At 39.0% G+C, this 223,793-nt stretch overlaps 12 protein-coding genes and 1 long non-coding RNA gene across 22 annotated transcripts; 4 read left to right on the top strand and 9 right to left on the bottom strand.

Moving 5' to 3' along the window:
- Nucleotides 1-16,209: 16,209 nt before the first annotated feature.
- On the bottom strand, nucleotides 16,210-17,455 carry LOC122845059. Its single transcript, XR_006372971.1, has 3 exons — nucleotides 17,031-17,455; nucleotides 16,869-16,949; nucleotides 16,210-16,390 (listed from the first exon to the last, which is right to left on the bottom strand). It is a non-coding gene; the product is annotated as an uncharacterized LOC122845059 (long non-coding RNA).
- Nucleotides 17,456-30,678: 13,223 nt separating this feature from the next.
- Nucleotides 30,679-56,364, top strand: c1qtnf4 (C1q and TNF related 4). Its single transcript, XM_044141036.1, is given in 5 exon segments — nucleotides 30,679-30,856; nucleotides 50,329-50,690; nucleotides 51,835-51,973; nucleotides 51,976-52,007; nucleotides 52,111-56,364. Coding segments are annotated over 4 exon segments (1,014 nt in total). The 5' UTR covers nucleotides 30,679-30,856; nucleotides 50,329-50,333; the 3' UTR covers nucleotides 52,597-56,364.
- A 1,054-nt stretch (nucleotides 56,365-57,418) lies between these two features.
- ndufs3 (NADH:ubiquinone oxidoreductase core subunit S3) lies at nucleotides 57,419-62,557 on the bottom strand. 2 transcript variants are annotated; one of them, XM_044140935.1, is made up of 8 exons: nucleotides 62,428-62,557; nucleotides 61,285-61,382; nucleotides 60,943-61,008; nucleotides 59,891-59,988; nucleotides 59,604-59,753; nucleotides 59,030-59,155; nucleotides 58,835-58,954; nucleotides 57,419-57,685 (listed from the first exon to the last, which is right to left on the bottom strand). In XM_044140935.1, exons 2-8 carry the CDS (start codon nucleotides 61,337-61,339, stop codon nucleotides 57,521-57,523), a joined length of 780 nt encoding a protein of 259 aa, XP_043996870.1. In that variant the 5' UTR covers nucleotides 61,340-61,382; nucleotides 62,428-62,557; the 3' UTR covers nucleotides 57,419-57,520. The 2 variants fall into 2 exon arrangements, with proteins under 2 accessions (XP_043996870.1, XP_043996878.1); XM_044140943.1 differs by lacking the exons at nucleotides 61,285-61,382; nucleotides 62,428-62,557 and adding an exon at nucleotides 61,073-61,167.
- Nucleotides 62,126-66,320, bottom strand: ptpmt1 (protein tyrosine phosphatase mitochondrial 1). Its single transcript, XM_044140979.1, has 4 exons — nucleotides 66,012-66,320; nucleotides 65,792-65,872; nucleotides 65,431-65,622; nucleotides 62,126-62,617 (listed from the first exon to the last, which is right to left on the bottom strand). The coding sequence occupies exons 1-4, from the start codon at nucleotides 66,156-66,158 to the stop codon at nucleotides 62,489-62,491; spliced, it is 549 nt and encodes a 182-aa protein (XP_043996914.1). The 5' UTR covers nucleotides 66,159-66,320; the 3' UTR covers nucleotides 62,126-62,488.
- A 1,024-nt stretch (nucleotides 66,321-67,344) lies between these two features.
- Nucleotides 67,345-77,971, bottom strand: prc1b (protein regulator of cytokinesis 1b). 2 transcript variants are annotated; one of them, XM_044140783.1, is made up of 14 exons: nucleotides 77,812-77,971; nucleotides 77,460-77,592; nucleotides 76,068-76,190; nucleotides 75,637-75,870; nucleotides 73,941-74,111; nucleotides 73,670-73,819; nucleotides 72,872-73,019; nucleotides 72,662-72,798; nucleotides 71,681-71,776; nucleotides 71,458-71,604; nucleotides 71,271-71,381; nucleotides 71,088-71,201; nucleotides 69,781-69,951; nucleotides 67,345-68,197 (listed from the first exon to the last, which is right to left on the bottom strand). In XM_044140783.1, the coding sequence occupies exons 1-14, from the start codon at nucleotides 77,820-77,822 to the stop codon at nucleotides 68,126-68,128; spliced, it is 1,818 nt and encodes a 605-aa protein (XP_043996718.1). In that variant the 5' UTR covers nucleotides 77,823-77,971; the 3' UTR covers nucleotides 67,345-68,125. The 2 variants fall into 2 exon arrangements, with proteins under 2 accessions (XP_043996718.1, XP_043996727.1); XM_044140792.1 differs by having other exon boundaries at nucleotides 69,849-69,951; nucleotides 77,812-77,970.
- Nucleotides 77,972-78,197: 226 nt separating this feature from the next.
- Nucleotides 78,198-87,439, bottom strand: vps33b (VPS33B late endosome and lysosome associated). 2 transcript variants are annotated; one of them, XM_044140761.1, is made up of 24 exons: nucleotides 87,298-87,439; nucleotides 87,121-87,217; nucleotides 86,644-86,724; nucleotides 86,490-86,551; nucleotides 86,350-86,399; nucleotides 86,087-86,154; nucleotides 85,722-85,767; nucleotides 85,545-85,639; nucleotides 84,992-85,096; nucleotides 84,811-84,901; nucleotides 84,657-84,734; nucleotides 83,889-83,962; nucleotides 83,729-83,815; nucleotides 83,551-83,641; nucleotides 83,386-83,460; nucleotides 82,262-82,326; nucleotides 82,109-82,163; nucleotides 81,981-82,027; nucleotides 79,681-79,813; nucleotides 79,283-79,356; nucleotides 79,095-79,196; nucleotides 78,937-79,012; nucleotides 78,698-78,808; nucleotides 78,198-78,432 (listed from the first exon to the last, which is right to left on the bottom strand). In XM_044140761.1, exons 2-24 carry the CDS (start codon nucleotides 87,214-87,216, stop codon nucleotides 78,353-78,355), a joined length of 1,842 nt encoding a protein of 613 aa, XP_043996696.1. In that variant the 5' UTR covers nucleotide 87,217; nucleotides 87,298-87,439; the 3' UTR covers nucleotides 78,198-78,352. The 2 variants fall into 2 exon arrangements, with proteins under 2 accessions (XP_043996696.1, XP_043996704.1); XM_044140769.1 differs by lacking the exons at nucleotides 87,121-87,217; nucleotides 87,298-87,439 and adding an exon at nucleotides 87,049-87,106.
- Nucleotides 87,440-87,594: 155 nt separating this feature from the next.
- hddc3 (HD domain containing 3) lies at nucleotides 87,595-90,272 on the top strand. The gene is made up of 4 exons (XM_044140992.1): nucleotides 87,595-87,793; nucleotides 88,547-88,602; nucleotides 88,677-88,917; nucleotides 89,966-90,272. The coding sequence occupies exons 1-4, from the start codon at nucleotides 87,682-87,684 to the stop codon at nucleotides 90,094-90,096; spliced, it is 540 nt and encodes a 179-aa protein (XP_043996927.1). The 5' UTR covers nucleotides 87,595-87,681; the 3' UTR covers nucleotides 90,097-90,272.
- Nucleotides 90,273-91,281: 1,009 nt separating this feature from the next.
- On the top strand, nucleotides 91,282-96,485 carry mfap1 (microfibril associated protein 1). Its single transcript, XM_044140841.1, has 8 exons — nucleotides 91,282-91,525; nucleotides 92,906-93,122; nucleotides 93,204-93,339; nucleotides 93,424-93,611; nucleotides 94,493-94,762; nucleotides 94,829-94,988; nucleotides 95,938-96,027; nucleotides 96,106-96,485. The coding sequence occupies exons 1-8, from the start codon at nucleotides 91,444-91,446 to the stop codon at nucleotides 96,283-96,285; spliced, it is 1,323 nt and encodes a 440-aa protein (XP_043996776.1). The 5' UTR covers nucleotides 91,282-91,443; the 3' UTR covers nucleotides 96,286-96,485.
- Nucleotides 96,481-99,356, bottom strand: hypk (huntingtin interacting protein K). The gene is made up of 4 exons (XM_044141024.1): nucleotides 99,155-99,356; nucleotides 98,465-98,520; nucleotides 98,303-98,354; nucleotides 96,481-96,693 (listed from the first exon to the last, which is right to left on the bottom strand). Exons 1-4 carry the CDS (start codon nucleotides 99,314-99,316, stop codon nucleotides 96,598-96,600), a joined length of 366 nt encoding a protein of 121 aa, XP_043996959.1. The 5' UTR covers nucleotides 99,317-99,356; the 3' UTR covers nucleotides 96,481-96,597.
- Nucleotides 99,357-99,406: 50 nt separating this feature from the next.
- Nucleotides 99,407-102,824, bottom strand: si:ch73-130a3.4 (uncharacterized protein LOC664763 homolog). 2 transcript variants are annotated; one of them, XM_044140967.1, is made up of 5 exons: nucleotides 102,596-102,824; nucleotides 101,445-101,637; nucleotides 101,251-101,358; nucleotides 100,662-101,145; nucleotides 99,407-100,270 (listed from the first exon to the last, which is right to left on the bottom strand). In XM_044140967.1, the coding sequence occupies exons 1-4, from the start codon at nucleotides 102,673-102,675 to the stop codon at nucleotides 100,936-100,938; spliced, it is 591 nt and encodes a 196-aa protein (XP_043996902.1). In that variant the 5' UTR covers nucleotides 102,676-102,824; the 3' UTR covers nucleotides 99,407-100,270; nucleotides 100,662-100,935. The 2 variants fall into 2 exon arrangements, with proteins under 2 accessions (XP_043996902.1, XP_043996892.1); XM_044140957.1 differs by lacking the exon at nucleotides 99,407-100,270 and adding an exon at nucleotides 100,355-100,557 and having other exon boundaries at nucleotides 102,596-102,789.
- Nucleotides 102,825-103,583: 759 nt separating this feature from the next.
- On the top strand, nucleotides 103,584-134,326 carry serinc4 (serine incorporator 4). Of its 2 annotated transcripts, none has more exons than XM_044140828.1 (11): nucleotides 103,584-103,861; nucleotides 117,424-117,591; nucleotides 118,611-118,789; nucleotides 120,942-121,021; nucleotides 121,256-121,349; nucleotides 122,089-122,300; nucleotides 122,594-122,689; nucleotides 126,657-126,783; nucleotides 126,891-127,003; nucleotides 127,609-127,762; nucleotides 129,007-134,326. In XM_044140828.1, exons 1-11 carry the CDS (start codon nucleotides 103,835-103,837, stop codon nucleotides 129,212-129,214), a joined length of 1,458 nt encoding a protein of 485 aa, XP_043996763.1. In that variant the 5' UTR covers nucleotides 103,584-103,834; the 3' UTR covers nucleotides 129,215-134,326. The 2 variants fall into 2 exon arrangements, with proteins under 2 accessions (XP_043996763.1, XP_043996754.1); XM_044140819.1 differs by lacking the exon at nucleotides 103,584-103,861 and adding an exon at nucleotides 110,143-110,497.
- Nucleotides 134,327-134,476: 150 nt separating this feature from the next.
- On the bottom strand, nucleotides 134,477-167,749 carry adamtsl5 (ADAMTS like 5). 2 transcript variants are annotated; one of them, XM_044105903.1, is made up of 13 exons: nucleotides 166,992-167,749; nucleotides 154,639-154,714; nucleotides 149,277-149,449; nucleotides 148,507-148,567; nucleotides 147,598-147,703; nucleotides 146,416-146,543; nucleotides 143,013-143,136; nucleotides 141,628-141,714; nucleotides 141,063-141,226; nucleotides 139,130-139,325; nucleotides 136,386-136,514; nucleotides 135,401-135,472; nucleotides 134,477-134,997 (listed from the first exon to the last, which is right to left on the bottom strand). In XM_044105903.1, the coding sequence occupies exons 1-13, from the start codon at nucleotides 167,009-167,011 to the stop codon at nucleotides 134,660-134,662; spliced, it is 1,674 nt and encodes a 557-aa protein (XP_043961838.1). In that variant the 5' UTR covers nucleotides 167,012-167,749; the 3' UTR covers nucleotides 134,477-134,659. The 2 variants fall into 2 exon arrangements, with proteins under 2 accessions (XP_043961838.1, XP_043961829.1); XM_044105894.1 differs by lacking the exon at nucleotides 166,992-167,749 and adding an exon at nucleotides 155,522-155,693.
- Nucleotides 167,750-178,937: 11,188 nt separating this feature from the next.
- On the bottom strand, nucleotides 178,938-222,739 carry crtc3 (CREB regulated transcription coactivator 3). 4 transcript variants are annotated; one of them, XM_044105852.1, is made up of 15 exons: nucleotides 221,548-222,739; nucleotides 214,117-214,227; nucleotides 212,299-212,427; nucleotides 210,235-210,296; nucleotides 200,108-200,170; nucleotides 197,826-197,929; nucleotides 192,260-192,310; nucleotides 192,091-192,176; nucleotides 188,360-188,409; nucleotides 186,660-186,880; nucleotides 184,944-185,179; nucleotides 183,223-183,645; nucleotides 181,941-182,024; nucleotides 181,447-181,657; nucleotides 178,938-180,970 (listed from the first exon to the last, which is right to left on the bottom strand). In XM_044105852.1, exons 1-15 carry the CDS (start codon nucleotides 221,677-221,679, stop codon nucleotides 180,765-180,767), a joined length of 2,169 nt encoding a protein of 722 aa, XP_043961787.1. In that variant the 5' UTR covers nucleotides 221,680-222,739; the 3' UTR covers nucleotides 178,938-180,764. The 4 variants fall into 4 exon arrangements, with proteins under 4 accessions (XP_043961787.1, XP_043961797.1, XP_043961805.1 ...); XM_044105862.1 differs by having other exon boundaries at nucleotides 192,260-192,298; XM_044105870.1 differs by lacking the exon at nucleotides 200,108-200,170.
- Nucleotides 222,740-223,793: the final 1,054 nt, after the last annotated feature.

Here is a 223,793-nt window from a genome sequence, read left to right as displayed (position 1 = left end):
AAAAAACTAAACAAAAAGAAAAACTGCAGATAAAGGAAACTCAAAGAATCTGGGAGAGCCTGAGAGTGTATTCAGCCCTGCTTAGATCGCTTTAACTGAACTCCAGTTCATTTGAAAGTCCGGTTTGTTTCAGGTTGTAATCAAACTCTGATTCAGAGTAAAAATAAGAACTCTGGTCCGCCTGCAAATCTACCTCTGGGTTCGGTTCAAGTGGACTCTGGTGCTGTTCAGATACAATTGTGAACACCAAACGGACCAGAGACCACTCCAAAGCAGGACGTGGACTACGGCGCCGGGCATTCTGGGTAAACACAAATAAAAAACGCAACAGTCTGGCGCTACTGGGAGAAATGACTCGCCGTCTTTTACCAAAGACAAAAGAGAAATTCTATGGTTGCTAAAATATGACCCTTTCCTGTTTTTAGTTATGTTTCTTGAAGAAAGACGTTGCGCTCAGTCTCTTCTTCTGAGATTTTTGTGTCGTTTACTTCAGCGGTTCTTGTTGCAGCGCCCCCACAGGCAAGGAGGGGAACAGGATGGTAAAACAGTTTGGTTTATTTGACACAGTGCAGTGTGAAAGAGAAACACAGCAGCTGAAAATTTAACAAATATCCCCATTTTGGTCCCCAATCTATCTGAGTCTACCAGACAATCAGGTGTGAAAATACCCTAAAATAAGATATCAGTAGCAATGTTGGATGAATCATTTGAACCTATGATGTTCTGATTTTTGTCTTGCGTAGCTTGATATATTTTTGTTTTATGTACATCTAGTTTCATTTCTCAGGTTTTACGTTTCAGAACTAAACAGTAATAAATGTCTTTTTGTCAGGTCTAATAAAAACCATTCTGGAAGCTTTACAGACATCGTCTTTTTCCATAATTCTCCTTCAGGGTATGTCTGAACAAAAATCAGAGCCTCAGCTGAGACAAGCTGACTTGTCTGAGCTTCGACTGCTTCTCTCCTGCTGGTGAAAAGTAATGACTTCCCTCCGTCTGGATCATATGCTACTTGAAATGCAGCAACAGCTTCACTTAAATTTCAGCTGACACATCTCAAACGCTGCTCTGCAGGAATAATGTCACTGCACTGGACATCTGATTGTAGCATTGTGGTGTGAAGATGCAACCATAACGACTTAATTTCTCCGTTTCTCTTCACTTTCTCCTTGCTCTGTTTATTCTGTTGTTTTATGTTGGTTGTAAAAGAAAGGTAATAATTCTCCATTTACTGGAAGAAAGCTATGCTTTATGAGTAACATAACATAACAATAAAGAACGATTTCTTTTTGCTGCTCTTCAAAATAGGAAAGTCAAGAGAACATAATTTTATTTGTCCCATGATCCAATAAGAGCCATTTGAAAAATACTGTATAAATACTGTATTTTAGACAGCATAAACTCTGAATGATCCAAATGTAACTGGACCCGTTTTTCTTTATTGTCTTGACAAAAAATGTGTCAAGAAGAGAAATAACAACGTCTTCAAGTCACTTTAGACTTTACACACCAAGACCAGATAAACTATGAAATAAATTTGGAAAAAAAGCTGATATTTTGTCCCAAAAGTGAATTTTGGACATTTTTCGCCCAAAAAATCTGATTACCTCCTTTGACACATAAACCTTAATTGCATCCCATTCCTACAACAAATAATCAAACTTCTTCTTATAATCTTTATCTGCCAGGGGGTATTAATAATTTTGGTCTGAAGTGTTGCTTTGAAAAGCAGACAATGATTTACTAAATGCCTTGGCAGCAGATCTTGGTGTATGACAGGCTTGTGTTCTGAGTCTCTGTTAATTTGTCAAAAACGCGCTGTGCTATTTGTTAAATGGTGTCTGAGGCATCTGTTAACGGGGATGGAAGCGCTGAATGATGAGCGGCGCTGGTCGGGACGGAGGAGGAGGAAAAGAGATGCTGGGTTTCAAAGTGAAAAGAGGGGAAGGCGTGGAAGGAGGTTGGTCAGCAGATGTGTTCAGAGAGGAGGAAGGTTTTTTGGCACGGAGCATCATCTTCCTCCCACTGGGCGTCATTACAGCCTCAGCCTCTGATCAGTGGTTTTAAAGACTCCACAGGGCCTCACGCTGTTAAGCTGATCCAAAAATACACAATGATGACGCGTGCAAATAAAAAAAGAAAAATAAACCTTTGTTTTTACTTTCATCCGCTGCAACCTTTGTCCCTTTGGAACTTCAGTCGGTTAATCCTCAAATACGGTAACAGAAGACATGCTGATGTTATAAGTTTTCACATTAGCTAACTTTTGAAGGACAGCAGATTCTTCACAGAACAAATGTTCACATTCTGACACAAACCCAAATGGACTTGAATGTTCAAACTGTTCAAATATTAATGAATAGTTGTGTCTGCATTCGATAAGTACTTCTTTACATCAATAATATCAAACATATTCTCACATTGGTCTGTGCCTCCAGGATTTTGTTGGTTGTGTTTATTTTTTGCAATCAAAATAAATATTTTGTGGTGCAAAATTCGAAATATTTGCAATATATTTTGCAGTATTTGCCCTCATCTTTGACGTCCAACATGACTTTTTGTTACTCACCTTATCGATCACAGACTGTAACATTACATCATGTTAGGTTGAGGCAGCAGAATAAATACTGCCACCTGCAGGTGAGTTATTCTTTAAACCCAAAGCTTTTGACCGTCTTTGATCATTTTTGTGGAAAATTTTCTTCCACCACCTATCGAGCACCAGAGAGTGGGAGTTACATCCTGAACAGAGATCTGCAGAACAGCGGGGGGCTTCGAGGCTTTTCCAAGCCAGACTTGATACGTAATCTCTCCTGCGAGTCCTGCTTCTGCCAAGAGTCCTTCTCCCACTGGGGGACGGCTAAAAGAACATTCTTGGAAGGAAACCAGAAGGTTTGCTAACAAAAACCTCAAAACAATTCTTACAGTGTAGCTACACTGCAAAAACACAAAATCTTACCAAGTATTTTTAGTCTGTTTTGTAGTTCAAATATCTTTGCAGACAAAAACAACTTCCAAGCAAATTTTCAGCAAGATACAGGAGCTTGTTTTGAGTAAATAATTTCTTATTTCATATTGATGAAAACATTGTATTTCCACTGAAAGTTTATTTCACTTTTAAAACGGAAAAATGTCTTTTAAAGGTGAAATAATCTGCAAGATCTGGAATAATTTGCCAGAAAATCTTAAACTAAATAATGATAGAGTTTAAAGGTTGTTAAAACTTAGAATCATTGAAAGCCATAAAATAACTTAAATATTTGAAATATTACAATAACACTTAAGAATTATTCTTATTAAACTTTGTTGCAGTTGTGGTGTTTTTTGACTGTATTATTACTATGTGGGTTTTAGATCTCTATCTAATCAGATTTGGGAGGTTACATTTATTTGGTTTCCTTTTTGGAAAATATTAACTTCAAGGATATTTTTATTATCTATCTATCAATAATCTGCTGCCCACATAACACTAAATGACTACTACGAGTTAAAAGTGTTGCTTCAGTGTTTGAAAACAGAAAATATTAGGAACTGTATTGTCGTTGGCTTGGAGTGCTGAAAGCAGTTAACCTGGACATCCAGCCCATCAAATCCCACAGCGTCGTCTTCTACCACGTCTCTAAATTGCTCTGTTGGACTGAGATCTGGTGATTGTGGCGCTCATTGGACTACAGGGAACTCACTGTTGTGTTTAAAGCCTCTCCTTCATACTCTAGTCTCTCTCTAGGCGCTTAATGTTGGTTGGGTTTTAGCCAAGTTGGGTGTGTGTCCATCTGCAGTGTGATCCTCTGTATGAATATGGGATGTGGAAAAGTGGGAACATGGGCAGGCCGTGAGTGCACAGGAACTGTGGTTGATTTTTCATGCATGTGTGCCTTTGGGCGACCAGTTTCTATGGAATGTCTCGATATGTTTGTTTGTTTGTTTGTTTGTTGCAGTTTGCCACATCCAGATGACGCTGCATGCGCTTTTCCACCACAATTGATAAAAAGTTTTGCTATCTCCTCAACTACTATTGTTCTGTCATGGAGCGAACGTGATACTGTTCAAGGAGTTGAAAGTACCGCCTTCACTCATCCAGTGATGTAAATCTACAGGGCCAATCAACAAATTGACTCCTCTGCCAATCAAGTCACTGCAAATGCAGACAAATCTGACTAGTGCTGACTGGAAGAACCAGTTTAAGCCACCAACATGTGTAAGGGGCTAAAGAAACCAGTTTGATCCTTTAAGCATGGTGCATAGTACACTGTAGCTATGAAGGGATGGACATGGTGATAAAGGGTCCAAAGTGTGCCTAGAAATGATCTCTCCCCTGTATACCATTAAGACAAGGCCAGATTGATTCATGTTTCATGCAGTTTATATCAGAGTCTTAACCTAGCATCCGAATCTTGCAGATAAAATTGAGACTCATCTGACCAGGCAACATTTTTCCAATCTGGTTTCCAGTTTTGTTGAATCTTAGGGAGCTTTCACACCAGTTCTAATTGGTTCGCTTTAATCGAACTCTAGTTTGTTTGCATGGAAATTTTGGTTTGTTTAGGGAGGTGTGAACGTGTAATCAAAAACTGAACTCAGGAACTCCTACGAACCTCAGTGTCAGTCTCGATTTGGTTGAAGTGAACTCTGGCAATGTTCGAATGCCAGTCATACAGAGACCGCTGCGAAACAGGACTACATTGCAGGGCATTCTGGGTAAATACAACCAAAACAAACCTGCAAGTTTAGCGCTAGTGTGAAAAATGGCTGGTGGTCTTTTACCACAACAGAAAGTCACAACGAAAATCCTCCAGCTGCTACAATCTGACGCCACTCCATATTTATTTACATTTTAAGAAGAAGTTGTGTTCAGTGGCTTCTTCAGAGGTTTTTTTTGTTGTTTCTGCCAGTGGTTCTTCTTACAGCGCCACCACAGGTGACGGGGGTAACAGGTTTTTAAATTAGGTTGGTTGGTTTGACACAATGCAGTATGAAAGGGAAACAAATGTTGCAACTTCGGTCCCCAATCAAACCAAATCTGGCGGACTGCCTGGTGTGGAAACGCTGATCATTGGCACCAGTTGATTCTATTCAACAAATTTAGCTGGAATATGTTTTTATTGGAGCTTCTGTTGATTTCTGCCATCTTCAACCTGTTTGCACAAACTCCTCAAACTTTAACATGGATTCAGAAACAATTGAGTCAACATGTACCAATAACTACATTTGTCCTGATATTTTTGATGTAGTTTATTGTATTTACTGTCCAGTTCTGTTGTTGTGTGGACTTTGCAATAATAGATATTCACAGATAGTGGATGTGTTATCTTGTAGCATGAAACTAAACATGGATTTGTGAGCTTTAAAATAAGCTGCAGGGTTAGTCGATAGCTTTAGCTGACAAATGTCATCTGAAGGTTTTGCAGTAGAAAAGATTGAATTCAGAATATTTGTTTTGTTTGTGTAGAGATAAGACCGTTGGCTAAGCAGTGGAAGCAACAAATACAAAAACGCAACCGCAGCGAGAATAATTTTCCGGCTTCAGCCACATGATTAAATAAATTCAGTTTTGTTAATTAGACATCTGAGAGTATAAACAAAACGGCAGCAGCACACGTTAAATTTGAACAGAATCTTCTGCCTGGTGTGTGTGTGTGTGTGTGTGTGTGTGTGTGTGTGTGTGTGTGTGTGTGTGTGTGTGTGTGCGTCCAGGCGTATGTGAAAGGCAGAGGCTGTCAGAGCGGGTTGGGAGGAGGTGTCTGGTGCCGACTCGATCTGGGGCTGAATCTGCACCACCACCCGTCTGCTCACAACACGCTGCATAATTGGACTCAGAGGAGCGAGGAGATCTGCCCACAGGCTTCAGATTATGCTCCAAAAAGGAATACATTGCCCTACAAACATTTGGTTCTTACACTGAGTCTCGACCTATAACACCAGCAAAGCAAAATAAAGAGGAAAAGCTTAAAGCCAATTTGTTTGGGGAGGGAAAAATGACTGATGTTGGAGATCTGGGACAAATTAAATTGTAGCTGCTTGATTTTGATTGTAAGAAACACAAAAAAGCAGAAATGACTCCTGTGGGGTGTGATGAACGCAGACAAGCAATCAGACATAACCTACTTGTGACATGACGATGATTTATGTTTTGCAGAATCAAAACAGCAACAAAATGCCTGAATTGTCTTGGATAAATTGATAAATAAGAGCAATAACAGGGGAGTGGAGCAGCACAGTACTCCAGCAGAACCAAAGGCGCGATTAAATTAAAATAAATTTAAATTATGGACATTTCACATGATTAAATTGATTTAATTAACAGGTTCACAAGCAAGGAGCTGAAAATTCACTTGAATAAATTTGGATAAATGGATTCCCTTGAAAATCTTCATGAGAGAAAACACGTTATTTTATCCTTTTTTTATTCTCACTTTTTTTCCAGAATTCTGACTTTAATCTTCTGAGAATTGTAAGATTAATTGGTTAATTGGCAAATGGTTAATGCTAATTCTTTTTACCTTCAAGATCATCTCCTTTGGTCTCTTTCCTGCAGTCGTTGCTCCAAGGATTTCCAGCAACTCAAACTCAACTTTACTGCTAAACTTTTCTTTCTTTACTGCCTGCAACTCCATAAGAAATAGCAGACCAGTCCCTGTCACTCTCATCTATTCCTGTCCACCCTCCACTGTGTCACATCCAGTACAGTACAGGGACAGAAACTCTCCAGAAGTCTACAAACAAGTAAAACTCAGTTCTCTGTAGATATGTGCAACACGTATTCTACTGAGTTCTCTTTTAGATCGAACCGTTGCTTCAGTAAAACAAGTTCACTTCGGCCTAATTTCACTTTTCTGAAGGTTTGTGTGGTTCTTCATCAGAGTCTAAATCTTATTAAGAGATTGTGATCATGACATGATTTATGAATGTAGCCTCCAGTCATGGGCAAAGGGTATAGCTTCATTTCTGCAGCATTTAATTTATGAACATTTTATCTTCATTTATATTCATTTTTGAAATTTGCAAGTAAAATGTAAAATCAAGCACACTGAAAGTTTTCAATACTCTCTGAAAATCCAGACTAATAATCAGACCCTCCAGGATCTGTGATGTGTTTTTTTGTGATTGTTGCAGCATAAAATGACCAAAACCAAAAAATTTACATTTTGGCAAAAGATTTTCCATCCATCCATTTTCTTACACCCTTCTTCCCAAATGGGGTCGGGAGGGTTGCTGGTTCCTCTCCAGCTGCGTTCCGGGCGAGAGTCGGGGTCACCCTGGACAGGTCGCCAGTCTGTCGCAGGGCAACACAGAGACATACAAGACAAACAACCATTCACACACACACTCACACCTAGGGAGAATTTAGAGAGACCAGTTAACCTGACAGTCATGTTTTTGGACTGTGGGAGGAAGCCGGAGAACCCGGAGAGAACCCACCATGCACAGGGAGAACATGCAAACTCCATGCAGAAAGATCCCCGGCCGGGAATCGAACCCGGGACCTTCTTGCTACAAGGCAACAGCTCTACCAACTGCACCACTGTGCAGCCCGCAAAAGATTTTCTAAAAAAAAATTATGAAAATTTCTGAGTTTCCAAAGTCACAAATTTGCTAGAACAAAAACTCAAACAAAAATTTCTCAAATTTCTGAGCTTGAGAAACCAAAGATTTTTGATTTTTGAAACTCAGAAAACTAGAAAGATTTTCAGATTAATTGCTAAATTTCCAACTTTTTCTTGCCATTTTTTTTACATTTTCAAACTCAGCAATTTCCAAGTTTTTTCTAGATTTCTGAGATTAATCTAAAAAGTTCTTAATTTCTCTAGTAAATTTTCAGTTTTTCAAACTCAGAGATTTCCTTGTTTGTCCTTAAAAAAAATTATATTAATCTCAACATTTCTGAATTTTTTTCTAGCAAATTTTCAAGTTTTCACATTTTTAAATGTTCACGTTTTTCTAGATGTCTGAGGTTAATCTAAAAATTAGAGTTTGTTGGCATAAATTTACTCCTTTTGATATATATTTTCCAGGATTCCAGTGCCACAGTGTCGGGTTTTGTGTTTTACACATTAGAATCAGCTCAGGTGCCTGACAGTCTTGAAGACCTGTCAGGTGAGACTTGCCGGGACTCGGGGCTCAGCAGCTTTCTGTGTCCCTGTCAGCTCTGATCAGGGCGATGGAGCAGAACGCCGGCGAACAGGGCAGCGTTGAGCTTCACAGGTTAAGGCAGTATCAGGAAAACCAATATCTGCTTTTGCAGAGTTTCAACTTGAGAATTTATTTCTTGTCTCCCGAGAAACACTTTTTTCCTTTAGGTGATCTTCCAGTGATATCAGCTGAAGTTTTTGCTTGTGCAGGTTTGTGCTCTGTGGGTTGAAAAAATAAAAAACAAGTAATAACTTCTTCATATTTGAAGAAAGTTGCAACCTGCAACACTTATTATAAAGTCAGCGACACTGTTGGAAGAAAAATAGAGACCAGAACTGGGTTGTTTTTATCTTGCTGCCAGTTAGAGTGAAATGGGCAAAAAATTATTAAAAAGTCAGAATTGCTGTGCTTGGATAAACTTTGTTTTTTGGAGTCTTTTATTAGTTCCAGAGAGATTCTGATATGAATTCATAGCATAAAGCATCTAAAATATGTATCTTGTTTTTGGTGTTTTTAAGAGACTGAAAATATAACAGAAAAAACGGATGAAGTTGTTTCTCAGAAAGAAAAATAGTCTCCTTCTTAAAATAATAACCAAGGTCATTTTTATGCATTTAATCAATACCTAAACCATTTTTTGGCAAAAAAGGAAAATTGTAGTCGGTAATTTTACAGAAGAGCTATGGATTCAACGCACAACGTTTTGCTGCACATTGTACAAAAACACCAACCATCATCCTCCTCTTACTTCCTGTCTTTTTCTTCAACGTTTCCACCAGTAGTAACATCCAGCTGTTGATCATGTGACTCATGATGCAAAGTGTTTCCATTGCAGTTTTGCAAGACATATTTGTATCGATACTGGTTTGTTGTTTTTTTTTTTTTTAATTGCCATATTTCCATTAAACAAATTTATTTTCAATTTGCATAATTTTTTATGGCTGCTGGAAATCCAGCTCATGTTGTCGTGGCGACGTGTCCAGGATCAAACTCTTAATGTGAAGAGCGGCTGCTCTGTGTTTGTCAGTAAAGCTCTGTGTCAGGATGAAGCAGCAGCTCTCGTCGCTCCGTTTGAAACTTCCTGTCTTTGTTACCATTAATTTCTCATGGTAACATGGTGAAGGAGAGCCAGCCTATCAGAGAGGCCCTGGAGGACAGCGTGGGAGCCGAGTCTTTGCTCAGTGACACTAAGAGGCATGAACGCTGCGACCTTGACAGGACGTGTAAATGTAACTCCTGTTGGAGGATTTCTGTCAGGATCTGCTCCTTCCTCTGTTTTCATACGTTCTGCCAAAGCGTCTCAGAAGCTTTTGATAAATTTATCATCCTGAAGTAGATTTGAGAGAGACATGTATCCACTATTTCATAAAATCCTTGCTCATATAAATTATCTAACGGTAGCTTAGCAACAATAACCCTACATGGCAGCGTTATCAAGGCCTGCTCTGCTAACATGCTGAAGCAGCACACTTGGGACTAAAATGAAACTAAGTAAAGGTTTACTGAGTCATGCAGCTTTGTAAACTTGAACATTAGCATTTCAGATGATGTTTATTTCTGACTGACTGAGAGGAGAAAGTGTTTCTCCCATCAACCACTGGAGACAAACACCATCCTGCCTGCAACATGCACAGAAACGTGGCAGATGGATGAAAGGAGTTTATTTTAGACCCAGTAAATGGATAAGTATGTCCATGGAAAGCTTTTTGGGACTTCAAAGGCTTGATGAACAGGATTTAGATCTGCAGGAATGCTTGAACAGCCAATCGGGTCCAACAACAGAACGTTTTCATGTCTTCCTTACTTTTCTGCACCAGTTTCGGTCTGCTGCTGAATATTAGCACACTTTCAATCAGCTGCAGATTATAGAACAACGGGTGTGGAGAGACTGATGTAGCATTACACGCTCTTCTACTGCAGTAAAAGAAGCACTACTTCAACTTATTTTTACTTAATTAAAAAGTTTCTCTACAAGAAATTTCTTTGGAGTAATTTCTTGTAGAGAAATTAGTTCTCTACAGTAAACAGAAATTACTCTGTTCTTGAGGCGACTCAAGAACAGAGTAGCTGATCAAAAAAATCATTTTAGAAATGACATCATCAGACAGATCAAAATGAGGAAAAGCTGATATTTCAAAGACCAAAATGACAATAATTAATATAATTAACATAATTACAAAATCAACTTCTTTCTAATTAAATCAAAAACTGCAGGTGAGAGTCTGTCTGGCGACAGTTTGATCAAAACATGATAAATCTTCATTCAGTTACTCACAGTGGCTAGAGGTTACAAACAACTTACTCAAGTTAAAGTACAAAGTAATCAGAAAACTCCTAAAAGTACATTTTTTCCAAAAAGTTACTGAAGTAAATGTAACTATAGTTACAAACCAAATCTGACTGTTGTTAATTAAACCCGACATCTGCTCAGCTTATTAACTCAAAATAAATTGAATCATTTTAATGTTGTGATCAGTTTTTATCTAACTTTAACTCACTTCCGCTCCTGTTCATTATGAATCCGTTTTTTGCAGATATTTTAGACTCTGCGTGCGTCTTTGCTCCTCTCTGTTCCCAACATGCTGAACATGGCCCTGCTTGGTATTTCCACCTGAGTGTGAGGAGAGAGTTAGTGTAACACTTCTTCAGCAGACCGACGTTAAATCTACTCCACGCTCCAAATCGCTGCTCGTTTTCACGCCTACCTTTGTGGGTTTCTGCTTTCTTTATCCCTGCAGTTTCCAGAAGACACACAAAGACAAAATGCACAGATATTCAACTTCCCCACAACTTAAAGGTTAATATTATTATTTCTATGAAGCTTTAAGTTTCAGATATTATTTCCTTCTGTTCTTCAACTTAATGAAAGCTTAAAACCTTTAAATCTTTGCATTTAGGAAATACTTTGATATTTTAAAATCTGACATTCACCCTGTACCATTTTGCTGCAGTTCTGGTAAACAGATACAAAAGCTTTTAGTTTTCCACTTAGCATAAATAATGTATAAATATATAATCCAGTTATCCTCTAGCATCCTCTCACGGTAAGAAATATTAAAAAATTGGACTTTAATTTAAGTATTGTTATTCAGTTGATTCATGCCAAGAGGTGTGAAAGCACAATCGACCAAAATGAGTGAAATGTGGTTCGACTACAAACCTCCATTAACATGACAAACATTAACAAATCGCTAGTGGATCATAGTGCAGGGAATTCTGGGTAAATACAACCAAAACAAACAAGAGTCTAGCTCTACCGGGAAAAATGCCTGGTTGTCTTTTACCAAAGACAAAAAAGAAATCCTCCAAATGCTAAAATCTGATGCTATTCCATTTAATGAAGAAGGAAGTTAGTCTTTGTGTTTTCTCCACGGGTTTTCATGTTGTTTCCTTCAGTGGTTCTTGGTGCAGCGCCCCCACAGGCGAGGAGGGGAACAGGCTTCTCAAAGGGTTTGGTTGGTTTGACTCAGTGCAACAGGAAAGAAAACCAGAGCAGCTGGAAATGTGACAAATGTTGAGATTTTGGTCCCTGATCAAAACAAGTCTAGTGTGAAAACAACCTGAGTTTGAAGCCATTGTTATTTGCAAAAGAAGTTAGCATTTAAACAATGTCGATTTTCTCTTTGTTTAATTTGTTTCTTTAGTTATTTCAAACCAGCTTTTTTTTCTAACTTTATTACAACTCCTGGTCTGTTAAGAACCACCTGACTGCTAATGAGCTGCAGGTGCAGCCAGCTGAGCTTCAGTGTTCTGAACATCTTGTTCCTAAGCGTGCATTTCTGCTGAAACACCTCAAGCAAAGCCTCTTGACACTCTCATTTATGCAGATCCGTAAATTCCTCTTTTAAGCTCTCCTCACGTCTCATGCCCTGTCTTCCTGACTCCCTGCAGGCACAAATCAACGTCTTCTGCCTTCTCCATCCACATCCACGTCTGTAATGAAGTCCATCAGGTGGCCGGTCCAAATCTTCTTTCATCCATTTAGTGCAATGGAGGCCGTGTCTGGAGGCCACTCTCATTTTACTTAATACCCTCATCATCACTAAACTCCAATATGTCTAAGACCAAGTGTCTGTTAGAGTGAGGATAATACTGCCGCCAAATCCCATTTGGTTCTTCGCTGTCAGATCAGTCAGAGAGACGCAACGCAAAAAAATAAAAACCTGGCAGAAGCCCGGGGGAAATATCAGGATCCAACCTGAGACGTGAAGCGAGAGAGACGAAGTGAGAGAGAGTCAACGGCGGCGAAACAGTAAGGTGTGAAATAAAAGGACGAGTAACATATTCAAGAAAAAATGAAGGGATGAAGAAGAAGGAGAGAAAGAAGGGAAGGAGGAGGAGTAGTGAGCACTGATGGAGAAGCGGAGAAATTGCATTTTGATGGCGGCAAATTGAATCACGTCTGCGATGGAGGCCTCAGGACATCCAGGCAGATTGAGGCGGTCATGTCAGCACGGAGAGACTACCGCCACCTGTGTGATGCCATGATTGCCTGCCGCCAGCATCGGGGATATTTGCGCTCACACTGTGGCAGTAACTCCGCCCACCGCCGGGATGACTGAACACGCAGCCGGCATGACAAAAAGGACGGGAAGAAACTCCATCACTTTGTCTGTCAAGGACAGGTGCATAAAAACCGACAGGATTTCCAGCTGAACCTGCATCAACCTGCGTTAATGGAATTATAGTTACAAGGGAGACAAATAAAACCTACAAAGTGGGTAAAAAAAAAGAAAACCCTTTGAAAGTCACGTTGAAAACATGTTGGAAAGTGACTCTCAGCACAGGGCCGAATTCGTCACCCATCTCCGTGGATGAGCCACATAATCTGCTTTTAATTGACACATCCAGTTTTTAAAATGTATAATCTGTGACAAACAGCAGATTGCATGTTCCACAGAAACAATTTCCATTTCTGTCGGCTTCTTATTGTCACTCACTGCTCACATGAGTCACGGATCGACTCCGCTGCAGAACCAGGGAGTCTGGTTTTCAGGTCACTGATTTAAAGTCCAACATAGTCCGTGAGCAAAAACAAATGCAGAAATATTTCCAAGAAATGTCTCCGTTCCAAGCAGTAGATGTAGAGCTGGGCAGTTTGGCTTAAATATACTTTTTTTTTCTAATCCCAGGTCATTTTTCTGATACCAATCAATATTTTTCTTAAGAAGAAAGAAATTACAAATGGCAAAATATTTTCAAAAATTTGCTTTTACCTCTTTGAGTTTTATAATGCAAATATTTTTAATTGCTAGAATATAGTTATAATGTTAGCAGAGTAAAAACACAATTCTACCAGAAAAAAACATTTTAAAATGACAAGAAAATCATTTTAATTGGAAAAAACTTCAGAGAGTTTTGGAGATGTGTGATTTTCTTCCAAATAAACTCAGTCGTTTGCAATTCCATGTTGATGTATAAAAGATGAAATATTTCCTTAGGAATGAAACTGATGCCAAACTTTAACTTCACAAAATAGTAAATGTTCTTGTTTTAATTCATTTGTACTATTTGTGAAGGAGTTGGAATAAAATTATTACCTCATTCTCCTAATATTACCACTTTATTCTGGTAATAATTACATTTTATTCTCCTATTGTTATGACTGTGTTCTCATAATTAAGAACTAAGTCTAAATAAATAAAAGCTGTAAAACATGCTTGTCAAACAAGATGGCCGCCTGGGGAGCACTGAAAAAAATTCATTATTTTAATCAATAAAATCAGTTAGTGACTCAGCACTACAGAGAGGCAGGAAAGTTAATAAAATAATAAATGTGTTGTTGGACTGAATGGAAAAAAAAACATTTGAAACTGAGTCAAATTAATCACTGTTGAAGCATTACAGTAAAAAATTTTCACATAAATCTCTATTATCCTCAGACCTTAATTTTTTAATTTATGAATACAAAACTTCCTAGTGAATGCACAGAATATAGTTTTACACTCTGTTTCTAATTAATCTACATAATTAAAAACACGAAAGAAACAACAAAGAGATGAAGGAACGGACAGAACCACAGACAAATGGACGGATGTGTGTTCAAAGCAGATGGACGTCCAAATGAACAAAGAAAGAAACAAATGAACAGAAAAACAAATGGTTGGATAAATGAACAAATGGAAAGAAGAATAAATGAATGATCCAACAAATGGAAGAACGGCCAACCAACAGGCAGACAGACAGACAGATGAACGACTGGATGGTGAAACAAACCAAGACAAGCAGACCAACCATCAGCTGGTCAGATGAACAAATAAAAGGAGGAATGAAAGACTGAATGAAAGGAGAAACAGATGAACGAACAAACGAACATATGTAAGGATAATTCTGTAAGTACCGTATTTTTCAGACTATAAGCCGTTACTTTTTTCCCACGGTTTGAATAATGTGGCTTGTAGCCCTGTGCAGCTTTTCTGTTGATTTTTCTTCAACCACCAGGGGGAGCTCTTTAGCAGGAAGTAAATCATTGGAAGTCAAAATTGGAAATCAAAGAAGAAAGTGCTAATTTTAATTTAGAACAAGCCCATGCTAGCAGCAGGCATGACGGAGAAACGTTTTCAAACTCATATGATGTAGCTGTTAAGTTGAGGGCTGTCGATCTGGCAGTACAGGAGGGACACAGAGCCGCTGCACGTAAACTCAGCGTGAACAAAACCAGGGTTCGGTGTTGGAGACGGAGAGCTGCACCTTAATAAATCCAGCAGATTTATTAAAGACGTAGCCCTCTGCTGCGTCCTTATGGAAAACCGAGAGCGGCGGAGATACCAGCAGTTTATGTTTCCAGCTTTTTTTTTTTAAATATGTAGGTGCGGCTTATAGGATGGTGCGCTCTATAGTCCGGGAAATACAGTAGCTGGAAGATGAACAGAAAAATAGACAAAGGAATGAAAAGCAATCAACTAATTTAAAGATGTATGAACAATTTAACGAGTCAGTACCGTGTAAAATCCTTTATCAAAAACATATCTGGAGTCTTGTTTTGATTCTTTCATGTTTGAGAAATCCTTTATCTCCATGGCAACCATTCAGCTGTGCAAGACGCCTGGGTGGGTCTCACCCTGCCTTCCAGGAGCTAGATCCGGTTTTCCAAGCTGCCGCCTCACAGAGCAGCCATCCCTCTCTGACTGCCACACTGAGCTCCTTCAGACTAGCCAGCAGCAATTAGCAAACACCTGGTGCTCATTAGGTGAGCTGCTTCTCAGAGCAACGCTGGTAAAAACGTTGTTAAAGGGTTAAAGGAGGAGCCATGTTGTGATGACATCCTGAAGGCTAAGTTTCAGAAAGAACTGGAGTTTCTTAAAGAGACAAAGGCCCAATTTAAAGGCGTTAAATTATAAAGCCTATTTTTTAAGGCATGTTTGATATAATATTTTATGACAACATAGTTACTTGATTGTGCTATAAAATGCCACTACCTGGAAAACACAGGATACGGCTGCTTTTTTCTGAATTTAGAAGCAAAAAGTTCAAATGTTGTTAAAGTTTTCTTAAGCCTGATGATTTAAGTCATCAGGCTTTTAAGTGTCATCATCTCTGCAATAGAAATGAATCAATTCCACTCTTATAAATAAAACAGTAATAATTCCTAATTAAAGTAGATCTAAGGGAAACGTTATGAGCCAAGAACAGAAACCTGAGGAACTCCACGAGAAAAAAGAAAAACAGTTTTGAAGAAGCTTAAACGAGTCGGTAAAACTGAAACCAATCTGATGATTCGCCTTTAGCCTTTATTGGCTTCAGTGAATTACAGGTTTTTACAAACTGAAGTCACTCTGAGGAAACATACTGACTGATCATTAGCAGTGTGTGTTAAAATTCAAAAACCTGAATAATACATAATTATGATTATTTTAAAATGGTTGGGTTTCAAAGAAACAATTATGTTGTTTTCTATTGGAAAGTTTCCTTGAATTTAAAAGAAGCAACAAAAAGATTTTTTGTGTCATTTCTGCAAGGAAACTCAATGCACTGTGTAACAGTTATGGGCTAGGCAGCTAACTGCGGCTACAGAAGCAGCATCAGAAGAGTGTTCTTTTAGGAGCCCGAGGTGTGGAGAAAACAGGAGGCAGTGTTTTTAGTTTTGGTGAATATATATTAAGTGATTTGAATAAAACAACAATTACAACAACACAATGAGACAAGACAATTGACCCAGAATAAATTGATTGCAAAATCATTAAGTTCAGAGTTCTTTTCCTTAGCTCGCCATCTTCAAATCCTGATGAGGATCTGATCCAACCGGAAAAAAAAACCCGACCTAAAAGGTCAGAAAATCCATTAAGCATTTTATCAAAATAACAATTATGTACAAACATAATACCAAAAAAAATAATTCAATTTAAACATTTAGTTTGTGCAAATTAAACGTAACAATTAGATTTCTAATAATTAGACAAACATTTCAATAATTAGGTTAAATTAACCATAATTTAAATAAAGTAAAACAAAAAATATCAATCATGATTCAAGTTAATCAATTCAAAGTTAAAGTCAAAGTCAAAATCAAAGTCAAAGTGCACTTCCAAAATATCAATCAAGGAAAATAATAAATTACTTCTCAAATACTCAAGCAGAGTGAGGGAAAGAAAAAACATAAGTAAATACCTAAGTTTATTACGCAATATCATATTTAAGTGTAGCTACATTCTGTTCTGATAAATTTTATTTTAAAACTTCATTGCCTCAGCATCAATATAAACGTGTCAGAACATACACAAAATTCAGCAACAGATTACCTTATCAAGAGAGTGGGCACGCCCAGCCACAATCAGCTGTGCCAGAACCCCGGCGACATCCAGGTAACACCGCCAATAATTCTAATAAAACAACGCTCCAATGAGCAATCAAACCAAAGTTTCACATGTAAAAGCAACACTGCTTTCAGATAATAAACTCACCAGGCAATCAAATCAGTGGGCTTAAAGATTTTGATGACTCCGTGAAGAAGACGCCAAACAACAAGCCACAACCACAGTGGAAACAGGTGAGGATCTTTAAACTGCGCGCTGGAGGCGTGGCTTTAAATAAGCTAGCGGAGTTTGGGGCAAACAGGAAGTGGGCCCGCAAAAATAAAAGTCCATTACTAATTGCAGGTTACAGGTTCCCCCCCTAAACTCATGTGCGGCCTCGTACATGCAACCGGCTGGTGACACACCACACTGTCACATGATGTAGAGGTCACAGAGGTTTCATCCAGTTCCAGAGCAGATGTAAAGACTGTACTGAGTCCTTGAAACAGGGTTTGGATGCTCTGCAGAAGTGGATGCCCAAGTGTTGAATACTGCAGACGAGTTGGTGGGTGACGTGTTCTGGTAGAGCGTCTGGCAGATGGTTCAGCATCTGGGCTGGAGAGTTTTACAGCAGAAGAATCACTTAACATGCTGGATTGTCCTGGATAGGATGCAGATTCTGGGTGAGGAGAGACAGGTCCTGATTGAGAGGAGGAGTTGTCCCCAAGAGGCTCTGAGTCAGCAGAATCTGTTTCATCTTCAGCCGTTCGTTCCAGGTCGAGTTCAGCAATAGGTTCAGGTCCAGACTCCCCTTCCGTTTCCTCACCAACCTTCTCTTCTAAAGAACTCTGGGGATGCTGGCCAGGCAAATCCACAGGTATAGGAGCGATGGTAGATGCAGGAGCAGGTAAGTCAACCTCAGTTGTAACTCTGGTGACATAGGAGCTGGAGTAATCAGATAAATCAGGTAAGAACAGTTCTTCATTTTCAGGGTCTAAAAGATCTACATTTTCTGAAGTCACGGGTGCAATCGCTGTTTTCTTCCTCTGTTCTGATTTAGAGGCTGGGGACAGGTAGCCACAAGGCAACAGCAGATCACGGTGGAGAGTCCTGATGGGACGATCTTTGCCTTCTGGTTTAACGGTGTATACTGGAAGAGTGCCGGCTTTCTTCTGAATAATATACACGTCTGATTCCCACCGGTCTGCGAGCTTGTGCTTGCCTCGTAGTTTGACGTTTCTAACCAGAACTCTATCTCCAACTGAGAGTTCTGCAGCTGTGACTTGCTTGTCAAATCTGAGTTTGTTCTTCCACATGACTTTCTCAGAGTTTTCAGTTGCAATTTTATAACTTTCTTTGAGGTGTGACTTGAGCTTTTCAACATACTGTGAATGAGATGTAGATGGCTTTTCAGACACAGGCAGTCCAAAAGCTAAGTCAACAGGAAGGCGGGGTTGCCGACCAAACATCAGTTCATATGGGGAGTATCCAGTGACATCATTTCGGGTACAGTTGTAAGCGTGTACCAATGGCTTCACAAAATCTTTCCAGTGAGTTTTATCTTCTTCTTGCAGAGTACCTAACATGTTTAAAAGGGTTCGGTTGAATCGCTCCACAGGATTTCCACGGGGATGATAAGGTGTGGTCCTAATCTTTTTGATTCCTGTGATCTGACAGAGCTCTTTGATTGTGTGTGATTCAAAATCAGTCCCTTGGTCACTATGGAGACGCTCTGGCATTCCATAATGGACAAGAAAATTCTCCCATAACACTTTTGCTACAGTTTTAGCTCTTTGGTTTGGGGTTGGCACTGCAACAGCATATTTTGTGAAATGATCGGTTATCACTAGAATATTTTTGTGTTGCTTCGTCTGGTTCTATTGAAAGAAAGTCCATGCAGACAAGTTCGAGTGGTCTTGAAGTTTTAATATTGACAAGTGGTGCAGCTTTCTCAGGTTGTGCTTTTCTTCGAATGCATCTTTCACAGTTCTTGAGTTTGCTACAGACATCACTTGCCATTCGTGGCCAGAAGAACCGTGATCTGATGAGGTCCAGAGTTCTTTCTGTGCCCAAATGGCCCATCTGGTCATGCAGCTGGTTAAGGACCTCAGCCCGCCATTCCTCTGGAAGTACAAGTTGGTAAGTAAGCTCACCTCCAATATTCCTTCTCCTGACGAGAACATTATTATGGAGCTCCAAGCGTAAGCTCGCAGAAGTAGTGGCAGATCGGGAGCTGTTCCCTCAGAAATGGCGGTGGGTTTTCCCTCGCTCCATTTGAGCGATGATGTGCTGAATGACTGGATCGGCTCTTTGTTTATCAGCAATTTCACCTTCAGAGAAAGATGGCACAACAAGTGAAGAGAACTGTACATCATTAACAAAACTGTCTGGTAAACTGTCAGTGTTAATGGAGAGGGTTTGCACAAGAGCAACAACCTGGTCCAGGTTGGGTGAGCTGTACACCAGTTGTCTGTCACATATTGCTTGGACTGAGTGCTGGTCAATGGAAATACAGGATGGATGTTCCAGATGTTGTTCAGTAAACTTCAATATTCTTTCTTTCTCCTTAACGGATAAAGGATCAGCCACCTGTTCAGCATGAGGTCGATTTAGACAGACCATCAGCATCTGCATTTAACCTGCCAGCCCGATAAATGATCTTAAAAGTAAAAGTTGAAAGAGCAGAAAGCCATCTATAGCTTGTAGCATCCAATTTAGCAGAAGTTAGCAGATATGTCAATGGGTTGCTATCGGTAACCACAGTGAAATCAGATCCATACAGGTAGTCATAGAATTTTTCCGTCACTGCCCATTTGAGGGCTAAAACTCAAGTTTATGGGCAGGATATCGACTTTCACTGCGGGACAGACCTCTGCTAGCATATGCAATCACCCTGTTCCGCCCATCATGTTCTTGGTACAAGACTGCACCAAGGCCAGTAGAGCTAGCATCTGTGTGTAATATGTAGGGTTTACCTGGGTCTGCAAATGCAAGAACTGGTGCTGTACTAAGCTTCTGGATTACTTCTTCAAAGGCCTGCTGGCAAGCAGTTGTCCAACGAGAAGCAAATGGTTCTTTGGGGTCAAGGTAATGTTGCGACTTCATCTGTTTTGAATTTTTCCGACAGGGTGGATATCCAGCTGTTAACTCGTTGAGAGGTTTGACCACTGATGAGAACCCTTCCACAAACCGGCGATAATACCCTGCGAAACCAAGGAATGATCTAAGCTCTTTTAAATTCTGAGGAACTGGCCAAGATGTTAATGTGGAAATCTTGTCTGGATCCGTCTCCACTCCGTCCCTTGAAACTACATGTCCAAGGTAGCGAACAGATGTCTGAAAGAAAACACACTTTTCAACTGACAGCTTCAATCCAAATTCTCTCAAGCGTTGAAGAACTTTCTTCAACCGGAATTCGTGCTCCTCTAGAGTTGGTGCAAACACTATTAAATCGTCAATGAAAACAAGCACTTCTTTTAAATTCATGTCTCCCATGCACCGCTCCATGAGGCGTTGAAAGGTGCTAGGAGCATTGGTTACACCTTGAGGCATGCGGTTAAATTCATAAAATCCAAGTGGACAGACAAATGCAGTTTTATTTTTGTCTGATTCATTCATCTCAATTTGGTAGTAACCAGATTTTAAATCCAAAGTGGAGAACCATGTTGAGCCAGACAGTGCTGAAAATGTGTCCTCCAGCTTTGGCAAAGCATATGCATCCCTGATGGTCTGTGCATTCAACTTCCTGTAATCAATACAGAGCCGCACAGCACCATTTTTCTTCCGCACTACAACTATGGGGGAAGCAAAAGGTGAGTTGGATTCACGTATAACACCAGACTGCAACAGTTCTTGAATGTGTTTACGTACAGCATCCACATCTAGGGGGTGAATGGGTCTTGGTCGCTGTTTAAAAGCAGTGGGATCCGACAGCTTGATCTCATGCTTGACCTTATCTGTACGACCAAAATCAAGATCATGCTTTGAAAAAACATCTGACATACTGTCGAGCATGATTGTTATACGTTGCTTCCATTCAGTTGAGAGCGGAGAGTCTCCAAAATTGTAGTTCAACTTAGTTGGATTTAGCTCTGAACTATGGGAAGGTTGATGCACACTCTGTTCTTTATAAAGTATGGTTTGGATTGTACTGACTTCAGCGATAGCGGCTCTAACTGGAATCACAATGTCATGGTCAGATTCATTAGTGATCACCACTGGCAGAGAAGCAGGCTGTACAGGAGGTAGATCAAAAAGGCTAGACTTTACCATTAAACCACCAGGTAGAGAAAAGGAGGTTGGATGCTGAATAATTACTTCTTTTTCACCTTGCAGTAATGGGCATATAAGAAGAGCATCCAACACAACAGTTCTCTGAGCAGGAACAACCTGGGGGATAGATGACTGCATTTTTAGAATGCCATGATAGTCATCAGTTGTTAGTTTGTGCCTTATCTCCAAAATTTTATGCACTGCTCTATATCCAAAAGGCACAGGATGGAACTCAGACTGTGACTGACAGCACTGGTTATACACAACATCCAAAGTGTTGGTGCCAATCAGAACAGGGGGTTGAGATGATCGCAGGTCTGGAACAACCAAGGCCAAGGTGTTTATGTCCATCTCTTCTCCTGTGAACTCAGAGGGAAATGTCAAACAGAGTTCCACATATCCAATATAAGGCACCCTCTGACCATTTGCACCTTCTACCTCCAAAAGATCATTTATGGGTTTTATTTTATGATCCGATAGATGGGTGTTATAGAAGGAATGTGAAATTGTGGTGACTTGGGAACCTGTGTCTAAGAGGCAATGAAAATTGATCCCTTTAATCTTCACCTCGCCAGTACTCCTTGTGCCCACTAACCCTTTAGGTAATGGAAAATAAGAAGATGAGTCTTGAATGGGGGGACATTCATTGGTTGCAGCTCCCACTTGTCCCTCAGTAAGAACTGCTTCTAGTTTGATGATTTACTTTTCTCCCAGGACTGCTGTTTGTGTTTAAGCTGGCGACGTTTTTCTTCAACCAAGCTGGAATTTGGCTGACTGGAACAGTTGGGAGCAATGTGACCATCCTGTCCACACTTAAAGCAGAACCAGGGCTTTGGCCTACTACTAGTTTGGCCAGATTTTAGTTTCTGTTTTTTCAGCTGATTTTCTGGTTTAACAGAATTAGAGTCCTTAGACAGCAAAGCTGACATTTGACTCTGCAGCTTCAGCATTTGCTTTCTCAAGTCTTCAATAGCACCTGAGTCTGATGGATGGCCACATGAACATGCACTAGTAGTGTGAGCTTGTACATTGACACGATGCTTGACTGATGGAATATGTTTTTTCATTAACATCTCTTTTGCCAACTGCCTATCTTCTTCTGTTCTAAGTGTTAATAAAAGCTCTGAGAAGGGAGGTGGTTGATCTTTTTTCTTTTCTAGTCGCAGTTTGTTTATCATACTATTATCCCAGCAACCTCTACAAAATTGTTTTAACAAATATTTGTCCATTTCAGTGGCTGGAATCCCACCACGCTTCACCACTGTGCTGAGAGCCAATTGGAGTCTCTGCAGATAAGAAGAAGGTCGTTCTCCATGGTCCTGAAGTGTGTTTAAAAATTTTGCAAACAATTCTTCTCCATCCTCAACAGTAGCATATGCAGAATCGAGTACCTGCAAAAATGTGGCAGGCAGGGCATCAGGCCCCAAACCCTTCACTAGGTCAGCAGCTGGAGGGAGTAAACCTTCCAAAATGCGCCTTGTAACATGTAAGGGTGCAAGACTTGGATCTGCATTTAAAAGTTCTATTTGAGACCTCCAGGATTCATAATCTGCCTCATGCTGAGGTTTTGGAAGTCTTCCTGAAAAGGTACGTAGTCTGAATGAAGACAGAGGTTGAAGATTTACATCATCTCTGCGCACAATGTGTTCCACAACAACCCTTTGGACCTCAGAAGGATTCAGATCATTCCCCGAAAGGAAAATTCTCGGCCCCACATTTGTAGTTGGATTTGGTTGAGTTTGTGGTCCTTGCTGGTAGGTGGTGGACTGATCTGATTGATTTGAGGGAAGAGTAGGTGGAGTCTGACTAGACTCTCTTTCAGTGTTAAGTACTTCAACAATATCCTCCTCCTCATCATCCCCTTCATCATCTTTATCAGGCTTCCCTCCACTAGCTGCTATTCCTAAATGAGCACTTATTTGTTCAAAAACTCCTTTCAAAACATCATCAAATGATTGTCCACTCTGCTGGGAAATACGTTTCAGTTCATGAAGGTAATCGGGAGGTAAGGTTGTGTCCACTGTGGCTGTGGCAGGGCACTCTCTTGAAAGTAATTTAACAACAAATATAACATCTTCTGTAACCTGAGATGGATAAACGTATGGCAAAAGCGATTTTAGCTTTTCCAAATCTGCAGAATTACTGAATTCAACGGCCAGGTTTTTATAAAATGGATTCTCGCAGTAACAGTAAAAACCTTAATTCCACCATAACCACGTAAATAATTGATGATCTCATCATCTGCTTGAGTGTTCGTTACACCACTAATGATGACAGAATTTGCAACATTGATACCAATTTGGTCAAAGAAATCCATATTTCAATACAAACCACAAAACACATCCACCAAAACATTCACAGTATCAGGCTCCTGGCTAGCTCGCCAACAATGTAACAGTTATGGGCTAGGCAGCTAACTGCGGCTACAGAAGCAGCATCAGAAGAGTGTTCTTTTAGGAGCCCGAGGTGTGGAGAAAACAGGAGGCAGTGTTTTTAGTTTTGGTGAATATATATTAAGTGATTTGAATAAAACAACAATTACAACAACACAATGAGACAAGACAATTGACCCAGAATAAATTAATTGCAAAATCATTAAGTTCAGAGTTCTTTTCCTTAGCTCGCCATCTTCAAATCCTGATGAGGATCTGATCCAACCGGAAAAAAAAACCCGACCTAAAAGGTCAGAAAATCCATTAAGCATTTTATCAAAATAACAATTATGTACAAACATAATACCAAAAAAAATAATTCAATTTAAACATTTAGTTTGTGCAAATTAAACGTAACAATTAGATTTCTAATAATTAGACAAACATTTCAATAATTAGGTTAAATTAACCATAATTTAAATAAAGTAAAACAAAAAATATCAATCATGATTCAAGTTAATCAATTCAAAGTTAAAGTCAAAGTCAAAATCAAAGTCAAAGTGCACTTCCAAAATATCAATCAAGGAAAATAATAAATTACTTCTCAAATACTCAAGCAGAGTGAGGGAAAGAAAAAACATAAGTAAATACCTAAGTTTATTACGCAATATCATATTTAAGTGTAGCTACATTCTGTTCTGATAAATTTTATTTTAAAACTTCATTGCCTCAGCATCAATATAAACGTGTCAGAACATACACAAAATTCAGCAACAGATTACCTTATCAAGAGAGTGGGCACGCCCAGCCACAATCAGCTGTGCCAGAACCCCGGCGACATCCAGGTAACACCGCCAATAATTCTAATAAAACAACGCTCCAATGAGCAATCAAACCAAAGTTTCACATGTAAAAGCAACACTGCTTTCAGATAATAAACTCACCAGGCAATCAAATCAGTGGGCTTAAAGATTTTGATGACTCCGTGAAGAAGACGCCAAACAACAAGCCACAACCACAGTGGAAACAGGTGAGGATCTTTAAACTGCGCGCTGGAGGCGTGGCTTTAAATAAGCTAGCGGAGTTTGGGGCAAACAGGAAGTGGGCCCGCAAAAATAAAAGTCCATTACTAATTGCAGGTTACAACTGCAGCTGTTTTTACTGCCAACTCTCCATAAAAAACGACCTAATGATGAAAGTAGGGCAGCCCACGGCTGCAGAGCCCTGCTCAACCTGAAGCAACGCTCTCCATGTTAATAATAACAAGTGCTTAAAACAGCAAAAAGGCTTTCTGAACAGCAGAGGATTTTATGGCAGTTAAAATATGTTTCGTTTGAGACGCAGGCTGTATCGTTTTCTCATCGCGTTTTCATATTTATGAGGCAGATGATGATTTATGGCTGCAGCATGACCACTGCTTAGTATGCAAACACAGGGTCCCGTTTACACCTGGCTGCCATCTGCGTTTTATAAACATGCAGGAAAAGATGCTGGATTCAGAGCCAAATTTTCTAAAAAGCAGCTCACAGATTAAAAAATAGTTTAAAATGATCAAATAGTGAAACACTAAGTGCAAAAAAATGACAAAGCAAACGAGGAATGACTTTATAAAATGTAGATAATTAAGGCAGTGGGGGCAGTGGGAGCCGTTCCTTGGCTCCTCAGAGGTCGGGTTGGAGTGTGAAGGCTGGGAGTTCTGCTGGATCACTGTGATGAATAATTAACCAGAGAGAAATCAGCATCTCTTTAATGAAACCGGACTCTTTCAGCACAGAGCTGGAGGAATACTCAATCATTTACTCATCTACTCACATTCATGTTTGCACACATTTCCACAGAGATTTCAGTCAAACGTGAAGGATGTGAACGTCGTATAGACAGAGAAATAAATGTCTCCAGGTTCTGTTTTCTCATACACAGAAATCTTCTGTTTTTATATGAAACAGTTCATTATATAGAGAGAGCGCTACATGAATGTCATGATACATTTGGTTTCTAATTATTAATTTAAACCCTTAACTGATACAAATGTGGCCATCCTTAAAGAAGTTCATTTCTACCATTAAATTTCTAGGCAGTCGACTTTTAAATGTAGTTCCTGCATTCAAAACAAGCCTCATATTAGCCTTCTTTAGCAGGCAGAATAGAATAGAAATAACCTTTTATTATTCATCATTCGCACAGAGATAAACAAAGTAATAAGACGTTCAAACTTTACTGTCAGACCAGCTCATATTTACATGTTTTTGGTATAAATTTGCTCCAGAGGCCTGATAAAAACACTAATCCCTCAGAATAAAGCAAACAGGGCAACATTCAAACATTTACCCTATAATTTAAGATTTTCTTTTGTCTCTGCAGAAAGTGATGCAGTATTTTCTGCAGAGAGTCTCCTCAGCCATCTTCCCTCCCTACGTTTTACACTTCAATAGTTAGCACCTTGTCTTCTTGACAACCAAAGATCCATCCGTCTTCCTCCTCTCTATGTTTGTCTGCATGGGCGGCACGAAGCAATAACAACATAATGTGAAGAAAATGAAGATGTCATTGCATCGCTTTATCTCTGTTTCTGCAGGTGAGACGGCTGTTTTGTTTAATGAAGACTCCGCCTTGAGCTGCTCTCCATGGCGTCACAATGTGTCTAAGAAAAGATCTTAACTAATACTGCTAAATTAAAAAGTAAAACGATTCTGTTTGTGTTGATGATGAATTATCTCCAATTTCTGCTTATAAACAGTCTGTTTACACACATTTCAAAGGTCTTCCAGGCAGCCGCTGCATTTGCAGCAGATGCTTTCCTCTCTAATTAATGCCGGTGAAGACAACTCTGACATTCAACAGAAATGCATCTCCTCGCTTCATCACACTTACTCATAGAGAGAGCAAGTTTCTGCCGCTTCTCATCCCTCTGCCTGGCACATGTACACAAGCTATAGGTTAATTGGCTGATTCCCATGTGGATGGAGGGATTGTGATGATGAAAAGTCAGAGAGAGAAGCAGAAAAAAAGACTAAAAATAATGTTGAGCGGGACAGGAGAGGAATGAGGGGGACACTGGGACCAATTTACCGTCTTCTCCCGTCATTAACTGGGAGCGGGTCTGGGTCATTAGCTGATCCGTCCTGCGAGCCGCTGTCATGGAGCAGGATGGAGGAACACCTGCTGACGGTGGCAGATGGCAGAAAAAAGAGCCAAGAAATAGACGGTCATTAGAGGGCAGGGAGCTGATTCAGCTCCTGTTATACTTTTCTAATTAATCATTTAAAAACAGTGTAATGTGGAGTGTGTCATCACTGACAGACGGGTATTTTTAATCCTCCAAGTGGGAGAAATGAAAACAGACAGGATGGTTCAGGATTTTAATGAGTAAAATACTAAATATTCATACACATATATAGTCATTTTCCCTTTTTGTCACATTTTTATGTCTTAAATAATAAAAGAATTTCAATATCATTGCACAAAGATAACCCGAGTATATAGAACGTAGATCTGAAATAGTTTTCTCATCGTTATTTTGCATTTAATCAGGTTTTCTTTGTCTCACATTAAATCTTGTTTGACAATTGGAAATATTTAAGTGCAACACAAAACAAAAAAACTATTAAGAGTCACATACTTTTCACAACATTTTCTAATTGTGAACAAATCTCTGAATCTGTTGTTCATTTTCAAATCCTGATTTAGTGAGCTGGATTACAGAAACGTTACGATATCCACATTTAAACGACAAGGCGTAACATATTCAATAAATTCGGTATAATATGAACTTTTAACCAACAGCTTTTCTCACCATAAATACAAAAAAAGGGATGGGAATAAAATCTATAAAAATAAATATTTTCTATACTGTAGAACATTTTTGGTGTTTCAGATTATTCCATTTCTTAATGTTGCTGTTTTTTCATCATTGTTTGCCTCTTTCTAGCAGTTTCGTGCCTGTTGATTTGTCTCGACTTGTTCTTTGTCAAATTGTTCCTCTGCAAGATGTCGCAGTCACAGAAAAGTAACCAGGGTGCGAATGTAGACGTCTCACATTCAGATGCTCTCAGATTACACAAACCCTCATCCAATGTTCTGCTCAGAGACACAAACAGCCACATTTACTCTCTACACCTCCACATAAACGCTTTAACATGCACATGTTTGGGGAAGTGTAGAAGAAAGCTAGCAGCAAATAAAACATGAAATATCAACATGAAATAGCATGCAGAGCTAAAACTACCAGCAATTCCTAATGTCAGTTTTGCTCCAGAGAAAAAAATCTGTTGACATGAACTTTACTCAACAAAGAAATATTTATGTATCAAAAAGTAGAGATCTGTGCACCAATCTGGAAGAATCTTAAGCCAAATGTAGAAAAATCCCTTTTGATCCCCAAACACGACTTCTTTTACAGACTCCCAGAAAGCGTCTATCCAGAACCATGTCTGGCATTTCCCAACATTTAGTTCTGTCTTTAAGCACACAAGCACACATTTTTATATTTGGTGCAGGAAGTCCTCAACAATCCTTCACGATGTAACATACCATATTTTGAAAGCTCTTTTCCTCTTTCATGTTTCTGTAATTTGTTTCTTTCTGTTCAATAATAACATCTTATGTTACAATATTTAGTTTTATTTAGTCATCTCAGCATGGTAAATTCTTGAAACTGCAATGGATTAACTTGCTGGCGCTGTACCAAGAATCACTGAAGGAAACAACAAAAAAACCTCTGAAGACGACATTCAGTGCAACTTCTTTCTTTACAAAATTTAAACTAAACTGGAGCAGCGTCAGAGTTTAGTGGTTGGAGGATTTCTCACCACGAGCCATTTCTCCTGCTAGCAATAGGCTAATGTGTTGTTTTGGGTATTAACTCAGAATATATATAAATATATACAAATATTTAAAATAAAATAGTAATGATATCTATGATTATATTAACAAAAGCACACATTTCATTGTAAAGTTGTGATTTTGTTTTACAATAACATATTTCATCATGTAGAAAGTTTTCTTTATGTGCTCTTGGGGTCCCCCTGGTGGCCGCGGTAGGTAACGCTTTCCCGGTGATATCAGCTGCCGTTTACATGTTCGGTGCTCATCCAAGCCTCTAAAACTCCGGTGGAAGATAAGTGAGCAAAACAATGTCGAGAAAAGAAAGAGGAGAAACAGAAAAATGTCAAGATAAAGGTTTGTTTTTATGTGGTAATGTTTATCAAAAAGATTGTGCAGCTGCTAATAGAAAATCAGCTTCATAGCGACCTTGAAAAGTTCAGTTCAACCACCAAACATTCATGCTAGCATCTTTGTGTTTATATGAAATTTTAACTTTAAATGACTTGATTCTTGTGATTGGCCCTAGATATTTCTGAGGGGTTTTTGTTTTTTTTGCTTTATAAGTGTTGATAACAAGAATTAAAACTTCTCAATGTTTGACAGTCTGACAAAAATGTTTTTACATCAGGCTACATGGCTACTGTATTAATATATCAGTGAGCTACTCTAAGCTGTAGCTGTTGTTTGCTGCTCAGCTTGATAATTTAAAGCAAACATTATTTTTACATCAACAGAACGTGAAACTTCTCCAGGAGCCGTTAAAATTATTTGAAGGCCCAGAATCAGCCCAGTACTGGTCCACATTCTCAGGTGAGAAAGACTGACCTATATAAATTATATTTTTAACTGTTGTTATAAATATGTGTTTGTATTCCATCAGTGATGCACTGATTGCAGTTTTCTGGCTGGTCGCCGATTAACGATCTTTAAAACGCCTGACCTGCCTTCAGGTTTTTAATGATGCTTTTTTATCTGATTTGTCATTAATTAAAGCCAGAAAACCGCTGAGTTGGTAACAGGGGGGTGAGTTTTGTGTTAACTGCCATCATGCAGACCGGAGCTAGTGGGGCGGTCTGCCTCTCGCTGCAGAGCAGAGGAGGACGCAGGCTGATTTTTAAGTCTTTGCTGTGGAAGATAAAATCAGCTTCACATGTAAATATTGGCCAATCACCGCTCTCCAAAATTCAAGAAATGGGTGCTGATACTTAGGACATAGGGGTATATCCTCACATTCAGACCGGTGTAATCTCCTTTTCAACGCAGCAACAGACTGAGTGACAACAGCTTCACATTCAGACAGTGAATACAGACAGATTCTATGAAGACAAACTTAACAGAGTAAGTTCTTTAATCCTTAAAACCTCAGAAAGTTCAAAAAGATTTGCTAGAGAGTAGATTTTATTCTGAAGATGATCCTTTTGGCTGTTTTCCCTTTTTTCTTGGTTCTGTTTAAACTCCAAGAATGAGTGAAATGAGTAAACAGAACCTTCCCTCAGCGCCAGAGTCCTGAGCTCTGCTGGCTCCCCGGTCCGTTACCGTCCTGACGCGCGCCACCCGGCTGACATTAGCCGTGTTTAGCTTCGCCGTGCTGCCCACTCTTTTAACTTTATATCTGCGCATTGGCTGCGGCACAAAGAGCGCGGCAGCGTGCCGAGAGTTGGCCAAGAAAAGCAAAACGCACAGGAGGGATTTAGTCAAGAGCTCATTTAAATATGAGTGAGCAACAGACTGTGGAATTTGAATAAGATTATAAAAGGAAGACCGAGTGGGATGAATTTCAATTTTCAGAGCATTACATGTTTTGCCTTTCGTGTGTGTGTGTGTGTGTGTGTGTGTGTGTGTGTGTGCGTGTGTGTGTGCGTGTGCGCGTGTGTGTGTCTTCATTTCACCCAGCAGCCTCCCAGAGGTGAGATAATGACTCCCAACAATGAGCAGGAGGGAGGAAGTTGGCAGCCCGTCTACACAGAACGCTTCTTATGGCACGGCTGCTCCTCCCCGCCAATTTAACAGAACACACACACAAACACACACCAAACACAGGTGAACACACACACTTGGATCTGGCTTAGCAGAGTGTTGTATCTAAGTGCATCTAGCCTGCAGCGTCCACTGCAGTGCTGCGCATTGCACCTCATTGATTAAACGTACAGACATCAACATGCATGAAGTGTGCGTGCATTGTGTGTGTGTGTGTGTGTGTGTGTGTGTGTGTGTGTGTGTGTGTGCAGGTGGGCGTGTGGGGGTGTGTGTGTTTAGGTAGCCTTTGGGGATCTGTTTATAAATCTTCAAAGCCGGGATCAGCAGCAGGTTGAGTGAAGACACTGAAGGAGGGAGAGTGAGGCAGATGGAGGAGAAACGGTGATGGGGAGGGATCCAAAAAAAACACAGCATGGCGGGTGGGAGAGCAGCTAGAGAGAGGGTAGTGTGTGTGTGAGTGTGTGTGGAGGGGAGATTCATCCACTAAGGCAGAAGTTTCAGCTCTGCGCTCCACACACAGCCAGGACGGAGGACAGAAAGCACTAACAGGTGAGCCGCCTCTTCCTCTTCCTCGTCCTCTTCATCATTCTGGGTGCAGAAGTTGTTCAGGTTCAGGTGTGAACGTTGATGCGCTGAAGTTCTGGGTCAGATCAGACATGGGAGTGTGCAGGAATGCAGCGTTTCCCCGATTTAAGACGTGAAGGAGGAGATGTTCCAGATTTGTGCTGTTGTGTTCCTGGATGCTTTTCTTTAATCCTTTGTGAGCGCTGACTCAAAAGCACAACGCTGGCCGTGAGGATTGAGCAGTCGTGCTGCGTCGGAGCAGCATGCATTATTTATCTGCACCGATCTCCAGAAGCAGCGATGCCCCTCTGGGGGCAGCGGGGCTTCGTACACACTGCCATGTCCTCAGAGTGTTAATATCTGGGATGATTGTTGAAGTGATGAAGTGTTGTGTGAGTGGAGAGCAGACAGACATCTTTTACATTTCCTCCTCTTGATTGAGGAAAACCTTGCCCAGAGAGTTCTGTGTGTCAGGATCAGACATCCTATAGATTATTAATCATCATATGGATTATTAATCATCATGCATGGGGGAGACATCAGAGAATCCCTGTGAGTGATCCTGAGGTCTCTTATCTCCAGGCGGGAGTTCCTCTCCTTTTGTCTGCAGATCCAGTATCTGAACCCAGATCAGTGTTGGCGCTTCGCTCCGTTCAGGCAGCGCGCTAATCATCCGGCTCACATTACACATTTGTAAGCACATATGCTTGTGTTATTAACAGCATCTGTAGGAGTGTGTGTGGGCGTGCATGTGTGTGTGCGTGCGTGTTTATGCGTGTGTGTGTGTGTGTGTGTGTGTGTGCATCCAGCTGCTTCTGAAGCCCTTCTTCACTGAGGGCTGCTGGCAGCTGCTCATGCCATGAGGGCAAACAAAGACTCCAAGATTTATGAGACACAAAACACACACACACACACACACAGCATAGATGTAATAAACTTATATTCAGTGCCTGAGAGCACAAGATGTGATTCTGAATAATCCAGACGAAAACACCTGCAGCTGATGTGGATTTTTTTCCATATAATATTTCTGAACTCTTCCTGAGTTAATATGTTAGAGTTGTTGTTTCTAAATGAATGTAAACTTGTTTTCTTTGCATTATTTGAGGTCTGAAAGCGCTGCATCTATTTTGTTATTTTGACCATTTCTCATTTTCTGCAAATAAACACAAAATGTTTGCTTGGAATTTCAGAGACGTGTTAGTTCATAAAAGAACAATGTTCATTTTACTCAAAACATACATCTGTAAAATCAGAGATCTGACAAGTTTGCAGTGGCCTGTTAATACTTCCCAGAGCTGTATGTATTTCCTATAGGGTGCCTATGTATAAGGGTTCAAAATGAAAAAATCTTGTTTTCATTAGTCTAAAATAGTTTAAATTTAACTGAATATGTTGAAAGATTGAAGAAGCTGCAGGTGAAACGTTGATCCCTCATGTATGGAGTTTAGGTTAGAAATTAGCAGCAGATGGTTTCAGTTAAATTTACTGTTTAACGCAAATGAACAGCAAATAAAACCACCTGTATAAATACAGATGGTTTGAAAAACTTGACCTTTCAGAAGCAATGATTACAGCTAATCAATCTGGGAAGAGTTGTGAGGACTTTTCTAAACAATTGAACCTTCATCGTTCAAAGAAGTTTTCCAGGTTTGAAACTCAGCACGGCACTGAGGGAGTGATGCTTTGGGCTTTTAGCCACTCCTCTGTCAGTGAGTCGACCTTGAACTACTAAAGTATTCCAGCGTCCATTATGTGATCCCAGATTCTCCCTCCATGGTCTTTAGCTGGGAAATGATCCAAAAAACAGCTGCAACTTTGCAAAAATGGAATAAAACTGAAATAATAAAGGTGATGACTGTCAAGTTCAGCCACCAGCCTTAGAAATTCTTTACTGTGGCTTTAAGGCAACAGAAACAATCATCTGTAAACCTCAAAGAAATAAAACAGCGTTGGAAGAAAAAGTGAGCCAAACTTTTTCCACTCCAGATCAGAACTGATTGTTTCAAAACTGATTGTTTCTTTATAATTAAACAATCCAAACAGAACCGGTGAATGGTGTAAAATACACTCACTTAGGAAACTTTTAATTATGGAACGAACCGCTGCTTCGTGGTCAGCCATGAAACGAGGGCAAGATGAAGAGACGTTGACATACGAGAAAAAAACTGCATAATCCGGCACAGACATAAAAGTAGCAGAAACATCTGATCAAAAGAAAGACGAGGCTTTGTTCTAAAAAAAGAAGTAAAGCTTTAACTTTACTTTTGTGTCCCGCTGCTTGAACAAGAGACCCCAAGAAAACGACTCGTTAACCAGCAACAGATACAGTTTTACTTAAACTGTTGTGAAAAAAACAGCATAAATAGTGAAGATTGTTGGACTTCTGGATTTGTCCAAATCATGTTGATACTTAAAAGCACTAATAGAGACGTTGAAATCATAGAAATGTGTTTTCTATACAAAATGAGAAAGAAATTCGATGTTTTCCTCACTATAAACAGGAACAAGTCTAATGAGAGCTAATTTAATCAACTTCTGCAAATTATCTCCCAATAATACACATTTTGTTAAAATGTTCTTAAATCAAAGTTTCACATTCTGAATGAAGGATTTTGTGTGCAGTGCATTCTGGTCCTCTGCACTGCAGCAGTTCATCTTTTTCAGATTTCTCTTCCTTCAACATGTTTGCAGGAAAACATAGATGAGGCCATATGTGTCACCATATTTGTTTTGCCGCGGGGGGCTTCGCAAGCAAAAGTGTGTTTTGTCCAGCTTTTAGCCATCATAGAGGAGCTTTCATATCTGCTTCATCATCCTCTATTGGACAAAGATCTGGATGCTGCTGTGGCGTAAAATCATAAAAATTCTGCCCTGTTCAGGGATTTTTCACATCTGTTTGCAGTTTTACCACAAAAAAAATATTCTGTGCTGCTCGCAGCAGAAGGAGCAGCTAATTGTGTCATGAAGGGTTTAAACGTAACATTTATCCAACGCCAAGAGGTTCTTCATGAACATCCAATAATCTGAACAGCTGGTGTGATGGAGGGCTTCATCTGCTGCTGCTGCACGACTTTCTGAAGTTCTGGACAATAAGTCGTGTCTAACCAGCAACAGTTACTCTGGCAACATGCTCCAAATAAAGCTGAATGTGGATTTTTGCAAAGATGCTTTTGCTGATGTCAAGCACAGCTCTGCAAACAGCAAACTGAACACTCAAAGCCGTTCGCTCTGAGTTTTCTGAGCCTGAAAGCTCAAAGTGGATCCCACACAGGACAAAAAAAAAAAAAAAAGCAGCTTGAAACCAGAACGAGATTATTGACCAGCCTCAGGAAAGCACATATTTAAACAGGAGGCAGCAGGAGTGTGAGCATGAAGTGCGATGTGAGAAGTGGATGATGGGAACACAAGTTGGATTATTTTAAACTTCACACCTTGAGGTTTGGATCAGTGAGAGTAAACCCTGAGCAGAAAGAGATGACTGTGCTGCAGCAGAGGACGCTTTGAGCTGCACACTGTCACCATCTGATAATCCCTCGGTGCTACACTAATCTGGCTCTTGCAACATCCTGAAGATAACACACACTGTTTCCTGAAACTAAACGTCTGCCTCCAACACTACATGAAAAGAGATCCTGTGATTTTCTTTTAGCTGGGTCATCAACTTGAACCAGAGAGTTCTGCTGCCTTTCTAGCACATTATGCAAATAAGAACAAAAAGAAACAAATCCAGCAACAAACCAGCAGGAAATTCCCCCAGGTCCAGGTACGGATAGCAGCAGAGAAGCTTCAGTGACGTTTTAGGGTTCATTCACACCAGTCCTGTTTAGTTCGCTTTAGTCCAACTTCAGTCCAGTTTGTTTGAGAGGTGTGAATGCGTAATCGAACTTCGGTGCGGTTGTAGTGAAGTCTGGTGCGGTTTGAATGCATATGCAAACACCAAGCGGACTGGTGTTTGCAGAGCAGGAAGTGCTTTTGGATTCTGGGTAAATACAACCAAAACAAACGTGTTAGCTTAGCGATAGCGGTAGAAATGCCTTGTGGTCTATTACCAAAGACAAAAGAGAAATCAGGTAGACACAGTTTGGTTGGCGAATGAAATTGTAACATTGTTACATTTTCAGCTGCTGCATTTTTCTTTCACAAACCAACCAAACCCTTTGAGTAGCCTGTTCCCCTCCATGCCTGTGGAGGCGCTGTAACAAGAACCACTGAAGGAAACAACACAGAAACCTCTGGAGACACTGAGCTCAACTTTCTTCTTCATGAGATATAAACAAAAACGGCGTGGCGTCAGATTTTAGTGGTTACAAGATTTCTCTTTTGTTTTGGTAAAAGATGACAAGTCATTTCTACCGCTAAGCTAATACGTTTGTTTTGTTTGTATTTACCCAGAATGCCCTGCAGGGTAGTTAGACTGCTGCTTTTGATGCATCCGCAAAAGAGTTCACTTGAAGTGAACCGAGACCCAGACGGATCAGAGTTTGATTTCTCATTCACATCTCCCCAAACGGACCGGCCTATCTGGGCAAACGGACTGGAGTTGGATTAAAGCGAACTAAACCCAGCTGGTGTCAGAGCTCTCATTTCATTCATCGATGTTGCAAAGCCAGAAGGAGAAGAAGCAGAAGATACCAGAGAGTCGGTGTCCTGCCAGCAAACACAGCAGGGTTTGATCCATCCGTGACAGACGGGACACGGCGAGGCAGCAGACTGGACTCCCTGACGGCCGCGCTGGCTCATTACGAGTGTGATTACAACCACCGAACACACACCAGTCATGTAAGAGGCAGTGCAGGATAGAAATGTAAACGCATGGCTGAAGAATAGAAGAAAGAGACACAAATACGCCTTTAATTCACTCCTGATTCAAACGTGATTATTATCTGGCTTTTTAAAAATTCAAATAAATAACTCAAACGGAAAAACACATGTTGATGTGAGACCATTCGGCCCAGTTCAGAGAATCCAGTAACCCAGTGGTTTTTGAGATGAATCCACCTGAAAATGCTGGATTTTAAAGTCAGTGCTCTGTAAATTTTGATCTGCAGAATATATCAGGTTTATATTTCATACAGTATGTTGGATGGTCAGAGTGAGACAAGTGCACTGAAGCAGCGTCTCTCTCCAGAGACTGAAAGCAAACTGAAGGACAGAAAGAAACGAGTGAAAGTCTGAGAGAAACGCCAGCAGCTCTGCAAGGATCTTTGCTTTGAATTTCATGCTAGCACTGAGAATACCAACAATCCTCTCACACAGATGATGTAGCCATGGCTTTAGGGTACATTCACACCAGCTCTGTTCAGTTTGCTGTAATCAAACTCTGGTTCGTTTGTCTAGAAAGTGCGGTTCGTTTGGGGAGGTGTGATCAAACTCTGGCCCATCTACAGACCCCGGTTTCTGTTCAGTTGAAGTGAAATCTGGTGCTGTTTCAATGCATGTGTGAACCCTAAGGGGGCTGGAGACCCCTCCAAAAGCAGGACGTGGACTACAGCGCAGGGCATTCTGGGTAAATACAACCAAAACAAACATGCTAGTCTAGCATTGGAAAAATAACTTGTGATATTTTACCAAAGACAAAGAAGAAATCCTACAACCACTAAAGTCTGACGCCGTTTCATTGTTGTTGACATTATGTGAAGAAGAAAGTTGCGCTCGGTGTTTTCTTCAGAGGTTTTTGTGTTGCTCTCTACTGTGGGTTTTTTTTTTTGGGTGCAGCGCCCCCACAGGTGAGGAGGGGAACAGGTTTTTCAAAAGGTTCAGATCGTTTGACTCTGTGCAGAGAAGAAGAGAACCACAGCAGCTGAAAATGTAACAAATGTTGCAGTTTTGGTTCCCAACTGAAGCGAGTCAATTTCATCATAAGGTGTGAAAACAACCTTAGAAAACCTGATTCTGCTCCACGTTGACTTTGATGAAAACAACAGTTAGAAAGCGGATTTGCATTCAGAAGTGGCTCTCTATTGTTTGCTCTGGCTGTAAGTCCTGGCTTACACTTTAGCATCTTGTTTTTCATGTTTCTTTTTGTCTGCATTCGCATTGCTGCCATGCATGCAGTCCCCAGGCAGGTCCTGGTGTCTGCCGCTGTCAGATGGTGACAGGCTGAGGATGGAGGGCGAGAAGCGGCCGAGGGAGGGATTAATGAGCGGGAAAGCAGCAGCGGGGGTCTGTCACTGCACCTTCAGATAACCGCTCCCTCAGCTGCCTTTCTCTCCTGTCCCGAGTGGACAGGCTGCAGCTTGTTGCTGCGCATCTGGGGGGGAAATGCTCAGTACCCTCTGCAGATCTGCTCCGTTTGTTTCCTCTTTGTACGTTTGGAGAGGAAGGAGGAGAAGCAACAATACATGGTATCAGACCTCAAAGTGGTTTTAAAAAACCAGCTAAATTCAGAGGAAGAAAACAGGAACAGGAAGTGTTTATGAAACTCCTGTCCTCAGGTTTGACACCCAAAATGTTTTCCCTTTGTTGTCCGTTTGAGAAAAAACAAAAGCTGCAGGAAGACAGTAGAAAACCTGTAGGGACAGGTACTCTGCAAAAACACAAAATCCTGAAAAGGTATTTTTGTCCATCCATCCATCCATCCATTTTCTAATCAGCCTTTGTCCCTAATGGGGTCGGGAGGGTTGCTGGTGCCAATCCCCAGCCAACGTTCCGGGCGAGAGGCGGGGTCACCCTGGACAGGTCGCCAGTCTGTTTTGTCCTTCTAGAGCAAATTTCCTATCAAGACATTTTGTTATAAGTCAAAATGTGTTATTTCACTTAGAACCAGTACTTTTTCACCAATATTAAGAAATTATTTAATTATAACGGAAACCCAAGTTACTTTTAAGTTAGTTTTGTCAACTATACTAAGACATTTACACTTGAAACTAGTCAGTACTAATACTTGGTAAATATTTTGAGTTTTGCGGTGTATGAGAACCCTAAGTAAAAATACCAGTTTCTACGTATTTACTCAAACATTTTCAACTAGAGATGTACATTTGAGTGAAAGGATAAAAATTAATTTCAACTTGTCTGCGTTTCGAGTCTAGAGGCAGTATTACGTATCAACTAACCTAGTGCCATTTAATATCACAATCAATTAATTATGTAAACTTCAGTTGTTATAAACAATGCTGTAAATGTCAGACTTTGCAGTTTGTCGCTGTGAAATTGGGTCTCTGTCTCTTTAAGAAGCTCCTGCTCTTTTTGACACTGGCTTCAGCATATAATCACAGCAATGCTTCTCAATCTGCCACTGTAGGACTGTTACGTGGTTTCTATAATCAACTCATTAGACTCACAGTTCCACCAGATGTTTTCTAATTGCTGCTGCCACTAGTCTAGAGGAGCCGAAGGGGAGGAGCTTTGTGGACATAGGCAGAGCTTTGTGAGAGCAAGCGTTTAGACACCCAGAACGGTTGCCATGTGGGATTCAAGGATTATGCAAGAAAAATATCAAAACAATCAGAGGTATGATTTTGATGAAGGGATGAAATTATAACATGATATTTTTACATAAAGCCCCATTTAATATCTCTTAAAGCCTCCATGTTTGCTTATTCTTCAGGAAATTTGGATTTCTGAAATTCCAAATTATTTCTGCTCTGCTCATGAAAATGGGAGTTATTCTTTGCAACAGAAATCTTTACTCCATAAACAGTGTAATTATTCGACCTGCGGTTCACAGGCTTCTCATCCTTATATTACCGTTAAGGTTTCTCGTCCTGATAATGTAGCTTCACACTCGGCTGCACGCTTTGATGACCAGCCTCTGTCCAAGTGAATGTTCTCATTTTGACTTTCAGTCCAGAGCAGAGGGCCTTCACATGCGCCCTCCCTCAGATGCACCCGGATTTTTATCTCCCAGCAGGCTGCTGTCCGACGGCGGCGGCTTCAGAACATCAGTCACACTCCGCAGCGTTCAAACACACACCCGCAGCCTCCATCGTTATGGAAACAATAAACTACAGGGATCTTTCTATCGGGAAATGTGAGCTGAAGCATGTCGGAGAAAACCAAACTGAATAAAGTAAAACAAATACATTTTCACTTGAAATCAGCCATATTGATGATTGAACATATTGATTTCTTTGCATTCTTTTTTCAAAAATGTTTCATTGGTCAAATATGAAAGGTCACTGAAGTCCACTGGGAGGCGATGCACTTAATATGTGCATCACACAGAGGACTGAACTTGACGAAATGCAGCTACGCACTGCAAAAACACAAAGTATTTTCAGGCTGTTCACAGTAAAATTGTCTTGGTGGACTTAAAATAAAAGAAATAACTTACAGGTATCTTTTTTAGCAAGAGCACAATTTTCACACTCATCTTTGAAAAAAGGATTCTCCATATGAATGTGACAAATAGGATTGTTACAACAACAAAGAAAAGAATAACTGAATAATTAACCCATTTGTTATCGCTATAAACAAAAATGTCATTTTGAGATTATTTTAAAGTAAAATAATGGCGATGACATAATAACAATGCAAGAACACATTCTCAAAGAAAGAGAGAAAAACAATAAATTATGCACATGGAAATTATAGAACTCGTTTTAATTTATAATGCGAGTAACATTCCCAGCAATCACTCATGAAAAATAAAAGCCTTAAAATTTCTGCTAAAGTTTTCTGTTTCGGCAGGTAAAATCCCAAAACATGCTGTTTCATTTCACGTCAGTCAAAGAGCAACAGACCCTCCTGAGGCTCAACGCAACCTCCAATTATCTACTGAGAGCATGAATTATTGACATCTTTGTTTGCAGCAGACACTTTGGGAAATAATGTTCGGTTTGATTTCTCTTTGGGTTTTTCTCGTCTCCGGTTTGTGTACAACCTGTCTGCCTCCTCGTGATCCCGTCTGAACGAGCAGCTCAGAGCGATGGCACGTATCAGTCTGTCACCCGACCCAACCTGAAGCCACCAAACAGAGGCCTGGGTCTGATTAACTAAAGAATGTCCTTTGTGAGCTCTTCTTTTCTTTGGCCTCGTTTGAAAATGTCAGGCACACAAAAGACAGCACACAAAACAAAACATCCTCAGCAGAACTTTTAATTTTCACTAAATTTGGAAAGTAAGAAAATAAATACGTTGTTATTCAGAGCAAGAAAAGCAGCTGCTTAGAGCCTCCTCACCACTAGGGGGCCCTCAAGAGCAAAAGCTAGCATGATAAATTAAAAATAAAATATATAAATTACATATGGAAAAGCCAACGTTTTGTAGCTGGTGCTCAAATAATACATTAATATTGGCTGCTGCCACCTTCGGAGAAATGGAAGATATCAAATTTCTAAAATTGTTTTCTGCAAATTTTATTTTTATCAGCTGATGTTAATTTTCAAATTATCAAAATAATGTGGCACAGTTAAATACCACTCTCAAAATATTTTTTTTGTTTGCTATTCCTGTAAGTTTAAATTGAATAGCCAGAATAACATGATGTAAGTTAAATACAGATGCTGTGTGTTACACACTTACAGTAGCTCAGGAATCTGGTGTTGATGATATATTAGTAATGTTGGGGCCCTGAAATGAAAATATGCTTTGGGCCCCAAAAAGAGTTGGACCGGCCCTGTAATGTTGGCTTGAATTGTTCAGCTTCCAATAACTTGCAAAAGTGTTTATTACATTAGAATAAATCTTCAGCATCATTCTATTTGGTATCATGAACCATTTTCTCTAGTTACGGTTGCTATCACAACAGTTTCCAGTTACTCTATAAAAACATCAAGGTCAGATGAGAAACATCTGAAATACATCCTGGAATAAACAAGCAGATAAAACAGAGTCTGAGGCAGAGAGGAGAGGAGAGGAGAGGAGAGGAGAGGAGAGGAGAGGAGAGGAGAGGAGAGGAGGAGAGGAGAGGAGAGGAGAGGAGAGGAGAGGAGAGGAGAGGAGAGGAGGAGGAGAGGGAGAGGAGAGGAGAGGAGAGGAGGAGAGGAGGAGAGGAGGAGGAGAGAGAGAGGAGAGAGGAGAGGAGAGGAGAGGAGGAGAGGGAGGAGAGGAGAGGAGAGGAGGGAGAGGAGAGGAGAGAGGAGAGGAGAGGAGAGGAGAGGAGAGGAGAGGAGAGGGAGTGGAGAGGAGAGGAGAGGAGAGGAGAGGAGAGGAGTGGAGAGGAGGAGAGGAGAGGAGAGGAGAGGAGAGGAGAGGAGAGGAGAGGAGAGGAGAGGAGAGGAGAGGAGAGGAGAGGAGAGGAGAGGAGAGGAGAGGAGAGGAGAGAGGAAGGCTGCAGAGTGCCGACTTCTCTTGTCTGTTTCTACAAATTCCTGCTACCTGAGCAGATTTCACTTTACTGCACAAAAAGTCGACAAAGAAACGAGTTCCTCAGCTTCCAGGCAGCTGCCTGATGTTAGACTGCAACTCAGAAAGGATGAACTGCAAGAGCTTACAGAAATATAAAGCTCACTGATTTTCTAAACTGGGGAAATAAATGAAAATGTGCAGAGCATGGAGAAGCATTGATTTCAGGTCCAGGTGCATCTGGTGGCTAATATCCTGATGCATACTGTAAAAAATGATTTTTCCTAAATGTGGAACAGAATGTGCAAACTGTTGCCCCGTCTCCAGTTGATTTGCAGCTTTACTTAAAAAACATCCCACTCTGAGTTTTATGAAAGCATATTTGTAACGAGTTGCAGATAGAATCACAGACCTCAGACTATTTCACTGGAAGTTTTACAATTTTCCAACACAAAGTGACAGGAATTAATTATTTCTACAGACTTTCCACTTGGACAAATAAACATTTTTGCTTATTTGTCGGATTGCATGGGACGTATCAGCAACTAACAATTTTTAGCACAAATTCTGGACTTCGACTAGGCCATTCTAAAACATAAAAGTTCTGTATTGCAGATTTTTAGGTGTCTGAACTTTGTAACACTTCATCTGTAGGTCAGACTGTAAGTTTTAAATAAAGAGTTGGTAGCAAAGAAACTACTAGTGAAGTAAATAATCCAAAGCTGGATTTATCCATTTATTGATTATTTTAACCACTAAATATTGCATTGCAAAAATAAAGTCTTACCAAGTGTTTTGTTCTAGTTTCTAGTGCAAAAATCTTAGTGCAACTGAAGCAAGACAAAACTAATTTACAAATAACTTTCCAAGAAATAGGAGGTTGCATAAAGTAACTAAAGCCAATTAATTTAATAAGGATTTTAGGAAAAGTAGATATACTGGCAGATTATTTCACTCATAACAAGAAATAATCTGCCAGGAAGACTAGCACTTTTCTATCAATATTAAGGAATTATTCACTTAAAATAATCTCCTCTATCTTGATGAAATGTCACTTGTAAGTTAGTTTAGTCTTATTTCAAGTGAACTAATATATTTGCACTAGAAACTAAACCAAAATGCTTGGTAAGGTTTTGTGTTTTTGCAGTGTGGAGAAGCTCCAGCAGTTAATATTTCTGTTTACTGAAATGACTCAAAGACGACCCACAGCACTTCACACAGAGTCTGATAAGCAGTGATTATTTTTCATCTTGATCAAACCCGTCTCCCCTCAGATGAGCTCAGCCCGTTGTTGCCTTTGTGCCTGCGTGCTTTTCATGGCTGCATGCTGCCGTTCCACTGAAAGTCGTTTTTCAAAGGCGCTCTTTACTCCGACGGCAGAGGGAGACGAGGAATCGGCAGACCCCATCCTGCCTCCGCCTTACTGCTGAGAGGATGGAAGAACAGAACCGGTCAGCCAGAACCGGAGCTGCACAGCAGAAGACTGAACTCACAGCAACGCCTTGATCAACTGTGAAGGAGCAGAAATGGATACAAAGACGATTTTTGGCTTTTACTAAATCCAAATCTGATGTTAGCAGGTCATAGGGCGGTAATCTTAAAACAGTTTTGTGTATTTTTTAAAAACATTAAATCTTAATGTTTTTAAAACATCAGTAGGTTCTACAGGCTCTGTTATCCAGAGGCAGGTTGCAAATAGTTACATTTATTTGAACAATTTCTTAGAAAAAAATATTTTAGGAGTAGTTTTACTCTAATGTACTTTTTACTTTTACTTGAGTAATATTGTTCTTAATTATTTATACTCTTTAATAAAATTTCTGGATACTTTATCCAATACAAAAAAGAACAAACATTTTAACCAAATATCCATGAGACACTGACTGACTTCTTGTTTTTATACCAGATTTGTTTTTCTGATGTCATTTTCTTGCTGGGGATTAATAAGATTCAGTAAACACTGCAAATGGTTACTGGAAACACGTTACGGTATAAAACAAAATTAAAATCATGGAAAAAATTCATTCTGAGATCAAAGTTGGAATTCTGAGAAAAAAGAAATTTAAGATTAAAGTAAAAATTCTAATATCAAAGTGGCTCTTTTTTAACATGTACACATTTTCTACTGTATTAATTTAATATAACGTTTAATATTTAGGAAAAATATATCGATGTGAAGAAGTGTTTCTTCTTCTTGAGTGTTATTTTTTATATTTTTGTTATATTTTGTCAGTTTGGTGAAATCATTAAATATTAAATCAGATTATTTATGATTCGCTACTCAGAACCTCAGTGACATTTTCACCACAAACATTTTGTAAACCCATTTTTTTTGTTTTTTTACTTTTATCTGAACAAACGTAGATTGCAGTAGAGTTATATTTTTGGCTTCTCTTCCATCTCTGCTGTTGTAAAAGTAAAAGTTGATTAAAGAACATTCTGAGAGAGCAAAGGTAGCATCTGCTAATGATTTCATCATCCAAACAGCTGGAATATCATAGTTCATATAAATGGAGGAGCATGGAAAACAATACCTCCTGTCTGGGTGTGTGTGTGTGCGTGTGTGTGTGTGTGTGTGTGTGATGAGTGTCTCTTTGTTATGCCGTGCAGCCTGGCGTCCTCGCCTATACAATGCAACAATAGATCTGTGTGAAGCTTTGATCTAATGAGAGAGAAAGGGGCGACAGAGCGGAGTGGGAGATTGTTCAGCGAGAGAAGAAGAGATAAAACTGCACAAAGAGGCTGAAGCGGCTCATCCAAGGATCCAAGGATTTGATTTCAGCTCACTGTAGAAAGTGATTTAAAAGTTTTTTTTCTTTAGTTTTCTGAATAAAAAACTTTGCCATAACTTCTTATTATTAGATGAATTGTGAAAGCTGATCTCAAGAAGTCCTAGAGTTAAAAACAAATTATTTTTTAATAAGTTGTAGTCGTTTCCACTCATTTTTTCGAGGAATACGTAAAAGGGAGAGAAGCAGAAATTCAAGAAAAGGCAGCTAAAAGGTGTGAGAGATTAAGGAGCTTCTATTGAAGCTTATGTTCTATATAAAACAGAAAATCTTACCAAGTATTTTTGTCCAGTTTCTAGTGCAAATAATGTGTTTGCAATAAGAAAAACAAATTTACAAATAAATTTTCAGCAAAATATAGGAGCTTCGTTTCAGTAAAAAATTCCATAATAAGAAAAAAGTTTTAATTTCACTGGCAGATTATTTCACTTATAACAAAAACATTTTCCTCATGTTACAAGTAAAATATGTAAATATGTAACATGTGGAAAATGTTTTTGTTATATGTGACATAATCTGCTAGTAGAACTAGTACATTTTCATTACTATTCAGGAACTATTGACTTAAAATAAGCTTTTATAACTTGCTGAAAGGTTAGTTATTTGTTCATGTTGTCTCATTTCAGGAGCACTAAGGTATTTGCATTAAAAAGGAGATATAAATATCATTCCAAAATACTCTGAATGATTTTGTGTTTTTGCATTTTAAGCTTTTCTTTCAAGCAAACACCATTTTTAAGTTGGTTAGTTTGAAGTTGCAGGCGTCACACATGACGCTGATTTTAGATTAACTCTTATTTATGTGTAAGTTGTAAAATAATAATGTTTCCACCTCATCTTACCACTGATGATGCGAGCAGCGGCCATATTGAAAGGTAACTCGGGTTCAGAGTTGCTTCCAGTTTCCCAGGGGGAAATCTAACGTTTGCAGACGTTACAGTGGATTTTTTTTAGATTTCCCAGTAAAACTGGAATGCAGCATCATCTGGTTCACACACTGAAAAAAAAAAAAAAAACATTTAGAAAAAGTGGTAATTAATTTAAGCCATTTATTATCCTTAAGTGTTTCAATTAATGTTTCTGCTTTATAGCAGCTTTCTTAATAAAATGAAACCTCCTCAAACATAGTTTCCTCCCCCTCACACACACTCACACACACAAGGTCAGTTATTTTGCAACAAATTTCACTGAACGACTTAAAATTTCCAATCATAGCTGTGGGATAAATTCGGCAGCAGTTAAATCAACTCCTTTGACATTTAAATGAGGAAACTTCAGCGTGTTCGCTGCCGCCGCCGGAAACTCGACATCATGTTCCAAGAGAAGAAATAAAGTTAGTAGAAATCCTCACAGAGCAGGTGAGAGCTGCAGGGTGGCTGTTGAGCTTCAGTCTGAGAGCTATTGTGTTTGTTATCACCTGCAGCAGATGGCCCAGCATGCAGCACACACACACACACACACACACACACACACACACACACACACACACACACACACCAACGCACAGGTACAAACTACATGCATATTCCTACATGAAAAACTCCCAGCAGAGCAAACACAGATCTTTTCATTAGCAGGATTTGTTTATTTAAAATAAAAGGAGGTGTGTGTGTGTGTGTGTGTGTGCGTGTGTGTGTGTGTGTGTGTGTGTGTGTGTGTGGGTGGGTGTGTGTGAGAAGGCAAATTAAAAAGAGAGAATGTCTCAGATGTTTTGGACCTCAGTTTGTATTCAACGATGCATTTATTGACGGTTTTAACACATTTTAAAACTGAAATAAAAAAATTATAAACAGCTGATTACATTTTTACTCCAGTGTGTGAGGAGGAGGCCGATGTCTTGATCCAGATGTTCTTGGATGTCTTGATCCAGATGTTCTTGGGCGAGAGATGGGAAATGTTAATGATTGGTTGTAAAACGGTTTCATTGCTTTATTACTATAAAACGCAACACACTGCAAAAACACAAAATCTTACCAAGTATTTTTGGTCTAGTTTCTAGTGGAAATATTTTAGTACACTTAAAAAAAAGACTAAACTAACTAACTAAGTGCAAGTTACAGTGCCAGATTATTTCACTTGTAAAATGAAAGAAATGTCATGTTACAACGTAAGTGAAATAATCTACCAGGGACCAGCACGTTTTTATCAATGCTAAAGGAAATATTTAGGTAAAAATAAAAAAAAATAGTTCATACTTTGTAAAATTTGTGGGGTTTTTTGCAGTGCATATCAATCTGAATTAGCAAAATTTAAGTGCTTTTTGTTTGATTCATATTTAAATTGCATCATTTCTCTTTAATTTGCCTCATTGCAACTTCGTTTGGTTTTGAGTGTCAAGGTCAGATTTTGTTTTTTTAACTTCAGGTCCACTTCCTGGATTTTAAACCTTAGTCTCAGACTTAAACAAGGCAAGATGGTCCAAAGATATTTGGACTAGAATCTGATTTTGTGTTTTTGCTGTGTTTGTGTTTTGTTCTTATGTTTACTGAAAACAGTTTAGTCAGAAAGTTAAACGTGTGCATTCCAGTCACGTTTAACTAGAATGCTGCCGTGTTTTTATTTCCGACCTGTTTTCCTTGGAGAGCTGCAGGCTGGTGCAGTGATGCAGACTTGTTTCCTCACAACGGAAGATGAAAAACCCAGTAATCTTCATGTTGTGTATTTTACACCAACAATCAAATCAATCTAAAACTCGACATTCTGACGTGAATGAACATGTAGTTTAGAAAGCACATTTTTCTCAACCTAGAAAGTGACATAATGTTACTTCAGGGTAAACAAGTTATTAATGTAAACTCACAGTTGTACAAAAATAGCCACGTTCACACACCCATTTCCTCACACACACACACCAAAAGCAGCCTACGCAGTGAGAAAACAAAAGAAAAACACACATCTCCACCCACACAGTAAAGTTATATAGGCCACACAGACATCGTACACATCATGGTTTGTATTAAATCCCTTCCCACAGGAAATTCTGCATTTCATGTGGCTTCTCATCAACACTCCTCCGTTTCTGTGTCTTTTGTTTCCCCTCCTCCTGCTGTCCTCCTTTTCAGGTCGTCTCCATCATTCGTTATTGATCTGTCCACAGGGAGGACATATCCACCCTTTATTTATAGATACAGGACAGACCTCAGGGAGCGAAACAAGAATCTTGACTGTGTTGTTTATTTGGGAAGTTTTCGTACAGTGTGGTTATGTTCACAGCTGCTGTTGTGATTAAGGTGAATATGAGATGCGCTGATGGCCATTGTTCCCTGTGGTGAATGGATCCACTTATCATTGGAAAATAAAGCTGAGCTCATTTGATTTAATGATCATTTCATTTTCATTTAAAATCCAGACAAACTGTTTTCTACTTAGTGCTAAAACATATTTGCTCCTAGATTTTCTTTTGCATCTTGTTTCCTGTATTGAACAGAGTGTGGAGAGACGAAATGAAGACAAGCAGCTAATAAAGGTCTGACACTGGGAATCCAACCCAGTAATCACAGAAACTGCCCAGTTTTCAGTTATTTGACTGGTTGTGTCACTATTCAGCTGGGCAGGGGAGTTTTAAAATCCACTGCAGTATATTTTTTCAGGGTTCCTCTGTTCTCCTCTGTCCTCCCCTGGGTGCTCATTATGGAAGAGGTTGGTTTGATCTATTCTTTCATTTCAGTTTGAACCTGAAGCAACTCGCTCTCTGCGGAGCTCTGTCGACACGGCCAGTTAAAGCTGCTGCCATTACACAGACAAACAAACACTATTTCTTAGTGCGAGCTGCCATTATGCTAAGGAGCTGCGTCTGCAACTCGCACCTTTTCTATCAGGCAGAATCTGCAACGAGCTCGATCTGCAGCGCTGCATGGATTTCTCCCTCTGCTGATCTGGGACAGCTAATCAGACAAAAACAATCAGTTGAAACTCAGTGCCCTGGGTATAATTAACAACTATAATTAGCTTCTATTTAAAGAGGTTTATTTTGCTTAAACATACAAGAGAAGCATTTAGTTTCAAGCACAAATAACCGAAGGCTTTGGCAATGAAAAATATACTTTCAGTTCAGATTAGAGATATTAGAGGGAAATCAGAACACATTATTTAACAGTTTACAGCACAAGCTGATGTGAGAGAATGTTAGACATCCAGAATGTTAAGCAGAAAGTAATTTATAATAAATCATGACCACTAAAGCTTCTCACTTCATGGTTTTGTGACACGTTTCCCAGCTCAGTCAAAGAAGCCGCAGACAATAGATAAATCATGCTAATGACTTCACTGCTCTGTAACTGCGACATGCATGTTTATGTAAATATTCAAATGAAACATAAATCACACAGTTGGCTTTTCTTTAGTCCCACTGAATCTGTAGAAGAAGCAATTTTTAGGAATCAAAACGGAATAAAAGGAAGTTTCTTAATCATCATCCAGTGATTTTCTGACTAAAAGCTTTTCATGACATGGCAAAACTAATTTCATCCAATGACGTTACTGCATAGAAAGGAAATAAGGGACAAATTCAAAACAGCTTTTTTATCTCTAATATGTGTTCAAATGAGAGATTCAGCAAAAATCTTTTATTTAACTGAACTACTTTGATATTCTTGTGAGTAAAGTTGTCTAAAAGTCTTCATGGGCCACAAAACTGCCAGCTTCACCAGTGAACAACAATCTGCAATATTTAGTAAAATAAATGGTCATTGTTGATGACATGGGATCTCTGAACTGTTCTGGATCTATCCAAAAAAACGTTTGCAGATTTGCATTCTAGAAAGAAACATAAATAGTTTAAACATTTTTATTGTGTTGGTGTTCAATGTCAGGATTTGTGTCACTCTTTTTTTGAAATTATTTAGTCAAATGTAATAAAGATAGAGGTGGAAACCAGTCGCTGTATTTTTGTTGTACAGAATAAAAAAACACATACATGTTTACTCAATAATCTGAATCTGTATTGACTGAACAAAACTGTGAAAGGACACCCTGATCTATTGAATTCAGATGATTTGTATTTTTAACAAAAGCAGCACCACCAATGTTTTACAAATGGTTTTGACATAGATTCATAGATTATTTATTAATAATATTAATACATGTTGAAAGGAGGAGTTCTTTCTTCTCAGGACACAGTTGACATTTATCCCAATTTTTGTATCACAAACAGTGCTGGCCTTTTAGAAAATGAAGCATTTTGCTTTAATTTATTTAAATTTACATAAATAAAGTGGATTTTCCATTAACTGCACTGTGGTGCAGTAAAAACATAATCATCATCCATCTAACATGATTATTGAATCCTGTTGTCTTGGTCAACAAGTTATTTATGTGCATCTTTAAGACAAATGGTTGCAAAGGTTCAGATTACGGCGCATTTATAACTCAAAATGAGTCTTAAACTCATATTTAGCGCAGTCAGCAAACTTTCACATCAAAGCACAACTTAGACGCATTTCTCATCCATGAGACACACAGCTGGATGACTCTTTGACATGTTATTTTCTTTTAATTTGCTTAATGAGCAGTTCGCTCTCATGCCTCATTCAGGGTTTTGTATGACACAGAATGTTAATTAAGACTGATAAACCGCCCTGAAAGCTGCAGCATCGGCTGAACTCTGCTGGAGCGTCACAAAGTACACGATGAGCTAAATCCTTGTTTCTTTGTTTGGGTGGGGGGCTGACACCTCCACCCATCTGCTCTGTGTTGCTTCACCGCAGCAGCACAACGAGACAGAGAGAGAGAGACGGATAATTACATCCTCAACTGAGAGCCGTGTGGTTAAAAGAGTTAATACGGCTCGGTGAATTTTAATGAGCGTGTTCGTACTTCCTGTTCTGTCATTTATATTAAAATCCACTAAAGTACATTTGTCATTGTAGGCTGCTTATGTGATTGCTATGCTTGTGAAATTAGAGCCAATGCTGCTGCTTCCTGTTCCTGCTGCTTTTATCAGTAAAATAAGTAATATTTTCAGCTTCTGAAGGCGTATAAAGAATAAAGGAATACATTCCCAGCAAAAAATTACAGAAACTTCCTGGAAAAAACAAGTCAATTTCTGAATTCAAAATGTCTAAAATTTTCAACAACAAAAAAATAAATCATGGCAATTTCTGAGTTTTAAACTACAGAAGTTTTCTGGGGAAAAAAATCCATAATTTTTAGTTTAATATCAGAAATTTTTGAGAAAAAAACCTTAGACATTTCTAAGTTTAATATGTCAAAGATTTGCTAGAAAAAACTCTTAGATTTTGAGATTAATCTCAGAAACATTCGTGGAAAAACATGGAAACGAGTGAGTTTTAAAAGTCGAACATTTTCTAGAAAGATCTCGGAAATATTGAGATTAATCTCAGAAATAAAATAAAAAAGCTGGATTACAGAAGTCAAAAACACCAAATCTAACGTGTGTCTCCTCTTCTAAATAACTGTCTCTGTTTATCTTTTCTTCAGGTAAAATGTTGCTGCATTCGAGCGTTCTGATTGGCCTGCTGTGCCTGGGCCAGGCCGGCGGCGCCTGGGGTTTGGCCCGCCTGCTGGACAACGCAGAGCTGCGCTCGGCCTTCTCCGTGTCGCGCACTAACAGCATGGAAGGTGGACCGAAAATGACCGTGACCTTTGACATGGTTTACGTCAACATTGGCGGAGACTTTGATGCCAAGGCGGGATTGTTTCGCTGCCGCATCCCCGGGGCGTACTACTTCTCCTTTACGGTGGGGAAGTTCCCCCACAAAGACCTGTCTGTGATGCTGATGAAGAACAGGAACGAGGTGCAGGCCATCGTCTACGAGGAGAACGCCGGAGAGGAGAGGAAGGTAGGCTGGAAAAAACTGCTCACTTTCAGGTTACAGGTGTAAACAGAAACTGTATTTAAGCCCCAAAAACTTCTCACATTTTCAATTTAAATCTAGAAATCCAAGCTGAGCTCCAGCATGTTTGGTCAGCTGGTTTTACAAATGTACAAAATCACTTTTTGCATTTTTGTTGGTTGAGCAGGAGGCTCTACTAATGCTTTTCAAAGATCTTTGCCATTTCCATGTGTGAGTGTAAACGATGAGTTGGGGGGCGTGGCCAGCAGCAGGTGATTTTGATTTTAAAGTGACAAGACGCTTTAAAACAACTCATTCTGAAGAGAGACATTTGTAGGCAGAACTGAGCCGACTAAAATCTCATTGACTGAGGCTGATTTTGTACAGAACAAAAAAAATGTAATGAATATGTTTTGTATAGGCCATAAACTCACCTGACATGTTTAAAGAAGCATAATAGGTCACATAAGGAGCAGTATCATGTAAAATTGACTTTTTTGAGCTTTACATCATGTTAGAATGTCATTCCCTCATAAAAAACATAAAGTGTGGCCTTGAGAGTGATTGAGAAATCCTTTCATCTCCATGGCAACCATTCAGCCGGGCAAAATGCCTGGGTGGGCCTAGCCCCGCCTTCGAGGTGCAGCTCCTCCCCCACTCAACTCCTTCAGACTAGTCAGCAGCAATTAGCAAACACCTGGAGGAGCTGTAAATCAGCTGAGCACATTATAGGAGCTACTTCTCAGTAAAACTCTGGCAAAAACATTAAAGGGTTAACAGAGGAGCCATGCTGTGATGACTTCCTGAAGGCGGAGAGTCAGAAAGAGCAGGAGCTTCTTATAGAGACAGAGGCCCAATTTCAAGGTGTCAAATTTCTTTTAAGTTATATTTGACATATAGAGCCTTTTAATAACAACTGAAGGTAACACAGTTACTCGATTGTGCTACAAAGTGACACTATGTGGCTGGAAAAGGCATCCTGCCCCTTTATGGTTTCTGACCGTCTTCCATCATGTCAGCTCGGTCAACGCCTTCTGAGTTTGTGTTTAGGGGGAACTGATGAGTCATAGAAGCTTATCCCTCTGTGATTGGATCATGTTTCTGGATTTGCCTCCCCAGCTGCGATAACACCATCTGCTGAAATCCTCAGGTGCAGAGCCAGAGCGTCATGCTGCAGCTGGAGTTCGGGGACACCGTCTGGCTCCGTCTCCATGGCGACCCCCGCTACGCGCTCTACAGCAACACCGGGCACTACACCACCTTTAACGGCTACCTGATCTACCCCGACACCTACAGCTACCAGACCCACCACCACCAGCACCAGCCCACCTACAACCCTCAGCAGGACACAGAGGACGCCAAGTCCAGGCCAGGAGACGCCGAGAAGGAGGAGGAGGACGACGGCCAGGAGTATGATGACGAGGAGGACGACGGGAGATCAGCCTTCTCCGTGGGCCGCACCCAAAGCATCCTGGGAATCGACCAGGTGGGGGTACCGCAGCACCGGCCGATCAGCTTCGACACGGCTTTCGTTAACATCGGCGAGGACTTCAACGTGACGGAGGGCGTGTTCACCTGCCGCGTGCCGGGGGCGTATTACTTCTCCTTCAACGTGGGCAAGCTGCCCATGAAGACGCTGTCTGTGAAGCTGATGAAGAACCGCCTGGAGGTCCAGGCGATGATCTACGACGACAGCCAGGGTGAGAAGGCCCTGCAGAGCCAGAGCCTGATGCTGGCGCTGAAACCAGGCGACGTCGTCTGGCTCTACTCCCACCAGAGAGACGGATTCGGAGCCTACAGCAACCACGCCAAGTACATCACCTTTACCGGTTTCCTGGTTTACCCCGACATCAGCCCCAGCGCCCCCACCACTGCCACCACCAGCCAATCAGCAGCCGCCAAGAGCCCCTAACTACAGCTGGGGGGCAAATGACTGAGCATCCTGGGTGGGATTCAGGTTCACACCGCGAAAACACAACATCTTACCAAGAGGGTTTGGTCTGGTTTCTTATTACACTTGAAATAAGACAGAACTAACTTATAGATTTTCAGCAAAATTGGTAGCTTGTTTTCCGCAATATGTGAAATAATTCCCACATGTGGAATCCCAAAAATTAAAATGGAGCCATTTTATGTTCTTCTTTGCACTACATTCATCAAACTTTGGATGCACAATTTTAAATAGACACCATGTTGAGGCCATGGAAGGTGTGAAATAACTTTGGTGTTCTGTTGTCTGTAGTCTACATTTCTAACTGTTTATATGAAAATTGTCTCTTTAGGCAGCTGATAGTATGTAATATAGACACTTGAGTTCATGATAAATGTCCTCTAGGGGACAGCAAAAGAATATTCTGTTCTAACATTGATGAAAATGTTCTGGTCCTAATGGCAGATTATTTCATTTCAAACAAGACATGACATCCATCAGTTGTAATTTTTTTTTTTAGCAATATTCATGAATTATTGACCTAGAACAAGCTCCTACATCTTGTTGAAAAATTGCCTGCAAATTATTTTTTGCCTTAATTCAACTGTACTAAGAAACTGGGCAAAGCTACTTGGTAAGATTTTGTGTTTTTGCAGTGAAAGTCACAGAGGGTATCAGGAATAATTCCTTCTCAAACTCAAAGGAGTTTCGGACTCAGAACCTCAGAAAGAATCTATTTAGTTTATAGCTAATGGCTTCCCATGCCAGGAGTCCATCTCACTTGAGTGTGAATATTTCACTCTATAATGAAAGTTCCTCTAGGTGTTTGATTATGTTAGCATTGGTGGTGGGCACCGCTAGCTAAAACGTTAGCTGTGCTAACCCTAAGGAGCTAGTCATTACCCTTCTGCTATTGGTGAAGTGCTACACCAACACGGTATTTAGAGGGAGCAAATGCTAATGCGCTAACGTCAATTCATATTATATCTGCCCTTGGAAGACTACAACGCTAACGCACCAATTAAATTGGACATTATAATTTACATATTCTAGAATTATATGTTGTGTTATGTTTATATTTTTCTCTCAATTTCCGTCTTTTGTTTGAAATAAAGTCATTGGGGAGCGGGGAGGGCGGGGGGAGAAGACTGTTCTTCGCCCACTTCAAAGTAAGAGCATGAATATAAAGGTCTAACTACTTGAAGAGTTTTAAACTGTCAATAACTAAAAGTTCAACACATGTTGAACTTTATTTAACTAAACTTTCCCAAACAGCCAAGTAAATTATTCCTTTAGAATCTACATGGACAAATGAATTTAGGGGAAGTGCGCTAAATGTTTTCAGTTAGCAAAAGTGCTAAATGAAACATCAGATCTGCTATTAGCAGAAGGGTGCCCACCACTGGTTAGCACAATTATCATCTATCTGCACTTTACTAGATAATTAATTCTGGTGAAATTAGTCCGGTCCAGTCTAATTAAATACAAACTGAAACCAATCTGGGTGCAGTTTTCTATAACGGATCAATAATAACTATCAACAAAACAACAAATGAAGTCTTGAATTTCCAAGAAAATTTAAGTGACACTAAAATGATAATCAGCTGATATGCTTAATTGTTACAGTCTCTATCCACAACCGTACAAGAAAGTAGAGTTTATTTTTATCATGAGTGAAAAGTCATAAAAATGCTGTAAAATTAAAGCATTTCTCTCCAAGGATGAAATCATGTGAAATAGATTTACCAAAGAGTTGGACATTCATAAATGCCCATTTGTTCTGATCATTTCTGCAAAGTAATTCCAAGCGATTTAAGCTTCAGTGGTTTGATAAAGATGGATAATCAGAATTTTCATTCTCCACTGAAATATTCCTTGAAGTGTTGGCTTCCTGTCAAACGTTTGGTGTTTCTGCTTATAAGTAAGACGTCTCTTTACTTGTTTTGTCATTAACCGCATGTAAATTACAGTGAACCGTGTCGGGTTTTTGTGTCAAAATGAGTGTTTTCTTTCCAATATTTGGGAGCTCGATGTTGTCTCTTGGTCGCAGGGGGAGCGAAGGATTCCAGGACAGAACTGACACAGATTTGGAAGAAGAGCACGACTCCGTATCCATACAACTGTTGACCACATGCCTCCTCTGGGCCTGCAGGGATCTGGGACATAATTTGATTTCTGATTCTAGCAGCATTTATTTCAGGTCTTCAGATAGAGCCCACTGGGGGGAAAATTGAATTGCTTCTCCCAGGCTGCAGTGATGTGCATATCTAATTTCACACCGCTGGGAATAAGATTATACAGTTCAAACTGTCATGAACCCTTCCCTTATCAAACAACCCTATCCTCTGGAGGACCGCGGGGGTTCAACTTTAGTTTTGTTGAACGTTTAGATGTTTTTATGACATTGGTTGAACATTTATGAGAAGCAAATGTTGGAAAATGTATGAGATGCAGAGCTCTGACTTTACTCCAGTCAGTCAGTATTTGGCAAAGGAAAAATGAGTTAGAGTTAGGAATCAGCAGCGGGAAACATGTTGGGAGAGCGTTCCACAGATCTGCAGGAAACTGTTTGAAAATGTATGCTGCATATGGAAATTTCACCCGGTTTTAAACGAGACACCATTTCCAAATCAGGCTGGAAAAAAGGTGCTTGCTGTGATTCCTGTTAGAAACCATAAAGGCAGGAACCCTTTAGCAAAGCAAACCACTGAAAACTCATTTCCTCTGGATGTATTTGACAGAAGGAGTGGACTAAACCTGAAAACATCTTTATGTCTAAAGATAATATGAATTTTCCAGTCTCACTTATAGCTGATTTCCAAAGCTGTAAAGCGGCAGCGACTTTTAGGAAACAAACTTGTGGTTAATTTTCTCTCCCAGTAAACTGAGTTTCTCCTTTAGTCTCAGAAGAACGCTCTCTCCATCTCAGCCTCAGCGTGAGAGCGAACCCAGATCCATTCAGCCGGCCCGATGCAGCTCAGGAAATCAAGTTTGTTCTGTCCACAACCCTCCAGAACCATCCAAAACCCACCAGAACCTTTATGATCCCTACAGAACCCATCTAGAATCTTTCCAGAACCCTCCAAACCTACAGAACAATCTAGAAAACTACAAAATCCTTCAGAATCTCTCCAAAACCCATCCAGAACCACCTAGAACCCCTGCAGAATCTCAAGAACTCCCAGAACCCTCCGGAACTTATCAAGAACTTCCAAGGCCCATCCAGAACCCTTGGTGTGTGCAGCACTCAGAGACTTGTGTTATGCATGCATGTAACTGAAAACAAAACATCTGAGGAGAAAAGTTTTCTCATGATCGCATGTCCAGCTTGTGTGTGTTATGTGTACAGTTCCTGTTTCTGATGCTTTAGGTCAAAAATTATGTATTTAAAAATAATTATACATATATATATATATATATATATATATATATATATATATATATATATATATATATATATATATATATATATATATATATATATATATATATATATATATATATATATATATATATATATATATATATATATATATATATATATATATATATATATAGTCAAAACGTGGTTCAGTTCTAATTTCTACAGTTTTCAAAACAGTTTTGTCGTGCCAGAAAAAATCCCTGGATGATATTTTGACTCTTGCTGTCTTCTGTCCTCCAACTATTTGAGATGTTAAACGGATTTTTACATGTAAAGTGAATGCGACGGAAGAAAAAAAAACGTTCGTTGAAATAAACGAAAGAGGACAAACATCTTGGATTGTCCTGGTTTTATTCTGCAGCGCCACCTGGTGTTTGTGTGATTTTCCTGCATTGCTTTTAAATCCAAACGTAAATAAGTAAGAATATATTATTTTTAGTTTCTCACATTACAATAATAATAAAAACTTTAGGTCATGCAGTGGAAAATTTAAGACAAATATAGAAAAATAGGTCAAATACTGAAGTTTACTGAATAAATGTCTGTTATTAAACTGTATTTCTTTTATAACTTGAGACTATTTTTAAAAAAGTCTTAATAACAAAAGCATTAAACTTTAATGTTTATGTTTTCACATATGAATATTTTTAGACTGTATCACCAAATTGCAGCTTTTAGTACATGTAAACAGTTATATTTAGTTTACTTTATGCTGCTTCTTGGCCAGGACTCCCTTGAAAAATAGTTTTTGTTTATCCTGGTAAAATAAGAGTTATTTTACTATTTATTTTACTTAAATGACTTTTTAATCTGGAAACAGCTGCAGGTCAGGAGAACTGAAGGCAGGATACAATTCAATATGCTGGTTTCCTTTTGAGAACTTTATGAATTTATATCTGATTCAGGTTTAAGGCAGTGAATATCACTTATATTACATATTCTCATTGAATTGTTTTTGTTTATGTTAAAAGGTTTTATGGGTCACAAAAAACTCATTTTATTGATTAATTTGTAAAAACAATTATAAAAGTGAAACATCTGACAGGGAAAATACAGGCGATGTAGTTGAGCTTGAGTTTATCATTTGAGGAAAAATCTGAGAAAATTCAAACACATGGATCTGATTTTTGTGATTATTAATCATTAAAGTTGTGACAAGAAGAACAGTTCTAATATATATAAAAAAATGCAATTTTCACATTTGTGAAAATTAAAGGATGTAAACTTCTGACCAAACAAATTAAACATCCACTGCTGAGTTTTACCAAGGAGAGTAAATAAAAACATTTTTCTAAACCATTTTTATAAGCTAGAAATAAAAAACAAAGTTTTTTTCTCTGCAGTCACTAGAGGAGCAAAAAGAACTCAAAGCACCATAAAACAGGTTCAGCGTGGTTTTATTAGGAGCTTTTATTTACATAAATATTCCAGACGGGTTGGTCAAACAGAAAACTGATGAGACTAGAGCGAACAGAGGAGGCGTCACTTCTTCTCTGGGGCCGGGGCCTCCAGTTTGGGCGGGGCCTCTTTGGGCTCCCGGTACGCCGGGAACACTTCCCACGGCGTGTTCAGGTCGAACTTCCTGAACTCCTGCGCCAGCTCCACGGGCTCCGCCACCACCCGCTTCAACTCGTCGTCGTAGCGCACCTGTGGAGCAAAACGACAAAATGACTGAAAATCATCTTAACTTATTTATTTAACAGAGCATGTGGCGTTTATGAGCGCTGGGAAACGATTCGATGAATTTAGAGAAATATATAGTTTCAAAGACCAACTTCATCCAACCATTGATCCTTTCTAAATGTCCACCAACTTCTGTGTTTAATAATCTAAACTGATTATTAAACACAGATTATTAATAAACTATACTGATTATTAAACACAGAACCAGAAGAAAAAGTGAAGAAAACAATAGAAGTCACTTCCGGGGTTTAAAAACCAACAACAAAAAATAATAACTATAAAAATCTAAATTCTTATGATAACAATAGACATCACAATAAAATCCTCTCCTTTCAACTAACAATCCGTTCAGTTCTGAATCGATCATCGTTGTTGGTTGGATTAACTTTTTGCTTTTGTGTTGCTGGAGGTAAATAATAATAACAGAACCACAGATATGCAGAAAAAAAATAAACATGCAAACATTCGGATATCAACTTCATCAGAACACTACCAGGATGTTTTCACACCAGACGAGGTTCTATTGGGAACCAAAGTTGCAACATTTGCTACATTTTCAGCTGTATTATGTCAAACTTTTTCCAAAAAAACAAACCTGTTCCCCTCCTCGCCTGTGGGGGCGCTGCAACAAGCACCACTGAAGGAAATGACACAAAAACCTTTGAAAAAGTCTAACTTCCTTCTTCAAGAAATGTAAACAAAAATGGACTGTGATCAGATTTTAGCAGTGGTATGAATGATTTTTTTAAAATTAAGAATCATTTCTCCAGCCAACACTAGACTTTCCCGTTTGTTTTGGTTGGATTTACCCAGAATGCCTTATGTTATAGTCCACCTTCTGCCTTTGGAGCTGTCTCCGATCCACATTCCATTCACATATGCAGTCGAACTGCACCAGAGTTCCCTTCAACCAAACCCAGACCAAAGTTTGTAGGAGGACCAGAGTTCACAGTTCTGATGTGATTTCACATTCAAACCTCCCCGAACCAACCGGACTCTGGAGTCCTTAGCGTTTGTTTGGCTCCGTTGGGTTTTTGTTGTTGTAAACACTTTATCTATTATGTCAAAAATATACACTGAAAGAATTGTTGAAATGCTGATGGCAGAACTGACCTCTACATATCCAGACAGAGGGAAGTCCTTCCTGAAGGGGTGACCCTCGAAGCCGTAGTCAGTCAGGATGCGCCTGAGGTCGGGGTGGTTGGCGAAGAACACGCCGTACATGTCCCACACCTGTTTCCACACACAAACCCAGTCAGTGCCGACCCGCCTCCGAGCTCCAGCGTTACCGAAGCCGCGGTGACTCACCTCCCTCTCGTACCAGTTGGCGGCCTTGTGGACAGAAACGGAGGAGTCCACCGGCGTCAGCTCGTCCGTGTACGTCTTCACACGAATACGGGAGTTGTAGCGCAGAGACAGCAGGTTGTACACGATCTGTAAAAGATTTTAAAATAATGTTTGAATGTAGCTCCAAACAGTTAAACCTGAACTGTTTCTGATCCTGTCGGTTTTGATCACAGCCAATAAAACTCCAAACACCATCAGCTCTCCCTCATGACTTTGAATCAGCGCAACCGTCTCCAAATTGTACATCACAGCAGATCTCACCAGGTTCATGTAAACCTCTGTCAGCTGTCCTGTCACTCATCATCACTAACTCTGGTTCCTACCAATCCAACCTGCCTCCACTCTTTAACTCATTATGTGAACTTCCTGCTGAGCCAAGAAGTATCCATCCACCTTCAGGACCCTCACTGTTCCTCTCATCTCTCTTATTCTCAGCCTTTCCTGCTGCAATGTTTTTCCTTCCATTCAGATTAAGTAAAGTTAATCTCAGTGGTGTGAATGTTGTGGTGTGAAGTGTGTGTGGGTGAGCGGCTACCTCGAAGCGGTTCTGCCGTGACGGGACGTCCACAGCGGTGAGGTCGATCATGTTCCTGAACTGAGCGTTGGTGTGGTCTCTGAGGAAGGTCAGCACCGGGACGACCCCGTCCGGATGGATCATCACCTCCAGCTCGTTGTAACATGTCACCTAAAGCAGAAAAAAAGAAGATTATGGATTTATGAATCAATTTACAACCTGCAGCATTCTGAGTGAATCTTTGGCCTGTAAATTACAAATCCAGGTGGCTGACGATGGAAGCAGCACTGTGATGAGACTGGACTGACCTGGACCTGCTGGATGTATTTTGGCATCATTTCAGCCACATATTCTCCAAAAGCCGCCAGCTGGTTGTGGGTGACAGCATCCTTAGGTCTGACTGTGGCTGCTCACACAGAGGAGAAAAACTTTCTGGTTATTGTTGGATGAGTTACAACAGAACATCTGGGCTGACTTATTGTTGGCTTCATTTTAACATATTTTTGTTTCAATCTTAGAGACATCTAAGCTGGACTCAACCAGTTTTTTGAAACTTGTGTTTTTTTATTCATTCAAGCAGATTCACTAAACTGAGGCTGATGACAGCAGCAAACAGAAGCAGAGATAATAAATCTGCTGGAAAGTTATCGATCTACCTCTAAAGCCGCTGGATTTTAACCTGAATCTCTCTGAGATTGGAATTATTTAGATTGTATATCCAGATACAAACCTGCAGTTTCACTGTAAATAACACAAAATCTTACCAAATATTTCTGGTCTAGTTTCTAATGAGATATCTCAGTTCACATTTGACAAAACTAACTTGCAAGTAACTTTTAAGCAAGTTATACAAACTTGTTTCAAATACATAGTTCCTTAATGAAATGAATGAAAAATATTAGTTCCGCTGGCAGATTATTTTGCTTATATTACATTTTTCCGTGTTATAAGCGAAACAATCTGCCAGTGAAACTACTACTTTTTATATCAATATTCAAGAATGGCTGGCCTAAACCGAGCTCTTATAGTTTGCTGAGAAATTACTTGTAGGTTAGCCTTGTTTTATTTCAACTGTACAAATATAGCTCCACCAGAAACTAGACCAAAAATGGCTCGCAAGTTTTTGTGTTGTTGCTTTGGTATTTTGAATTTGTGTTGCGATGACGGTGTGAACTGGAACTGGATAAAAACTTTTTTTTTAAATGCAAAAACGAAATTATTAACCAGAACTTTGAGGTAGGAACTGCTACACCAGTAAATAACCCTAATGTGAGTCTCGGTCAAAGATTTAATATCACAGAGTAAGGATTTGTGTTTTGTCCGCTCGCTGCATCGTTACATTCTGCGTGTTGATACTCACGCCTGGTCTCAGTGGTGGAGCTCTGCGGTCTGATCTGCTGCGGCAGGAGGCAAGAGGTCCGGGCAACTGGAGGTAGAAGATGGGAAAATCAAACTACAACACTGATACCACCTAAAACCGATAAATATACCTCCCACTGATGTGTCGGAGCACTCTGATCTGTTACAATAGCGAACCATCAAACATCTATTTAGGTGCTGCGTTAGCTAGATCGAAGGTCAGTCAGATATTTAGCGGTTAAAAACCAAACTTGGCAGTTAAATTAACACATTAAATAATGCATCCCGATGGAAATAACGGCACACAGACTGTGTTCATAAATTAGTTCTCAAGTCAACTTACGATTAAAGCTCCGTCCGAAACCTCCACGGACAAACCTTACTAGCGACGCCGCCATGTTTACACTCTGCTGCTGCCCTTTACAGACTCTGAGTCGCCCCCTAAAGGCCGGGAGGAGAAAACGCAATTACAATTCATAAACAAGTGGGTAGCGTAACCAGAAATTGTACTCAAGTAAGACAAGAACTTTAATATATTTTTGCGCAAAGAAGCCATCCCAGAAATTACTCAGCAAAGTTTTTTGTACAAACAATAAGTCTCACTTCAACATAAACTGTAGATTTATGTCTGCTGCATTTTTTGATACAAACGTTTTTTCTTTATTTAATTAAGCTACTTGAACAACATGGGATATGTGTGAAATTTAAGATGGGACCATGTCTTTTTCTTTTTCACAATGTCGCCTAAAAATAAGAAACACATGTATTGACAAATACAAAATATTGTTCAAATACTATTCTGTCATTTTGAATGAGCAAAAACAAACATACAAAATGTTTCTTCCAATTTTGGACTCAAGACAAACTTAAGTGCTTGAAATGAGTTGTACTTGATTCCACTAAAGGTTACATTTTAAACAAATACTTAAGTGCAAAACTTTGAATAATGTCTCTTACAGTGTAATATCCTGCAGGAAGAATATTCAATTACTTTCATCAGTTTCTACAACTTGTTTAAAGCTTGAATTTGTTCTCAGATAATCCAGTGAAACAATGTCAGTTCTGATGAACTCTCAATGTGCTCATTTTAAAGAATATTGTGGTTTGAAAATGTATTTTTTAAAGTTATGACTGGTCAGTTTTCCAAGTAAAGCATTAAATGCACACAACAAAAAACAGGTCAATACTTTAGTTACAAATATTTATTAGCTTTCATCTGCTTTATTTTTATATCCTTTAACAAATATAATGATAAAATGAAACTTTTCCAGGGTGTGAAGTGTCTGCGAAGAATGACCAATTCTATTTTCCGTAGTATTGTTCCACTTTTCAGTTGAAAGTAAAAAGTGAATGAGTCACAAAACAGAATTGTAATTTTAATTGCAAAAACAAACAATTTCCATGTAAAACACACAAAACTTCAAAACGAATACAAGGACAGGTGAAAATGGATAGCTTTAAGATTGTGTGAAAACCACAGCAACACCTTCTCTCAGCCCAGTTTTCATCCTGAATGTGAATGTCTGACCCGCTGCCAGGCCGGTCTCTCAGCTGGAAGCCCCACACACATCCTGGTAGTATTTCCTGAGCATCTCCAGCTGAGCCGAGCGCACCAGGATGTGCGGCCTGATGGACGCCAGCCGCTGACAGGCTTCCTCTGGAGTCCAGCTGTGGAGCTGTCAGGAGAAAAAACACCTCAGACGTTTACCGATTTAAACAGTGAAACAAAAAAGGTCTGAAATATTTTTATTCTGGCTGCATCCTGCAGACCACAAGCTGAAAGAAACTCTCCTGACTTGATGGGGAGAAATGTATGAACTACAGGAATGAATGCAGTCATATTATATGCAACTGGATGCAACATCATATTTCTGCTTAAAGGAGATATATTTTGTACAATTAATTTTTTGAATGTTTTTATAATATTACTGCTTCTAAAAACAGCCCATCTCCAGCAATTTATATATATATATATATATATATATATATATATATATATATATATATATATATATATATATATATATATATATATATATATATATATATCCGTAGCCAGTCTTGTTGATGATTTGGCTGAGGGGGTTCAGGCCTATGCAGAACAGTAGCGGGGACAGCGCATCTCCTTGGTATATGCCACATTTGATGGATACTTGTGCAAGTGGCTTGCAGTTGGCTTCAAGCCACTTGCACAAGTGGCTTGAAGCCAACTGCACAGAAGGGATCTCACTCCCAGAAGGAACAATAGCAGACATAGAGGAAGGTTACAAATACCTGGGAATATCACAAGCAAATGGCAACCTTGATGAGATCACAAGAAAAAGAGCCACAACCAAATACCTTCAACGAATAAGACAAGTCCTGAGAAGCCAGCTCAATGGCAAGAACAAGATCCGTGCAATAAACAGCTATGCCCTACCAGTAATCCGATACCCTGCAGGAATAATTAGCTGGCCAAAGGAGGAGATACAGGCCACAGATGTTAAGACCCGGAAACTACTAACAATGCATGGAGGGTTCCACCCCAAATCCAGCACCCTGAGACTCTACACGAACCGCAAAGAAGGAGGCAGAGGACTAGTGAGTGTGAGAACCACTATCCAAGACGAGACATCCAAGATCCATAGATACATCAGGGACAAAGCCTCAACAGACAATGTGCTCAGTGAATGTCTCAAACAATGGGGAACAGAAGCTGAGGTGCCGGAGGAACCATCATGGGAGGACAAGCCCCTGCATGGGATGTACCACCGGCAACAACTCAAGTGGCTGACATCAGAAAATCCTACCAATGGCTGGAAAAAGCTGGACTGAAGGACAGCACAGAGGCCCTCATCATGGCCGCCCAGGAACAGGCCCTAAACACCAGAGCAATTGAGGCCCAGATCTACCACACCAGACAAGACCCAAGGTGTAGGTTGTGCAAGGAGGCCCCTGAGACAGTCCAACACATAACAGCAGGGTGCAAGATACTGGCAGGGAAAGAATACATGGAACGACACAACCAAGTGGCAGGCATAGTGTACAGAAACATCTGTGCAGAATATGGACTGGAACCCCCAAGATCAAAGTGGGAAACACCCCCGAAGGTAGTGGAGAATGACCGAGCTAAGATCCTGTGGGACTTCCAGATCCAGACAGACAAAATGGTGAGGGCGAACCAACCAGACATAGTCGTGGTGGATAAACAACAGAGGAAAGCCGTTGTGGTGGATGTGGCAATACCAAGTGACTGCAACATCAGGAAAAAGGAGCATGAGAAACTAGAGAAATACCAGGGCCTAAGGGAGGAACTGGAGAGGGCCTGGAAGGTGAAGACCACAGTGGTGCCTGTGGTCATCGGGACCCTCGGGGCAGTCACCCCCAAACTGGAACAGTGGCTACAACAGATCCCAGGAACAACATCAGACATCTCAGTCCAGAAATGTGCAGTCCTAGGCACAGCCAAGATACTGCGCAGAACCCTCAAGCTCCCAGGCCTCTGGTAGAGGACCCGAGCTAAGAGGAAGAAGAATCACCACCCGCGGTGGGTGAGAAGGGAATTTTTTTTATATATATATATATATATATATATATGCTTTTTGGTGTCTGGAAAATGAGCAGTGCCAAAAACCTTTTGATTGTTCAGTCACATTTGACGGGCACTGTGATGTTACCTAGCAACCCATGCTAAGCTTCAGCACATTTGATCAGCTGGTTTTACCGTTGGATCTGCTGTACAATGGCTGCTGGAAAAGACAAGTGTTTGTCATTGACCTACCATCCAGAAACCACTTGCTGCATTCTTGTTTGTTATGCAGGAGGCTCTACTAATGCTTTTCAAAAATGTACGGTTGTATAATTGCACATCTGTTTGCATCCATTTTCATTTAAATTTGGAATTAAAGTGACAGATGCCCTAAAACAGCTCATTCTGAAAGGAGCTCAACATAGACAGAACTGAGCAGACTAAAATCTCACAGTCTAAGAATGGTTTTATGCAAACAATGTAATGAACAAGTTCTGCACAGCCGATAGATCACAGGTGTCAAACTCCAGTCCTGGAGGGCCACCGCCCTGCAACTTTGAGATGTGCCTCTGCTGCACCACCTGAATAGAATAATTAGGTCATTAGCAGGACTCTGAAGAACTTATCTACATGAGGAGGAAGTAATTAAGCCATTTCATTCCAGAGTATTCTTTTTTTTTTTTTTACCTGTGGCACATCTAAAAACTGCAGGACAGCGGCCCTTGAGGACTGGAGTCTGACACTCCTGTGGTAGATCAATCCTAACCCGTTTAAAGAAGCACAAAAGGTCACCTTTACCAGAACCAAAGCTAGTTATATTTTCTTTAATCAAATACCTAGCCATATTATTCAAATAACACAAACTGCACTTCAGTCTAGGAGGGAGGCTGTTTTGTAACATTTGTATTATAGGTTTGTATTTTCTTGCTTCTGTCATCTAGAGTTAAATATAATAACATTTCTCTGGTGTTTTGTACTGACCCGGATAAGGTACGCAGCGACCAGCGTGGCGCTGCGGGAACGCCCAGCCTTGCAGTGGACGTAGACGCTGGTCCCCTGCCGTCTGTGCTGCAGGGCGAACTCCACCCCCCGATGGAGGTTTTGCAGGGTGGGGACTCCGGTCAGGTCCACGGTGCTCAGCCTCAGCTGCTCCACGCCTGCATCTCGCCACTCCTGCTCCCAAACATCAGATCCTTACACTCCGCTTCTCACGTCTGAAACATTTTTAACCTTAAATACAGAAGTCAGTTCTCAGGCTGATCCAGGGCTTTTATTTTTAAAGCACAACACAGAAATGTTTTTAGTAACAGGCTTTAATCTTTCACTAACGAATCCCACTCACCTCGGCCGAGTTGCAGAAATATTTGGTTTCATACGTTTCATTCATGGTGACAACTCCCCGGACATTTTCTGTCTCCACCAGCTGCGACACAATCAGCAACAGCTCATATTTATCTGCTCAAATCAAAATCTGTGTGTAATTAATCTATAAATATGAGTTTGCTATTGAATGAATGCAACTACTTCTTTTTTTAAAAGTTTTCCCTCATTGGTGTTCTGACCTGTTTGGTCATGGACCTGAACGGCAGCGCCCCCAGGATGACCGTCTCGTCCACCCGGTCGAACCACCTCCTGGAGGAAACCTTCTCCATGACAACATTGTAGGCCAGAGTCGGGTAGAAGAGCAGCCTGGCTAACGCTCCGGACATGATGGAGCTCTGAAGAACAACCAGCAGCTTCTAAACACGGTCAACTCTGCATTACTACGCCGTAAGAGTCCGGTTCTATCCGTTACAACTACAGCCCGTACACATGATGGGTTATACAGCTGCGTGTTTATTTCCGGTAACCCTCCGGCGTTCTCTTCCACTTCCGGAGTCAACCCTTTCAAAATAAACCCAGAGTACTTAAAAAAAACTGAAAGAAAAATAAAACTAACTTCGGCTTTTTACATGTTCAATCTCTATATAAAAGAAATATGATCACAATTATTTACTTTTGCTTAAATGCAGACTTGGGTTAATAAAGCAGGAGTTTTTAAAGGAAAACTTACCTATATCCTGTTCTTTTTACGGACAATACAAAAAACAATAAATTCAGATAAATAACTATTTTTTAATTCAACAGGGCAGACATGCAAGACAATTTTTTTACATTCCAAAATCTGCAATAAAAACTTCTAAAGACTTTGTTTCTCTGATAAAATGTTTTTAATTTTATTGAGCAAGTAAAGCAAAAATAAGATGCAAAATAGATTTTTACACATTTAATAAATTTAACAATGGTCTGTAACTACTTTCATCTTGAACGTTTAAACATTTCTGAACTAAATAATTCAGTTAATTTTTGATTTAGCAGTTAGTATTGCATTTATCTTTTTCTTTGCTTTTGGTAGGCCGGATTTCACTCCTGGGCCTCGAGTTTGAAACATGTGTAGGTTGCAAAAGACTTAGAGGACGACCCTAAAGATACATCTAGAGCTAAAGTGGAATAACTTTGATCAATGCACATTAACATGAAAGTCCAAACCTACAGTTAAATTCACATACACTCTACAAGAGAAAAACTGTTCTGGCAGTAAATCAGACTAAACTGTCAGTTTTTGATCAGTTATTTCCATTCCCTAAAAGCCAGAAAAATGTGCAAGGCAAAAAAATATTTTTAAGCAAACCCACAGAATTTAAATATGAAGCAATTTCTTGGTCCTACAGTGTTGGCTTCATTTGTAAAAAGTCACAGCTGAGGTAAAATCGTCTCCACTTTATTTATGAAGGACAAGAAGCAGCTGAGATTCTGAGTTTCTTAGCTCAGGTTTTGGCTCTTTCCTCCTGGCAGAACCGGTGGGAGTTTTGATGCTGCTTCAGTTCACAAATCTACAAAATTGACATCCAGTAATTAATTGAAAAAAGCATTTATTATATTTAGACCAATTTTTTCCAAATCAGCCATGATACTGAAGCCATGTGAGTTCATTTCTGCGCTGCACCAACAATCTTAATGGCCTAAAATCATCAGAAAGAGCAGATACATACATAAATGCACACAATTACAAAAACTGATTTTGGAAGAAAAAAAAAATAACAGTGTGAGCACAAAATTATACAAGTTGCAAAACATTCAACAGAAAGTGCACCGCATCTATAGTACATTTGGACTGTAACTCCTGTCTGCATAACATCAGAAAGCTTAATGCTAGTTCATCTAAATAATATGAAAAATTGTGCAGTTTATAATAGAAAATACTTTATACATCTTAACTGGCAGACATCTACGACGGCACTAAAATTTTCCAGAAAAAAAAATAAGTTGGAAAAATGTAAAAATTTGCTAGAACGAAAGTCAAATTTTGAGATTAAATCTCAGAAAATTGACAAAAAAAACAACTCTGAAATTTAAAATTTTTTTCTAGCAAATTTCTGAGTTTGTGGCAGAAAATACTTTCTACAATTGCCCTCATATAGTAGACATCTAACAAAGATAGTGTTCATATATATTTTCATTTTGAATGGACAGCATCTTCAGTTCCCAACATCATCTTCCTCCCTCATTTTACACTGAATATAAATACCTTCATTTATCCATAAAAGCAAGAAGCAGTGAACAGTAGTGACCCTCCTCTGTCCCAGAGCAGGTTTAGTTTTTATTTGAGGATTTTGTGACCCTCAGAGTGGGAGAGTCAGTGGTTGGTGGTGGTGGAGTTCAGGATGTCGTGCTGGATCTTGGGGTTGGAGGACTTGGACAGATCTCGCTGTGGAAAACAGCAGCAGGCATGAGAACGTCAGAGTGAAGACAGCAGATGTTTAGAAGTAAAGCAGCTGTCAGAAAACGTCTAACATCTATCTGCCGCTCAAAAATCGTTTAAAGGGGCAGGATTCTGTCTTCCGGCCACGCAGTGCCATTCAAATAACGGTTACCTCCAGATGTTATGAAACATGCCTTAAAAAAAAATTTGACTTTGCAGTTTAAAACCCTCAAATTGGGCCTCTGTCTCTTTAAGAAGCTCCACCTTCAGGAAGTCATCACAACAGTCTTTCTCCATGAACCCTTTAACAGTTTCACTACTATGGTGAGCTCAGCAGTTGCACCAGGTGCTAATTGTTGCTGCTGCTAGTCTGGAGGAGCTGAGTGAGGAAGGGATGCTTTGTGAGGCTGAAGCTCGGTTGGAGACTGAAGCTTCGAGAGAGATTTGCAGAAGGCGGTGATTTGTAACCAAGTGTTTATTGGTTGCCACAGGAGATTCAAGGATTCCTCAAACATGCATGAAAGAAGCAAAGCAACAGTCCAGGTATGGTTTTAATGAGGGAATAACATTACAACACGATATAAAGCTCAAAAAGTTGACTTTACCTGATACTGCCCCTTTAAACTCTCTTGTAGTCACTTTTTGAACTGATTCACATCAAACTGAATTATGTTTTGCCATCCTGCTCTCTGTGGGAGCAGGACTGCTGGAGGACACACTGACCGCTCTGCTACTTTCTCCTACTACTCTCCAATTTGCATCATTAGCTTTCATTTCAACTCGGTTATTTTCTCTCCAAAGAAGCTACATCTAGTCTGGGGCTCTGCTGAGATAATGTTGATACTCCTATTATTAACATTTTACTTTTCATCAATATAGAAAGTAATCCTGCATCAGTTCATCTGGTTTTGGTGAATCTGCTCTGTCTTCTCAACCCTCCAGTTGGTTTGGCAGATGGCTGCTTGCACCGGTTCAGGTTTTGTTTGTGCTGGAGGTTTCTTCCTGTTAAAGGGGAGTTTTTCCTCTCCACCGTCACCATATGCATGCTCGGTATGAAGAATTGCTGCTGTAACGTCAACAACGATGCCAGGGATTCATTACCGTCGCTACATGCTAGTCCAATCTGCTGGGTTCTTTAGAAACTTGTTTGAATAATAAGCTTCATTAAATGTTCTATTTGATAACTGAGATCAATTGGAATGGATGGAAGATCAACTGAAATAACATATTTTGTAGACAGCTTTAAAACATTTGTTGTGAACTAGAGCTACAAGAATAAACTGTATAGAATTATATAATTACATCAGTTCCTGCTAATTCACATTTATAATGTTTGTGCTTCACCCAAAGTTAAACTTTTCCTGCTTCTTTCAGGACCTGAACCACAAGCAGGGAGGAGATTTGTTTTAATCTGAAGCATGCAGTTAAACAGGGATTAGTTAGAGCTTTGAAAGGTTTCAGGATTCCCAACAGAACTTGACTGAACTGATTCAGTGTTGATCATCACTTCTCCCAACAAACTAAAGAAAACTGCAGCGATGCAAATGAAGAAACAGAGGGATAAGATATGTTAGAAAAGTTTAATTTACCACAAACTCTGAGTATGTGCTGGCTACAGAAGCCATGCTGAAGTTACGCTGTGGGGTCTGCAACGCACCACTCACGGGGGTCGCTTTGCCCTGGGCCTCGTTCTCCTTGTTGCAGTCCTGAGTCCTGGGGTGGGGGGGTTTGCTGCTGCCCGGCGTCCGAGCCGCTGGAGTCTGGAGACGGACAGATCGAGTTACAGAGTTCCTAAACGCTGCATTTTTACAGAAACAAACTTCGGTTTGTGTCATCCTGGATGAAATGTTGGTGAAAATATTCACCCAAGAAAACTTTGTTTTTTTTCCTCGATATGAGGCACAAATAATAAACAAACTGAAACAATATTGAACATGGCTTCTGATTTGACTGTGTGGCCAATTTCATTTCTGTACTTTTTTCCATGTGAACCAATTCTAATCAGATTCATTTCAAAACAAAATAAGATTCTGCAAATCACAACAGATTCTTTGCAGTGCAATTTGTGAACATTAAAACATTTTTCTTTTTATATACAAAATTGCCAACATCTCTTTGTTTTAATCCTTTTAGGTCTAAAACCAAAGTTTAAAATCCAGGAAGTTAAAAAACAAAATCTGACCATGAAGCTCAAAACCAAATTAAGTTTTAATGTGTGGTTTTAAGTTTGAATAAGTTTAAAGAAATATTATGCAATCTGAATATAAATCAAATAAAAAGGACTTAATCTTTACTAATTCAGTTAGGTATACATTGCTAATTTTATTTTTTTTTTTACCAAGTTTGAACTAGTTTCTAGTGCAAATATCTTAGCACACTTGAAATGACATAACTAACTTTTCATCAAGCTGTGGAGCTTGCTTTAGTCAATAATTGCTTATTAATGAAAAAGGTCTAGTTCCACCAGCAGATTATTTCACTTATAGTAAAACATTTTTCCCGTGTTGTAAGTGAAATTATTTGACGGAGAAACTTGTACTTTTTTAAATCAATATTAAGAAACTGTTTACTTTGAAAATCAAGCTCTGATTTGTTGCAGAAAAGTTACTTGTAAGTTGGTACGCTTGAAAAAAGACAGAATTAAGATATTTGCACGAGAGACTGGACCACTAATACTTGATAAGATTTAAAATGTTTACAGTAACAGCAGAGCAGATGGAGAATTATTACAAAAGAAAAGCAACACATTTTTTTTTTAATTCTATAAGTTTGTTAATTTATTCCCATCAGAAGAAGTCTGATTGAAATATTTTCTAATATTTTGACAGATCTGTCTCTTTGTCCTAAGGCAGAGTGATGCTGGCAGATTAACATGCAGCTGATGCATTAGCCTAACCTTGTTAGCGGAGAGAGGGAGGCGAGGCAGGGGCGAGCGACAGACGGTCCCGCAGTGAACGGAGCGCATGGTGCTGTTGGAGGCCCCACTGGACATGCTGGAGGTGGCATTCAGCTGGCAGAGGGAGACGGACAGGTGTTGGTGCTGAACAGGTTTCAGGTTTTAAAGACGTGAGGTTCTAACCTTTCTGGATTTATTGGGCGTTGTGGTGCCCAGGAACCTTCGCTTGGCTGGGGTTCGTACTGCGGTTCCGTACAGCATGTCCTCCTCCGTCTGTTTGCTCTTCTTTAGGTGCTGGAAGGATTTCATCAGCAGGAAGAGTTAACGCACTCCTTAACTTGTACAAAAGCTCAAATCAAACCTTCCTCACCCTCTCGAGTTTCTCCTTTTCCTTCTCGATCCGGTGCAGCTCCCACTGCTCTGCCACGTACTGCAGGAACATCTGACCGTTCACCAGGAACTCCCGGCCCTGCTCGTCCTCCCACGCGTCTATCTGGGCTTTCAGTTTCTTTTCCAGCTTGAAACACAAACACAGAACACTGTATTAATGGTTGTCAGATTTCACATACATAATTCCTGACGTCATTTCTCACCTTTGGGAGATTTTTTTGAAGCTCTGACCTTTGTTTCTCCTCTTTAAGAAGATTTCCTCCCCTGTTAGCAAACCGTGTTGGATCTGTGGCTTTCTTCTACAAATGACAGAGAAATCTAGATTACAATATAGATGCTGACTGAGTAGCATTGTGAGATGGAAGCTGTGCATAAATATGTCCTCCAGGTAATGCTACGCTATTAAGAGCTATTCTGTGTTTGCGACTTTCATGTTAACCAATGATGCCATGTAATGCTACCTTTGTTATTATTATAATGCTGCACTATGATACTAAGAAGAGAAGTACTGATATTCTGAGCTACACTATGCTATGCTAGCTACTATAATAATGCTAAGATATTCTGAGCAAAGCTGTATTTGCTATGATGATGCCGCCTTAATATGCTAAACTTTTATCCTATAATGCTGTATTTTGATGCTAGCTAATGCTATGCTACAATGCTGTACAATAATGCTAGCAAATGATGTTAGGTAATCCTACACTATTTTACATCTGCTGCTAATTCTGTACTATGCTAGCAAGTGATGCCACTCTGTTTGTTATTCAGTGATCTGTTATATTTTATCATATCATCCTTCCTTAGCTTTGGATGAGTCATGTTTTACCATATCAGTTATTTTTACATCTTAATTTATGACGTTAGGAGTTTAAAACTCTTTTGATCCTCTTATTTTTTTTCTAATATATAATAACCACCAAAAACACCAGGAGCTTTGCTTCAACCTGCTTGGCCGAGGTTCAACAACAGATTTTATGAAATAACTTGCTTGATTATTTGGGTTCTTTCAAAAATATTCAAGTGTTTTGAAAACTTCTCACAAGCAGGAAGCAAACAACTCAGCGAGGACAAGCTGAGTTTTTATAATACTGGTAAAATAAAACTGACTTTACTGATCTGTAATCTCTGTTCTCAACAATAGAAATCAGACAAAAACTTTAAGATTCCTTTTTCAAACTTACTTCAAGTTCTAAGTAGAGCCTCCAACTTGTTTCCCACTTCTGAACTCCCTCGAAGAGTTCTTTGTGATCCTCATAATGTTGCTTTAGGCGCTGGATCTCGGCATCATGCAGAGCCAACAGCTCCTCATTAAAATCCTCTAAACACACAAATGCAGCATGAGCCAGGAAAACAAAATCACAAGATGATTTCATTCCAACAGCAGAACTTACCACTAAAATATGGTGCAAAATCCTGTCGTTGGTCAATGCTGAAAAAACACTTTTCCCAAAACACGGCGATCTCTGATCGAATGGCTTCCGTCACGTTTCGGATGTTGTTTAGTTGAAGCTCCTCCAAGCGAAGCACTTCTGTTTGTAACTGCAGGAAGGAAAAAAAACATACAAAGTAAAATAAATGGAAAGAAAAACTTAACATCTGGTTCTGATATCCGCAGTTAAAGACACAGTATTTTGTATTTCCAGCCACATGGGGCCATTTCACTATGTTATCTTCAGTTGTTATAAAAATGCTGAATATATCAAATATGACTTAAAAGAAACTTGACTTCATAATTTAACATCTTGAAATTGGGCATCTGTCTCTTTAAAAAGTCCACCTTCAGAAAGTCATCACAGCGTGGCTCCTCTATTAACCCTTTAACGTTTTTACCAGAGTTTCACTGAGAAGTAGCCCCAATAATGAGCTCAGCAGTTCCGCCAGGTGTTTGCTAGTTGCTGCCAGCTAGTCTGAAGGGGCTCAGTGAGGGAGTCCTGCTTTGTGAGGTGGAAGTTTAGAAACTGCAGCTCTGAGGAGAAGCTGTGCCTCGAAGGCGGGGCTAGGTCCTCCCAGGCGTTTTGCATAACCGAATGGTTGCCATGGAGATGAAGGGATTTCTCCAACATGCAAAAATGAATCAAGGAAACACTCCAGGTACGTTTTAATGAGGGAATAACAGCGTGATGTAAAGCTTAAACAACGTGACACTGTCCCTTTAATGATAAGTACAGGATGAGAGCAGGTCATCTCACCGCCTCCAGGTTCCTCCTCCTGGACGCCACCATGTGCTCGTTCAGAAGCTCCCTCTCCTCCTGGGGAGCCTGCAGCCGGTCCCACAGCTGCTGGATCTTCTCTCTGTGGCTCTCGCAGATCGCCTCGTTCTCCGCTTTCCGCTCCTCCAGCTGCAGCATCAACATGGAGGAACACCAAAACTGAGTCCAGTAAACCCAGCCTGACCCTTTACAAGCTTTAAGCAAAAGGTTAAAGAGTTCCACTTTGTGCTGTGGAGTGAAGAGCCCTTGCCTGACACAGGAGCAGCTTGAGAGACGTGATGTTGTCCCTGGACAGGCAGAATGCGTCCTCATCCTCAGAGATGACGTCTTTCTCGAAGCTGGTCTCTGGGAAGTGGTCCAGCTCCTCCATGAGCAGAATGATCTGCTTCTTCAGCTCCGTGAACTCAGAGTATCTCTTCGCCTTTCAGGAGGACAGCGTCACAGAACAGCTCACTCTAATCACAACCGTTATGTTCTTCACAGAGAAACAGATTTTACCCATCAGCCATCACTACGCTGAAGTGGACAATTTGAACTCATCTATTTTAGTTTTCTGTTAACGTTTTAATAACGGGATAAATGTGATATTAAATGAGAAATGTGGTTGTAAATGGTTTCCAGACGTCTCAGCATTTTTTATAATCCTGTTTGAAAGATGCAAACAGGATTCCTGCATTTTTTTTATTTTGAAACATTACACTGGGCTCTTTCTTGCAGTTTTTAGATTATTCCAGCTGCTTGTGGACAAAATGTTTACCAGGAACCTGAGTTGTCATTTGTCAACACATTTTGACTTCTAGTTGTCAGACTGTGGTGCAGCAGCACTGCACTAAGGAATGAAATGACCTACAAAGGAGAGGATTCTTTAGAAGCACTGTTTGTTTGTTTTATTTACACAACAATAAAGTTTGACACTTTAGATCCAGTTCAGGTCCAGCTCTGTCTGAACTTAATGCTGCCCAGAAACCAGGGGAAGCTAAACCCCCCCTTTGATTCTGACTCCTGTTATTTGATTCATGAAAATTAATAAATTCAAAAACCACTACATATATGATGAAGCATTACTAGATATTCACTCTTTACAAACTGTAAGGAAATATTTTCCATAGTTCTCCAGATCTGGAAAACAATAAAAGCCAATTCTGAACTCTTATCATCTGTTATAACACATCAATAGCATGCAGAATGTGAAGGCCTAAAAATTCTAATTTAAATTTTTTTTAAATATTGCATGGAATATTTCTCTTGCACTTCAATACCACCATGACAGTTGTGATGCGATGCATCGTGCAGCTCATTAGAACCAAAGAAAAACTGTTATTACCTGAAAAAAATGGACTTTATTGTCAAATTATTCACATTTTATACATTTCAAATGTCTACTTTTGCTCTTATGGGTTTTAATTGGTCAACGTTTAATAATACAGAAAAATGTAATTAGATTGAAAAATGCCAGAATTCTGGTGATCAGTTAAAAAAAAAAAATTATGGGCTTTTTTTACAGAGTTCTTTATTGCCTAGAAAGTGATGTAAATCAAGTCCAGTTACATCTTTAAAGAGGAGAAAAAGTATTTTAAAACTGTATATTAATGTTGTCCAGCATGTAAAAGCAGGTTTTATCTGAAAGTCCACTTCTCGTGTTTGCTCTTTGTTAAAGAAAAATGTTTTCCTCTTTAAGCAGAAACTATCAACAACAAGCTAAAGATTGGGTCCAAAACTTTAAGCTGATATTTACCATGTCTACAGTTTTCAGTTTCTAAAACATTGATGAATTTTAAAAACTTGTTTTAAGAAGTCTAAACTTGTTTTGCCCGTCATTTAGAGGCAGATCAGGTCTGCTGCTGGCCAGGGTGAAGGATGTAGTGATTAAAAAGAAAATCCACAATCCGACCTGAGAAGAGAACCAGAGCGGTTCAGAGAAGCGGTAAAACGGCTACGGTTCCCACCTTCTCCTCGTTCTGCTGGGCGATGTGCTGCTGGAAGTTCTCCAGCTGCTCCAGCGAAGGGACGCAATCCGCCGCAACTCCGTACGGCATGGAGCACAGAACGTCGCACAGGTCCTGGTCCTGATCCAGCAGAGCTTTCAGCTGCTGCATCCGCCGGTTCCGCTCCGTCTTCAGAGCCTCCACCTCAGTCCGGATGTTCTTCTCCTGCTGCAGCATGCTAATACCATCTTCCTCCTGCACAGAAAAGATTTATCAATGGAAGGTTAACAAAGCCACTTTCACTACTAACAAAACAGCACCAAGAGGCGTAGATCTGCAAGAACTAGACATACAGTGGATTTTCTTCCTAAGTTTTTATCTACTCAGTCATTCCAACAGGTAACCTGTTGGTAATTTTGGTTATACCTGGAATGACTGAAAGACTATTTTACCTCAAAAACAGGAATCTGGAGCTCTAAACAGAGTTTCTCCATCTCTGTCCTGCAGGTCTGGATGCTGCTTATGAGTCTTTTCTTCAGTGATTCTTCCTCTTTCACCATCATCTCCAGGAGGTTCTGCAGGACAAATCACAGGGAAATCAGCAGTGGACAATGGACACGCAAACGCTCTCTGCTATCGGATTAAAAACCATTTTAACCAGCAGAAATTCTGGCATTTTTTAAAAACCTGCCAGTGTAACCTGTTGTTGAACATGATAAACGTTTACATTCATTTAGAAATCCTACTAAAGCTTCATCTGACAAACAGTTTGGACATTAAACACACAATAATCACCAAGAAGTGTTTTATTATTTACATCAGCGGTGTCCAAAATCGTCCAATCAAAAGTAAATGTGGCAAAATAAAGTAGACTAGATTTGTTTCTTATGTGGGAATGAATGTTATTCATTGTAGATCCAAACATTTAAAGTGATTTTGCAAATTTGTTTTTATTAAAAGAAAGGTGTGTAGTTTTCAAATTTGTTTGGGCTTGTTTGAATACATTTAATCTCAGATAAAAATAAAATGTTTTGGCTGACTTTCTTTGGAATTGCTTGCTATATTTGGCAAGTTTAATAAGTTAAAAGTTTGGGTGCAGCAACATTAACTTTTCAGCTCAAGTCTCTGCATAAATGTGCTTCTATTTATTCTAAAACGTTCAGACGTAAAAATATTTTCACTTTGTGCTATACTTAACATTTTCCATTGCAAAACAATTATGTCAGCAATAACCCTGATTAAGAATAACTTAAACAAACACGAGTCATTTCTGAACTGCAATTCAGAAAAAACTGCCCAAGGGCCACAAATGACATCCCTGATCTACATGTTCCAGAAATTAACCTAAACAAATGTAAGTTTTAGCAGGTTTCGAACAAATGTATTGAATTTCAACAGAGATCAATAAAAGTACCAGTAGTCGGGGGGGTTTCTGACTCTTTTTCTTGTTATTAGGCTGGAAACTATGTGCAAACATCAACTCACCATAGAAGAAAACATAAACACGTTTGTCCAAAAAACCTAAAAATAAGACTAAAATGCAATTTTAATTTTTAGGTTTTTAGTCTCCGCTCTTTAAGAATGAAAACAGATTTCCTATTGTAGATATTTATCAAACCCAGAAGTTGTCTCTTTTTTTTCAAACGACTTATATTTAGCTGAACTGAAAGTTAAATTAGCTAATCCACAGATTTCTACCCAGAAGTGATCTGCAGTGTAGCACTGTCAACATTCAGTTGACTTGGTATTAAAACTGGATCTCAACAATATTAGCAAAAGCTGGAGAAAACTGCATGATCCATCAGTATTAGTTTTTAATGACGTTTTAACAGGAGTTTCCTCACCCTAATGTGGTTTTTGACAACATTAGTCCTCTGCAGTCTCTGGTCCTCCGGGATGCCGATCTCTTCCCAAATGTCCTTCAGGTGGCACAGCGCCTTATTCAGACACGATACAGCCTCTGCTGCGAGCACCTCACTACGGCAGTCAGAAAATACAATAAACACTAAATAATCATTTAAATATCAGTCCTAGATAGCAAGAAGGCTTAAAAAACTGGCAAAATTAGAGATTCTGGATTTAACGTTATCCTAACGCCAAATTGGCTGTTAGCTAACTTGTACAACACTTCGCTAAAACTTCATTTTATAGTCCGAATAAACGCCTAAACACCGAGATGTAAAGCTTGAATCTTACCTCTTCCTCATTGTTAAATCCCACAGCTTCAGAAAAGTTTATAGAAACGCTTTTATTCGAGAAAACAAGACGATGATGATCTCCGCTCTGGCTGATTTCACCTCAGTCCGTTTGTTCCAGCAATTCAAAATACGCGTTCCACAGGTTTATGGCTTCTGATTGGCTGTTGCTGTGGGGGCGCTTGATACAGCAAACCGGAACGAACCGCCGGAAACGCCTTCTGTTCACCGCCCATACTCCAACCTCTTTGCTTACGCCTATGTTAAAAACACACATACACTACTTCCATAGTGGGTGTGCCGTGTTATTAAATTAGAGAGATTAAAATATATCTGCTAGATATAGGTTATAAATGTGGCTAATATTAAAGAAAATGAACACAGATGTAAAAAAAAAACCCATTTATTCACATTTTTACAGTTGTATTGATAAAGGTGACCAAGCATTAGCAAACATTCTGTGCTGACAGGAATGTATGACATGAGGCGATAGGAACGTGTCCTCTTCCAGTCAATGAAAAAGTAACGTTTCCTCGATGGCTTCAAATGTTGTTGTCCAGCAGAGCCTCCAGGAGCCGCGAACTGTTTGTAATTGCAGTTGTTACCACAATGAATTTATAACCTGGAAAACATAGCAGCAGTGTCATGATTAATCGCCTTTTCACTAAGAAAAAATTTAGTTAAGGCAAGCAAACACAGCAGGGGCGACCCAAGACTGTCTGGGGAGTGGGGCCTTGGGCTGGTATTTATTTGGAGGCCTACTTCCTGTTAAGCCTCCTTTCATTTTTTTAATTGCACAACACAGAAAAAATAAAGCTAAACCAGTAGGTAACAATAAGGTGGCTTTCTGTTGACATCATGATCTCAAGCACTTTAAGTTACAGTACCTTTCTCTTTTCCCAGAAAACGGAGAGCTGAAATCTCAGAGAAGGTGCATCCACCAAGGAACATGACCAGAATGATCCGCCGAGCATCGCTTTTAGACTTGGGATCAGCACCTGTGCCCCCCGATATTGGACAGAAAGAAATAAAATAAATAAATAAATGAAAAAGATCTGGAATGGATTTTATTGCACAAACAGCTTCTTCATATTTTAGATTCCAAGAAATTTCCCAGGGATCTAACCTGTTACAGCAAATTCATGACCGTTGATCAGCCTGGTTACTTCTTCCAGCCCCGTCCAGCCGTCCCGCTCTAACACCTGGGTAAAAACCAAAGAAAATAGGAAAATTGTGTTTTACTCTTGTAAATAAATTCCCATTCGTTGGAGTGACAGGACTCACCTGCTCTATAATCTTGCAGCTCAGAGGGATGTAGGCGCCACTGAAGATATAAGCCATGTCCCGAGGAACACGTAGGTCATAATCTTCCTCCGACTTTGGTATCTTTATCCAAAATAAACTTATTAATGACAAGTTTCCTCATGAGAAAATAGGAAACTTAAATAGCTGGGATGAACTTTGTTCTTTACCAGGTTGAGTTTTTTACTTAAGGCTCTAAAGTGACTCTTCTTGGCCAGAGAAGAAAAGGCGTCGGTCAGTTTCACTACAAAACAAAGCAAAGGTATTTAAGGGTACAGATACTGAGCTGGCCGGCCTGAGAATTCAGAAGCTAAACATGAGACCACAAAGAACCTGTAATACTGGACGTGTTAAAATGTGTTTGTCTGAAAGTCTCAGAAACACTTTAAAGAGACAAAACAAGCCTTTTCAGAATGTTTCAACCTGAAATGCAGAAAACAACAAAACAGCTTAAGCTGAGCCCAGAAGAAAAGGAAAACAATTTGATTCATTCTGCATGCAACAAGTTAAAAAATGCACATCATTGTTTATTTTTGTGTCTGATTTTGTTGAACTGAACCGGTTTTACCTGCAGCTCTGTCATTGACCAGTTTGCCCACTTTGCTCTCCATGACGGTGAGCGTCTCCCCCGGCTGCTGCTCCACCAGCAGCCCCAGCTGCCTCAGGTTGGAGAACGTCAGCAGGTGATCCGCGCCGTAGCTCTGACGGAAACCAGCACAGGAAACGAGACGGGTTAAACACAGAGCTGTGGGATCACTGATCAAATCATGTCAGCGTTTCTCAGCATTTTACAGCTTTACTTTCCAGAAAGTTTGTTTCCAGTAAGAGAAAATGAGAAGCTTCTTTCACAAACATTTCTGCACCTTTTTGCAGCCAAAGGTCAAATTTATGGTTGGCAGGAAATTGTAAAAATATTTTATTAAACACGTGGTTTAATAAAACAGTTTGTGTTAACAGAACAGGTCAACAGGGTTCAAATTAAATTACAACTTATCAAGATTTTCTACTTTGTTATAGAAAATATTTAAAATCTTAAAGAACTAAATTTTTTTTTAATTATCTATTCTGAAACCATCAAAGGAAACGTATCAGTCTTCTCATTTTTTGGAGGTAAATATACATTTTGATATTTATCTTCAGCATTCCTGGAGGCTCTCATTAGTTTTAGGAGCCAAAAGCTCAATTTGAGAACATTTAAAACTTCCACATTATTTTCACTGGAATATCTCTTTTTTTAAATGAAGAAAAACAAACAGGAAAATGAAAGTTTTAACTATAGCCATTAATATTGTTACAGAAGAAAATATTTTGTGTTGTTTTCCAAGGACTAGACAAAAAGCAACCAAAGAATAATTTATTAATTTTTTCTTTATCTGTGACAACCTAAATTAAATTGTAATAAACATTCAGTTGACTTGATATTAAAACTGGATCTCAACAATTTTAGCAAAAGCTGGAGAAAACTGCATAAAGTTTTTCACAAAGATTGAATTTTGTTATAACTTGTTTTAAATGTAAAATAAATTTGAAATCAAGGGGTTCAATGTTTTAATATTTTATAAACTATATTATAAAATATTAATATACATTCTTTTACAAACTCTTTAAAATGGGAAAGAAAAGAGAACATGACACCAAATCAAGGCGAATGTCTTGATCTTCATAAGTCAGGAAGTGGCTACTCTGGTAAATTTGTCCAAATCTGAACTAACAAAAATCCGGGAGCTTTAAAACTTCCAGAATTGTGACAAACGAGGCTGGCATAGAGTTAGTCTCCATGACCAACATTTATTTTAGTTTTTTTTTGTACATGTGTACCAGAGTGTGTCACTATTTGCAGATGACACCACAGTGTGTTACATTAAATAAATCCTCTGATTTTCTTGCAGCGTTTGAAAGTTGTTAAGCTCCACTTTACTTGATTTTAATTATCTGAATTTTGAGTTTTTACATTTTCATGACCAAAGAGTGAGTTCTTGGGAAACTAGAGTCTCCTATAGCAGTGTTTCCCAACCCTGGTCCTCAAGGCACACTGTCCTTTGATGTTAGAGGTTTCCCTGCTTTAATGTGTCTGATTCAACTGATTGCAGTTCAACAAACGCCTGTTAATCAGTCATCAATTGAAATCAGCTGCACTGAAGCAAGGAAATACCTAAACCATGCAGGGCAGTGAGCTTTAAGGACCAGGGTTGGGAAACACTGTCCTATAGTTCTCATCTCTATTAACCAAAATAAATCTAATTTTCTGCTGAATAGTGACTCATGCAGCATCTTAAGGCAGGTGTTCCACTGATTATAGGTTAAAAAGCTTCAGGTGTGATTCTGAAATATTCCTGGTGTTTCTGCTTCTAACAGAACTTCAGGGAAACAGATGAAGGTGTGTGTGCCTGTGTGTGTGTGTGTGTGCGTGTGCCTGTGTGTGTGTGTGTGTGCGTGTGCCTGTGTGCGTGTGCCTGTGTGTGTGTGTGCCTGTGTGTGTGCCTGTGTGTGTGTGTGCCTGTGTGTGTGCGTGTGTGCCTGTGTGTGTGTGTGTGTGCGTGTGCCTGTGTGTGTGTGCGTGTGCCTGTGTGCCTGTGTGTGTGTGTGTGTGCCTGTGTGTGCCTGTGTGTGTGCGTGTGCCTGTGTGTGTGCCTGTGTGTGTGTGTGTGTGTGCCTGTGTGTGTGCGTGTGCCTGTGTGTGTGCCTGTGTGTGTGTGTGCCTGTGTGCCTGTGTGTGTGTGTGTGACTGTGTGTGTGCTGTGTGTGTGTGTGTGTGCCTGTGTGTGTGTGTGTGTGTGCCTGTGTGTGCCTGTGTGTGTGCGTGTGCCTGTGTGTGTGCCTGTGTGTGTGTGTGTGCGTGTGGCTGTGTGTGTGCGCCTGTGCTTTCACCTGGAGGTACTGTGCTTTTAACGACTTGAAATCTTTCGGCAGGAGTCCTGCAAGAAAAAGAGTCACAAATCTGTCCTCACATTGAAATGAACGGACGTTCCTGCTTTGAATCACAAATGGGATTTCACCGTTTTCCGTGACCGACAGAAGACACAGCAGCCGCAGACTTTCGATCATGGAGATCTGAGGACCAAACAGAGACCAAAGCTGATTTGATTTTCTCAGAAGGTTTTTGCTTTTAAAGTTTCCTTAATTCAAAACCTGTGACAAGCAAAACCCACCTGTCTGTTGATGTGCTCCTCTATGAAGGAAATACATTCACGGATTTCAAATCCTTCAAGTAAACCTGAGGAAACACAAAGACATTAATTTATATAAAAACCTGGAAATACAACAGACAGTTAAACAGAAATTTTCTTATGCTTATGTGACGGCTTCTTATACCCGTCCCGTCACGCACACATGGAATACCTGTTACACTTATAAAATATTGATAGTCAAAAATGTTTGAAACACAAAATGAAGTAGCAGAAACTGTAAAAGGGAAAATGCCAGTGATATTTTTATTTGTTAAATAATGATTCTTTTGTTTAGCCAGAAACTCCCATTGAGTAAAAGCATGAAGTCCAAAAACAGAAGAGGAAGATGGCAACAATTAATAGTTTATTAGTTTCTCTACTTGCAGAACTTAAAAGAATCCATTTGGAGCTTCATAATACACAACATAAGAAAACCTGAATTCCTCCCCCAGAACACGGATAAAAATAAGGAAAGAGCATATTCCCCCAAAAAATGTTATAAATGTGTAAATCTAAATAATTTTAAAAATGTATTTGTATTTAAGGACTAGTCCCCACATAGCTGAAAATCTGGGAGAACAAATATTTTTATGTGTCTTTGCCTTTTGTCCAGACAAAAACTCTGTTTAATATCACTAAAAACGATAATTTATAGAAGATCCAGTCAAGGTGGAAATTTGTGTTTGAGTGTGTACATGGGAAAAACAAAGAGAGCCAGATATTGTAGTTTGTGACAAATAATCCGCCAATATTTGGTTTGACACAATTCCCAGTAAAGATAATCTCCTGTTTGATTAACTTTATATTTTAATACGCTATTTAAAAGTACTTTAACTCACATATCTGTTCATATTTAATTCCTATTGTTTAGAAGCCAGCCGATTGGCTGACATAGGCTACACTGCCCCCTACTGATTGGCATGATTAAAACAACGCTCAGGGGCGGATTTGTGTGAGTTCACGTGGATAAAAACTTTTCTGGAAATAATCCTGTGTGTACAGTAGGTTTTTAGTTCAGGAATAAAATCTGTATTTCACAATGACGATGAAGTTGTTTCACAAAGAAAAGCCTCCAATGAGACACAAACAACACGCATTAATCTCACAGTGTTCAGTCTTCAACAGCTCCTGGAAATCCTGCTTCGTCTTCTTTTTCATGATGGACTCGCTGGCGCTGATGTCTGAAAGAGAAACGCTGTTAGCAGCGGCAGCTGGTGATTCTGGATGTGCAGTAATCCTCTGGAAGTGCAGCGTGGGAAGTCAGTGCTCACGTAGGCTAAGCAGCCGATGCTCCTGCTTCAAACCTTTCAGCTCCTCCGACACAAACGTCTTCATCTGCTGGATGTCCATCCCCCGTCTCTTCTGCAGGAGGCCAAGAAACGAGGAGGATTAAAACCATTCACTCTGACTCTGTCGGTCACCACGGTTACCGTCTCAACTTTCACTCACGTCATACGCAGTTTGGAGGTTCCGGGCCTTCTGACTGAGAAACCCAAAAACGTTGGAGAAATGCTCGTTCCGGATTTCATTAAACACCTGAGAGAAGTGAACAAATGTTGACCTTCAGTCCCAGATGAGAACAGATGGACACCTTTGACCTCAGCCCTACCTTATCCTGAGAGTTCAGCATGACTTTTATACTTTTGTCAGAGGAGGTGACTTCAGGTCCAAACTCCACACATCCTGCAAAACAAGATGCAGAGCTGAGCCGGCAAAGAAACCTGCAGAAAGCGTCCGACTGTTGGACAATAAACAGGAATTTTTAGCTACACGCACATAAAAATGGCTACAAACGGTCGCAAAATTATGCAACCATACAACTTTGAAAAGCAGAAGTGCAGCCTAAAGCACAACCAACAAAAATGCAGAATGTGGTTTCTGGATGCCACGTCAACAACAAAACATTCATACAGTAAAACCAGCTGACCAAAAGAGCCCTGCTTGGGTTGCTAGGTAACAGACTGGACTTTGCTGGGGTTGCTAGGCAGCGGCACAGTGCTGGTGGGATGCAACTTAACATTTGGAAAGTTTTGCAACGGCTCACTTTCCAGACACCAAGAAGACATTAACTTATTGCCAGAAAAATGGCCAGGTTGTTTTGTTAAAGTGCTTGAACTGTTTCAGAAACTGTAGAAACCAAATTAGAAGTGTAAAAACATGGCAAATGTGAATTTTGCTTAATCCATTTAACTAACATATTTCTGTGGCACTGACAAAACTTCAAAATTTTTCTGAAATGTGAGGATAAAGTTTGTAATGAGGGATTGCTTAAGGAATGTAATCTAAATATATGTCTTTAATTTTAAGTTTTTGGGTCTGTGGTCATTTTTAAAAACAGAATTTTGTCATTTTTTGTTGACTGAAGTCAGATACCCACCACATTTGATCCTAAATATATCATCCACCAGCCCCTCGTAGACAACTTGTGAGCATAAAGGAGTGACAAAGTCCACATCTGTTAAAAACAAAGTGACATTAGAGCGGAAACAGAGCACAGCCTGAATCGAGTTTGATGATCCGCGGCTTCTCACCTCGATCAATAAGGAAAACATTCCCGATCTCAGCGTGCCGAGCTTTTTGTTCTCCCTGCTCTACCTGCTCCCTCCACGACTCGTAGGTCATCTGCAGACAAAGAGACAGCAGCAGACGTCTTAACGTAGATGAAGCCACCGGATCTGAAAGTGAAATTTTTGATCTTTGATCATTCTGGACCTTGGAACAGCGTCCAATCCCGTAGACCTTGGAGAACGGTCCGAAGAGAGAGTGAAGGAGGTGCAGAGCGCTCCCAGCTGTTCTCACCCAGCGCTGGTCTCCTGCCTGTACAAATAAAAGGTTCATTAGCTAAACTTGTTGTCTGTATAGATTCATATAACCTCAGAAAGATGATGTGTCTATACATACCCGTATCCAGGATCGGTTCAACATGAATTTGTTCACTTCTGACTAAATCTGAGGTCTAAATCCTTGAAACATTTATGGTTTTCTTTATTTTTAAAGCACCCAATCTTAAGCAGCAACTAAAAACTATAACATCTGACTAAAAAAAAATTCATTAAGGAATTCTACGGTTGGTAATTGAACTGAACAAACACAGGGTGGACGGAAGGATGGACAGACAAACAAAATCTAAAGAATAAGATAAATCTGGAGAAGCAGCTCTTTTTAAATTCCAAACTTTTCCAGGTTACATACAAACTTAGTAGTAATTATGAGGGTTAATCATTAAAAGAATTTGTTAACTGTCTAAGTTAGACTCCAAATTTACCAAAAAGTTGTCTCTGAAGAACTCTGGAAGCTCCAGGCTGATGATGTCCTCGTCCAGAGGAAGGAGGTAGAAAGCCCACTCATCAGTGGTCACATCTGCAGGACGACACACACAACATCAGCATTCCCTGTCACCTTTCACTGCTGACTGTCCAAAAAACCCGAAGCAACAACTGACCACCAAAGACTCCCTGCTCCTCCAGAACCGCCTCACATGCGTAGAACTGAACAGGACGGAGAACGGCAGCGAGTAAATATCAACATTCACACAATTTAAACAGTATGTAGAGTACATTTGATCAAACTAGGTCAGAACTGCATTATGTTGAAAAGCAGTGTAACAATTTTCTCTATAAAAACTTTAAATAATCTGGACTGAATTGAGACTGACTCAAAGGGGATTGCAGATTTAAACTGGGACAATTTTACTTGAGGCGATTTCTCTCATCTTCCTAAAAACTGATGGTAATACAACAATTTCTGAAATAATAAAAACATACGAGACAAACAAGTTGTTGACATCAGCAGCATAGTAGAACAAACCTTTTGTGGAGTGAAGATTATCTTGTATCGTCGAAACTTTCCCACTGCCTTGTCTGCATTAACTACATCTGAAAGGAAGGAGCATAAGTTGTAAAACACGGCCCATTATTTAGCAATTATAATCTAGATCACTGCGAGCAAGATGAACTAAACTTTTAAATCAAAGTTATAAACAAACATGCATATTTAGCTGAAGTTACAGATGCATTGCACGCAGAACACTTTACCCCAACGGTGAGGCAAAAACAATAAACTTTATTTACCACAAATCCACTTCACGGTTTGTATTCGTGGTCGAATCAGAAAGCAGATTCTGCATAAATAAGATAAAATCAGATAACTGATTACTGTCCAAATATTTTTTTAAAACAGAGGTCCACCGGTAACAAGGAGCAGAACGTACTGATCTGAGATGCTGACTATCGGTTTGTGCTCCACTTTGTAAAGTTTGTCGACTTCATGTTGCTGCAACAATGTAACATGTTAAATATTTTTGAAAGAATTTGAGATAAAAGCTGTTTTTGATTAGATAAAAAAAGGGAGTAAATACTGTTTACCTTTAATGTCGAAACATTCGCAATTCGATCAAGCGGACTCATCAAGTCCGAATCAATAAAAAGATCTTTCTTCCCCGGCAGCTGTGAGAGAACAGAAGGTTAGTATGTCAGTCTGAATGAATAAATCAGGCCAGTACCGAGCCTCTGAGGATTAATCTCCAAGCCAGCTTTGTACCAGGAAACACGCCAATTTACATGAAATCTAACAATTCCATTAATAACAATGGTCAAATTTTAAGCCAGAAGGTTCCCAGAAGTTTGAGGATGACTACAAAACGCAAGAGCCAGAAGGAGCTTTGACTGTGTTTGTATTCTAGCCCCGGTATGTATAGTTTTTAATCTGTATTTATTGCAGAAAATCAAAAATACATCCTAATTTGTGTTGGGGAAAAATAGATGACACACCTATGTACCAGGTGGCATCCAGCTGGTCCTAACTCTTACTCAGGTGTAGTGTTGTGTGCATCGTTTTCCCACCTGTTCCAGCAGGTAGATGAGCTGATCTCTGACCAGCCTCTTCAGCAGAGACAAGTCTGGGAGCTCCGGGGAGTCTCTCCTGGCACTGTGAGCCATTCTGGGTTAAAACAACGATAACCACAGAGCTAAAGAAAGAACACAAATGCATAAAAATAGAATAAAATTTTTATATATTACCTCTTAGGTTTTCCAGTGTAGAAATATAAAAAGTATATTCACGGATGCTGTTGATAGAAAGAAATCAGTGCTGACGTAAAGCTCCAGCAAGGTTAGCTTGTTGGCTAAAAACAGACCTGTCAGCTTGTATTACAAGGCTAACCAGAAACGTAAAAAAGATAATACGGATAATAAGCAATGTCTTAATTAATAATCTATAAGAGAAAAGAAAAAAGTTGTATTTTTTATTTTTAATTGCCGAAAATTGAATCTATCTGAGTGGAGCAGCCACCGACTTCCCTTAGCTGACAGGGCGGAAGCGTCATGTGAGCTGCTGTTTCCGTCCGGACCCAGTACAGGGCGGACCTATGCTAACTCAACCAACTCCTTTATTTACATTTAGCTATGAATTCAGAAGCGGCTTTATTGTTAGAAACAGTTAATTTTGCTGCGGTAAAACATCGTAATCAACGCCGTAAAGATCCAGAAGCAACGCCGTACATTAATCATCCAATCGGTTGGTAGAAATTTTATTACAAGGGGAGTTTAACTTTATTTGGTGAAAATTCACATTCTATAGCCGAGAAAGACCATTATGAAAAATATTTAGTTTCATATTAATTGGTGGCAAATTCCCGTCCTTTCAATAACAACGCCGGGTGCGTCAACAAAATCCCAAGGCTGGAAAACATCAGCAATGATCTTAAAAACTGTTGCAGCCGATCCACTAAGGATCAAATTCGGTGCTTTTCAAACCGAGAATTAGAATCTTAGAGAATTAGAACCACTAAAAAATTGAATTCTGACTTAAATCGTAGAATGGTGGCTTTAATCTCAATATTCTGACTTTGTTTTCTCAAAATTCTAACTTTAATCTCATAATTCCGACTTTAATGGCAGATATGTGTCAAAATTCTTACATTAAAAATCTGAATTCTTTTTGATCCTCATTCTCTTCTGTTGTTTAAAGTTATTTTTCAGAGAGAAAAAGTAATAGCTAAATAAAAACATTTAAAAGAGGAACTGAAATGATGTTGTAGGATCTTTAAAAAGTTGCACAAAACTAAACGTCTGCAAACTTCAGTAAATATGGGATGTGGAAACATATATGAATAATTTATATCTATACATCTGCAGTCAGAATGTCTCTCTTATGCAAGATCAGTACTTGATAATTGCATTGATGATGCCACCTGTTAGAGTTTTGTGTTTACTATATTTCTCCTTAAGTTAAAAACTCTAACATGTCTGATGCGGTTCTGTGTTTCAGGTGTAGCAAGAATCCTCAGCTATGAGGGAGGAGTCACAGAGATTGAGGTTTTACAAGTACGTTCTCATCCGTCATCTCTGATATATTTGGCCTTTCTTGCCATGCTAAGCCCTTTGCATCTAACATGCAGGCAGCTTTGCTTCACGACACCGTAGAGGACACAGACACCACCCCGGAGGAGCTGGAGGACAGATTCGGGCCTATCGTAGCTCGAATTGTCCAGGAGGTGACGGATGACAAAAGTCTATCGAAGCAGGAGAGGAAGCGCCTGCAGGTGGAGCATGCACCGCACTGCAGCCGACAAGCTAAACTGGTGAAACTGGCTGACAAACTGTACAACCTGAGGGACCTGAATGCCTGCACGCCTGTCGGTCAGCACCTCTCTACACTGAAAACAAAACATATTTATCTGTGGAAGCTGTTGTTGTTCTTTTTTAAAGTGAATGTTGCAGATTTAGTGCACAAACACTTCAACATTACTAACTATCTGCAATTCTGTTCTGCTGCTCAGCTCTTCAGAGTTATTAAAATACCCTCATTACCTCCAATCTGACATCTGGAAATATTTATTTATCTACTTACCAATGCTCTCACAAAGGTCTGCAAACATGGAAGAGACATTTACCCAAAAGACTTCCAGTGAAAGATGCTTCTACAAATTCACACTGCACTTTTCAGCTTTATTTCTAAACAAAATTTTAAACACAAATTCTTACAAAGTATTTTTCCCTTAGCACCCAGGAAATAATAAAAACTAACTTACAAGTAGCTTTTCGGCAAGATATGACAATAATTTTCTAAAATTGATGAAAAAGTCAATAATTCTATGAAATTGATGAAAAAAAGTTATTTCCACTGGCCCATTGTTTCACTTGTAACAAAACATTTTCCCTTGTTACAAGCTAAATAATCTGCCAGTGAAACTAGTTCTTTTTCATCAATTTCAGAGAACGATTGACTTAAAACATATGTTACTGAAAAGTAACTTTAAAGTTATTTTCGTCCTTTTTTTCAAATGTACTAAAATATTTGCACTAGAAATTAAACAAAAAATACTTGGTAGGATTTTGTGTTTTTGCTGTAAAAAAGTCATTATTTCACAACTATCGTCAATTACCTGATGTCCATGTGAAATACATTTAAGTATTAGTTACAACAAGACAAAATATAAAGAATGTTTGAGAGATGTGAATGCTTTCACCAGACTATTGATAATTGATAAATCCTAAACCATCATCCTGGTAAAGACCAAAGGCTCTGCTTCCATCGCACCACCATATTGTCACTCCAAGCGCAGTTTCAGTGTCCAGAAAATATTTTTTAACTTTAAAGTTAAAACACAAAACATCCACATTCATGTCCATCAAAGCTTCTTTATTCAGTTTTCACATGTTAACCCTCTTCTTATTTCTCTGGCAGGTTGGTCGGCTGGGCGGGTCCAGGAGTACTTTGTTTGGGCCGCTGAGGTGGTTAAAGGTCTAAAAGGAACTAACTCGGCTCTGGAGGAGAAGCTGGAGGATCAGTTCAAACAGAGAGGAGTTCAGCTCTGAAAGAACCACCTCACCTCACTGGAGAAGGAACTAATCACTAATCAGATGCAATATCATTTACAAGCCATAAAAATAATCTTTTTTCCTTATTTTGTGCTGTGTGTTATGTCTGCTGTGTACTTTCAGGACATCATGTAACTGTGATTTTATTTCTGAATATTAAGAAAGCAACATTTTCCTGGCTCTTTTCTTTCATCAAACTTCCCCACTATTTATTGTGAAACCTACTGTATCAGCCACTAAAAAATAAACATTCGTTTTGGGCACACAGGGATGTGAACATATATCCTGGGGGCAAAACTATTAAAGAACTGCCAATAAAATTACTTGAATTTACCATCTAGAAACAAATACTGTATACTGGGAGATTTACTTGGAATTTTACTCTACATGGTTTAGATATGTTGTTTTGTTTGCTAATGTAATAAGGTGAACAATAAAAGATGTAAAAATAAATGTTTAAATTAAGTCATTTTGAAGGTACCCAAAAAATGTTGACACAAATGTCTGATAATCTTTGTGAGCATTTAAGAAGGCTAATATCAATACCTCCAAGAAAGAGAAAGAATTTTGATCTAACAGTTAATAGTTGGCTTTCATGTTGAACCTTATATAGATCATTTATTTCTGCATTTATTTATTTCCTTCTATTCAAGTTGGAGTATAGTTATATTTAGTGAATTCAACTCTACAATCTTACGTAATTGTAAAAAATAAATTACCTCCATTTATTTAAACTCACTTCAAAGTGACCTGCCAGATGAAGTTCTCTATTTATGCTGTTAGCTATTACATGGAACAATGTAGGCAGAAAATATCTTTAGTAGCAAAAATAATGTTTAATTGGTATGTATAACTGATAAATTGGAATATTACTACTAATAGTAATAGTAATAATGCCATCTATTATCATTATCAACTGTATATTCTAATCAATATTACTATTTACCCAGGAAAATAATTGTTTTGATTAATTTCTTTTGCGTTGTTTTCAACAACCACAGGGGGCGCAAATTTGCACTAAATCTACTTAATCTCTCTTCAATGAGAGAACTGATATTCTCTCATTGAATATTTTATCTCAAGAGTTTCCTAAAGATACATATAATATTTTAAGGATTCATATTCCACGCCACTAGGACAAAACGAATAATTATAAAATGTTAATGTAAAGCTACGTGTGCTTCGGAAGCAGCGGAAACGTTTGTCGGAACAATTCGACTTCCTGTCCGTTCACGCGTTTTGTTGAACTTCCGTTTCGCAGCAGCTACAACGAGCTAGAGTAGCTAGTTGGAATATCGTTTTCATTTTTCTTTTGTCGGCTCGTTTATCGTTGACCAGGCAATCATGTCTAGTCACGAAGCCGCCAACATGAAGCTTCCACCGATCCAATCCACGGCCGGTGCCGTTCCCATCCGGAACGAGAAAGGTGAGCTTTTTGTTGGTTAGCCATTTAGCTACATTAGCATCGGCTAATGTCACTGTTGGCACACAATACACGAAATGAAGAAGTTACAGTCTTAAAACTGGTTAAATAAAGACGTAATGTTAGATAAGCTGTTATAAAGAGCAAAAATAAATGTTTAAATTTTATGTCTTAAACGTGTGCATCGTGATTTTAGGCCTTATAAAGTGTTATAATCATGTCCAAATTTTAGCACATTGCCGGTGGCTGCAAACAGGCTGGTCAATTATTTTGTGGTCAGGATGACAAATGATGTGGTCAAATACACGTCTGATGTTGTTTCTGAGTGTCACGCTTAGAATTTGCTAATTTAAATATTTAATGTTTTTATTTGGAATTTCAAGGTGTTCCGTCGGTTGTTTATTTTTTGTTCTTTAGGCATCTATTTATACATGTGGTGAAATTATGTCAGACACCTTATTAATCTATCACGTGTCCACATAGCGCCAAAAATCACAAGAAGAAACACCAAAAATTCTTTAACATCTCCACTAGAACCTCATGGTTCTGTTAAGTATATCAAAAACAAACCGCTTATAGATATCATATAAATGAAATCTGCCTATCGTATTCTAGGCAGATATCGACTAATTAAGCTCAGTGTAATAAAAAGGAGATCAGCCAAATGCAAACCTCTACAAACTTCAGTAGCTGTTTATGCTACTATTTTTTTACTGTAAAGTCTGTAGTTAATTCCTGTTATGAAGTTTACTGTTTTCTGTGTAAGAAAGCATTGAGAAGAGATGACATGTGTATGTCTAGTAATGTTTCAGGTCTAAAAACACAGACACAAGCTGACAAAGTTATATTACAATAACAACTTTTAATTAAGTATGATGTTAAAATTTAAATAAACTGGATTTGCTTTATTGTAATCGTATTTTGTGTAATTTTATATTTGTTTTCAATTGAGATTCTTTCTTTCTTATGCTTTTACATCAAGGTTTGGTTTTATATGTTGTTTTTATTTGTATAAGTCAGTAAACAATACGGTTGAAAATCACAAAATAAATGTTAGTAAACCTTCACAGGTGTTGAGGGAAAAGTGTAAGATTTGAGTTTTGTTTAAAGATGTAAAGTTGTTTAAATTGATGCCTTTCTGCACTAATAATTTAATGTCCCAAATAATTATTGGTAACTCAAATTCTTGAGATTTTTCACTGTGGTGCGAAGGAAGGCACAAAGAAGCCAAGGGAATCTGTAGTCTTGTGGTTAAAGATTAGATCAATAATGAACAGTCTATAGTTGATCTCTAACTGTGGATGTTTGAGACCAGAAACGATTACTTCTGACTGTCTTCAGATTAACTTGATGTCAGCCATCTTGTTGATGTGCGTCACGCAGGTGAACTCACCATGGAGAAGGTGAAGGTGAAGCGCTATGTGTCCGGTAAGCGTCCTGATTACGCCCCCATGGAGTCTTCAGACGAGGAAGACGAGGAGTTCAAGTTTGTGAAGAAGGGGGTGGAGGCGGAGCCGGAGGTGGAGCCACAGGAGGAGGACGTCTCCGACCCGCGTCTCCGGCGTCTGCTCAACCGGACCTCCGAGGATGTGGAGGAGAGGTAGCGCCCGGCGCTCAGCTGCAACTCAAACTACCTGTGAATTCTGGAGAGTGAAGACGTTTCTCACTCGTTGGTTCTCAGGTTAGCGAGGCACAGGCAGATCGTTGAGCCTGAAGTCGTGGCTGAGAGCAGCGAGGACTCGGACGAGGGAACGTGGCATCCTGAGCGCGAAGACAGCAGTGAGGAAGAAGAGGAGGAGGAAGAAGTGGATGATGAGGTTGGCATTACACAAACACCTCTGGTTTTTTAATCCTTTCCATCACGCTGGTTAAATTCTCATTGTCTGATCATCGTTCTGCAGGAAATTGAGCGGCGACGAGCGATGATGCGCCAGCGAGCGATGGAGCGGCAGAACGAGGAGATGGAAGTGATGGAGGTGGAGGAGGAGGTGAAGTCGGGGGAGGAGTCCGAGTCCGAGTCAGAATACGAGGAATACACGGACAGCGAGGACGAGGCGGAGCCGCGACTCAAACCGGTCTTCATCCGCAAGTAAGAACTCTGAAAACTGCACTGCAAAGACAAAATCTTGCCAAGCATGTTGGTCCAGGTTCTAGTGCAAATATCTCAGTACACATGAAATAAAAAAACTAACTTACGAGTTAGAGCTTAGTTTAAGTCAATAATTCCTTAATATTGATGAAAAAGTTCTAGTTCCACTGGCAAGATTGTTTCACTTATAACAAAACATTTTCCCATGTTCTGTGTGAAATAATCTCAGTGGAACTAAAACTTTTTTTTATCAATATTAAGGAATTATTTACTTAAATCAAGCTCCTAAATGTTGCTGAACGGTTACTTTTAAGTTAGTTTTGTCGCATTTAAAGTATAATAAGTTATTGGAACAAAACTACAATTTTGTTTTAGCAGTTTGAAAATATTTCTGGAAATAAATGCATCAGTATTTTTGTTTCTATTACAAATGTTTGATATTCTGTTAATGTCAAAAAACACAACTTTGCAATTACGATGTTTCCACTAAATAAGAGAAGCAATTAGAATCACATGTGAATAAGTTTGTTGACAAGATAAATCATTAGAAAACATGCATCATCATTCTCATCCAACCACTTCCTGTTGTCTTCTTTGTTGTTTCTGCCAGTAGTAACATTGGTTTGTTGCTCATGTTACTCATGATGACAAAAAGTGTTTCCATTTTGTGAAATATGCTAATTTCAATACAGACAAAAAACTCATCCTAATGCAGAAACTTTATCGAAAAACGTGAAATAAAAAAAAAAAAAAGTGATGTTTCACTTATCTTCCTTAAACAGAAGTAAAATTACTCAAATTGTTCGAAATTATTCTTAACATTTGGTTGAATATCAGGAAGTAATGAGTCCATAACTTGCCAAACTCTGACTGGTGGACAGGAAGGACAGAATCACGGTGGCGGAGCGCGAAGCCGAGGAGCTGAAGCAGAGGGAGCTGGAGGCCGAGGCCAAGCGGCAGGCGGAGGAGCGCCGCCGCTACACCCTGAAGATCGTCGAGGAGGAGGCCAAGAAGGAGTTTGAGGAGAACCGGCGCACCCTGGCCGCTCTGGAAGCGCTGGACACGGACGGAGAGAACGAGGAGGAGGAGTATGAGGCCTGGAAGGTCAGAGAGCTGAAGCGCATCAAGAGGGACAGAGAGGCACGAGAAACGTGAGTAAACGGATCTGATGGAGACGGTGAGAAGCAGAGCAGGGTGGTGATTGGGTCTGTCTTCAGGATCGAGAAGGAGAAGGCCGAGATTGAACGATTCCACAACCTGACGGAGGAGGAGAGGCGGGCGGAGCTCCGGAACAGCGGCAAGGTCGTCACCAACAAAGCCCAGAAGGGCAAATACAAGTTCCTCCAGAAGTACTACCACAGAGGAGCGTTCTTCATGGTGAGCACATTCTCATCAAATACGTTAGCTATTTATTAATATTAGCAACTTGTTGGTGGGTAGTTTATTAATACGTTCTGCTACAACCAGCCCTTTAAAGACATTCTCAATCTTGATGTGAACCAAAATGAAAATTAATTTTGATACTCCTGACTTAAACATCCCAAGACATTTTGTTATTCTGCTTTTTTAACTATGACATATTTTAGTTTTAAAGAGATATAAATCTTTAAAAAATTGAGTTTTCTTGTTTTAACATGATATAGAAGTTGTTAAAACAAGATCTCTCTTCTGAATTTATTTCCAAACTCCAGAAGTTAAGTGCTTCTGTAGCTTTTAGCTCAAAATCTGAAACCTTTCTTAAAGAGGCAGTATCATGTCAAACCAATTTCCATTATGTTATTTTGTTCCCTCATCACATACCTGAAGCATTGCTTAGACTCGTTTATGCATTTTTAAGAAATCCTTTCAATCTCCATGGCAACCATTCAGCTGTCCAAAATGCCTGGTTGGACCTAGCCCCGCCTTCAAGGTGCAGCTCCTCCTGAAGCTGCGGTTTCCAAGCTTCTGGCACACAAAGCAACCCCTGTTCAGCTCCTTCAGACTAGCCAGCAGATATTAGCAAACATCTGGTGGAGCTGCACATCAGCCGATCTCATTATAGAAGTTTCTCAGAGCAACGCTGGCAGAAACGTTGTTAAAGGTTTAAAAGGAGCCATGTTGTGATGATTTTATTAATGTGAAGTTTAAAAAAGAGCAGAAGTTTTTAAAGAGACAGAGGCTCAATTTGAAGTCATTAAAATATAATAGTCATATTTTCTATATGCCACTGTGCTTAGAAAACGCATGCCGCCCCTTTAATTTGTTTTTCGTTGGCCATCTTGTCCACTAGGTGGCGGTGTAAACACACTTGTGGTTTTTTGTTCTAAACATTTGCTCTCCCTCCCAGAATGAGGAGGAGGATGTGTACAAGAGAGACTTCAGCGCTCCTACTCTGGAGGATCACTTCAACAAAACCATCTTACCCAAAGTCATGCAGGTGAGAATTGCTTGCATACCAGGAATTTACTATGCAGGTTCAGTTTTTTATTTTCTGACCGTTTTTTCCTCTGACTAGGTGAAGAACTTTGGCCGGTCGGGTCGCACCAAGTACACCCACCTGGTGGACCAGGACACGACGTCGTTCGACTCGGCCTGGGCTCAGGAAAGCGCTCAGAACAGCAAGTTCTTCAAGCAGAAGGCTGCCGGCGTGAGGGACGTGTTTGATCGGCCCACAGTGAAGAAGAGGAAGACCTAAGATGATCCTGGTGTGTGCTGGAGGGAAGCCTGCGAGGTCCAATCCTTCTCCAAACACATGAACTGATCGTCCTACTTTGTTTCACCTGGCATAGTCGGCCTATAAGTCTAAGGAAGCAGCTGGTTTATTGTAATTTTGTAAATAACCTACCATCTGTTCAAGTACAGCTATTTGAATTAAACACACTTGTTTTTACACAATAATGTATTTTATTTAAAAAACAAAAACTGGAGGATTTGGGTTGGTTCAGCTCCGTTGGATTGATCCGGTGAGCTTTAAGGTGGGAAGAAACAGTCCAGTGTAAGAATATGTTCAGTTGGTCAGAGTCACCAGAGCTTCCACCACGTTCCCCATGTGTTCCCTGAGGCTGCGCTCCGCCATCGACCGCGAGATCTCCATCTCTGACATCTACACGACAAAAAACAGCGAAGGTTATAATCCCAAACAGCAACAAACTGGATTTGACACAAATTAAAACAAAGAGTTGCTGTGCAATTCTGGCTGAAAGAAGCTCCTAGTTTTGATCCATTTATAGTCGTAACATAAAAGCTGTAACTAAAACTAAAGCAGTGCAACACTAGCACAATAACTTCCAGGGTGTCCATCCATCCTTAAAACGTACTAAATTCTTTTGGAGAAAATAGATCTCACTTCCTGGAGCGTGGACTCTAAGGTTTTAAATATTACCCAATGGCTAGCGTCAACTCCAACCGTCTGTAAACAACCATCCACTACTGAGAGAGAAGTGCCGATCCAAACAAGATTCAAAATTTGGAAGGGCTGTTCAGTCAGCGCCTGGCTCAACGGCACCGCTGCCATTGCTAATACTACAGACGACAAAAACAACGCAGAACGACGACGTCATCGCTCACGGGATCACCTCCTGTTCTCTGATTGGCCCCTTAAAATATTCATCCTTGAGAAATTAAAGTAAAAGGAAGAACTGTCAGAAGCGAGATTTTTATCGGGCAGAATAGAACAGGAAGGTAATGGGAAGGAAAACATATAAATTGGCATAAAATGCATTAATCACAGGTCGTACATTTTGTGGTGAAAGGACTATTTTATCGTCTGGTTTATTTTTCGCTGGATTTCAACGTCAAGCAAACGTCTGAGTCGTGCACAAACATCTTTATTACGACTCGAGGCGGTTGAGGCCAACACTAACTAGCTGTTAGCATACCAGTGCTAGTTAGCTAGCCTTTTGCGTCAGTCATGGGTAAGTGTAAATTTACTGTAATGCATTCATGTTCGCCCCTGGCTTACTTCTATTGGCAACACATACGACTCATTCTGTCCAACAAAAAAAAACTAATATATTCAAGTTTCTCTACACTTATGACTGACATTTAATTCAAAAAAACTCAAAAGTTTTAAATTTAAGTAAAACTTGCAGAAAAGCGGTTGGCAAGCTGAAAACATGCCTGTTAAGAAGCCAAGGCCCGCTACCTGAGCAGGTAGCCTGACTAATTAGCCAGATATCAACTAATTAAGCTCAGTGTAATAAAAAGGAGATCAGCCAAATGCAAACTGCTGCAAACGTCAGTAGCTGTTTATGCTACTTTTCTTTTACTGTAACAGCAGCAAAAATATTTTTCGAATCAGATCATTATGGATCTTGTTCTTAAGATTTTTGGTGCAAACCGAAAGGAAAAAAACTGCAACTGAGGTATTTATTATGTAAAGTTGTACATTGAGACATCTTAACTCAACTGACTCAAATCAAGGGATTATAGACAATGTATGTGCAGCTATAAAAAATACATCTTAGGGTAACTGGAGAATGAAGTCTCATCATTAACCCAAGTTATTTTTTGTCAGTATCTATTACTATATTGTGCATAAAATGCAGAGCTTTAAGTATGTGAGTCCAGATCACACAAATATAAAACCAAATATTCTGTCCTTGTCTAAAAACAAATTAAATTGAAACAACTTCACATAAGGCATGTAAACCAGCTAACTATTGACTGATTATATGCAATATAATCTTAACGGGAAAATGAAATCTACTTACAATCAACTCAACATCCTCTTTCTTGATGGTGACTTTAGCCAGCTCTTTTTCTCTGAAAATAAACAGAATGAAATTCATCTCCAAGGCAGATTAAAGTGGGTTTTTTCTGAATCCTCAGTAAAAAACAGATTTAATAATGGATCGTATCAGCACTGATCTTACCTCTCCTGTTTGGCTTTCTGTTCTCTGGATCTTCTGTCTCCGATCACCGACATTGCCTGAAAGAGTAGCAGTTAGTATTTATTTGGTTTTATCTGAACAGTTGCCATAATCAAAGAAAATAATTTTATTTGAAAATTAAACTTTAGTTATAAGCATGTTTATTTACTGACATTGATATTATTTTGTTTTTTTCTACAGCTAATTAACTTCTGCCTCATTTAATTGGCTACCGTTTCATTCATAAATTTCACTTACTTAAAGCTGGAGTAGCAGCTAATTAATGTTAGCTGTTTTACTTTTCTGTTGTTTAGAATTAATGCAAAACAAAATGTGTAATATGACATATTTAGTAAAAAAAAAGGTGTAAATATTTAAAGTGTACTCAATACACTTTAAAAAGTTTCAAACTTTAATTGGCTTAATACTAGACTTTTGATAGGAGTCATAAGGATTTCAACAAAGCTATATTTAAATTTAGCTTAGAAACAGCTAGTTAATTAACAGAAAATGTCTGACGATTACGCAACATTTCAACCGTTTTAATGGTAATTTTTAGAAAAACTTTAGAGATTTTAAAGCGAGCTTTTTTTTAAGAACCGCTGACAAACAAACCGGGCTCTTCGGTTAGCAGCAGCCGCTCCAGCCGCATGTTTCTGGGTCGGCCCGTTGGCTACTGCCCGCAGTTCTCACCGTTTCCAGGTCCGAACTGGAGATTTCCTTTTCTTCCGCGTAGTCCGTGACTCGCTCCAAATCTGCAGCACCGCTGTCATGTTTCCGAGGCTTTTCCACCGGTTTCCCGGTGCAGTTTTCCTCGGCTTCCAGGTCCAAATCAACGTCTCCCTCCGCTGCCATGTTGGATAGTTAGCCGGATCAAAAAAGAAAGGTTCCGTACGCGTCGGAGAGAAAACGTGGTTACACCGGAAGTAAGTCTCTCTAATTTACTTACACGGAACTTTAAATTTATTAAGTGTAAAAAAATATTAAACAAAATATAAACAAATATATAAAGAGCAATTTTAAAAGGATGATTTTATCTGTAAAATTGTTTCTTTTTGCAGTTTTGATTAAAGTTAAGACTGTGTAAAACGCCAAACTTTTAGTATATAAGGGCCAAAACTAACTTGTTTCTGCAGAACTACTTAATTTGGACCGAAATAAATTTATTCATCACAGGTCTACACCACAGCCTCTTGCTGCAAGGTAGCAGTGCAAGCCACTGACTAAAATCCAGAAAAGTTTAAGTTGATAAATGTCAGATTTATGAGGAAACTGAAGAAGAGGACTAGACATCAAAAAATTTATTAAAAAACTTTTTGTTTGCCAAAACTTGTGTCTTGTGCTGCTAAGGCCTCACTTCCAGCATCACAACACACTCCAGAGACCTACAACATCTCCACTAAACCCTTGCAGCAGAAAGGTCTTTCAGTTTTTTGCATGTCCACCATAATCTTGAAGAATGTTTAGTTTGGCATTGTGGTGAAGGAGAGACAACCAAGGGCATAACTAAAAACTATAATGAAAAGACAGCAGCATGGATTTTATGCATGTCAGTACCAAAAATGGGATTCCTCTCAGATTTGCTCGTTGAGGTGAGCACAATTCTTCTGAACAGAAAAATAAATAAATTAAGCACCAAGTTGCAAATGAAAGACAACAGAAATGTTGAAGGAAAGCGGTGGAAACTGTTCTGCTGATGGAGTGGGCGATAGTTGAGAAAGGGGAAGGGAGACGGTCTTGTGCTGTGCTTTTAGTTTTCCAGATTTGCTTGGAGAGATACCAAACCAGACTGGTTGTTTCATCAACCCCCTGAAAAACAGAGACATATTTTTATTAAAGAGGAAAATGTTTTTTGACTGTTTTCTATGGTTATCCAGAAGAGTCAACAAAATGCAAAAATTATATTACAAGAAAAGTTTGTTGTGGTTCTTTGTGCTTGTTGTGTTTTTTTTTTCTTGTGTTTTGTCTTGACCTTGTGGCTTTTCCTTGTGGCGTTGTTGTATTTTGCCAATTGTTTTGTAATTACATTGTGGTTTTGTTGTTCCTTTGTGATGTTTACATTTTGTCGACCCTTTTGGTTCACCATGGGTATCATTCTAAGAGCACAGTAAAAATCAAGGTTGTTACCACAGTGAAATTCAGGACAAAGTCATAAGAAATGAGCATTAAAGACAGTCATGAATAACAGGATAAATAATACCTGATGCCTCATTGAACTGAAGTGGCGCTCCAAGCTGTCCCAGCTACCATCATGGGAGGAGAAGCATCACTGATATGGAAAATGCTCCAGCATCATCATCAGCAGGATACCAGTGATGAACTCCACGACAGGCAAGTTTTTTTTTTTTTTTTTATAAATTAAAGCTTAAAATAATACTGAGTCACTTAAAATATTAACTATAAAGTCAGATGAGAATTATCAAGGTGTATTACACCTAAATTAATGTTCACCAAGTCCACATTGTCATGACGTCTCATGATAACTCAAGCCTTTGTTTTAGTTCTTCGTTTATGAGGTTCTTCCCCTTCAGATCCTCCACCAGGACGTGCAACGCATTCTTTGCTCTCCGTTCCCGATCCTTGGCGTTCCTCATTTCTCTTTCCAGACTCTCCACTCTTTCCAACGCCTCGCAGAGTTTTACCTTCAGATCGCCCAAAGATGGAGGCAGTGCATAGGAGTGGTCCTAGTACGACACAAGGATCAGGCACGGTAACATGACCACCAGACATAGACAGGCAGTGACCACTGATTGTGAGGGCTAATAAAGAAGAAAATGCTCAGAACTCACTAAATCAGGACAGGGTGGTGGTTCTTGTTTTGGTGGAGGCGGGGCACTCGCCACTTCCTTGCTCTCGTCTTTCTTGAGTAAAGCCTTGGTGGTTTTAGCTGCCCGTCGCTGATTTGAAACACAAATTACTCAAAGAATTTTTGCTAAACTAATTGAAAACATTTTCAACCCTTAAAGCCAAGTGATGCACCTACCTTTTTAGGAGGGGTCGAAAAACTGAAGATTGAAGGAACAACTCCCTCTCTGAGTCGGACAGTCTGCCCCGTCCTGTCAAAGTCCTCCTGTTTAAAGTGTTCACTGCAGAGCCTGGTAGACGTGTTGGGAGAGAAGCCCTTCCTCCTGATGGCTTTCACCCATCGTTTTCTCAGGTTTGTTTCTTTTGGGAACCTATCAAGTGTTTAAAAAAAATGGTTAAACAGCTAAGACCAAAACCCAGACAGTTTTAATCAAATGAATCAAGGTTACACAAATCACAAACTCTGTTTTATAGGCATAAAGTAGTTATGTTCAGGTTGGAGCTGACCATATACTCAATTCAACTTTAAAAGTACTTTATCAGAAAAAATTATAAATAAAAGTGCAGAAAAACAAAAACAAATCAGAGCTAAATTAACAGCATTAACTTCAGATATAAGATATTTAAGCCTTAAAAGTAACGATTATTTGCGTTTCACTAATTGACCAAATGTTTTACAATAACAATTTGTATCATTGTATATTCAAATTGTTTAGTCCAATTTAATGTGGACTTGGATTTAAAAAGTTGCTCTTGATGTTATGTTTTCTAGAATATACGACTGGTGCAGATTGGTTCTCTCTAGGTTTAACCTGTGTATATTATAGAGATTTAAATCCAGATCCCATGAAAAGTTGCAGCCCCCTCGCCCCAAGAAATTCTTAAAATCTCCAATTCATAAGTTTTTAGGCATTGAGTAAAGGTTCTACCAATTGTAGACTGTGTGTTGTAGAATGTACCATTATTATACGATAATCAAGTCCAGGTTTGACCATTTTAAATATATTATATTTCGACCTAAAGCGCAACGAAGGTAGTCCAGAATCGTTAAATGCAGCGGAATAGCCCTTTTTCTGAAGCTAAGAAGGATGCTAACTTCAGTGTCGTCCAGGACAGCTGGTTAGTTCAGGGCTATCTAGTTGAAACTGGCACATAGATTTATTTTTCTAAAAGCCCAGTTTTCATAGACAGCATCAAAGAGAACGCCAGCTTCCCGATAAAATCAAAAGATGAGTAGAAATTTTTGGAATTTGAGCGCGGAAGTTGACACTTTTGTTCATGACGTCAACCCACCAAAACAGTCCAAACACGGTGATTTTTCAGCCTCACCTGTGAAAGGTGACGCCCGAGGTTCTGGTCTGGACCGTACATCGCTTTGTACAATCCAGCGCAGCACACGAATGAGGCATCTTGCTCGAAAAAGTTTAAAATATCAGCGCTAAGTGCTCTTCTCGAGGCTTTCCACAGCTGCAAGGCCACTCACAATATGGCGGAGACGCTTACGTAGGAGAGGAGAGCTCCGCGGGGAAACGGAAACACATGATCTGCCACTTCCATTAAATTCAAAGTAGAAGAATGCTGCTATTTGTGGCGGGAATTTAGGTTGGTACAGTAACGACTTTTATTAAAAGGACATCGGATCAAGACTGACAATATTAAGTACAATATCAACTTTCTTAATTTGAATCGCTGCACTTCCTTTAGTAAAGTCAGTAAGAATTTTAGGAGGCAACTGGGAATAAAAAGTAGCATACATATAATTAATTGTATTAAGTATAAGTGTAGCAACTATATTATGGACCATGCACTTGTAGTGTACTAGAAAGTATACTAATTTAATACTTCTTTGGGCTAAATTGTTTCTTTTTAAAGGTTTGTAAAAGTACGCTGCTTTCATAAGATTATACTATGTATTTATAAAATTACAAGACAAAAAGATCTATATTTATATAACAATTTAAAACATGCCATACAGTGTATTTACAAATATCAACTTATTTTATTTTTACATTGTCATGTAAGAATTTACATGAAAGTGTAAACATCTGCATAGGTACTGCCATACATTCTGCCTTTTGGACAGTAATCAGTACGTTCTGAAAATACCACAAGTCTTTTCTTTTACTGTTATCTGTTTAAGGGTTGATGATGAAAATGCAGTAACCAGATTGACCTGCTGACTGTCCGGATTACTAAAGTCTCACTGTGTTCCTCCCTGTGCTATTCCTGTCTGTTTTAAGAGGTTTATTTGTTCTCCGACCACAGATTTCCTGCCTCCAGACGTTTTTAGTTCTTTCACGTACTTGAGCTTTAACAATCCCCCCGTCTTAATGAGATTAAAGGAAAGAGAAACCTGTTGGAGCTGAGTGCCCCAAGCAGGACTGAAAACCACATCAATGCTCTTTTGGCCTGGTGCTGCAGGAGATGTGCGTGGAGGTGAGGGACCTGAGAAATGGCATCAGGTCCCATCAGAAGTCATTGCCGTTGTACGAACCCCTTCATCCTGCTCTATGACTGATGGCTGTTTGACTGTTTGGAACCTGCTTTACTCCTGACCCCAGGAATAGGATGACCGGACGCTTGTTTCGAGCTCAGGTGAGGCTGACTCTGCTCAGGTTTTTATTTTTAAGAAACTATCTTCATGCAAAAGTTCCAGTACTTCAGGTATTCACCTTCCTTTGCTTGATATTGTGGCCCACCAATCCTTTGAACCTAATCAGTTGTTTGTTTAAATTGTAGTTTCTTATAAAGTGCAGCAGGTCACATGGGATTATTCCACATAAGATCTTTGCCAAGTGTGTTCTTTGTCAAGCAACACACTGCATCCACACTCCTCCATTCCAAGACAAGAAATATTCCAATTATCACTCATTTTGTGTGAAATTGTACAAATTAGATCATGTTCCCTAATGTAAGGAAAGAGTTCTGTATGCTAGGAAGCAGAAGAAGATGTATTCCTTCAAAAGATCAGCCTTCATTAAATTCCAAAAGATGAAACTGCTAACAAAGCTTTTAGTAGCTTGTTCCATGTGAATCCCACATCATAATGATGCCACCACCAGGCTTGACAGTTGAAACAGAGTTTTTAGATTTAAACCTGTCACATTGACTCCTCCAAATGAAAAAGTATTTGTACTTCCATACTTTTGTCCCTGTCCCATTATCAACATCATAAACTTAAAAATAAATTCTAAAATAAAATAAATTTTGTCCATCTGGATGAAGAGATGAGACCCTCTAAAAATGCTCACAACTGGCTATTTTAATATTTCAAACTCCAAATATACGTTAACATGCATTGATGAACACATTGGAAAAGGCTGTAAAAGATCACAATAAAGTTTTATTAATTGGAAAGAAAATGCAAAAACAATTGGAGAAATAGTTGAAATCCTTTATCCTGTATATCTGGAAGTTTGAGGGTATAATTATAATAAAACTCTTATCATAGATAATTGTAGTTCTTTAAACTTTGTACTTTTTACAATCTGACTTTTGTTGGGTGAAAACTTGCTAATAATTACAAGCTGAGAATCCTCTGAAGGAACTAATAAAAGAGTGGACTGCAGTGGAAACTGGTTTGAAATTGTCTTCAGGATGTTGAGTAACTCACAATGACAAGGCAGCAGATAAAAAGACGTTTTTCCTCAGAAATGGGTTCACTGGGTTTCTGTTCCTACTGGTGATTTACTCTGCTGTTTATTTACTCACAGTAAACAAATAAAAACAAAACCGTTAGTTATAATCCCGTGTAGGAATACTACTCAATGCATAATGGATGCAGCATTTTTCCTGCCTCCTCCTTCTGTTTCCCAAACAAGGCTTGGCCTGGATCCAGCTATTATTACGCAAGCCTATTGAAACCATAGATCGAGCGCGTTCACTCATGCGGCCATTTGCATCTCCTAATTTGTTTTTGTTTGTTCTCTTTGGTACTTCCTCTTCTCCCACAAGGCAGCAGCAATTATCCGTGAGCGAACGGGCCCCCAGGAATGCCGGGCTGCAGGCTGGACTCAGAGCAACACGTGTTTGTTGCCTGGAATCGCTGCTTTACACCCAGTTCAGGCTGCAGCAAACAAATCACATTACGTAAAACAATGGCTGCTGTTGAAGCCGGAGGAGACGCTTCTGGAAACAAACGTTGCGATTACCTTTACCCGCTGATTTATGAAAAAAGGTGCAAGTTTCTTATTGCGTCATTTAGCATGAATGTGTTTCCAGTACAGTAACTCAAGATGTTACAAATTATATTGGTCTAGTTTCTAGTGCAAATATCTTAGTACACTTGAAAAAAACCCAAACTAAAATAACTTAAAAGTAACTTTAGTTTTGTATGGAGGTGTATTAGTGTCTTTTTAGATAGAAAAGATTAATTTCAGAAAGTTTCCCGAAAAAACATGAAAATTTCTGAGCTTCAAAATTGAAAAAAATTGCGAGAAAAGATTTTAAGATTAATCTCTAAAATTGTCTAGAAAAAAAAGTTTTTTCTTGGTAAGATTTTGTGTTTCTTGCAGTTTCAGCAGTACAACTACATAACAAATGAAAGCGGGGTCACTTATTAATTACCAGATGCTTCCTCTTTTGTAGTTGCTAGTTTTTGTTGCTTCACATGCAGAGAAAATCACTTCATAAACACATTTAACTTAAATATCCAAACTCAGGCCCGCCTTGATTTGAATCCCGTAACCGAATCCCTCCAACGTCTCAGCAATATATCTGTGTTTATTTATGTATTTTAAACATCCTTTTTGCCAAACTGCTGTTGTTTGAGACCCTTTTTGTGAGCCTTTTGGAGTCGTGTTGGTTTTTTAGATCTTTGTGAATGTTGGTGTCAGAGAAGGAAATCTGAAAACATCTTACAGAAACAGAACCGTGTTGGACGGTTCTTCTCGCTGTGAAGTGGGTCTCTGCGGTTCCTTCGATTCTCATTTTGGTGTGACTTTGTTCTGAATCTCCAAGTTTCATTTTGCATTTCTTTGTGGCCATTTTGAATCCGTAGGTTTGATATCTTTTAAAATATTTTTTCAGTTCTTTCCAATGATTTAAATTTGTCATTTCTATAGATGTTACACTTGTTTTGTGGTCTGGATTTATAATTTGGTCATTCAGCATTTTTTGGGACTATTTTTACTCACAGCTTATTCGGACCATCGTAGCTAGAAAAATTAAAAGTAAATTTATGCCAAAAAAATTATTATCAGAAAAAAGCAAACATTTCTGATTTTAAATTAAAAATGTTATGACTTTTGAAAACTTCAGTTTTGAAAGTAAAAGCATTTTGATTTTTTCGAGCAAATTATTGAGATTAATTTCACATTTTTGAGATCTCAAAATCTCATAAAATAAGTTCTTATAATTTCCTGAAAAGTTTCATGCAAGTTAGTTCTGTGAGTATTTATGCCAAAGGAGTAAACGTCCCCCAGAAAATAAATGTCTGAGCTTGAAAAGTCAAACCTTTGAGAGAAAAAACTAAGATCAATTTCACATATTTTCTAGAAAAAACTTGGACATTTTCTGAGATTGTAGATTCAAAAATGTTCTTCTTTTGAAGCTCAATCATTTTCCTATAAAATTTCAGATTTTTTTGGTGGATTTATTCCTCTTTTTTCCTCTATCTACACACCGTCACACACATTTCTATTGGGTTTGTCCTTTGTTGTTTTTTTGGTTTCCACGTCTCAGTTTGGTCAGTTTGTGTGTTTGGCTTTTCTTCACTCCATCCGTTAGAGAATTTTTGGTAATAAAATCAGATGAGCAAGAAAATTGGTACGAATACCAGTTCTAAGAAATGCTAAATTCTGACACGCCGGTTGTCGGGTCGCTCCCCATCCCCACCCGGGTCAGGCCTGTAATCCTGCGGCTGCAGATTTACTAGAAGGTTCTGGGAGAGTCTCGGTTCACTGCGTCTGTAAGTCCAAGCCTCTTAGCTGAGTGTGAAGCTCTGATGCTTTCCTCTTATTTAACCTCCTATTTATTTAGCATTTCCACTAAAGTGAATCTGGACAGACAGAGACTCTTACGGCACAGACAGAACAACAACAACAAGAGTCTTAAAGCAAATGCAGGGGCAGAAAATAAAATTTAAAAAGTCAAAGATCAGCTTCATTCTGCAGCAGATCAGTTGTTTCTCATCTAAAATATTGTAATTGGATGAAAAATATATTTTTCCTGCTTTTGAAGGACTTTTTATGTATTCTGTGACTATCTGGTTTTATATTAAAGTAATATTTTAAAATAATTATTATATTGTGCTTTCAGAAGATTTAAAAATATTTCTTCTGTTTTCATTTTTTTTTTTTACATTTAAATGTTTCAAATCACGAAAATAGTTTAAATAGTCTTTGCTGAATTGTGAATTAATTGATTAAATTACAGTTTTTATTGATTCAAGTACTTTTAAATTTCAGAAAGTTTCAAAAATCCTCATTTATATAAAAAAAATTATTTTCAAGACAACCACAGTAATCAGAGTTGATAGTAACTAGTTACATTTAATTAATTACATTTACTTAGTAACGTTTTGGAAAAAGAATTACTACGGTGTACTTTTTACTTTTATTTGAATGATTTTATTATGAAGTATTTCTATTCTTGCTTGAGTAAAACTTCTGGATTTTCTACCCACTGAATGAAAAACAAATTTAACCAAAAATTCACCCCACACACACACACACCCACACACACACGCACACACACACACACACACACCCACACACACACGCACACACACACACACACACACACACACACACACACACACACACACACACACACACACACACACACACACACACACACACACACACACGCACACACACACACACACACACACACACACACACACACACACACACACACACACACCTCTTGTTTTTGTGAAAGTTTTGTAATTTTTATATGGAAATAAAACAGATTTGCCTGATTTTGATATTTTTTGTTACTTATATAAATTATTGTCATTTTCATCCTTAAAATACCAAAATTTCCACTTAACTACATTTTAGTCCGTCTGATGATTTTTAAATATTAAATGATTGATCATTTGATCAGTTACTCAGTACTTTTGCAAATACTTTTTTCACTCTTACTTGTGTAATTTCATGAATGGCTACTTTTAACTTTTACTTGAGTAAAAATATGTTGAAGTAGTTTTACTCTTACTTGAGTACTTTACCCTCCTGTAACTGTAATACAGCCAGTGAGTGAAAATGACAGAGAAATATTCAAAAATCTCAGATCTGAGAACAGAAATGGGAACCAGGCGGTTCTGTGTTTCTGACGGTTGATTTTACAGTCGGATCAGAACTCAGAGGATGAAATGCAGTGAAACACGCCGGACGTCTCTCAGCCACAGAAACAGGCCGCAGCTTTTAAAACCTGGTCCGGGCCGATGAAGGTCATCCTGAGGGAGAGGAGGGCTGAGCAGCACCAGGATTATCCCGCTGCTCGCCCCGCCGCACACTAACCCAAATATAATCTGGCTCCCTCTCTTCCAGCTCGTCATCATCGTCATCATCGTCACTGCTCTGCAGCGTGGCGTTTCACCGCTGATTCAGACCACTGAGCGTTTACAGGAACACGTTCAGCTCCAAACTCAGCTCAAGACAAAAGATGTAAATCTAAAAGATTTTACATTCAGAATTAGAAAACAGTAGAAACGTTTTCTCTGTTATGTTGCAACAAAAATGTTTCATTTCTGAAATCTGCACTGACCTGAACTCTGCAAATGTCTAATTTTTTACCCATTTTTCACAATATTTTAAAGCACTTTGAACCGCCTGGCTGCTGAAATGTGCTTTATAAAGAAACTTGAGTGATTGATTCAAAACAAGTTTTCTGTGACCAACAAATGTTACAAACCTGGCTGATCTGATTTCATTTCAATAGGACACTGCATATTAATAAACATAAATATCCCAGACTTAGAAAGATGCTATTCTCCATCTGTAATCCCAAAAATAACATTTAACTAGAACATTACAGTCAATTACAGGATTGGACTGTAATTTCCATTTTGATTGCGATTACAGTTTTTTGTTTTAGTAAAGATTATTTAATTAATTGTTTTCAGTGTCATATTATCATGATTGTAAATGTATCAGTTGTGTTTTTATTTTTCACTTTGGTTGCAATATTTTGATTTCTATGTAAGAAGCAAATATTGCTGCTGAAAAATATTATATTTTGTTTTGCTTCTGTTTGTCAGATTTAAATTGACATTAAAATAAAGCAATTTTTAATTAAAAGAATAAAACATTTTTTTGAGAGTTTGGCAGAGAGTTCACATTTAAACTTTTAAAAGCTAGCAAAGCATGCCGTTTCATGATAAAAATATGATGAAATCACAGTAACCATGTTGCACAATTAATGTTCTATTCTAAAGAAATTACAGTAACACTAATCTAATTACAGTAAAACTGTAATAAAGTTACTGTAATTTCTTTACTGTATAAATTACAGTAACTGGCTGCCAACCCTGCTGCCGGTAAATTCTACAGTGTTTTTGTTTACAGTGCATAAGTGAAATAATCTGCCTGTGGAACTTTTTCATCACTTTAAGGAATTTAAGGAATTATTAACTTATCTTTCACAAGAGTTATTTTAGTCTTTTTTTAAGTGAACTTAGATATTTAGAGCAGAAACTCGACCAAAATTCTTGGTCAGATTGAGAGTTTTTGCAGTGCAGCTCTGCAGGAGGCCTGTGGAGGGTTAAAGCATCCAGTGCTTCATGTTGAGAGGAAGATGTTCTACTGGGGGAAGGGACAGAACGGACAGATGGGACGGACACATGGTCCATGTCAAACTCCCCTCCCTCCTTTAATCTGACCGGTCTGGGGGGGGCGAGGGATGAGGAAGGCTGCCGGGTTTCGCCTCCGCTTCTCCCTCTCCTCTCTCCTGGCAGCAGCCGACACAGCCGCAGAGCGACCTGACTCAGGACATGGGCAACAAAGCAAGCGGTTCTCCTGCCAGGCGGTGCGGCCGGGGCTCGGGCTGAGGCTCTGGGCTGCAGGGGGCCCCACCGGACCGGATCACCGTTAATCCTCTGACTCCGGCCTCCTGGAGGATGTGAGGCGCTCTCTCTGGGGAAAAAGCTGCCGGTGCTGGAAGTTCATGGCCAAATGTAGAGCTTCGGTGGTCGACGACAAACACATGAGAGGGACGATGTCGGCCACGCAGGGGATGAGCCGCACCAGCGTCTACAGCTACTTCCTCAACATGGTGGCCTATCAGGTGAGAGCTGAGGAGCCGCAGACCAGGAGGAGAAACTTCACAGCTGAGCTAAAACCACAGAGAAAGGAGATTTTAAATCTGTTTTCTCCGGTTTTACTTGGATTTTACTGAGAAGAAGCCTGGCTGACATGACTGACTCTCAAAGAAACTCCTGAAGACAAAAGATGTAAAAGATTTCACTGCAAAAGGACAAAATGTTACCATGTATGGTCCACTTTCTAGCTGTACCCTTAAACAAGACAAAACTTTAAAGGTGTGAAATATCAGTAAGTTTCTGCCAAAAAAAATCAGAAATTTTATAGACAAATCTTGGACATTTCAGAGCTCCAAAAGTCAAACATTTGAGATTTTTTTTTTAAAGAAATTTTGAGATTACTCTCAGAAATTCTCTCCTGAAAATTTGGAAATTTTTGAGTTTTAAAGCTCAAGACTTTCCGGCTTTTGAAACTCAGAAAATTTACAAAAATTGAAAATTTTCCACTTTACAAGCTCAGAAAGTTTCAAAGTTTTTTCTACAAAATATGTGAAATTAACCTCAACATCTGAGATTTTCCTACAATTTTCTTTACTTTCTGAGCTCAGAAATGTCCAACCTTTTTCTAGAAACTGTGAAATGAATCTAAAAATTTCTGAGTTTTTTGGCATCAAACTCCTTTTTCTTCTATCTACAGTAACACTGATACACCATTTTACAAAACTAACTTCTGCAGGATATCAGATCCAAAGTCAAAAATCCTTTAATATTTATAAAACGTATTACTTCCACTGGCAGATTATTTCACTGATAACAAGACATTCTTTTTTTAAAAATAATATTAAGCTCCTATATGTTGCTGAATTATTACTTGTAAGTGAACTAAAATTTTTGCACTAGAAACTCGACAGAACTACTTGGTAATATTTTGTGTTTTGCAGTGTTGATAGCATATAAGTAAAAAAAAAAAAGCTAAGAAAAGGAAGAAACTTCCCTTTTTTTCTGGTCATTACGAGTTTATATTAATATTGATGACTGAATCCAGTTGTGATGCGTTCAGTCGAAGATGCTTTTATAAGTGGTTTGTATATTCTGAAAAGTAACAGTAGAGTCAAGCTGCTCTGCAACAAGAAAAAGTACAAAATGTTCTCCTGGGACGTCTTGATGTTCTGCAGGAGTGAAAACTACAACAATTCAGAACAACAAACACATTTTAGGTCTGCAGGAGTTTGAAAAGTCTAAGTTCCCTGTTTGTTGTTCCTTCCATGTCAAAGTTTAAAGCTTTTCTTCAGCAGTGGAGTGTTACGCAGTGAGTTTAGGATGTTTGGGTTTTTCTGGAGTTCTGAGTGAGTTTTTGGCTCTTGGACAATTTCTCTTTTTATTATTGGCTCTTTTTTTGTGAGGAGCGCCTTCCTGCATCCGGTTTATGTTGAAATTACGTCTTACTGCTTCCAGATTATGACCCAGATTATTAGTGCTCAGGATTTTAGAAAGTTCATCAGTCAGAAGGATTTGGGCCAGTGACTGATTGGAGCTGGACTGATTTCTCAAAATTGACCGTTTTTAGCTGCTGTCTTGACTTCTGACACTTTTTGTCCTTTTTTTCTTCATGTGTTCATCATTTATAGCACTGAGGAGAAGTATTTGCATCCTTACACATTTCTTGTTGCTCTTATCATGTTTTTATTCAAATGTCTATTTAATTGACTACAACAAAAATCTATCCAAACGGATCTCAACTAATTAATTAAACTAAAACTAATTCATTTTAATAGCCACACCAGTAATTTACTAATGCCATTTCTTAAACAGAATCTGTTTGAAATATTGAATTATGCTAAAAGATTTCTAAAATCAACAAATCTGAGAGCAACATGAAGTCAATAATTCCTTAATATTGATGAAAAATGTTTTCAAAGTATTTCCCTTGTTTTATGTAAAATAATCTCCCAGAGGAACTAAAACTATTTCATGGAGATGAAGAAATAATTTTCCTAAAACAAGCTCCTCTGTCTTGTTGAAAAGTTACTCATAAGTTAGTTTTACTTCAACACTGCCGCACCAGATGCTGTTGGATGTCCAGAAATCAAAAACAAAACCAGAATCTGCTTTGACTGGATGGAGCCGGAAACACAGACGGTTAAAAAAATAAATAAACTCTTGATGAGTCAAAGTTCCTCTTTATTTATCTAAAGAAAATCACACACTGACTCATACTGATTCTTATTCTTTGGACAATAATAGATTCATTTTCAGTGAAATTATTCCTGTTAACCAAAATATATCAGCATGTTGAGGAAAAATGAGGACATTTTTTCACCTGGCAGCTACTGTTGCACTGTAAAAAAACAAGAAAACTCTCTAATCTACGGTTAAATTCTGTCTGCCGGTATTTTACTGTAAATTAGAGAGTTTTTATTTATACTGGGGTTAAAATGGGTTCAGATTAGTGAACCCATTTTGTGAAGTTCTGGGGTTTGACCAGTTTCTACCACGTTTCACTACATTTGAGCTCTGAATCCACTCCACTACTTCAGATTTATTAAATCTTAGTCGGTTCTCTGGATTTACTGATTTACTGCAACACATCTGCAAACAAATACTGTCTAAATAATTAAGTTTTAAACTTATCTGTACAAATAATATTATTATTTGTTCTGGTTTTTGTCTTTCCTCTTTATGGCAAAACATAATCTGACCTTTCTTCAGTGCAAACCTGGAATAATAGTCAAACTTGTGCAGATTCCTTCTGCTTGAACAGCTATGCATAGCTGAGGTTTTAGACTTCCTTCAGCATCTTGCAGCCTGTTTTCAGGGTGAACTCGTTGAGAAACAAAGGTTTGCCATTTTTAAAAAATTACTCCCACTGCAAACAAAACACAAAGTTTCTGCAAACTTTTTCTGAAAGTTTCTGTCAGCTCTTCCGATTCCAACCGTTTGAAGTGAGAAAAAATGTCAGTTTCCTGAAATGTTCAGTATTATTTAAATTTTTATGTCAAAATAGGATCTACTTCATTGTGTGCACTCTGTGAAAGTAGCAGCTGAACACCATTTTTATGCAACAGTGTAGTTAAATCTCCCTGACTTTTTATAAAATCTATTAAAAACTGAGGAACTTCATCCCAATTTATGCACCTTGTAAGCATCTGAGCATCACTCCAAAAATAAAGGAATCAGTTTGGATTTTAAAGATTATCTTAAGCTCTAAAAGTTTGAAACGGATAATTTTCTATTTTTTCAAGAATTACTGCAAAAAAACAAAATCAAAGCCCTGAACAACCTTTGCAGAGTTACACCAAAATATTTCAGATACGCTGCAAAAACTTTCATGATGCATTTTTGAATTGAATTTTGAACCGTAAATAAAGAAGAATATTTGAGAGCTTTAAATGAAGAACCTTAGTTCTGGTGAAAAATCCGCTCCAGAAACCCAGAGTGAAAATCACTGACTGAACAAAAATATTCTGCAAAATCAGAAAAAAGTTGAGAGATTCACTGAAAGAAAAAATGGCAAAAGGTTCTTCAGAAGACGAGTGAGAGACTTTAACTGCAACTAATTCAGGTTAAAATGTGCACAAATAGCATCAACTGGCTAACAATGTTTCTCTTTCTGTGGAATAATTTAATCTGAGTTGAAATTAATATAAGTGCTCTTAACCGTGAAACGTTGTGTTAAAAAGTACTGCCTCTTTATAAACAATGATATTTTCACAGGCTGGGGCTAATAATTCACTCCTCAACTGTGATTATTGTGCATTACTGCCAGTGTAATTTGGCTATTTTTAAATCTGAGCGATCATTCTGTGTTTATGGAAGATAATCTCCCTCTCTCGCTGCAGCAGCTTCCCTCAGCGATCTGTAATCCTGTATTATGAACCTCAAACTGGGCCAGGACAGACACCTGTCCATCACAGAGAGCCGACCGAGTTTCAGGATCTGAACAGTTCTCACCGGGATTTCTGTCAGCTCAAAATCTTGCACAGAATTAAATCCAACATATTTAATGTTAAGTTCCTCTTTGCTCCAAAGTCTTTTAAGTTTTTAACTCAGAAAGTGAAGGGCAACCCAGGGGTGTCAAAACTTTTTGTCATAAAATTTCTCAAGTCAGAATTACTTGGTGGCCCAAAACTAGTTAGTTTGCGAACTAAATATTTTGTTCAGAGGTAACTTTTTAGCCTAGTTAGCAAGCTAGACAGTTAGCTTGCTACTAAATACCTAGTTTCAAGCTAAATATTTGAGTTTGCAGCTAACTGTTATTAAACTGTTTTGACTACAGACTAATTGATCTTTAATGTTTTGAATCTGAGTTAAACTCATCTGAGTTGAACAATTGAGGTTCTGAAATATCACCAATAATTTGGGTTATTTAATCTGTATTAAGCTTCATTTTTCAAAGTCATATTTCCACCGTAGTCAGTTAGCTTGCTAACTAAATACTTAATTTGAAGCTAAATTCAGTTAGCAAGCTGTAAACTCAAAAATATATAATTTCTTTAAAAATTTTACCTGCTCAACAATAAACTAAATGTAATAATTAAAATAAAATAGTCAAACATTTTGTAAGAATGAGTCACTGGATACCTAAAAGTTTCAATGCCTTATTAAAATAAAGGTATTCAATTTGTCTCAGCTATAAAACACAGGATTTTTGTCCCTTTTGGGATAGAATTTCATATATTTATTGATGTTTGATAAATTCATCAAAAGCAGATTTTGGTGCAGTCTGCTTTTGAGGAAAAGTCACTTCGTAGATGTTTTCCTGTTTACTTTAAAACCAAAAAGAATGCAAAAAAAAAATACTTTATTGAATCAAACATTTTCATTATAACACTTTAATTTGTTTATAATATTTTTCCCCCATTTACAAACGAAAAGTCTCTATCTGCATCAACTACCTGTGCTGGCGGCCAAACGTGGGCCACACAAAATCAATCCAGGGGCCACAAATGGCCCACAGACCACACTTTGGTCACCCCTGAATGAACCAAAACTAAGATGTGCCTCTTGTGACATGCAGGTAAGATTAAAATAAACTCTTAAGAAGGTTTAAAACAAAGACAAAGTTTCAAAAATCAAGTAACATTTTGATAATTTTTTTTTTTTTTAAAGAAAACAATTTTTTATTATGATCCAGAAAACATCTATGAATGTTTCAAATATTTTATTGAACAAAATGTCTCCTCAAAGTGACTGAATTTGAAAAAACATAAATGATTAATGTCTATTCCAGTCCTCATGTTGATGTGTAATCTCTGCATTGTTCTTCAGATTATGATTTGCCCTTGATGAATAATAATTCATCAGAATGCACCGTTCCACAATCCAGCCATAAACTTCCACATCCCTCCATTTGTGTCGTAGATAAACTGTCTTTTAATGGGAGCAGAAAATTCAGCTGGGAGGATTTATTCCTGTCCCGCTTGTCATGTTGTGGCCCTAATAAACCAGGCTGACCTCCAGACTCCAGAGTTTACTGTGGCACCAGACAGATGTGAACGCCTCCTAAGATTTAGTTCAGGATCAGAGGAGACGGGCTTGCGTCCAGTCGTCCGTCGGAATCCGAATGTTGCTGGTTTCATTAGATTAATCTGTCACCAACGTTGCCGCTGCCAAGTCTGGTAATGAAGGTTATTTGATGCCAAACAACCCGACTGCAGACTGGTTGAGGCTTTGAATCTGTGTTTAACTCATTTGGGTTGAATAAAAGAGTTCAACACATTCACTGTCATTTCAGGATGAGGTTCTGAAATAACAGCAATGGTTTGGGTTATGTCACCCGTTTTCATTCATTTTTCAAAGTCATATTTCCACCATATTTATTCATTTATATGCAAAATATCCAGAGAGATTGTTAACTAAATGCTAAGTTCGAAGCTGTTGGCTGCAAACTAAAATATTTAGCTTGAAACAACTAGTTTGCTTGCTAGCTAAACATTTCTGTTTAAAACTAGCTATTTAGCCTAGCTGAACCGTTAGCTTGATAACTAAATACCAATAGTTTGAAACCAACTAGTGAGCTTGGTAACTAATTATTTGGTTTCAAGTATATAGCAAGCTAACTATTTAGTTTGCTAGCTAAATATTTAGCTTCAAACTAGGTATTAAGCTACAAGCGAAATAGATAGCTTTAGAAGCGAAATAGCACTTTGAATTGCCTTTGCAGCTGTAATGTGCTGTACAAATACACTTGATTGATTGATTGATTGATTGATTGATTGATTGATTGATTGATTGATTGACTAAAATTGCATTAAGATAAAACAGAGAATTGTTCATCTCATTCTCAGTAACACATCTCTAATGTATTACTGGATACATCTACACATGTTCAAATACAGATCTATAAAGTTTTAAAGGTGACCTATTATGTAAAATTCATATTTTATGCATTTAGTTTTGTACTTCCATTTGGGTCTCCAGTGCTTCTAAAAGAAGCCCACGCACTTTAAAAAAAACACCTAACGGTTTTTGACAATAAGTTGATGTTTTTGGTGTTTGGAAAATGAGCCGTTTAAAAAAAAACTTCCCATTGTTACATCACATTCAATGTGCACCGTGCCATTACCTAGCAACCCCAGCAGGGCTGGCCCTGTTGCCTAGCAACACAAGCGGAACTCCAGCATCTTTGGCTAGCTTTTGTAGTTGACTTCCTGCGTTCTTGTTGATTGTGCAGGAGGCTCCACTTCTGCTTTTCAAAGATGTATGGTTGTATAATTATGCATCTGTCCGCAGCCATTTTCACATATGAGTGTAAACGTTGACCAGAGCAGACTAAAATCTCATTATCTGTTGAATGATTTTGTGCAAACAAAGAAATGAAAACCTCTTCTGTCAGCCATAGATCCATTCTAACCTGTTGAAGGATCATAGCAGGTCATCTTTAAACACAAAGTGTTGTTCTTTTCTTCATTTCCTTCAGTTTTCGATTGATTCTGACCCTCTTGCTCCTCAGATTTGTTGCTGCTGTGGACCGGCTCCCTGCTCGCTCTGCTGTGCCTTCTGCCCTCCTGTCAAATCGTCCACCAGCACACGGGTCATGTACACCCTCTTCCACATCATGAGCTGCGCCGTTTCCTGCCTCATGTTGTCCCGCACCGTCTCTGAGCTCGTCAGGGAAAATGTGAGTTTAATATAGCATAAGGAGGGAACACATGCCGGTACTTTGAATTCAAAAGTTTCATTCATATGTGAGCATGTAGCAAAAGAAAAGCACAAAGATGTAAAGCAAAACTGTGTAAGCTAATTACATATTTACTGTTTCCACGGAACCAGATGCTGTAAAATCAAATTATTTGATTAGATAATCACACAAAGAAAGGCTAGCTGCCTCAAAAAAGCAGGTTAGCTGTACTGGACCATGCAGGTTATGTTATGTTTAAAAGGAAATATATCAGACAGTTACCTTCAACCTGTGAGGGGTTGCAACTTGCAAGCCTTTGAAAAGCCATTATTCATTCGTTTATATGCTAAATATTCAGCTAGCTTGCTAACTAAATAGTTTACATGAAACTAAATATTAAGATTGAAATCTGCAAACTAAATATTTAGCTTGAAACCAGTTAGCTTGCCAGCTGAATATTTGTTCATCTCTAACTATTTAGCTTTAAGATAAATAATTAACTTGCTAATTAAATGCCTTTTCTTTTTAACTAAAGCTCCTATATAGCTATAGCTATCAAGAACACAAAATATTGTTGTCTAGTTTCCAGTACAAATGTCTTAATACACTTGAATTAAGACAAAACTAACATGCAAGTAACTTTTTAACAAGAAGTCAGAGCTGATCAATAAGTCAATAATTCCTTAATATTGGTTAAAAAGTTCTAGTTTCACTTGGGAAAAATGTCTTGTTAAATGAAATAATCTGCCAGTGGAACTAGAACGTTTTCATCAATTTCAAGAAATTATTAGCTTAAAACAAGCTCCTCTATCTTTCTTAAAAGTTACTTGTAAGTTAGGTTTATCTTATTTAAAGTGTACTAACATGATTGCACTGGAAACTAGACATAATTGTTTTTGCAGTGTAGTGTGTATTTCTGACTTAATTAAACGGAAATCATTCCAAAATGTGTTTCTGATTCAGAGAAGTGGACAGAAACGTGAAGTCGGAGTCTAATGAAGCTGCGTTTTGTGCTGCAGGTGCCTTTCTTCAACGTGGTGTGCGACCAGGCGCACGGCGGAGGCCACTGTGAGATGCTGGTGGGATACTCAGCAGTCTACAGAGTCTGCTTCGGCACTTCCTGTTTCTACCTGATGATGGCGATCTTCCTCATCGACGTCAAGTCCAGTCAGGACTTCAGGGCGCTCATACACAACGGGTCGGTCCCGTTATGTGGTTTTGTTCATCGAAAGAGTTGCGAAGTAGCTAGCTACATTTACATGAGTGACTTTTGGGAAAAAAAATACTTTTATGAGTGTTTTTACTACTGATGCACACCTGCATTTTTTGTTAACAGTTTCATAAGTTTTATAAGTTTGAAAGAAATTGATTTGGTTTGGAGTTATGAAAGTCTCACTTTAATCTGAATTCTTAGATTAAAGTCAGAATTGTCTTTTTATTCAGCCGTCCTAATCCTGTACCATAACCCGGTGCCTTTTCACCAAATACGTTTAAGTATTTTACTTTGTCTGAACAAGAATAAGTCCTAATCTTGTCTTTAAATACTTCCCTCCATGCTTTAAGGAGAAAATATTCCCTGCAGCTCACCTGACCAGACCTGCACGTCTATTTAAATCTCTTTGTTGCTGCACTTTCCATTGCAGGGCACTCGATTAGTGCTGTGACGCAGCACGGATTAGGATTTGACAGCCTGGATTGTTGTTGCTCTGGAATAAGAGTCTTAGTGGAGCCTCGGTGAAAAGGCTGCAGGGTCTTTGCAGTGGTCTGTAAGGACAGGCCCACAACCCTGGAGCCACACAAATCAAACTTCATCCTCTGCTTTCAAACGTTCGGTAGAAATGTACAAAGTCAAAAGAAAGTTCACCCACTTTGAGTGGCTGTTTTCGCTGGAGAAAATTTGGCCCAACACTGAAAGCACAAAATCTTACCAAGTATTTTATCTAGCTTCAAGTGCAAATATCTTAGTACACTTGAAATGAGCACAAATTAAACTATTATTCAAGACAAAGGAGTGTTTTAAGTCAATAATTCTTTAATATTAATGAAAAAGTTCACTTATAATGATATTTGTCCATGTCAAGGTTAGTAATTGTAAATTGCAGATTTACATTTATCAATCACTTCAATGTTTTTTGCAATTCCACGATTGTGGAAATTTATGCAGAATCAACAGATCCTCACACTTTGTTGTTCTATTGCATAATTTTTAGTTTATTGCCAAATTTCTGCAAAAACTTTCAAAATTATTGGGTTTAAGTGATGCTAACTTCTACCACGGCGTATCATGGTCATTGTAGATGGGAACGGAAAAGGAAGAGTACATTTCTGCCAAAAAATCTCAGAATTTTCCAAGAAAAAAGAAGAAAATTTCTGAGTTTGAAAAGTCAACAAGCTTTTCAGACTCGACGTTTTGTCGTATTTTGATTCTCAGAACATTTCCAAAAGTGAAAAATATCCGACGTTTGAAGCTCAGAAATTTTAAAATGTATTTTTTTGTAAAAAATTTGAAGATTAGCCTTAGTCAAAATTTCTGAGTTTCTTTTTCCATCTACATTTCCCCCAATACTCCGTCGTAAACTCCCACCTACAGGTGGCGGTATTTCTTACTTTTTCACGTTATAGTCTGTGACCCATGTGGCAAAATGTGGCAGAATTTTTTGCAAATATTTCTACTAAGTACAAGTAGCACCAGAAAATCAGTGATTATGGCTGAAAAAAAATCACAAAAAGAGAATGATTTGATAGTCAACCAATCAATCAATCAATCAATCAATCAATCAATCAATCAATCAATCAATCAATCAATCAATCAATCAATCAATCAATCAATCAATCAATCAATCAATCAATCAATCAATCAATCAATCAATCAATCAATCAAGTATATGTTTGTATGGCACATTTCAGCAGCAAGGTGGTTCAAAGTGCTTTACATCATAAAAACACAAAAGTTATGAAGAAAACTTCATAACAATTGTTGCCTGTTGGAAAAGATGTTCAATATTATTTGATCTAAATAAATTATTGAATACTAAAGTTAATTATCAAATGCAAACACGGCTGTTTCTTAATATTTTAGCAGTTGATGGATTTTATCGATGCATTCTGGTACAACTGACGCTTTGAGAACATTCATAATTTTGATATGACTCAAAATGAGAATTTTTATGACTCTAAACTATTAATTAATTTCTTAAAAATGTAATTTAGTTAGTATCTACCTCTTTGTCTGTTTCTCTATGTATTTAAATGCTTGAATAAAATTTCTTGTAATTGTTCAGCTAAAATATGCAGCACCACTGTACAGTTCTTGAGGTTTTGTAATTTTTGTATTGATTTATTTTTGTCAGGTTTTGGTTTTTGAAGTTCATCACGTTGCTTGGGATGTGCACTGCTGCCTTCTTCATCCCGACGGAGTCCTTCCTGCACGGTGAGCTAACCTGTTGATTATGATCCAGATGCACTTCCTCTAAAGCGCCACTAGAGGGCAGCACTGATCTGCACTCAGAATCCGCTGAGTGGAATTAATCATAGGATCATAAATCTTTCCAGCGTGTTTTTCTTTCTCTTGGGAACCATAAATGTGGTTGATATCAGAGCTGAATTATGTTATCGCTTCCATAAATTAGCTAAGTGCTTGTTTTCCTCTGATTTCCTCTCCCAGCTTGGCATTATGTCGGTGTGGTGGGAGGGTTTGCCTTCATCCTCATCCAGCTCATCCTCATCACGGCGTTTGCTCACACCTGGAACAAAAACTGGTGAGTCAGAACGAGCTGAGCTGCAGCAAAAATTTTTATTCTGGGAAATAGAAACTGAGAGATGCAAAAATAAAAAACCTTTGAATTTCAAGCAGCCAAACTTGTGCAAAGTTATCACTGTAAATGGACTGAACTTATATAGTGCTATTCTAATCATTTAGACCACTCAATGCACATTAGTTTGACATTCACCCATAGTTTGTTATATTCCAATACGCAGGTCGGTAGGCAATTTGGGGCTAAGTGCCTTGCACAGGGGGAAGCTGGAATTGCACCTACAACCTTCTGATCACAAGACAACTCCTCTACCCACAGAGCCTCTATAGAGGGGAAAAAAACAATTAAATTTCCTCAAAAAACTCTGAAATTTTGAGATTAATCTCAGAAATTTTCTACAAAAAAATCTGGAAATTGTCAAAAATGTTGATTTTCGAAACTCAGAAAATTTCAAAGTGTTTCTTTTTTTTTGTTGTTTAGAAAATTTCAGAAGTTTTTGGTGGAAATTTACTCTGCTCATTTAAATCAGTTTTTTTTTTTCCTTTTTTTATTTAAAATGGTCCTCCTACACTGTCATGAAAATCCCTTTTATGTTTTGGATCTACAATAAATATCCATTTCAAAACAAGCAAACAAATAAATTGGGCTCTTTCATTTGCTTGATTTTAGGTCGGGTTTTTTTTGACAAAACGTTTAGTCGCCGCTGATTTAAATTGAATTCCTCCTGTAATTTGTCCGGCAGGTTGACCGGAGCAGCAGAAAACAAGCGCTGGTACCTGGCGGTGATGTGTGCCACGCTCTTCTTCTACACCATCGCCACCATGGCCTTCACCTTCATGTACAAGTACTACACACACCCCATCGCCTGCCACTTCAACAAGGTCCTGCTGTGGGTCAACCTGGGGCTCTGCGGCCTCATGTCCTTCATCGCCGTCACGCCGTGCGTCAAGCAGAGTGAGTCTGTCGGAGGAAAGAAACCGTCCTCACCTTCAACCCTGCAACCAAGCAGACGCCATTTTTTTACATAGTTCCCTCACTGTCTGACATTAAATCAGACTGGTTACTGATTTAGGTCAGATTCACTGCAAAAACATGAAACCTTTCCAAGTATCTTTCTACTTTTAGTGCACATATCTTGAAATAAGACAAAAGTAACTGATATAAGCGAGATTAGGTTTTTATTTATTAAAATGAGTGATTGAGTCTCTGCATGACTTAAAGGGTTTTTTAATGTTTTTTCTGAGCAGAACAGCCTCGCTCTGGGCTGCTTCAGGCCTCCATCATCAGCTGCTACGTCATGTACCTCACGTTCTCCGCTCTCTCCAGCCGTCCGCCAGAGAAAGGTAAGGAAGTCGCCAACACTTGGCATCCACGTTCAAAGCTTCTTTTCTTTAAGAAAACTAAAGCAGAAACACATGGAAGAGGGTCTGTATCGTTTCTGCGCCAATTTCTATCAATAATGACTCGAATGAGAAGAATTGCACATCAAAGTTTATTAAACGAATTATTTTCTGGCTCCTGTCTCTGCAGATCTGCTCAGCATTACATGTTCTTTTAGCTGATTGTTAGCATCTTAGCTCCTCAGGTGAAACAAAACCTTCCCATCACTGCTGGATTCACTCTGTTTCTGTCTTGTTGTTGTCAGTTTATTATTTCAAAAGGGTCAGAGGTCAGGGTTAATGTTTAGGTATTTCTTTATGACCTTTTGGGTAAAATATTTAACCTGTGGGCCAGCATTTGACCCAACAAAGAAAAAACAGAGAAAACTGTAGGAACAGAGAAAACTGTAGGAAAAAGATGATTTTGTGTTGATTTCGTCAAACGTTTTAGATCTTTATTCTCCTAAAAGTCGACTCATTTTCAATCATCTGTTCTAATTCCATCAGGTTTTCATCTTGAAGGGGAACTATTGTGTGAAATTTATATTTTGTGGATTTTTGTTCTTCCATTTGGGTTTCTACTGCTCTAAAAACAGTCGAAGGGTTAAAAAAAACACCCAGACAGTTTTGTTAATAAATTAATATTTCTTGGTGTCTGGAAAACGAGCCGTTTCAAAAACCTTCAGAATGTAATATCACAAGTCAGCTCGCACTTCCCTGTTACCTAGCAACCCCAGCAGAGTTCCACCCGTTACCTAGCAACTGAAGCTAGGTTGGGTTGCTAGGTAACCCAACAAGTTGGTCAGCTGGTTTTACTGCTGTTTGCTGTACAAAGCCTGTTTTGTTGTTGACTAGAAACCAGTTGCTGCATTTTTGTTACTTGTGCAGGAGGCTCCACTTCTGCTTTTCAAAGATGTATGGTTGTTTAGTTGTCCATCTGTTTGCAGCCATTTTCACCATTTTACAGAAAATATGTAATGATCGTGTTTTGTATCAGCCATAGATTTATTTCAACCTGTTCACGGAAACACAATGAGTCACTTTTAAACAGTCATTTCAACAAAGAAACAGGCCCACAGCATCACACTTTCTCTACCAAACTTTACATGTGAGGATTTTCCTCATTGTTTTACTTTTAATTCCTAATTTCCTTCTCAGTCGTTTCTTGGGATCTAATATTTTGCTTCAGCATTTTAAAAAACACAACCAACACATGAAGACCCGGTTATCCGCCATTGTTTTCCCTTTCTGCTCACCTGCTGGCCTCAGGAGAGACAAAGAGCTCTTTAATGATGATGAAGTAAGTGCAGCCGCTGGTTACTGACCCCCCCTGCCCCCCCCATCTTATCTGGACTTTCATCACATCCAGACATACAGACACCAGCACAGATAACAGGGCTGAGATGTGCTGCGACATGCAGGCTTTCTGTGAGCGGAGCAGACAGGAAGATGTTTGTTTCACATTCCTCTGACAAGCCACTGACAGGGTAATAGCAGAGGAAAACATCCAGCTGTGTCATTACACGCGTTCTTACACAGCGTGTCACCATGAAGAGGAGAGTGATAAACATCGTCTGGATTACAGGAGAAAAATGCTTAATAAATGTGTTTTAATGTGCTGCTTGTTATATTTGTTCATCTCTGGTTCAGACTTCAGCTCTGTAGGAGACAGAGCTGAAGTAATAAACAGATTAATGTGACCTACAATGTTTTATATGCACAAGTACCAAAATAAATATAATCAAGCTTTGATTCACTCAGCAGAAGCAGATTTTGTGTCACTTACATAACAAGATAAGAAAAAACTTTAATATGACCAAACTGCATAAAAATCAGTGGTAATATTACACTTACACTGCAAAAACTCAAAATCTTACCAAGTATTTTTACTCTAGTTTCAAGTGCAAATATTTGAGTTTATTTTAAAACATTTTGCCAAATATTTCAGTCCAGTTTCTAGTTCAAATATCTTAGCAGACTCATTTTAGCTGAAATTGGGGTCAGATTTAACCATTTCACCTCCACTCCAACACGCTGAGCCACGCTGGAAATCAGTGACTGTACGTACAGTAGGCGTGTGTGTGTGTGTGTGTGTGTGTGTGTGTGTGTGTCTGTGTGTGTGTGTGTGTGTGTGTGTGTGTGTGTGTGTGTGTGTGTGTGTGTGCAGTGCAGTGCAGGGCGTTGCAGCAACATGTTGGGGAAAATATGTACGCTCCAGGCCTTTTAAAAAACATTTTTCTGAAGCTGCTCACAAAGTTTTTAGTTCAGTTTCTAGTGCAAATACCTTATCACACTTGAAATAAGACAAAACTAACTTACAAGTAACTTTTCAGCCAGACTTGGGAACTTGTTTTAGGTTAAATAAAATCCTTAATATTGCTAAAAAAAAAAACCCCTTCAGGTCCCACTGGTAAATTATTTCACTGAAAACAAAACATTTTTCCCACGTTACAAGTAAAATAATCTGCCAGTGGAACTAGAACTTTCTAATCAATATTAAGTAATTATTTATTTAAAACAAACTCATAGTTGTTGCTGAAAATGTACTTGTAATTTTGTGTTAATTTTGTGTTTTTTCCATTCTACTAAGATATTTGCACTCTAATTAGACCAAAAATACTTGGTAAGATTTTGTGTTTTTACAGTGTACACACATGATTGTATTTTCCAGGTGAGTTCTTGTGTCAGTTTTTCACCTTTCTATGTCTTTTTTTCTCTAAATGCTGATTTTGGGGATTCTTCCTCTGTACTTCGCTGATACTTTCAGGGTTTTGCTTTTAATTGCGAATGATTCATCCTGGTCTTCTAATAAACTTTATGAAAAGAAATCATTGGAGTGAGACGATATAAGTAATTATTGATGCTCGATTGAAAATCAGGCCAAGATCAAATTTTTTTTTTTGGAGTTAGTTACGTTTCTGGTTTCCCTGGGGAATCTGTGTGAAACGACCCTCTGGAAACTCACTGGGATCTCTGGATTTAATGTTGGAGTATTTGTGAGTTTGGGTTGTGCCCGACCGTGTGTGTGTGTGTGTGTGTGTGTGTGTGTGTGAGCATGTTTACGAGTGTCAGAGGGCGTGTGTGACGGCGAAGCTACAGCTGAGGCCCCTTTTACAAGAAAGAAAGGAATTTCACCCGAATTAAATGGAGAACGAATCCATAAAGCCACCCTGTGCTGCAGCTCCTCCATTAAGTTACGATGAAAAACACATTTGCTACCATCTTACAGCCTTTTTCCCGCTAAACCAGGATGGGAGGGACGAAATTATTACGTTGAAGGCACTTCGGAGCCACAAAAATTATTATGTTTTCCAGCTTTATTGTGTCATTTTATAGCAGATCCAGTAACTATTTTACCTTCAGCTGTTATAAAAAGGCTACATATATCATACATGACTTAAAAGAAATTTAACGCCCCCGTCTCTTTAAGAAACTCCTACGCTTCCTTCAGGAAGTCACCACAACATAAATATTGCCCCTTTAAAACTATTTTTTCTGCCTTTTTTAATTATATTTGCTCTATAATAAACTAAACATAAAACTGGATTTAAATCAACAACATGCTCAGATTTGTTTGGTTGAAAACAACACAGTCGATGCAAAACATAAAAGGTTTTGTACACCAACAGTTTCGAGCATTTTGGGATTGATTGTTTTCTGATTTGGCCTGCAGCTTAAACGAAAGTAAAAACATTGTTAATCATTGGGAATCTATTTTTGTACCTCTTTTTTAATGTCATTTATCTGTAAAAAATATTTCCCTAAAGGATGGAAAATGCAGCAACCACCTCCACTTGCATATCAGATTTATTCCATTCTAGAATCAAGGTGGGGCCGCACGGACTCTTTCAGAGGGCCGTAAATGGCCCCCGGGGCCGCACTTTGAACATCCCTGCACTTAACCCTGCTGCGTTGTTGTTCTGTGTGTCAGTGGTGTACCAGGGCATGAACATGACCGTCTGTTACCCCAGTGTGGGGCAAGATGGGGTGAAGAACGAGGGCAACGCTGTGGCCATCATCGGCGCCGCCATCATGTACTGCTGCGTTCTGTTTGCCTGGTGAGTCCAAACGTTACACCTCAGAGAACATCAGAGTTTTTATACATGATCTCACCTTGTCACATCATTTTGATTTAATTTCGTTTTTTAATTTTAATGTTTTGCAGTAATGAAGCTTCGTATCTGGCCGAGGTGTTTGGTCCGTTCTGGATGATCAAAGTTTATCGTTATGAGTTCCAGAAAGCGACGTGTTGCTTCTGCTGCCCAGAGGAAGAAGCAGGTCTGATTCACTGTCAACGAAACTAAAACACTCAGGCAGTTTTAGTTTAATAATAATTAAAAGTTTGGGTCATAAAAGAAAAAACTCATTCATTTATAAATGTCACAGACTAAATATTTAGCTTGTTGACTGAATATTTAGTTTTTAGACTAAATATTTAACTTAGTAATAAAACATATGCCAAATATTTACCTTTCCAACTAAATATTCAGCTTAATATTTAACTGAATAAGTCAAATACAAACAGAGAAAAACTTAAAAAGTAAAAAAAAGAACTTGTGAATGACCAACAACCGTTTTCATGTCAAATATTTTCAAATATAAAATGTTTGATTCATTTCTGATCTGGTCTTCAGTGAACCTGTCAAGCTGCTAATTAAAAAAGTCCATCGTTGAGAAACAGATTCATAAACATCAATATTGTTGAAAAATGTGTGAAATCAGCCTTAATGCTAACAGCTTGAGGCTTCATTCCTGAAGCCGTGTCTCAGTTTCAGCCAGAATCTAATCTGTTGCAGCATTATGTCACATTTAAAACATATTCAATGATTAGATTTAATGCAGTTTAAATATTAAAATGTTGATATTTTCATCTTTTTCTCCAGTTGAAGATGAGTTTGTGGTTGATGATGACAACAAAGGCTGTCAGAAGGTTATTCACAATGAGACGCAGCGGGTGGCGTACAGCTACTTCTTCTTCCATTTCGTCTTCTTCTTGGCATCGCTGTATGTCATGATGACCCTCACTAACTGGTTCAGGTAAGACAGGGAACTGTTTTGTTTTATTGTGCACTGTTTTTAACAGTGCACAATAAGAAATTTCAAATTTCTTATTGTGCACAAATTCACATTTTGCATGTTTTCTTACTTCCATTTGTGTATCAACTGCTTCTGAAAACAGACCAAGCACCAAGAAAAAACATTTCCTGACAATAAGTTAAGGTTTTTTGGGGTCTAGAAAATGAGCCGTTTCAAAACCTCCCAAATGTAACGTCAGAAACCAGCTGCCCTGCAACCTGTAACTCAAGCTGAGCTCCAGCACTTTTGGTCAGCTGGTTTATCTGCTGTACGCGCTGTACAATGGCTGCTGGAAAAGACAGGTGTTTTGTTGTGGACTCACCATCCAGAAACCCCTTTCTGCATTCTTGTTGGTTGTGCAGGAGGCTCAACTTATGTTTTTCAAAGATGTACGGTTGTATAATTGTACATGTAATATTGATGAAGAGTAAATTTCCTCCAAAAAAAATTTGAGATCCAACTAGAAATCTTCTAGACAAAACTCAGAACTTGTCTGAACTCATAAAGTGTAAAAAAAATTTAATTTGGAAATTTTGAAAAGTCAGAAATGTGGGAACTTTTAACCTCATAAATTTCTAAGTTTTTTGTAGAAGATTTCAGATTCTTCTCAAATTTGACGTTTTTTTCTTGTAAATTTTTGACTTTTCAAACTCAGAAATTTCAATTTTTTTGTAGAAAATTTTTGATGTTAATATAAAAATATCAACCAAAAAAAATTCACAAATTTTTGACTCATTGAGTTCAGAACTTTCAATGTCATTTCTAGAAAATTTCTGAGCTTGAACTCAAAATGTTTTTCTAGCAAATTTCAAACTTTCAGAGCTCAGACGTTTTCCTGTTTTCAAGAGAATTTCTGCAATCAACCTAAAAATTTCAGATTTTTTTTCTTCCAAATTTTCCACTTGTAGAGCTCAGAAATTTCCACGCTTTTTTTCAGTGATTAATCTCAGAATTTCAGAGTTTATTGGCAGAAATTTACTCCATTTCGTTTCCAATTTACAGTGGCCCTAATACACTGTTGCACTAAAACTGCTCATTCTGAAAGGAGCTCAAAATAATCTCATTATCTCAGAATGATTTTGTCCAAAAAAGGCATGATCATGTTTTATATCGCCCATCTTTACTTGTTCAAGGAAGTAAAACAGGTCGCCTTTAACCTGATTGTGTCTTGACTTCCTGTTCTGGATATTGGCGTCCTCTTGCAGCTACGAGTCGGCGGTGTTGGAGACCACCTTCACCCACGGCTGCTGGTCCACCTTCTGGGTGAAGATGTCGTCCTGTTGGGCGTGCGTCATCCTCTACCTGTGGCTGCTGCTGGGCCCGCTGTGCAGCTGCCAGAACGAGTCCAGGCCGCGCCGCTCCCGCATCAAGCGCCGATCCGCGTCCTGCCGCCACGTCAGCGTCAGCGTGTGACGCCGTCAGCGCCGCCCCAACGCAGCCGAAGACGAGTGGCGCAAAGTGGGTCGGCCGCGGCGCTCTGGAGGCCGCTGGGGTCAAAGACTCACAGAGTGAGAGTGAGAGTGAGAGCCGAGCGCCGGGCCAGAGGGACCGGAGCTACGCTCAACCACGATCAGGGACGTGATTGTGACTTTCGAACTCTCAGAATGAATTGCCAAAGGGAGCCGGAGGAGAGGACCATACACTGAAAAAACACAAAATCTTACCAAGTATTTTTGTTTACTTTCTAGTGAAAATATCTTAGAACTCTTGAAATAAAACAAAACTAACTTACAGGAAATAGGAGCTTGTTTAAAGTCAATAACTAAATGTAATATTGATGAAAGACTGCTAGTTCACTAAGAACAGGGTAAAATGTCTTCTGCCAATTGAACTAGTTCTTTTTTCATCAATACTAAGGAATTATTAACTTAAAGCAAAGTCCTATATCTTGCTGAAAAGTTACTTGTAAGTTAGTTTAAGTGTACTGAGATATTTGCAGTTGAAAGTAGACAAAAATGCTTAGTAAGATTTAGTGTTTTTTGTTTTTTTTGCAGTGTATTTCTCGGGATCTGAAATAATGTTTCATATCTTTACTGTGGAAATGTGATAGTATTTTTTTATGATAATTTTTTTCCAATATTTAGATGTTTGCTGTAACATGACAGCCGAGGAAGAAACTCCGACACTTCGCCTGTTTTATTCAGCCTTTTTGTCCTCTGATCATCTGATAATGTAGAAATCTTGTGAAAACCCATTCCACCTCCTGCCACACGCTTCAGTCATCAGAAATGTATTTTTATTCCCTTACATTAAGACATCTGTTAAAACCTCGTCAGTAAATACAACAACGTGTTTCTGTTTGTATCCACTTTGCATTCCAGCAAACCGTTTCTGAACAATTTTGGGACGTGTGCGCTTCTTTTTACTGTTGCGTGATTGTTGCAATCCCAGTTTTTGTCACTAGATGTCACTGTATCAAACGTAATGAGCATTTAAATGAGAAAGAGAGTAGAGAATATTGTGAGGATAAGTTGCTTCATTTGGAAATCCCGTCACTCTGGTGGAAGATGATGTCTCAACACTAACATGAGGCCGAGCGACACGGCTTAAAAAATAAAATCTCAATTAGTTTTTTTATACCAGATCCAATTTTCAATTTTGTTTTTTATTTTTTTAATCGCATTATTTTCTGAAAAAGAAATTTCACAGCACAGAGAAGATTTTCAAAAAGTGGATTTTATTTCAATGAGCTGTACGATGGAGTATTTAGGCTACAATCATTTTTAATTTATTACTAGAAAACAATTACAATATTAGGAGAATAAAGAAGCAATTTTACTAGAAAATATCTTAAAATGATTTGAAAAAAGTGACTTGAAGGAGAAAAAAACTTTTTGTTTTAATTTTTGTCAGAGTTCTTTTAAAGTAACTCAATCTCCTGATATTACAACTCTTTTCTGGCAATATTAAGATTTTATTCTAATATTATTTTGACTTTATTGTCATTTGACTTTATTCTTGTATTACTACAACTGTATTCTTGTAATTGTAATGAGAAATGAAAAACATCTTAGCGTTGTAGAAATGGACGTGCTAAAAATTGAAATCTCCAAAAACCAAAAATTCAATTAATTGGTAAAATCAATTTATTGCCCAGCCCTTACACTGAAACTCTTTTTGTTTTTCCAGAAGCGTTAAAAATCTAGAAACATTTATTTTTATGCTTTTATTAATATTTTCATGATCAATTGCAGGTTATGGACAACATATAACCTGCCACTTTTTTCCCCTCATACAATAAATTCCCATCAGAAATTTCAGCTTTTGAATACAAACTGGATGCAAATTTATTCATGCAGCTCCTGGTCAAAAATAGAAACGTTTCTGTCTAACATCTTTGACTTTAAGCCAAAGAAAGCTCATATTTTTAAATTAAACCTTAAATTGTCCAGCATCACTGGTCTGCATTTAGTAAAACCTTCAGAGATTCACCTGATCGACAGAGAGGCAGCTAAGCGGAAACAGTAAAATAAAAGTCATGTTTGCGTTAATATTGCTTTATAGTGTAGATTTCAGTTTTATTCATTATACAGACGGGAAAACTTTGTGTTTACATATATTTTTACAACTGTAAATGAAAAACTTTATGAACAGAATGAATTGAAAAACAGTTTTTTAAGAAATAAAAATGAGCTCCAGAGGTAGATTACACTTTTATTGTTGTTTTGCCTCCTGAATTTGTTTTATTAGCAAAGCAGAAAAAAGCTTCTTTATAGAAATGTTCACACAGAAGTTACAGTCAACTGGTTTCGGTTCATTTCTCCGTTCCTGAAAGGAAACTGAACCGAGTGTCTGCAAAGACCTTTTTATTTTCCTGCTGATGAGGAGGAGTCAGGCTCACATGGGTTGATTTTAGTCTTTTATTTGTTGTAGATGAAAAGCATTTTTGTAAATAAAATGTTTTCATATGATTGTTGACTCTGATTTGATGGTGGGAGTTTTGGTGCAGGTCCAAAATCTCACATTTACAACACAAAAATATCAACACATGTTGGATTTTCTGAAAAAATATTTGCATTGGCACTCAATACTTGTTTTTGTTATTTTAGTAAAACATTAACGCAGAGAAAGAAACACTTTTAGCACTGTTTTAAGATGCTACAGATCAATAAAACAAGGCCCAACGTTGCACCCCCCTTTAGGATAATTAATTAATTATGTGATTAAAACCATGCAGCTAATCAGTGCCACACAATAAAAATACTGTATAATTAAATATATCTCTCATGTAAAACATCAAATAGCTCAACTTATTCAATGCAACACAGAAAATATTACTGCATAAAATAATATCACAAATAAGCAAAATACAGTTTGAACACCATTACATAAGTGATGCAGACATAAAGTGTTCAGATTCATACAAAAATACACTGTGTACCAGAAAAACATAAACTTATATTTCATTTGTGGTAAATCTCTTCAATAATACAAATTTTTTTTAAACAGAAATGTTCCAGAACGTGCCGCAGCTAGCTGCTAGCTGCGCCAGGCCACGCCCACACTTTACTAAATGGTTGTTTCGTGTTTCGTCGCTGAAGATATGCCGTTCTTGAACTTGTAAAAAAAAAAATGAAGCAATGATAGAAACTCTTAAGGCCACAATGAGAAAAAGTTTTGACTGCTGGTTCCTCTGGTTAGACTGTAAAAATCAGAATAAATGGATTCAGTCTTTTAGACAATCATTCTCACAATGAGGAAAGTTTGAGATGAAATCTGTTGAGAATTAGTGAAATATTTAGTAAAAGATGCGATAAATTGATCTGTTTACTTTCATAAAGAACCTCACTAAGGTGGAATAAAAGTTATTTTCTTGAGAAACTTCCAGGTCATTTTCCTGATTCTTAAAGAGAAAACTCAGTTATATTGAGAGGTTATCAACAGTCAATATCTGACATCATCATGAACGTTGAAAGATTACAAGATTTTTTTTTCTGTCAATAATTCATTAAAATTGATTAACTGGTAGATAATTTCACTTAAAATGTGGTAAAAAATATTTTGTTAATTTCTCCATTTATGGAGCTGCAAATTTCAATCTGTGGATTTTTTTGTGCTTTGCATCTTCTGGGATTCTTGGTTTATTTCTCAGCAGCATAGCTGTTTGAATTTAACTTTTCCAACAGTTTTATGCTGAAAATAAAATAAAAATCAAGTACACTCAATTGTGACCGTTAACCTGAGGTTAAAACGTCTCACATTGTCAAATTAAAAGACATTTTATAACCGCTGGCACCAGCACCTGAGCCTGTGTGAGATTACAAAAAAATCTGCAATAAAATCATTTTCTGCACAAGTTTCTCTTTTTCAAGTAACTGCAGCTCAATTCTTTATAATCATTCCACAAATATATCAATAGAAGACCGAAGGGGACGAGTGGAGTCACCTGTGTCTCGTTTAGCCGTTTTAAAAGTGAGGTCAGTTTGCAAACTAACATCCATCAGAGAGGAACAAAGTTCATTTCTACCATGTTAAAGTATCTCCAGCCTCATGAATGTCAGCAGAAACCTGTTTTATAAATCTTAAGTCTGTTCTTTGGCTTGAATTATCCAAAATAAAAACTGTATGAAAACTCCAGACTTATCCTTATTTACTGCTGCAACTTGTAGAAGTTGAGCTGCAGTCCTTCCTGTGACACATCTGCAACGTGTCACAGGAAAGAAACCCAGTAAAATTAATTGCAGCTGAATCTAAAAGTGGATAACGAGATGAATCCTGTACAGAACGGAAACTAAGAGGTTGCTGTGGAAACCACTAGTGAGAAAAAGGTTGTTTTCAGTCACAACTGTCCTTCTCTTTGGTTTTAGTTTAAGGTGGGCGTCGTGTCGCACCCACCTAAAGTGCTTTAAATAGTCTCTTAAATAACCATGCCGTTCGTTCTCTGCATTCAGAATGTGTCAGATTTCCAGTGCCGGTCCAAGACTTTTCAGGGCCCTGAGCAGATTTTTCTTTTGGGAAGGGCCCATGCCTGCATGTCAACATCAGATGATTCTTTACTCCTGTGCTGCTAACATTAGCATCATTTGTAATTAGCTTACATCACACCGGTGTCACTATGGCTGTTGATTTTAACCTTACAGGAGCAGCAAACAAAAAATTATATGGACTTTGAAATGCATAGTTGTTCACTGCAAAAACACAAAATCTTACCAAGTAATTTTTGTCTGATTATTTTACTTTTTTCCCATTTTACAAATGAAACAATCAGCCAATGGACCAAGTAATTTTTCATCATTATTAAGGCATTATTGAGTTAAAACAGTCTCCTATATGTTGCTGGAAAGTTAGTTTTGTTTTATTTCAAGTGTTCTAAGATATTTGCACCAGAAACTAAATCATAAATACTTGGTAAGATTTTTTGCTTTTGCGGTGTATTGAAGTGTGTCTTAAATTTGAACTATTTAAAAGTAACTTCAGCTGACAAACACTACATTTACAGTAAACAAGTTGACAAATTTAACTTTATATTTCCCCAACAGAGGAAGCAGAAAAAAGGACGATATTAGAAAAAAACTATTATTTTTCACGTCAAATTATTTATATATATATATATTTAAATATATATATATATATATATATACAAATATATATATATATATATATATATATATATATATATATATATATATATATATATATATATATATATATATATATATATATAATGATGCCAACTTGGTGCTCCTGCAGCTCCTGCACCTCAACTCGCATTGCTTTGGACTGGCCCTGCAGATTTCAGACTAAAACCTGAAAAGTTCCCGTTTGCTCCTCCAGTGATGCCGCTCAGCTCATCAGGTCTCCAGTTTTAAAGTTCACACATGAAACCAGCAATATGACACATCAGTCTGCGCCTGCCGCTCACCGCCTCTCTATCTCTGCAGGACTTTTCGTGCCTCTGTTGCTGCAGAGCCTCTGGAGCGGCCGCAGCAGCTCGTCCTCTCTGGGCCGGTACGGAACCACGTAGCTGTCCTCCTCCAGCAGGATGCGGTTCAGCGTGCGCTCGTAGTTGATGTGGCGTCGCACCATCAGGACGTACTGCTTCCCCGGCTGCAGGTCGGGGCAGTCGCACAGGTTCGGGACCCACAGGAATTCGCGGTGCTCCAGCCGGAAGCGGTTCCGGTACGTGTGGATGATCTGGACGTCGTAGCGCGTCTCCTCGCCCCGGTACACCTTCCCCAGAACTCTGCCACGAAACACTGCCACCGAAATAAACAAGAAACTTCTATTGGATAGTTCCGTTCATACAGAGTGGGGTTGTGTGGAGTAGCTGCCTCAGTCAGTATCTTACTGATAGAGAACAGCTGATGGATGTCAGTTTGGAGAAACTTTTAGCATCTAAATAAACTGAGACGTTTAGAAACTGTCTGAATAAAGACTGTGGAACATGAAGCTGGTTGAGAGAACTTATTTTTAATTTTGGTGCTTGAAGTCGGAACTGAACTTGGAAAGAAATCTTTTCTCTTTTCTGCTCCATTAACCAAATGGAGCTGTTGCCTCTGAATGTTTATAAGGCTTTTCTTCCTGAAGGAATCATCTGTCTGATGTTTTAACTGAGAAATGTTTTAAATAATTGATAAACTCCAAACCAAAAGTCCTTACCAAAGTCCTTTTTGCAGTACTGTCTCTGGCGTTCCCTTCGTCCTTTAACTCTCTGACATTTTCCACAATTCTCTAAAGAATAAACCAAGAAGAAGTAAAGTTAGAAAGTCAGAAGACCATAAGGCATGTTGATAAAAATATCTCCAGGGCTGTTTGCCCAAACATTCTTAAACTAACATCTCCACAATAAAAAGTTACATCAGTTTTTCCTCTCATTAAATGCATTTGAGTACAAGATGTTGTTTATAAAGTTACACAGTCAAAAATCAACAGCTATAATTTGACTTATTTAGTCTAATAAGGAAAAAAATGGGGATTCATTTTTCAAAGTCATATTTTCACCAAGTTATTCATTAATTTATTAGTGTTTCCGTATCAAACTAAATATTTAATTAGCAAATGAAATATTTGCTAATTAAGATTTAAGACAGAAAACAATGTTTTGTTTTCAAATATATTTAGCTATCAAGCTGCAAATCTGTCTTTAAGCAAAATGTTTTGCTTCAAATAAATATTTATCTTGCTAACAAAATATTTAATAGAAGTTAGACATTCAGCTTGATAGACAAATATGTTGCCAGCTACATATTTTTGTTTGGAGCTGAATATTTAGTTTGCTGGCTAAACATTTAGCTTCTGACTAAAAGTTTAGCTAACAAACTAAATATTTACTTCACTTAATTTAGTTGGTTTGCAAACTACAAACAAGCTAAAAATAAAAAATAACTATTTGGTTTGTAACTAATTATTTAGTATCTTGACTAAATTTTTACTTTGGAGAATGTTTAGTTTGAAGCTGACATTTAAAATGAATCCCCTGGTTTAAATGATGTTTTCTTCTCCTGCGACAGGCTGAATAACCCAAACATTGTTAGTTTTGACTGTGTAGCTTCACACTGTGTAGCCCGTGTTTGAGTTTCATAGGAGTTTCTCCATAAAGTCTGAGCAACATGTGGAAGAGTTGCTGTGGAAGCGGCGCTCGTACTTCCGGGTGGAGCCTGAGGAAGGAGGTTTCTGTGACTCTCCTCGCGCTCCAGGCGGCTGATTGGCTGCTGAGGATGCTGCAGGTGGTGACCGGGAGCCGGGAGACGCTGAGGATTCAGGTCATTTAAAACTGGAAGACAGAAAACAAACAGCTTTGTGTGAACTACAGACTGCAGATCTTCTTAAAGTTTAATAAGCTACATAGTTAGGTAAATCTTTTTTATGGTACAAAACTAAAATATTGATACTGACTTGGTATCTATTTTACCAATCGATCTGCCCACCTACTGTTCAAACTTTGATTTAATTTGTAAAACTCATTTAAAAAAATTTAATAAAATTTATTACAGTTTTCTGTTTTTCTTTCTTTTGTTTTGTTTTTCATGATTGTTGCTGTTTCTATTGGTTGATTAATTTGTCATGTTTCTTTTTACATAAAAAGTCACTTTCTGTGTTTTTGATTCTTCTCTCTGTGGATCGTGACACCAGTGACACTTGAGAAAGAGTCCTTCTGTCCTAAAACTTTTTTTTTTTTACAATTTGTCACAATACAATGACAAACTAATACTATTGAAATTTATTGAAATTTTTGGTAACAAAGGAGCAAAATTGTCTTGTACTTTTTATAAGAAAAAGTATATTTTTTATTCTTATTCTTCCATTTGGATCTCAGCTGCTTCTAAAAACAACAAAAGTGCTTAAAGAAAAAAAACCACCCAACTTTTTTCTATCCATAGAATCGGTTCTATGGATAGAAACTGATTCACTGAATCGGTTCACTTGTGAAAAATGAACCGATTCAAAAACCTCCAGAAAATAACTTCACAAATCAGCAGGCACCGCCCCATTACCTAGCAACCCCAGCTAAGTTCAGCCCGTTACCTAGCAACCCAGGCAGAACGTCAGCACTTTGGTCAGCTGGTTTTACTGCTGTATGCGCTGTACAATGGCTGTTGGAAAAGACAAGTGTTTTGTTGTTGACACCAATCTTCCCGTGAAAAATGTTACGAATTTTATATTTTCCTTCCACTTTGTTAGTATGTTTTGTTTTTTTGGTCTTTCACAAGAAATCCCAATGTAACGCATTAAAGCCTGAAGTTCTGTAGGACAAAGAGGAATACTTTTGCATTTGTGTCGCTGTGAACCATTCTGCACAGACATAAATGGTTCAAACAGAAAGAACACATAATAAATAAAGGAAATTCATCTGAGGAGAATTCATAAAATATATTGGCTGTCCTGAAATAACATGTTTTAAGGAGTTTATGTGAATTCATCCAACTGGCAGGTTTTACGACAGCATCGTCACAAGCTAATGTGGCCGGACACTTTTTGAAAACAAAGTTTAACTGCAGATGTTTTAAAGCAAGAAATAAAGAACAAAAGAAAAGTGTCACTGAAGAAGATATGGGCATTTCAGAAACATATTAAAAATCAAAAGCTGTTGATTGTTTTTAGGGATTCGCAGAGCTTTTTCATCTCAGTCATACTTTAGGATGACCGCACCATCCAACATCATAAATCCGCCTCCAGGCTCACCTTTTTCTACGTTTTCTGGCAACAATTTGAGATGGGTTCAGTTTGGCTGGGATCCACCAGCTGGAAAGGATTTTCCAAGAAGCTGCTGAGATTCATGGCCTCATCGGATGGATCGAAAGTCTTTGGATTGGGAGCAGATTTCCATGTGGTTCAGGAACATCGGGGAGGTGAACAGGCATCCAGCGTGTTTGTAATCCACACTTAGTGCAGATAAAGCAGCTGTGTTCCTCTGAATCAGGGAGGTCAGCATGCAGATCAGCAGCGGGGTAAAGGTGAATCACCACAGATGTTTTCACTCTCTGAACCCAAATGGGCTCACTCTAATTTGAGCAATTACAATAATTGGAACCAATTTAATCTTGGCTCTGTGGTTTCCTCTCAGAAAGATCAACCTGCTGCTCCGGAGCCAAAAGTTGCTCTGTGGACATTGAAGAATGGCTCTTTAAGAGGAACGTAACCACATAAGTTTTTATACTTCCATTTGGGTCTCAACTGTCTCTAAAAACAACACAAGCGCTTAAAAAACAAACATCCAGTTGTTTTGTGACTATAAGGTGATGCTTTTTGGTGTCTGAAAAATGAGCTGAATGAAAAAATTTAACATCAGAATCATCAGGCACTGTCCCCGTTACCTAGCAACCCCAGAAAAGATTAACCCGTTACCTAGCGACCCAAGTGGAGCTCCGATCCGTTTAGTCAGTTGATTTTACCTCTGTACAATGGCTGCTGGAAAAGAAGTGCTTTTCTGTGGTCAACAAGAAAACTCTTGTCTTTTCCAGCAGCCATTGTTCAGAACCAACTGACCAAACATGCTGGAGCTCAGCTTGGGTTGCTAGCTAGCAGGCTAGGTTTCACTGGGGTTGCTAGTTGAGGGGCAGTACATACTGATTTGTGATGGAAGGTTTTTGAAACATCTCATTTTCCAGACACCAAAACCAGTTAAATGGTTTGTTTAAGCACCTTTGTTGTGTTTGGAGCAGTAAAGGCCCAAATCAAAGTACAAAGACATGCAAAACCTGAATTTTGCATATTAGGGCTGCTTTAAATTACCGCAGTCTCTTTAGAAAATACCTTTTTAATAACTGTAAAATACTTTTTCACTTTGTAAATTTGCTCTCACTGTATCGTATCTTATTCTTATTTTTCATTTTTTTCTACATTTTTTCTCCTTTAGTGAGAGTGTGCATGCCTTTATCTTTAACTCACACCAGTGGGGTTTCCGGGCGGTGTTGGGCGGTGCCCTGGAGGTGGTGGTTGGCGTGGTGGGTTGACCTCTGGGGAAGTAGCTGGCTGTGTGGTGAGCCTGTCGCAGGGGGCTCCTCCTGCCGTGGTGCAGGGCGTACTGGTCCGGTGGAAGCCAGTACTCGTACTCGATTCCTGGGTTTCTGTCTGTCGCCAGAACCTGGACACAGAAAAACAGAATCATGTTTAAAAAAAACAACAACAAATCAATAAATCAGTTAGTAATTAGTAAATATATTAGTTAACCAACCAAACAACTAACCGATAACTTAGATCTTTGGAAGTGTTTACATTGGTGTTTCTGGTTTCATGTAATGGAATGAAATGGATTCAGACTAAAGGGTTTAAAGTTGCGTTATGTAACTTTTATAAAAAATAGATTTTTTTACATATTTGTTAAAACTGTCACTATGTTGTGACAGTTTGAGACAAATAATCAGTGAAAAGACTGAAATAAGATAAAGAAATGCATCACTCCTGACCAAAAACAACCAATCGGAGCCAGCAGGAGGGTCTAAGTGCTGTTAATCAATCTTGTTAACATGCCGCTAAATGTGCTAATGGTGGAAAAAAAAACAACTTACCATTACAAGAAAACTGTTTATGCACCATCATCTGTAGCAACGCTAACTAGCCTGAGCAGAAACGACAGGCTGTGCTGACAGGGAAAAGTTGCATCATGAGCAGCACGCACGCATGAATGATTGACAGCGCTAAGACCCACCTCCAAGTGCTGATTGGTTATTTCTGGTTAGCACTGGCGGAAGGTAAAGGAGTTTGATTTTTTCACAGATTATTTGTCTCATATGAAACTGTTACTATAGTGACAGTTTTGACAAATATGTAAAATAATATATATATCTTTCATAAAAGTTACTGCGTCTTTAATGTTTGTACAAATCTTCTCCTCCAAACCAATTCCAGTAATGGTTTCCATAGAGGATAATGGTGCATGGAAATGACTTTCTCTCTTCTAATTCTGGTTTTATTACGTCTGCAAACAAATGTCTTAATATCAACAGTATAGTTTATAAATGCTGGTATATCTGACCTGCGTTTTGTGTTCATAAAAACCACAAAATGGGAGGAACTGACACAGTTTTGAGCTAAACTGGTGTGTTAAATGGTACAAAACACCAGTAGGAAGATGAGAGAAGAAAGAAGCTGAAGCTCAGCGTTTTCATTGTTCTAGTCTGACTAAACTTTACGCTAACTTTGGAGTTTTAAACCTGCTGCTCACCACAGATTCTCCTTAATTCCCATAAGCCTGCTGTAATCCCCGGATAAAATCAGCTCTTTGCTCTGGTGGCGCTTTACAGGTCCTGAAACTTCAGCAGATGATGCTAACCAACCAATCAGTGAAACCAAACAGAGAGCCAATAATTATGGCAGTAATTGTTTTTGATCTGAGTATGCCAACTTCAAGGACTAAAAAGTTTTGTTGATGTTGTACATTTGTTCCCAGAGTCTTATTGTATTTATATTTTAGCTTTGTGTGAATCGGTACGCTTCCATTCATCCTGTTACTTCACTGCTGATGATCCTGAACTTCCCCACAAAGGAACAAGGACTACTTTTTTCTTACATTGTATTTACCGTTCTATTGTTAGCAAGAATATATTTGATTCAGAATTAAGTAAATTACCTAAGAAATAAATACTGTTATTAATAATAATAGTTACATTTAATCCTTTAACTGTTTTTGTTCTGTACTTTGGTTTAACAGTGTTTTTATTTTCACACCAAATACCTTTGCTGAGGTAGATAAGAGCAGCTTCACATATCAGTGAATCTAAATATCACTGATCTCCTAAACTTAGGAAAATTGGTACCGATAAATCAGTGCATCCCTGATTTTTATGTTTACTAATGGCTTGCTTAGTGAAACAGCTCTAACCATCAGATGCAGGTCTTCCTGGGTCGGTCCTGGCACCTCGAAGCTCTCCCAGGTGTCTGCAGAGCGCCGGTACAGCAGCTTGGTCCCAGCTACGCTGTACTCACCGGGAACGCTGATCTTCCAGTTTCCGTTGATCACAAACTGGGATCGACCGTTCTGCAGCGCTGTGCGATGGATAACAGAGAATGGAGTTGCTGAGTATTCGTACAAACTGATTTAAATGCTTCTTATGACGGATTTTTCATGCTAAACTGTTGAAGATTTGAGGGTGACAGAGGAACAAATGATCCTATGGTTATTTAAGGCGGTTTCCATAGCAGCAGATGAAAACAGGCACCTCCACCTGCTCTGCATCCCTTCCAAACCACAGCGTGTGCCATTCTGGGTCTGTTTTATTTGCGTCGCCAACACAGCGATGAGAATAGATAACCTTAGCGATTATGTTACTGGGAAAGAAGAAGCCTGGTGCAGAAAGCAGACGGACAGTGAGCCGCTCGCCGGTCTCCGGGGAACAGATGCAATAATAAGTTTTAAAGAGTGTGAAGGGAGCAGAGATATCTCTTACCCAGATAATTCCTGCTGTTGTCGGTGACTCGGATGTGAGTGGCTCCAGCCGGGATCATCGTCACTTCGTTGTATCCAAACGGCCCGCCTGGAAAATAAAAATACAAGCTTTGGTAGCTTTATTATTTTAACAAAATACTGCTCCTGTTTTTAAGTAAAGCGCTTCTGTGAAACATTTAACTTTGACTTGTGAAAGTCTAATTATTTTTGCCGCTGAAGTTTCACAAACATCATGTGTGACTAAATCTTATCATTTATGTTTACAGAGAGACATTTCTATACTGTTGACACTTCTATGTGCCTAAAACCAAATGTTTATGCACCTTCATATTAATATTTGGTTTAATTGTTTATTAATTGCTTTAGTAAATTTAGGACATCCACTAGCAGTTTCTCAAATCCCTGTTTGCTTCTGGAATAGAGAAGAAATTATTTTTCCTACAGTTGTAAACTGATGAATGATCTAAACATTAACCAGATTTAATTAACTAAATGCTGTTGGGACAAAATTAATAAAAACACACCAGCAAATAATGGTGTTTGTAGAAACTTGGCTACAGAATGAAAGTTGGAGTATTTCTGCCTCTGATTCTTCACTAACGCGTCAACATGACTCAGTTAGGCGAAGACGATCACTTTTATGCAGATGACACCGTCCTAAATATCCCCAAAAACCTAAAACTTATGCAGCTTCTAGATGCAAAACCCTGCAGGTTCTTATCACTGCAACTAAAAAAAGAAAAATAACCCTAATATTGTAATAAGTTAATACATAATCATCACACAATGTCGTCATTTTGACAATGATTTCTCTGGGTTTACAAGGCGCTATAAAATTTACAGCGTTCAGCTTGTAAAAGATGAACCTCCAATCAGTCGTCAGTATTTGCCTGGAGCTGTTATTATCTCCTGTACAAAGCTTGTTGCAGACGGATACAAGGGAAGGAAAACATTTAGTTTTCTTCCCTGCATGCAGTCAGACCCTATATTATCTGAACCTGCAGGTGCCAGTGGAGGTAAAATGTTTCGGTGGCAATAAGCCAGAACTGCTGGGAGATTTTTCTGCTCCTCCTCCCTGAAACCTTAACCACAGTCATTTTAAATCTGCCGTTAGCTGGAGCCCTTCTGGGAAAGCAGCCAATCACCTTTGTGTTGCAAAGCTGTTTCCATGGTTAATATTCACTCAATCGGGTAATAACACTCTGCTAAATCAGCCTGAATGACTAATAGCTGTTGGGTGTGAAAGGACGACTAGAAGCAGGAATTATCCTCACACCGGCTTTCTGAAACCACTTCATCGCATTCCTGAGGCAGAAAGGCATGATGGCGAGTGGTATGAAGGCGTGTGTGTGTGTGTGTGTGTGTGTGTGTGTGTGTGTCCCCTACCTGCCTCCAGCCTGCTGCTCTGGTACACACTCTTGTGGAGCAGACAGGTGGTGTTGTGCCCTCCACACACCATGCAGGCATCTTCCTGCTGCGTCGAACCCAAGATGGAGTCGCAGCCGGGCTTCTGCAGGACACACAAATGGGAAACCTTTTTATCACTGCAAAAACACAAAGTCTTGTCCAGTTTTTACTGTAAAGGTTTTAGTTTACTTGAGGTAAGACAAAAATAACTTACAAAGATAACTTTAGTGAGAGAGGAGGTTGTTTTAAATCAATAATTCCTTAATAGATCTGCCAGTGTAACTACTTTTTGATCAAAATTAAGGAATTATAGTCGTAAAATAAACTAAGTTTACTTGTTAAGTTTATCATATTTCAAATGTACTAAGATATTTCCACTAAAAGGTAGATCAATATGTTGTTATAAGTGAAAACTAGTACTTTTTAAATCAATATTAAAGAATTACTGACCTAAAACAAACTTGTATGTCTTGCTGAAAATTTCTTCCAAGTTGGTTTTGTCTTATTTCAGGTGTTTTAAAATATTTCTAGAAGAAACTAGACCAGAAATACTTGGTGAGATTTCGTGTTTTTGTAATGTATATTAGCTTGTCTTAAATCAATGATTCATAAATATTAATAAAAATTACTAGTTACACCAGCAGCTTTTATCATTTACAACACGGGAAAATAATCTACCAGTGGAACTGGTACTTTTAAATCAATATTCAATAGTTATTAGTGAAAACAAGCTTGTATATCTTGCTGAAAAGTTACTTAACTTAGTTTAGTCTTATTTTAAGTGCACTATATGTTTACAGTAGAAACTATGGCAGATATTTTGTAGGATGTTGTGTTTTTACAGTGCACTCAGCTTTGATACTGCCAAGTAATCCTCCCCTCAGGCTCGGCTTATTTGCCTCTCTGATATTGTATTTCCTCGTCTCCAGCTAACATTTGGGGAAAAACAGCGTCTCTGGGGCTCATAAGGGAACAAGAGTTTGGAGAGGCTGTTTTTTTTAAAACACAAAAAATGTCAAAGCTAAAGACAAAGAGGATGAGCTGGATGGTTTATAGCCTGTGGAGCATCCTGCACCAGGAGCCATGACTGCTTTCCCTGTTCGCCTTCATCTCTGCAGAGTGAGTTAATCAAGGGGGAGGTTCGCAGGCCAGAGAGCAACAGTCTAGAGAACCTGTAATCATCCTCAGAAAGCTGCTTTGAAGATACAAACAGCCTGAGAGTCTCTGTGAGCACAACAGGAAATGAGCTCCTTGTGACAGAGAACAGTGGGCCTCAGTAAAACAGCGAGTAACTCCTGGAAGAGGTGAGTTCATTATCTGGGCTGATAAAGCTAAAAGTGTGGAATAAACTCTCTGAATTGAGAAGCAAACTGTTTTCCCGACAGTTTATCCAACATAATATGATTTTCTAAATGCCTCAAGGTTCGGTTCTGGGATCTTTTCTGTTTACTGTCCAGACTGCAGAGTTTAGATGCAGTTAGAAAATCCTGCTACTTTCACTCATTTTTCTCATTTCGACCATAAATAACGTATAAATAACGTATTTTGTCTGGGACTGTATGTGATAGAGCGACACAATGTAGTTCACAACTGCAAATCTATATTTTGGAGAAGAAGTGTTGGGCAGGTTTCTGCTAATATGCTAACTAACTAATTTTTTGATTAGCACTGTAGTGTTTTTGTTAGTGCATTTAGTTTCCCCTAAATCTGATTTTCTAGATCAATTCAAGAGTGCTTATTTATTATTTAGCAAAAAATAAACAATTTATTTCATTTCCCTTTGGAATCAACGTTTGCTAATGTTCATGATTAGCAAACAACAGGGTTAGCGTGACTAGCTTTTTAGTGAGCATTGTCAAACTTTCAGCATGTATCTCTACCAGCTTTCAACTTCAAGAGACTGAAAATGAGCTCAATACAACACATTATTTTCATGTTTTTAATCGCAAAATATATAATTTTCACCAAAAAAATCCCAAATAAAATGCACAGAAGTTTGTCCTTGTTAGAGGATGTGAGGTGAAATCCTTTCGGCTGCCCTGCTGACGATGCACTGCAGCCGTTCTGAAGCAGCCGTGTGTCCTTCAGCCTGATCTCATGTTTTGACCTGTGCTGCTCAACACCAGCTGCAGGCTGCATCCGTTTCTGTTTCAGCCTCTGCTGCTCTGACCTCTCCCTGCCCGACAACACGGCCCATAAATCTGCTTATTTACACCAAACGCCACAGAGAGCATGCCCAGAAACACACACGTCGACCTATGTAAACACAGAGGCTCCATAATCCCGGCGCTCAGCTGTGTGACCCCTCTGCTAGCAGACGTCTCTCCTGAGTATTACATACTGTGCAGCAGATGCGTGTTTATCTCCAGCCTTCTCCATCTCTGTGAGAATAACCTGCTGCAGACTCAGCTGAGCTATAATGCTTCCTGAAGGCTGCAGTCCAGACTGATGAGTGAACTCTGGCCCAAACGCTCAGCGTGGGACTCGTTTCTCCTGAGAGCTCCGGTCAGAGCGGTCAGCATCGGTTACACCTCGTCCTCAGCAGCGGAGGCCAGCGTTTCCCAAACTTAACCTGCATTTAACTGCAGGAGGAGAAGTGCTGTTTGTTTTTCACTCAGGTGACTCACAGATGGAGCGTTTCCAGATCCAACAAAGGCCTGAAACGCTGAGAAAAATCTGATAAAACTGAATGTAGCTGACGGTTTTCTTCAAGTTACAGTTTATTTCTAAAGCGAACAATCTGAGCTAGAAAATCAATAAATATTTAAATAAAACAAACTGATGCTAAAATAAACTCTGCAAAAGCACAGAACCTTATCAAGCTATTTGAGTCTAGTTTCTAGAAAAAATATCTTAATATACTTTAATATGACAAAAGTAATTTACAAGTAACTTTTCAGCAAAATATGAGCCCCAAATATTCCAAAATATTGATTAAAGAAGGGTTAGTTCAAGCTCTTATTTCTTGCTGAAAAATTACTTCCAAGTTAGTTTTGTCATACAGTGGAAAATGTTAAGTAAAAAACCAAATATTTTTGTTTTTATTCAAAGATTTTTACAGGAAAGTTGCGTTTGCTGCTCCTAAATCATTTAAATTAATAAAAACCTGGCAGAATGAAAAAAAGTGTTTTGGAACCATGTGACCCAAATCCATTTATAATTATTTTTTTTTAAAATAGGAAACATGCAAGATCCCTTTTCTTAGAAAAAAAACAAAAATATATATATTATTTTCTGTGCTTGATTTTATTTTCTTCGCCCAGAGGATTTTTGACTGGTTTATATGATGTCAGTTTTGATAAATAACATGTGAAACTTTCCACACTGATGATGAGTTTTAAACTGTGACCAACACACACATCCAGGTGTTGTTGTCATTTACCAGACAGCGTCCGTTGACACACACAGCTCCGGCCTCCGGGTCGCAGGCCGTACCGTCCAGAACCAGACCAAAGTTGTAGTAGAAGTTGTGTCCCAGTGCCAGGCAGCTGAGCTCACAGGGGCTGGAGCCTGGCGGGGAAAAGCTGCAGTCAGTAAATCATTCGTCTTCATGGAACAAGACATGATAAAAGGAAACAGGACTGGGGGGAGAGAGACGCATAAAATGCAGGAAATGGGAACGAGAAGTGGGAAAGATCTGGAAGAAACTGGCAGAAATAGTAGAAAATCACAATAACACCTGCAGCCGGAGACACCTGTGAGCTTTCAAGACTTCTCAGCTGCAATGGAAGGCAGAAAAACGCAAAAATATGTTTGACAAATCTGAAGTCAGCGCCGAGGCATCGTTTTATTGCTGATTGATGGTATCAGACAGAACAGTTTGTGCTAAATTTAATTTGTACTTGTAAATCAAGTTGGTAAAGTGAGACTAAACGGTTGTGAAATGAAGGATTGTACATGTAGAAATTATTCATATGCGCATTGGAAATGTAAAAAAGATGTTTTTATCTGCAGAAACAGTTCAGTTTCTGAAGTGTAAACCACTTCAACAAATCATTAAACAAAAACACAGATTTAAAAACACACTGATGAAAAAGTATTAGTTCCACACTGACAAAAAGAAACAGGTGATACAACTTAAAAACATTTAGTTCATTTTGTAACTCAATTACAAAACTCAGTTACAAATTTTGTAATTTGTTAATTTTTGATTACATGTAAATATTTGAATTTTTTTCAGTGCACTGATACATTAATTCACTTAAGACATTTTTTCCATAAGTGAAATAATCTGTATATGGAACAAATACTTTTCATTAATATCAAGAAATTATTAACTGCAAACAAGATTGGATTTCTTGCTGAAAAGTTACTTTTAATTTAGTTTTGTTTCAAGTGTATTAAGACATTTCCACTTGGAACTAGACTAAAAATATTCTGTAAGATTTTGAATTTTTGCAGTGTATAACATCAGTCTTTATGCTTTCAGCTGATTGGACGGTAACAAATCTAAGGGACCAATCAGTAGACAGTTTAAGTTGCTGTATTCTAGTTTTAGGTTGTAAAGTTGTAGAATTTTGCCCTCAACCAAGATGGCTGCTCAGGCTGTTATTTTCCTGCTGACCTCCGTGAAACGTTGTCCATCTGAAGGAGTTTCCGGACACCAACGGCCGGTCATTGAACGCAGCACACTGCATGTCTCTGAAGTCCTCTGAGCCAGGAGGACACCTCTGCAAACACAGACATGCATCATGAAGACGCTTCAGAATTAACCTGCGGACAAGAAAAATATGTTTTATGAAAAGCTGAGGTCATATTTCAAGGATGGGGATGAACTTCTGATTATAGCTGGTTGAAAGTTTCCTCATGTTTTAATGTTTCAGTTTAGTTTCTAGATGAGCAATAATGATTTTAGACTAAAGTAGAGAAATAAAACACATCTGACTGATTGATCGTGTGAAAAATTCCTGAAAGGTTCAGAAGTTTTACATCTAAAAATAAAAAATTTTAAACATAAAACATAACCACAGACAAAAATCCATCCATCCTGACCTTCATCTGACCTTTGACCAGTTTTGTCTTTATTCTTCTGAGTCTTGATGTATTTTTTCTGTAATATCAGAAAAAACTCGGAGCTGTTTTAACTCATCTGTTAATTTTTTCTTATCTGGACTGGCTGTCTGAACGCGCACACACACCTCCCACACACACACACACACACCTCCCACACACACACACACACACACACACACACACACACACACACACCTCTCACACACACACACACACACACACACACACACACACACACACTGCAGCCTACCAGCGGCCTGCTCAGACAACTAAAACACGTCTGACTGTCTGACTGTGTGAAATCTCAGTGCAGTGAAAACTCAGGCTGATGCACCAGTGAAACTTCACACCCTGAAAAACCCCTCAGACGCTATGAGACCAATTTGTAAAGCAAACATCGGCCTTTGTTGTAAAACGGACAGTTTTTCTGTGAGGGAGGAAACCCTGGAGCTGCAGTGACCTTGGTGTTGCAGATCTTGTACTGTCTGGGATCTCCAGCACACGGTCCGCCCAGCGGGTTCCTGCACACAAAACAACTTATTCACAAAAATATTGCACTTTTGATTCCATGTTTTTGCACAAACTTATTCTTGGATAATGAGATTTTTGTCTGATCAGTTCTGTTGGGTTCAGTTGGGTTGCTAGGTAACGGCCTGCGCTTGTGGGGGTTGCTAGGTAACGGCCTGCGCTTGTGGGGGTTGCTAGGTAACGGGCAGTGCCTGCCGATGTGTGATGTTACATTCTGGAGGTTTTTGAAACAGTTCATTTTCCAGACACAAAAATTCAAATTCAAAAATATTTTGTTGATCCCAAAGTCAAATTAAATAAAAACCTTCAACTTATTACCAAAAACCAGATGGGTGTTTTTTAAGCACTTGAGTTGTTTTTAGAAGTACAGACCGAAAAGCACGCAGAAATGTGCAAAATGAGAATTTTGCAAGACAGGTCCTTCTTAAAGCATGGCGGAGGGTCCATCATGCTGTGGAACTGCTTTCCAGAGAAAGAAAAGAAACAGACCACATTTAAATATCCTAAAAGTTCATCCTAAACTAACATCTGGTGAAAGATTCTAATCTTACTACGTAAAAGTTGATGTTTTTTTGTTACTAAATCCAGAAAAACAAAGTTTTTTCACCTCAAGATGGCCAGAGTCAAAGATAACAATAATTTATATTTACTAAAATCTCCAACAGAAAATTCCCTGAGGACCAGATGACAGATCTGGATCACCTGGTGATGCAGGTGCGAGTTCGCACCGAGGCTCCGCCCCCACAGCTGCGGGAGCAAACAGACCAGCCGCTCCACGCCGCCCACTCGTTCCTGAAGTGCAGCTGCCGTCGGGCGCGCGCCGGACGCCCCGATGAGGCGCCACTGGATGGACCCCACTCCGAACTCCAAGAGGCCTGCAGCAGGCAGAGACACAAACACAAAACATGAGACAAATGTTGAAACATTTACGCTAATTAGCCTGAATCCACAATTTAGAGAAAAGGTGAGTCAGTTTTGAATCTTTACTGCATTAAAATATATTCAACAAAATCATCCAGCATGTTGTTAGTTGTCTACTTTCTCTTAGATTATAATCAGGTTTGCAGAATATATTTTACACCATGGAACATTATAAAATACAACTTTGATGACATATTAAGGAAAGATAGTTAGAAAAAAGAAACAGATGAGGAGAAAATTTCCACTAAAAATTCAGACAAATTTGGAAATTAATCTAAAAGTTTCTAGAAAAAAAACAACAAAAATTTTAAGCTTGAAAAGTAAAGGAAAAAAAAAAAAAAAACTCACATTTTGAAATTAATCTCAGACATTTTCTAGAAAAAACTTGGACATTTCAAAAGTCAAAAATGATCGATTATTGAAAGAAAATCAGAAATATTTCTAGCAAATGTTTGACTCTTCAGACTCAAAGGCTTCTGAGGTTCTTCTATAAAATTTCTCAAATAGAATATTTGACGCTTCACATCCAACTAACTTAAGAATTTCCTCCTTAGTACACAGCGTATCTGGAGGAGCTGCAGATATTTTCAGCTCAGGTGGAGGAAAGTATTGACATGCTACAAATTTGGCATTTATGGAAGACAATCGTTGTCAAAAGTCAACAACAGCTACATTTTCATGTCTTATTTTTCCTGCTTTCTGTTCTGTGCATGCTAACAGCTGCACTCACTCGGCAGCATCAATCTGCAGACATCCTGCATGTTTAAAGCTGTCATGACGCAAATAGCTATTGTCATCAGTCTGTAATGACTGCTCAGAAAACACCAGGCACAGATTGATGGGATGTCATTCTGTCAAAGAGAAATGGTATGGATGGAGCTCCAACAAAGCCTTCTTTATATTTCCCCAGGAATCTAACAGGAACATAAATCTATTCAAACGGTGGATGGGACTAAAAGTAACAAAGCGGCCCTGTGAGGTTGATGGATCAGGATCAGCAGAGCAAAACAATAAAAGTGATTAGAGAAATCTCTGTGGTTCTCCTCAAACACATTCCAGAGTTTGTGCCCTGGAGGAGGAGTGAAACTGGCAGCCGTCCCACCAGATCCTCACACAGGAGCTGCACTACGAATGCACACGTTTAACTCTTTGCTCACTGCGTCAAGGACTGCTGCAGGAGGAGCTGGAATCAAAACAATGAAAAGGAATCAACAAAACCAGCAGGGTGCAAACCAATAAAAAGGCTGTGTAGTTCATCCAAACCTCTAATTCCCTCCACACCAGTGAAAAGTAGCAAACACAGTTTATAAAATACTGGAAACCCCAACTATGAAAGCTGTGTATGTTGCACTGAATGCTGGGAAAAACATTTAAAGACGCCCTTTGATGAACTAAATAAAAAGTATGTTGCTTCCTGAAAGAGGAAATGCCAAAAATAATGCAAACTACAACAACATTTCAGCACAAAGTGCAAAACGAGACAATAGCTGCGTTTCCATGACCAAAAAACTGCACAAACTGGAATTATGAAATTTAAATTATGACTGAAATCGGCATTTTGATTCACTTGATGGAAATGCCACATTAGGAAATAAAGAAAGGAAGTCAGGATTTTTGATAAAAAGGTTTTGCACCAGGATGAGGTGGTTTTCTACAACCGGATGTTACTACTGGCAGAAATGATGAAGAAGACAGGAGGATGATGTGATTTAAGAACTTATCATGTGAAAAAACTTATTCATGTGATTTTAATTGCACTTCTTCTTTAATGCAAACACCATAATTGTGTTTTATCGACATTATCAGAAAATTGCCAAAGTTTTGCACACATTTGTAACAGTATGCAGCTATGGACTCAATCCACTCCAACTTCACCCCAGGAAGTTCAATTTCCTCGTTTGAAAGCAGGGGTGTCCAAAGTGTGGCCCATAGGCCATTTGTGGCCCTTGAACTGATTTTTTGTGGCCCCAACTGCAATTGAACACAGATGCAAATTCATCCCATCCAACACAGACGGCTGATGCCGATGGAGTCGTTTTATTTGTAACCAAGGTAAAGTTTTACATAATGTGGTTTTCTTACAATGGAAAAAGTTAAATACGACAGAGACTTTTACTGAAAAGCCAACTGGAGATTCTGGATTCTTCCACCACCAAAGTAAAGTACCTGAGCTTCAGAAAACCTTAAAACACCTTTCAGCTTTAAATGTGGCCTGTTATACTTCCTTCAACAGGTCAGGAGATGCATACAGGCTACAAAACATGTTCATTACACTTTTGCACAAAATTATTCTTAGATTGTTAGATTTTCTGGTCTTTTTTGAACTCCTTTCAGAATGAGCTGTTTTGCCACTTTAAACTCAAGTAAACGTCTCCTGACCACGCCCTCAATTCAATGTTTACTCTCACACGTAAAATGGCTGCTAACAGATGCACTTTATACAACCATACATCTTTGAAAAGCAGAAGTGGAGCCTCCTGCACAACCAACCAGAATACAGCGAGTGGTTTCTGGAGTCAATAACAAAACACTTGTCTTTTCCAGCAGCCATTGAACAGCGGTAAAACCAGCTGACCAAAGACGCTGGAGCTTTGCTTTTGTTGCTCAGTAACGGGCGGAACTCCGCTGGGGTTGCTAGGTAACGGGCAGAACTCCGCTGGGGTTGCTAGGTAACGGGCAGAACTCCGCTGGGGTTGCTAGGTAAAGGGCAGAACTCCGCTGGGGTTGCTAGGTAACGGGCAGAACTCCGCTGGGGTTGCTAGGTAACGGGCAGAACTCCGCTGGGGTTGCTAGGTAACGGGCAGAACTCCGCTGGGGTTGCTAGGTAACGGGCAGAACTCCACTGGGGTTGCTAGGTAACTGGCAGAACTCCGCTGGGGTTGCTAGGTAACTGGCAGAACTCCACTGGGGTTGCTAGGTAACTGGCAGAACTCCGCTGGGGTTGCTAGGTAAATGGCGGAACTCCGCTGGGGTTGCTAGCTAACAGGCAGTGGCTGCTGATTTGGGACGTTACATTCCTGAGTTTTTTGAAACGGTTTAATTTCTGGGCACCAAAAAACATGAACTTATTGCTAAAAGCCATCTGGGTGGTTTTTTTTGTTTGTTTTTTTTTTTTTTTGGAATTAGCGGAAACCCAAATGGAAGTAAAAAATCATCCAAAATGGGACGTTTGCATTGCAGGTCCCCTTTAAGTCGTCGTGCGCCACATGTATTAATTCGTTAATTTCCAGATATCTGTGCAGAACACAAAGTTACTTCATCTGACCTTTGAAATTAAAGCTACAGGCAGAAGAAAGAAACAAACTAATTGAGTCTCTTTGACTTTGTGACTCATTCTGCACAAACACACTGAAACCCAACTTGTGCCGCGACTCCACATAATTTCTTGGCAGGGTCTCTTGAGGTTGCCCTCATTAGTGTTACTCCCGTTCAAATTAGCGTTGATAACAGTTGGAGATGGGAGGCAGCTGGCCTGCTAGATTAGTGAAAGCAACCTTTGACCTTAACAGTACACTCCTTCTCTCTTCAGCTTGAAGAGAGAAGCTTCATATAGGAAGCAAAGCGGAGGGGAAAAAAACGAGAGCAAAGGTAAATGAACCAGACTCATCTTTTCAGAAATACTATTTGAATAAATATGGCACTAAAAGGGCAAACACTTCAAAATCTGAAAAACAACAAAACATTCCCTTACATTATGCAGACAGGTGTTGATGTAGAAATGAAGAGAGCAGCTACTGACCTAAACCTGCCCATATGTAGTGTGAGGAATAACTAAAACATTTAAAACAACTGAAACTGTGACAAGCAGAGCTGAAGGAGGATTTCAGGTTATCTTCCCAAACAATGAAGAAAATGGCAAAGTGTGTAAAAACACCAGGCTAACCGTTCAAGAACTGCAGCAGAGAAAGGCATGTTGGGGTCACCAAGGTTACGCTCACGCAGCAGGTCTTGATGTTCAGTTTTTATTTTCTTATGTTTTGATCGGTTGTTCTGATGCGACTGCAGTCAGATTTCTGTGTGAGCAGCTTACAACCTGCATGTGCAGAAGAAGAACGCTGACATCACGGCAGCGCTCTGTTTATGGAAGTAAAAATGGCCGCCATCGCTTACGGGTCCATTTTATAGTTGATTCAGCGACGGGACCCAACAGTAACCAACAGTCCATCACAAATGAGCACAAAACCTGGTTAACATATTGCTAATGTCGAAACAACAGAATTATGGTGTTTCTATCAATTAAAATGTCTGTAAGTGATCAAAAACACGCTGCGCCATCATCCTCCAACCACTTCCTGTTGTCTTCTTCTTCACCATCTCTGCCAGTTGAACGTCCAGTTTCTGGTCATGTGACCCGTGATGCAGAAAAAGTGTTTCGGTTGCAGTTTGGAGAATTAAACCCATTTTCAAACGTCCAGAAACTCCAAAAAACCTTTTATCAAAAACAGGAGCGTTGATAGAAACTGTCCTGTTTACATCAAACAAATTTACTTCAGTTCATTTTTCAAAGTCAGATTTTCAACATGTTAGTGATTCATTTAGAAATGTCACAGTTTCAGGCGTATAGATTCAATATTTATCTTTAGTTTGTAATATTTAGTTTGCAAACTAAATATCAAGTTATCTAAACTAAACAAGTTTAGCAAAATGTTTAGTTTGAAGCTAATTACTTAACTTAAAACTAAAAATATTAACATTTATTATGACAGCAGAATTAATCTATGTTAATTAAATTAAGTAAAGCTAAATATTTATCTACAAATTAAACCTTGAGTTGGCTAAACTAAATATTTAGTTAGTAGTCTAAATATTTACCTTAGTTTGTAAGCTAAACATTTAGCTTGCTAATTAAAACTACACTTTGAAATTGTGATATTTATAAATGAATGAATAACATGATGAAAATATGACTTTGAAAAGTTAATCTTCTTTTCTAAAAATAACCCAAACTGTTGCTGTTAATAATTAAACCAGAGGTTAGTTGTGGTTCCAGTTAGTTTCACTTTAAAAGCCTTTTTGTTGGAGCGTTGGATGGAAACTCTGTTCATGTCAAAGGAAGCTGAGGTGACGGGATATTCTCAGCTGAGCAGCGGCTATTTCAGACCGAGGCTGTGATTTATGGAGACGTGGGAGCAGGAGGACTTACACTCTGCAGGGAGGCGAGGGAGCCGGGAGAGAGCAGCAGCAAAACAAAGGTCACGACCCGGTTCAGAGTCAGCCTCCTGCAGAGAGAGAGAGAGAGGGAGAGAGAGAGAGGGAGAGAGAGAGAGACAGAGAGAGAGAGACAGAGAGAAGGAGAGAGAGAGACAGAGAGAAGGAGAGAGAGAGACAGAGAGAGAGACAGACAGAGAGGAGAGAGAGAGACAGAGAGAAGAGAGAGAGACAGAGGAGAGAGAGAAGAGAGAGAGAGAAGTTTAAACACATTTTGTTGCTTCTGGATTCAAACACCTTCAAGTTGAAGCTGTGTAACGGAGGACTTTGAAAACGTTGTGATGACTGAAAAGAGAAGAAGAGTTCAGGTCGATTATAACTCCTGGAACTGAAACCATCCTGCTGGACTGAACTCCTGAACTCCTGACCTCTGACCCAACCTTGACCCTGGCATGCAAGAGAATGCTGCAATGAAAATAGAAGAAAATGATGATAATAATTCAAATCAGAACATCAGAAGTGTATCCTGACCCAGAGATGTTAAACAGTTTTATTTTGTTTTGTTTTCATATTCATACCTCCATGGTTTTTTTGTTTGTTTCTTTTATTTTAGTTGCTGTTATTAGTTTTCTTATGCAGTTATTTCTTCTATACATCAATACCTCAATGGTTGTTCTGCATGAACTAACTGGTGAATAAAAATGTAACAATTCATTAAAAAGAGAGAGAGAACGAAGCTCCAGCTTTAGTTTAGTTAATTTGTTAATTGTGAACAAATTCAGTTCGTAAAACTTCATTTATTTATGTTGACAGCTTGATGTATTTACCTGAATAAAGTTATTTTTAACAAAATAACTACATTTTTAAAGATGGATCACCTGGTTGTTGTGTTTTTAGTGTACAAAGAATTTAAGTGAAAGTTTTTCCTCCTCATCCCCAAAGTTAAAACTGGACTGGAACATATTTGATGTTGCAAAATAAACTTTTGGATTTTTCTGCACCACCTTCAAACAGATTGCAATAAATCCATCGATTCATAAACACAAACCCACCAAGTCCTGCAATCAGGAGCAATTTGCACCTGTTTTTACATGCATCTGTAATTAATTGTCATCTTTTCAGCTGCAAACACAGCAGCAGCAGGAAAGTCATTATAAACGGAGGGAAAACCTGAGCTGGTGATGCATCACCACCAGCTGAATCAAATCAATCACAAGCTGCGCTTTCGATACAAATTTACACAAATCTTTATCTAAAGTCGAAGAAGCAGAATTTCACAACTGCAATGTTAAAATCACACAATAAGTCATTCAAAATTATGTCAGCGCGAATAAACAGTCAACAAAAATATAAACGCAACACTTTTGTTTTTGCTCCCATTTTTCATGAGCTGGACTCAAAGATCTAAAATTCATTCCAGATAAACAATATTACCATTTCTTTCAAATGTCCACAAATCGGTCTAAATGTTTGATAGTGAGCACTTCTGCCTTGCTGAGATAATCCATCCCACCTCACAGGTGAGCCACACCAAGACGCTGATCTGACATCATGATTAGTGCACAGCTGTACCTTATCCTGCCCACAATTAAACAATCTTTATTAATTACTGAAGTCTTTGTTTGATGCAAAAACATTTGAATGGATGTAAAGTTAAAAACAGAGCAGATCTCTGCGACCTTCAGTGGCTTCAGTCCATCACATCGGTGTCAGGAGGTAAAGTTATCTGTGGAAGAAAAGTTAGTCATCTAATTATTGGCTTTGCTGTTGCCGGGGCAACAGAGGCCACCTTGTTTCTGTGTAAATGCCAGACTGTAAGATAAATAACTCGTTTTCATCTTCCTGCATCAATCCTGACAAATGCACTTATTGTTGCACCAACACTCTGAGTCACAGCTGCCATCTGTGTGTGTGTGTGTGTGTGTGTGTGTGCTTGGGTGTGTGTGTGTGTGTGTGTGTGTTTGCTCTACAAACGGCCTCATCTCCTCTGTTTCTCCAGGAGAGCGCTGTGAAGCAACAGATTCTCCGTCTGACTCAGAGGGACGAGTGGCGTTTCTTGGAAAGCGCCTCTCTCTGGTGACAGCTGCAGTGCGTCGAGGCTTTATGGGGCTCCACTGAGACGCTGCTTTGCTTTTTGTTACCACTTATCTGGCAGCCATGCTGGAACTGATTGCATTTTAAAGGAGACCAATTGAGCAAAATTCTCTTTTTGCAGGTTTTTGTTCTTCCATTTGGGTTTTTTTTTGCAGTAAACTAAAGATTTTTTTTTTGGTGTCTGAAAAATGAGACGTTTCAAAACCTCCAGAATGTAACGTCACAAATTAGCAGGCACTGTCCGTCACCTAGCAACCCCACTGGGGCCCGTTACCTAGCAACCAAAGATGAGCTCAATTTCCACTAAGAAACTCAGAAAGTCTGAGATTGATCACAGAAAATTTTCTAGGAAATATTTGGAAATTTTTGTGTTTGAAAAGTTGAACATTTTCAACTTCTGAATATTTCCTGAGTTTCAGAAGTCAAAAATGTTCAACATTTGAAATGTCCTTTTTTTTCAGAAAATTTCTGAAATTACACTCAAAAGTTTTGTCCTGTGAATTTTTAACTTTTGGAGATGTGAAATTCCACTTTTTTTTTTTTTTTTTTTTTTTACAACTTTTTTTCTAGAAAATGTTCAACTTTCCAAACTCTGAAATTTCATTGTTTCTTTTTCCAAGCAAAGTTTTGCCTTTCAGAGCTCGGCAGTTTTCTTGTTTTTCTGGAGGAAACATTAGAGCAACCCGGTCATCCCTTTTTCTTTTGCTGTCCTCATTTCACCCTCCATCCCGCCTCTCTGCCATCCATCTCTCTCAGCCTCTTTTGTCTCTTTTATCTCTCTCCAGAGCCGTAAACGCTGAGCTGACGCTGAGCTTTTGGAGTTGGCTTTTGGCTCGGTCCCAGGTCAGTAAGTTGCCCCGTCCAATTAAACGATGCACATCTCCCTCACGCTCGGCTGGGCAGAGCGCCGCGCTGCCGTCCCGGCCTTACATGGGGGAGGTCTTATCAGGGGAACAAGGAGGGTCACACTGACTGAAAGAGGCTAACAGAACATAAATAAGGACTTAAAAGGTCTTTTTTATTCTCAAAAACGTTATTTGATCTCCAGGATCTCAGGGTTTTGTGTGACCTTTTGGTGACTTTTACAGGTTTTCATGAGAGAAACAAAATCTCAGTTTTCTTTATGTCATCCATTAAAAACAGACATAAAACCTACAAGAACTTGCTGGTTGTTATTGTAATAATAGACGTTACTGATTAGCTGAAATGATAACATCGATGAAGGAGTCTGAAAAGAGAAAAATCTGATTTTTTTCTCTTCATTCGCTCGTTTTTTGGCCTGTAAATGCATCAGCAGGCAGCCTGTCCTCTGATCCTGGTTTTGTTTAAGGTTTGGTGGAAATCAGATAAAGAGCGAACATCTGCTTTGGTGCTTTAATGGAGATAATCCGGTAATCCCTTCAGTTCGACCTCCACCAGCGAACCTGCACTGGATTTCTCCTTTTATGGGCAAAATCTGCTGCATTTGATTTAAGATCATAATAAAGTTTAAATAAATGCATGTTTAAGGTGAGATCAGTTTGTGTCTCTTTGTCTCTATGACTTTATATTAAGATAAATTTGTAGTATAATGGTCTAAAATTCCTAAAATTAAACCTTTCCAAATGTTAACATCTGCAAACATTTGTGTAGTTGGTAAATAATTGATATTAAAATATGTATTAAACATAAGTTAGTCTTTTTTGTAGTGAATTTGTGTGTCTATAAGATCATAAAACATTTTTCTGCTTTAACTTTAAACTCCAAACCAGTGCTAGCAAAACCTTCAGCGCTCCGACTAGGCAAACTGGGAGAAGTGGGAGCGTCCTCAGTCAGGACAACGCCGTCGCTTGTTGCAGATTATCTCTATTTAATATTGCAGTAATCTCTAACAGTTGCATTTTTCACACAGTATTTCAATTAAGGATACTCTGATTTTCATTTTAGTGTCTATTCTGTGTGAAACTATATCGTAACTTCCTACAGTTTGAACTGCAACCAGATAGAAATATTCAGTCCTAATGAAAGTGATGTGATGTCTCACTTGGACCTTATTGTAAGTATTGTTAAAGTACAGGGACAAACAGGCCCAAAGATACAGTAAAACACAAATAATGCACTCTGAAACACACAAAATAAATGCAAAATAAAAACAGCCAATGCTGCAAGCTAACATTTTAAAGGTTTTTATAGTCACAGATTTTGAAAGCAGTTTTTCTTTTCAAGTTCAAAACTGTGACAAAGAAATTTAGTTTAAACGAAGAAAACCATCAAGAGAAGATCCTGGACTTTAGTCCAGTGAGGAAGAGGAGGAGGTCCGGCACCCCACCTGGAGATTTAAGAGCTCTTTGTGGCAGCTTATTGCATCTGGCAGCTTTCACATAGGAAAAGAAATCTCTCAGCGATTTTCCCATGATGTCACATCGGTGTGTTTATGATGTTTAATACGTTATTTGGCAAAAAGCCTGAAGCAGGAAAGGTATAATTTAAATTAAAGTTCATGTCGTTTTTCACAGTGAATATCTGGTGAATTTAATAAAGTCGCCGTCGAACGTGATCATTTTTTAATTAAAGAAAAAAAAAGAAGAGCAGAAACCACATCAAAACTCCTAATTTATTTTTTTATCCCGACTTTTCTTCAGAGTTTTACGACCAAACCGCGTCCCAGAACAGCCGTAAAAATAATGGAGGCATTTTTAACCAGGGGTCTCCACTTCAGCCTCTCAGCACAGACAGTTCCCCACCATAACTTCATCAAATACACATATTTAAGTAATTCATCAGTTTCTGCTCATGTTTGAACTCCGACTGCTCGGCGGGTCCGTCCAGAGGTCAGCAGGGGTCAGCAGGGGTCAGCAGGGGTCAGCAGGGGTCAGCAGGGGTCAGCCTGCGTCGTCTTGCTCTCATTAAGACTATAGCTGCACATTAGTGAATAACTCCAGGGCCGAGGGGAGCAAAATGTCACGAGACCGCCTGTTTGTTTTGACTGACAGCCGTTTGAAACTAAACTGTCTGCAGAGCTCAGAACCAGCAGCCAGACGGAAACCAGCATGTTTGGTAAAAAATATTTAAAAAATGCAAAAACATTAAGACTCAAAGTTTATGTGCTGTTTTTTTTGGATGGTTGTGGATTTGTGTGTCTGGTTGTTTGTTTGTCTGTCTGAGATAGTTTTGGGTTTTTCATCATAGTTTAGTTTTATTTTGAGATTTTTGTCTAATTCAGTTCGTTTTAATTAGTTTTGCTGATTTTAGTAGTTATTATTAGTTAAATGTTGCTTAGTTTCAGTTTAGTTTGCATTAGTTATGGTAATAGTTTTAGTTCTTTCATACTTTGGTTTATTTTTGGTGTTAAGTGTTGTGATTGTGTTTTTTTTTCTCTGTTCTGCTTCCTTTCAAATAAACCTTCTTATAAATACAACTGGGATATTTTTCATTTATATCTCCAAATACTTTAAATTTCACAGATGTTTTGACTGTTATTTCTCAAAGCTCTTAATAAAATGTATGATAAAAATGTCCTCAAACTTATTTCTTCAACTGAAGAATCTGATTGAAAAGCTAAGCCATAGCTGTTTGTTTATGCTTTATATTTTAGCTTCTTTTACATTCTTGCACACTCTTGAATCTGTCTTGTATTATTTACCTTTTTGTTTGTAAATGAACAAAATGTCTCTGTAAGTGTTTACTTTATAAGTAAATTTTAAAAACTGCATTTGAACCTCGTCAGAGTTCACTTCAACCAAACCGAGACCGAGTTCGTTTTATTGTTCTGATTCACACCTCAGGAAACAAACGGACCGGAGTTCGACTGCAGTGGACTAAACAGAACAGATCTCCAGTCCATTTGGAGATCTGAAAGTCCGCTTCGTTTGGAGACGTGTGAATGCGTAATCAGACCTATAAAGTGAACTCTGGTCCAAATACAAATCCTCTGCCTCTTGAAATGAACTCTGGTTCGGTTTGAATGCATATGTAAACGCCAAGCAGACCAGAAACCGCTCCATAACCAGGAAGTGGACTATAATGCAGGGCATTCTGGGTAAATACAACCCAAACCGACATGCTAGCCCAGCCGAGATAAAAGAGAAATCCTCCAACCTCTAAAATCTGATGCCACTTCATTTTAGTTTACATTTCATGAAGAAGTAAGTTTGCTCAGTGTCTTTGTATTGTTTCCTTCTGTAGTTGTTGGTACAGCGCCCCCACAGGCGAGGAGGGGAACGGGTTGCTCTAATGGTTTGGTTTGTTGGTGAATTGAACTTTTGTCCTCATTCAAGCCGAATCAATCAAACTATCAGGTATAAAAACACATTTAGACAGATTTACTCCCAAAGGTCCTTCAGTCTTCATGCTTCTAAAAGCACAATAAAGTAATCGTGATTCAGCCGGGGTTTAATTGAATAATCTGTGCCGTCTTTTCCCAAACACCTGCAGGAGCGGCGCTGCAGGTGGCGCTCCTGCATCTGCAGCGTCATAATGCAGGAGACGCTCTGAACTCAAACACCCTGAGCGACAGGTAGGCTCACATTCACACCCTGAACAAACAAACTGTAATCCACTTCTCTGCTGTGAACACGCACCCATGTGCCCTTTGACCCCGGAGAAGGTGGGAGACACCTTGACTGGAGTGTTTCTACATGGTGACCCAGAGAAGCGGGGCCTGGCTTTGACCTGCGACCCCTCAGAGGTCTGTCCGTGTTTGGGATTCGTCCTGCGGGCGACGCACAGCGCGCTGCTGAATGGGAGCAGATGTTGAGTCTGAGGTCGGCGCTGAACTCTGACCCCGTGTTTGTGTTGACGAGGCGCCGTGGCCTCGCTCAGGTCCTGCTAACAAAACAAAACAAGCTCTCAGAGGAGAAGCTTTGTGTCTCCGCAGCTGCTTCCCTGACAAACAGCAGAGACGACTTTTAAACTACTACTGTCTGCTGCATTTAGAAACCTGTTTCACGTGAATTATCTGAAGAAATTAAAGATTTTTTGTGATAAAAGTCTGAAAAATGGGTCACACAGTTTTCACCTGATGCAAAAACATAAAATCTGACTAAAGTACTTTTGGTCTAGTTTCTACTGCAAACCTGTAGCAGCTTGTTTTAAATAAATAATTTCTTAATATTGATTAAAAAGTACTAAATATAAGTGAAATAATCTGCCATCAATATTAAGGAATTATTAACTTAAAACTGTTAGTCTGGTAGATATTTGTTTCATTTTCAGCTGCTGTGGTTCAAACTAGCCAACTTGTTCCCCTCCTGGCCTGTGGGGGCGCTGCACCAACAACCACTGAAGAAAACAACATGAAAACCTCTGAGCACAACGTCCTCCTTCACCAAATAAAACGGAAAATGAGGTGGTGTCAGACTTTAGTGGCTTTGTCTTTGACAAACTATGACAAGACATTTCTTCTGCTAACGCTAGGCTAACACTTTTATTTTTGTTGTATTTACCCAGAATTCCCTACGCTGTAGTACTCTTATTGCTTTCGGAGCGGTCTCCGGTCTGCTTGGTGTTCACACATGCATTCAAACCGCACCAGAGTTCCCTTCAACCGAACCCAGACCCGGGTTTCCAGGTCCAGTTTCCTTTCTTGGTTTGATTGAAGCGGATTCAACAAGGCCAGTGTGAATTCTCCCTAAGTAAACATTTACGCCACAGTTTTCAGTTTTGTATTTGTAGAAAATGAGACTTCACGTACATGCTGTACTTTAAAAACACATTTACTGACATATTTTCTAAAAATAATCATAAATTGTGATGAAATTCGGTTAAAATCTAGAGTAAAACTTAAAGGATCCCCAGAAAGGAACTCTAGATTGAGATGATTTAAGAAACTTTCAATTTGGAATAAAAAACTTGAAGGAAAAAATGTAGATTCCTTGTTGGCGAAACCTCTGATTTGTTCTCCTTTTCTGTTCCTTCACTTTGGCTAATTTGCTTCTTTCATGACAGAGAGACTTGGTGCTCCATCATACCTCAGGGATTATCAGATTATCTTCTCACAGCCTCTGACTGAATCAGAGCCTCCAAGGTCGTCTGCAATCAGGCTCGGTGATTCTCAACGTGAGACACAACGAGAAATACAAATACCGGCGTAAAAAAAAAAAAAACAATCAAGAAGGATTCACGCTGAAAAACTACCAGGCTGGATTTGTAAAATCAGCCACTTGTCGTGCAGCGAAACACGAACACAGAGCTGTAAAATTTTATCTGAGTGAACCTTGAAACAGGAGTTTTATCACTATAATCACTAACTGATATTATTTTGTAGTTTGAGCTCAGTTAGCTGGAATCATCTGAACTCTTAAACGTTTTGCTGTCAGGTTGGACTTTTAGGATCTGAACCTTCAGAATCACTGATTAGTTAATTAACTTTCCATTTTTGTCTTTATGGACTCTGGTTTCTAACAATAAAACTGCAGCTGCCAGGACCACGTTATGTTTTAAATTGGGAGCAGAAAGTCGCTGCATGTTTGTCATTTTTTAAGGGACACAAACTGATTCTTTGTTGCTTTTTTTTTTTTTTTTGCTAAATTTGAGAACAAAAATTACTCCCCTTTGATTTAAAGATGGAAAAAACTTTTTTATTCAAGGATGGAACTGATGCATTTTACAGCTGAGACAAATAAAAATGCAAGTTACTCAAATACAATTAATAACTGCAAGAGGAAAAGAGTTTGCAGGAGAATTGGACCAATAAAAAAAGAGCTTAAAGGTCTCTTAACTCAAAGCTAATCTGATTCGTTTAAAGCTAACCAAAGCTGCATGCGCCAACAAGAATGTGGAAACCTGATCCAAAAGGCCCAGCTCAGGCTGAGACCAGAAACCAAATGTAAACATAATAAACAAGTCAAGACATTAGACAAATACGTGTTTCTGGTCTGTTTGATGATACATGAAAGCATCCGGAGTTTCTTCCGTTCTGTTTCTTTCAGAATTGGAAAATCAGATTAAAATCATCTGATTTCCAGGCACTAAGACGTGACGTTAAGGCCGTTATGGCCATGATTTCAGCCCTTCAGCTCTACCTGCACTGTGCTGCTTCCTGTTTAAACAGCTGATCGTCACCAGCTCACTGCGAGATCGTCTGTTGCTTCAGTCACAGCTTTCAAGCCTTGTTCCATGTTTTTAGGAGATTTCTGGATTTCTGATCCTGACTGTTTTTTGACCACAGATTTTTACCTCATCCTTCTGCTGTAGGAAGAGTCCTGCCCTCCTGTCTCTGCCCTCCTGTCCTCCAGTCTTCTCATTACTGTATTTTCATTGCCTGAGACCCTGGATCGATTCAACGACTCTGATTGGTGGATTTTGTCCTGTCGTCTGTTTGTCCTGTCGTCTGTTTGTCCCGCTGTCCGTTCACCCAGCCCTCCCCAGGCTGGATTCCTGACCCCTGTGGCTCCCCATTCCTGACCTACCAGTGCGACCACAAACCAACATCATTTTTGGAATAAAACTTTCACTTGTTTTGGGTTCTGGCTGATGTTGCTTTAACGTTACAATTATACATAAAAAATTAGAATGGAGGAGAACATTTCTGTCAATAAAAAAGAAAATCAGACATTTTCAGATTAATCAGTAATTTTCTGGAAACATCATGAAAATATCTGGGCTTCAAAATTTGTATGAAAAACTGAGAAGTTTTTGACTTCAGGTGGATTTTTTTATTATTATTTTTTTACTTTTGAAACGGAGAAATTTCCCAGTTTTTTCTTGCAAATTTTCAACTTTTCAAACTCAGAAATTTTATTTTTTAGAATATTTCTGAAATCTGTTTGTATCTGAAGTGTTTTCTAGAAATGTTTGGACTTTTCAAGTTAAGAATTTTTTTTTTTGGAAAACCCAGAACCACTGAAGAAACGACAGAAAAACATCTGAAGAAACAAAAAGCACAGCTTCCTTCTTCACAAGATGTTAACAAAATGAAGTGGCATCAGATTTTAGCGGTTTTAAGATTTAAGATCTCTTTTGCCTTTAGCTAAAAACCACAAGCTGTTTTTCCCACTAGCTCAATACTAGCATGTTTGTTTTGGTTGTATTTACCCAGAATGCCCGGCACTTTTGTCTTCTTTCTGGTCACTGCAACCGAACCCAGACTGAGGTTTGAAGGCAAACCTCTTCAACCGAACCGGACCTTTTAGACAAACGGACTGGATTAAATTTGACTAAACGGGGCTGGTGTGAATGTCTGTATCACTTCTCCAACACTTCTGAGGAGTAAATGATGTTTTATTTATAGTAAAACTCAGAGTTTATGAAGTTTATGGTTCTCTTTGTGCTTCCTTAGGCTAAATCTCTGGTAGTTTTATGTCTACCCTCCGTCTGGCGTCCACTACAGCGCCTGGCTGTAGAATAATGAACTTCTTCACTGGAACCCTGTTTTCATCCAAAAACAGGAGCTGGATTAAACCTTTCGCTGTTCTGATCCACGTTATCTTGCTAACAACAAATTTCTTCCCAGAGAAACTCGTGTTGATACCTGGTGCATCCAAATTCCTCCCTGGAGGAATGACATCACTGTGTGTAAGAACCAATCAGAGCGCTCGTTTTGGAGCTATCTGCTCAGTCTTCCAAAGGTAAGCAGATTAAATGTGTTCATGGATCTCACACACATTCCTCCTGAGAGTCATCAGAAAAGAAGCGCCAGGGGCCAAACTTCTCCAGAGTCAGGAGTCACGTCTCACTCCAACCCAACTGAAAACATTTTACTCTCCGCTGTAAAAGAGTTTCAGAAACAGGTTTTAATGTAAAGGTTTGCTTTAAAACCTTTGTTTTCAGGGGGAAGAACAGGAGAAGCCCAGGTTTCTCTGCAGCCTGCAGCAGCGACAGATCAGATAAAATATGAGCAGAGTATTTATAGCAGGTGACAGAGGAGATAACAGCAGAGCAACGTGTGGCAACGCTGCTGATACAGGATTACCTCAAAACTACGACGGCTCACCAGGGCCACTTTAAACACATAAAAAATAAAGTAAATTTCCACCAAAAATCTCTAACATTTTGAGAAAAAACATGGACATATCTGAATTTGAAAAGTCTGAAATTTTCAAGAAAATTCAGAAATGTTGAGATTAATTCCAGAAATTTTCTAGAAAAAACACAAAAATTTCTTAATTTAATGAGTTGGAAAAAAATTCTAGAAAAAACCCACAAATATTTAAATCAATCTTCAGAAGTTTTCTATAATTTTTTTAACTCAGAGTTTGAAGAGTCAAAATAATTCTAGAAAAAACTCTGAAATGTTGAAATTAATCCCAGAAATATTCGAGAAAAAATGAGAAAATTTTTAATTATCAAAAGTGAAAAATTGAAAAGAAAAAAAACTAAGAACATTTTTGATCATTCCAAGAAATTTCCTAAAAAAAATTAATTTATGACTTTCAAAAGTTGAACATTTTCAACTTTTTGGATTTTTTCCTGGTGAATTTGAGTCTTTGTTATAATATTAAACATGAAAGTCAAAATTCTGAGATTAAACTCTGACTTTATTTTGAGATTGAAGTCACAATTGTTTCTTTTTCCAAAATGCTGTGTATGAAACATGGTGGTAGCAGCATCATGCTGTGGTGTTGCTATGAGCATTTTGTGAGGCAATAGAAAGAAAATGATGAAATGAGAACTTTAGTAAATATGAATCAATAAAATCTCGGCAGAAAATGAACCAAGCTCAGTCAAACTGTCTGGAATCTGTCGCCTCCCTCTTCAACAAATCTTCAAGCCTTTGCAGTTCCTTGCAAGAAAAAAAGTAACTCAAGGTAAATATTTAAAGTCGCTGCGCATGCAGTCGGAGGAATGTGTCACTTCCCAAAGCTGGACCCCAACGGAGAGAGTAAAACTACTTCAACATATTTTTACTCAACTAGAGTATAAAAGTATTTGGTAAAGAGTTTACTAACTTACTGAGTAACTGATCAAATTATCAATCATTTAATATTTAAAAATTGCATCATCAAACTGACCAAAATGTAAACTTAAGTGGATATTTTTGTATTTTAAGGACTAAAATGACAATAAGTAACATAAAATAACAAAATCAGGCAAAATATTTAAAATTTTTTTCCAAATCAGTTTCCTTCAAAGTAAAACTTTTCGAAACTTTAACAGAAACTGCAGGTGTGTGTTTGTTTTTCATTCAGTGGGTGGAAAATCCACAAATTTGACTCAAGTATGAGTAGAAAAACATCATAACATTATGATGTTATCGCCGTATTAAAAATATTCCCAAAAGTACTTTTACCAAAGTAAATGTAACGAGTTACTACCAACTCTGCCAGTTTGTCTCACCTGGTCCGCGCTGGGGTCATGCTGGATCCGTCTGGGTTAGAATGGATGGGTTCGGTTCTGGTGGAGCATCATGATGTGAAACGACGCGGCTGTGACGCGCGGCGCGGCCCCGCTGCAGGGAGTCCAGACCCAAACACAGAACCCATGTCCGCTCTGCTGGCTGTGCGCGTCCTGCTCCGGTCCTGCTCCGGTTCTGCTCCGGTCCTGCTCCGGTCCTGCTCCGGTTCTGCTCCGGTTCTGCTCCGGTCCGGTCCGCCTTTAGAAACACGCGGTAGGGAATAGTTTCTATTATTTCTGCTGATTCTCCTTCAGCTGGAGGGAAGATCCATCCAAGCAGCTGCGCTCTCGGCTCCCAAAGCGCCTCACATCCCTTCGGTCCTTCTGGGGAAAACTGAGCGCGGAAAACATGAACGCATCTTCTTGAGGACAGTCCTGGTGCAAGAACTGACTTTTTAAGTTTTCCTGCTGTTGGTCACGAGAAAATCAGTCCGAATGAGAAATAAACTGAAACTCAGTTTCCAAGTCAAATCAGCAGCAGGTTGCGGCAGATCTGTCCGCTCAAAGAGCGCAAAGAAGAGCAGCAGTGCGCAGCGCGGAGCGTCCTGCGAGCTGTGGAGCGCAGAGCTCTGAGTCGGTGACTCTCCCTCCACCTGAGCGCCGCATTCCTGCGGGGAACACGCCTCTCTGCGCCAATCAGAGCGCAGCAGCTGCGCACAACCCAGAGGAGCGTCTCAATGCGCAGCTGCGCGGCGCTGGACCTGCAGTTAAAAAAGGCAGATTTACCAAATTTCTACAAATTTTCATCTCATCAGAATGTGATGAACATGTTTTTACTACGGCGTATTTGGGCAAATAATTGTAAATAGCAGAAAAGGAGTAAATTTCTGCCATAAAATAAAAAAAAAATATTGAGAATAATATCAGAAAATTTCTAAAATTAAACTAAATTAGAAGTTGTTGTTTTCTGAACTCTTAAAGTCGAAAATTTGCTTAAATTTTTTTTTAAGCAAATTTTGAGATAAATCTCAGAAAATTTCTAGGAAATTTTGAGTTTCACAATTCAACAATGTGGAAAATTTTAAACTAACTGAAATTTTTCTAGAAAAGACTTGGAGATTTCAAAAGTCAAACATTGGACAGAGAAAACATTAATTTTCTAGAAAAGATTGAACTTTCTGAGTTTCAAAAGTTGAAAATCTGAGAAAAAAACTGAAATTTTGACATCAGAAATTTTCAAGATGCAACTTGGAATTTTTTTTTTGACTTCTTGAAGCTCAGAAAAAGTTTCTAAAGTCAAAAAGTTTTGAAAAAGTTTCTAAAAGTTTTTTCTAGAAGAAAAACCAGGAGAGACGTAAAATGGACACTATTGGCATATATTTTACATTTAATAATAACTAAAAATGCAAGAAAGTCCATCAGAATCTGATTTGCACTGAAAAAAGGTAAATAGTTGATTAGATAAATTGCTGAAATTGGTAACAAGAAACTGAATTATGTTAACATTTTAAGTTCCAAAATATTTTATTTATCCCAAAGGAGAATTAAACAAAGGATCTCCAGTAGCAGTCAGTCTTGCAGCGAATCTGAAGGGACCTCTGACTGAAGACTGCTATATGACGTACAGAGCCGGCCCAAAGCATACGCAAACTAATCTGCTGCTTAGTGGTGCCAAACTGTCAGGGGGTTCACATAAAAGTCTGAATTTTAACTCAGAAGATTCTTCTTTTTCTTTTTTTAATTTTTTTTTTTTTTTTTTGTAAATTGGGTGGAAAAAACCATGAACGTAGTTTCTGTGCTGATTTTCAGGAAAACAAACATCATCTGCGTGTCCAGACTCCGCTCCAGGTGAATCACCTCTTCCTCTGTGTCATTCTTTTTGCCTAAATCTGCTTTTTCTCTGTCTGCGTTTCGTTTCTGACGTTTCTGCTGCAGCTGTGAGCGAAGCAGCTTCTCCGGTTTCCCTCAGCGACCGTCTGAGGCGGCAGGGAACCCAAAACTACTCAAGTAGGAGTAAAAAGTACAGCGCAGTAAATGTAACTGAGTAAATGTAACTAGTTACTACCCAACTCTGCCAGTTTGTCTGACCTGGTTTGGCTGGGGTCATGCTGGATCCGTTTGGGTTGGAATGGACGGGTTTGGTTCTGATGGAGCATCATGATGTGAAACGGCGCGGCTGTGACGCGTGGCGCGGCGCGGCGCGGTGCGGTGCGGCGCGGTGCTGCCCCGCTGCAGGGAGTCCAGACCCAAACTTTCTAGAAAACTTTTGGAAATTTCTGTGACTGAAAAGTTGAAAATTTGCTTGAAAAAAAATTCTGAAATATTTGGATTTATCTCAGAAATTTTCTAGAAAAATATTTGGACTTTTTCAAAGTTTGAAAAGTCCAAAATTTGAGATGAATCCCAGAAATTAAAGTACTTTATTTACTTTAATTTAGATTTTTTGGGGGGGATTCTCTGAAAAGTGGAAAGGTTTACTTCAGTAAGTGCAGTTGGAGCTGAACTCTGGCAGCCGACCAGCGCTGGTTCTGCCAGGTGGTGCAGAAAGAACCACCTGGCCTCTCTGCCACCTCCGTCTGCTCCTCGCTCTGCCTCATTCCCTTCATGCGAAGCTGCAGCTGAGACACACCTCAGTCAGGAGGGTTCAACATACAACCTTGAGTTTTGCAGACACAACAGAAGAAACCAGATCGGGTTTGTATCTCCAAACAGAACCACAGGGATGCTAAACTCAGTGGCCAAGAGTTTGATTCAAGCAACATTTCCCTCCTCCCAGTGTGGGGGAGAGCTTTAGCATGTTGGGCTAATGAAAGCAGGCTGCACAGATCTGAAGATTCAAAATACCAGAAACATGACAAAGCAGCGAATGCCGACATTCTCGCTGCGGGAGACGGAGAGGCAGTGAATCATCAGCTGCCATCCAGTCTGAGTCTGACTGAGATTAACGAAGTTCGGCTCCAAAAAGCTCCACGTTTTCTCCAGTGGATTCATCAGACGGGTTGGAGGATCAGCAGCACATTAACAGATTTAGCTGAACATGAGTCCTGCATTAGCAGCTGCTTATTGGACCTAATGTGTCACGGTTCATGGTCAGGTCCTCATTTAGTTTGATTCTTCGCCGCCATTTCACACCAGTTAGACGGCAGGTACCTGATCCAGATGTGACAGCAGAGTGTTCCCTCCTCTCTGTCACTTCAAATCCAAATTAGCTGCTTCTGGCCACGACCCTCAACTCAACGTTAACACAAACAGACGCACAGGTATATATCTTTGAAAAGCAGAAATGGAGCCTTCTGCGCAACCAACAAGAATGCAGCAAGTGGTTTCTAGATAGTAAATAATCAACTAGACACTTGTCTTTTCCAGCAGCCATTGTACAGAAACACAGTGGTAAAACCAGCTGTCCAAACAGGCTGGGCTCAGCTTTGGTTGCTAGGTAACTGCCTTGGCTTGCTGATTGGTGAAGTTACATTCTGGAGGTTTTTGAAATGGCTCACTTTCCCGACATCAAAAAACATCGAAGGGGCAGTATTATGCGTTTTCTAGGGACATTTCATAGCAGAATCAGCAAACTATACTACCTTCATAAAAATGCTGTATATATCAAATATGACTTAAAACTAAATTTACTTCCTAACTCATTGCCTTGAAATTGGGCCTCTGTCTATTAAAGAAAGTCCTGCTCCTTGTGACACTCTGCCTTCCAACATGGCTCCTCTATTAACCCTTTAATAATGTTTTTACCAGGGTTGCACTGAGAAGCAGCTCCCATAATGAGCTCAGCAGTTCCATCAGGTGTTTGCTAATTGCTGCTGGCTAGTCTGAAGGAGCTGAGAGGCGGAGGAGCTGCAAATCAAAGGCGGAGCTAAGTCCACCCAGGTGTTTGGAGCTGGTTGCCATGGAGATTAGAGGATTTTTTTTCAAACATGCATGGAAGAATGAAAGCAACACTCCAGGTGTGTTTTGATAAGGGAAAAACGTTACAACATAATGTAAAACTGAAAAAGCAGATTTTACCTGATACTGTCCCTTTAAAATCTGTTTTGTGTTGTTAACTCAAACGAAGCCCTCTGCTTAACGTACAAATTGCTTCCCTCCCAGGTTCTTTCTTGTCATGTATAACGATTAGTTTGTAGCTGTGGGCTGGGTGAACATGTCCCGGCCCGTCAGCCAGCCTCTCCTACGGTTCCCCCAACACACACTTCATCTCCGCTGAGCCTCCTCTCTGATAGCTGAGTGTTTACAGTAATCCTCACGTTTGTGCGCCTAGCATGCGAGGCCATCAGGGCCGCCCGCCCCTGTGTGCGACGGCCTGCAGGTTTTCCATGTCTGCCTCTGTGCTAAAGGGCGTCTTTACGATGATGTTAGGGAGCGGTGTGGATTGGGAGCGATCCCACGACAAAGGAAACCGATTAACTGTGGGCTCAACTGTGGCGCAACGCAGTAAAACCTATACAGACACTTTCCATCCTGCTGTTGTCGACGCCCATGCACACACCTGAGGGCGAGTATACAGTAACCACATAACCCAGAGGTCATGTTTTTGGACTTTGGCAAGATGCCGGAGTTCCCAGAATGCACAGGGAGAATATACAAACTCCACGCAGAAAGTCTCTATTCCGAGATTCGAACTCTCAACCTTCTAATGGCAAACCAACACAAAAAACAGTTCCTCCAACTTTTTTGTGACTCTAATTGTGTAAATTCACACAAAATCAACTGATTCCTGTTTTTTTTTCCACATTAATCCAATTATTTGTGAATTTATTGCACCTGTTTTTTCCCCCCAAAAAACCATTTTAAGTGATTGCTAACCCAATTTCTCCAAAACGCTGCATACGTAGCCGCTCCCCAGTAGGCGGGGCTTGTCCCTCCGGCGCCTGAAGGAACGTCAACGTCTCCTCTGATTGGCTGACAGATGATGAGCGCTAGTAAAGCTTGCAGACAGAAGCTCAGAGGAGGAGCTGTGCCTTGAAGGCGGAGCTAGGTCCACCCCTGCATTTTGTGGCTGAATGGTTGCCATGGAGATTAAAGGATTTTTCAAACGTGCATGAAAGAATCAAGGCAACACTCCAGGTATGTTTATTTCTAAAGTAGCATCAAAAACACAAACAGTTTAGCAAACTTTGGCAAAAGTTAACAACTTTTTGTCCTCTATCGGAAGGACAAACAAGGACAAAAAGTTTACATGTTCCTTTTCAGATAATTTAGAATTACCCAAATATGATGGTGGATTCTTGTACCATTTTGTCTGTTTTAATGTGGAAAATGATCCAATTAAAACTCATCCTGCTTTTATCCCAACCTGTCGTACCGTCAGCTGGAAAGCACACCCCCATGTGATGTTCTGACATGATCTGGATGTCAGAACATCCATGATCTGGATGTTCTGAAAGTCCTGGCTTTAATGGCTCTGGCAGGATTAGGAAGGGAACTCAGACTCCCCAGGTCGGGATTTATGAGGTTCATAAGGTTCAGAAATGAAGGAGGTTGAAAAAATAGATCAGCAGCTTTAAATTTACGGCTGGCAGAGCGACATGGAGGAAATCCTCAACAAACACGTTTCTTTCCAGGCGATGTGTGTGCAGCAGTCACATTCGTCCATCAGATCTGGAGTCAGACATGAATTTGTGTTTTTTCCAATTCATCATAACATACAGTTCATTAAACACAAACAGGGAATGGAATCTACCATGTAAGCCATTTACATGTTATTAACTCATCAAAACCTTACCTGCCTTGATTCTTTCTGCATGTTTGAGAAATCTTTTAATCTCCATGGCAACCATTCACTGGTGCTCATAATCCAATCAGAGGAGACGTCGGCGTCTTATTGAGGCATCATAGCGATAAGTGCCGCCTACTGGGGAGCAGCTATGTATGCAGGAAATTATAGTCGGCCATTTTCCAGATTAGTTATGGATTCAACACGTTGGAATGATGCACAACCATTTATGAGCCGTGTGATGCTGTGAGCTGCACAGTCTGAGAAAAACAAAAACAAACCATCATCCTTCTTCTACTTCCTGTCAACTTCTTTGTCATTTCCGCCAGTAGAAATGTCCAGTTGTTGATCATGTGACTTGAAAAAAAAGAGTTTCCATTGCAGTTTTGTGGCAAAGACAAATTTCAATGTGGGTGGAAAATCATGTCATCTAACAGAACAACTTTTAATCACGAAACAAGTTTTTTCAAAATTGGCATGTTTCCATTCAGCAAATTTATTTTTATGATTTCAATTTGTTTATTTTTATGGTTCATGGAAACACGGTTAGTGATTTTGTGTTGCTAATTAAGAAATATTAGGAATCATGATAATTTTCTGCTTTAAATGCAGTAAATGTGACTTTTCTGTTATTCACCTTACTGATCATGGACTTTAACTGGACACCCAGTAAGCCTGATGCAGCAGAGTAGCAGAAGTAAGAAATACTGCCACCTGCAGATGTGAGTTAGTAATCACCAATGTTTTTCACTACTTTAGCAGAAAATGTTTAAATAAACACAAATAATTGCATTGTGCAAAAAGCTACTCATTTAGTTTTGTGTGAATTTCCACAATTACAGAACTACAAAAAACTGATGGCACTGTTTGGGCTACATTTAACTCTGAGTGTTCAAAGTTAATAAATGAAGGTTGAGCAAAAAAATCACAGACATTAAATTTACAGCTGGCAGAGGGAGGAGGGCGACGTCTGCAGGGAAATCCTCAACAAACACGTTTCTCTCCAGATGATGTGTGCAGCAGTTGAATCTGTTCATCACATCCGACATGAAGTTACATGCTTTCCCCAATTCATCTTAACACACACAGTTCATTACACACAACCGGCAATGAAACCTACCAACCGCTTTCCCACAAGAGGAATAAAAGCCACTTAAAACCTCCAGTAAATACCATCCATCACTCTAACTGAGCCGTCTGGAATCCGTCCGACAAACATCTGCAGCAGGAGTTTATGTACAGAAACCAAACAGTCTGAGGGAATCTATCAGCAGAAAACTGGGCTTTGGATCAGGAGCAAATGTTTTCCACGGCAAAACATTGTTTGCTTTTTTCTAAATGTTGCTTAAATTTTGTTTAAATAGCAGGAATCATGTCTGTTCCTCAAACAAATTCAACGCTCAGGAAATGTTTGCTTCGATGAAAACTTTAAAATTTGATGCAAACTGTAACAAAGTTAAAAAAAAATCATAAGAGAAATAGATTTGTGGTAGTCTTGGGTGAGTATTCGGACCCCTTGAGTTTTCCACATTTTGTCACGTTACGGCAACAGATCAACACGAAAGACAAGCCGGTCTTATAAGTTCTTAAGTTTTATATTGAATTGATTTGGATTTCTTTTTTGCCCAACTGTTTTGTAGTTATCCTATTGGACCAGAGCCTTTCTATGAATTTCAACGGCCTAGTCAAAGTCCAGACCAACATGTTTTTGAGATTTTTTGGCCCAATTTGAAAGTTGATGTTCATCCCATCTGACTGAGCTTCAGTTATTTTGCAAAGAAGAATTCAGCTTGGAGATTAAGAACCGAATACAACTAAAAACGACGCCTTTCTTTTAAATACAAAACGCTCAAAATCTACAACATTGTGGTCACAAAAAAACTTAAATATTTCTGAGTAAAACGTTTAAAAAAATTATTTTGAAACTCCAATTTTTTTTCCCAATTTCTGAGATCAACCACTAAATTTATTTTCTTTAATTTTTGGTGGAAATGTACTCCACCGATTTTTACTAATTTCTTTAGGTTTTTTTTAATGTAAATCTAAAAAAAAATATTTTTTATTGCAAATAAAATGATTTAATTTTTGTGTTTTAGAAAAAGAATTAAATGAGACTCGACTCCGAGCAAAACAAATCAAACAGATAAACACTGGATGCAGGAGCGACAGAAACGCAGCGCAGTGCAAACACCAACAGCTGCAGCAGAACGTTTACAGCACCAAAGCTTCACGTTTACTGAGTCAAAATCTCTCTGCAAACAAGATCCTCTCTCTGACCCGCTTATTACTGTCAGATGTTCCCACTGAGCAGAACCGGGCCTCACAGCGGTCGGAGGAGGAGGGCACAAAAGCATGTAAACAAAAGCCAAAGCCGTGAACCACATCCGAAGTCCCTTCACAAAGCAGAGCGCAGATCAGAGGCTTCAGCTCCTGCTATTCTAGAAACAATGTTTGTTTTTAGTCACTTCTGCTCTGATCCTGCTGCTGTTCTGAAGAATTCATCTATTTGAGTCATAAAGCACCAGAAGAGCAGAGGTAAGCTGTGTGGGCATCCGAGAAAGACAAAAATAGAGCAAGGAGGCTGAGGAAACTCGCGTCTTCAAAATGTAGCTAAATATAGAATCATTGTGAAGACCTCCATACAACAATAAGAATACAAACGAGGTTCCCCAAGGCTCAGTCCTGGGACCTCTCTTATTCATTACATTGATCCCACAAGTCTGAAACTGAAGTGATCCATGCCATCTTGATAGGCATGTGCAATGGATTGTGGAACAATGAGTTCAAAACCAACTAAAAGAAAATATACAGACAGTGAGCAAGAGAAAGACATATCAATAAAATGGCCGCTGTCAGGATTGACCCAAATGGAAACATGTCAGACGATGCGGATCTCTGATCTGCTACGATAACATAATTTACTTGGTGAACACAAAACGTGAAATCTATGGCTGCATACAATCGATATTTAGAAAAGACGTACAAACTCTTAGTGTGAACAACAAGGTTCTGGTGACTGGCAGAGTAACAAACACGAGGGCTACATGTCCATCTTATCCAGCAGATAAAAGCTACATTAGCTAAGCTAACTTTGATAGTTCGGCAGTAAGTACTACATTAAATATCACAAATATTTATCTTAGTATTACACTGATGTGGGTAGAGTACTCAAAAATTGTAACTGAGCAATAGTTGTGATGAGTGCTACTTCTAAGCTTATGGCTTGTTTATTGTTGTCATAGCAACTCCATAGCAACTGCCTACCAAGATGGCTGCCAGTTACAAAGTTCCCAGAAGTCTCATGAGAACGATGTATACCTGTATGCTCACACAAGCTCAGGTTATACGTTTCCATAACGACGCAGATGATACCCAGCTCTACAGTGTGATGTCACCAGGTGACTCAGAATCCATCCAATCATGGAACAGATGCCTAGAACAAATAATTTCAGGTGTCAGAGGTTTCTCCAGCTGAGCAGAAACAAAACTGAAGTTATTCTGTTATATTATATTCTTATAATATAACAGAATATATATTCTTAAAGGGGCAGTATTACGTAAAATCGACTTTTTTGAACCTTATATCATATTTTCATACCATAGTGGCCACTAGGTAGTGCTACAGCACCCACTTTTTTTCCATCTGGATTAAAAAAGAGCCCTTCTGAAATTATTCTAGATTTTATTTATTGTGTATTGTTAAAAACATTAAAAGTCCATTTTATTTTATTTTTTAAATAAACTGTCCATATGTGTATTTCATGGTAAAAATCCCCTCCTCCAGCCCATCCCTCCTTTACATTTTCTTCCTAAATGTCTTAAAAACCAGTGAAACGGACTGAAAGCGGCGCTCTGTGAGACCGGGACCAGCTTCCCGAGCCTCATTAGTTTCTGCCGGGCGGGCAGCGCCGCCCACCCCCAGCCGGTGGGAACCTGGAGGAGAGCGCTCACACCAACACAACCTTCACAGGAATTATCCAGCCTGGCATCCTGATCTGCGCCATCATGTCCCCCCCCCTCCTTCGCTCTGGTTTCTCTCTGAGCGTTTTTTTGTTGTTGTTGTTGTTTTGGGAACTGGCTTCCAGACTCCATTTGATAAACGAGTTCTGGCTGATTTCCAGGAGCCCACACTGGCCATCTGCCTGGCTTTACTGCGGTCACGCTGAGAATGTACGGCTACTGGGAACCAAATGTCTTCTTCATGACAAAACTAAAACAAATGTTTCACAGCAGATTCCTGGAAAACCTAATCTGTGATTTATAAATAATTAGCACATTTTGAAATGGTTATATGATAGATGAGCATTCCTGCATTGTAAGAAGTGATTAAATAAAGCTTTACTTATTTCTTACCAGTAAAAGAGGCTGGTTTTTCCCTCCAGGTGGCAGAAAGAAGGAATCGATCACCAAATTGATGCCATCTGACTCTAATTTTAGCGCTGCCATCAATTAGAGCTGACAGCTCCGCTGCATTCACCATCCAGACTCAGGACTGGGTCAGAGAAGTTCCTGCTAAATAAAGTCCAGGTTTCACAAAGCACCGGTATCTATGGATACGCTTCCATCGCACAAATCAACCTGAGATTACTGAAACATTCTCTCTATTACCGTTATTTCACAGCATTAACATGCATCGTCACGTTTTGGGTTTTTTTTTTTTTACCAGATTTGTTTCTTTGTAAGATTTCTGCTGCGTTTTGGGTCCATTGTCCCGTTTATTCAGTTGGCAGTTGCAGTCAGTCTCACAACGAATGTGAAAAGGCCTCTGACTGACGACTGTAGGACATGCTAGCAGCTTAATATCTGGGCAGCAGAGAAGATATTTCACAGAAATATGCCCGGGATGACAACAGCCATTGTTAGCAACCACTGCTAATCCACCTCATTTGCTTTTGCCTCTCCTCTCTAAAGCTACAGTATGTAACCTTTGTTTTAAAAAACATGCTTTTACATATTTGTTAAAACTGTTACTTTAACACAAGAAAAAATAAATATCAAGTTCCCATGTCTTCTCCCAGTGCCAATTAAGAACAACCACTCAGAGCCAGGAGGCGGGGCTTAGCGCTGACAATTCTCCCCCAATCGGCAGAGTCCATTGTGAATGTTAAGGCCAGTTAACATAGCCACCGCCAACAGCAGATAAAGTCTTCATGTAATGCTAAGTTTTTCTTCCATTAGCATGATTGACAGTGCTAAGACCCTCCTCCTGGCTCTGATTGGTTGTTTTTGACCAGGTGGAGTGCATTGCTTCAAAGGGAAATGGTAGCAATGCATATTAGTCAGCGTAGATAAAAAAAAATAAAAAATCTGAAATAAATGTCCACCAAAAAAAACAACCTCATTTTAAGATCTACAGGGAAAAAAAATATCTGAGCATAAAAAGTCAAAAATGTGTTAGAAAAAACCCCAAAAGAATTTTAGAGATTAATCTCAAGTTAGAGAAAGAAAATAAGTAAATTTCTGAGTTATGTTTTATGAAAACTTTTTATACATAAAAAAAACAAGCAGGGATATGATACTTTCCCTTAACGAACAATGTAAAAGATTAGCTTCTGAATACTAGCCAATAAGCTGCTCCCAGTTAAAAAAACAAAAGACAAAAAAATATTGTTGCCACGGTTACACAGCATAACTGTCAGAAAGTAATAAAAAGTGATCCCAAGGATCCTTCCAGCTGCACAGCATTTGACATCACAGGGAATAATTGTCCAAACATTAAACATCTCGGCCAAAACGAAGAAAAGGAACAAATCTCCTCCAACATGCTAACAAAACAAAACATATTTTAAAACCCAAGTAGATTTGGTTTCTTGTGCAAATATCTCAGTTCACTTCAAATAAGACAAAACTAACTTACAATTAACTTTACAGCAAGACATAGGAGCTTGTTTTAGGTAAATAATTCCTTAATATTGACAAATGCATTCTAGTTCCACTGGCAGATTATCTCAGCTCTAACATGACATTTTTCCTAAGTTATAAGTGAAAAACAATAGTTAGTATTTAGTTTCTACTTATCCAATTAAATTTAAAGTTCTGAAGAAACAAACATGGCAAACAGATGTGCTGCATTTCAACTACACGCTACTGCCCCCTACTGGGAGATCCAATAATGACACCAAAACTTATGGACTTCATACACAGTAAAGTTTTTTATTGATTATATTAATTTGGAAAGATAAGCACTATAACATGTTATAAACCAATAAACTTTTATATTTTGAGGGAAAACGCAAACGACTTTAAAAAAAATAACACTAAAGGGCATAAACATTCTTTAAATAACAGAACTGTACATTTTATATGCGCCTAAAAAAAAAAAAAAAGACAAAACCAAACTGGATGTTGAGACAGGAAACAACCACAGGCAGCTAGAAGTGAGCTAAAGCTGAAGAGACGTGATTATCAGCTGCTGGAATAAGGAAAGAGTCAGTAAGGCAACAGAAGGCGGGCGAGCAGACAGCAGGAAACCCTTAGAAGACAGCAACTTCACACCACAAAGCATTTCTGAAAATAGAGAAACCCTTCAAAATAAAAGCCTAGAGTATCGACATGCACAAGAAGGAGCTGCAGTTTGACTGGAAACAAACCCAAACCTCTTCTCAGAGCAAACAACAACATAGCCAGGGGACACATGCAGTATTTTTTTGTTTTTGTAGGATAAAAATAATTTGATCCCTCACATTGTGTAGGTTTAACAAAAGACAAAAAACCAGAGAGCCATGTTGCACTGCATAAAGCTGCACCTGTTCAACAGGTTTCACGTGGAAAAAGGTTGCATAGGAAACAACAAAAGAGCAAACATCAAAGGCTCTTCTTCAAAATTGACACAAGGGGGCGCTCAATGCCCACCACCACTGAGCTGTTACATAACCCACTGCAGAAATGAGCTACAGGGAGAAATCACAAGAGCACAAACAGAAAATCGGATTTTTTTACATCAAATATGAACCAAACATGGTGTGCCGTCGATTAAAGTCTCTTACTGATGGCTTCGTTCTTCTTCTTTGGGTTAATCAGCTAAAAACGGTGTAAAAAAAAAAAAAAAAATCTACACAATGTGAACCAATTAGTGCAAAAAAATAAAATAAAATAAAAAAAGAGTTTAAGTGCATTTTTACAAGGTGTCCGATGTTCACACGGTCAGTCTGCTCCGGCGGTGGGGGTTCCTTTAACTTCAGTAACAAAAACAGAAAAGTGGATCCACAGTAGCGCATGCCCTTATTCACAATTAGGTACAGTACAAGCAAATGTACATGTCGGTACAAAATGTAAAACAAAAATCATACGCAGGGCAAGAAAATCTGCAACAGAAAGGTAAAAAAATGAAGTAGGAAGGAACCCAAACGTTCGTCCAAAAGGTGAGAAAAATAGAGTTTGAACTCGATCCGATCAATTCAAAATATCTGCCATTTTTATACAGTCTCATATTTGTAAACAGTTTGCCCTTTTTGTCTCATTTGAAAATACGCTCTAATCGGCTCTTTTTTAAGAATGTATATGTATGTATGTATATATATAGATATATATATATATATATATACACACACACACACATCTATCTATCTAAGCATACATTACAAAACATTCTGACACCGCATGTAAAGAAACATTTGAAAAAGTTTAATCCCTCCTTTTTTTGTTTTTTTCTTCTTCATTTCCACCAGAACCGGGTTTTCCGCTCCAGCTGCCGGTGCCGCCTGGAACCCGGCTCCTTTTTTTATTACAGCCGCAACAGAAAACGTAAATTGTGTGTTGGATTTCTGCTGCTCTTCTGCACGGTGATGGGGTTGCTATGGTGTGTAACCATGGTTATGGTGTTTCCATGGCTTCAGGGTATCTGGCACTGAGGGGGAAAATAAAAAAACGCAGGAGGGACTCCGGCGCTCCTGGATCTCGTTTTATTCTTTTTTTTTTTTGGCTTGAGGAGGGGATGGGGGCTGAACCAGATCCCAGATCAGATTTTAAAACAAGATGACAGACCTGCAGCAGAGTGAACCGTTTGCTCACATTCCCAACACGGCGGTTCCGGCTGCGGCGGCACTCTGCCCTCAGAGTCTGTCGCTGCGGAACGTGTCCTCCACAGACGGGTCGGGCAGCACCATGTCGGGGTCACTGAGCATGCTCAGTCCGTCCAGGCTGAGCGGCTCGATGCGCAGCTCGTCCTCCAGCGGGAAGCCTCCCTCCGAGTCGAAGCACTCGGGAACAGTGGAGAGGGCGTTGCTGATGTCCTTGGACAGACTCGGGTTGGAGTCATCTGAGACGGAGACAACAGACGATGGAGGTGGGAGAGTCACAACACTTCCTCTCACTGCGACGCTGACATCAGCAGCAGGAGGCGGAAACTCATCAACTGGATGATTTTACACAAAATATTACAGAAGGAACACTAAGATGCCTCATAATTCAAAAATAATAATAAAATCTTTGGTTTCCAGGTTGTTACTATAAAAACAGTAACTACTGGTGGAAAAAAACCTGGAGGAAGTTAATTGGAAATTTAATACTGTTTTTAATGTTAATCTTGTTATTTCTGTAACATTTTAATGACTTTTTTATGTGAACTTACATCTGATGCTGATCTGAATTTCCACTCTGCAGGACAACTTGTGTTCTGTTCTATAATTTTTAAAAGCAGCAGGAAGCATCCTGCGCCCATATATGGGTTTCCTCCAGAGGGAACGCACATTTCTTCTTTTAATCCTTTCCTCATTTGTTTAGTGTCAGACTCACCTGTGAGGATGATGTTGGGCAGCCCTCCGCTGCAGTTCGCGTACAGCATGTTGGCCCTCATGTGGGAGGGGTCCTGCAGGTTTCCATGGCTACCCCCCAGGCCGGACAGCGCCGCCTGCGAGTAGTAGAGCGAGGAGGAGGACGACGGGTCGTAGCAGGAGCCCCCTGCTGAGGAGCTCAGAGCGTTTTCCAGCAGGCTGAACTGGTCCAACTGGGAGCAGATGGGCAGAAAACGGCCATCAGAGCGCGGCAGTTAGCACAGCGGCGCTCTCTGTCAGGAGTTTCCTCCAACAGCGTTTTATTTACAACAACGACAACAACAAAGCTTCATGGAGTTCTAACACCGATTTCAGAAACGTCTGCAGCTCGTTTTGCTAAACCGTAAAGATGCATTTTGCAAACAAACGATGCAGATTAAGAATCTCCTCCTCACTGAATGCCAATGGGGTCAACATCTGGCCTGCAGATGTGCAAACGTGTTCTTCTGCCCTCACCTGATAGGGCAGCGTCTTGTTCTGCCGGGTCGAGAACTGCTGCTCCACAAACGGGTCGCTGAAGAGCGACGCCAAGCTGTTTGCCTGGAAGGGAGGCAAAAACACAAACATTCAAACTTATTATCCTTTTATTTCATTCATTACAACCAGATTTATTCAGACCGGAGGCCAGAGAACCTGGTGGGCAGAGTTCCCAAAGTTTTTACTCAAGTAAGAGTGGCACTACAAACATTACTCAAGAAAAATGAAAAATAGTATTTGGCTAAAAAATACAATCAACTCCTGAGCAACTGATCAAATTATCAATCATTTAACATTTAAAAATTACATCATCAGACGGATCAAAATGTAAAGTGGAAATTTTGGTATTTTACAATGTTATTGTGACAGGACTACTTTAAAGGACAGGAAAATATTTTATATAAGTAACAAAAAATAACAAAATCAGGCAAAATATTTTTTTTCCAAATCCTGTTTTTTTCCATAAAAACAAACAAATACAAACAAAGACTACAGGTGTGTGTCCGTGTCTGGTGAATTTTTGGTTAAAACATGTTTGTTTTTCATTCAGTGGGTAGAAAATTCAGAAATCTTACTCAAGTAAGAGAAGAAAAATGACTCAACGCACAGCATTGAGTAATTTGTTTTTCAAAAAAGCTACTGAAGTAAATGTAACTGAGTAAATGTAACTATTTACTACCCAGCTCTGCCTTTGACCTGCATGTTTAGTCAGATTTCACATGATTTAGAAGAATGGATCAACAAGCTGAGAGAGAAACCTGAAAACAGACGATTCATCAGGATGAAAAGCTCCCAAGGACACGCAGCAGCAAAACACCGCTGCAACTGCTTCAGCTGTTAAATCTGATGCGTTTTTACATTGTTTTACATGTTTTAGAGACTCACCACTCAGACCCTCACTGCCTGATTCAGGTTTCAGGTTTCAATTCTGACCTGCAGAATTTGGCTGATTTCAAGTAACATTCCAAGAGTTACAATTTTAGACCCATTTGTGGATAAATAGGCTAATAAACGTGCTGTAACATCAGTTAGAAAGATGCAAAACAATCCTCCAAAGGTCACTGCAGCAAAGTGTGACCTTTTGGGGTCACCGAGACTTCATAGTAACCATTAGACACCATCTACATGGTTGAACAAAAATAAAAGTTTTGTTCAATAAAATTTTTAACAAAAATTGTATTTTTGTTCAACCACCATAAATGTAAACAATTTAAGAAACACTGAGACCTGACAGAATGAGGTTGCTGTGTGCAGGTCTCACCTGGCTTGTATTGAAGTCCAGAGGGATGTTCTGAAGAGGTGAGACAGGCTGTTGCTGCTGTTGGTGCTGTTGGTGCTGCTGTTGGTGCTGTTGATGCTGTTGATGCTGTTGGTGCTGTTGCTGCTGTTGGTGCTGCTGTTGGTGCTGTTGCTGCTGCTGTTGCTGCTGTTGGTGCTGCTGTTGGTGCTGTTGGTGCTGCTGTTGGTGCTGCTGTTGGTGCTGTTGGTGCTGTTGGTGCTGTTGATGCTGTTGGTGCTGTTGATGCTGTTGATGCTGTTGATGCTGTTGATGCTGCTGTTGGTGTTGATGCTGTTGGTGCTGCTGGTGCGGTCGGCCGTGATCCACTCCATGCTGTGGCTGCTGGTACATCGGGTACGGCGGAGGCGGTTCCCTTGGCATGTTGCTGGTATCCAAGGCGACGCCCTACAGAGAGGACAGAAAGGACCCAAAAAGACACAATAGAACCTAAAGGTTGATTTGTTCTCAATTTTTTAGTTTCTACTAGAATAAATGCATTATAATTCCACAAGAGAATGACTATCGGACTCTCAGGTGGGAATAAACCTTAAGGATGTTTTCACGGTTCGATTTCAGACCAAATCTGCAACATTTGTTACATTTTCACCTGCTGCGGTTTTATTTCACACTGCACTGAAATGGAGCAAACCCTTGAAAAACCTGTTTCCCTCCTCGCCAGTGGGGGCGCTGCACCAAGAACCACTGAAGGAAACGACACAAAAACCTCAAATGAAGGCACTGAGTGCAGGTTCTTTCTCAATGAAATGTAAACGAAAAGGAGTGGTGTCAAATTTTAGCATTTGTAGGATTTCTCTTTTGTCTTTGATAAAACATCACAAACTATTTCTACGACAGAGGAATGCAGCAACTGAAGATAGAAATAAAAAAGAAGTCCATTTCCCGCCAAAAAACTTTGACATTTTCAGAACTTGAAAAGGTAAAAGTTTGTGAGAAAATAACTAACATTTTCTAGTTTTTGTTTTCTTTTTTCATACAATGACCCTAATACGCTGTCGTACATTTTTCCCACTAGCGCTACACTCTCACACTTGTTTAAGTTGTATTTAGCCAGAATACCCTGTGCTACGTTCCCATCCTCATCTATGGTCATGAGCTTTGGGTCATGACCGAAAGAACAAGATCACGTATACAAGCGGCCGAAATGGGTTTTCTCCGTAGGGTGGCTGGGCTCTCCCTTAGAGAGAGAAGCTCAGTCATTCAGGAGGGACTCAGAGTAGAGCCGCTGCTCCTTCACATCGAGAGGAGCCAGTTGAGGTGGCTCGGGCATCTGGTCAGGATGCCTCCTGGACGCCTTCCTGGTGAGGTGTTCAGGTCCCACCGGGAGGAGGCCCCGGGGAAGACCCAGGACACGCTGGAGGGACTATGTCTCTCGGCTGGCCTGGGAACGCCTTGGGATTCCTCCGGAGGAGCAGGAACAAGTGGCTGGGGAGAGGGAAGTCTGGGCCTCCCTTCTGAAGCTGCTACCCCCACGACCCGACCCCGGATAAGCGGAAGAAAATGGATGGATGGATGGACCCTGTGCTATAGTTCGTTTTCTGCTTTTGGAGCCATTTCTGGTCCACCTTACATTCACCTTTACATCCAAACCGCACCAGAGTTCACTTCAATTGAACAGAGACTGGAGTCGGATTAAATGGGACTGGTGTGAAAGCAGCTTGTGTTTCTGTGTGAAGTTGATGTACCTGTGTGATGGGGGACAGCGAGGGGGACATGGTGGGAGACAGCTGCTTAGACAGACCCCTGCGCTGCTCGGCTCCAGGAGACAGGGTGAGGGGGCTGATGGGAGCAGGCCGCCGGCGGGGCGAGCTGCTGGGCAGACGCACGGACGAGTTGATGGACGGGTTGCTGAGCGACGACTGGAGCTGGCAGTTGTTGAGGGACGCCTGGATGGACGGGTTACTCAACGAGGAGGACAGACCTGCTGGGACAAAAAGGCAAAAATCAGATTCACCAACAGAACTCATGGGCATGGATGTCCCTGGTTTTCAAAAGTGAAACACTGGGCTGTATTGTGCGAGAGGGGAGGGAAGGGGTGAACGGGAAACGAGTGTGGAAGAAAAGAGCCGATTGTCCGAAGCCAGAAAGAGGGTCGAAATTCCTGCGTGGCTTTGGTGCTTGGCCAAGCAGAACTGTGTCCGACATGAGAGGCCGACAGTGCAGACAAAGAGGAAGGAGTGAAAGAGAGCAGCAGTGGGTGTGATCGGATCTGTGAGTGAACAAGTCAGAGACAGAGAGATCCCTCAGAGAGGCATTAATAATGTATGATCGGCTGGTGCAGAAACACGGAGCATGTTTGAGATGCTGCAGCAGTAGTTCTCACATCTGAAAGCTGAATATTAAAGCCAACAACACTGAAAATCACCAGCAGACCAGCCTCCTCTTTTAGCAGATATTCAGCCTCAGCAAAGAGGAAGCGTCTGAGAAGCTTCAAACTTCATGTTTGGGTTATGATGTCGGCAAGAGGCAGAAAACCAGAGAAAAGTTCTTTATCATCACCTCTGACTAGGGAGACAAGTTATCTAATGTTGATTGATCTTCTTTATCGACTAATGATTATTTGATAAGTGGCCGTTTTCTTAAAACCTTGAGTTTCAAGACCACATTTTTATAACATGAAGCGCTACATTTTTTATCACATGCTAAATTTTTAAACAAAATAATAAAATTTTAACATTATTTTGTATCAGCTGTAATAAATGCTGCTTGAATAAATATTAGACTTCCCTATAAAATATAACGCAGCAGGATCTTGTTAGGTTTCTGAATAGATAAATAAAAGAAGAAAATATTAACCTCCCGTGTACAGACAGTATCGTCAGTGCTGGTGGCTCTTGAAGGAAAGTTAAACTTCACTAAATTAAGCACATTAACTAATGACAGTCCTCAAAATCAACCGTGCTCGTTAGCGTCGTGACTTTTTTGTTTTATTGGTTTTTTACCATGCCTCTCCTTTTCCGACATCTCATCCTCACCTCTATAACAAATAATTCATTTTCGGTTGAGAAGCTAACGCTGCTCCGTCATGCAGCTCGATTGAATGAGCGCTATGAAGGTGAAACTTAAAAGGAGTTTGTCGAGTGTTTATATTTCTAAACAGAACAGCATTAAGCATATTTTTCATGTCATATTGGACTCGCTCAGGAACTGTTAACTCTTTTCGTTCTGGCATGGCCACCATCTTTGTATCTCTTACAACGTCTTTCGCTTCAACAATGACCATCGGTGCCCTCTGCTGGATGGCGGCCAAACTACAACACTAAAAGAAGCACTTAAGCGGACACTATCAGTTAATCGAATATAACTAATTTTGATCTAATAAACCATTAAATGTTTGCATCCATACATCTGATATTTGATTCCAACAGATTTCTGGATCCGCACAGCAAGTCTCCACCCACCCGGTGAGTTCCCAATGCCGAGGTGCATCATGGCGGCCGGCAGGTTTCCTGTGCTGCTGCCTCCGCTCAGGTTGGGGTAACCACTGCCGTCCTCAGGGTCCAGCGGGGTGGACAGCGGCGAGGGGAACTGCAGGTTGCTGAGGTCCGGCAGAGAGCCACCGGTACTCAGCGAGCCCTGGTAGTGGGACAGACCCGGGTTCTGCTCCGGAGACGGGAATATACTGTGGAAAAAATGACGAGCGATTATTAAAAGCTGCTGTCGCTGCCATTTCACAGCAGATAGAAAACATGAAGTAAATTTACGCCAAAAAACTAAAAAAAAATTTAGATTAATCTCAGAAATTTGCTAGAAAAAAAACTTAGAAATTTGAAAATGTTCAACTTTAAGAAAGTCACTTTGTGAGAAAAGCTCCTGCATTTTCTAGTAAAGTTGCTAGAAAAACAACTCAGAAAATTTTAGATTATTCAAAAAATAAAAAATTCCAGGAAAAAAAAACTTGAAATTTCAGTTTCAAAAGTCAATTTACTGACCTTTATTAATTATTAATTAATCTAAATTTCTTCTAGCAAACTTTCACCTTTTCAAACTCAGAAATTTCCAAGTATTTTTTGTTTTTCCCTCCCCTCCAGGGGTCTTTTGTGGGCTCTAGTGTCCCTCATATGACAGAAGGCTGGCAGGAAACGGAAGGAGAGGAGAGAAGACATGAGGCAAATGTTGCCGGGTCCGACGGCCGCGTCGAGGACTCAAGGCCTCCAAAAGTGGGTCGCGCTATCCCCTACACCACCACAGCACGCCCAATTTCCAAGTATTTTTAAAGAACTTTTTTGAGATTAAGCTCTAAATTTCTGAGCTTTTTTCTCGCCATTTCAGAAATTTTCTTAATTCTAGAAAACTTCTGAAATGTACTCTCTTTTCCGTCTTCCATAGGCCTAACACGGCGTCATACATAGCCACAGCTTTCATCATCTGCTTGTTTTTTTTAATTCATTAACTGTCCCTTTTTTATTTATTGGTAATGTTCCTATTTCTCCAACATGTGATTATGGAAATCAAACATGACTTATCGTGAATTGGCACAGAACAATACAGCAAACAAATGCTTGCTTTCATAAAAACGTGTTTATCAGAAACCAGCAAATCAGGCAGCGGACAGACTGCCATCCTGATCCTTTTGTTTCATTTATTTAAATTTGCATTAAAACAAACATCCTCGCAGACATCCTGAATCTTTGGCAGCTCATTGAAGGAGGATGTTGTATTCTGTGAAATCAAAATGACTCATGAATCCCAGACAGCAGTTATGATGTTACAGTTACAGGGTGGCAGGAAAGACGTCTAAGATCTGAAACGTTTGGAATGCATTTATTAATTACTTCTACATAAATTGTGTTAATACTTTCCAATAATATCTACATGAATCCATCACAAATTGAGGATTTCAAGAGAAAAAATGTAAAGTTTTGCAAGAGTTGGGCTTCTGAAGCCACGTCTAAAAATGTGAAAAGTAGAGCTAAACTTAAACCGGTTAAGAACTAAAACAACAAAATCTATGCGATGGAAAAAATGTTTTCCTGACTTTATGTTGGCCTCTCCTCCAGGAAAGATATTTAAATCTTTGAACTAGTTTAATTGTTTTCAGTTGTTTGTGAAAATTATTTATTTCTATATTTGTGCAGAGAGTAAATTTTCGAGGTCTTACTTGATTCCAGGCACTTCACATGATTTAGGTCTTGATGCCAGAGACTGGACCTGAAACACAATCAAAATTAATTGATTATTATCAATCCCCGATCATTTTGTATTGTTCCGTCCACCAGGCTCGTTTGGTGGGGTAACATTAAAGGAGATCACACAAGGATTTTCCGATTAAATGACAATTTTATTTATTAAATTATACTAAAGAAATAAAACCTGAAAAGGGAATACCTGAAATGAGAAACCAAAATAAATGAATGCAAAACCCATAACCAACCAGAAATAAGCAAATGAAAAATAAAACCCAACTATAAGATACAGACCAAACCAAATGAGGTTCTGAGGAGGGAGAAGGAGAAACTTTCTCATCTGCTGCAGCTCTAAAGCAGCAGAGCACCAATAATGGCAAAACATAACAGCTGCAGAAGGCCTGTCTCCAGACCCACTGCAGCCGTAACACTGTGTTTAGTCATACTGCGCCAGACTATTTCAGGGATTGAGATATAAATATCTGAGCTTTTTATTAATTGTTTATCTCCATAATTTTTATTTTTTATTTGTCTTTTATTCCCACATTCTTGTTTTTTTTCATGTCTATGATTCATCAAAAATACATAACTACCAGGAGAAGCAAATTAAGTCTCATAATTTATTTTAAAAATATATTTAATTACAGTTCTTATAAGAGGGAAAAACTAAATAACAGAAAACTCAAAAATACTTTATTGATCTTGAAACATGTTAGCTTCAGATTGTTTAAAACAAAAGTTTCCCAAAATGTGTCACAAGTTAAGCTAAAATAAAGAATACAAGTGAAATACATAAAAAAGTATAAGAAGGAGTTATCATCTAAAGATAAGGACCAGCAGGAAAGACAAATCTCTAAAATAAACAAGACGATAATTCTGATCAATATTTTTGGAATTTGAAATCTAATTTGTTCGACTGGAAGGTTTACAGCGTGGGACCAGTTCAGAATTTAAACACAAAATAATTATTTGGGTTCAATAATTTCTTAATATTGATGAAAAAGTTCTACTTCTACTGGCAAATTATTTCACTAAACATGGTGAAAATATCTTGTTATAAGTGTAATAATAATCTCCCACTGGAACTAATAGTTTTCAATCAATATTAAGGGATTATTGGCTCATATTTCTTAATAAAAAGTTATTTAAAACTTAGTTTTGTCTTATTTCAAGTATTTCAAGATATTTGCACTAGAATCTAGACCAAAATACTTGGTAAGATTTTGAGTTTTTGCAGATGGGGTCGTGGTTTCTGGATTTCACAACCAAGAGTTTCAGCGTGGGAGTTTTTTTTCTTGCTTTGTTTAATTGTTTTAGAGAAGACACCCAGTTGGACTCGGTTTTAAGGAATCATTTGATGACTCAGGAAAGCAAACCCCGGCAGTGAACGCTGAGGGTTCAGAGGACGAGAACCGCTGAAGGGGAGCCAGTGGAAGCACTCTGGAACCACAGCCGCTTTTCTTCGAAGTCAGAGAAATACCTCGCGCCGTCGTCAACAATCGGGATTGTAGAAATGTGTGTCTGGCTCGGTTTTGTCTGTTTAGAGTGGAACAGGAAGGACTGGTTGGACCGGTGGGGGAACATGTTTCTGCCAAGTCACGGCAGGAATTTAAGGTGTTGTGATCACCCGACCTGACCCAGGTGCTTCGGCGTCGCCTGGAACACTTCACAGACCGCTCTGAAAGAGGCGGCGCATCGAATTCGCTTCAGGTTTCTACCAGGGTGATGACAGAAGTCAGGAATCTGGACTCAAAGCTCCCACCCAGATTAAATACTCTGCTAAGAGGAAACATGCAGTAAGACTGACTCTGCATCTATATATCAGGATATGAAGATAAGCAGAAGATGTGGGTGATATGGACTTAAGATTTATCACAATATTTTGTGGTACTATTGTGATAACAATAAAAACAATAAATATTTATTGATTCTTTTTTAGGTAGCTCTAAGGTTGTGACTGCATGTCGCAGCGATTACAGCCCCACAAACACAAATACAGCTCTTGAAAAACATTCATATTTGCTTCTGTAGGATACCAGTCACATAAACAAAGTCTGATTTATATCTTTATATTTTCAAGTTTATTGGTATACAGTGGAAAAAAATTAGTAAAATTAACAATTCGCACAGTTTTGGGGAGATTAAATAAGTAATTTGAATTTATTGTGACTATTCTCCACTACAGAATGACTGGATTTGGGTCAAAGTTCAGCTGTTTTAAACAAGCCCATATCATGATGCCTCCACCGCTGTGCTTCTCGGGTGGTAAAAGGTTAGCAGTAGGTGTAAAACCCAAACATCTCCACACTGGTCCAATCAAAATAAACCACAGTGAGGCTTACAAACATTTTTCTGATCATGAACTTAAACCTGCTGAAGTCTGGTCAGCAATGAAACAGACATTTTTATTATGTCCCATTACACAAAACAAATTAATAAATTCTTATTACCTTTTTATTACTTTTGTACAGTTTCTATGGTGCACAACCATAGCAACAAAATGTTGCTTTTACAACTGGGAGCAGCTGATTAGCATCTCAAAGGATCAAATAATATCTGAACTATGACCCCAAATTCCAGAGGATTTGAGAGACTTCATGGATGCAGAGCAGAGAGAGGAGGAAGTTCAAACGACTCTTCATCCGGCTTTCTAAGCTCACAGCCAGGAAGATTCAAAGAGGAGCGGCAAAAGCAAGCGAGCTGGATTATCAGAGCTAACAGCTGATGATGTCAACCAAGACATACTACTCTGGATTATAGTCTCTGCTGCCTGGAAATGGAGCTGTTAGCATGGCCTCTTCAATCAGAGGCCTCTTCAGATTAGTTGCAAGACTGACTGCTACTGGAGATCCTAATACTGAGTTTAATTTTTCAAATTAAAAACTCAATAAAGCTTAATTATGGTGTAGTCATAGGAGGGGTGCATTGTGTACGAAAAGACAGTAAAATGTTAGAATATTTTAAAGCTTATTGCTCATATCTGTAAGTTTAATATTGTTTTTAAAAAGTAAATGATGAAAACCAGGCTGTTTAGAGCAGAAAAATATTAAAGAGTGCTAAAAGGGTTTTTATTTTATTTTACATTACTCTAACCCATCTCAGTATCACCAAGTTGTCTAAGGAAATCTTTTGAATTACTGAGCTACATTTAAAAACACAAAAATCATAGAAGGTTTGAGTTTATGAACAAAAACAGGATGAAAACACTTTTTGTGACAACATGGACGATCAAGTTGTTAGACTTGATTCAGTAGCTTTAAATACATTGTTTTATATCTATTTTGATCTTTCTATTGTATTGGTATTAACATTTCATGTAAAGGCCTTTCTGTTGAATTAGCTGTGCTATAAATATTGTGAAGCAGGAATTAGATTGTCACAGTCCATGTTTCTTGTATGTGTCCTTATCAAATAAACAATCAATTTGTTTGGAATAACCAGGTAAAAACTCACCACTTTCATTCCTCTGCTTTTAACCAAGCATCAGATTTGGCTGTAGGATTTTAATTGCTTTTATATTTATCCTGTGTTTTAACATGACATTGTATGGTTTATGCTTGGTAATTACTGACATTTCACCAAAAATCTGCTCAGCAAATGACTTAAATTCTTCTTGAGGGAAGACAGAATCATTTTTTTACATTTTTGTTTGTTTCATGCAGGAAGCAGTAAAACGATTTGATGTGAAGCAGTAAAACCTCGTTACCTTCTTGGCCTCCCACAGCTGCTTGGGAAGAGGTTTCCCAATGTCCATCAGATTCTCCTCGTTCGGCAGAGCAGGAAAGGAAAAGACTGCAGAGGGAAACAGGCAAATTAACAAAAACAAAAACAAAATCTCAATTATATTAGAAAGGGAGTAAAAAATGTGAACCCACCGTCTCCACTGCCGTCTACGTCGGCCTCATTGACACTAGCTGCATGCCAGCCTCCATGAACAACAGCAGGAAAGACAAAGAAAACCAGAGCAAAGGAAGATTAGAGGATGCTTAATTAGAACCACCTGCTGTAGAAAATGCCACCATGTCTGGCTCAGCAGTCAGCGCCCTGACAGGAGCAGCATGCTAACATGCTAACTGGTGCAGAGCAGCTGCCACGCCGTCATTCATCAAAGATGAGGAATGTTGGTTTGGACATCAAAGAAAGATGAAAACAGAGAGAAACTCTGTTTTTCTGCTACAAAGAGAACATTCTTCCTCTTTACTGCAGGTTAATTTTGGTTTAGCTTTTCATCTGGTTGATTCTGATGAATATTTCCTGCTCAACACTTCTGTTAGGAAATAAATCAGATTTTCCTCCTTTGATCCCCTAACCGCTTGTTCCTTCTTCCTCCATCACTGCAAAAACACAAAATCTTACCCGATATGTTTGCTGTTTGCAGTGCAAATGTCTTAGTGAACTTGAAAAAAGACCAAACTAACTTAACCCTTTCTGCACTGATGGATCACAAGGGCACAGAGGTTAAAAGTAGCTTTTCAGCAAGACATAGGAGCTTGTTGTAAGTCAACAATTCCTTTAAGTTTTAGCATCTTGTAAGAATGTTTTTTTCATATCTATTAAAACTGTCACCATGTCAATCAACCCCCTGTACACGCTGCTCAATGTGTAAATAGTGGAAAAACAAGTTATTACAGGAAAACCGTTTATCTTCAGTTATCAGTGGCTATGCTAACTAGTCTTAGCATTGGTAGCAGACCATGTTGTGGTGAATCAGCTGTAGTGTAGCAAAGAGGATGAGGGAGGGCATTAGCATGAGAGTGATTGACAGCGATAAGACCCGCCTCCTGGCTCTGATTGGTTGTTTCTGAATGAGAGGTGTATTTCTGCAGTTTGTACTGGGAGCACTGGGAGAAGGCAGAGGACGTTGAGCTTTTCACAGATTATTATCTTATGTTACACTGTCATGACATAACGATCATTTTAAGAAATATGTTAAGAAAACTACAGCTTAAATATTGATGAAAATACTGGTTCAACTGGTGGATTGTAACAAGACATTTTCCTCATGTTATAAATGAAATAGTTTGCCAGTGGGTCTAGCACTTTTTCATCAATATTAAAGGAGTTGTTGACTTAAACTCCTTTATCTCGTTGAAAAGTTACTTGAAAGTTAGTTTTGTCTTATATCAAATGAACCAAGAAAACAGAAATACTTGGTAAGATTTTGTGTTTTTGCAGTGCATGAAATCAGTCTTTCATTTCAGACACTTCCCTTTCTGCCTCTGCTGCAGATGGGACAATGAGGCGATACAATACTGGCACCATTAAAGCCCTCCGCCCCCCTTCCAACGTGTTTATTCACTGTTGCTCACACTCGTAACTAGGACGGAAGCAAGACAACTGGGATGGAAAATGGCTGGCTTGTGTTCTTGGCAGAAGGGAACTCAATATGGAGGTAGTAAATGCTGAAACGCTGTCTGCACCAACCGAAAGCTTGACAGCTGCGGGGTTGAACGTTAGATCTCCGCTCATTTCCCAGAGGCAGGAGAATCAGAGAATGCAGCAGAAGTGTAGTAGAAGTGTTTCCGCCCGGAGGGCAGAGTGAGTCAGTGCCGTAATTTCTAGTTAGCTGCTTCTTTAATCAGCCGGGGCTTAACACCACTCCAAACCGGCTAGAACCCTGAGAGGTGTCAACAAGGCCCCGAGGCGTCACAGCTCGGCGCGCTCACGCGTCAGCCCGTGAGGAATCGCCGCTCGCTCTCCAACAAGAGCTGCCTTTGTATCTCACGGAGTGGTATCAAGTGTTCATTCACACCAGCCCTGTTCAGTCCGCTTTAACCCAACTCCAGTCCGCTTTAACCCAACTCCAGTCCGCTTTAACTTAACTCCAGTCCGCTTTAACTTAACTCCAGTCCGCTTTAACCCAACTCCAGTCTGCTTGCCTGGAAAGTCCGGTTTGTTTGGGAAGGTGTGAATGCAAACTCTAATGCGAACTCTGTTCCGCCTACAAATCTCGGTCTCGGTTCAGTTGAAGTGAACTCTGGTGCACACTAGAGACCACTCCAAAACTACAGAGCAGGGCATTCTGGGTATATACAACCAAAACAAATACGCTAGCGCTAGCAGAAAAGTGGCTCTTGTTTTTTTTTTTACCGGAAGCTAAAGAGAAAGCTGCGACGGACCGGTGACCTGTCCAGGGTGACCCCGCCTCTCGCCCAAAACATTCGCTGGAGATAGGCACCGGCACCAGAACCCCCCAGATCCCGCTGGGGACAAGGGTGTTAGAAAACGGATGGATGGATAAAGAGAAATCCTCCAACTGCCAAAATCTGACGCCACTACATTTTGGTGTACATTTCTTGAAGAAGGAAGTTGCGCTCAGTGTCTTCTTCAGAGGATTTGTGTGTCATTCCCTTCACTGGATCTTGGTAGAGCGCCCCCACAGGCGAGGGGGGGGGACATGTTTTTCAATTATTTTAGTTTGTTTGAAGTGAAAGTTGCAGTGAAGTGAAAACGAACCACAGCAGCTGGAAATGCAACAAATGTTGCAATTTTGTCCTAAATCGAAGCAAGTCTACGGAATCATCAGGTGTGAAAACACAATAAAAGTAGTTTAAATCATGACTTCATTTTTAAAGAACTGGATTTGGTCTTTTCTTTCTCTTTTCTGCTGACTTATATCAACACATTTTGAAAAACTGTTATTTTTTGCATATGTTGAAGTTAGCATATAACCAGCGGTGAACAGTAACCTAGTACATTTACTCGAGTACTGGACTAGAGTTTGTTTTTTGAGTATTTTCACTTTACTTAGAAAGTTTATTTTTTGAGGAGCTTCTAACTTTCGCCTCCACAACCTTTCTGGGAATCTTGTAATTTTGTTTGATCCCAAACGTATTGAAATCCTGATCCTCTGAACTCCACCTGTTTGAAACAGTATGGATTGTGTCTAATATGGAGATCTGAACCGAGAAACCAAACAAATTACAAATGTAGTGATTTGATGCTGGATGTAATCTTCAGAGCAAAGTGAACATCTCCAGATGCCTTCCTGATCTCATTTATTTGTACTTCATAAGAGAAACATGGCCATCAAAATGTACCAATGCATTTTTAGTGTTTCTGGTTTTTTAATCAGGAAGGTTTTTTTAGGAACATCCTTTGGACTAAAAACAGAATCAGAAATACTTTTTTATTCCCCACAGGAAAATTCTCAACATTACAAACCAGGAACCTTCCTAGAAGTAAAGGAAAAATAAGTTTGAAGATTTAAAAAGAAAGAATGAGAGGATATTTCCACAGAGGTTGAAAGAGTTCAGTCAGAGATTGCGGTTATAAAGTTTCACTTTGACAGGCAGGAATGTGTTGCTCTGTTTTACTTTGTGGTAGTCAGTTAGTTGTTTCCAGTAGCAGCTCAGAAAACCATGTTTTCACAACCATGTGAAGAAGAATTCAACAATGTTTGTACTAATCTGAAAATACAGTAAAATACAGATGGGAAAAAAATATTCAAGATTTAACTACAAAAAGATATCTAGCATTATTCTGCTTTTAACAAAAAAGCAATTAAATAATCACATTAAGCCAGTAGGTGGCAGTAAAGTCACTATTAAGGATTCAAGAGATGAAAACTTCTAAGTAATATAATTAATAAGTTTTCCTTTGTCAGTAAAACGAAAGCAGCGTGTTTTGTTTTTGATTCCATCGACTGAACACTGACAGACCAGAACTTCCTCCTGGGTCAAAGGTCACCCATTCACACACCATCCTGTGATTTAATTTCTCTGAACAGGTTTGATCAGATGGAGTGCCAGAAGCTCATTCTTAAAGTAACGTCCTGTTTAAATGCGCTGAAATAAAGGAGGATTATTTGGAAAGCGAGAGAGAAAATGTTAGAAAACGAAAAGGGTTGAAAATTTCTGGTTTGTCCTACAGAAGAAACTAGGATTTTTAGATTTTTAGGTTTGGAGATGTGTGGACCAGCAGAGAGAGAAGCTGCCTGGATGGACTGTGTTCTCTGTTAATCAGTGACCAGAAGAACAGAAACACAAACACCATAAAGCTGGATGATAACAACCATCGGAGCTGCCTGCAAGCCGAACGCCACTGGAGTTGATTTTAGAGATAACATGTTGAATATGCGGCAAAATTTCTCCATAAAATGAGAAATTCCTCCCAGATGGTGGTTTCCTGTCCTGGTCGGTGGTTTGACCCGCCGATAACATTCCACCTACTCTTTCATGATATAACGTGACGTCTGCCCTGCTCCTCATGGTCATTTACACTCTCTCACACAAAAGACAAAACACACAGAAAGTTTGTCTGACAGCAGGAAACACATGCAAGGCCGAGCGTGTTGTGGTTCACTTTCCAGCCTTTCCTCAGATTTATAGATTTATAGATTCCTTGACAGTTCTGAGGCATTCTGCACATGTAGGTTGAAAATATTTATTATTTTATGTTCCACAAATCACAAAACATCATAATAATGGAGTTTGGTAAATAACCGTTTCATCTCTTTTTAAGGGACAAACATGGATTAGCGCTAAAATCTGGATACAGAAATCTTTTGTTATTTTTATGCTAAACTTGATTAACAAACCTTCAGTCAAGTTTAAAACCCTGATCTAAGAGGATCTATAATTGTGAAATAATTTGACAGTAAAGTACACTTGAACTTTAAAAAGTTAGTTAAATTTTCCAACACACATCTCGTGGTAAAAAACCATTTTCTGAGACGATAGAGGAGATTTTGGATCCAGTTTAAAGAACTCACTCCCTCACCTGATTTCTAGCCTTTCTGTTCAACATTATGACCAGAAATGTATTCAAGGTTTTCACATTTAAGGGTTCACAACTTTGTCATTGAAGTCCGACCAAATCAGGTCAAATTCTGTAAATCTGACATTCTTTGAAGAAGAATTGTTCATAAAAATTAAATATTTAGTGAGCCACGCGTCGGTAAAGCAGCGGGGTTCAGGCTAGCCACAGAGCAGATAGCCTCACTAGCTAATTGAAATACTCTGGTGAAATGCTACTTAACAGCTGAACACAACTTTGACTAAAATTAAAATGTTTGTTAGAAGATTCTAAACGATTTACTGATTCATTCAAATAAGCATTTTACTGCTGTATTTTTGTCAATGGACGATTCATTTTAGACTTTGTGATCAAACATTTAAGGAAGATGTTTCTAACAGAATGCAGTTCCACTCTGGATGTTTCTGATAATTCATAATATCTGTTCAGCATCTGAAATTGACAAGAAAAAATAAATATGTTTATTCTAGGGTTTTGTTTTTTTTAAGCTGCTGGGACAATTTCTTATTTAGAAGCGGTGGAGCAGAAAATATCTACAGGCTCTGAAATTTTAAACAATATATCAAAAATAAAGTACAAAAAAGTGAATTCATAAAAGTTTCTCACATAAAAATACAGTGAAATAAAATGAATAAAAACAACAGAAAGTAAAAAATGAAGTGAGTAAGTGTGTGTTACTCTCACCATTGCGCTGCGGAGGACCTCGGCCCATCTGCTGGTTCATGCCGAAGGGGTCCTGGGGGTTTGGGTTCATAGCGCTCGTATGCAGAGCAGAGTCCGAGTTGGTTCTGAGTAGGAGGAAGAGGAGAGTTATGCCAAGTGTTCCAGCACCTTGGACAGAGGCAGGAGGGTTTGTGAAGGCCGTAAGGGTCAGTGATTCACTCCGCTTCCTCTCTGCCTCCACGCAGGCGGCTTTTCTCTGCAGGCTCACGCTGACCTTACACTTACACCCTCACAGGATCGCACTAACCGAGCAGCACGCTGTGAGCAAAACACAAACTGCCTCTCCGACCAAACACTCACCCCGAAAGACAAAGAAATGTCTGATAAATATATAGTTACTGATGCATTGTAACTACTGTCATTTAGTGCAGCTTGGAAAGTTAATGAAAATGATTTTTTTTCACAATATCAATTTTGTTTGAACCTTAATCCAGACACAGGTGATAAGTGATAAAATAACCAACGGTTGAGAACTTTTTTCTATAAAATAAAGAAATTGTTGACATTTTGCTCGTTAGAAAGCAGAGAGAGATGGTTCAAACTTTACAACCAGCAGATTAACTGGTGACAACTGGACCTGTTGTCATGAAAATAAATACTGCTGGATGATAAATTGTTGATAAAAGATAATATTGTTGTTTTGTGACCACTTCCATTTGATAATGGCATCATAATGCCAGTTTGTCCTCTCAAACACCACGAAACTTTAACTTTGTAAAGAACTGTTAACACTGGAACTGGAAGATATTTTAAATATCCAAAATAAAACAACCAAGAACAATAAATAAATTGAAAATAAAAACCACACACAACTGAAACTATAAATAAAATGGATTATGATGTCTACGTGAACAAAATCGCTTTTCAAAAAATATTAATAGAAATGATGAATCCAATTTTTATTTATTGTTAAAGTGAACGGATGGATGGATGGAAGGATGGATGATGGATGGATGGAAGGATGGATGATGGATGGATGGATGGATGGATGGATGGATGGAAGGATGGATGATGGATGGATGGAAGGATGGATGATGGATGGATGGATGGATGGAAGGATGATGGATGGATGGATGGATGGATGGATGATCTCTGAGATTACCATCCTCCCTGTTGTTTAAGGTCAGGAGTCAAAAGAAGAAGATTTGCTGCATGGCTAAAGGAGTGCCAGGTTAGATTTGTTTTAAAAACAGATGTAACTCTTTTCTTTGACAGAATCTACTTTTTCTTCTTCAGATTATTTTTGAAGTTTAACTGAAAGATAGCGATATGCATTATTTTCCAGATACGGTGAAGTAGGTCAGACAGGATGAACCGGAAATCTTTACGTCTGTACTTGTGTCTGGTAAAGGTTCAAACATGTGGACACATTAACGGATTTAAATTTTTGATGCATTTTGGAATATCTCATCTCACCTTGTTGAGATGAAGGAAATTATTTCTGAGTCGTATTTCATGCATTTAATGTCGTTTTAATCACTAATATAAATAAAGGTGTTCTAATTACACCCATTTTCTAACAACAGGTTTGTTTTATTTTATTACATAATTACATTTTTGCAGTAAGCTAAGAAAAAATGTTAAAAATCTAAAGAAATTCAAAAGTTTTGAATAATTCACAGATATATTCCAATCGATATCTGAACCTATCTGTTTTTATCTGCAGTTTTGTGGAAATGTTTATACTTTTGCACAAAAAGTAGTTAAATATTTTAGTGAGTAACAAAAACATCACATAAAATTCACAAAAATAAGACTTAAAACATAATTTATATGTGTTCTCTACACAAACTGAATAATTATTAGCTATTATTCTTAAAACAAAGCCAAAAACAATGAATGCAAATGAATTAAGGAATCAAATTGCTGAAAGGAAGAAAATGTTAAGTAGGAGCCATTTTGTTAAGCCACATGGCCAAGAGTCCTAACGCGCGATTAGTAAGAGAAAAATTATTATTGTTTCAGGAAGAACAGATTAAAAAGATGAGTGAAATACTGCAAAAAGAGGGAAAATAAATCCATCCACTACACTCAGACTGTGGATGTTCACATTAGTTCACCAAAGAGGAAAAGAGAGGATTAGTGAGATGATAAAAATCAGACGGAGATTTACAAGAGAGACAAACCAAGAACATTACAGAACCAGGAGAACTGTTGGTCTCTGCGAGCGAGGGACAAAGCGATAAAGATAAACTGAGGAAAAGAGAGAGATTGGAGGAGGGACGGAGGGGGTCAAGGGTCACCTGTTGAGCTGTGATATTAATCTAAACCCCGGCCGTTTTTCCTCAGTCCATGGCTGCTGTTCCCTTCGAAGACAGAGGAAAACCAGGACAGACACAATTACTGGCTGAAAGAGGAGAGGCCTGCTAGGAATTAGGACATGTTGGTGTTTGGACAGAAAGCTGACAGAAGAAAAACCCTGGAAAACACTCAACACAACCGTTTCATTTCAGGGGGAAAACAAGACAATTCACAGGAGAGTTACGAGTGATGAAAAACCGTCATGGAGGCTAAATGAGAGCAGCGGCCGCCTGGGCTCCATTTTCTGTCTGGACGACCAAACACACAGAGCTCCTAAATATCAAATCAAAACAACCAGATGAGGTCAGTGTGGTGAAAACCAGAGGCAGAGCAGGAGCTCAAGAAAATACTTCACAAGGAAAAGGAGGTCATGACCTTTATTTAGGCTAAAAGCTGATTTTTATTTTCTTTTTGTTTTAACCAATGAATCCCTATTTTTACCCATAAATAAATCTTTTTGTGTCCTTCAACTATTGCTTGTTAGTTTATTACATAATTTATGGAGATAAACGGTTATAAAACAAATGCTACAACCTCATGAATAATTTAAAACTTCCTGCATCAGAAAATATTTCCATTTATTTCGGCTGTTTTTGTAGTTTAGCCAGTAACCCAGAGCAAACGTTTTGATCGGCTGACATTCTCCAACAACCAGCCTGCAGATCCTGGTGAAGGGATTTCTTTACTACTGCATAAATAAATGTTGTTTTTTTCTGGTGGAAGAAAACAATTTTTGCTGCAGTGAAAGTGGAAACAAAACTGGCGCTAAACAGGCACTGGTCCCAGTTTGGATCAGAACTCAAAAAATCCTGATAAGGAACTAAAACACCAGTTAGAAAATCCAGATTTTCATGGTAAACTTAATTAAGAAGAAGAGCCAATGAGATCTTCTGGACTACTTCATGTTGTCAGACAGTTTCTAAACGTTCAGTCTAATCATAGTTACTTTATGAAGTGTGATTACTTTTTGAAAACTGATTCATGTTTATACTCAGGTTTTCTTTGTTTCAGACAAATATTTGTTTCATGATCTGAAACATTTTATTGAGACACAAAACTAAAGAACTCTAGAAAGGACTAAATACTTTTGGCATTAGAAATACACAATACATCAGCATTGATATCAGTAAAACTGGGGTGATATTATTAATAATATCTAGATTGGTATCAGTGACAATGTGGACGAATCTATTCATTTTAATTCTGTGCTTTTTTATTTATCGTCATGCTTTATTATTTATTTTACATTATATTTAGGATTCCTAATTTCACTTTCTGAGCCATTTGAAGTTTGTTTTTGTCAGTTTCATTTTATTTATTTTACATTGGCTGCTGTTCTCCTAATTGCACCGACTGAACAAATTAAAGTTGTTTTTACATGTTTAAAGCTGTTGGTGTATTTAAATGTGCTGTAACGGTGCAGAATTATCCAATTAATTTGTAATTCAGTTCATCTATGTTTTAAAAAAACTCAGGGTGCATCAATTGTAGTTTCCTGTCCAATCTCTGACAACAGATCTTTAAAAACCAAAAAGTTTAAATGTTTTCCAGTGTTTTTCTGTATCGGCCGATGCTAAACCTCTGATATCTGTATTGGAGGTGAAAAATGTGGATCAGTGTATCCCTACATAACACCAATGTTGATATCGATATCGGCCCGAATTTTTAAAACCCTACTTTACATTTAGTTCCAGCCACTTCGTTGCATCTAGATCTGTAGCTGCTACTTGTTTCCCACTGAAATCTCATCTGCGGCTGTTAGGCCAAGCGTTGACTGGTGCACTTGAAGCGGGACGTTTTTTGTAAAGCAGAGTCTTTACAATCATTGTCACTATGACAACGATTAGCTTTGGATTTATGCTGCGAGTAAACCTGCAGAGGTCTGGAGGTCAGGGATTCCTCGCTGTGAAGAGGACGCCTCTCCCAGCGTCTGCTGGGGTTTTTGCTCGCTGACATTTGCTGAGCAGTTGAAAAACAAAGCAGGCCAAATACAAAACTCTCTGTGTGTGTCAAATTACCTGGCTAAGGGATGGTCGTCACTGTAGGCAGCACGCTCCATGCTTATATTTAGATATATGACGCAGGTTAAGGAATGCAGAGTAGATGCGACACTCCCAGCTTGACAACAAATTACACAAAGGAGTCGTCTTGATGTTACATCAACCACTTCCTATATGGTGCACCAGGGGCCGCATCAAGATCCGGAATCCACTCAAAGGGCCAGCAGTGGCAAGATTTATCGATAAAACCAAATAAATAGGTGTCTTTGCATTCGTTTAGTAATTCTTAGGCATACAACTGTTGACAGCTATTTATGTGGACTTTTTTTCTTCTGTTTTCTTCCATTAAGCCCAAAGTAACAAGCAAACAAGGAAAAAACATTTCAAGTTCTGGATCTACGATCCAATTCATACAAAGAAATCTGACTACTTTATTTGTTTAATTAAAAGAGCTCATGTTAATTATTGAGTAGGTAAAAAAAAATAAAACATTGTGCTATGTTTAGTTTTCAAAACTAAAATTATGTGACAAAACGTTTGGACATTACTACTCTGGAGTTTGGAGGATTTGGCCCCCAGGCCTTGTGTTTGACACACTTTTGGGTTTTTTGTTTGTTTTGTTTTTTAATGAACAAAGATGGAGTTCCGGATTTGAAAGGTTAAAACTTCTATCCTGGCTTTTGCTTAAAAATTATTTATTCACAAATGAGATGAAGCAGCAGCTAAAAACTGCAGCACAGCGTCTCCCCAAGAGGTCGCGTTGGAAAAGGTTCAGATGTCTCTGCGGGAAGGCCGCTCCGTTTCTGCGTTCTCCAGGGAAACAGTGATTTCATCCCCAGAGAGGCTGGTGCACCAAAGATGGGTGAGCGGACCAGGGGAGGGCGTGGGACCGGGCCCGGCCGCTGACCCTGAAGCAGATGTAGAACTCTGTTCAGGTCTGAAGTCTCAAGACTCCCGTTAGAGCTTTAAACCCCCGAACGGGCCTGATCCTCCATGTTCCGGCTAAAAATAAAGACATGTTCAGGAACTCCAGAGAGGAGATCAGATCTGCCGAGCAGAGCGCTGGTCGCGGCGCAGATAAGGGCTGTGTGAACCACTCAGTTCCCCTGCTTTTCTGTCACGCCTCACCATCTCTGCGTACCGACCTGCTGCTTTCCAGCCTTCGTGGAACAACGCTAGAAAGGTTCAGGGCTCTGCTCTTAAAGGGACAGTTCAGAGTTTCCTCAAGTAGGACACTTAGCAAAATGTGTCGCTGTCATAGTGACACTGATTGTAAAAACTCCTCTTAAAAAAAAAAAAAAAAACTTTCAGAAACTCCTGCTTCAAGTGCATCAGCCATCAGACACAGTTGGGCTTTCAGTGGGAAACAAACAGCAGCTGCACATCTAGATGTAACAAAGTAACTGAAGCTAAAAGATTTTTTTTCAAACCAGTTCCAATTTTAATATTTTTTTCTGACAAAGAATTTACAAATGCCAGAAAATATTTTCAAAAAGTGGCTTTTATTTCAATCATCCTTTCTGTAAGCTTCACAACAGCATCAAGGCCAAGCCACAATAAAGTTTTGTTTAAATACCAAATAATAACTGGAATATTAGCAGAGGAAAGATGCAGTTTACCAGAAAACAGAGAAAAAGTTGTTTTAATGAGAAAAAAGTTTCTATACTTATCAAATCAAACATGACTTTGTCGTTTTTCTGAAAATAGAATCAGTTGTTTCAAAGTCCTGCTACTGATAATGATTTGATACTGATGTGTTAAAAGTATTTCCTTATCTCCAAAAGCGACACTTTACAAGATGCTCAACATTCCTCATTTTGATTTTTAATTTTTTGTGTAAGAGTTTTGATTCTACTACAGTCTGTACAGTAAACGGTAGATTACTGTACAGACTGTAATCATAGCCTGGTGCTAATATTCAGTCTTAGAGTTGACCTGAATTCAAAGTCCAAATAAATAGAAGCTGTAAAACACGCTTGACAAATAAGATGGCCGTCCTCCGCGTGCTGATGTCACTCTGAACTATGAAAATCTGAACCTGTAAAAAAAATCCACATATTCCGAAAATTTTATCTTCAAAAACCAAAAATTCAATGGATCAATAAACCGATTGATCGACCAGTCCTAATCTGAGTAAAAAAATTCATCAGTGGGTTTTTCTTTATAGGTAAAATAATGACTTTTCCACCATTCTCATTAGAGCCCCACTTCAAAAACACTGAACTAACAACATAAATTGGAGCTCTTTAACAGAAGCATCAATAAGTGGGGGAGGGGCAGTTATACAATGTACTATCCTGCCACAATTTGTAGATTTTCAAGGCTCTTTAATTGTTTGTTTTGTAACCCAGGCTCGTTAATCAGAGGTCAGCAGGGGGCATTTAATCACCTGACTCATGTTCTCTCACTGTTGGCTCCTGATTACATCACCTTTACGTTTCCAACTCATCAGACGTTTTCCTGATGAAATACTGATCAACAAGTCTCTAAATATCTGTGTCAGCCTTCCTAAAACACACACTTCTGCTTCCTGTTGCTCCTGGTGCAACTGGCACTGCAGATGTTTGCAGCAGTGAAAGAGTTAAAGCTGCTCTGAGGCTCTCGTCCACAGCTGACTAACGATAATGAAGCGCAGATGTAGCTGGAGTTGTAAACACTTACCGCCCCTCTCTTTCCCAGGAGATGGACAAGCGGGGAATCTGCCCTCACAGCCAAAACACTTCACATGGACGATGTTTGGATATAAAGGGCTTTATGTACTCTCAACATACTCTTGTATTACTCCGAGTGATGGAGGCTTTTTGCTCTGATGATAATTAGTAAACACAAACAGAGTCTTTGTTTCCTCTACAATGCTGAGCTGCATCTTCATTCTGATAGAAAACACGAATATGGAGCAATAAAAACATCTGATTTCAGGCTGAGATGCAAAGATCAGATACTAATGTTTGTATTGGTTCCCACAAGTCTCAACCAGAAGTGATTTGTGCCATCGTGGTAGGCAAACGAAATGCATAGTGCCCCCATTGCTTCCAGACCAACAAAAAATATGTTGACACTCATAACTAATGTGTGAGAAAATGATACAGAAACAAAATGGCTGCTGTCAGGATCGACCCGTATGGGATGGAGAATGAAAACATGTCAGACAACGTGGAGAAGCTGCCTCTGATCTCATAATACGACACAGTTCACTACTTAGTGAACACGAAGAGTGTGTACAGCAAGGAGGAGCTTCGGTCCTGAAATCCATGGATGCACACATTCAACGTTTCGACAGCTTTGTAAAGGAACAAGATGAACAACAAGGTTCTGGTGATTGGCAGAGTCATATATCAATACACACAAAGGCTACATGTTCGTCTTAGCTGGTAAATAAAAGCTACATTATCCAAGCTACTGTAGCTTTTATCAGTTCAGCAGAAAGTATTACAGTAAATATCTCATATTTATCTTGGTATTACACGTAGATGGACAGAATACTCCATTTGTAACTGAGTAGTAGTTGAAATGTACTTAAACTTATTGTTTGTAAGTTTAAGGACAGAGCTAGTTCTAAGCTTGAGGCTTGTTTATTGTTGTCATAGCAACTGCCTGTTACAAAAGTTCACGTGTAACGTCACATGAGAACTATGTATTGAAAACATTGCAGGTTGGGCATTGGTGACAAAGTGCCCAATCCATGAGGGCGGATCTGTTCAGTCTAACTCTATGATTTGCACTGAGAGTGACATCATACTTTATTATTTATTCCACATTATTTTTAGCATTCCTAATTGCTCTGAACTATTTTTACATGTTTCACCAAAGTAGTGAATCTATTGTTTTTGTCAGTTTCCGTTTCTTTATTATTTATTTTACATCGGCTGTTCTACTCTTAATTGCAGCTGAGTTGTTTTTAAAGATCTGACCAAGCTTGTGCAGCTGTTGGTGTATTTAAATGTTCTGTACTGGTGCAGAGTTCCCAGATACATTTGTAATTCAGTACAAAGTAGATGTCTGGTTTTTTTTAAAGTCATTTCAGCGCTTTTTTTTTTTGCGTTGGATGGTACTAAGCCTCAGGTATCTGTATCAGAAGTGAAAAATGTGGATTGTTGCGTTACTGGTTTTCATGCTAATAAGTGGTGCAGTTTAATTTTTTTGCAAGTGACTTTTAACGGTAGATCTCCTAAAATCTGGTCGCTCTTCAGGTTTTGAAAACTCTCTTGCATGTTTGGACTGGGCCAGTTGAAGTGCCACTGAGGCCCTCCTGTGTGTCCCTGTGTTTTCACAGGCGATGTGGGCCAAACTCCACAGCTACGGAGGAAGTTTCTCCCTGATGCATGCTGTGACAGCAATCTGCTGCAGGTTGGAGCAGGAGGCTCAATATGGCCTGCAGCTACATGACAGCAATGCATGTTTGGAAGAGACGGAAAAGATACAATAACAGTACTTAAAAAGAAATATGGCAGTTATGAGTTAAACCATCTTTAGTGCTGCTGAATGACTCATGCAGCGAGGTCAGATTCTGAACATTGAGACTGCTAATTCACAGGCAATATACTTATTTTGATTTTATTTACTTGTTGAGTTTTTTGTGTGCACACAAAAAACTCAAGAGTCTTTAAAGCAAGACTCTTGCTTTAAAGCAAGAGTCTAAAACCTTTTTAGGAGTAAGTATTCGTAAAGAGTAAAACAGCAGATATTAGGCAATAAAAGCAAGTATTCTATCAGGCCTGCTCTATTTTTGGCCAATGTTCTAAACAATCCAAGTTGTTTTCATTCATTACCTCCAGCACAGGAAACACTTCCACTAATCTGCTATTGTGCTAGTAGCAGAACTAATTATTTTGATTAGCGCTTTAGCTAATGATGAAAACTTTTAGCGCACTTAACGTCCCCTAAATTAATTTTTCGGGATAAATTCTAAAGCACTAATTTATTTTAATACATTAGCATTAGCTTCCACTAAATACCATGTTGGTTTAGCGTGTTATCGGAACTAAGGTTTATGATTAACGCCTTAAAGCTAACGCAAATAATGTTTTAGTTAGGGGTGATTTAATCCGTTAAATGCATCAAAAACACATCACAACTTCATTTCCTGCTTGATTCCAAATCGTCTCATCTGTCAAAGAAACTGCAGAAAGTCTTTTCCTAAGCAGTGAATCTTTATGAGATTTAATTGTTTAATTAAAACTGGGATTGGTGAGTTAAAGCTCAAACCAATGTAAAAATTGGCAACAAAAGCCTGAATCATAAATTTCCATTAAAAACATAACAGGTTTGATTCTGTGATCTGGTATTGTGATTAAAACAAAAGGAGCCATCACATTTTTTCACATTATTTAAATGAGATGAATGTATTTCTACATTAAGAAACTGATTAATTGCTTAATTAATTGCTGATGTCAAAGTCATTTTTAAAACTCGAGCTGGGAATTTAGCTTCCCAATATAAAGTTGGATTTTTTTCTCTGTTTGTTGGTAGTTCCTTTCTACTGTCGCCACATGCTTGCACATAAGATGACATTAGCAAAGCGTCCTAAGATCGGTCATGTTATGATTTTATTATTTTATTACCATAGTAGTATGACAATGAGTCGTAAAAAAAAAACAATTGAATCAGACTGCATGTGTTTTTTGTTGTTGATTCATCTTAAACGACTGGATTTTACTGGAATGAAATGAATTAAACTTAATTTAGATGACATGGGAGTCTATAAAACAGGATTATAGTTGGTAATTTGCTGTAATTTGGCCCTACATGTGGGAACTGAATTGAACTGAATTGGTGGCAGCCAGGTTTTAAAGAGCTGCTCTTTTTTCTCAGTGCTTTATGTTCAGTTTTGAATGTAAAGCTTTGCTGAGTTCAGCAGCTTTAAGCCTCATGGTGTCTCTCTAGCTTCAAACTGAACATTCCTTGGAGGTCATGTAAGTTTGCTGACTATTTTGTCTGGGCTTCTAGAGAGCCAGAAGTTCCTGCATGGCTTCCATTGTTTATTATTGTCAATTACAATTTGCAGAATTCTAATATCTCCGATTTCAAAATAATTTTTTAGACTCCATTAAAAAAATGCTGAATCATTTAAATACAAAATTACGCATCTGGATCACAACTAAGGGAAAAGTGTCATTTTTTAAGGGCTAGTATCGGTATTCTTGGAGCTGATTGGTCGTTCATGGGAATTTAATTTCACAACATTATCAGCGTTCTTATTGATTATCAATTGGTTCACCCCTGCTGGTGTTGGATATTGATATTGGCCCAAATTGTGCATCAGTGCATCCTTATGCCAACATATATAGTCTGTTTTGTCATGATAACAGTTTTCTTATCACTATTAAACCATATTTGTACCTAAAATCACTGTAATGATTTCATCTTTTAGGATTTCCTTCAACATTCTTCCAAGAGTTGCAGCAATTTCCTCCAAATTGTTGTGAAAAAGTTGATCTCAGAGCTCAGAGTGGTCGAAAGTTTGAAATTATTCAAGTTAGGTAACTAGCAAGCTTTTCCTGCAAACCACAGCTGACAAAAGAGGCATGAAAATACATAAATCATGAAAAGACAACAGCCAGGCAAACTGAATGTGTTCAATGAAAACAGATATTTTTCTGCATTTTCCATTGAATGTTTACAGAAACAATTAGATGCACATTTGATTGATTATCAATCAACCATTTAATGTACATTAATAAAATTATTTTGCTCATTCTGGAGGTCCCATTTTGTGAATATATTTTATTGTTTAAAATCTAAAAATTTTTTGAGAATAATTAAGTTTTGTTTAGAAAACTTTAATTGTTAAAAATTGTTAAGTTTAACAATCTTCTGGTCTTCAACCCGAGCAAATAGTTCATAAAATGATTCCTTTGTGTAGAGTCAGGAAGAAAATAATTATTTTAGTAATCAATTAATCGATTATTCAGTAAAAGAAATGGCACATTCCACAGATTTGTCATTTAATCACTTAATCCTTTTTATACAATATTAGAAATACATTAAAAGATACATTAAAATAATTAAATTCCTTTTTTAAATAGGAAAATAAACATATTATTGACTAAATGTGATATCGAAGGATTCCTTTAGTGAATCTGAACCAGGAGAAGCTGCAATCTATTGACGGATAAAAGTATTTTTACCTTAAATACAAATTGTTCATATTTATTTGCAGTTTTGGATTAAGACTTGCTCTAACTGTGTTGTTTTTATCACTAAATGGCCTTTTCTAAGTCCAGTTAACGATTAATCGATTATTAATTAGCCGACGATTATTTCACAAATCAATTAATCGAGATTAATCATAGCAGCATACTTAATTTAAAGTTGTTTTAAGTGAAGCGTCAGCTCCCTCATGTCTGTCGGAGAATCCCACCCAGCCTGAGAGCGCTGACGTCGGGTTGCTCCGTAAAGACATTTGTCAGCCAACCTGTTCTGTGTCATCGACAATGAGAGGGTGTAGGCCCCGTTCGCCTCCACAAGCTGCTACAGCGCGCTCAGCGCCGATCTTGGCCAGCATCCGGGTCGTGGAAGAAGACGAGGCAGGGTGATTGGCAGCTGGCCAAGGCAGCATACTAAACACAAGAAAGGAGACAAAGCAAGCGAGCGAGCGGGGAGGAGCCTGGCATGGCTTTTTATCTCAGGCCCATAATTCACTCCCTTGTAAACACTGAGGGAAAGCTGCCGACCAATACGCTGCTGCTCTGTGTGGGCACGACCACAGCTGGTTGGAAAAAGGAAAACCTTGTGTCTCACACTGTGCTGCACAAGTTCGGAGATTTTCAGTGACAGCACAACAAACCCTAACAGTGGAAAATCTGCTGTTGGGCATGACCTTTACAGGAAAAGGCTACCTGTCAAACACTTTCAGCCTCCATGCGGTTCACGCAGCATTCTAACACTTTAAACATTTGAGCTGAAATCCCAGCAGCTCCACCCTTCAACTCAGAGCTTCCCCTCTCATTCACATCTGTGATCCGGGTTTGATAGGGAAAATTCTGGCGTCTGGATCAGAACAGAGAGGAAAGACGGTGGCGACCCGGGAGAGGAAGCAGAACAAACAGAAACCATAAGGTTGGTCTCACCTTCTCCAGCTGTTGTCTGGCGGCGGCGACAGGTACACGGCTCCATACGGAGAGCTCTCCATGTAGGGTTATGTCAAGGAAAAGATCAACATAAAAACAGAAGTGATGGCATAAAGTCACTGTGATTAAACTTAATGTTACAAAGAGCCATAACGTGGTGCAAATTACACTGAACAATGAAGTTTCACAGTTCAACAGCTAATTAAAAAACAAGATAATTATCTGAATAACAGCTCAAACCCTGAACAGTTTCTCACTGTGTGTAGTAAAGCAGAACATGTTTCATCTTGCTGTCACCGAGCCTGATAGTTGAGCTGATTAACGCGGGAAAAACTTTCACCAGAAGCAAACATCACAAAAAAACAAGCCAGCAACTCTTCAAAAACCTGTACTTAAAGTTTAATCAGCAGGGAGGAAGATTTTCAAAGCCTGCAGGTCTGTTGCCACTCATCACATGCAACACAAAACATGAGATAAGCCACTCAAGCGCATACAAATACAAAGTGGAGAAGGCTAACACCACTGCAGAGCTTTCTCCAAACACCACTGCCAAGCTTTCTCCAAACACAGACGAGGATAATTCAAGCACCTCTCTAACGTATGACACACCTGGGTTTCGCTTTTTTAATAAGTATCTAGCAGAGAGAGCCGTATGAGAAACTGTAGCAGGACTCCTTAAGCCTGAAACAAGAGGGAACTGACATAATTACAATAAAATAAGAAGAAATACCACTGCCCAACAGTAGGTGGCGATAACTGAAACACATCAAACACATTAAAATGCAAGAGAAGAACTAAAAGTTCAGCAGGTCGTCAACAATCTGATATTTACTGAATCTATTCTCAGCTTGAGAATAGAGGGTCGACGATTTCAACGTAAAATATCATCACAAACGCAAATACTGGTGTTAAAAAATAAATAAACAGGCAACTTCAGAGCAGCAGGTACATAATGCAGCGTTATTTTTCACTAACGATACCTTCACACAGCAGGAAAATGCAACCAAAATCCTAGTGAGGGCCACACTTCGCTAATCGCAGAGCAAAATCTTCATTTAGTGCTTTAGATAATGCTAAAAACGTTCAGTCCATTTAACTCCCTCAACTGGGTTGTTTCATAAACTTGTTGAAGTTTCGGTTACCGACTGTTCGGCTAGTTAGACGTTTATATTCACGCTCTTATTTTGAAGTGGGTGAAGATTGTTTACACTGCAAAATTATGTTTATTCTGTACCCAGAATGCATTGTAAACACTTTAAAATCTACGTTAGTCCTGACTGAAACCACATCGCTCTCAATTAAACAAAGTTAGCAAAACTCAACAACTATAAAAATGAAACCAGGAGTCTTGTCCTAATTCAAGATATTTGCAGAATAAACTAAACAAAAATACTTAAGACTTTGTGTTTTTGCAGTGTAGTGTTAAATTAAATCAAAGTAAACAAACACATAGAAAGGATCAAGAAAAAGAGTAAATAATAAAACAGGTCAGTTCATTAAACTGCTGCTGAGGATTAATTGCTTTTGGCAGCACAAGATGATTTGATTCGAAACACTCACTACACTCGTAACATCAGCAAGACATCATCATTATCATCATCGTGTTTGGAAGCAGATTCCTCATTAGGTTCAGCTGTCAGGACAACATGTTGGATAAATTCAATTAAAATGGTTAGTACTGTTTTGGGTCAAAAACTAAACAGCTGAGTGATTATCTGTGATGCTCTGATGGTGGGAGATTCATACAACCCACACAAGCACACATTAGCTGGCTGCAAACAATTAAAGCTAACAGGAAGAAAACATTAACCGCTCTGCTCTTCACTCCATCTTCACCAGATTACAAGCTGCTCGTCAACCTACCACTCTCACTTTATATTAGTCATAAGCTGAGCATGGCGTTTCATGCGTCACATTCATTTTAATGACTAACTCCGCTCCCGAGGCAACAATACACCTCCGTCGTCACAATCCAGAGAGCAACGTAAACACAAACAAGCAAACAGGACCGGCTGCATGGCCGCAGGTTCAACGTGGCGACGTGAAACGCGTAAGGAAGGATATCTGCCGGCCGTGCTTGTCGATGGGTCGGCGGTGAGGAGAGTTGATGCGGTTCCGGTCCCTGTGGACCCGCTCCACCAGCCCGTGGTGGCGGGTCCCCCGGACCGAGTCCAGCCCCGAGGGGAAGCCACCCTGTGGAGCAGACAGGAGCAGGAAGCTTACAACAAACATACAACAGCAGCACAGTTCCCAAAAAAAGGTCTGTTATTCACATCTAGCATCCAGATGTTTTGATCGGATTTTATTTTTCTGGAAAAGTAGCAGCATTATCCCACATTAAAACCATTTTAAGCATCCAACCCTTAATTTGAGCACTATTCAAAATGGGAAAGATAAGACAGAATGTCATTCCAGGAAGGCAGAAAGTAGCTGCAAACCAAAATCTGCAGCCTGAGCAATAATTAAAGAGACGGTATTCTGCAAAATTGACTTTTTTGAGCTTTACATCATATTTCTTTATTGAATGAATACATTGAAATTAAAAACTCCAATGTGTGATTGTGTTACTGCAATAAAGGCTGAAATTAATTTAATGCACTTTCGACGTTTATCCTTGCTACCAATCAGCATGAAGGACACACTGACTCAATTTCCTGCCAGCTAAAACTCAAAGCGTAACAGTAACACAAGCCGGAGCATAAAGCCCCTTTTCAGATCGATGAGGGTCCGTCTCCCTCGGATACGGATCTGAATCATTAAAAATTAAGAATCCGACACGTCAGAATCTTTATAATGCACTGAGGGGAAGTTTTCTACGATGTTTTTGTCATCACCATGGTAAAAATAACCAACATGAAGCTCTTTTAGCACTCCCACATGGTGCAGTTTGCTTCCTTCATAAAACGAAGATCTGCAGAAATCAAACGACATCACAGACACGTCTCAACAATGTGAGTTACAGACAGAACACGTGTGTTTTTTCTGTTTTAGGAGTGCTGCATTAGCCAGAGAGGTTTTGTTCATTTGAACAATGCTTGATAAATAATTATAAAGGGGAATCAAGGTGCAATTTAGGCTTTTTTTCCGTTTTGTTCTGAGAAGGATAAATGGACTCTTTGAGTAAGAGGAGCTTTCTCTCTCTGTGCTGGGATTGATTTCTGGACGGCAGCTCTATTTAAAAAGAGCCATTCTTCCAAATAACAAGGGCGCCTTTACCTGGACCTGCAGCCTCCCAGCAAACCCTGAGGGAGCTGACACAGAAAGAGGAAAGCTCAGCTTCTGAAAACTGTCAAGGATTAATGCACTGATGTTTCATTCTCCCCTCTTCGTCCATAACTCTAAATTATTCAGAGCTTCTAGAAAAGGTTTATTTGCATTTCTGTGAGTTTAGTTCCCAGTTGAGCTGTTTGTGCTGGAGAATTAGACATTAGGAGAGGCTGCCTGGCAGAACTGGCATTGAGAAGATGGGGCAGACCTTGATCTGGCAGATTGTGATCTAAAGATAAGCAGATTCTACAGAAAACATCCATGTTTGTGTCTTTTATTTATCTGTTCTATCCACATGGAACATTTTCAGGACTATGGCTTTGCTTTGTTTGTTTGAAGTGATGCAAAAGGCTTCAATAAAACAATACTAACCATGGCTGTTCTTTATCTGTTTTTACAAAAGATTGTGCTGAAGCTCCTAGAGGTTTCAGAAAAGCAGAATGTTGTTGATGCAAAACAGCTAAAAAGTCTGTGAGCTGGCTGATCTCCTGCACAAAAAGCCGAATCCTTGACAAACCGAAGGAATTACTCAATAAAACTCGTCCTTGAAACGATTCATAACATTTCATTTTGCTCTCCGCCCATCAGAGCTGGAGGCGTATTACGAGTTCCCACCTGAAAATCTGCGTTGGTGTTGCCGATCTGATTGACGTTGGGCAGAGAGCCACCATAGTACTGCACCCGGGACTGGGACAGACGGAGCTGCTGGACCTTCTGGAACTGCACCTGCAGGACGCCGAGACAAACAGGCATCAGAGAGGGAAGAACTGCTGATGTCCCTTTAAGAACAGGGAAAACCCAGATGATGATGATGATGATGATGGTTCTGATAGGTCAATTCACAACATTTGAGTTAAAATGAGGCACACCTGTAGAGGCATTTTTAAATTATGCTTCTTTGAAGATGTTAGGATAGATCTATGGTCTATCCAAAACATGTTCATTACATTTTTGCACAAAATCATTCTTTGTTAATGAGATTTAGTCTGCTCAGTTCTGCTTATTTTGAGCTGTTTTAAAGTTTAGTCACTTTAAATCCAAATAATCTGCTGCTGGCCACGCCCCCAAACTCAACATTTACACTCACAATTGAAAAGGGCAGCAAACAGATGCACATTTATACAACCACACGTCTTTGAAAAGCAGACATTGATCCTCCTGCACAACCAACAAGAATGCAGCAAGTGGTTTCTGGATAGTAAATTAGCAACAAAACACTTAATTCATTTTCCAGACACCAAAAAACATTAGATTATTGCCAAAAAACTTCTGGGTGATTTTTTAAGCATTTGGACTGTTTTTAAAAGCAGACCCAAATGGAAATACAAAAATGTACAAAAAGTGTACCTCATACAATATGTCTCCTTAACAAAAGCAGTCAAGATATAGAGAGGTTCCACATCCATATGTTCAGTTAGGTGGTTAAGAAAAAGTCTTGTACCAACATAAGAAGAAATGCCGCTCAGTGATGAAGAAGCCACGACTCCAAAACATCGTAAGACTTCCCAAGACGTCGTCCAAACAAACAAGTTTACCACCAGAGTGGTTACAAAGTCGTTTTGGTGTGGCCAACACAAAACCCTGATCTCAGTCTCATGGAGAATCTGTGGGCAGAGCTGGAAAGGCGTGGGCGAGCGACACGGCCGGTCTACAAACCTCACCCAGTTCCACCAGTTCTGGGCAAAAACTCCAGAAAACTGCAGTGAAAAGCTTATGGAAGGAAACCCAAAGTTATATCTGATATTGCATTTTGTCTGGGACTTAAATTCCTCAATAGGACATCTCTGACAATTACATTTTGTTGGAATGGAACCAATAAAGAAAATAAATTATGAATATCTTGTGTGCAAATGAAACAGGCATTAATTTAAGATCAGGCAGGTAATTTAACTAAACAAAGTCATATTTATTAAAGTATGATATGCATCCTGGTGAGTCTCATTTGACTAAACAGGTAATAAAACATTTTCCATTAGGTCCACATTTCTATGTTTAAAAATAGTTTTTTATTGGTCTGATTTAATATTCTAATCTTAAATATTGTGTTTTCATTAACTGTTAGAAAATCATGATGATTAAGAAAAATAAAGGTATTCAGATTAAGATGTTTCTCAGATTCACTCTGCGTTCACTAAATTCATCTTTTATAAAACTTAGAGTAAACTTTTCAGTGATGTAACAACATTATATATGCATAAGTTGCTTGTTGTTGTGGTTTCTCTGTTGTTGTTGTTTTCTGTCTTTCTGCAGATTTAGAGGCAGACTTCTATGGTGTTGATTTATTTATTCTCTCTTATCTCGCTTCACTTTAAACCTTTTCCCCAAATTTTGGCCTTTTTCCATTTACTGTGTCCATTACACTAAAAAAACAAAACAATTTCTGATAAAGTTTCATATATTTCGAATGAAAATGGAGATAAATGAAGGTGTTAAAATATCAGGCTTTGGCCAATTAATCCATTTGATGTGTTTCATTTCGACTTAATAGACGTTTCTGTAAATCACTCTCCACTAAGAAAAGTAAGTCAAATAACCACCAAATTATTTAGTAGAAATAATTCTCCTGCAAGAAGTAAAAAAGACGTTTATAAAATACTTCCTAAATCATCAAATAATTTTGCTTTCTATTTCTTAAGCTTTCTTAAGAGAAAATCCTGAATATTTTTTCAGTGTAAATGTGCAACCTGAAGATGTTTCCTTCCAGGATGGCAGAACTAATTCTGGTGCTGCACAAACATAAACAGCAGTAAACAACGTGCCTCTGATAGTAGTGGTGATGTTTCCATTAAAAAAAAAAACAAACATCCAACATAACACATCTATTGTTCATCAAAATGCAAACGACCTGCCGCAAACAGCCACTGAGGGAAGTCCTGGAACTGTCTGTGCATTCAGCTACCGAGGATGGTTTCCTAAATCATTTGTTTGCTGGTGTGAATATTTAACCATCTGGTTCTAAACCCAGCTATCCCGTGTACTGAACAGGGTCAGCACCAGCTCATACTTTACATCCAGGCATAACTCAAAACCACATCATTTGTGAATCTCACAGCTCAGACGAACACCGTAGGAAAATAGTGTCAGAATTTCTATGGGTGTAATTAAAGGATGATTCCCTCATTAGGGCATTTTGTCCTTCTGCTGCAACAACAAAGAGACATAAGACAGGAAGTGGAAGGCAAGTCTGAAACAACTTCAGGATTCTTCCATTTTGTAAAGACTCAATAATCCCCAGGATTCGCTTTGTGAGGACAGGTTACAGCGTTGAGTCTCTATGGTCAAACACTTCTTTGGACCAAAGACAATAACAGAAATGTCACAAAACGTCCCTTTCATTAGAAAAGCTCCTATAAGCAAGATGAAACCAAAAAAACACTTCAAAAACAAAAACTGGTCGTCTTGAGGTCTATTAAAGGACGGTATAAGGCAGGGGGGTCCGAAGTTGGTGCTGGAGGGCCAGCATCCTGCACGTTTTAGTTCTGTCCCTGGTAGAACCAACAACCTTTTCAGCATGTCAATGTTCTTCTTAGGCCTTTTAACGAGCCATCATTGGATCCAGGTGTGTTAAACCAGGGAGAGAACTAAAAGGTGAAGGATGCCGGCCCTCCAGGACCAACTTTGGACACCGCTGGTATAAGGTTCTACCTTGACTGAGACATGCAATCAGTAGATTTTAGATGGTCATGTCTTTAGTCCACCATTACGATCCATGGCTCTCCAGGCCAAATATTGCTGTCATGGAGCCACAGATGCACATCTGAACATGGTGATGACAACTGCAATTCAATATTTTGAGCAACTTTAATTTACAGCCAGAAACCAGACAGTCAGAAGACATTAATATGTTGACTGGCAACATGGCTTTGATAGGCTCTCCTGTCACATAATGTAATACAGGAGGACTTTCTGTTATTAGTCACCCAATAGAAATACCTGGAAAGAACAGTTTGTGATCTCTGATACATTCCTCATCCAACAAGAAATAAACAAAATGTAAACACTTACACACGTAGTAAAACATTTCTAAGCAAGTTCTCTGCAGGAAGTTAAAAAGCCCAACCCAAAAAGCAATAAATTAATCAGTTGGACGTGAAATTACAGTGAAGTATGGCAGCTCAAAGATAAAGGTTGTTAAAGTTAAATCAACTAGAGTTGAACAATACCATTTGAACAGGCAACATACATGATATGATATCAATGGCTCCCAACCAGCCTTCATGTTTTAGATGTTCAGCTCCAGCAGGGCTGATTAAAGTGACTGCAGGACCTCCTCTGCAGGCCAACTACTGCTGCCCAACCTGGTTAATCATCCAGTTATTTAAGCAAAAACGAGACGCTAAAAACGGGCAGAACTGGAGCTCCAGAGGAAAACCACCGTATTAAATCATTGCTGAAACTACCACAGTGATATAAGTTGTTTGGAACCCAACAGTCATCAATCTTCTCTGTCTTTTCCATCATCACAATCCTCAAGGACCGTATCAACATATATTACTAAAGCAATATATAGTATGATTTAGTAATAAACAACAATCGATGTTTGAGGCCTAGTCCATACACAGCCAGATATCTGAATACATTTATATGGACTTTGGATTTTTATTCACCAGAAAGATCAGTTTAATATCACTAAAAACAATTATTTCTAAAAATTCAGACCAGTGTAGAGAGTTCAGAAGACTCCATGTTGGAGATTTAGGGTCCCACACATTACAGTCTGCGACAAATTATCTGCTAATATATCTACGTTTTTGCTTTGACATGATTCCCAATCAACATTGTCTTCTGTTGTATTAACTTTAAAAGGCTGAAACGATTCCTCGAGTGATTCCAGTATTTCAATTATTAAAATTCCTTGAGGAAAGTTCATCTGCCTTCAGCCTCGTTATGTTTTATTATTTAGGCACCGTGTTCCGGCCGGGACTTTTTATGCATTCTCACTTCCGCCTGAGTTGTTGACAAAAGCTAATGTTTGCAGCATAACGTCCAATTTTCAAGCTGGACCTCAAGACTGGAAGGATTTTACTGATTCATGATAATGTTCGGGTTTTTGTCGTTTGTCGGGGGACCAATAAGCATCTTTAAAATGACGGGAGCGAAACTTGGAGTACGGCAACTTTTCTCCTCCCGTAGCTGCTGGTTCAGAGCGAACGGCGGGATTATTTATACAGGTGAGCTTTCATCAAAATACCGGAAAATAAGTTTCATATCATCCCGGTCGCAACAAGCGGGTGGCGAAGCGCATCGTGACGTTACATACCTGGGAGATGTTTCTGTGTGTGATGAATGCAGGTGTCACATCCCGTCGCTAACACAAATGAACACAAATCCTATAAATGGCTGGGCAAGGTGAGATTCATCTATTAAACTGACTGAAGAAGAATACATAAACAAAAAGATGGAGTATAAAATTTTTTATAGAATTTTATTATTTCATTATTACACTGAATACAGTTTCAGATCTTTGTCTAACTTGTTTTCAGGTTAACTTAGAAAGTGAGCTGTTATTGTTACAAGTTAATTTTCTAGACTACAGAATAGTTATTGTTAGGGAAGCTCAAATGTAATTATTGGACTTATTTTGATATGCGATAGTAATACTGCTGTTATGTTAGATTTACCAATGTTTTATTTTATCTTTTTTTTATCCGATTACCAGATTAATCATAAGATTAATCGATAGATTACTCCATTACTAAAATATTAATTTACAACAGCCCTATTCTCAATATATAGATCTGTTCACACAAACGAACCTCCTGGTGCCATATTTAAATTATAACAGGAAGTCCTGGTGGTTTTGAAGCAATCTGATTAGCTAACATATGTTGTAGCTTTGCTCTTCACTACCCCATGTGGGTTTGGCAATTTAAAACAATGCTTAGAAGAAAACGTCAATTCATGTGGATGAAAACATTTTGTGATATTTTTGAAAACATTGTGGCAGAGATTTTCATTTTAATAAAGACACGGCTAATGTGTACAAGCCTTTAGTTCTTTTCCTGGTTCAACAAACCTCGGGGTGTTTTCATAACTGATAATCCTGTAGACGCAGTTCAATTGGAGACCAAAATTTGTTATATTTTCAGCTGCTGTGGTTCTCTTTCTCATTGCACCTAGTCAAACAAACCAAACCCTCAGGGCTAGCTGTTCCCCTCCTCGCCTGTGAGGGCGCTGCACCAAGAACCACTGAAGGACACAACATGAAAAATTGCACACTGAGTGAAAGTTCCTCCTTCACTAAATGTAGACAGAAATGAAGTGGCATCAGGTTTTAGTTGTTGTGGAATTTCTCTTTTGTCTTTGGCTAAAGACCACGAGCCATTTCTACCGCTAACGCTATACTAGCATGTTTATTTTAGTTGTATTTACCCAGAGTGCCCTGCGTTGCAATACATTTCCTGCTTTTGAAGCAGTCTCTAGTCTTCTTAGCACATATGCATTCAAACTGGAACAGTGTTCACTTCAGCCAAACCGAGACCATCTTTGTAGGCAGAACAGAGTCACATCAGAGTCTGGTACACATTCACACCTCCACAAATTAACCAAACTTTTTAGGCAAACTAACTACAGCTTAACTAAAGCTGACTTTTTTTCCCCCAAACTTAGATCACAACTCCAAACTTTATGTACCCTGCCTCTGCAAACCTGATTTAAATGAGTGGCTCTTCAACAGGCTACTCCAAATGGCATTTGGGTTTTTCTTAACCCTTCTCCATGTTTCTGCTCCAATCCACCTGATCTTAATGACTGCGTTGCCTGCTCAGCATGGCATCCAGCTGCAGAAACCTGGTAATCAGCTACTGATGTAAGTCAGCTGTGTAGCAGCACGTAAAACGTGCATGACCAGAGTTGAGAGACGCTGATCTAAATAATGCAGAACCCAAGCATGATATTGGTGACATTTAAATTTTTATTTAAGGCTAGTTTTAACCCATTACTGTGGTTTTTATGCTAACAAAACAATTTAGAGAGACAAAATAAATACAAAGTTTGAATTTACAAGTCAACTCAGCGCATTGGGATATCATCCCGAAAATAACAGTTTCCATGTAGATCCTGTTAATATCTGAATGAATCACATTCAAACCAGATAAGCCCATAAATATGTTATTTAATAACATCTGTTACATGGACAAACAACTGACTTATTTTTCAAATAAAGGGTTTAATACAGAAAAAAATAAATGGGAAATTTTGCTGTGGAAAAATTTCAACAAATTAAAAGAATGTATTGTGTTTGAAATTAAGGGGGGGAGGGGGCAATTAATTTTAGTGGCAGCTGTAGTTCCAGCCAATTAGTTATTCTGTAGAGCAGTGTTCAATTATACAACTGCAGCACAGTGTGTTTTATAGGCATTACAGCCAAACATATTGCAAATGATTAGACTAGTAAACACACACACACACACACACACATATATATATATATATATATATATATATATATAATTCCTAAACATAGATATACAAAGTGATAAAAATATTTTAAAAAGTAAAATAAATAATTGAATAAATTTTTGTTGAAATTGACTAATCCACAAATAAAATATTTCCTTATATTTTAGTTATTTAACAATTAAAATAGACACAAAACAATACATAAGAAATAATGATTCTACCAGCCAATCTGAATATCTGCATGTTTGATCTGATTTTTTAAAGCCCTTGAGCAAGGCTATTCCTGCAAGGTTGGTGCTTCTGCACACCCGATTTAAATAAATGGCTCATTAACGGGATTCTGCAGAACTGAAGGAAATGTGGAGGAGGAGACAGAACCATTTGGATCATCTTCCTGCAGATGTCAGAGGAAGAGACATCTGCAGGACATTGAAGAACTACTTAAGATAAACATACAAATGAGTGATTAATTTATTTTTTCTCTTAAATTTAAATATTTGAAGTCATTTTATGTTTACCAAGTCCAACTCCAGAAGGAAGGAAAATCAAACTGATACCACAAATCTCAGCCCAATCTGAACGACTAGCAGCAGCGACTGTCCGGGTTCAGTGGACCACATGCAGGAGAAAACGAGCTGTATTTACCCTGGATACGGTGAGGTCGGTCATGAGCTGCTCAAAGGCCCGCGTCTCCTCTGCTTGCTTCTGGTTGTGCAGTGCGATCTTCTCGCTGAACTTCCTGGGGTTGGAGCCACCTGTGCCCGTAGAGCCGGACATTGTGCGGGCCGCAGTTTAAAAACTTTAGCGGGGGGGTAGAAAAGTGGAAGACCGTTCTGGAGATGAGGCGGGCGGCTGTTTATCTTCCAAAACCTCTCTGAGACCGCAGCTGCAGACCCATTAGAATCCCTGGAAACACTCCGCACATGAGCGGCAGTACCAAGTTGCCGCAAACTGACTCCGTTCGCCTGGTCCTGCTAACGCGGCTAAGCTAACGTTAAGCTGTCATAAAAGTTATCCCCCGATTACTTGTAGCGAAATAAATTAAAACTCTGCTGCTGTTTTAATGTTTGGAAATTATTCACACTTAGTTTCGAGAATACATTGATAAACAGCAACTTATGTGCGTATTTAACTTCATATTAGCGCATTTGAACAAACTACTTGTTTGAATGTTAAGATAACGTTAGCATGTTGCTAACACAACACAACTGAACGAACATCGGCAGCTAACCCCTTTAGCTAAGCTGCTGAACGGACCATGTCTATAATTTTAAACAACGTATCCTTTTGTTGTCTTCTTCTGCTAAAAAAAAACCTCAAGTTTTTAACCTCTTCGGCTAAAATGCTGCGACAGAACAGCGACGCTTTAAACTGTTTCAACAAGTGTCCGTTGGTCCCGCATTCATTCACTTGATACAATTTCCACTTTATTTCCCCTAAAGTGAGAATAATTAGCTCCCAAACTGTCCGTGTGCGACGCAATCCACGCTAATAGTTGGGATAGATATATCACGGCTCTCCACAGAAGAGGCGAGTCCCGAGTTAATCCACGGACAGCGCAGAGATCTCAGACAAACTCCGGTCCGACGACTCCATGAAGATAAACAAAGCAGCGCGGACGGAAACGCTCGTCTTTTCCTCGCCAATATCACACTTTTTTTAGGTGGTTATTTTCCAAAAACGGCACAGATGTTCTTTAGTTCATGAGTGCAGGAATGACAGAGCTAGAAAACGGCAGTGAGATCCACAGGCTTGTTATCCCCCATACAGCTGCTGCCTGCGAGAAAAACATTACCTCGTTAAACTCTGTCGACGCTGCCGGTGGCCACAAGAGGGAGACAAAGTCACCTTAACGATGCTGCCTTGGATGATTAACCATTTAATTCTGTGATCCAAAACGTTTTTACTTTTTTCACTCTCATCCTTGCTCTGGCCCCATTAACTCCTCATTCAACTATTCAGACCCTCCCCCTGACCATGTGTTTTATTAAACATTTGACACTAAAACAAAATAAGTTTACTTTTATAAAACATATAAAGTCTTGTAGATTATAGTAAATGTTAAGATTATCCTGAGCAAGCATGGAAGCTATTACCTTTTGCCCAGTTCAGTCTGTGCTTCAACCTGTCAACCAGAAAGATGCAACCTATTAATAGGCACCATCACTAGTTTTATTTTAATTTGAATATAAATATTAGCTCTGCTACCCTACCTGCAAAGCACATCAACCTTACAAAATAAAGAGTTGGTGAATCTAGAAAAAATCTTCCTTTGGTTACAAAACTGAAGGTAAAAGTCTAAAATAGATTAAAGTTTTAGAGCAAAATAATTATGTCCACTTTAAAGGACAGGAAATTAACTGTAAAAAATATCAGTAATTCAAGTTAAGTAATTGGTTCTTAGAAGTTGGTATTGTACAGCTTAATACAATGAAGAGTGGCATTAAAATCCACAGACACAATGAAACTGTTTTGAGCTGTCCATGATGTATTAATAAACAGGTTTAGTCTGAATACCTGCAACATTTCCTCTTTTCATTGCTCCTCTTATTGTCTGTACTTCCTGATTCACTTTTCTTGCTTCTGTCTTTTGTAACCATCAGATCTTCAAAATCCACCTTCCAGACATCTTTATTAAGAAGTTATTATTGTATCAGCCTGAACACAGATGTTTCTTCCATCCCAATCAAGCCAAAATATTTCAGTTTTTAAAAACAGACTCACTAAATGCAGACCTATTTCAGTTCTTGGACTGGTTTACTGAATGTTTTAGACATAGACCTGGTTTTCAGTCTTCTGGACAGGCATACAAAATGTCTTCATTGTTGACTTTGCTGCAGTACTGCAGTGACTGCTTATATGGGGTGAGAAGATAAATTGAATTTTCCTAG

The sequence above is a fragment of the Gambusia affinis genome, linkage group LG02 (assembly GCF_019740435.1).
Source record: "Gambusia affinis linkage group LG02, SWU_Gaff_1.0, whole genome shotgun sequence".
Classification (NCBI taxonomy): Eukaryota; Metazoa; Chordata; class Actinopteri; order Cyprinodontiformes; family Poeciliidae; genus Gambusia; species Gambusia affinis.
Note: the sequence above shows the minus strand (reverse complement) of the source record. Positions and strands in the feature narration are given on the sequence as shown.

What these genes read in the sequence shown, in the direction of transcription:
- ndufs3 (XM_044140935.1), bottom strand. Translation starts at nt 61,339, where the DNA reads ATGGCGGCGTCGCTAGTAAGGTTTGTCCGTGGAGGTTTCGGACGGAGC. An exon ending in TTTCGGACGGAGCTTTAATC is followed by an intron (nt 61,009 to 61,284) that starts GTAAGTTGACTT and finishes TTCTACCTCCAG; the next exon opens with TTGCCCGGACCTCTTGCCTC. An exon ending in CTCTGTCTGGATATGTAGAG is followed by an intron (nt 57,686 to 58,834) that starts GTCAGTTCTGCC and finishes TTTGCTCCACAG; the next exon opens with GTGCGCTACGACGACGAGTT.
- ptpmt1 (XM_044140979.1), bottom strand. Translation starts at nt 66,158, where the DNA reads ATGTCCGGAGCGTTAGCCAGGCTGCTCTTCTACCCGACTCTGGCCTAC. An exon ending in ATTTCTGCAACTCGGCCGAG is followed by an intron (nt 65,623 to 65,791) that starts GTGAGTGGGATT and finishes GTTTGGGAGCAG; the next exon opens with GAGTGGCGAGATGCAGGCGT. An exon ending in TCGCTGCGTACCTTATCCGG is followed by an intron (nt 62,618 to 65,430) that starts GTCAGTACAAAA and finishes TTCTCCTGACAG; the next exon opens with CTCCACAGCTGGACTCCAGA.
- prc1b (XM_044140783.1), bottom strand. An exon ending in AAAAGGAGAAACTCGAGAGG is followed by an intron (nt 71,382 to 71,457) that starts GTGAGGAAGGTT and finishes AAATCCTTCCAG; the next exon opens with CACCTAAAGAAGAGCAAACA. An exon ending in GCACATACTCAGAGTTTGTG is followed by an intron (nt 68,198 to 69,780) that starts GTAAATTAAACT and finishes TGTTTTCCACAG; the next exon opens with CGAGATCTGTCCAAGTCCTC.
- vps33b (XM_044140761.1), bottom strand. Translation starts at nt 87,216, where the DNA reads ATGGCTCACAGTGCCAGGAGAGACTCCCCGGAGCTCCCAGACTTGTCT. An exon ending in AGGAGCACATCAACAGACAG is followed by an intron (nt 82,164 to 82,261) that starts GTGGGTTTTGCT and finishes TTTGGTCCTCAG; the next exon opens with ATCTCCATGATCGAAAGTCT. An exon ending in TCATGAATTTGCTGTAACAG is followed by an intron (nt 78,809 to 78,936) that starts GTTAGATCCCTG and finishes CGGGGGGCACAG; the next exon opens with GTGCTGATCCCAAGTCTAAA.
- hddc3 (XM_044140992.1), top strand. Translation starts at nt 87,682, where the DNA reads ATGAATTCAGAAGCGGCTTTATTGTTAGAAACAGTTAATTTTGCTGCG. An exon ending in GTACATTAATCATCCAATCG is followed by an intron (nt 87,794 to 88,546) that starts GTTGGTAGAAAT and finishes TCTGTGTTTCAG; the next exon opens with GTGTAGCAAGAATCCTCAGC. An exon ending in GAATGCCTGCACGCCTGTCG is followed by an intron (nt 88,918 to 89,965) that starts GTCAGCACCTCT and finishes TTTCTCTGGCAG; the next exon opens with GTTGGTCGGCTGGGCGGGTC.
- mfap1 (XM_044140841.1), top strand. Translation starts at nt 91,444, where the DNA reads ATGTCTAGTCACGAAGCCGCCAACATGAAGCTTCCACCGATCCAATCC. An exon ending in TCCCATCCGGAACGAGAAAG is followed by an intron (nt 91,526 to 92,905) that starts GTGAGCTTTTTG and finishes TGCGTCACGCAG; the next exon opens with GTGAACTCACCATGGAGAAG. An exon ending in ACAGAGGAGCGTTCTTCATG is followed by an intron (nt 94,989 to 95,937) that starts GTGAGCACATTC and finishes TCTCCCTCCCAG; the next exon opens with AATGAGGAGGAGGATGTGTA.
- hypk (XM_044141024.1), bottom strand. Translation starts at nt 99,316, where the DNA reads ATGGCAGCGGAGGGAGACGTTGATTTGGACCTGGAAGCCGAGGAAAAC. An exon ending in CAGAAAGCCAAACAGGAGAG is followed by an intron (nt 98,355 to 98,464) that starts GTAAGATCAGTG and finishes GTTTATTTTCAG; the next exon opens with AGAAAAAGAGCTGGCTAAAG. An exon ending in AAGAGGATGTTGAGTTGATT is followed by an intron (nt 96,694 to 98,302) that starts GTAAGTAGATTT and finishes TTTGTCGTGTAG; the next exon opens with ATGTCAGAGATGGAGATCTC.
- si:ch73-130a3.4 (XM_044140967.1), bottom strand. Translation starts at nt 102,675, where the DNA reads ATGCCTCATTCGTGTGCTGCGCTGGATTGTACAAAGCGATGTACGGTC. An exon ending in TCGGGCGTCACCTTTCACAG is followed by an intron (nt 101,638 to 102,595) that starts GTGAGGCTGAAA and finishes AACACTTGATAG; the next exon opens with GTTCCCAAAAGAAACAAACC. An exon ending in TTTCGACCCCTCCTAAAAAG is followed by an intron (nt 101,359 to 101,444) that starts GTAGGTGCATCA and finishes GTTTCAAATCAG; the next exon opens with CGACGGGCAGCTAAAACCAC.
- serinc4 (XM_044140819.1), top strand. Translation starts at nt 110,378, where the DNA reads ATGGCCAAATGTAGAGCTTCGGTGGTCGACGACAAACACATGAGAGGG. An exon ending in GACGGAGTCCTTCCTGCACG is followed by an intron (nt 121,022 to 121,255) that starts GTGAGCTAACCT and finishes TTCCTCTCCCAG; the next exon opens with CTTGGCATTATGTCGGTGTG. An exon ending in TGCTGCGTTCTGTTTGCCTG is followed by an intron (nt 126,784 to 126,890) that starts GTGAGTCCAAAC and finishes AATGTTTTGCAG; the next exon opens with TAATGAAGCTTCGTATCTGG.
- adamtsl5 (XM_044105894.1), bottom strand. Translation starts at nt 155,577, where the DNA reads ATGAGGAGGAAAAACTTTCACTTAAATTCTTTGTACACTAAAAACACA. An exon ending in AGGAAGACCTGCATCTGATG is followed by an intron (nt 139,326 to 141,062) that starts GTTAGAGCTGTT and finishes TTCTGTGTCCAG; the next exon opens with GTTCTGGCGACAGACAGAAA. An exon ending in CGCCCGGAAACCCCACTGGT is followed by an intron (nt 136,515 to 139,129) that starts GTGAGTTAAAGA and finishes TCTGTCTTCCAG; the next exon opens with TTTTAAATGACCTGAATCCT.
- crtc3 (XM_044105852.1), bottom strand. Translation starts at nt 221,679, where the DNA reads ATGTCCGGCTCTACGGGCACAGGTGGCTCCAACCCCAGGAAGTTCAGC. An exon ending in TGTGAAGTGCCTGGAATCAA is followed by an intron (nt 186,881 to 188,359) that starts GTAAGACCTCGA and finishes TTTTTTCCACAG; the next exon opens with TATATTCCCGTCTCCGGAGC. An exon ending in CGCTGTCCCCCATCACACAG is followed by an intron (nt 183,646 to 184,943) that starts GTACATCAACTT and finishes TCCTCTCTGTAG; the next exon opens with GGCGTCGCCTTGGATACCAG.